General features: G+C 43.3%; 3 protein-coding genes across 10 annotated transcripts; 2 read left to right on the top strand and 1 right to left on the bottom strand.

Moving 5' to 3' along the window:
• Positions 1–27,429: 27,429 nt before the first annotated feature.
• On the top strand, positions 27,430–64,702 carry PLAC9 (placenta associated 9). Of its 2 annotated transcripts, none has more exons than XM_056529966.1 (4): positions 27,430–27,696; positions 48,061–48,149; positions 63,296–63,419; positions 64,496–64,702. In XM_056529966.1, exons 1-4 carry the CDS (start codon positions 27,612–27,614, stop codon positions 64,504–64,506), a joined length of 309 nt encoding a protein of 102 aa, XP_056385941.1. In that variant the 5' UTR covers positions 27,430–27,611; the 3' UTR covers positions 64,507–64,702. The 2 variants fall into 2 exon arrangements, with proteins under 2 accessions (XP_056385941.1, XP_056385940.1); XM_056529965.1 differs by having other exon boundaries at positions 27,432–27,696; positions 48,058–48,149; positions 64,496–64,701.
• A 9,357-nt stretch (positions 64,703–74,059) lies between these two features.
• ANXA11 (annexin A11) lies at positions 74,060–128,853 on the bottom strand. Of its 6 annotated transcripts, none has more exons than XM_056531381.1 (15): positions 128,749–128,853; positions 108,144–108,217; positions 104,479–104,573; positions 102,695–103,135; positions 101,543–101,630; positions 97,919–98,013; positions 92,453–92,566; positions 92,281–92,371; positions 92,014–92,093; positions 91,118–91,174; positions 81,611–81,704; positions 79,054–79,149; positions 77,357–77,415; positions 76,576–76,698; positions 74,060–74,741 (listed from the first exon to the last, which is right to left on the bottom strand). In XM_056531381.1, exons 2-15 carry the CDS (start codon positions 108,193–108,195, stop codon positions 74,682–74,684), a joined length of 1,545 nt encoding a protein of 514 aa, XP_056387356.1. In that variant the 5' UTR covers positions 108,196–108,217; positions 128,749–128,853; the 3' UTR covers positions 74,060–74,681. The 6 variants fall into 6 exon arrangements, 5 of the variants coding, with proteins under 5 accessions (XP_056387356.1, XP_056387360.1, XP_056387358.1 ...); XM_056531385.1 differs by having other exon boundaries at positions 102,695–103,132; XM_056531383.1 differs by lacking the exon at positions 128,749–128,853 and adding an exon at positions 128,534–128,712.
• Positions 128,854–136,722: 7,869 nt separating this feature from the next.
• Positions 136,723–155,577, top strand: LOC130282757 (uncharacterized). 2 transcript variants are annotated; one of them, XM_056531386.1, is made up of 4 exons: positions 136,723–137,071; positions 145,835–145,937; positions 150,174–151,148; positions 155,083–155,577. In XM_056531386.1, the coding sequence occupies exon 3, from the start codon at positions 150,271–150,273 to the stop codon at positions 151,093–151,095; it is 825 nt and encodes a 274-aa protein (XP_056387361.1). In that variant the 5' UTR covers positions 136,723–137,071; positions 145,835–145,937; positions 150,174–150,270; the 3' UTR covers positions 151,096–151,148; positions 155,083–155,577. The 2 variants fall into 2 exon arrangements, with proteins under 2 accessions (XP_056387361.1, XP_056387362.1); XM_056531387.1 differs by lacking the exons at positions 136,723–137,071; positions 145,835–145,937 and having other exon boundaries at positions 149,660–151,148.
• Positions 155,578–226,177: the final 70,600 nt, after the last annotated feature.

Raw genomic sequence — 226,177 nt, 5'->3', positions numbered from 1 at the left:
TGATACTGTAATTGTGATATAGAATGGTTTTTATTGCTGAAATGTGCAGGGATGGGGAGAAGAAGATTTTGGCATCTGATACTCCATTTATGGCGATTGATGCGGTCTCCCACATGCTGGGTGGTCTCCCCAACGTATAGGAGACCGCACGGGCATTTTATTATGTATATGACATTACGAGATTGGCATGTGAAAATTTGGTAATGGGGAATTTTTTTCCGGAATATGGGTGTGTAATTTGATTACCTTTGATCACATTGCTACATTGGGCGCAGTTCAAACACGGATAAGTACCGGTGCGTTGTGTTCCTAAAAAACTTTGACGACTTTTTTGTTTACCCCCGATGTCTGCTCTTATTAAAGTATCTTTGATGTTTTTAGATCGTTTGTTGCAGATCAACGGTGGGGTTTTAAATTCTTCTATTTGGGGGTAAGATTTCTGAAGTATGTTCCAATAATTTTTTACAATCTTGTCTATTTTGAATGTAAGGGGATGGTATGTCCGAATAAATGGAATAATTTTGGTTTGCTTGTTACGTTTTTCTACATTATGAGGGTGGGAGGTAACGGTGGGTTGGAATACTTTACTGGGGTAGCCCCTTCTGCTAAATTTGTCCTCCAATTCTTTACATCTCACAGCACGTAATTCGGGGTCCGTCACTATCCTCTCTATTCTTTTTTTCTGGGAAATGGGAATAGATTTTTTCATGGAAGGGGGGTGGGCACTGGTGTAATGAAGTAAGCTATTTTTATCAGTGGGCTTACGGTATAGGTCTGTACGAAGGCCTCCTTTTCCATCTTTCTGAATGAGTGTATCCAAAAAACTGACCTGTCGTTGGTCAGCCATCATGGTAAATTTTAATTCTGCTCTTATGTTGTTAATAAATGAAAAAAAACTCATCCAGTGTCGCACGTGGCCCCTCCCAAATGCATACAATGTCGTCAATAAATCGTCGCCAAATAATGGCATGTTTTTTAAAAAGATCATGTGAGTACACATATTGATGTTCAAAATGCGACATGTATGCAATTGCATATGGAGGGGCCACGTTCGCTCCCATCGCCGAACCCCTGCATTGCAAATAGTATGTATCTTCAAACAAAAAGTAGTTCTCTCTCAGAACAATATTCAACAGGTCAAGAAAAAAGTTTTTTTGCAACTCATTATAATCACTTTGATCAAGAATCCACTTAGTGGCCTCACAGCCCCTATCATGTTCAATTGCAGTGTACAAACCAACTACATCAATGGTAACTAGCCATGTTTCATCTGTTATGTTTGTTACCCCTGACAACACATTCAAAAAGTCACCGGTATCCAATAAAAATGCAGGAGTTTTCTGGATCAAAGGAGTTAACATCTTCTCCAACAAAACAGAAAGTGGGGAAAGTACAGAGTCCATGGAGGAGACAATAGGGCATCCCGGGGGATCGACCAAACTCTTATTAACCTTGGGCAAGATATAAAATACAGGTGTTATTGGATTCTGTATTTGTAAATAAGTGCACATCTTTTCATCAATCACCCCAAGGTCCCTATGTCTCTCTACCATGGACCTAATCTTTTTCTGAGTTTTACCCAGAGGGTTATTCTCAAGTGGTAAGTAAGTACCTGTATCTGACAGCTGCCGCATCACCTCTTTTTTGTATGAAGTGGTATCCATAATGACAATGGAAGCTCTCTTGTCACCGGGTTTTATAGTAATGCTGCGGTCAGCTGCCAGATCAGATAGAGCTCGTCTCTCTAACACAGAAATGTTACCGTGGACTCTGTAGTCCCCTCTTTTTATTTCTTTTACCAAATTATCAATGTCAGCTTTTACCAACTTACAATAGGTCTCCACAGGATGATAATATTTAGGAGGCATGTAATGACTTTTTTGTTTAAGATTGAAATCCTCCAATTTGAGGATTCCTGGCGATGGCACCGACTCCTCAAGTCTAGCCGAGGAGTCCTGTTGAGGTCTATCTGTGGAGAAATGGGCTTTTAAACGGATCATGCGAAAAAATCGCTCCAAGTCAATGTCCAGTTGAAAAATACCTAATTTGTCCGTAGGACAAAATGAAAGCCCCTTTTGTAACACCCCTATCTCCACAGATGAAAAACAAGCATTTAGATGAAATGTTAATAACAATATTCTCAGAGGTTAAAGTCTCGGTATTACCTGTGACCTCGTTATCACCGATCCGGTTGGTGCGCCGATGATGGCGGCCTCCCCGCCTCCCTGGCGTCCTCACCTTCGCTGAAAAAAAGGGGGGCGTCGATCTCGGCGTGCCTGGAACTCGCTTCCCGAGCTGGAGGAGGAGTATCCTCCCCTGCCTTGAGAGGAGGGTCCCCGTTGTGCATATCCGGAGGTATCCCGCCATCGGTAGACTCGCTTCTGTAATCTTATGTATCCCGTAAGAATTTCTTTCTCTTTCTTTCCTCTATATCTTTCCTCAAGGTAGTCAGTTGTACATCAAGGTTTTCTTTAAGTTTCAGAAATTCCTCGCTGTTCAAGGTGTCCCGCAATTGTTGTTCAGTCGCCTCAACTTCTTTTTTAATTTCCGTAATCGCTTTTTGCAGGCGATCAACTGTCAGTACAATTATGTCCATTGAACATTTGTTCAGAATTCTCTCAAAATCTTTGCAATAAAGCTCATCATCAGCAAATAAAGTTGGTCGTAAATTTACTCTTAAGCCGCGTGGAATCCGTTCCGTGCGAAAGTATTCTGTAAGAGTCGTATTATGCAATTCATAAGAGAGTAGACGGCGTGTCTCTAGGGAGGTTCCATTGTCATTATGGATACCACTTCATACAAAAAAGAGGTGATGCGGCAGCTGTCAGATATAGGTACTTACTTACCACTTGAGAATAACCCTCTGGGTAAAACTCAGAAAAAGATTAGGTCCATGGTAGAGAGACATAGGGACCTTGGGGTGATTGATGAAAAGATGTGCACTTATTTACAAATACAGAATCCAATAACACCTGTATTTTATATCTTGCCCAAGGTTCATAAGAGTTTGGTCGATCCCCCGGGACGCCCTATTGTCTCCTCCATGGACTCTGTACTTTCCCCACTTTCTGTTTTGTTGGAGAAGATGTTAACTCCTTTGATCCAGAAAACTCCTGCATTTTTATTGGATACCGGTGACTTTTTGAATGTGTTGTCAGGGGTAACAAACATAACAGGTGAAACATGGCTAGTTACCATTGATGTAGTTGGTTTGTACACTGCAATTGAACATGATAGGGGCTGTGAGGCCACTAAGTGGATTCTTGATCAAAGTGATTATAATGAGTTGCAAAAAAACTTTTTTCTTGACCTGTTGAATATTGTTCTGAGAGAGAACTACTTTTTGTTTGAAGATACATACTATTTGCAATGCAGGGGTTCGGCGATGGGAGCGAACGTGGCCCCTCCATATGCAAATGCATACATGTCGCATTTTGAACATCAATATGTGTACTCACATGATCTTTTTTAAAAACATGCCATTATTTGGCGACGATTTATTGACGACATTGTATGCATTTGGGAGGGGCCACGTGCGACACTGGATGAGATTTTTTCATTTATTAACAACATAAGAGCAGAATTAAAATTTACCATGATGGCTGACCAACGACAGGTCAGTTTTTTGGATACACTCATTCAGAAAGATGGAAAAGGAGGCCTTTGTACAGACCTATACCGTAAGCCCACTGATAAAAATAGCTTACTTCATTACACCAGTGCCCACCCCCCTTCCATGAAAAAATCTATTCCCATTTCCCAGAAAAAAAGAATAGAGAGGATAGTGACGGACCCCGAATTACGTGCTGTGAGATGTAAAGAATTGGAGGACAAATTTAGCAAAAGGGGCTACCCCAGTAAAGTATTCCAACCCACCGTTACTTCCCACCCTCATAATGTAGAAAAACGTAACAAGCAAACCAAAATTATTCCATTTATTCGGACATACCATCCCCTTACATTCAAAATAGACAAGATTGTAAAAAATTATTGGAACATACTTCAGAAATCTTACCCCCAAATAGAAGAATTTAAAACCCCACCGTTGATCTGCAACAAACGATCTAAAAACATCAAAGATACTTTAATAAGAGCAGACATCGGGGGTAAACAAAAAAGTCGTCAAAGTTTTTTAGGAACACAATGCACCGGTACTTATCCGTGTTTGAACTGCGCCCAATGTAGCAATGTGATCAAAGGTAATCAAATTACACACCCATATTCCGGAAAAAAAATTCCCCATTACCAAATTTTTCACATGCCAATCTCGTAATGTCATATACATAATAAAATGCCTGTGCGGTCTCCTATACGTTGGGGAGACCACCCAGCGTGTGGGAGACCGCATCAATCGCCATAAATCGAGTATCAGATGCCAAAATCTTCTTCTCCCCATCCCTGCACATTTCAGCAATAAAAACCATTCTATATCACAATTACAGTATCAGGTGATTGATGAGGTCGTGCAACCACGGAGAGGTGGTGATATAAAAAAATTACTCATCCAGAAGGAAGCGTTTTGGATACACCGTTTATGGACTCTGGAGCCGCGCGGTATGAACCGCGATTATGAACTTTCACGATTATTATAGATATATGTTGACCTGAATGGCATGAGTTAATGTATATATTTGCTAATTTCTTTACAGAGCGGGAAATGAATCTGCACTCTACGGAAATCTCCGCTGAAAATTTTCTATTAATGATTTGTTTTCTTACTTTTTTTCATTTTATATTGTTTTCAATATGTATACATCTTCACAGTACATCATGTGCTTTGAATGATAGTAATTAATGACGTGGTACCTGTGAACCGGATGTAATTATATAAGGTGCATTCTAACAGTTACCTGTACTGGTTGACAAAGGCTATTGTGCCGTAACGCGTACCTACCCTGTATGCTATGCATGTTGCATAAATAAAACATTTGAGATTTCAAAAGCTTCTGAGTGCCGGGACCCTTTCTTCTACTGGATTATCGTTACATTGGTCCTCGGGCACCAACTATTGATTGCAGTGCCGACCTTCTTGGGACTTTGGCTTTCATAACCTGATACCATGACTGATAAATATTTATCTTTGCTTTATAACAGTGGTCTCCAACCTGCGGACCTCCAGATGTTGCAAAACTACAACTCCCAGCATGCCCGGACAGCCGTTGGCTGTCCGGGCATGCTGGGAGTTGTAGTTTTGCAACATCTGGAGGTCCACAGGTTGAAGACCACTGCTTTATACCATTTCCAAATAACAAAAAACATTTGAACTACTTTTCACGTAGCACAGACTGCCTATTGTTAGCACTGTTTGTTATGTGGTACATTAGACGAAATTGCTCAGTGTCAATGGACCTTAACATGACTCCTTCATACTGTAGTCCCAGGTTTTGCTGATTTGCCCGGTCATAAAATTTACAGCTCTCTACTATAATATGTAGACTGTGCTTAAAAGTAGTTTCTACAGCAGTGCAGAGGAATTTATGCAGACAGTTTCTGAATTACACAGGGGTCCCCATAGACATTCCTTTTATCTTTTAACACCATAAACAAGTCTGGAACTGTCTATACCTAACCTACTGTGGCATTGCATTTTTGACCGAAGAATATCTATAAAATAATAATAAATAATACATTCTATATTCAACTACTTTGTATAGTATAGAACCGAGTTATCTAAAGCTGAATTCAGACTTCTGCAGCCTCCAGAGCTGTAATCTTCCCACACTCTTTGCTGGCACAAAGTCATCACAAGGCTAAATATGATGATTTGTATTCTGTACGATTGTATGATATAGGAAAAGCTAACTATGTCACTGCGCTATTACGCTATGTTCACACGACAGATTTTTTGCCGAATGTCCGCCTGGAAAATTTGCAGTGGACATTCTTCAGAACACAGCTTACATAGAAAGACAAAAAGGTACCCGCACTCACCGCGAGGAAACAGCAGACCGACTTCTATGGCATCTCGGACAGATCCGACTTCAGGCTGACAGCATACGTTTACGTATCCAAGGCCAGAAGAAGCGCGATCTGCGCGAAACTTTGCCGGCAGTCGCCTCCACTCTGAGTGCCCTGCTGTCAGCCTGAAGTCGGATCTGCCCGAGATGCCATAGAAGTCGGTCTGCTGTTTCCTCGCGGTGAGTGCTGGTACCTTTTTGTCTTTCTATGTAAGCTATTGAGTGACTTCCGGCTTCTTGGTTCCCAGCACCTCCGGACTCACAGGCATCCAGACTCCGCATTGCCACAGTGACAGAACGCTAGCCTCCACAGTACATGCTGACATAATTGGTCTTTTTCCATAGCAGTGCCCTCTAGCTTGTGTTAGTTAGTCTTCTTCAGAACATGCCAGCACTAGGACTGCTCGGAAATGTGCCATCTCCATAGACGGAAATGCATTTCCATAGACGGAAATGCATTTTCAAGCGGATTCCAATAAAAGAATTGAGACTGGAATCAGAATTTTTGCAGCAGATGTTGCAGATAGAAATTCACCCACGTGCAGCAGAATCCCATTGAAAACAACAGAATTCCCAAGTGGAATTTTTCAGTCAAATTTCTCTCTGAAAGTCTTCCCCTATACAAAGGATAGGGGATAAGTTATAGATTGCGGGGGGTCTGACCACTGGGACTCCCTGCGATCTCCGGAACGGGGCCAGGCAGTCTGCTGGAACGACCGCTTCTGGCAGACTGCCGTGGGCCCTTTTAGGAGATGATGACCATGATGTAGTTGGGATTTTCAGTAGTCATTTTCTTGATTAAATATTCAAAAAATGTACAACCATATTACAAAAGGTCTTTAATTTTTATCAGTAATAACATATAAAAAGTTTTTGGATCTGACAGTGCCCATTTAAATGGACTGAGACAATCCCACAGACCAGTGTATTCCAAACCATGTGCCTCCAGCTGTTGCATAACTACATCTCTCAGCATTCATGGACATCCTTTTGCTTTCCAGGCATTCTGGAAGTTGTAGTTTTGCAACAGCTGGAGGCACACGGTTTGGAATACACTGGTCTATGGGATTGTCTCAGTTGCTGCCACAGAGCGGGGAGAGAAGAGTTCAGCTACAGGCCATTCCCAGCTCGTTCTAGCAGTTGGTTGGGTATCTAGAACATGTAAAAGGTTTTTTTTTTGTTTTTTTTAAGTGAAAGGTTTACTTTAAAAGGTGACCAAACACGTCAAAAGGCGACAAAACCCACTGACTTTGGTGGGTTTGACCGACACTTTGTCTCTCCTGACAGATGATATTGATATTTTGTCCCCAGAGAGATAAGCTGCCACCAAAGCTGTCTGGCAGCAGCTCACCCCCACCTCTTTTAATTCATAACACATTTATGTTCAGCAGTGATTAAAGTTCACATGATCAGGAGATAGAGCTGTTAGCCGGAAGATAATTTGTATGGCCGACAGCTATTTAAGGGTATATGGCCTCCTTTATTTCTTATGAAAAGGTGAGAGGTCATCATCCTCAAGTACAATACCATGAATAGCTCTTGCTATATACCGAGCAACAGAGGCGTAGCTTTTAGCTTCTGGGCCCGATGCAAAATTTTCCCTAGGGTCCTACGTGCCAATTATAATCCTGGTCTCTTATGGGGTAGACGTGCTTTTGGCCCCCCCCTTAGGCATCAGGGCCCCGCTGTGACTGCTACCTCTGCACCTCCTATAGCTACGCCCCTGAAGAGCAATAACAACATGGTTGGTGCATGAGCCCAATGCGCGGCTAATAAAACATTATACAAAAAAAACTTCTAAAATGTTATAGTTCAGAACAAGTAAAATCTGCAGGTTCATCCCAGCCTGCGTATAGGCCCATAATCCATGCTTTTTTTTTTCAGGACCCTTTTCTGAGGTTTTTCAGATCTGACCTCTGACTTTCCTTATACATCATGCAGTTGTTATGTGGGAATAAATGAAGTAATTATCCAGGGCTGCGGAGAGTGGGAGGAAATCGGAGCTTAACCTTGTAGAGACTCTAACAAGAAACAGTCCTCACGGGCACTGGAAGACAGTATTCTCATATCACAACAAACATCACTACCAGGACTGTATTCACAAGGCTGGGAGGGCTTCCAGGATCCCAATGAAGGCATGGAACACTGCCAGCTGTCTTCTCTGGGAAAGGGAGGTCCTGTATATATGGAGAGGGTAGACTGGTCAAAAAGACACGCTATTGTATGGAGATGTTGTAGGAGAGAATTCGTTCAAACCTTGTTTTTTCTAATAAAGTGGCCATTTAACACTTACATCACCAGAGATTCCTGGTAACTCTTCTCCTACAGTATAGTAAATTCCTTGAAGCATGAGGCCCAGTGTAAGCTATGTATGAGATCATCCTGCAGGTCTCCTTTAGTTTTACAGTTATTGTAAGAGGTCACAGTCCCCCAGCTATTGTAACTCCCAGGGATAAGTTTTAATATGTCTTCAAATACGCATAAGCCTTTGACAGCCATACATTTTTGATGGCTTTTATCTTGTGTGGTCCTCAAGTAGTTTAAAGGGGTTCTCCACTGCCTTAACCTACTTTTGGCAGTTAGTTAACTCTGTGGGTATATGTTATTATGGCTTTTTTTCATGTTGCTAACGGTTCTGTATGTGGTGTTTTACCTTTTTTCCAGACCCGGAAGCTGGTTTCTTCATTTGCTTCCTGCCTAGCCTCGACCACTTTTTTTCTTTTCTTCCGCCGCCATCTTGCCACCGGGACGTCACCGTGAAGGGTGGTGTGTTGGAGGCCAGCCTGCCCCTCGCTCCGTACGTGCCCGCCTCCCGCGTGACAGAATCCTCTGTCGTCATCAGCGCGCACCCTCCTTACTTTCAGCTTCTTCTAAGCTGAATGCGGATTGGGCTGCTTTCGGCGAATCAGATGCCTTCGGGTGTCTGGGAATGCTGGGAGTTGTAGTTTCGCAACCGCTGGAGGCACCATGGTTGGGAAACACTGCCATAGCAAACCTTCAGGAGCTGTCCAGCACTCCGGGACTCACCTCTGGCCAGGTTAAGGTTAACAATCCTCCACGTACCGAGCGAGGGGCAGGCCGGCCTCCAACACACCACCCTCCACGGTGACGTCCCAGTGGCACGATGGCGGCGGAAGAAAAGAAAAAAAGTGGTCGAGGCTAGGCAGGAAGCAAATGAAGAAACCAGCTTCCGGGTCTGGAAAAAAAGGTAAGTAAAACACCACATACAGAACCGTTAGCAACATGAAAAAAAGCCATAATAACATATAGCCACAGAACTAACTAACTGCCAAAAGTAGGTTAAGGCAGTGGAGAACTCCTTTAATGTCTACAGAAAATGCATATCATTTTTCTGTACACTGTTTTCTACTTTTCTGAGTAGACATTTGCACCCCAGAGTGACTCCTCCAACTGTAAAATAGGGCTACAACATTTTGGAGGCAGTGGAAAAGGATAGGTAATAAGTGTCATATCACAGGGACTCTCCGCAACCTCTTGCACAGCACTCTGGCTCTTCTTTTGTAGGGGGCGGGCAGCACGCACCCTCCTGCATCTCTATGGGAGACCTAAAGTGCTGTACTCATGTATCTCTGTCTCTCCCATAGAGATACATGGAGGGGGGGTGTTGACCACTGCTTTGTTTGATGGTCGATACAACACCCTGCATGGGGAGAATTGGGGCACCAGGCAGGAGATCACAGGGGTTCTAGTGGTCAAACCCCCTGCAATCTGACACTTATCCTTTGGATAGCGGATACCTTTTACTAAACTGGACTACTCCTTTAATGGGTCATTAAGGAGTTAAATTGAGTCAACTGTATCGTGCTTAGAGGTGCAGTCTCTGATAATTAATAAGCAGATAAAACAAATAATACCTGTCACTTAGCTGATGGCTGTTTTCAAACTTATAAAATCATGTTTTCCTTCTAAGCTAATAGAGGCTGTGCTGAGCTTGCATGCACAACTCCTCCCTCCCCACCCCTCCCTCGCCTGTATGATTGGTGTACAGGGTTTGGCTTTTAGAACTTAGCCTTATACATCAATCATACAGGGCAGGGAAAGGTGGGGAAGGGAGAAGCTCATTATATCTTGAGCTTATGAGAAAAATATTATTTTATAACTTTGCAAACAGCCATCAGCTAAGGGACAGGTATCATTTGCAGCTCTGTTATAGAGCAATTAAGGTTACTTTAATGGTGTAAGTCCAGCCCTGTAGACCAAGTGTTGGGTATCTTTTTTCCAAAGTCACACCCGTTACTTGTAGTACTTAAAGGGGTACTCCGCTGCTCAGCGTTCGGAACAAAATGTCCCGAAGGCTTAGAGCTTGGAACACATGATGTAACGCCCTGCCCCCTCAATGAAAGTTTATGGGAGGGGGCGTGGTGGCCACCACAACCCCTTCCATAGACTTGCATTGAGGGGGTGGGGCGTGGCATCACAGGGGGCGGGGTGTGATGTCACAAGAGGTGGGCCATGACATCAAGATTCCCTGACACCGGCTCTATTTTGTTCCAAACGCTGAGCAGCGGAGTACCCCTTTAATCTAGGACGGCACAAGAGGCAATTATAAATCAAATCAAGCAATTATACATGATACATGTCTGCTACCTCACCCCTGTTCGGTTACATCATATGGGAAGACTCACTGCTGACACGTGCCATAGGTGTAGTGCTCCAAGGGCGTATCTCATATGGAGTTGCTCGTATGTGTATTGCTTTTGGCGGTGGTATCCTTCTTAACTTCCCTATTGTCTACAGCGGTAAAGCTGGAGCCACTCCCCTGTCTATTTGGGTTATTTTATGAAGAAATCTTGCCACATCACACTAGGGTACTGTTGAGGGAGACTCTATTCATGGCTCGGAAGGCTGTAGTCTTACGATGGATGGACCCCAAACCGCTGAACCTGTCCACATGGAAGCAGTTGGTAAATTCTGTTGAACCCTTTCAATAGTGTTCAAACATTGAGACGGTATGGGGTACTTGGTGTTCTTCTATATCTACTCAATACTCAGTTCCAAATTACCGTGCTACAGTTTTTAACGTAACGTTTAAAGCATTTTCTTTATGACGTTCTTCCTATGTGTTTCTTTTTCTTTGTTTCAGTATGTCCCTCCCTCTGCCCCCCCCCCCCACCTCCTCTCCCTCTGACCAATTTCATCAGTTTTTTGCTGCAGAATCAGGCTTTCTGCACGTACATACCCATGACAGTGTGAGATATTGTTCTGTGTTGTGGTCCCAGTCTAGACCAGTTTATGCGCTAATTCTTGATCTACTTTAACTCCCAGTGGAAACTTGTCGCCTTGTAAGTTATATTGTGCGGTTCTATTGTTTATTAGTTTTTGATCACTGTTCAATAATACGAATTAAAAAAAATGCCATATTATGAGACCACATAGGTGCGGTGTTTAATAGTCAAACTAATGTCTACAGCAAATGCTCTGATTTACAACGTGCAAGATGCCTGCTGTGTGCCATGAATCTCCAGCCATATACATGTCACTTCCTATACAATGCCTAAGACCTCGTCTTCAGAACATTGTCAGCTTTTTCATTTCCCTTTCCATTTGTATCCTTCCTGTACCAGGAAACATTAAATCATATGTTGTACTATATTATCTAGCATAACATTTACAGATGTGCAAGTAGAACATATACAGCTATCATTGTATTATTAGACATGTCAGTCAATCAATGTACTTCAAAACATCTACATTCTGCACACGACTTAACAAACTGATCCCAAGTGGTATTAAAACTTTAACAATATTTTTGTTTTTGCACTTGCACTTGTCCACATCTATATGAGGGCTTGTTTTTTTGCGGGACCAATAGTACTTTTTAATGACTTCATGTTTACATAACATATTTGGAGGGGCTTCTTTTTCACACTGTTCACCATGCAGCCAAACTGACATGTTATGGTGATTCTTTAGGTTGGCACAATTACAACAATACATAATAGGGGAGATTTATCAAAACATGCCCATAGCAACCAATCAGATTGCTTCTTTCATTTTTAAAGAGGCCTGGGAAAAATGAAAGAAGCGATCTGATTGGTTTCTATGGGCAACTGCACCACTCTTCCTCTAGACAAGTTTTGATAAATCTCCCCCAATGTGTTTAGTTTCCACTATGTTTTACCACATTGAAAAAATTCTAAACTTTTTAGGAATGTTTTTTTTTTTATTGCCATTTACTGGTCCCTATAATATTTTTATATGTCCATATGCCAGGCTGTATGATGATTCGTTTTTTCCGCAGTGATCTTTAGTTTTTATTGGTTCCATATTGGTACTGATCTGACTTTTTGATCGCTTTTTTACTCCTTTTTTCCGGTGACCAAAATACACAATTCTGGCATATGGTATTTTTTATTTTTTTTTATATATATATATATACACAATTTACTGGGGATGAGCGAATCGAATCTGATGAATCAGAATTCGTTATGAATTTCAGGGAAAATTTGCTTTGCAACGAATGCGAATATTGCCGTGGTTTGATCGCACAAATCGCTTCATTAAACTCCATATAGTGCGGACCAGGCTCCAGGGCATATAAGATGGCAGCTCCACATGTCAGGACATGGGGCAAGGAATGCTGGGAAGGTGGGAACAAGGGTAGGCAGGATGACCCTGTATCACATGCAGGATGCAGCCTATCAGCAGCCAGCCACTCCTGTGATGTCACAGCTCTATATATTCGGCAGCCATCTTGTGGCCACTCACATTAGCCTTCTATTGCAGAGAGAGAGGGACAGAGAGCAGTGTGTGTTGCACAGAAAATAATTTTTACAGCAGCGATTCACCTAAAGCCCAAATCCAGCCTAGAAGCACTGATAGGGAAGGGAGAGAGATTGAGTGAGAAAGTGCAATTGTGGGTGCTTTACAGCAGTGATTCACCTCAAGCCCAAATCCAGCCTAGAAGCACAGATAGGGAAGGGAGAGAGATTGAGAGAGAAAGTGCAATTTTGGTTGTAGTACACAGCGACTGTGTGCTGCAGCACTGGTGTGTACAACAACTGTAAAGCATATAGTAGTCAGCCAGTTAGGGTGAGCAAAGCACTAAAAGCCACAATCACCTGCTATTAGTACCTAATACTGGTTGAGTAGCAGAGCGTATTGTCCTCTATTAAGTGTAACCTGTGCATGCATAGGTGGTGTACCATTTTGTTCCTTAAGGGCCTAGTTACTGTGAAAAGCCAGCCAAAAGTAAACACCTGCTGCTGTTCTAGACAAATACTGTTTTAAGCGTAGTGGAGCGCATTGTACTCCCCTCATAAGTGCATACCACATACGTACATCTAAGTGGTATACAATTTTGTTCCTGTTAAAGTCTTAAGGGCCTAGTTACTGTGAAAGGCCAGCCAAAAGTACACACCTGCTGGTTTTCTAGACAAATATTTTTTTTTAACCGTACTGGAGTGCATTGTACTCCCTTCATAAGTGCATTCCATGTACGTACATCTAAGTGGTGTACCATTTCATCTTAAAAAGGGTGGCCCCACACAGTAACCTCTCCCTATTTCCACCTAAAAACCCTGGGAAATGGCAGTGTTTGTAGGTAGAAATAGGGAGAGGTTCCTGTGTGGGGCCTTACCAAGAAGGGAATTAATAATGAGAGAATAGGGCTTTACAGGGGAAGTTTTTACCCCCACCGGTTACAATGAACCATACGTTGTTCCCTTCCACCTTTTAGACGTCTTTGCATCACATCAATACTTGGTGGTGTAGGTGACACATGGTGTTTTTTGCACACCTTTCCTTTTGTTTGATTACACAGTACATATTTTATCCTAAGAATATTATTAAAAGTTAAGTTTTACATAATGCATATCCTCAATACTTACTTGTGCACACTAACACTTTTATAAAAGAGACCGTTTTCTTCTGCCTACCTGCCTCAGCTACTATTCTGATCCTACCACCTGCCTGATGCCCCACATCTGATGCCAAGTTCTCCTTTTTTCACCCACCTTCGTCACCGGGTACTGGTATTGCCACCCACCGCCCCACTATGTCACCGGGTCACTTTCAGGACTCCTGATGCTGCTGATGCCACCTCCAGGCTGTCTCATTCTTCCAACATATGTTCTCCTCATGCTGCTTCCACTTCCACCTCCAGGCTGTCTCATTCTGCCAACATATGTTCTCCTGATGCTGCTGCCATCTCCAGGCTGTCTCATTCTGCCTCTATATGGTCTTCTCATGCTTCCGCCACCTCCAGGATGTGTTATTCAGCCACTATATGGTCTCCTCATGCTGCCACCAACTCCAGGCTGTCATTCATCCACTATATGGTCTCCTCGTGCTGCCGCCACCTCCACGCCGTGTCATTCAGCCACTATATGGTCTCCTCATACTGATGCCACCTCCACGCTGTGTCATTGTGCCGCTCTGCGACAGTGATTCTAATAGCGACACTTCTAATCTGCATGTCATACTGAATAACAGTATTGTTTCACTAACCCAGCACACACCCTATGCATGTTGCAGCAAGGCAAAGTGTTTTACACTTTTACACCCCTATTAAGTCCAGAAATAGCAGTTTTTAATAGAGATACTCCACAAATAAATTCTTTTTTTTTGTTTACACTTTTATATTTGAAAAATAGGAAAAGGTAGGTGATTTCTACTTTTATTATGGATAGGGTTAATTTGTAGAGGGGTTAACATTTTTGTAGTTTTTTACTAAACTGTATTAGTCCCCGTTGGGGACTTGTACAAGCCATCATTAGATGGCTCATACAGATCAATGCAGTACATCTGTACCACATCCATGAAATCTTTGCTCTGTTGGTAGAGTCTGCTATAGCTCTACCTATAGAAGAATCCCAACAGTGCTTAAGGTTCAGGTAAGTGTTCTGGCTGTCTGGACAACAGATCTCCTGGCTGCAATAGCACCACTGCCAGGAGATCCAACCCACTGCATTATCAACCATGGTTTTAACATGCTTTAACAATTTTGACAGAGGCATCTAAAGTGTTACCAGTCGTCCGCCACAATTGCCACATGTCAACTATTAACGGCCGCACCCAGCTACTAGGCTTAAGTCAAAAGCTTGTGCCATACACCCTTAGCAGGAAAACCATGGCGGTTTAGGACCTTCATGGATCGCTAAGGGGTTAAGCACATAACTAATAAAAGGGTTATTGTATAATGCAACGTTGGTCGTAGCGACCAGTGACAGCTTTCATATTTTAACAAGCTCTGAATGCTGATCTATGATTGGTTGCTGGGGGCAAATTACTCCAATTTCTGAGAAATCTGTGCCTTTGTCCATCGATTTAATCATAATGACCTATACAAAAAAAATTGTGGAATCTTCCCAAAATGTTCCCAAAAATACAGCTTAAAATTTACAGTATAGTTACATAGCCTTAGAAATAAAAAAGTTATAGCTGACATAATGCTATTACATTTTGTCCTTAAAGCCTTGGCACTTAATGGTAAAATTATTGCTTGTACTTTAATTGTATAGTTATTCCACCTGCATAGCGCTATTTGCTCCCGCTGTGCCGCGTAGTGGAGGTAGTACCTGTGACCCCTTGCTGGGTTGTCCTTTCTAGTGCTGTAAATGGCGATCCCATGGAGAAGCATTTGACCATACAATAAAAGTATTTTTAGGAAATTGACAAGAATAGATCCCAAACTGTATGAATGATAAATGTGTGTTTCTTCTTAAATAACTCATCACCACATCTCTCCCATTTATATTGTAACCACAATCTCTCCAATAATAATGCCACCACAGTGCCACCATTAATACCAACACTGAAGTTAGCAACCTGTTCCTCTTTTTACAATGCCATCTGAAATATCCTCAGTCATCCGACCAACAACATACACTATATAGACAATAGTATAGGGACACCTACACTTTAAGGAGTATTTAGGACATCCCTTTCTAACTCCATAGACATTAATGGAGTTGATCCCTCTTTGTTGATATAACAACTTCCCCTATTGTGGAAAGACTTCTTGCAAAAATTTGGAGGTGTCTGTGGGACTTATTGACCATTCAATCAGAAGAGCATTTGTGAGATCAGACTTTGATGTTGGACATAACAACCTGGTACACAATCTCCATTCTAGTTAAAGGGCAACTGTCATCTTCATACAGGTACGGAGGTGCAGTTACTATTACATAGAGCAGAATGTGAAGTAAAAGCAGTGCTTTACTCATATTCGGCACAGTCTGTAAAGTAAAATTCTTACTTTATTCTGACACCGGGCCACTGTCGGATGCGCCGGCCGACTCCCACAACAGCAAGCCCCCTCCCCGCCTCCTCTCCGCTCCTAGCATGGAGTGCTGCATGTCAATCTTGCTGATCCTGCGTGATTGAGGTGCAGCGCTCTATGCTAGGAGAGTAGGCGTGCTGTCGCGGGAGTTGGCCGGCCCATCCGACAGTCGACCGGCGTCATAATAAAGTAAGAATTTTCCTTTACAGACTGCTGCGAATGTGAATAAAAGCACCCGCTTTTAATTCACATTCTGCTCTATGCAATGGTAACTGCACCTCTGTACGGAGGTAACAGTTTCCCTTTAATCCCAAAAATGATCAATGTGCTGAGATCAGGGCTCGGTGCAGGCCAGTCTAGTTCTTCCACACTTGGCTCACCCAACCATGCCTATATGGCTATTCTTTTGGGTAATGGGACAAAGTCATGCTGGAACAGAAAAGAACCTTCCCCAATCTGTTCCCAAAAAGGTGGAAGCTTACATTTACCCAAAATGTCTTTGAATGCTGTCGTCAGACTGATAGACAGAAAAGTGTGATTCATCACTCCACAGAACATGTTTCCACTGCTCCAGAGTCCGGTAATAACATGCCTTACACTACTCCATCTGATGCTTGGCATTGGTGATGGAAGACTTGCATGTAGCTGCTCCGCCATGGAAGCCAATGCCATGAGGTCCTAGCAGGGCACAGTTTTTGACCTGATTTCAATGAGGTTAGCAGTTATTGAGTCAGCCTCCGTACTGAGGTAACAGTTTCACTTTAATCCCAAAAAATTATCAATGGTGCTGTGGTGCTGAGATTAGGGCTCGGTGCAGGCCAGTCTAGTTCTTCCACACTCGGCTCACCCAACCATGCCTATATGGCCATTCTTTTGGGTAATGGGACAAAGTCATGCTGGAACAGAAAAGGACCTTCCCCAATCTGTTCCCAGAAAGGTAGAAGCTTACATTTACCCAAAATGTCTTAGAATGCTGTTGTCAGACTGATAGAAAAGTGTGATTCATCACTTCACAGAACATGTTTCCACTGCTCCAGAGTCCGGTAATAACATGCCTTACACTACTCCATCTGATGCTTGGCATTAGTGATGGAAGGCTTGCATGGATGTTACGCCGAGCGCTCTGGGTCCCTGCTCCTCCCCGAAGCGCTCGCGGCGTTTCTCTCCCTGCAGCGCGGCGTTTCTCTAGGGCGCGCGCGCGCCAGCGCTCTAAGATTTAAAGGGCCAGTGCACCAATGATGGTGCCTGGCCCAATCACCCTGATTAGCTTGCACCTGTTCCTTGCCCTACTTATACCTCACTTCCCCTGCACTCCCTTGCCGGATCTTGTTGCCTTGTGCCTTGAGAAAGCTTTACTGTGTTACCCATACTGTGTTCCAGACCTCCTGCTATTCCACCATTGACTACGAACCTTGCCGCCTGTCCCGACCTTCTGCTACGTCTGACCTTGCTCTTGTCTACTCCCTTGTACCGCGCTTATCTCAGCAGTCAGAGAGGTTGAGCCGTTGCCAGTGGATACGACCTGGTTGCTACTGCCGCTGCAAGACCATCCCGCTTTGCGGCGGGCTCTGGTGAATACCAGTAGCAACTTAGAACCGGTCCACTGACACGGTCCACGCCTATCCCTCTCTGGCACAGAGGATCCACCTCCAGCCTGCCGAATCGTGACAGTAGATCCGGCCATGGATCCCGCTGAGGTTCCCCTGCCAGTTGTCTCTGACCTCACCACGGTGGTCGCCCAGCAATCCCGACAGATCGCCCATCTAAGTCACCAGCTGTCGGAAGTGTCCACCATGGTACAGCAACTTCAGTCGCAGCTACAGCATCTGCAACAGCAGCTACCATCTCCTCCAACAGCTCCTGCACCTCCTCCACAGCGAGTGACCGCTCCTAACCTCCGCTTGTCCCTGCCGGACAAATTTGATGGGGACTCTAGACTCTGCCGTGGTTTTCTGTCACAATGTTCCCTTCATTTGGAGATGTTGTCGGACCAATTTCCTACAGAACGGTTGAAGGTGGCTTTCGTGGTCAGTCTCCTGTCTGGGAAGGCTTTGTCTTGGGCCACACCGCTCTGGGACTGCGATGACCCTGTCACCGCTTCTGTACACTCCTTCTTCTCTGAGGTTCGCAGTGTCTTCGAGGAACCAGCCCGAGCTTCTTCTGCCGAGACTGCCCTGCTGAACCTGGTCCAGGGTAATTCTTCAGTAGGCGAGTACGCCATCCGATTTCGTACTCTCGCTTCCGAATTATCTTGGAACAACGAGGCTCTCTGCGCGACCTTTAAAAAAGGCCTATCCAGTAACATCAAAGATGTGCTGGCCGCACGAGAGATTCCTGCCAACCTGCATGAACTTATCCATTTGGCCACTCGCATTGACATGCGTTTTTCGGAAAGACACCAGGAACTCCGCCAGGAAAAAGACCTTAATCCCTGGGCACCTCTCTCTCGGTATCCCTTGCAATCTACCCCTGTGCCTCCCGCCGAGGAGCCTATGCAAGTAGATCGGTCTCGCCTGACTATTGAAGAGAGGTCTCGCCGTAGGGATAAAAATCTATGTCTGTACTGCGCTAGTACCGAACATTTCTTGGTGAATTGCCCTATTCGTCCTCCACGTCTGGAAAATGCACGCACACAACCTGCTCATGTGGGCCTGGCGTCTCTGGGTACGGAGTCTGCTTCTCCATCTCTCTCTGTGCCCGTACGGATTTCTCCTTCTGCCAACTCCTCCTTCTCTGCTGTGGCCGTCTTGGACTCTGGTTCTTCTGGAAATTTTATTCTGGCCTCTTTGCTTGATACGTACTGCATCCCGGTGACCCGTCTCATCAAGCCGCTCTATATTTCTTCGGTCAACGGGGTCAAGCTGCACTGCACTGTGCGTTATCGCACAGTGCCCCTGCTTATGAACATTGGACCACATCTCGAGGAAATTTAATTTTTGGTTTTGCCCGGCTGTACCTGTGAAATCCTCCTCGGTCTGCCATGGCTCCAGCACCATTCTCCCACCCTTGACTGGACCACCGGGGAGATCAAGAATTGGGGCCCTGCTTGCCGCAAAGAGTGCCTCACGTCTGCTCCCAGCCCCGTCTGTCGGTCCTCAGTGTCTCCTCCTGTGCCTGGTCTTCCCAAGGCCTGTCAGGACTGTGCCGTGCCCCCTCATAGTCCCCGTCCTGGTGACACTCTGCCCCGTGCCAAGCCTCACCCTCTGCCCCCCCCTCCCCATTCCCACTCCTTCTGACCGGTCTGCCATTCATGTTAAAACCCAGGACTTCACTGTCCCCCAGAAGGAGACTCTACAATCCCTCCTGATGTCCTCGTCCTCTGTGGAGCGACATCCCGACAAAAAGAGGGGGAGACCTAAGGGGGGGCGTACTGTTACGCCGAGCGCTCCGGGTCCCTGCTCCTCCCCGAAGCGCTCGCGGCGTTTCTCTCCCTGCAGCGCCCCGGTCAGACCCGCTGACCGGGAGCGCTGCACTGACATGGCCTGCGGGGATGCGATTCACATCGCGGGACGCGCCTGCCCGCGAATCGCACCCCAGGTCACTTACCTGTCCCGGTCCCCGGCTGTCATGCTCTGGCGAGCGCGGCTCCGCTCTCTAGGGCGCGCGCGCGCCAGCGCTCTAAGATTTAAAGGGCCAGTGCACCAATGATGGTGCCTGGCCCAATCACCCTGATTAGCTTGCACCTGTTCCTTGCCCTACTTATACCTCACTTCCCCTGTACTCCCTTGCCGGATCTTGTTGCCTTGTGCCTTGAGAAAGCTTTACTGTGTTACCCATACTGTGTTCCAGACCTCCTGCTATTCCACCGTTGACTACGAACCTTGCCGCCTGTCCCGACCTTCTGCTACGTCTGACCTTGCTCTTGTCTACTCCTTTGTACCGCGCTTATCTCAGCAGTCAGAGAGGTTGAGCCGTTGCCAGTGGATACGACCTGGTTGCTACTGCCGCTGCAAGACCCTCCCGCTTTGCGGCGGGCTCTGGTGAATACCAGTAGCAACTTAGAACCGGTCCACTGACACGGTCCACGCCTATCCCTCTCTGGCACAGAGGATCCACCTCCAGCCTGCCGAATCGTGACAATGGAAACCAATACCATGAGGTCCTGGCAGGGCCAATACCATGAGGTCCTGGCAGGGCACAGTTTTTGAGCGGATTTCAATGAGGTTAGCAGTTATTGAGTCAGCAGGACGTTGTGACTTTTGTACGTTATGCGCCTCGGCACTTGGCAATCACACTCTGTAACTTTACATGGTCTCCACATTGTTGCTCTGGTTTCTAAACACTTCCACATTTCAATAATTCCTCTTACATCTACACCCTGTTTCAAATTATTATGCAAATTATATTTTTCTCATTTACCTAAATAATTGATGTAAATAACAGTCAGCATAATTCTCATGTTATCAACTATTAAGAGTACAATTAAAATTTTATTGAACAAACCTCCTAATGATAACAATATTTTTTTAAACATAAAAAACTTACAATGCACTGTTCCAAATAATTACGCACAGTGGCCAAGATTTATCAAACTGCGTGAGAGAAAATAAATAGAGTGATTTTCCCACAGCAACCAATCACAGCTCAGCTTTCACTTTTTCAATCAAACTTTTAACAACACTTTAAACATTTTAATAGGTCACGTTACATTTTAACATAGGACCCCTTATTTGATCGCAGCTTCACAAGTCTTGCAACCATTGAACTTGTGTGTTCATTGTGATTTTTGGACAGTTTCTGCTTGAATTTGTTTGCAAGATGTCAGAATAGCCTCCCAGAGCTGCTGTTTGGATGTAAACTGCCTCCCACCCTCATAGATCTTTTGCTTGAGGATGCTCCAAAAGTTCTCAATAGGATTGAGGTCAGGGGAGGATGGAGAACACACCATGACTTTCTATCCTTTTATCCACATTGCAGCCATTGATGCAGAGGCATTCTTTGCAGCATGAGATGGTGCAATGTCATTGTCATGCATAAAGATGATTTTATTACAGAAATCATAGTTCTTCCTTCTGGATCAGGGAAGAAAGTGTTCAGTCCGAAACTCCACATACTTTGCAGAGGTCATCTTTACATCTTCGGGGACCCTAAAGGGACCGACCAGCTCTCTTCTCGTGATTCCGGCCCAAAACATGACTCCACCACTGCCTTGCTGACATTGCAGCCTTGTTGGAACAGGGTGGCCGTCCACCAACCATTCACTACTATTTCCATCTGGACCATCCAGGGTGGCACGGCACTCATCAGTGAAAACGACAGTTTGAAAATTGGTCTTCATGTATTTTTCTGCCCAATGCAGCCGTTTCTGCTTGTGAGGGGACGTGGTGTCATGTCTTCATCTTAGAAACCCAGCATTTGCAAGCCTAGAGCAGCATCCGGCACAGGATACCGGGTACTGCACAGAGATTCCAGGGACCCCCCACGATCAGACATCTTATCCCCTATGGTTTGCATAGGGGAAAAGATGTCTAAGGGTGGAATACCCCTTTAAATACAACAAAGACTTCAGCCCTTTCGAAGCTCCATTGAGCTAGTGTATACATAAGTGCACAGCATTTGACTTTATTCAGTAAGTACTGCTGAATAAACTTTATTCTTCAGTACTGACTGAACTACAACTAATCCACTTAGCACCGACTAGGATGGGTTGACAAACCCAAGTCTATAGTATTTGCTGCATGGTTTTTAAGACAGTTAAAGCACCAAGAACTGATACACAAATAACAAAGTACCATAAAATATAAACATTATATAATATAAATGTATTAAAATATAGGCACCATGCACATCAATGAATACTGCACAGGGATAAACAACAACAACAAACACAGGCAAGATGAAAGATGCACCATGTGCAAAGTTAGACCCATGGGCACTTACCCCAACATACGTTTCACTATGGGGCTCTGCATGAGGTGTCACATGGTACACAATTTGATTTTCTTTTATTTATTTATATATTTTTTTGCTTGTGTACATTCTGGTTTTATTATTTGCATTATTCTGATTTGATCCCTGTGCATTATACTGTACATTGATGAGCACGGTGCCTATGTTTTAATCAATTTAAATTTTTATCTTGCATTTTGTCAATAAGATTTATATTGTATTTTACTTTGTTGTTTGTGCATCAGTTCTTGGTTGTTTTTGCATGTGTTTTTGCACAGCAACTGCACAACTTTGGACGGCATGGAGGATCTCACGGCAAGCGGATCTCCAGGTACATGAATTGGACAGGAACAGGAACAGTAGATGATAAAAGTAATGGATAATATATATATATATATATATATATATATATATATTCTTGGGCTCACAGTAGCTGACATACACTGTAGGGTTACAGTGGTGAGCTAAAATGCATTTTTGGGGTGCTCAGGCAAATCACTCTCAACCCCTTCCTCACAGCTACTGAGGAAGGGGTCGATAGTGATTTGCCTGAGCACCCCGAAAAACAGATTTCTAAATTACTTCTATTTAAAAATCTTAATCCTTTCAGTACTTGAACTGTCCAGAGCAGGAGAAAATCCTCATAGCAAACCTATGCTGCTCTGGACAGTTCCTGACACGGACAAAGGTGTCAGCAGAGAGCACTGTGGACAAGACAAAAAAGAAATTAAAAAAGAATAGAGTTTCCTCTGTAGCATACAGCTGCTAATAAGTACTGAAAGGATAACATTTTTTAAATAGAAGTAATTTACAAATCTATACACATTTCTACTGAGGAAGGGGTCGGAGGTTCATGTTTCCCAGCACCCCGAAACGCGTTTAGGAATCTGGCACTGTTCACACAGTTATCACCAGTGTCCATCTGCAAACTTATATGTTTTGGCAACAGAGGAGTTAAATCAGCTTCATTCCGCCCTGCCTGGCCACAACCACACCATTAACCACATCGCACAGCCTGTAACTCCTGTTACTCAAGCTTCCACGTGGGACGCCATCCCCGGACCTTCTACCGCTCCCGACGTACCATCACCGCCAGACCCATTGTCGCTCCCGAGCCGACTGACACTCTTGCCGGAGTGTCAGACCAGTGCCATCTGCAGCAAGCCAGCTAGCGTGGTCTCCAGCGCTGAATACTGCTGCACGCTTGTTACGTCGAGCGCTCCGGGTCCCTGCTCCTCCCCGGAGCGCTCGCGGCGTCTCTCTCTCTGCAGCGCCCCGGTCAGACCCGCTGACCGGGAGCGCTGCACTGACATTGCCGGCGGGGATGCGATTCGCATAGCGGGACGCGCCCGCTCGCGAATCGCATCCCAAGTCACTCACCTGTCCCGGCCCCCGGCTGTCATGTCCTGGCGCGCGGCTCCGCTCCCTAGGGTGCGCGCGCGCCAGCTCTCTAAGATTTAAAGGGCCAGTGCACCAATGATTGGTCTAATTGGTCTAATCAGCCTAATTAGCTTCCACCTGCTCCCTGGCTATATTACCTCACTTCCCCTGCACTTCCTTGCCGGATCTTGTTGCCTTGTGCCAGTGAAAGCGTTTAGTGTTGTCCAAAGCCTGTGTTCCAGATCTTCTGCTATCCACATTGACTACGAACCTTGCCGCCTGCCCCGACCTTCTGCTATGTCCGACCTTGCCTCTGTCTAGTCCTTCTGTCCCACGCCTTCTCAGCAGTCAGCGAGGTTGAGCCATTGCCGGTGGATACGACCTGGTTGCTACCGCCGCAGCAAGACCATCCCGCTTTGCGGTGGGCTCTGGTGAAAACCAGTAGCAACTTAGAACCGGTCCACCGACACGGTCCACACCAATCCCTCGCTGACACAGAGGATCCCCATCCAGCCTGCCGAATCGTGACAGTAGATCCGGCTATGGATCCCGCTGAGGTGCCGCTGCCAAGTCTCGCTGACCTACCCACGGTGGTCGCTCAGCAATCGCAGCAAATTTCCCAACAAGGACAGCAGCTGTCGCAGTTGACCGCCACGTTACAGCAACTTCTGCCACTGCTACAGCAGCAACCATCTCCTCCGCCAGCTCCTGCACCTCCTCCGCAGCGAGTGGCCGCTCCTAGCCTCCGCTTGTCCCTGCCAGACAAATTTGATGGGGACTCTAGACTCTGCCGTGGATTCTTATCTCAATGTTCCCTACATATGGAGATGTTATCGGACCAATTTCCTACAGAACGGTCTAAGCTGGCGTTCGTAGTGAGTCTTCTTTCTGGAAAGGCCTTGTCTTGGGCCACACCGCCCTGGGACCGCAATGATCCTGCCACAGTCACAGTCCAGTCCTTCTTCGCTGAAGTCTGTAGTGTCTTCGAAGAACCAGCCCGAGCTTCTTCTGTCAAGACTGCCCTGCTGAACCTGGTCCAGGGTAATTCTTCAGTAGGCGAGTACGCCATCCAATTTCGTACTCTCGCTTCCGAATTATCTTGGAATAAGAGGCTCTCTGCGCGACCTTTAAAAAAGGCCTATCCAGTAACATCAAGGATGTGCTGGCCGCACGAGAGATTCCTGCCAACCTGCAAGAACTTATCCATTTGGCCACCCGCATTGACATGCGTTTTTCTGAGAGACACCAGGAGCTCCGCCAGGAAAAAGACCTTTATCTCTGGGCACCTCTCCCACAGTATCCTTTGTAATCTACCCCTGTGCCTCCCGCCGAGGAGGCTATGCAAGTGGATCGGTCTCGCCTGACCCATGAAGAGAGGACTCGCCATAGGGAAAAAAATCTATGTCTGTACTGCGCTAGTACCAAACATTTCTTGGTGGATTGCCCTATTCGTCCTCCACGTCTAGGAAACGCACGCACGCACCCAGCTCAAGTGGGTGTGGAGTCCCTTGGTACGAAGTCTGCTTCTCCACGTCTCACTGTGCCCGAGCGGATTTCTCCTTCTGCCAACTCCTCCTTCTCAGCCGTGGCCTGCTTGGACTCTGGTGCTTCTGGAAATTTTATTCTGGACTCTTTGGTGAATAAGTTCTGCATCCTGGTGACCCGTCTCGTCAAGCCGCTCTACATTTCTTCCGTCAACGAAGTGAAGTTGGACTGTACTGTGCGTTACCGCACAGAACCCCTCTTAATGTGCATTGGACCCCATCACGAGAAGATTGAATTGTTCGTCCTTCCCAACTGTACCTCTGAAGTCCTCCTCGGTCTGCCATGGCTCCAGCATCATTCTCCCACCCTTGACTGGACCACCGGGGAGATCAAGAATTGGGGCCCTGCTTGCCGCAAGAAATGCCTCACGTCTCCTCCCAGTCCCGTCAGGCAAGCCTCAGTGCCTCCTCCTACACCTGGTCTCCCCAAAGCCTATCAGGACTATGCTTTGCCTCCTCATAGCCCCCGTCCTGGTGACACTCTGCCCCGTGCCAAGCTTCACCCTCTGCCCTCCCTCCCCATTCCCACTCCTGCTGAACTGCCTGCATTTGATGAGGAAACCCTACAATCGCTCCCAGTGTCCTCGTCCCACATGAAGCAGTTACCGGACAAAAAAAGGGGGAGACCTAAGGGGGGGGGGGTACTGTTACGCCGAGTGCTCCGGGTCCCTGCACCTCCCTGGAGCGCTCGCGGCGTCTCTCTCTCTGCAGCGCCCCGGTCAGACCCGCTGACCGGGAGCGCTGCACTGACATTGCCGGCGGGGATGCGATTCGCATAGCGGAACGCGCCCGCTCGCGAATCGCATCCCAAGTCACTCACCTGTCCCGGCCCCCGGCTGTCATGTCCTGGCACGCGCGGCTCCGCTCCTTAGGGCGCGCGCGCGCCAGCTCTCTAAAATTTAAAGGGCCAGTGCACCAATGATTGGTGCCTGGCCCAATCAGCCTAATTAGCTTCCACCTGCTCCCTGGCTATATTACGTCACTTCCCCTGCACTTCCTTGCCGGATCTTGTTGCCTTGTGCCAGTGAAAGCGTTTAGTGTTGTCCAAAGCCTGTGTTCCAGATCTTCTGCTATCCACACTGACTACGAACCTTGCCGCCTGCCCCGACCTTCTGCTACGTCTGACCTTGCCTCTGTCTAGTCCTTCTGTCCCACGCCTTCTCAGCAGTCAGCGAGGTTGAGCCGTTGCCGGTGGATACGACCTGGTTGCTACCGCCGCAGCAAGACCATCCCGCTTTGCGGCGGGCTCTGGTGAAAACCAGTAGCAACTTAGAACCAGTCCACCGACACAGTCCACGCCAATCCCTCGCTGACACAGAGGATCCACATCCAGCCTGCCGAATCGTGACAACGCTCCTCCGACATCGGAGCCCACGGTACGTAACATCCATTTGCGCCCCCCTGCCAACGGGGCTGCTAGGGAGACGTGAAAACCAATGCCCCCCTCTCCATATTGGGGCATGTGAGGAATACAAGGCTGCGATTCATTCACAAAAAAATCCATCAAGCCAGAAGCAGTGGTGAGAGATACTCTGTATCATTCATTTTTTTGATTATTGACTTTTGTTACATTGACTTTATGTTACAAGTCTATTTTGCCACAAAACCGAATATCTATCCATACTTTTTGCGGATTTTATTTTTTATTTGCAGATTTATGGACTTATTGGAACATTAATTCATCATTTTTATATTTTTTATATTTTATTTTGGATATCCCACTATGGCCCAGTGGGATTTTCAATAGACAGTGCCAGTTTAATGTGTTACTTTGTCATTGTTTTATATATTTATATTTTATAATCTGAATTAAAAACAATTTTTGATTAACGCTGCCACAATTTATTATTGCCCACATCATTATGCACCATTGGTTAGGTCCTAGAGGCATAAGCTATATATTCCAATTGATATTTATTATTGTTGCCAGTGGGGTCCAGCTTTAGCTTTGATTGCCTCGGTCCTTCTGTTGTGAGCTGCACCCAATTTTAAGTTTTTAATTTACAAATCTGTTTAACTTTCTGACACCAGTTCATAAAAAAATAAAATAAAATAAAATAAAAAATAAAAAAAATAAGGTTTCCACTGGAGTACCCCTTTGGCACAAGTTGATTCAAAAACAATTGTCTTCTACACACACCCCTTTGAATGTACCCTCCCCAAATGTGTGAACATGAGCTTTCAGCTGAAGCAGCTGTTTTCGGAGCGGATCACATCTGGCTTACTGGCGATGACGACTATTAGGTTTGGCAAAAATCTGCAATTGCTTTTGCTCTGATACCTGAGGCACATAGGGAGTTAAAGTGATAGATCTTTTTTTCACCCACTTTTCCTGTAAGGTTGAATGCTGGCCTTTGAATTCCATGCACGCCCTGTGTGTATAAATACAGAAGAAGGGGGGGGGGGGGTTTGGGAGTCTCTCTGGAATTCTGCCAGATTGCTGGATAACTGGGTCTGCTGTTAGGCAGTGTATAGAAAGATTCTGGCCAACTTTCTGGTAATATCCTTCTTTCCGAGCTCTCGCAGTCTTCGGAGTAGAGTGACATAGGACATCTTAAGCACCCTGGAGAGGAAACCCTTGGGTCTTTTTTCAGCTGGATGAAGTTGGATCTCAGTATGAACATGGGCACCATCATTCATGTAGCATTCCTGTTACTTGTGGTACTAGAAGGAACCTGGACAGGTAATGTTATACTTGACTGCATTGTGGCTATATATAGTGGCTATGTTTTCATAGTAACTGAATTGAGGCATACATGGAAGTCTGCGGTCCTGCTTCTATGGACACAGCTAGAGATGAGCGAACTTACAGTAAATTCGATTCGTCACGAACTTCTCGGCTCGGCAGTTGATGACTTATCCTTCATAAATTAGTTCAGCTTTCAGGTGCTCCGGTTTGCTGGAAAAGGTGGATACAGTCCTAGGAAAGAGTCTCCTAGGACTGTATCCACCTTTTCCAGCCCAGGGGAGCACCGGAAAGCGGAACTAATTTATGCAGGATAAGACATCAACTGCCGAGCCGAGAAGTTCGTGACGAATCGAATTTACTGTAAGTTTGCTCATCTCTAGACACAGCTTACCAATCCCATCAGCTTGTACGCTGACAAAAGGGTTAAATCAGCATGCGTTTAAATGCTTATATCAATAATAAATTGTTACAGTTATTTTGCTTAGTTGTGAGACCTATAAATACAAAATGTACATTATGTTTGAGCAAAAGGAGACCCCCCAATAGCTTCAATAGCAATAGCTTGTATGCATCAAAATGTTGCAAAGTTTTTTTGTACAAAACATTTTTATATCCAAACACACACACAAAAAATGTCTTTAGCAGCTTCCACGGCTCTGAATATAAATACATAAATATCAAGATACAAGCAAGCTAGCATATCGGTAAATACTAATCTCTACTACAGTGTTTCCCAACCAGGGGGCCTCCAGCTGTTGCAAAACTACAACTCCCAGTATGCCCGGACAGCCTTCGGCTGTCCGGGCATGCAGGGAGTTGTAGTTTTGCAACAGCTGGAGGCACCCTGGTTGGGAAACACTGCTCTACTAAAAGGGGCTTCACAAAATAACATATAAAAAAACACTTTATTTAGACTACAGTATTTTCTAACCTTTCTGGCATTTCTTTGCACACATAGTTAATCCTGATATTACATAAAACATACAGGTGTATACTGGAGTCATTTGGTAAGACACCACCAAAAAATGAAATTAATAAATAATAATAAAAAAAAAAATATATATATATATATATATATATATATATATATATATATGTGTGTGTGTGTGTGTGAATGCTCTTGCAAAATCTGTAAAGGTCCCTTAAAGGGTTACTCCGCTGGAAAACATTTATATATTTTTTTTTTTTTATCAAATTGTGCCAGAAAGTTAAACAGATTTGTAAATGACTTCTATTTAAAAATCTACTTATCCGCTGCTGTATGCTCCACAGGAAGTTCTTTTCTATTTGAATTTCTTTTCTGTCTGACCACAATGCTCTCTGCTGACACCTCTGTCCATTTTAGGAACTGTCCAGACCAGGAGCGAATCCCCCATAGCAGACCTGTCCTGCTCTGGACAGTTCCTGACATGGACAGAGGTGTCAGCAGAGAGCACTGTGGTCAGACAGAAAGATACTTCAAAAAGAAAATAACTTCCTCTGTAGCTCTGTAGTATACAGCAGCTGATAAGTACTGGAAGGATTAATATTTTTCATTAAAAGTAATTTACAAATCTGTTTAACTTTCTGGCACCAGTTGATTTAAAAGAAAAAGAAAGTTTTCTAGGGAGTACCCCTTTGACTGTCCTGTGTCATTTATAGCTTTGGTCTTCTCATATAGAGCAGAGCGACATTTTTTTGACACCTCAGGCTACAGGACCTGGTTACGACTTTTTGATCGCTTTTTTAAATTAAATTTGGGAGTTGCAGTTAGTTACCAACTACAACTCCCAGCATGCCCTGATACAGCAGCTGCCCCAAACGAAAACTACAACTCCCAGCGTGTTGCACTATATAGTAGTACATAGTAAAGGTCGTTGTTTCCCAACCAGGGGTGCCTTCAGCTGTTGCAAAACTACAACTCCCAGCATGCCTGAAAAGCCTTTGGCTATCCAGCATGCTGGGAGTTGTAGTTTTGCAACAGCTGGAGGCGCTCTGGTTGGGAAACACTAGTATAGTATATGGTGCAACATTCCGGGAGTTGGAGGATTAGTTGGATAAATACCGACCATTGCATGACCGGTATTTTTGACATAAAAATACCGGCAGGGTGGCCAAAATACCGGTGGTGCTGGTAAAATACCGGCCAGGTGGCAACTCTACTTTCAAGTGAATCTGTCACCTAAATATCCTGCCCTATGTGAGGGACAACATATAACAGCAGCCAGTCCGCTGTATTCCTGAAGATGAAATGTCCCACCGTGTACCCTTTGGGACTTGTTGGCTGGGCTGGTGGTTTATGCTGCTTGATTTTTACATGTTTTATGCCTTTTATGCACTTTTGTACAATATGCATAATGCTTTTCATCATTGTTATGATAAGTATACCTTGTTCTTGGCTGTGAGTAAGACCTATATACTACACATAGGCCCATAAACTTTCATTGGAATGATAAGTAGCCACCGTAAGCCCATTCCCTTCTACTGAGGGAAGAAGGATGGAAGACTAAGCAATCCTACCAGGCTAAAGGAACATGTACAGTGGTCCCTCAAGTTAAAATATTAATTGGTTCTGGGACGAGCATTGTATGTTGAAACCATTGTATGTTGAGACCAGAACTCTATGGAAACCTGGTAATTGGTTCTAAAGGCACCAAAATGTCATCCAAAAATAGGAAAAAGTGAGGATTAAAGAAAAATAAGTAGATAACTAATATAGATAAAGTGTATAAAAGTAAGAATGATCTGCTGGGAGCTGTAAATCACTGTCTATGTCAGTGTTTCCCAAGCAGGCAGCCTCCAGCTGTTGCAAAACTACAACTCCCAGCATGCCCGGACAGCCAAAGGCGGTCCGGGCATGCTGGGAGTTGTAGTTTTGCAACAGCTGGGGGCACCCTGCTTGGGAAACACTGGTCTATGTAGAGAACAGGAGCTTCTTCAGGGTCCTGTACAGTACATGCAGTGTCCTAAAAAAGTAACATGGAGTCGCCCTATCCTGGTGTCCAAAAGAGCAGGTAACCCTGGTACAGGTAAAGTGTACAGAACATGTAATACCTCCCTGCACTGTATGGGGCGCTACCAGACACCAGTCAGTGCACGCACTTCAGTAATACAGGGGTTTTAGCAGTAAAATGCCCATTCTAATTGGTCAGTTCTTCCGGCCATTGTCACGTTTCACAGATCTGGACTGTCTGTAACATTGTATGTTGAGTCTGGTTTACACTTACAATGGTCCAGAAAAGACCATTGTATGTTGAAACTATTGTATGTTGAGGCCATTGTAAGTCGAGGGATCACTGTACTCTCCAGAGCAGTCTCTCCTTTAGAGAAGGCCTGATAAGGACTAAAAGCGGGATCACTTTGGCAAGAAATTGAACACTGTTTCCATAGCAACCATAGGACTCTTCAGGGCTTCATGCCAGGCCTAGATACCAGGTGGCTACCCTAGCGACACTGCTACAGAAAACTGCATCCCACAGTAGGAATTGCAGCACCAAAGTGAATAAGTACCTTTCTAGAATTCACTGGGAAACAACCAGTTGCAGTACACACAGTTGTGCTTAAAAGTTTGCATATCCATGGAAATTGGTAATATATGTACCCATTTAAATGAAAACATGATTGGGCAAGCAAAACACATTTGTTTTACATCTTATGGGATTGATATTCAACTGTAGATTATAACAAAATGGCGCAATCATAAAACAAAACATGGCAAAAAATGACAAATAAAAGACCCCTGTTCATAAGTTTGCATACCCTTAGTTCTTAACACTGTGTATTGCCCCCCCCCCCCTTAGCATTCTTGGACTTTCCAGCACAATATTTATTTACTTTTCACCATGACAAGATCAAGTTGATCCTCCAGTGGTTATTAAGCCACTATGGGGAAATTTCAAACATGTGGTTCATGCCAGACGACTAAAGACTTAAAAGGGTATTCCAGGCAAAAACTTTTTTTTATATATCAACTGGCTCCGGAAAGTAACAAACAGATTTGTAAATTACTTCTATTAAAAAATCTTAATCCTTACAATAGTTATTAGCTTCTGAAGTTGAGTTGCTGTTTTACTGATGACTAACATCCCGGGAGCTGTGCAGTTCCTATGGGGATATTCTCCCATCATGCACAGCTCCCGGGTCGTGACATCATCATTGAGCAGTTAGACAGAAAACTTCAGAAGCTAATAACTATTGGAAGGATTAAGATTTTTTAATAGAAGTAATTTACAAATCTGTTTAACTTTCCGGAGCCAGTTGATATATAAAAAAAAGTTTTTGCCTGGAAAACCCCTTTAACATGATAGGAAAGCATTGTGCCAAGACATTTGGGCAGCTTTGCCACCTACAAGAAATCATGGCCTTATAGACAATTATCACAAAAGTCTGCACACTGTCTTTCTTAAACATTTAATAACATTTATTTGCTGAAACCATACTTCAAGTGCTTTATATAAACATCACTTAGTTAAATATGTCATGTTTAAATGTGTAACATATTGGACCGCAAAGGGATATTTCATTAAAGTCACAGTATGGTTTCAGCAAATAAATGTTATTAATGTATGATAAATACCAGTGTGCAGTCTATTATAATAATTGTCTATGAGGCCATCATTTCTTGTAGGTGATATAGCTGCCAAATATTCTTGGCAAAATGCCTTATTTAGTCATCTTCCCAGAGTGACTAAATGATATTCAAGGGGTATTCCATCATTTATTTTATTTGACTGTGATACAGAGGCTGTAAAATGAGTGTAGTTCATAATATAGTGTCTGTACCTGTGTTTGGTGGGTGGTATCGCAATTCATTTGTGATCTTTGTCCTGATGTTCATTTTTAGAAGCATACAAAATGAGTGTTGTCTCAGGTTTTCCCAGGTTGCAGTGCAGCCTGAGACATTACATCATTAGTGAAATGTTGAAAGGAAGAATGACTGTATTTCAGTGGGTGGAATGATCGCTGCCTGGAAGGCAGATCATTGTCTACAGGGCTGCAGAGAATTGTAGTATCAATATCAAGCACAGCACGCATGCAAGGCAACTCAGCTGTGCTGCAATGGATGGGGTGATTGATGTGTGGGAGGGAACAAAGTCAACTCACACTTACAAACAAGGGATCCTAGGACTTGTAGTTGGAGGGAAGGATGTTCAGCAGGAAAAAGCCAATTCACCAAAAGAAAGCAGCAGCGTTATGGTGGACTTACAACATAGCCATTTAGCCCCAAGAAAATGCAGCTCATTTTTGTTCAAGTATCTATTTATACACAGACATTAGTGCAATTAAAAAAATCTACAGGTGTGGAAAACTAAAGGGGGTTGCTGGCATAAAAAATACTTTAACTTACTTCTACTTACCTCTCATTGATTCCCCGATGCCTCCGGTATTACTGCTCATCCATCAGTGCAGTCTTCTTTCTGGCTCAATACATCACACTACCACTCTGCCCTTGAGATGGGACATCTCTCTGTGGCTAGCAATTTTCTGAGCGCCCAGGAAGAAGACCACATCGGTTGACATGTAACGATACCGGAGGCACCAGGGGGGGAGCCAAGATTTAGATAGAGGTTTATTTTTTTAATAGCGGCAGCCTAGTGAGCATAAAAAAAAAAAAAAAAAAAAAAAAAAAGTCCTACGTGAGACAAGCCAGACATTTGATTGTCCTTTTAAACTTGTGTGTCTGTAACAAGGCCAAACATTCAAGGATATATAGACTTTTGATCAGGACCGTTTAGGCAAATTTTTTTAGGCTTTAAGAAGCCAGCTGGCTGGACACTTTACAAGGTTTGCTCCATAGGAACCAACATCACCAACACCTACTGTGCAGCCCCCTTCACTGTGCCAACCCGCGGCTTCTCCCCACTGTGTTCCGTCAAGACTGCCACAAAGGAAGCACTCTCAGCCACCAATCTACTTTACAGTACATAGTAGTGTAGCTGCTGTATAAAATACACATACTATCCTAATAACACATCAAAAATGCTATTCAACTGCAACATGAGAACACAGCCTTGGGCCTATGCGTGCTCTCATGACCTGGTCATGCCTTATAGCATAAACAATAGATGTGTAAAAAGTGGAAATCCATCTGTACGGCTGTGTGCATGTAATACTCCACGTCTCAGTCATCAGTATTAGGTTTTGTGAAGGATAAAGTCACCACATTGTAAGAGGTCCTCATGATATGTTTATGTCAATTGTAAATAGTTAGGCAGTTAATGTGTTTTGGGGAATTCCGCCCCCGAGCATGATAATGGTGACAGTATGAGAAAATGTCTGTGTGCAGACATCTCTACCTAAAATACAACTATACATCAGTGCAAGAAGTCGTCTTACATAAACAGTTCATGGAATGTAAATCCTTTGGTTTGGGTTATATCACCCACTACCAATAATAAGCATATGTGTCTTATCCCCCATTGGACAGACACCATCAACTGCCCTAATAGTTTTCCTTCTTTAGCCATTTAACAAATTTCTCGGATGTTGATAAAGCTCCAAAAGTACTGGAGGGATGGAAATACATAGTTAGCTATGATTTTATCTGTAACATTTAGCTGGCGTTGGGTTTAAACAGAAAATACTCCACAAAACACCAAATAAACCCACAGCATAAAGTCAGACAAAAAGGAAGCAGTTCTTTCTACCGGACAAATTAAAGGGGTATTCAGGTGCCAGACTGTTAAACAGATTTGTAAATTACTTCTATTTAAAAATCCTAATCCTTCCAGTACTTATCAGCTGCTGTATACTACAGAGGAAGTTCTTTTCATTTGAAATTTATTTTCTGTCTGACCACAGTGCTCTCTGCTGACACCTCTGTCTGTCTCAGGAACTGTCCAGAGCAGGATAGGTTTGCTAGGGGGATTTTCTCCTGCTCTGACATGGACAGAGGTGTCAGCAGAGGGCACTGTGCTCAGACAGAAAATAAATTAAAAAAAAAGAACTTCCTGTGGAACATACAGCAGCTGATAAGTACTTGAAGAGTTAAGATTTTTGTATAGAAGTAATTTGCAAATCTGTTTAACTTTTTGGCACCAGTTGATTTAAAAAGCATTGTTTTTCACCGGAGTACCCCTTTAAAGCCATATTCATTACACTAATCCCATCTTTATACCATATTTAATATGACAATCTATTACAGTTTGTACAGTACACATGATATCTTTCCATTTGGTAAAGTAAGCAAAGAAATATCTATATATGCCCCAAACCATGTTTACTTGGAAAATTATTCTGAATCAGTTGATAGAATGTTATTGCCTTTTAGCAGTAAAAGAAATAAAGATAAGTTTCAGCCACCTAGAATACTCTAGCTGTTCCTTAACTATTTGAGGATTGTAGGAATAATATGTCAGTAACAGCTGGGATGCTAAGCCATTTATAATGTTATTCTTTGAGTGCTTTATCTAAACATCATGTAGTTAAATTCGGGCCCTAAAATATTTGACTGCATAGAAATGTTTATTTAAAGGAGTAGTCCAGTGCTGAAAAACGCATCCCCTAGCCTAAGGATAGGGGATAAGTTTCAGATTGTGGGGGGTCCGACTGCTGGGGCCCTCCACGATCTCCTGTACGGGGCCTCGGCAGCCCGTGGGGAGGGGGCGTGTTGACCACCACATGAATCGGCGGCTGACACCCCCCCCCCCCCTCAATACAACTCTGTGGCAGAGCCAGAGCGTTGCCTTCTGCAATCTCCGGCTCTGCCATAGCAATGTATTGAGGGGGCGTGTCAGCGTCCGCTTCGTGCAGTGGTCAACACGCCCCCTTTCCACAGGCTGCCGGGGCCCCGTACAGGAGATCGCGGGGGGCCCCAGCGGTTGGACCCCCCGCCATCTGAAACTTATCCCCTATCCTTACATACATTTTTCAGCCCTGGATATCTCCTTTAAGGTCATAGGATGGTTTCAGCAAATAAATGTTAGTGAATATATAATATAATTAATATAATATAATTAATATTCCCCCCAAAACATACTGAGGTCAGATTGTGATCCTTAAAGGAAATCTGTCATCAGTATAACCCGCACTAACCTGTCATTCAGGCCTGTAGTGCGGGTGATACTGATCAAAATGATACTGACAATGTCCTGAATGGCCCAGCTGTTCTTTTTATGTAAATGAGGTCCTTGGGGCACGAGCGGAGCTAGTACCAGAGCTTCGGGCACCCCACGTGATCTTCTGCAGTGCGGGCGCACCACCCGGCTCATCAATATGCATGGCCTCCCTCCCTGCTCTCGTGGCAGGTTTTCGCCATGGCGCATGCACCTCTCCCAGAGTACACCCGGAAGCGGCGGCAGTTTCCGCCTCATGAGTCTGAAACTGACGCCGCTTCCGTGTGTACTCTGGTAGCGGCGCATGCGCTGTACCGCGAGAGTAGGGAGGGAGGCTAAAATAAGCTCTCATATGGGTCTGTAGGTGGAAAATTGAAAGATTTATAGATTTCAAAAGGCTAGGAGGGAAACAACAAAATACAGAAATTAAAATTGGCTGCATCCTCAAGATCAAAACAAAGCTGCGCCATTAAAGGGTTAACTTTGATGGAGACACAGATGCATGTGTGTAATCACCAAATGACTAGTGATCATCACATGACTAGTGAACTACTGGTGAACTATGACTGTTCCTATGAAATTATGAGAACAGAGATGTCGCAACCTGCAGTTAAAGGGGTCGTCCGGTGAAAAATTTAATTCAACTAATATATCCGGGCTGCCCAATAAACCAAACTAAACTCACTTTCCTCTCCTGGATCAGGGTGCCCCATTTGCTGCCGTTGACACCGTTTTTTCCAGAGTTAGGACACCTATAAGGTCACATCTATAGCTCCAAGAAGAAGACTGTCAGCGGAGACCGGGCCATATAAATATAGATATATCAGCACCAGTGGGGCCTTTTATTGGATTTTGGAGAAGCGCAGTTTGATCTGTTTGTGTGGTAGATAACCTTGACAGCCAAGCATCAAATAATTCTGGTTAGTTTTGTCTTCCTATGTCTGGCGGACATGTGCGGCTGTTTAAGATCACCTGCTATATCATAGAAATAGGATCAGCTAACATTCTTTTCCTTCTGTTGTTTTGAGTCTTGAAACATCTCATTTAATCTTTTCCATGTTATTAAGTCCAAACAGACTGAAGACCTGCACGAGTGGACAGGCATAGTACACACGGATGAAAATGTGTTTGGCTTTAAAGGGGTACTCCCATGGAAAACTTTTTGTTTTAAATCAATTGGTGCCAGAAAGTTAAACAGATTTGTAAATCACTTCTATTAAAAAATCTTAATCCTTCCAGTACTTTTTAGAGGCTATATACTAAGGAGAAATCCAAAAAAGAAATAGATTTCCTCTGATGTCATGACCAAAGTGCTCTCTGCTGACCTCTGCTGTCCATTTTAGGAACTGTCCAGAGCAGGAAAAAAAATCCCCATAGCAAACATATGCTGCTCTGGACAGTTCCTAAAATGGACAGCAGAGGTCAGCAGAGAGCACTGTGGTCATGACATCAGAGGAAATGCATTTCTTTTTTGGATTTCTCCTTAGTATACAGCCCCCAAAAAGTACTGGAAGGATTAATATTTTTAATAGAAGGGATTTACAAATCTGTTTAACTTTCTGGCACCAGTTGATTAAAAAAAAAAAAGTTTTCCACGGGAGTACCCCTTTAAAAATTCATCATGTATAATGTAAACTGTCTGTTGCATATAAGTATATATATAAAAATAAAGGAGCAATAGCTACTGAAAATGTCTCTTTATTGATACTATACACCAGTGGTCTTCAACCTGCAGACCTCCTAATGTTGCAAAACTACAACTCCCAGCATGCCCGGACAGCCGTTGGCTGTCCGGGCATGCTGAGAGTTGTAGTTTTGCAACATCTGGAGGTCCGCAGGTTGAAGACCACGGCTGTACACATACAGAAAAATGTAAAATCAAGTATGGTAAGTAGAGTGGCTACATACAGTGGTCCCTCAACATACGATGGTAATCCGTTCCAAATGAACCATCGTTTGTTGAAACCATTGTATGTTGAGGGATCCGTGCAATGTAAAGAATAGGAAGCTGTACTGACCTGTCCCCGCCGTTCCGGACCCGTCACCACTGCCCTGGATGTTGCACTTCATCGCTGTCGCCGCGTCCCCGTGATGTCCCCGCCGCTCCAGAACGTCTCTGCTGCCCGGGATCGTCGCTCTCACGTTGCCGTCATCACGTCACTATGCACGCTGCTCCTATTGCATGATGGGACGTGATTACGACGATTGAGAGCGCCGGCAATCGAGGGGATCCCAAAGGGGACGCTCCGGAGCTCCGAGGACAGGTAGGAGACCATCACCGGAGCACACAGGGCACCGTCAACGGCTATCCGGTGGCAGCTGAAGTAGTCTGCGCTGCCGGATAGCCGTTTATGCGATGGCCCCCGACATACAAAAGCATGGGATGGCCTTCAACATGGGATGGCCTCTGAGAGTGATCGGATGCTGAAATGATCGTATGTGGGGGCCATCGTAGGTCGGGGGGTCACTGTAGTTGCATACTACTTTAATATTCCAAAATTATGCATTTAGTACATGCATGGGGGTAATACCAGATTGACCCACAGATCATTAATAGCAAACAGTCATATAACAAAGTATTGAGTATTGTAGGACCAATAAGCCTCAAAATTAAGTTGCCTGACTGTATAATAGTAATAAAGTGCTAAACTGAATTCACTCACCCATTTAGAAGTACCACCATTGCCTGCTCCAACGCACGTTTCGTCTTCCATGACTTTGTCAGGGGACGCTATGTATACACTGACTACCCCTACTTATATGTGCTGCGGGAGCCGGCGTTTGGCGCCAGTTCGCATCTGGAGCGCTGCTGTCGGTGCTTCCACCCACTTCGCCCGCCACATCACAGCACCAGTGCTCAGGCCCTGGAATGACAATTTCTGGACCTGTGCACTGCGCTTACTGGCGCCCGGAAGAAGTAGTGCCCCGCATGGACAACCCGGCGCATGCGCACCATGCGCAACCGATGTGAATACAATGTTCACCCCTAATACTTGTTATTCAGCTCCATGCACCAAACTTATGGCAAAGAGTAATTCCATTTACCGGACACAGGTAACAATCATGCAGTATATGCTGCATGGGATAGGTTCACTATAGTAGTTTCCCTTTAAAAGGGTACTCCACTGGCCAGCGTTTGGAAGTAAATGGTCCAAATACTGTTTTTGCGCTGCAGGGTTCGGCCACGCCCCTCGTGATATCGCAACCACGCCCCCTCAATGCAAGTCTATGGGAGGGGGCATGACACTCCCTCCCATAGACTTGCATTGAGGGGGCATGGCCGTGATGTCATGAGGGGCGTGGCCGAACCCTGCAGTGCAAAAACAGCGTTCGCAACACTTACTTCGGAATGCTGGCCAGTGGAGTACCCCTTTAAAAGATGACAACTGCAGATCAATGTACAGTAAATCAAACTGGGCAACTTCTCACATGCTTGGCATCCTTGTGTACTTGTCATTTGGTACAAACTTTTGAGATATATCAGCGACATGCTAAAAGTTTTGATTGGTCGGGTTCTGGGTGTTCAGACCCAAAGGATTGTTAGAAAGAGTCAGGAGAAATCTTCTCCACTTGTTCACTTACCTTGACTTACAATGGGGCTTGTTTCCTGCAGTGAGACAGAGATCTCAGTAAGCCGGGGAGTGAAGCATTTGGCCACGTGCTTCTCCCAGCTCTATCTAGTGATCATGAGGGTCTGAACACGCAGCCCACAACTGATCAAACTATTAAAATGTCTCAGAGACATACCAAAGGTTTTTTGTAATTGACAGGGGATCTTTAAAGTTACAGGCATCCACAAAAAGGATACAGTTTATGGAAGGAAAAAAGCAGGACAACCGACCCCCTTACACTTGTGCGTGCCCAACATTAGCCGAAAAAGAGTCAGATGATGATAATGATGTACACAGTCTATATACGGATATATATACTGTTTCTTTTGTACTCAGGAACATATTATACTCGTGTAAACAATAATGGTATATGACGTTAATAGGAAAATATGAAGCTAACTACATACTGGCAAATATAAAACATCTGCATAAGCTATTTGTGCTTTGTAAATGGCAGAAATCCCTGGTGAAGCATTCAGTAGAAAATGTCCTTAATAACAAGTATTGCATAATAATCCCTACAAAAATAATACTTAAAAAGGGGAGTATAAAAAACAGACCATATTTAAATTTGCATCCTTTGAGTAATACACACAGGGGCATTGACTATCTATTTAAAGGGGTACTCCGGTGGGAAAAAAAAATTCAAATCAACTGGTGTTAGATTTGTAAATTACTTCTACTAAAAAAAAATGTTAATCCTTCCAGTACTTATCAGCTGCTGTATGCTCCACAGGAAGTTGTATAGTTCTTTTCTGTCTGACCACAGTGCTCTCTGCTGACACCTCTGTCCATATCAGGAACTGTCCAGAGTAGAAGCAAATCCCCATAACAAACCTCTCTTACTCTGGGAAGTTCCTGACATGGACAGAGGTGTCAGCAGAGAGCACTGTGGTCAGACTGAAAAGAACTCAACTTTCTCTGTAGTATACAGCAGCTGATAAGTACTGGGAGGATTAAGATTTTTTAATAGAAGCAATTTATACATCTGTTTAACTTTCTGGCACCAGTTGATTTGAAATAATTTTTTTTTCCCACTGGAGTACCCCTATAAGGCACATATCCATCTCTGAACATCCTTTAAGGAAACCTGTCATCACTTTCATGCTGCCGGAACCACGGTCAATGGGGTGTTCTCCAGTGGTCTCTACCTAACCCACCAGACGTGATTAATAGATCTCTTGCTATACTCAAACAGGTAGAGATCAATCAAGGCCAGAAGGGCAGGGAGCGTCCATTCAGAGACCACCCAATGACTCATGGTTGCAACAACATGAAAGTTATGACCGGCTTCCTGTAAAGGGGTTTAAAGGGTCTGTTTTTGCCCAAAAACTGTGCCAATCTTGTCTATAGGCTAGTAAATAAAGCAGCTACAATGCCAGAAACAGCTATGAGATAGGCTATCCAACTATGTCTACAGCTATTAAAGGGGTACTCCGCTGCTCAGCGTTTGGAACAAACTGTTCCAAACACTGGAGCCGGCACCAGGATCTCGTGACATCAAAGCCCCGCCCCCTCATGATGTCACGCCTCACCCCCTCAATGCAAGTCTATGGGAGGGGGCGTGACAGCTGAACAGTTTGCTCCAAACGCTGAGCAGCGGAGTACCCTTCAACAGAAAATACTGCTGACAGATTTTCTTTAAACAGAATGTTCTAGATAATAAAATATATCAGTATAATAGAAATTGGGTATAAATATTAACCCCTTCCCTCTAAGGCTATATACGTTGGTGGGCTTGTGGGGGAATACACAGTGGAATATACCCACAACTAATGACAGACATTAGTGATCATACTGATTCCAATCATTTAATCCCCTACATGCCATGACCAATATCAATCACAGCATTTAGGAGGCTAATAGGTGCCTGTCCTGTCAGATGGCTGATAATCGCAATGCAATGCAATAGCAGGGTGCCGATTGGTTATCATGGCACTTGGAGGCATCCTTGCATGCCATGTTAACTCATGCTAACTCACAGCTAGAACAATCTACATCAGGCGCTCTGTACTAGTAGATTGGTAATTTCATAGATTATTGCAGAAAGCTGTATAAGCAATCAAATGATTGCTTTTGAAATTCCCCTAGGAGGCCTTGAAAAGTGAAAAAAAAAAAAAAAAAAACCTTCCCCTAATAAAAAAAAGTTATAAATTACCCCTCTTTTCTTATTTTGTCATTAATTTATTTATATTAAGTCTAAATGCCAAAAAAAGTTACATATTTGTTATTGCCATGTGCGGAAATGTCAAAACTATGAAAACATTATGTTATGGATCCCATCTCAGAATAAAAAGCGATCAAAAAGTCTTACCTACCACTAAGTGGTAGTAAAATAAAAGAAAAGCTATATAGTACTCGACAACAGAATAAAGAGAACATGTCATTTTTACGGTAAAGTGCATTTACTAAATTGTGGGGGGAGAGGGGTTAAAATTTTACTAAACAAATATTTTTTTCTTCTGTTTCGTTTTTGTACATTTTATGGTAAACTTAGGTGCCTATGCAAAGTACAAGTCCTCATAGGGCTCAGTTGATTTAAAGGGGTATTCTAGGAAAAAACTTTTTTATATATATATATATATATATATATATATATATATATATATCAACTGGCTCCAGAAAGTTAAACAGATTTGTAAATTACTTCTATTAAAAAATCTTAATCCTTTCAGTACTTATGAGCTTCTGAAGTTAAGGTTTTTCTTTTCTGTCTAAATCCTCTCTGATGACACCTGTCTCGGGAAACACCCAGTTTAGAAGCAAATCCCCATAGCAAACCTCATCTAAACTGGGTGTTTCCAGAGACAGGTGTTATCAGAGAGGATTTAGACAGAAAAGAACAACCTTAACTTCAGAAGCTCATAAGTACTGAAAGGATTAAGATTTTTAATAGAAGTAATTTACAAATCTGTTTAACTTTCTGGAGCGAGTTGATATATATATAAAAAAAAGTTTTTTCCTGGAATACCCCTTTAAGTGCTATGGCTTTTAGAAACTAAGGTTAAAAAAAAAAAAGTGAAATAAAGAAACATATTCAGATCTTAATTGGTTTAATGATAAACAAATCTATTATACCAGTCTGCTGCCTTGAAATCTATTGCAAATGCACCAGAATTCTGGTGCAGCTTGTGAAAGAAAAGTATCTTACATTTATTATTTGTTTTATACATCTTTAGACACTTTTCCTCCCAGTCTGACAAAAGGAGCATGGCCTTGGTGGGTGTGGCTACAGCTAAAAAGGAGTGTGGCCTAAATGCTCCAAGTATGGCACATGATTCTGATTTAAGCAAATCAACTAATAGTTAATCTAAACTCATCTAGTGGTACGACAGCTAACTGCCACATGTGGTTTTGCTGCAAATTACCGAAATTACTGTGAAATTGACACGTTTTAATGCAATTATGCAAACCCCGATAAATGTGTAATTTTTACCACAATTATGGTAATTTGCCAAAAAAAAAAAGTCAAAAAACGCATGTGTTATTTTTGGAGGTATTTTTTTCTACCCTTTTACTATGTAACTATATGGTTGGTATAATAATTTACATTGTGAATTAGACTTGTGCACTAGAAAAATTTTCGTTTAATTTCGTTTCGTTGTTGTCGTGTTGTTTTTTTTCGGATACATTCGGTATTCGGGTACATTCGGTGAATCTTTTTAGTCTTTTTTTGGACTTTAGCGATCCTAATAAATAGTGGAGATACCTTTTTTATTAAAATTTCGCAGGGTATCATAAAAAAATCATAATAAAAAAGATACAGTGGTAATGGAAAAAATTGTATCTAACGAAATGTATCTTTTTTATTATGAAATGTTTATTCATTTTTAAACAGGGATCAATTTATGTGAGCGGGTAAAGCACTAAAAATGTAGCCGACAATAATGAAAATGTAGTGTGTGCGTGTTTTTCACTTTTTTTTAAAACATTTTTTAGGTAGTACTACTACTCCCAGCATGGAACACACTCTTCCATGATGGGAGTAGTAGTTACCTGTACTAATTGACAGATTGCAGGGGTCCCTTGCGATCATCTTGTATAATGTATAGATGCGCCGGCTGCTCTTCTATGGTCCCCTGCACTCACGTATATATACACATATTCATATTTCCCGCAGAGCTGTGATTGGCCAGATGGTTCCAGCCAAGCACAGCTCTCTGTGAGAAATAGGAATATGTGTATATATACGGCTGTGCAGGGGACCATAGGAGAGCGGCCGCCGCATTCATACATTATACTGGAGGATCGCAGCGGGCGTCAGGAGTGATACCCGCAGTGATCTTTCCTTTACTACAAGTACTAATACTCCCAACATGGAGTACACTCTGCTCCATGCTGGGAGCTGTAGTACCTGCATTAATAGACAGATCGCAGCGGGTGTCAGAAGTTACACTCGCTGCCATATGTCTATTAATGCAGGTACTACAGCTCCCAGCATGGAGCAGAGTGTGCTCCATGTTGGGAGTATTAGTACCTGCAGTAAGGGACAGATCCCAGGGATGTCACTCCTCCTGACACCCGCTGCGATCCTCCTGATGTCAATGTCGGGATCAGCTGTTCTCAGGGCTACAGAGCCGGGAGAACAGCTGACGCTGAGCCGTAGGTATACATCGTATATCTACTGCCCAGCAAGAACTTACAGTGAGCTTGCAATGTGTATACAGTATACACATTGCTGGCTCACTTAACCCCTTGCTGAGCTGTGCGCTATGCGCAAGCCCAGCAAGGGAAGAGTTAACTTACACTGCTGGACAGTGTAGGTTAACCCTTTGTGCGGTATACACTTTATACAGCTATCTATAGATAGCTGTATACAGTGTATACAGAAGACGAAGTCCAGCTTACTTCCCTCGAGTCCCGGGCCGGGTTCGTGTAGCTCCGCCCCCTAGTGATGACGTCATTAGGGGGCGGAGCTACAGAAGGGAACAAGGCTAGTTTATCTGAAGCTCTGTTCACATTGTACGTTTTGTATAATGTGAACAGACCCTTCTGGCAGTGTCTACCCAGACAGGGAGACTCCAGCTGTTGCTAAACTACAACTCGCAGCATGCCCAGACAGCCAAAGGCTGTCTGGGCATGCTGGGAGTTGTAGTTTTGCACCAATTGGTGGCTCCCTGTTTGGGTATACATTGCATCATGGGTGCTCTCCCCAGCGGACAGCGCCAAAAATGTCATAACCAATTTTTTGTGTTTTTTTTTCTTCTCGTTTCAGATCCGTGTATGCAGAGGATTACTGCGGATTCGATGGATTACGGCGGATTATTTTTTTTCCCTTTAATAAAATGGTTAACGAGGGCTGTGGGGGAGTGTTTTTTTAAATAAAATAATTTTTCCAATGTGTTGTGTTTTTTTTTTATTTTTATTAAATTTTCAGGGTTAGTAGCGGAAGCTGTCTTATTGACGGAATCCATTACTAGGCCAGGGCTTAGTGCTAGCCCCAAAAACAGCTAGCGCTAACCCCCAATTATTACCCCGGTACCCACCGCCACAGGGGTGCCGGGAAGAGCCGGTACCAACAGGCCCGGAGCGTCAAAAATGGCGCTCCTGGACCTAGGCGGTAACAGGCTGGCGTTATTTAGGCTGGGGAGGGCCAGTAACAATGGTCCTCACCCACCCTGGTAACGTCAGGCTGTTGCTGTTTGGTTGGTATTGTGCTGAGAATGAAAATACGGGGAACCCTATGCGTTTTTTTTTTTAAATTTAAATAAAAAAAAAAAAAAAAACGCATAGGGTTCCCCGTATTTTCATTCTCAGCCAGATACCAACCAAACAGCAACAGCCTGACGTTACCAGGGTGGGCGAGGACCATTGTTACTGGCCCTCCCCAGCCTAAATAACGCCAGCCTGTTACCGCCTAGGCCCAGGAGCGCCATTTTGACGCTCCGGGCCTGTTGGTACCGGCTCTTCCCGGCACCCCTGTGGCGGTGGGTACCGGGGTAATAATTGGGGGTTAGCGCTAGCTGTTTTTGGGGCTAGCACTAAGCCCTGGCCTAGTAATGAATTCCGTCAATAAGACAGCGTCCACTACTAACCTTGAAAATTCAATAAAAAAAAAAAAAAAACACAACACATTGGAAAAATTATTTTATTTAAAAAAACACTCCCCCACAGCCCTCGTTAACCATTTTATTAAAGGAAAAAATAAATAATCCGCCGTAATCCATCGAATCCGCAGTAATCCTCTGCATACACGGATCTGAAACGAGAAGAAAAAAACACAAAAAATTGGTTATGACATTTTTGGCGCTGTCCGCTGGGGAGAGCACCCATGATGCAATGTCTACCCAAACAGGGAGCCACCAATTGGTGCAAAACTATAACTCCCAGCATGCCCAGACAGCCTTTGGCTGTCTGGGCATGCTGGGAGTTGTAGTTTAGCAACAGCTGGAGTCTCCCTGTCAGGGTAGACACTGCCAGAAGGGTCTGTTCACATTATACAAAACGTACAATGTGAACAGAGCTTCAGATTAATTAGCCTTGTTCCCTTCTGTAGCTCCGCCCCTAATGACGTCATTACTAGGGGGCGGAGCTACACGAACCCCGCCCGGGACTCGAGGGAAGTAAGCTGGACTTCGTCTTCTGTATACACTGTATACAGCTATCTATAGATAGCTGTATATAGTGTATACCGCCCAAAGGGTTAACCTACACTGTCCAGCAGTGTAAGTTAACTCTTCCCTTGCTGGGCTTGCGCATAGCGCACAGCTCAGCAAGGGGTTAAGTGAGCCAGCAATGTGTATACTGTATACACATTGCAAGCTCACTGTAAGTTCTTGCTGGGCAGTAGATATACGATATATACCTACGGCTCAGCGTCAGCTGTTCTCCCGGCTCTGTAGCCCTGAGAACAGCTGATCCGACATTCACATAAGGAGGATCGCAGCGGGTGTCAGGAGGAGTGACATCCCTGGGATCTGTCCCTTACTGCAGGTACTAATACTCCCAACATGGAGCACACTCTGCTCCATGCTGGGAGCTGTAGTACCTGCATTAATAGACATATGGCAGCGAGTGTAACTTCTGACACCCGCTACGATCTGTCTATTAATGCAGGTACTACAGTTCTCAGCATGGAGCAGAGTGTGCTCCATGTTGGGAGTATTAGTACTTGTAGTAAAGGAAAGATCACTGCGGGTATCACTCCTGACGCCCGCTGCGATCCTCCAGTATAATGTATGAATGCGGCGGCCGCTCTCCTATGGTCCCCTGCACGGCCGTATATATACACATATTCCTATTTCTCACAGAGAGCTGTGATTGGCTGGAACCATCTGGCCAATCACAGCTCTGCGGGAAATATGAATATGTGTATATATACGTGAGTGCAGGGGACCATAGAAGAGCAGCCGCCGCATCTATACATTATACAAGATGATCGCAAGGGACCCCTGCAATCTGTCAATTAGTACAGGTAACTACTACTCCCATCATGGAAGAGTGTGTTCCATGCTGGGAGTAGTAGTACTACCTAAAAAATGTTTAAAAAAAAAGTGAAAAACACGCACACACTACATTTTCATTATTGTCGGCTACATTTTTAGTGCTTTACCCGCTCACATAAATTGATCCCTGTTTAAAAATGAATAAACATTTCATAATAAAAAAGATACATTTCATTAGATACAATTTTTTCCATTACCACTGTATCTTTTTTATTATGATTTTTTTATGATACCCTACGAAATTTTTATAAAAAAGGTATCAGCATAATTTTTTAGGATCGCTAAAGTCCAAAAAAAGAATAAAAAGATTTACCGAATGTACCCGAATACCGAATGTATCCGAAAAATCAAACAATCTATATTCGGTCGTTTACGGATAACAAATGCATTCGTTATTTACAGCATTATTGTCGGGAAATAACGAATGTATTCGTTACTTTGCTATTCGTATTATCGTGGCTATTCGGGAATGTTCAAAATATGTTTTCGTGCATTCGGATCGGTCCGAATGCACGAAAACGGTAAAATTCGTTAATTAAGACATTCGTGCCGAACCGAATTGCACATGTCTATTGTGAATTCAAGTAGAGAAAACAGACATGGTCGCTCATCCACAATTTGTTTTTTGATCTAATTGCTTCTCAGCATAAATACAAAAACTAACAGGTTGCTAGTATACATTTTGATCAAAAAAGTACAAGCCCACTCGCCACGTCAAGGTCACCTATTTAGAGTGGGTCCCTAACGTCCCCAGCATAAAATGGCGTAGCACTAAGCGGCTACCACCACCGCCGCAACACCAGTGCCCGCAGGGGGAACGACCCACTGGCAGAGCAGCCCCAATGCTACTCACACCAGTCCCTGGGCCGCGCCTCCCCACAGACATGGTGCCATGGCAGCAATGGACGCCGCACAGCACTACACCAGTGTGAACAAGGTATAATAGCTCACTTACCATGTGCTCCCAGTCAGACTGGGAGGCTGCCATAAAAGAAAGGGCCCTGAGCAGCTTCCTGCTCATTTATATAGGGTTGGGCTGAGAGGTTGTGGCAGAGTTGCCGCCCAGTGCTATGCCATTTTATGCTAGGGACATTAGGGACCCACTCTAAATAGGTGGCCTGTTAGTTTTTGAATTTATACTGAGAAGCAAGTAGATCAAAATACAAATTGTGGATGTGCGACCATGTCTGTTTTCTCTACTTGAATTTACATAATAATTTAAATGTCTGGAGTTTTTATCCTAACATTTTGCCTTTTAACCCTTAGCAGCTGATCCTGTAAGTACCTTACTCAAAGACAGAGGAGAATGGTGTAACGAACACCAGAAGGTCCACAAACGTCTGGATGCTATAGAGGAGGTAATATATCTGCGCAGAAATCTAGACTAGAATAAGCCAATGGATCAAATATGACTGTAAAATGAGTGTGTGTGTGTGTGTGGGGGGGGGGGGTTCAAAAAGAACTATGGGAAGTATAAAGGAGGGACATTTACATCTCCTTCAAGCTAGATCTACTTCTGGCTTTAGCTCAAGAAGCTGAATAAATCATTGCCACAAAAAGTTGCGTCCACGTGGAAACACCAGCTCTCCAATCCCCTGTAATGTGCCCGGATCGGTGTCCAGCCAACACCAGCAACGAAAATGAAAGGCAGATGATCCAGCACTATTTCTATGCAGCTTTATTGAAAACACGGCACACAGGTAAAACCAGCCTGAACTCAGACGCGTTTCGAGCGCATGCGCTCTTTCTCGGTGATCACCGAGAAAGAGCGCATGCGCTCGAAACGCGTCTGAGTTCAGGCTAGTTTTACCTGTGTGCCGTCTTTTCAATAAATACCACACAAACCCGGGGCCTAAGCCCAGGGCACAAATCCCCCCAAAATAAAATATAACTTTTATTGTATTATTATATAAAATGATGACAAGGGATTAAAACCACAAATTTCACAGTTCCAGATAAGTAATGAATTCTGGGATTAACCCAGTAATTTCCTGTCTTATGGGTCTGCAGTACCCAAACAAATGGAATCTGTGAAATTGATTAAAATCTGAAATTTGCCTCCTCTACTAGTTTCGGCGCATCTGCGCCGTCCTCAGGAGGAATATGCGGCAAACACCCGTCCACGTGTCTCACTCTGTCTTTTATATCCTAGGTTTATTACCTCATCACTCCCTGACACTCTACCAAGCCAATCCTAGATTCTTTTCCTTATATCCAATAGGTACTTTCCACCTCACTTACCTGTGTGGAATGTGGCCAACCAGGTGGATGTTTACCTGTTCCTATCTGATGACGTGAACTGCTGTCATCACGATGCGCCACTGTTATGATGTCCCGATCATGTGTGTAGTCACATGATCGGTTGATCGCTTGTCCTGTTGCCGCGCATGCGCCCGGACTTAAACATCGCCTCCCATTTGGTGCGCAGGCGCGGGGACTTAGAAAATGTTCCGCTCGCTTCCACTGTGTAACTCAATGACAGATTCAGCGCATGCGCTGGGACTTAGAAATCCACGGTCCATTCATTTTCTATGTATGTTGCTATTCCGGAGCATAGACATACAGTCACTCTGACTCTTATATGTATCTTATGCCGGAATATATTAGGAAAAGTCCTTCTTTTCTAGAGATGAAGCTATAAGGTGATGATATTATATAACAAATTGTAGATAGTCTGATGGTTGTCACTGACATTTTACCATTCTGATATATATCTTCACAATGATATCACTGTAACTAAACATAGCTGATATTCATTATGTATTATGTATAACATGAGGTAATAAATTCTGTATCATAAGGTAAGGATATCAAAATTAAGATGCATAATATCAAATACAGTTAATATTTGTAGTGCTTTATATATGTAGAATAATAAATTCTATTCCTGATTGCAAAATTGGTTATACAAACGGTCACTAAAGGGTCGATTTATTGTTACTAAATGATCCAGAAGAACTGTCAGGTAGATTTGTCAGTCACCGTCAAAGTAAATATGTAACATATAGTCATTTCAAATGGTTGTGAGTTGAATATATGGCAGATATTCCCGGAGGATATATGTCCCACAGAATAAGACCACAATATGGTCAACTGATGTTTTGAGTCACTACCTGCATTAAATCTTCCTATATATAATTAATTACACAATCAATAGGTCATGATCCTATAGTTAATTGACGACATCATATGATCTTAAATATGATGGGATGACCATATATAAACATATCTATATTGTTCAATCGAATTTTAGTGCTGGGGAGATAAATGACCAGTGGCAAACAATTGTAGAGAAGAGTTCTAACTCCTACTTCATTCAAAGTCCCTATTCCCATGGGACCTTCCATCATATTATCAGAGTGGACATAGTGTACCTAAGGGGTGTTTTATTGTCATCTCAAATTTGCCTTGAACCATAATAACGTATTGCGGATCTAGAAAAGCGGCGAAGGAAAACCCTTCATTTAGACCCAAAGGGGCCAAACTTTTAAGTCTATGTATCCATCTCGCCTCTTCTTTCAGTAGTAATGAGTCTATATTGCCTCGCCTGGGACCTAGACGTAACTGACAGAGGCCTACAAAGCGTATGTCTTTCAAACTGCTGTTATGACAAGCCTGCATATGACGAGATATAGGGGTGTCCTTTGCTGTTCTTATGAAGCTTAGATGCTGGGAAATTTGTCTCTTAAATTCTTGGGTCGTTTTACCCACATAGATTCTCGGGCATGAGCAGACGGCCACATAGATAATATTTTTGCTATTACAGTTCATAAATTGCCTAATCTTATAAGTCCGAGAGTCTATGGGGTTCGTGAAGGTCTTGCCTTTGATAATATATGTACAGAAGGTGCAATGTCCACATGCATATGAGCCAACCGTCTTGTTGCTCAGCCAATTTTTGCTCGTATTGGATGTATCTAGATGGCTATGCACCAACAGATCTTTTAAATTAGGTCCCCTCCTAAAAGTTATACTTGGTTTCGCTCCTATCGCAGGTGCCAGATCCCTATCATTCGACAGCAAATGCCAATGTTTGCGAAGGATTCCCATGATCTTGTTGGTATATCCATCATAGGATCCTATGCATCGTATTTGGTTTTCTTGATCTCTACGGGTTTCAGACCTGAGTGTGTGATTTCTGTCTGTTTCTTTCGCCCGATGGTATGCTCTTTTTAGGTGTTTCCTGGGGTATTGTCGTTGTCTAAATCTGGAAAAAAGTCTCTTACTTTCCTCTTCAAACGTAACATCCTCTGAGCAATTAAGACGTTCTCGTAGATATTGTCCTATGGGGATACTGGCCTTGAGGCGATCCGGGTGCCAACTGTTCCAATGAAGGAGCGAGTTGGCTGATGTAGGCTTGCGATAAACCTCCGTCTGTATCTTGAGGTCTTCATCTATATAGATGTGCAAATCAAGAAAATTAATGGATCTGCCTCCTACCTCACTGGTGAATACCATGCCTATACTATTAGTGTTGAGTTGGTGAACAAAATCTGTGAATAGTGAAGTATCTCCGTCCCAAAGAATTAGGACATCATCGATATAGCGCCCCCAAAAAATAATGTGATCAGTGAAACTTTGAATGAAGTAGGAGTTAGAACTCTTCTCTACAATTGTTTGCCACTGGTCATTTATCTCCCCAGCACTAAAATTCGATTGAACAATATAGATAATACCTACCTTTATGTTTATATATGGTCATCCCATCATATTTAAGATCATATGATGTCGTCAATTAACTATAGGATCATGACCTATTGATTGTGTAATTAATTATATATAGGAATATTTAATGCAGGTAGTGACTCAAAACATCAGTTGACCACATTGTGGTCTTATTCTGTGGGACATATATCCTCCGGGAATATCTGCCATATATTCAACTCACAACCATTTGAAATGACTATATGTTACATATTTACTTTGACGGTGACTGACAAATCTACCTGACAGTTCTTCTGGATCATTTAGTAACAATAAATCGACCCTTTAGTGACCGTTTGTATAACCAATTTTGCAATCAGGAAAATAATTTATTATTCTACATATATAAAGCACTACAAATATTAACTGTATTTTATATTATGCATCTTAATTTTGATATCCTTTCCTTATGATACAGAATTTATTACCTCATGTTATACATAATACATAATGAATATCAGCTATGTTTAGTTACAGTGATATCATTGTGAAGATATATATCAGAATGGTAAAATGTCAGTGACAACCATCAGACTATCTACAAGTTGTTATATAATATCATCACCTTATAGCTTCATCTCTAGAAAAGAAGGACTTTTCCTAATATATTCCGGCATAAGATACATATAAGAGTCAGAGTGACTGTATGTCTATGCTCCGGAATAGCAACATACATAGAAAATGAATGGACCGTGGATTTCTAAGTCCCAGCGCATGCGCTGAATCTGTCATTGAGTTACACAGTGGAAGCGAGTGGAACATTTTCTAAGTCCCCGCGCCTGCGCACCAAATGGGAGGCGATGTTTAAGTCCGGGCGCATGCGCGGCAACAGGACAAGCGATCAACCGATCATGTGACTACACACATGATCGGGACATCATAACAGTGGCGCATCGTGATGACAGCAGTTCACGTCATCAGATAGGAACAGGTAAACATCCACCTGGTTGGCCACATTCCACACAGGTAAGTGAGGTGGAAGGTACCTATTGGATATAAGGAAAAGAATCTAGGATTGGCTTGGTAGAGTGTCGGGGAGTGATGAGGTAATAAACCTAGGATATAAAAGACAGAGTGAGACACGTGGACGGGTGTTTGCCGCATATTCCTCCTGAGGACGGCGCAGATGCGCCGAAACTAGTAGAGGAGGCAAATTTCAGATTTTAATCAATTTCACAGATTCCATTTGTTTGGGTACTGCAGACCCATAAGACAGGAAATTACTGGGTTAATCCCAGAATTCATTACTTATCTGGAACTGTGAAATTTGTGGTTTTAATCACTTGTCATCATTTTATATAATAATACAATAAAAGTTATATTTTATTTTGGGGGGTTCACCTTAAAGGGATTTGTGCCCTGGGCTTAGGCCCCGGGTTTGTGTGATATATATTAGTGGGATCCCTAACCCACCCAGGGGTTCTTTTTGTGGTTGATTAAGAGAGGGATTTAATTCCCATTCAATTTCCCCATGTATATATAACACCACAGTATGGCGGGTTTTCTTAACCAGAGATTCAATGCGGACAGTTTAGCGGCTGAAGCTACCCATGTATTTTCTACATCCAATCTCCCTTTAAATCAAACGGATATACAACAGGCCTTCAGGGATTTAACTAAGACTTATAAACAGTGTGTAAGAGCATGGTGGGAAGTCACCAGCTTTGAAACCTATCTGAAACAAAAAATAGTATATAAAGGCTTACGTATTCATATTACCCCGAATTCACATAGGGAAGATAGTACCTTTTTACAAGGTTGGGAACAACTCTTGACAGACAACTCATTGCGCATGATTAACTATCTATTGGAGTACGAAAAGCAACATCTAAATACAGTAAATCTCCAACTGGAAAATCAGATCAAAGAGATCCAAGCATTTTCCACTCATCCAGAATTTAGTGTCCTAGAGACTAAACTGCAGAAACATCTTGAAATATTAAAAAACGAAATAAAAGAGAAAAAACACAAAAAATACGTACGTGACGTTACAGATTTTGCGACTGGTCAAGTGTATAGCTATCAGGGCTCCAATAGCGCACAAAACCACGGTACTACTAGTGGCCAATATAGGCCCAATACACAATTCAGACAGACACCCCATTATACGGACGTGTCAGAAACGGATACCTCTGGTACAGAGGGTTTCCAATCAGACTCTAATACATCACGTAATACGTACAAACGTAAGACCAAGACGTATAAGAGTAGACCCCAACAACCCAAAAGGGTTTCATATCAACAAGCTCCAACTACACACAACTACCCAACTACAACATGGCAACAGCAGGGTGGTGGCCAACCCTCTGGACCATCATCATCTACTGGTTGGTTATCAACATCGGGAGGGATGGGCATGAACCCACCCATGAATTTAAGACATGGGACTTTTCCCAATCCAGGAACAGGGGGTCAGGGATCTACTCAAGTAAATACACTCATGTTTCAGGACGTGCAGCCTGCTACATATCTCAATCCACCATCTGTCATAACGAACATGCAAAGTCAGGGTTCTGTCATCAACCCCCCCCCCCTTTTTTACCATTAGGACAGGGACCAATGAAGGGGCCTACATAGGAGATGTAGATTATCTAAGAGAGACAGTGAGTAGTAATCCTCCAGAGGATGGAGATAAACTTAGAATCTACAACTTATCGTCTCGACATCTAGGGCTGGAAGAGATTAAGTTGCTCTCCAAGGGCCTCTCCTTTACGCCTCTACCCAAATTTGATGGCTTTAATTGGATAAAAGATGTAAATCTTTTTGCCTGTAAATTAGCTCTTAAACAGTGGCATATCCAACTGGACACAGACTCAAGATCACAATTAAGGAGAGACGAGGAGACTAGACACTTGCTCCATGAGCTACTATTAGAGAGTGAAGGCATTGCCGCTGGATTTGAAGCACCATTTACGGACCTCAAACCTAGATCCCTGATTACCCCTCTGTTTTCTCAATACGCTAATATAGAGACTTTTGTGAGTCTTGTTACAGCGGACATTGAGTCCATCCGTCCTCAGAAGCATTTAATTAACTCAAATCTGACACTGGGAGAACAACAAGCCCTGGAGACACTGAGGGCGGACCCGTCCATAGTCATCAAGCCCTCTGACAAGGGGGGAAATATGGTGATTATGGACCGGTCTGACTATGTCTCCATGGCAATGGATCCCCTGAATGATAGGGGAAAGTACGAAACACTATCAGCGGATCCTACTGGTGAATACCTGGCCCAATTCAAAATTTTACTGGCAGATGCCAAAGAACAATTACTTATTTCCACGGATGAACACAAATACCTTTATAATGCACATCCCACGATTGGACACTAGGACACTATACCTATTCGCGGGAGACCCATAGTGTCAGGCAATAATTGCCTCACCCAGGGTGCCAGTGTCTATATTGATAAGATACTGGCCCCCTTTGTTGTCACTTTACCATCGTTTCTGAAAGACACTAAGGATACTGTATTAAAGCTTCAGGACTTATCAGTAACAGAATCCACGATTCTAATGAGCTTAGATGTAGAGAGTCTATACAGTAACATTAGACACGACTTGGGTCTCACAGCCATTTCTCATTTTTTGAGCACTAAGAGCACTTTTTTCACAGCACACAACACTTTTGTAATTAATTTACTCCAATTCATCCTGACTCACAATTATTTTTTATTTAATGGCACTTTTTATCACCAAACACAAGGCACAGCTATGGGGGCTTCCTGTGCACCGACGTATGCTAATTTATTTCTTGGGTGGTGGGAAGACACTATTGTTTTTGATGAGGTTTTTAGTTTTTTCACTGATCACATTATTTTTTGGGGGCGCTATATCGATGATGTCCTAATTCTTTGGGACGGAGATACTTCACTATTCACAGATTTTGTTCACCAACTCAACACTAATAGTATAGGCATGGTATTCACCAGTGAAGTAGGATGCAGATCCATTAATTTTCTTGATTTGCACATCTATATAGATGAAGACCTCAAGATACAGACGGAGGTTTATTGCAAGCCTACATCAGCCAACTCGCTCCTTCATTGGAACAGTTGGCACCCGGATCGCCTCAAGGCCAGTATCCCCATAGGACAATATCTACGAGAACGTCTTAATTGCTCAGAGGATGTTACGTTTGAAGAGGAAAGTAAGAGACTTTTTTCCAGATTTAGACAACGACAATACCCCAGGAAACACCTAAAAAGAGCATACCATCGGGCGAAAGAAACAGACAGAAATCACACACTCAGGTCTGAAACCCGTAGAGATCAAGAAAACCAAATACGATGCATAGGATCCTATGATGGATATACCAACAAGATCATGGGAATCCTTCGCAAACATTGGCATTTGCTGTCGAATGATAGGGATCTGGCACCTGCGATAGGAGCGAAACCAAGTATAACTTTTAGGAGGGGACCTAATTTAAAAGATCTGTTGGTGCATAGCCATCTAGATACATCCAATACGAGCAAAAATTGGCTGAGCAACAAGACGGTTGGCTCATATGCATGTGGACATTGCACCTTCTGTACATATATTATCAAAGGCAAGACCTTCACGAACCCCATAGACTCTCGGACTTATGAGATTAGGCAATTTATGAACTGTAATAGCAAAAATATTATCTATGTGGCCGTCTGCTCATGCCCGAGAATCTATGTGGGTATAACGACCCAAGAATTTAAGAGACAAATTTCCCAGCATCTAAGCTGCATAAGAACAGCAAAGGACACCCCTATATCTCGTCATATGCAGGCTTGTCATAACAGCAGTTTGAAAGACATAAGCTTTGTAGGCCTCTGTCAGTTACGTCTAGGTTCCAGGCGAGGCAATATAGACTCATTACTACTGAAAGAAGAGGCGAGATGGATACATAGACTTAAAAGTATGGCCCCTTTGGGTCTAAATGAAGGGTTTTCCTTCACCGCTTTTCTAGATCCGCAATAAGTTATTATGGTTCAAGGCAAATTTGAGATGACAATAAAACACCCCTTAGGTACACTATGTCCACTCTGATAATATGATGGAAGGTCCCATGGGAATAGGGAATTTGAATGAAGTAGGAGTTAGAACTCTTCTCTACAATTGTTTGCCACTGGTCATTTATCTCCCCAGCACTAAAATTCGATTGAACAATATAGATAATACCTACCTTTATGTTTATATATGGTCATCCCATCATATTTAAGATCATATGATGTCGTCAATTAACTATAGGATCATGACCTATTGATTGTGTAATTAATTATATATAGGAATATTTAATGCAGGTAGTGACTCAAAACATCAGTTGACCACATTGTGGTCTTATTCTGTGGGACATATATTCAACTCACAACCATTTGAAATGACTATATGTTACATATTTACTTTGACGGTGACTGACAAATCTACCTGACAGTTCTTCTGGATCATTTAGTAACAATAAATCGACCCTTTAGTGACCGTTTGTATAACCAATTTTGCAATCAGGAATAGAATTTATTGTCACGATGCCGGCTGGCAGGTAGTGGATCCTCTGTGCCAGAGAGGGATTGGCGTGGACCGTGCTAGTGGATCGGTTCTAAGTCACTACTGGTTTTCACCAGAGCCCGCCGCAAAGCGGGATGGTCTTGCTGCGGCGGTAGTGACCAGGTCGTATCCACTAGCAACGGCTCAACCTCTCTGACTGCTGAAGATAGGCGCGGTACAAGGGAGTAGACAGAAGCAAGGTCGGACGTAGCAGAAGGTCGGGGCAGGCAGCAAGGATCGTAGTCGGGGGCAACGGCAGGAGGTCTGGAACACAGGCTAGGAACACACAAGGAAACGCTTTCACTGGCACAATGGCAACAAGATCCGGCGAGGGAGTGAAGGGGAAGTGAGGTATAAATAGGGAGTGCACAGGTGAACACACTAATTGGAACCACTGCGCCAATCAGCGGCGCAGTGGCCCTTTAAATCGCAGAGACCCGGCGCGCGCGCGCCCTAGGGAGCGGGGCCGCGCGCGCCGGGACAGGACAGACGGAGAGCGAGTCAGGTACGGGAGCCGGGATGCGCATCGCGAGCGGGCGCCACCCGCATCGCGAATCGCATCCCGGCTGGAGACGGTATCGCAGCGCACCGGGTCAGTGGAGCTGCCCGGAGCGCTGCGGTAGCGAGAGAGAAGCGAGCGCTCCGGGGAGGAGCGGGGACCCGGAGCGCTCGGCGTAACATTTATTATTCTACATATATAAAGCACTACAAATATTAACTGTATTATGCATCTTAATTTTGATATCCTTACCTTATGATACAGAATTTATTACCTCATGTTATACATAATACATAATGAATATCAGCTATGTTTAGTTACAGTGATATCATTGTGAAGATATATATCAGAATGGTAAAATGTCAGTGACAACCATCAGACTATCTACAAGTTGTTATATAATATCATCACCTTATAGCTTCATCTCTAGAAAAGAAGGACTTTTCCTAATATATTCCGGCATAAGATACATATAAGAGTCAGAGTGACTGTATGTCTATGCTCCGGAATAGCAACATACATAGAAAATGAATGGACCGTGGATTTCTAAGTCCCAGCGCATACGCTGAATCTGTCATTGAGTTACACAGTGGAAGCGAGCGGAACATTTTCTAAGTCCCCGCGCCTGCGCACCAAATGGGAGGCGATGTTTAAGTCCGGGCGCATGCGCGGCAACAGGACAAGCGATCAACCGATCATGTGACTACACACATGATCGGGACATCATAACAGTGGCGCATCGTGATGACAGCAGTTCACGTCATCAGATAAGAACAGGTAAACATCCACCTGGTTGGCCACATTCCACACAGGTAAGTGAGGTGGAAAGTACCTATTGGATATAAGGAAAAGAATCTAGGATTGGCTTGGTAGAGTGTCGGGGAGTGATGAGGTAATAAACCTAGGATATAAAAGACAGAGTGAGACACGTGGACGGGTGTTTGCCGCATATTCCTCCTGAGGACGGCGCAGATGCGCCGAAACTAGTAGAGGAGGCAAATTTCAGATTTTAATCAATTTCACAGATTCCATTTGTTTGGGTACTGCAGACCCATAAGACAGGAAATTACTGGGTTAATCCCAGAATTCATTACTTATCTGGAACTGTGAAATTTGTGGTTTTAATCACTTGTCATCATTTTATATAATAATACAATAAAAGTTATATTTTATTGGGGGGTTCACCTTAAAGGGATTTGTGCCCTGGGCTTAGGCCCCGGGTTTGTGTGATATATATTAGTGGGATCCCTAACCCACCCAGGGGTTCTTTTTGTGGTTGATTAAGAGAGGGATTTAATTCCCATTCAATTTCTCCATGTATATATAACACCGCAGTATGGCGGGTTTTCTTAACCAGAGATTCAATGCGGACAGTTTAGCGGCTGAAGCTAACCATGTATTTTCTACATCCAATCTCCCTTTAAATCAAACGGATATACAACAGGCCTTCAGGGATTTAACTAAGACTTATAAACAGTGTGTAAGAGCATGGTGGGAAGTCACCAGCTTTGAAACCTATCTGAAACAAAAAATAGTATATAAAGGCTTACGTATTCATATTACCCCGAATTCACATAGGGAAGATAGTACCTTTTTACAAGGTTGGGAACAACTCTTGACAGACAACTCATTGCGCATGATTAACTATCTATTGGAGTACGAAAAGCAACATCTAAATACAGTAAATCTCCAACTGGAAAATCAGATCAAAGAGATCCAAGCATTTTCCACTCATCCAGAATTTAGTGTCCTAGAGACTAAACTGCAGAAACATCTTGAAATATTAAAAAACGAAATAAAAGAGAAAAAACACAAAAAATACGTACGTGACGTTACAGATTTTGCGACTGGTCAAGTGTATAGCTATCAGGGCTCCAATAGCGCACAAAACCACGGTACTACTAGTGGCCAATATAGGCCCAATACACAATTCAGACAGACACCCCATTATACGGACGTGTCAGAAACGGATACCTCTGGTACAGAGGGTTTCCAATCAGACTCTAATACATCACGTAATACGTACAAACGTAAGACCAAGACGTATAAGAGTAGACCCCAACAACCCAAAAGGGTTTCATATCAACAAGCTCCAACTACACACAACTACCCAACTACAACATGGCAACAGCAGGGTGGTGGCCAACCCTCTGGACCATCATCATCTACTGGTTGGTTATCAACATCGGGAGGGATGGGCATGAACCCACCCATGAATTTAAGACATGGGACTTTTCCCAATCCAGGAACAGGGGGTCAGGGATCTACTCAAGTAAATACACTCATGTTTCAGGACGTGCAGCCTGCTACATATCTCAATCCACCATCTGTCATAACGAACATGCAAAGTCAGGGTTCTGTCATCAACCCCCCCCCCCTTTTTTACCATTAGGACAGGGACCAATGAAGGGGCCTACATAGGAGATGTAGATTATCTAAGAGAGACAGTGAGTAGTAATCCTCCAGAGGATGGAGATAAACTTAGAATCTACAACTTATCATCTCGACATCTAGGGCTGGAAGAGATTAAGTTGCTCTCCAAGGGCCTCTCCTTTACGCCTCTACCCAAATTTGATGGCTTTAATTGGATAAAAGATGTAAATCTTTTTGCCTGTAAATTAGCTCTTAAACAGTGGCATATCCAACTGGACACAGACTCAAGATCACAATTAAGGAGAGACGAGGAGACTAGACACTTGCTCCATGAGCTACTATTAGAGAGTGAAGGCATTGCCGCTGGATTTGAAGCACCATTTACGGACCTCAAACCTAGATCCCTGATTACCCCTCTGTTTTCTCAATACGCTAATATAGAGACTTTTGTGAGTCTTGTTACAGCGGACATTGAGTCCATCCGTCCTCAGAAGCATTTAATTAACTCAAATCTGACACTGGGAGAACAACAAGCCCTGGAGACACTGAGGGCGGACCCGTCCATAGTCATCAAGCCCTCTGACAAGGGGGGAAATATGGTGATTATGGACCGGTCTGACTATGTCTCCATGGCAATGGATCCCCTGAATGATAGGGGAAAGTACGAAACACTATCAGCGGATCCTACTGGTGAATACCTGGCCCAATTCAAAATTTTACTGGCAGATGCCAAAGAACAATTACTTATTTCCACGGATGAACACAAATACCTTTATAATGCACATCCCACGATTGGACACTAGGACACTATACCTATTCGCGGGAGACCCATAGTGTCAGGCAATAATTGCCTCACCCAGGGTGCCAGTGTCTATATTGATAAGATACTGGCCCCCTTTGTTGTCACTTTACCATCGTTTCTGAAAGACACTAAGGATACTGTATTAAAGCTTCAGGACTTATCAGTAACAGAATCCACGATTCTAATGAGCTTAGATGTAGAGAGTCTATACAGTAACATTAGACACGACTTGGGTCTCACAGCCATTTCTCATTTTTTGAGCACTAAGAGCACTTTTTTCACAGCACACAACACTTTTGTAATTAATTTACTCCAATTCATCTTGACTCACAATTATTTTTTATTTAATGGCACTTTTTATCACCAAACACAAGGCACAGCTATGGGGGCTTCCTGTGCACCGACGTATGCTAATTTATTTCTTGGGTGGTGGGAAGACACTATTGTTTTTGATGAGGTTTTTAGTTTTTTCACTGATCACATTATTTTTTGGGGGCGCTATATCGATGATGTCCTAATTCTTTGGGACGGAGATACTTCACTATTCACAGATTTTGTTCACCAACTCAACACTAATAGTATAGGCATGGTATTCACCAGTGAGGTAGGATGCAGATCCATTAATTTTCTTGATTTGCACATCTATATAGATGAAGACCTCAAGATACAGACGGAGGTTTATTGCAAGCCTACATCTGCTGGCTTGGTAGAGTGTCGGGGAGTGATGAGGTAATAAACCTAGGATATAAAAGACAGAGTGAGACACGTGGACGGGTGTTTGCCGCATATTCCTCCTGAGGACGGCGCAGATGCGCCGAAACTAGTAGAGGAGGCAAATTTCAGATTTTAATCAATTTCACAGATTCCATTTGTTTGGGTACTGCAGACCCATAAGACAGGAAATTACTGGGTTAATCCCAGAATTCATTACTTATCTGGAACAGTGAAATTTGTGGTTTTAATCACTTGTCATCATTTTATATAATAATACAATAAAAGTAATATTTTATTTTGGGGGGTTCACCTTAAAGGGATTTGTGCCCTGGGCTTAGGCCCCGGGTTTGTGTGATATATATTAGTGGGATCCCTAACCCACCCAGGGGTTCTTTTTGTGGGTGTTTTCAATAAAGCTGCATAGAAATAGTGCTGGATCATCTGCCTTTCATTTTCACAAAAAGTTGTGTATGAAGCACTCCCACCCGCTAAATATTTCTATAGCTCATTGCCATGGTCTACTATACACTGAAAAAATGAGGTAATGCCACTTGTACACTCCAATATGTATTATTATGTGCTGCTTTTGTGTCAACAGTTCATCTATAGGGCCTCAGTAATAGAATTTACTATTCAGTGTAGGAGATTGCTCAATAGTGACATCTTGCACATGTATTTAGGCAATGGTGAAAGGGTTCAACATGCACCAAATTCTCTGTCTTATATACCTCATGTCTTAAAGGGGTACTTCGCTGTTAGACATCTTTCCTCTTTTCAAAGTAAAGGGGATAATGTGTCTGATCATGGGGGTCCTGCTGCTGGGGCCCCTAGTGATCTCTTAACAGCCCCGGCATTGTAAACAAACGCTGGGTTCCTGCGGTCGTGACATCACAGCCATTCCCCCTAGTGACGTCACATCCATTCATGTGTATGGGAGGGGGCGCTTCGGCTGATACGTCCCCTCCGATAGACATGAATGGAGGGGGCGTGGCGTGACCGCACGATCAAGTTGTTCAGAATGCTGTTCAGAACACTGGCGCAGTAAAGAATCCCTATAAAATTTGGCAACTGTCTCGATCTTACAACCCTTTTCTATCTACTTTTCAACATTGCAGAGGTACACTAAGGGCCCATTCACACTATGGAATATCCACCTGGAGAAATTCCGGATGGACGCACTGTGTGCAGCAGGTGCCCCTGGAATCAATCAGCACTAGGACCACACGGACATGCCCTGTCTCTGTTCATAGCAATGTCTTTCCATGTTAATTTCTTCAACAAAGTCCGGAATATAATTTTGAAATTCTGCAGTGTGCACTTTGGAGGAGAATCCCATAAAAAAAACTATTGGGGGTTGCTGCATTGAAATTTCCAGGCGTAATTTCTCCCCTCAGAAATTCCACAGTGTGTATGGGCCCTAAGTGTAAACAGTGTCTATTATGGGGAAATGATCTTAGCTGATAAATATTTCCTGAAACCTTTAATATTATTTCTATGATCCTAGGGACAGAACATTGATGCAGGGATTTATTCTGATGCCATATTTGGGGTCGGGAAGGAATTTTTACCTCTAGTGTGAGGGTTTTTTGCCTTCCTCTGGATCAACTCAGTAGGGACTCATTAGGGATATAGGTTGAACTTGATGGACTCTTTCAACCTTATGAACTATGTTACTATTCAGAATGGAAACTAGGCCCATAGCACCCCCTTGTGTCATCTATTTACATGTACACTGACGTATAATATACTGTACGTATTGCCGATGTAATATGCTGTACCTAAAACTCTTGAAGACGTATATAAATATGTTCTATATATTGTATTGTTCTATCAAATGAAGATTTATAGTACCGTATAGCTGGCAGAACTTACCTATTCATCATGTATGCCTTACAGAGAGTGCAAACCACAGTGGATCACCTGTATTCTGAAGTCAACTCTTTGCTCAACACCATTTCTGGATCTTCTTGGGCCCTGTCGGTTGCACCGAGCGGCCCTCTCATGGATATATTCGAGGAAGGTTAGTAAATATATTAGACATATTTACATAAAGAAAATATAAAACATTCCGTAACTGGATGGACTCATTTATAATATCTAGAACATTCTCTCTTTAAAGAGTTCCTGTCACTAAAAATAACTTTTATATAGTGTCACGCCATCACGCCCCCTCCCATAGACATGAATGGAGGGGGTGTGGTGTGACATCACGAGGGGTGTGGCCATGAAGTAATGTCTCGGGAGCAGCACCCGGCACAGAATGCTGGGGGCTGTACGGAGATTGCGAAAGATCTCAGTGTCTGGATCCCCACGATCAGACATCTTATCCCCTATCCTGTGGACAGGGGATAAGATTTCTAAGGCCGGAATACCACTTTAAAGGGGTATTCCAGGAAAAAACTTTTTTATATATATCAACTGGCTCCAGAAAGTTAAACAGATTTGTAAATTTCTTCTATTAAAAAATCTTAATCCTTTCAGTACTTATGAGCTTCTGAAGTTAAGGTTGTTCTTTTCTGTCTAAGTCCTCTCTGATGACACCTGTCTCGGGAAATGCCCAGTTTAGAAGAGATTTGCTTCTAAACTGGGAGACACGTCATCAGAGAACACTTAAACAGAAAAGAACAACCTTAACTTCAGAAGCTCGTAAGTACTGAAAGGATTAATATTTTTTAATAGAAGTAATTTACAAATCTGTTTAACTTTCTGGAGCCAGTTGATGTATATAAAAAAGTTTTTTCCTGGATAACCCCTTTAACTACTGCCATAATGAGGCTTGTAAGTGAGTAGCTGAATAGTTCCTCACAAGTCCAATCTACCAAAATGGTATACTGTATTATAACAGTGTTTCTCAAGCACGGACCTCAAGACCCCCCCCAACATGTTTTCTGGATTTTCTTAGTCTTTCACAGGTGATGTAGTTATGGTCAGTGGATCAGGTATCACCACAATTACATCATCTGTGAAAGACTAAGGAAATCCAGATAACATGACCTGTTGGGGGTCTTGAGGACCGCGCTTGAGAAACACTGTATTAGCAGATATTGAAACATTAAAGAATAATTTCTTTTATATTTCTTTTTTATTTTTTTGCAGATTCTAGATGAAGTTATCCCATGATCCCATGCAGGACAAAACCTACTTTATGAATACACTTTATATATTTTTCCACTGTGCATTTTGTGACATATAAAGGTATATTTTACTACACCAGAAGCTTGTCATCCATTGCTTTAAAGGAACTGTGCAATGTTAAATGTATTGATATAAAACATATTAAAAGGGGTTATCCAGGAAAAAAATTTTTTTTTATATATCAACTGGCTCCAGAAAGTTAAACAGATTTGTAAATTACTTCTATTAATTTTTTTTTTTTTAATCCTATTAGTACTTATGAGCTTCTGAAGTTAAGGTTGTTCTTTTCTGTCTAAGTGCTCTATGATGACACGTGTCTCGGGAACCACCCAGTTTAGAAGAGGTTTGCTATGGGGATTTGCTTCTAAACTGGGCGGTTCTCGAGACATGCGTCATCAGAGAGCATTTAGACAGAAAAGAACAACCTTAACTTCAGAAGCTCATAAGTACTGAAAGGATTACGATTTTTTAATAGAAGTAATTTACAAATATTCAATTGAAAAGAGAAAAGAAAACCAGGGCAACTCACCAAGTATGTAAACTTCAAGCTTCTTTATTAATCCATGAAGGGTATAAACAGTGCAAGACACGGGTGGACAGAACACAGGGGGACGAACGTCCCCCTGTGTTCTGTCCACCCGTGTCTTGCACTGTTTATACCCTTCATGGATTAATAAAGAAGCTTGAAGTTTACGTACTTGGTGAGTTGCCCTGGTTTTCTTTTCTCTTTTCAATTGAATATTCGCATTGGACTTTGCTATTACCAGTGAGCACCATCAGACGTGGTTGAGCCAGCAGAGGCAGTGGATGACAGGTGCTAATAATTAGGCGAGCTGTGCCGAGTTTGTCTCTCTACTATTGAATATAATTTACAAATATGTTTAACTTTCTGGAGCCAGTTGATATATAAAAAAAGTTTTTTCCTGGATAATCCCTTTAAAGGGTAGCTCCCACCATCACTTTTTTTTTCTCTGTCCCTGCTATTACCCATCTATCCCTAACCCCCTCCCTGCCTTTAATTATTTTTTTTTACATATTAAAAATGCTTTTTTGTCTGCCTGGTAGCGTGCTCACTACCAGGCAGACTTCCCAGCAGGCACCACGTCACTGATGCCTGCTGGGGCCGGCACTTCCACCCGTAGTTCATCTATACAGGGTGCCTCCAGCTGTTTCCCCACTGCAACTCCCAGCTTGCCCTGACATCTACTGGCTGTCAGGGCATGCTGGGAGTTGTAGTGGGGAAACAACTGGAGGCACCCTGTATAGGTGAACACCGGAGCACATACGGCTCCCCGCCGCGCAGCCCGCAACCCCCCGCCCCCGTCGCGCCGCTCAACTCACTCCTCCTCCCCCTTAGTTCACCCAGAGTACCCCCTCCCCGCCGCGCAGCCCGCAACCCCCCCCCCCCCGGCCCCGCCGCTCCACCCACTCCCCCTCAGTTCATCTATTCAGTGTCCCTCCAGGCTTCCCCACTACAACTCCCAGGGCATGCTGGGAGTTGTAGTGGGGAAACTGGAGGCATACTGTATAGGTGAACAGTATACATAATACTTGAACATATACATAATACATGTATACATAATACAGTGAACATAATACTTTACCTTGTCCCCGAGCCTGCGCGCGTACTCTTCCTTCAAAGCGCTCGCTCCCGCCTGTCTGATTGACAGGCGGGAGCGAGCACAGCAGTGATTGAATTTCGACTCGTTGCCAGGCTTCAACGAGTCGAAATTCAGTGGTGACGTCACTGCTGAATGCATTCGGCCACTAGGAGGGCGACCCCTAGTGGCCGAATTTAAAAGTGATTTTAAAATCACTTTTTTTAATTAAACTATATTAGAGATATGTTGTAGTACTTAAGTATTACAACATATCAATTTTTTGTTTTCATGACAGTGCCCATTTAACTTCTGAAAGTGAGAATTACTTCTGAATGAACCTCAGGTTGTCAAACATCAAGTAAGTTGTCAGGTGAGACATAATGGTAGGAGATGCCATAATTTATGGGGATATCAGCACATGATCCTTCACTGACCATGAGAACGAAGAGGCTCCTTAAAGGGGTACTCCACTGCTCAGCATTTGGAACAATCTGTTCCGAAGGCTGGAGCCAGGAGCTCGTAATGTCATCGCCCCGCCCCTCATGATGTCACGCCCCCTCCCATATACTTGCATTGGGGGGGGGGTGACATCACGAGAGGGTGGGACTATGACGTTACGAGTTCCCGACGCCAGTTTGTTCCAAACGCTGAGCAGCAGAGTACCCCTTTAAGTATTTACTTTCCATAACGCTGCTCCTTTCCAAGCATTTTGCAAAGAACTACATCTCCGCGAGATTCAGGTGAATGGGGCTGCATTGCAATACCTGGACAGCACTGTGGAAGGGAGTGGTACAGTGCGGGATTCTTTTTTATGTTGGTCCTGGCATCGATTGCTGTTACCATACCCTACAATAAAAGTTTTGGTGTTTTGAGTCCCCAAGGACAAAAGGCCACATTTCATTGAAACACTTATTGCCAGTATTTATTTTTCTTGCTTTGTAACCAATCTGAATGGGGTGAAACCCTGATGACAAGTATTTAAAAATATTTTCATTTTAAGGGGTATTCCAGCCTTATATATATTATCCCCTATCCAAAAGGATAGGGGGATAAGATGCCTGATCGCGGGGGCCCTGCCACTGGGACCCCCAGAATCTCTGTACAGCACCTGGCATAGACATGAATGGAGGGGGCGTGGTGTAATGTCACGAGGGGTCATGTCTCAGTCTTGGAAAACCAGCGTCTCTGAGACTGGAGCAGCACCCGGCACAGAATGGGAGGTGCTGCACAGAGATCACGGGGATCCCAGCAGTGGCCCCCGTGATCAGGCATCCTATCCCCTATACTTCAGATAGAGGATAGATGTCTAAGGCCGGAATACCTCTTTAACATACAAAAAATATAATCCTGTGAAAACAGGTAATAAGGAAACTGTTGAAGATTAGGCCACATGTGGTGTAAACCTGCGACAAGTTGGAGAGTCTGTGGCGCTTCCACAGCAGTATCTGCAGGTTTTATATATGGATTTACTGCATATTTCACTCCATTATATTAAAAGAAATAATGATATTGTGTATTAAAGGGGTTTATCCAGTATTAGAAAAATAGAGCTGTCCCAAACCCCCCACCCACCCCAAAAAAGAAAAACAGCGCCACACCTGTCCTCTGGTATTGCAATTCAGTTCCATTAAAGTGAATGGAGCCAAGTTGTAATACCACATACAACCTGAGGACAATGGTGGGGCTATTTAGGAAGAAATTAGCTCTGTTTTTCTATCCCTGGATAGCTTTAACATCACCAGGTTTTTTCACTTACATAAAGCCTAATTAAAATACATCATCATCTGAAAATAATGCACCAAAAATGCCTGTGTTTTATAAACATCCCAAAACTGCATTCCTTAAATTACCCACATACTAAAGAACGACACAACTGATGCTCTAGAGTTTATAGGATGAGAAACTTGCTATAATTGCTAAAGAGCTACAGCAGTGTGCCTCCAGCTGTTGCAAACCTACAACTCCCAGCATGTGGGAGACCACTGAAAACATTTACTATATATGTTGAGGATTTTCACTTTGTATGGTATAATTTCAAATGGAGTAAAGTTTTTGTATATTTAAATACCCCTTTAAAGGTGCATTGAGGTCTCGAGCTCCTGGCGCCGGCTCCAGCGTTTGGAACAGTTTGTTCCAAAAGCTGAGCAGCAGAGTACCCCTTTAAGAATACACAAATAATAAAAAAAAATTATTTAGGTTACGATAATAAACTGATAACAGGGCAAAATGCCTAAGCCTAAGTTTCCACTTTTTTTGTGTGTGCAAAAATGCTCTAAAAAAAGATGTTAGCTGAATTGAGACTTTGGCTTAAATCTTCAAATTTTTCTGTCAAAAAATGCCATATAAAACACCATGTGGGTTTAAAGGGGTACTCCGCCTCTAGACATCTTATCCCCTATCCAAAGGATAGGGGATAAGATGTCTGATCACAGGGGTCCCGCCGCTGGGGACCCCCGGGATCTCGGCTGCAGCACCCCACTTTAATTACTGCACAGAGCAAACCTGCTCTGTGCCTAATGACGGTCGATACAAGGGCTGGAGCATCGTGACGTCACGGCTCCGCCCCTTGCGACTGCCATGCCCCTCCCATAGACTTGTATTGAGGGGGCAGGCCATGAAATCATTAGGGGGAGGGGCTATGCCACAATACTCCGGCCCCTGTATTGCCCGTCATTACACACAGAGCGAGTTGGATAGGGGATAAGATGTCTAGGGGCGGAGTACCCCTTTAAGCAGACTTAAACCAACTATTTTTGGGGGGAAAAACTCACAAAACCACAATAACCACATGTTGGGAGTGCAAAATGACAGGACAGATTTTTAAGGTGTTTTGTTTAGGTGAAAAAAAACACCAGAAAAAAAAAAAAATGGAAATTTAGCTAAAGAGACGCTAATAGAGGAGGGTCCTGAATGAAGTGCACCCCACAGATAACTTGTGGACAATATGGGGACAAACAGATCTGAAAATTTCACAATCTGTAATGTGGACAATGTGGAACCTGCAGTGGTGAAACTTAACCTTATTTACACCATGATTTTGCATCCTGTTTAAATTAAAAGAAAAGATAACAAAAACAGTACCTTTAGGGCTCATTCACACGAGCGGATTTCTTTTCAAGCTTGCAGTGGATCTCCCACATTTTCGCCAGCGGAATCTCCACTGTTAAAAATCTGCTGCAGACCCTATTGACTTAAATGGGCAACAAAATCTGTCACAGACACGCCGGCACACGGCCCCGCCTCCAAAACTCACTACACAAATAGGGCTGCTGCCGGAAAGCCCTGTGTGTATAGTGAGCAAGGAATACGCAGCGTATTTCCTGCTGCTGCCGTAAATTTTGCGCAGCGTCAAATACGCTGCGTATACGCCCTGTGGGAACGCACCCTAAAAGGTGCATTCCCACCTGGCGTATTTTGCTGCGTATTTGCTGTTGCGTATTTTATTTCCCATTGAAGCCAATGGGTTAGAAAATACGCAGCAGCAAATACGCAGCAAAATACGCCAGGTGGGAACGTACCCTTAGGGTACATTCACACGTGCGTATTTTCTGCTGCAGATTTGCCATAGCAGATTTTGTTGCCCATTTAAGTCAATAGGGTCTGCAGCAGATTTTTAACAGTGGAGATTCCGCTGGCGAAAATGTGCTGCAGGTAGCGCACAGAGACCCCGCTCTATTTCAAACTCGCAGTGGGAGATCCGCTGCAAGCTTGAAAAGAAATCCGCTCGTGTGAATGAGCCCTAAAGGTACTGTTTTTGTTATTTTTTCTTTTAATTTAAACAGGATGCAAAATCATGGTGTAAATAAGGTGAAGTCTCACCACTGCAGGTTCCACATTGTCCACATTACAGATTATGAAATTTTCAGATCTGTTTGTCCCCATATTGTCCACAAGTTATCTGTGGGGTGCACTTCATTCAGGACCCTCCTCTATTAGCGTCTCTTTAGCTAAATTTCCATTTTTTTAGTTTTCTGGTGTTTTTTTGACCTGAACAAAACACCTTAAAAAGCTGTCCTGTCATTTTGCACTCCCAACATGTGGTTATTGTGGTTTTGTGAGTTTTTTCCCCAAAAATAGTAGGTTTAAGTCTGCTTATAGGGGTACTCCGCCCCTAGACATCTTATCCCCTATCCCCACTCGCTCTGTCTGTAATGACGGGCAATACAGGGGAGTATTGTGGCATAGCCCCTCTCCCTAATGATGTCACGGCCCGCCCCCTCAATACAAGTCTATGGGAGGGGCATGGCAGTCGCAAGGGGCGGAGCCGTGACGTCACGATGCTCCAGCCCCTGTATCGACCGTCATTAGGCACAGAGCGGGTTTGCTCTGTGCAGTAAGGAAAGTGGGGTGCTGCAGCCAAGATCCCGGGGGTCCCCAGTAGAGATGAGCGAACTTACAGTAAATTCGATTCGTCACGAACTTCTCAGGTCGGCAGTTGCTGACTTTTCCTGCATAAATTAGTTCAGCTTTCCGGTGCTCCGGTGGGCTGGAAAAGGTGGATACATTCCTAGGAAAGAGTCTCCTAGGACTGTATCCACTTTTTTCAGCCCACGGGAGCACCTGAAAGCTGAACTAATTTATGCAGGAAAAGTCAGCAACCGCCGAGCCGAGAAGTTCGTGACGAATCTAATTTACGGTAAGTTCGCTCATCTCTAGTCCCCAGCCCTGTGTATATAGTGAACAAGGAATACGCAGCGTATTTCCCGCTGCTGCCGTAAATTTTGTGCAGCGTCAAATACGCTGCGTATACGCCCTGTGGGAACGCACCCTTAAACAGTAACTTTCAAAAACACAGGGTGAACATAACATTAAATGCTGGATATAACCTGGTTTAGTATTTCTGCAGTGGTCTGTACAATATAACTGTCTACCAATCATAAATGAAAACCCTGGAATCTGGATAATACAAACAGGTTTATTCACACATGAAACATCTGGGAACATATGCAGACACAATAGAAATTTTAAGCATACAGGCACAATATGGCATCTCTTTTAAATAGGTTTCACCTCTATAGTGAATTGTGTTTGTTTTACATGTTATCATTTGTAAAATATGACATTTTAGTATTTCTGGTCAGTACAGCAGATCACCAACAGCCATTATTTATTGTGTGCAGATGAAAAATTTTTAAAAATAAAAAAAAGGAAAAAACTACAACGCATAACTGTGATGGGATCTCAAAAGGTAAACAAGCCTGGAGTTCACATATAAAAGGTTGGTTTAACTGAGACCATATTCACTGTAACATAATTAGCTAAAAGATGATTATTCCTTGTACACATTATTAAGTCCCTCTCACCATCACCCTAGCACATTCTACAGCTCATGCCAAGTCTTTCCATATATCTAGTAATGATACAAAATGTATTTATAAACTCTTCTTAGACAACCTTTATAGTAAAATGAGCACTGTCGGAATCAAAACTTTTTATATGTTGTACATCTTGGCAAAACATTAACCTTTCTAATATACTTCATAAGAAAATGTTATCTCCTTTTTATAGAAATCATGGCTTATAAAAATAAAAAAAAAAAGACCACTAGGGGTCCCCATACCATCCAGAACATAATCCTGTCTGGCTGCAGCATCATCTTTGTCCTAGCTGAAGCACAGACAGTGACAAGTCCAGTAAGTATGACCGGGACTAGAGCTCGACCGGGACCTGTGCTAACTCCTCTCCTATCAGACTGCAGCATGAAAACAGAGAGGAAGGGGTTACAGAGCAGCGATTGAATGAAGAGACCCAGCACAGACAAAGGGAGTCTATGGTCAATGAGGGCAGGCTCAGTGCTTGTCTCAGACAGGTCCCTTCCTGAGAGGTGGCTGTCGGAATGAGCAAGCAGCAGAACAAAGGGATTTGTGTGCCGCAGTTTGGAGACAACTTTATATAGCCTAGGTGTCCAGTCTGTGTCCATCCAGCTGTTGCTTGGACAGCACATGCTGGGAGTTGCAGTTTTGCAACAGCTGGAGGGCCGCAGGTTGGACACCTAGGTTCTATAGCGTATGTTCACAGGTAGACTATACGCTACAGTTACAATGCTACAATGCTGCAGTTTTCATGCTGTGTTTACATATTAATTAATTATTTTTCTAGTTCTATAATTGAGCATTAAATCTGCAGTGCATATGTTTCATAGGAACATTTAAAGAGGTACTTCGGTGGAAAACTTTTTTTTTAAATCAACTGATGCCAGAAAGTTAAACAGATTTGTAAATTACTTCTATTAAAAAATCTTAATCCTTCCAGTACCTATTAGCGGCTGTATACTACAGAGGAAATTATTTTCTTTTTGAATTTCCTTTCTGTCTGACCAAAGTGCTTCCTACTGACACCTCTGTCCATGTCAGGAACTGTCCAGAGCAGGAGAAAATCCCCATAGCAAACATATGCTGCTCTGAACAGTTCCTAACATGGATAGAGGTGTCAGCAGAGAGCACTGTGCTCAGACAGAAAAGAAAAGAATTTCCTCTGTAGTATATAGCTGCTAAGAAGTACTGGAAGGAGTAAGATTTTTTAATAGAAGTAATTTACAAATCTGTTTAACTTTCTGGCAATAGTTGATTTAAAAAAAAAATTAAAAAAAAGTTTTCCATCGGAGTACCCCTTTAATATAAAGAGGACTTGTCATCCCTCTTGACATATTTGTTTTTATTAAATGCTTGTATTTCCCACAAACTACAAAGGCTAGAACACTTGATTCAAGATGGAAATTTATGGAAAAAAAATCTAATTGTCTGGTGCCAGAAAGTTATACAGATAGGTAAATTACCCTCTGGAGTACCCCTTTAATTCCTGTTTTTCAAGAATATCTGGCACAATTATGTCAATGTTAGAGTCTATGATCACATTGGTTAGAATTGTGGATTTTTTCTGTGGATTTGTGGTGAAAAAATCTGCAGCAGCATAGATTTCAACAAATCTCATCCATGCACTGCCAGTGCAGGTACAGATTTTTAACTCCGCAGCATGTCAATTTCTGTTCCCCAAAGAACACAGATTTATTTCATATAACCACAGAAGAAAAGAAGAGAGTCCGGCACTGCCACTGTGTCCTGTACAAACTATTCCTCCAATAATATGGCTGGTGCTTGCAATCAATACACTCCTGCGGGTGGTACTACATGCCAAAATGAGATGAATACACAATGGAAACACTGAAGAAATAGATATGGAGCAACTCACCCGGTAAACAGGAGACAACGGGGCACTTCACATCACAGTCAGGCGGTGGATGAGCGGGGAGGCGGTAGATGGAACGGGGGAATCAGGCGTCGGGCTTTAGCCCGACGCCTGATTCCCCCGTTCCATCTACCGCCTCCCCGCTCATCCACCGCCTGACCGTGATGTGAAGTGCCCCGTTGTCTCCTGTTTACCGGGTGAGTTACTCCATATCTATTTCTTCAGTGTTTCCACAGATTTATTTCAATTTTCTCTATTAACTTGAATGTGAAAGGAGAAAATCTGCAAGGGAATCTTTAAAGGGGTACTCCAGTGGAAAACTTTATTTTTTATACATCAACTGTTACCAGAAAGTTAAACAGATTTGTAAATTACTTCTATTAAAAAAATCTTAATCCTTCCAGTACTTATTAGCTGCTGAATACTACAGAGGAAATTCTTTTCTTTTTGGAACACAGAGCTCTCTGCTGACATCATGACCACAGTGCTCTCTGCTGACATCCCTGTCCATTTTAAGAACTGTCCAGAGTAGGAGAAAATCCCCATAGCAAACATATGCTGTTCTGGACAGTTCCTAAAATGGACAGAGATGTCAGCAGAGAGCACTGTGCTCGTGATGTCAGCAGAGAGCAGTGTGTTCCAAAAAGAAAATTATTTCCTCTGTAGTATTCAGCAGCTAATAAGTACTGGAAGGATTAAGATTTTTTGATAGAAGTAATTTACAAATCTGTTTAAGTTTCTGGTACCAGTTGATTTAAAAAAAAAAAAAAAGTTTTCCACCGGAGTACCCCTTTAACAGATTGTGTGGCAGATTACATGAAGATAAATACTAGCATTTTTTAACCCATGGTGGCAAATATTCACAGTTCAGTGAGGATCTGTCTTACAGATTTCTCTGTATACTGTCTGTCGATTAGCTGTATACTGCCCGCTCATCTGTGGATTACCTGAATAAACTATCTAAGGCAAATCCAACTCATATACACTTTACCCTCAGTCATCAGAAATGATGTTCTATGAAAGAACAAAATATTTAATGAAGAAAAAAAAGAGACTTATGTCAGAAAAGTGATAATATACCAGTGGCCTTTGGCTTCCACATATATGAAGAAACATTTTATTTCAATAATGAATAAAAAAAAAATAATAATAATCTAATGAGAAGAAACAGGGAGTAAACTGAATTGTGCAGTGTGCTTATTGGCAATAGGACTATATATATTGATGCTCTTGCATCTTGTGTAGGTGCAGTCTACCATTGAGGAGCTGAGTGCCCGATATCAGAACAGTCAGCCTATGATGTGAACAAGCATAAAAAACACAGATGAAGAGTCTTTGAGTTAGAAGGTGTGAACACGAGCTTAGTCATTGCCCCCACAAAGCTTCAGCAGGGTCTTCCTGTAGTCTCCAGATGTGTCACTCTATGAAAGGGCAGAAAGAGTGTTTATTATGTGGTACAACGTTCTGAAATGTATAAATATTAGACTGCATTCTGTGCAGGGCGGTAACTAGACATTATGCAAACTATTTCACATCCAAAAGGAAACAAAACTGTCGCTTTAGTGCCACCTATAGGAAGCTGCTTGTAAGTTAATGTCTGACTCACGCAAGTGCCTTAAAGGGTAACTCCGCCCCTAGAAATCTTATCCCCTATCCAAAGGATAAGATGTCTGATTGCGGGGGGCCCTGCCACTGGGGACCTCCGCGATCTCCCTGCTGCACCCGGTGTTTGTCTAGAGCGTTGGGTGCAGCGCCTGAGGATCGTGATGTCATGGCTGCACCCCGCTCGTCATGGCCACGCCCCCTCAATGCAAGTCTATGGGAGGGGGCATGACGTCACGAGCGGGAAGTGACCGCGACGTTACGAGCCTTGGCCCCGCATCGCCAGTAATCCAGCATGGAGCGAAGTTTGCTCCATGCACCGGATGTCTGGGGTGCCGCAGCAGAGATCGTGGAGGTCTCCAGCGTTGGGACCCCCACGATCAGACATCTTATCCCCTATCCTTTGGATAGGGGATAAGATGTCTAGGGACGGAGTACCCCTTTAAAACATGTACTTACTAGGGATTCTAGTCAAAGCTGAGTCTCTTCCAAAAGGGGGAGATAGCCACCCGTGCACAGTTTCAGAGATGGTACTAAACAGCTTTCTTGCTTCATGAAACACTACCTGTATGGCTACGTTCACACTTTGGAATATCCTCCCCGAGATATTCTGGATGGATATTCTGAGTGCAGCAGCCACCAGTGGGCAGTTAGGACCACATGGACCTGCACCATGTTTTCATGCTTTCCTATGGAATATGAATTTTATAGGCAAACTCTTCCACCGAAATTCTGCTGTTTTCATTGTGGAGCAGAAGACACCATGAAGACAATTCTGCTTAGAAATTCTGTAGTGTAAAAACATCCTAAGTTTCTATATAAAGCTGGATCTTCTTATCAAGGACCAGTGCCCACTACAGCTTTGACACTACAAAGGGTGAAATCTGCAAGGATTATTTAAAAATCCATGCAGATTGTTTCCATAATGTGTGAATGGGTTTTGAATATCTTTTACACTTTTTCTCACATTGCTGCAGATTGTCCATGTGGAACCAATACAAAAAAAATCTGCAGCAAATCTGCCTATTGTGAACATGTCCTACTGTTGAGGTGGCTCAGGGGTCCTGCATTTTTTCACATGAAGAAGGAAAAAGATATCGCACTCACCGGTCCAGGAAACCAAGTAACAGCTTTATTCAGGAACTATAACATCAGCAAGCAAGATGTGAACAGCGTTCCGATGCAGCTTGGGGTCAGGTGAGTGGGCGAGTGGATCACAGGTGTGGGGCGTGTGTAGTAGTAGCCCTAGCAATATCTTTTTCCTTCTTCATGTGAACATTTCTCACTGTGACTTCTATTCCGCACCCTACACCGGGAACCGGGTCAGTTGCAAGTTGTCCTAGCAGTCTGTGATCATAAGATATCGAAGTGGTGCCGCCGCTCAGTGTTTCTTTGCTTACCCATGTCCTGCATTTTTTGCCTAGACTATCCCCTTTCACGGCTCACTTTTTTGCTACACTTGGTATAAAATCACAGAAAAACACTGCAGTATTGCCAAACCCCAACATTTTTACTGCAATTTTATGAAAAAACTGACATGTGCAAAGGTGTGGGGCAATGGGACAAGAATGTAAAACCTGTACCCTTCACTTCACTACCCTGGTGCTCTGCCTCTATTCAAGGTAAGCCCTTTGTTGCGTGAAGTTTTCTTACCGTGATATCTGTGTACAGAGATCTTCCATACATTCTTTTGTATTCCTGACGGATATCAACCAGATCTACTTCACTCCGAGACACCATGATACGGATTAGAGTCTTGTCTTTAGTTCCAGCACCCTACATACAAAATTGAAACAAAGTGAGGACCCTGATGACTATCCATACAGTAAACTAGAGTGATACTAAATAACACTGTTAACTCCTGTTCACTAGTCTATACAGCGGCCCCTCAAGTTACAATATTTATTGGTTCCAGGACGACCATTGTATGCTAAAACTATTGTATATTGAGACCATAACTTTATGGAAACCTGGTAACTGGTTTGGAAGCCCCAACATGTAGGCCAAAAATAGGAAAAAGTGAGATTCAAGTGAGATTCAAGGAAATACTTATGCAAAGTTTACTACTTTATGGATGAGGAAAATGATTTGTTTTATTCCCATTTCACACTGGACTTTTACGGCGGACTCCCAGCGCAGTGCCAAGTATGGTGCAGGAGTGGTTCAGGAGCTATATCGATAGATAAAAGGCTTCGGCTCTTCAAATGCAGCTACACTAAAACATTTTTCAAGTGTGTGTATTGCAAAACATTGTAATAAAACATAAGTAAAAACTATATAAACATCAGCTATGGCTATTCAGATATAGTTGTAGTTTTGCAACAGCTGGAGACACACTGTTTGGAAAACACTGTCTTAAGGGGTTAATATTAGGACAAGAACCTCCTTTCGATAAATTCTGCTATATGTATAGAGGAACTTCTTGTACACTCACCTTCATTGCCTTGTAGAGGCGCTCCGCAAAGAAAGCTGAAGTGTTTTTAAGGCATTTTACTGGAAAGAAAGAAGTACAGTGAAAGTGGATGTCAGTCCAGATCTTAGAGACATAAGGAGATTCTAAATGAACTAATAAATATTAAAAAAAAAAGTAACAACTCTTAGTACTAACTTTACTGTGGCCTGTGGTTTGTAGCCTCACATAAGAAAGTAGGAAAGTCAGAAGTGGCAAAATCTGTCAATAATTTGTATATATTAACTATATTGTTACTGGTGTACAGCTAATTATAAGGAAGATCAAATTACAGTATGAAACTATGTTATAAAGTGCTAAAAGGAAAGCAAAACATCAGATTCATCAATAGGGAGAATATAATTTCTCCAGAACTACTCTAACATGTTCTCCCAATCCCTGCTCACTGACTGATATTTCTGAATTCTCCAAATGCAAGTCAGTCAGCTAGTTCTCTGCCCATATACTGTACGGCCATGTCTTATTAGGCCACTGCTGCACTAGTAGCTTTTCCTTAACAAGTACAATGGATACAATGTTGAGTGTTGAAGAGTATGAGCATGTAAAAGACACATCACAGCAACCATCCATGCAGAGAAATGGACACAGAACACAATGGATCTTTGCAATACGGTCAATGAGTCCTGGGTGCTATAGGCAGTCTAAGAATTACCAGAGATCATCAGGAAGCTAATATGTGATCAAAGCAAGAGAGAGATAACCAGCATTAGCATCAGCAAGTTATACACTGCGGCCACACACATATGCAGAAAAATTCTATATCGTCCTAGAGAAAGAGAATGGAAATTTAGAATTATCCTAGAATAAACATCAAATTCCTATCTTCATTCAACTAATGGCAGCCTGCGTTCTGTAAATGAACTCCTTGAAAGGCCAATCACAGAGCACAACAGCTCATGGAAACCGCCCCTGCTATCAGTTCATTCACATGATACGCGTTGCAAATGGCATGTCCAAGTTGACAAAGCATTTAAAGGGGAACTGCGGCCCTAATACATCTTATCCCCAATCCAAAGGATAGGGGATTAGATGTCTGATCATGGGGGTCCCGCCGCTGGGGACCCCCGCAATCTGTAATTCAGCACCCACTTTTGTGAGCTCTCCGCAGTGCTGGAGGATTAGAGTGTGCACGCTGTGACGTCACGACTCCGCCCCTATGTTATGTCACACCCCGCCCCCACAATGCACAGGCCTACAACTTTGGATGAATGCTTTAGGCACCTCTGGAGATCTGTGCTTATATAAAAAAGCCCATACAAAGATTCCCATGATCTATAGAAAGTTCTAAAGTATTAGTGGATCCATTCCCCAGATCACAATGCAGATTTCAGAGCACTGTACACTTCTTCTGCCTTCAAGCTGAATTGGTAGGTTTGGGTTGTAAAGCATAAGGGAAGCCCTGTCTGTAGCTCTTGAAAGTCAGCAGTGTGACTGCCAGGAGCTACAGACAGGGCTTCCCTTATGCCTAAAGGTACCTAAAGCATTCATCCAAAGTTGTAGGCCTGTGGTTGTAGATCTTCAGCTCAAGCGTGGGGAGAAAAAGGCTTGTACACGGAACTCGCTGGGCATAATATGGTTGGCAACTGTACCTGTGTTACCCCATGCTGAAGATCATACCTGTCTGAAACTCTGGATGAACGCTTTAACAATAATCTACTCACCCACTGCTAGCATGCCTCTCTCCAGATCTCCAGACATTTCACGGCAGATACTCTTCTCCAAGTCTCGGTTGCACATTCTCTGGTACTCGTGGAAAACTAAAGAGAGAAATCACATATTGTAGCAAATATAGAATAGAATACTTACTTCTGCTTCCTTTTTATTACACAAGGTATTTATTTAATATGTCTAATTCTGATAACACATTTACACTTATTCCGCCATCAACAGCTGACCAGCAGGGTGCCAACACCCAGCACCCCTGGCAATCAGCTGTTTGGGCTGGAAGTAAGCTATGTATGGGAGCTCGAAGTCTCGGTTCTGTACACTGTGGTTGTGATGATGTGAGGTTACTGCAGCATAGCTCCTATTAAAGTGAATGGGAGCTGCACTGTGGTAACCTGGCTCCACTACTACCTAAATGTACTGACACAAAGTTTTCAGCTCCCATATCCTGTGAACAGACCATCAATAATATTACCCTGGAAAAACCCTTTAATGTGAGTTCTTGGTAAACTCAATTTTTCATTTTCTCCTTACCCCAACTAAAGTTATTCTTACAATAATATTAATAATAATAATACTTATAACAAGGTTTTATTTCTATAGTGCCAAGAAAATAAATTAGTAATTCAAACAAGAGTAAGGACCCTGCTCACAAGAGGAAAAAGAATGGATACACAAAGTAAAAGGGCTTGACCTGTACAATGGTGTGATCCGGATAAGGGCTGTGGAGATAATGCTAAATTACAGGATGGGTGAAGTCACCCTAATAGATTACCCATTAAACTGCTGTCCATAAGCATAACTCCCAGAAAAACCCTTGTATAAACACTATGACCCAGCCCTGTAAATTGTTATAACACTGTAAACTACCAGTTAATGATTCCACAGGCCATAAATACTATAGATGGGGAAAATCCCTTCAAGGCCTTAAGTGCCGGGCCAATTTCAGCCTAAAGGACCAAGCATTCTTTTTGTCATATTCTATCAGCTACAACTTCTTTATCTTTACTTGTTTTTTGCTGGATCAGTTGTATTTTTCATTGGAAACATATCTGGGTACATATCCCGTATTTAACGGCATATAACAGACATGCTCAAAATTTGAGAAAAAAATAAATGTAACAAATGAACTTTATGCCACATTATTCACCCAACTCTGATTCACCCTATTTGTCACATTATTCCCTCATTTGATCCCCCCAGTGCCACCTCATTCCCTTCCCCTCTGATCTCCCTCGTGCCACATTTCGCCCTCCCCCCCTCGTCTGCTCCCCCGTGCCAAATCTCCCCCCTCTGTCTGCTCTCCCATGCCACATTTTTCAAGGACATCACTCGCCAGTCCTGGCAGCTGCCACTGGTCATTGAATTAAAGTGGCTGTGGCTCTGGCTGCTTGTTCAAAATCAGCAGCAGGGCCATGGCAACATTGACCAGCGGCGGCTGCTGAGGGCCCGGCTGATGACTTATTGGCATATAACACACAGGTAGGGTTTGTATCAAAAGTGCGTGTTAAACATTGATAAATATGGGTAAGTTACTGATTATTATTCATTAACTCTATCTGGACAGAATTATAATCCCAATTGCATTTACATTTAATGCCATTTACTGTATGGCATAAATAATGTTACCTTCCTTTATGGGCTGGTAAGATTACAGCAATACCAAATATGCATAGGTTTTTGTATGTTTTACTAGTTTTGCACTATTTATTATTGTGTCACTGCAATGCAATACCATTATTATTCATTATCTGCTGCATCTATAATGCTTTTGTATAGTCATTATACCAAGGAATTATTGCTTGTCAATGTATCTATTAAACTGTGCCTCTGGCATAGCCTAATAGGCATACATCAACGGCAGCCCTAGAGGCCTTTGTTACACATCCATGGCAGCCCTAGAGGCCTTTGCTACACACCTAGCTGCCATGGCAACCATCAGCTCCCAGGATTGTATTTGCAAAGTGCTGAATGGTGACAGAGGAGCCCACTCCCTTCTTTTAACCACCTAGATGCTGCGGTTGGGTTAGGTGGCCGACATCAGAAGTTTCTTTGATCCTAGGTGTCACACCAGAAGTCAGTTCCTATGTCCGCATGATCATTATGATGTACCTGCATGTCATGCTGCCTTTATTTAAGGCAACCCATGATATACAGGTACAACATGGCACCTTAAGGGGAATCTATTGGATGGTTCCATTATGGACATACCTTTATATTTTAAAACGTCTGCTTGTTAGATAAGCAATTTGAGAATGTTTCTAAATGCAAATGAGCAGCAAGTGCCCATAGGGTGGTGCCAATCGCCTCAAGTACCCTGCACTTCTATCCCCTTTCACTGCTTGACTCACCTTTGTGCTGTAGGGGATGGAAATTTACATTTTCACAGTTTATACTGTTAATAGGAGACAACTTGGTAAAAGGGAAGAAGGATATTAAGAAAGGAATTGTTTGCTTAAATAGTTTGGTGTATTTTCTATATATCTGTAATGTTCCCTTAGTAAATCCATAGTTTTTTGTTTTATTATCAACCAAAAAAATACTTTCCATTACCTGCATTAAGGTGTGCCCTGCTGCGTGCACATAGAATGGCATTAAACTTGGACTCATCAGTTCCCAAGCGATTTTCTCCAGCTGCATACAATTCCTAAAAAACACAAATATCCCCATTATTCTAATTATTTGGGCTTCCTTTTAACCTCTTAAGGACTCCAAACAATTTTCTTTTTTGCACTTTAGTTTTTTCCTCCTGCCCTTCTAAAAATCATAACGCGTTCAATTTTGCACCTACAGACCCACATAAGGGCTTGTACTTTGTAATGACATTACTTATTTTATAACAAAATCTGCAGCAAAAAAAATAATAATAATTTCAATGAAAAAAACAAAAATGCCATTTTGCAACTTTTAGAGCTACTGTTTCTACACAGTGAACTTTTCGGCAAAAATGACACATTATCTTTATTCTGTAGGTCCATAAGGTTGAATAACAGGGGGGAGAAAAATATATAAGTGCTAATAAAACATAGCTTTTAATAAATCGTCTAAAACACACTGATTCAACAAAGTGATGTATGAATAGGTGACAAGGCAGATGTCAGCCCTGTGACCTAAGGATAGACACTAACAAGGCTGTTAAAATTGCATGTAAAGGGATTGTCCCACAAATGCAGTAGCCCAATATATTGTATGCTGCTAATAGATAATTATAGATATAGCTGCTAGCTATGCCCAACGCGTTTCAGCACATAGTTACATGTGACCTCATCAGGGGCTAACTGGCGTAGAACAATACAGTTATTGCATATGAAAATTAATATCGGGGTAACTAGATACAATAGCGACCCCTACAAAGAGCGTGCTGGATGTAATGCACAAATACTCTGTACAGCATATGAATGACAGGACCCGGACGCAACCTGCAAGGAAGCACATAAGAACAATGGTCCTCAGTGAGCATATCATTACCATGAAAAGTAGGGTACCTGTAAAGCAAAAGAGAGAGTTACTCACGGTTATGGCGTCTATCTGGGATAAATCCTGACGATGTGTGTGTAACCCGCAGTGGCGGGGAGCCTAGCATCCGAGCCGGCTACTCACTGTCACGATGCCGGCTGGCAGGAGGTGGATCCTCTGTGCCAGAGAGGGATGGCGAGGACCGTGCTAGTGGACCGGTTCTAAGACACTACTGGTTTTCACCAGAGCCCGCCGCAAAGCGGGATGGTCTTGCTGCGGCGGTAGTGACCAGGTCGTATCCACTAGCAACGGCACCTCTCTGGCTGCTGAAGATAGGCGAGGTACAAGGGAGTAGGCAGAAGCAAAGTCGGACGTAGCAGAAGGTCGGGGGCAGGCGGCAAGGTTCGTAGTCAGGGGAGATAGCAATAGTTCTGGTACACAGGGTATAAACACACAAGAACGCTTTCACTGGCACTAAGGCAACAAGATCCGGCAAGGGAGTGCAAGGGAGGAGACTAGATATAAGCAGGGAACAGGTGGGAACCAATTAAGCTAATTGGGCCAGGCACCAATCATTGGTGCACTGGCCCTTTAAGTCTCAGGGAGCTGGCGCGCGCGCGCCCTAGAGAGCGGAGCCGCGCGCGCCAGCACATGACCGCAGGAGACGGGAACGGGTAAGTGACCTGGGATGCGACTCGCAAGCGGGCGCGTCCCGCTGTGCGAATCGCATCCCCAACGGCCATGGCAGAGCAGCGCTCCCGGTCAGCGCTGACCGGGGAGCTGCAGGGAGAAGGACGCCGTGAGCGCTCCGGGGAGGAGCGGGGACCCGGAGCGCTAGGCGTAACAGTACCCCCCCCCTTAGGTCTCCCCTTCTCTTTATCGGGTAACTGCCTCCCCTGGGATGAGGACACCGGGAAAGGATGGAGGGATTCCTCAACGGCAGGCAGAACCGCAGGAGTAGGAATGGGGAGAGAGGGCAGAGGGCGGGACCTGGCACGGGGCAGTGTGACACCAGGACGAGGGCCATGAGGGGACACAGAAGCTTGCCTGATGGAACTGGGAGGGGGGGAGGGGCATTTCCTGTGGCAGGCAGAGTCCTTAATGACCTTAGGGGGACCAGATACAGGAGGAACCACAGAGTTACGGCAAGGGTTACTGGGAACCGGTTTTAGACAGTTCTTGGAACAAGAGGACCCCCAACTCTTGATCTCCCCAGTGGACCAATCCAGGGTTGGGGAATGAAGTTGAAGCCAGGGAAGTCCAAGGAGAATTTCCGAGGTGCAATTGGGGAGGACCAAAAGTTCAATCCTCTCGTGGTGAGATCCGATGCTCATAAGAAGGGGCTCCGTGCGGAAACGTATGGTACAGTCCACCCTGGCTCCGTTGACCGCGGAAATGTGGAGTGGCTTGACAAGACGGGTCACCGGAATCCGGAATTTATTCACAAAGGAGTCCCGAATAAAATTCCCAGAAGCTCCAGAGTCCAGGCAGGCCACGGCTGAGAGGGGAGAGCTGGCTGAAGTGGAAATCCGAACAGGTACCGTGAGACGTGGAGAAGCCGACTTGGCATCAAGAGACGCCACACCCACGAGAGCTGAGTGCGAGCGTGCGTTTCCCAGACGTGGAGGACGGATTGGGCAATCCACCAGAAAATGTTCAGTACTGGCACAGTACAAACAAAGATTCTCTTCCTTACGGCGATTCCTCTCTTCCAGGGTCAGGCGAGACCGATCCACTTGCATGGCCTCCTCGGCGGGAGGCCTAGGCGCAGATTGCAGTGGAGACTGTGGGAGAGGTGTCCAGAGATCTAAGTCCTTTTCCTGGCGGAGCTCTTGATGCCTCTCAGAAAAACGCATGTCAATGCGAGTGGCTAGATGAATGAGTTCATGCAGGTTAGCAGGAGTCTCTCGTGCGGCCAGAACATCCTTAATGTTGCTGGATAGGCCTTTTTTAAAGGTCGCGCAGAGAGCCTCATTATTCCAGGATAGTTCAGAAGCAAGAGTACGGAATTGTATGGCGTACTCGCCAACGGAGGAATTACCCTGGACCAGGTTCAGCAGGGCAGTCTCAGCAGAAGAGGCTCGGGCAGGTTCCTCAAAGACACTTCGAATTTCCGAGAAGAAGGAGTGTACAGAGGCAGTGACAGGGTCATCGCGGTCCCAGAGCGGTGTGGCCCATGACAGGGCTTTTCCAGACAGAAGGCTGACTACGAAAGCCACCTTAGACCTTTCAGTAGGAAACTGATCCGACATCATCTCCAGATGCAGGGAACATTGGGAAAGGAAGCCACGGCAAAACTTAGAGTCCCCATTAAATTTGTCCGGCAAAGACAGGCGGAGGCTAGGAGTGGCCACTCGCTGCGGAAGAGGTGCAGGAGCTGGCGGAGGAGATGGTTGCTGCTGCTGTAGCTGAGACTGAATCTGCTGTAGCTGCGACTGGAGTTGCTGAGTCATGGTGGTCAAGTACGACAGCTGGTGATCTTGTTGGGCAATCTGTCGGGCTTGCTGGGCGACCAGTGTGGGGAGGTCGGCGACAACAGGCAGAGGAACTTCAGCGGGATCCATGGCCGGATCTACTGTCACGATGCCGGCTGGCAGGAGGTGGATCCTCTGTGCCAGAGAGGGATGGCGAGGACCGTGCTAGTGGACCGGTTCTAAGACACTACTGGTTTTCACCAGAGCCCGCCGCAAAGCGGGATGGTCTTGCTGCGGCGGTAGTGACCAGGTCGTATCCACTAGCAACGGCACCTCTCTGGCTGCTGAAGATAGGCGAGGTACAAGGGAGTAGGCAGAAGCAAAGTCGGACGTAGCAGAAGGTCGGGGGCAGGCGGCAAGGTTCGTAGTCAGGGGAGATAGCAATAGTTCTGGTACACAGGGTATAAACACACAAGAACGCTTTCACTGGCACTAAGGCAACAAGATCCGGCAAGGGAGTGCAAGGGAGGAGACTAGATATAAGCAGGGAACAGGTGGGAACCAATTAAGCTAATTGGGCCAGGCACCAATCATTGGTGCACTGGCCCTTTAAGTCTCAGGGAGCTGGCGCGCGCGCGCCCTAGAGAGCGGAGCCGCGCGCGCCAGCACATGACCGCAGGAGACGGGAACGGGTAAGTGACCTGGGATGCGACTCGCAAGCGGGCGCGTCCCGCTGTGCGAATCGCATCCCCAACGGCCATGGCAGAGCAGCGCTCCCGGTCAGCGCTGACCGGGGAGCTGCAGGGAGAAGGACGCCGTGAGCGCTCCGGGGAGGAGCGGGGACCCGGAGCGCTAGGCGTAACACTCACACACATGTCAGAGAGGAGCGGCGTCTGACGACTTATCCGCTTCCGGTCTGGGTGGGCGTGGCCCGGCCAACGACGCTGTCTCCATGCCAGCGCCAAAACAATGGAGAGCGCGTCATCCGTCCTGCTGATCTCGCGGGGCGGTAGCACAGGCGTAGTTAACCCTAGCCGACCCGAAGGTAAGTCAGTTACACTGTCCAATAATAGGACAGGTGGAAAAATTAGCTTCTAATGGCAGCCCAAAAATACACTCTGGATATGTGGATTAGGGTAGGCGAGGACCTAGCCAGACATATATATGTACTGGGTCCGGTATTAGACATTAAATAATGTATAACAGGGGAACAGTACATGGATTGGCAAATCTAGATAGTACAGAAAGAGTTGAATTATTAAATTTTGAATTTTAATAATAATAATTAAAAGTAAACAGGCTAGAGATCAGAGACCCAGAACATAACAGAGAAAGATACCGGATAAAAATAATAATAACCAATAGCAACTCTGGTGGATGAAAAAGGGGTAATGAGACCCGATACCCTCAAAAACGGGTATCCGTATCAAAAGTGTCCGAAGGGTATTGTGGCTAGGGGGAGCCCTAGATAAGAGGTGGAGCGGGATTAGCAGGGGCCTAGTGAACCTATAAAATTCCTAGGAGTCCCTATACTGAGCCCTATGCCTAGGCGGGGTGGCCGCCCTAAGAAGGGCGGTCCCGCTCTGGAACCTAAGCCTAGTGTACCCTAGTAGTCCCTAACTAGGGGGTGTACTAGCTAATTGGCTGACTACAGCCACCCCTAACTGCCTAAAACACCCCTAATTAGAATACCCTTCCGGACACTCCTAGAGAAAACTACCATAGCAGAGTAGCTCATTCAGTCCTTTAGGCGTGACAGTTTCTAGATTAAAGATCCAACGTGCTTCTCGCTGTAAAAGAAGCTTGTCTAGGTCCCCACCTCGAGAAGATGGATTCATCTTTTCAATTCCAAAAAATGTAATGCCCTTAGTGTCCCCACCATGTATCTCATTCACATGCCTAGCCAGGGCAGTGTCTCTCTTGTTTCTAATGTCACCTATGTGCTCAAGCACCCTTCGACGTAATTCTCTGATGGTCTTACCTACGTACATCAGGGTGCACGAGCATACAGCGACATAGACCACTGCCCTGGTGCTGCAATTGATAAACTCTTTGATCTTAAATAGTTTGTTGGAAATAGTGATGGTAACACTTTCTGTTTTTTTCATAAAGGGACATGCCCGGCAATGACCACATTTGTGAGATCCTGTGATGTTACTTCTGTCTAGCCAGGTACTAGGAGGGGGAAGAGGGGCGAGATGACTATGCGTGACCATGTCCCCTATGCTTTTCCCTTTTCTGTATGTAATTTGTGGGTAGTCTCCGAAAAATGTCCTAAGATCTTTATCCATCTGTAATATGCCCCAATGTCGTTGTAATATCTCACGTATGGGGCCTGACATGTTGTCAAAGGTACCAATCACCCTACATAAAGGTGTCGTCTCCGGGTGCTTTTTGGGTACCAATAATTGTTGTCTAGGGGTAGCTTTTGCGTGTTTAAAAGCTGGAATAAGGACCCGGTCCGGGTAACCCCTGTCTCTGAATCTGGATCTCAGATCCCCAGCCTGTCTCAGGAACTCCCTCTCTTGTGTACAGTTCCTCCTGAGGCGGAGATATTGTCCCTTCGGGATACCCCTCTTAAGGGGTCCCGGGTGACAACTCTCCCACCTCAGGAGGCTATTAGTAGCAGTGGCCTTCCGAAAGACCCTAGTAGTAAGCCCACCTAGTGCATCCTTCACAATGGTAACATCCAAAAAATCAAGGGAGGATGGGTCCAGAGTGAAGGTAAAAGTAAGGCCCAACTCGTTCTGATTAATGGATTCCATGAATTGTTTGAATTCGCAAGCTGTACCCGTCCACAAAACAAGAACATCATCTATATACCTTGTCCAAAATGGGACAAGGTCCAGATATTTTTCTCTATCTCCGACGAACGCCATTGTGGCCTCCCACCAACCTAAAAAGATGTTGGCGTAGGTTGGCGCACAGGGACTGCCCATGGCAGTCCCCTTAAGTTGATGATAATGGCGTCCGTCGAAGAGAAAATAATTGTGGATAAGGATATATTCCATCAATTTCAAAACGAAGGCATTGTGACTCACGTGTATGTGCCCCTAGAAGAAAGATAGTAAGATAAAGCTTTGAGGCCTTGATCGTGCGGAATTGAGGAATACAATGCTTCCACATCGATTCCACCCAAAAGGGTATTCTCCTCCACCACTAAACCATCAAGTTTAGATAGAAGGTCCATTGTGTCACGTGTAAATGATGGCAATGACATGACAAAGTGTCTAAGGACTCTATCCACATACACCCCCACGTTCTGTGATATGCTGCCTATTCCTGAGACGATGGGACGACCCTTAAGGGGTGTGACCCCTTTGTGAATTTTAGGCAACGCATAGAACGTGGGGGTGATTGGGGCAACTGGAGTCAAAAATTCAAATTCCTTATCACTGATTAACTTTTCAAATCTAGCATTCTCTAGAATAAGTATGAGTTCCTGTTTGTATGTCTGTGTTGGATCACCAGAGAGGACCTCATAGGATTCTCTATCCCTCAAGATTTTATAACACATGTCTTTATACTGGTCCCTACCCAGAATGACCGTATTCCCCCCTTTGTCCGAGGGCTTTATCACTATATTATTATTCTCTGTCAATTCCCTCATAGCCCTTCTTTCATTAAATGATAAGTTGTTTCTGACTGGGCTATCCAAATTGATGAGGTTTTTAAGGTCTCGGGCAACCAGCTCCTTAAACACTTCAATACAGGAAATTTCACTAGTGGGTGGTTGTTTTTTACTTTTTAATCTAAGGTCTGTGAAAGGTCCAGTTCCCCGGTCCCTTTCACCCGTTTCTAGGAGTTCAGTGAGGTCCCTCACTGTGGCCAAGTCCTCTACTGAAATACCCAGAGCCTGACAATTGTTACGTTCCATGTCTAGATGAAACTTGTGCCAACTGAGCTTGCGTGTAAACAAGCTAATATCTTTCGTGGAGGTAAAGGCGTCAAAATTTACAGTGGGCACAAATGACAAACCTCTAGTAAGAACAGCCAACTGGGTATCAGAGAGGATCTGGTCAGATAAATTCAATATCTGTGGAGTCTTTTTATTTTGGGATACATTGTCTATTATTTGCCTCGTCCTGCCGTCGATCTGAGGAGGTAGGGGTTCTCCCCTAAAAAAGGATGTGATACTGAGGGAGAAGAGGGTATAGAGGGTCCAGCTTGCACAGTTCCACATTGTTGATTATATTGTTGATTTCTTGCTGGGGCCCTAGATCTATTTTTACCTCTGTATCGATATGATCTGCCCCTTCCCCTTCCTTTATCACTTTTGTTTTTTTCTCGGTCAGAGGCGTCTGTCTCTGAGGAGGAAGCCTCCGTCTCAGTTTCCCTTTGTTGATAACTTTTTTCCAACACCGTATATGCACGGTTGTCCCGAAAATCCTGGAGGTCTCTGGTAAACTGTATGTGTTTACGTTCTTTCAGATGGTAGCAGAATCTTTCAATGGTATTTTTAAGTTGGGTTTCTTTTGTTAGGAATTCAGGGTCACCTTTAAATTTAGCGGTAATATCTTGTTGTTCTCTAAGTTTTGTACCAGAGACCTCCAGGTTTCTTTTTTCTTCCTCGAGCAAAATTTCAAGGAATTTTACTGAGCAAGTGGTGGCTTCCTCCTCCCACTTTTTTAGTACCTCCGGGGTGCGGAGTCTTAACGATGGTAAGATAGCTATCCGCAGTCCACGAGGCACTATTTTGTTCTTTATATAAGACTCAAGGTCCATAAGGTTACAAGGATACCCAATTTATGTAGGTTTTAATTATTTTACTACTTTAAAAAAAATTATAACTACACGCACCAAAATTAGTATGTTTAAAATTGTCATATTCTGACCCCTATAACTTTTTTATTTTTCTGCGTAATGGGGATATATGAGGGCAAAATTATTATTATAATTTATTTTTTTTTAACACTTTTTACTTTTATTTTAGCCCCCACAGGGTGCTATATCATGCAATCTTTTGAATGCATGCACTGATCAATGCAATGCCATAGCATAGCATTGATCAGTGTTATCGGCACTCTGCTATGCCAGGCTTGGAGCAGTAGATCACCAATCGGACAACGAGGAGGCAGGTGAGGACCCTCCCGTCGTCCAGTAAGCTGATCGGGACATCACAAATCTGTCTCGATAGTCCCGATCAGCCCTGCTGGGATAGTTTTACTTTCACTTTAGATGCCGCTATAAACTTTGATTGCGGTGTCTAAAGGGTTAATGCCAGGCATCGGCCCGATCGGCGGTGCCCGACATTAACCCTGGGTCCTGGCTGCTGATAGCAGTCAGGACCCACAGGGTTTGAAGCGTTCTCTGCTCGTGAGAACGTTTTAAACGCCCTGCGTCCTTAACTGGTTAAATTTAAGATAATTTCAAATTTGATTTGCTTGTAATTTTTTTTTTTGGTACACAAAGAATTGTATGCAGAGCCATTTAAAATAATTCAAAATAATCAGTATAAAGTAAGGAACTGCTCTGCAAGCGATTCCCTTAAATAAAAGATGAGATTCAAGCTTTAAAGTTATCTAGACATGGAGTATGGGCTTCCATAAAGTCACACCCCAGGTACTATCCATACCCCACAGTCATTAAAGCAGCCGAAGTTGTACAGTATTCTGCCCGTATTTGATGCACAGGATTTGAAGCTGCCGATTTGAAGCTGTGTTCAGTAATTTAGTTTACATTGAAATCTGCAGCGTGGAATCCTACACATCAAATAGTCAATGGGTAGTAAATTATCTGCATATTTTGCTACCCTTTAACTCTACCCTCACTGCACATTAAATTAATAGCAAGAGAGACACATCATCACGGTGCGTTAATGATCCAAGAGCCAATTTAAATAATAAGCGTAAAGAAGTATTCCTATCACAGATATTTAAGGAATATTCACATGTGCCATACTGGTGTAATAAATGTGAGACACATATCTCTGTGGAGGACAGGGGTCATCTGACACCTGTTCTGCCTGGTAATGTTGCGGTGGGCTACAAAATGAAGGGAGAGGTGGCTGGGCAGCAATTGCCATTTACATCTATGACAGATGCAGAAACAGCGAGGTGAGTCCGGGTGTTTGCAAATGTTACATAACACTTCTGGGACCAGTATCTAAGAGACATTTATGGCATATCCTGTGAATACCTGTAACAGGCGGTGTCTACTCCAGTGCATAATAGACCTTTCGTGTGCTCACCTGTACATCACGCTGGACCAATGACATATCTACATTGGTGCTCTCATCTCTGTTTCCCTGTAAAATAAAATGACACTCAAACTCAAAACAATAATAATGGCATAGCATAACCCCAATAGGGAACATTTTATCACATCATCTTTAGCAGCTTTCCATTATGACCTATAGAGTAGGCCACATTATAATGATGAGACCTGGCTGTATGACAAGGCTGCCCATATGCTGAATGGTGCCCTGTGTAAATACCCTCTGTTGGTGTCCTCCCCATGTGACATGATCTTCTGCTATATAGACTTAAAAATAACTACAAATACAAGCAGCATGGTGGCTCAGTAACATTTCCCAAACCTTAGAAATGTACATCACTGCATGAGTATTTTCAGTTCTTTACTCAGACTAGTAGAATCAAAACAGGATGACCGTAAATTCAGGAGTTAGTCCGGCGCAGAGAGGAACCATCAGGGAGCCAGATAAAATCAATGGATTTATTAGATGCAACGCGTTTCGCTGCGCATGCGCAGCGAAACGCGTTGCATCTAATAAATCCATTGATTTTACCTGGCTCGCTGATGGTTCCTCTCTGCGCCGGACTAACTCCTGAATTTACGGTCATCCTGTTTTGATTCTACTTCTACCCAGGAGGGCTGCAGTGGACCTATACATATATTCATTCTACACTTTACCTTGTTGTGTGTGGGCGCACAACCAACTCTGGTAAGCGGCTGGGGAATTACCGCCCCCTTCCCCCACTAACAAGACCTGCTGATCCCGCACATGAGGCGCCTTCCTCCCTCTCTCTAGATTACTCAGACTAGTGTGATACATGGGAGAGACAGGCAGATATGTCAGCAATGTGAGACTATATTGCCTATTTGACCTCACACAGATCTACTTACCTGACTTAGGGATATAAGCAGTCTCTGGAAGTGTCCAGATGTGTCACTCTTAAGGGCTTGCTCCAAGGTCTTCTTAAACTCTGAGGGAGAAACATAAGGCATGACTTACTGAGCATGGAAGGAAGGCCGGGGAAATAAAACACAATTTTGAATGAGAGTTTTTTTTTTTATTAAATTTTACTTAAAAAAAATAAAAATAAAAACTTACCTAGGTGATCCATACAAAGACAACATTACAAAGCAGATTTAGTGTTTTGCTCCACTTACCTACTTTATACACTCTGTTGATTTCATGTATTTCTGCATTGGATCTAGATGCTAGGATCTCAATGAGACATTCTTCATCTGTCCCAGCACCCTGCAGATAGAGAGTGTTAATGGTGATTCTTCTGATCACACACTGTATGACTCTGTATACATAACTTAGCACTGTACTTACTTTAATGGCGTCATGGATTTCATAAACATCATAAACTGCCGGCGCTTTCATCATTGCCAAGATTGTTTTCTCGAAGTTCCCGGACAATTCAGATTTCAGGTCCTTTATCAAATCCTAATATAAATGGAAGGAACATTTAGTTTTGCCAAAAAGTTTACAGCAATTACACCACCCATAGCCAGTCCTTGAGCGCCAAAGGAGCCAATAGCCTTTGGTTTGTCTGATTTGAAAACTATGTCCTCCAGTAGGTAAATAAGATTACATTAAAGATACATTGTATATATATAATGGGGGAATTTCTCACTGCTTTTACCCTATTTTTATTCAAATTGGTATGTATCAGTGGTTGGTATGTATCAACTGTAACTGTTTTAAACTGTTGCTAATTTTTGGCGCAAATACTCAAACTTTTGCGTAATCCTGTGCCAGCCTGGATCACACATAGAAATTTGTCTACATCTAAGCTACTTTGTTATTTAGGAAAAATGTGCACCTATTTGATAAATGTGGGAGAAGTACACATGACATAAGCCAACGCAAACGGGAGTAAAAAGAAGCTGATTTATACAAATAAAAAATCCCCCTATATGTAGATATAATCATCCATCTATGATATAATATCTTTGTGGAGGAAATGGGTGTATATGCAGCAGATTAACTGACACTGTGACTTTATATTCTTAGGCCATCATCTCTAACTTTATATACATACTAGAGAGAGGGAGGAAGGCGCCTCATGTTCGGGATCAGCAGGTCTTGTTAGTGGGGGAAGGGGACGGTAATTCCCAAGCCGCTTACCAGAGTTGGTTGTGCGCCCACACACAACAAGGTAAAGTGTAGAATGAATATATGTGTTGGTCCACTGCAGCTCTCCTGGGTGGAAGTAGAATCAAAACAGAATGACCGTAAATTCAGGAGTTAGTCCGGCGCAGAGAGGGTCAGGGAGCCAGATAAAATCAATGGATTTATTAGATGCAACGCGTTTCGTTGCGCATGCGCAACGAAACGCGTTGCATCTAATAAATCCATTGATTTTATCTGGCTCCCTGATGGTTCCTCTCTGCGCCGGACTAACTCCTGAATTTACGGTCACTCTGTTTTGATTCTTTATATACCTACTGGCAGATCGTACTCATAGGGGGACATGTTATCATAGTATGTACACCGGTTTTCAGCTCTATTATGTTGTGCTCTTTTTGAGCATTTTTTTTTTTTTGCATCTTTTTTGTGCACAGTTTTTGATGGAGCATTTTAAATAGTTTTCTATGTTATAATGGTTGGTGGATCCTTTTTTTTTGCAGTGGATGCCGTGTTATCATGTGTGCTTTTTCAAAAAATGTGCACAGATTGTGCGCACAGCAGCATCATTTTGTGTAATTCTACACCATCAATGAGGACACATAGAAATGTGTCAAGAAGAATGACTACTTTGATGTACAGTGTGGGGTTTTCTAAGTTTGCACAAAATATATCAGCGTATGAAAAATTTTGCACAACAGTACAAAATATAAACCAGCAGAAACCGGGTAAAAAAAAAAGCTCACGCACACCTACAATGATAAATGTACCACATAGTTTCTAGTTTTTCCCACTTAAAATAGTTTCCTAATTATGGTACCTGGTAGGGATGGACCAATCATCGGTTTGGCCGATATTCACAATTTTTGACATTACCTTGCCGATATGCCGATAATGCCCCGCCCCCCGCCCGATAACTTATACCGGAATATCGGTATAAGATATCGGCTATCGGCCTCAAAGTTCACAGATTTTCGGTATCGGCCCTAAAAAATCAATATCGGTCGATCCCTAGTACCTCACTATCTCATTGACACAAGCACTGCTTGCATCCGTAAATTAAAATGCTCAGGCCGCTCTTACCCGCAGTGGTAATCTTACTGACGTGTAAGAGCGGTCTAAGGGAGTGCAGGTCTTTCTGAAGACTGTATTATTAATCCACAGAGCTGCATAAGACTGAGGCGCGTAAAAGCTTGAGGTGTGTCATTCTTAGGGATCTGTGGAACACTGCAATGGAACGGATTCAAGATGTGAACCCCATAACACAGTGAGACAGATCATAAAAACATGATAAAGTCCCTCTGCTGCTTTATTCAACATTTTTGTTACATGGTTTTAATAACTCAAATGAGGATTAAAATACATGACTGGCCATATCTCCGCCCCTTCATTGTCATAATGTGATGGTTCCCACTGCCGATCCACCACACTTACACACAAATCATAAGGGTAGGGTAACACGGAACGGGTACGGGCAATGCGTCACTCTGAGCAACCACATGGGCCTCTGCATCATCACGCGCATAAGCAGTGTATGGCGGCCACTCCGCGATGTCTGTGAGTACACTGCGAGTCTGCGCGGTGACTCGTAGGCCCGTGTAGCTGCTCGGAGTGGCGCATTGTCGCTGCAAGCAGCACACAGGGGGGGGAACAGCTGGAGGTACAATTTAGGGTCGGGTCATCGGCAGATCCACACCTTAAAATACGCTGCGATCCGTTCCGTGTGGCCCTACCCTAAAGCTGGACTCTCAGCATTCTGCAGCCTCTTTTGCAGTGTTATTCACAACATTTTTGTTGTTGTTTGTGATTATGTTTTTCCCCTAGGCTTCTATATAGAACATGATAATAATGTACCGCAGCTTCAATTAAAAACCACAGTGACATCACTGATAAATACAAGTTGTTCATGAGTCCATTAAGGTAGAGTAAATGAACCCAGCTGAAGTGTATAACTGCCAAGCACAATGTGAATGCCAAGATTTCAAGATTTGTTTCATTTTATTTTTATTTATTAATTTTTTACATTCGAGCCAGATACTAAAACGTTTTCTGTTTTATTAATCTGTTTCTATTTTCTGATTGCAATTTTGTAATTATTTTTATGTGGGCTGCCATCTTGCTTTATCAGTTTTTACTAGCATTTAGAGATTTGCTTTACAGCAAACTATATGAACATAGATACAATAAACATCTCCTATTCTTGGTAGTGTACAGACTAACATGTCAACTCTGTTTGCTGCATATAGGAGTTTATATATGGGGAGAGATTCTCAAAGAATTTTGCGCCAAAAAAAAAATCTATATACGTGGACACGCCCACTTTTACAAAACTGATGTGAACAGTCTAAGGCTGGGTCCACACTACGTTTTGTCCCATACGGGAGCGCATACGGCAGGAGGGAGCTAAAACCTTGCGCTCCCGTATGTGACCGTATGCGCTCCTGTATGTCATTCACTTCAATGAGCCGACCGGAGTGAAACGTTCGGTCCGGTCGGCTCATTTTTGCACCGTATGCGCTTTTACAACCGGACCTAAAACCGTGGTCAACCACGGTTTTAGGTCCGGTTGTAAAAGCGCATACGGCTCAAAAATGAGCCGACCGGACCGAACGTTTCACTCCGGTCGGCTCATTGAAGTGAATGACATACGGGAGCGCATACGGTCACATACGGGTGCGCGAGGTTTTAGCTCCCTCCTGCCGTATGCGCTCCCGTATGGGACAAAACGTAGTGTGGACCCAGCCTAAACCACGGTACAAAGCTCTTTGAAAATGTGGTCAATGCTTTTCGTGCCAAAATTTTCAGAGCTTTGTGCCGTGGTTTACACTGTTCACATCAGTTTTGTAAAAGTGGGCATGTCCACGTATGTTGGCTGCTTTATAGGTTATAAAGAGTCCAGTTGACATCCAAAATTTATCGCCAGCTTTTTTGGGAAAAGGTGTTATTTAAGTAATTATGAAAAAAATATATATATTATTATTATTGAAAATTTTTATAAAAAAAAAAATATATATATATATTATAATTATTTTTTTTTTTTTTCCTTTGTCACTGCACCTGCACTCACATTTAAGCTTAGAAATGTTTTACTTATACAGTTATCGCTAGTCTGGGAACTAGTAACCATGGAATATTTAGTGAGATGTTTCTGCCAGAATTTTCTGTAATGTAAAATTTGGCGCAAAAATCAGCAATTTTGGCACAAAATTGCTGATTTTTGCACCAAACTTGGCAATTTTGGTGTTAAAAAATCCAATATGGCTGCAATAAAATAAAAATTTGGGCTTGAAAAAGAATTTTCACATATTTTCAAAGCAGCACAAAAGACCTTTAAAAATGTGTGAATATCATAGCTGGAACAGAAATTACAGTAGTTTTTGAGAATCTCCCCCATGGTATAGTGAACCAGAGTGACAATATTTACAGCTGTCACACCCCCTCCTATAGACTTGCATTGAGGGGACGGGGCTTGATGGCAAGAGGGGGTGGGGCTATTACGTTACGAGCTCCTGTCGCCGACTCCAGCGTTCGGAACAGTTTGTTCCAAACGCTGAGCAGTGGAGTACCCCTTTAAGGTTAGTCTTTTGCAGTGGTACTGAATTTATCAACTGCCACTGCAGTTTTTGAGCCAAAGTCAGAAGTGGATCCATAAGGGAGGAGAAGTGTAAGTCCTTCCTTTATGTGTCCTATTCCTTTTGAATACACTTCTGGCTTTGGCTCAAAAACTGCAGTGGCAGATATCCAAAAACTGCCAGAAAAAAAAAACAATAAACTTAGCCTATAAGTTGCAAAAATACACCAGACCAGACTTGGTGTTTGTGAAGAGTGAAATTTCAGAAAATGTGTACCTGCATAAAATTTATCAGATGCCTTGCGACCTACACATTACCAGCACTCAAAAAAAAAGGTGTAAAAAATGCTTCATTTACACCTACAATGAAAAATGACCAGTTAGGAGCGGCGGGGAGAGCCGGAGGGAGGGGGAATGAATATTCATAAGCGGGCGGCGCTGATGTCACAGTGCCACTAAGCTCCTGAAAACCCCGCCTGTGCCAATTACAGCCACATTTGCATACATAGAAAAATGTAAGATTGCGGGCGAATGGACGGATAAATCCAGAAAAGGTAGGGATCATATGAATCAGCGCCATCGCACTATCCCTCAGTACCTGTGGTTAGTGTGGGACTGAACATGTGACAGTTTTCCTAGCGTCGGGCCCTATTCCAGTGCTTACTTTAAACAGACCCAGCTGGTCACTGCTTGAAGCAGTGTGAATTTAGCCTCAGCATTGTTGCAGTACTATGGTCCATGGTTAAAATCCGACCAAGGACAACATCTGCATGGGGTACTTTTACTGTAAGCTTTTTTTTTTTTCTTCCCCGACTCCTAAAAAAAATTGGTTAGTCCTACAGTGTGTCTGAGAGAAGAAAATAGGATTCTAAATCTCGATGGGAACTGAGACTTCTATAATTCGTGACAATCTCTGTGGAATATGTTGTCACTATGTAAGCAATAAGAAACAAATGAACAAACGAAAAAGCTCTGGTTACTGCACTTCATGCATGCATTTGTATATTGTTAAAACTGGGGGAAAAAATTGACGATTTACATGGCTGGCTGCATTCACAGATCTGAAAAAGATGTTGTACAATGGAAATAGCACCTACCTTTCCGTAAGCAGTTTTAAAGGATAAACTGATTTGCTGCCTCTGCTTGTTTGACCGGCTTCCCAGGCATTCAATAATGGCCTGTTCATCAGTTCCTGTTAAAAACATACAAGGTATTTTTATTCAAGTGTATCTGCATTTCTAACTTTATAATACTATAAGGTAAAAAAAAGCTTTACCTTACAGCTCCCCCCATACACATGCCTACTCGGCTGGGCATGCATGTAATTTAATGGGGTGAGGGGAGTAACCTGCTACAAGAGTGCAACCTGCTGCAAAGATCGTATATACTGATTGTCAACATGCTCCATGCTGCTTGCCCCTAACATCTGCCCTTGAGAGAAAATAAGGACACTCAAATATAACATCAGCAACCACTCCATTTTTGAAGTGTACCTGTCAGTAGCAAAAACTTTTTATATAATGTAGATAATAACTTTTTGGGTGCTGAGACAAAATACAGGACATGAGGGTAGACAAGCAGGGCTCTGTACACCGAGGACAAGCAGGGCTCTGTACACCGAGGACAAGCAGGGCTCTGAGCACCGAGGACAAGCAGGGCTCTGTGCACCGAGGACAAGCAGGGCTCTGTGCACCGAGGACAAGCAGGGCTCTGTGCACCGAGGACAAGCAGGGCTCTGTGCACCGAGGACAAGCAGGGCTCTGTGCACCGAGGACAAGCAGGGCTCTGTGCACCGAGGACAAGCAGGGCTCTGTGCACCGAGGACAAGCAGGGCTCTGTGCACCGAGGACAAGCAGGGCTCTGTGCACCGAGGACAAGCAGGGCTCTGTGCACCGAGGACAAGCAGGGCTCTGTGCACCGAGGACAAGCAGGGCTCTATGCACCAAGGACAAGCTGGGCTCTGTTCACCAAGGACAAGCTGGGCTCTGTGCACCGAGGACAAGCGGGGCTCTGTGCACCGAGGACAAGCGGGGCTCTGTACACCGAGGACAAGCGGGGCTCTGTACACCGAGGACAAGCGGGGCTCTGTACACTGAGGCTCTTTGACATGCCCCCCGGCTCACACATCAGGATGATTGACAAGGCAGGAGCCCTGCTTGTTTCACCCTCACTTCCTGTGTTTGGTCACCTCACGGAGACACACAGGCAATAGTTGCAGGGACAGCATTTTTTCACCCAAAAATATAAAAAAATGTTTACCAATGTATATTACAACTATACATATAATCTTATTATCTACATTATAAAAAAAAGTTTTTGCAAATGACAGGTACACTTTAAATGAAACGGCTACCAAATTATGGCTACAGAATGTGTGCACCTTTCTGTACATAATACAGACCATACTGCAGTTCATGCTCTGTAGAACTGGATGCTATATATTACACCAGGTTTCTCACTAAAGGCACTGTACATAGTGGTTCTAGTGGAGCACTGAGTAGAAAATCTAAATACTATTAGTACATGGATATATACATGTCCCCATGCACAATTACGGAGATGCCTTTCACCATTCCCAATTTTGAAGGAATTTTATGTTAAAACTATACACTTTGTGGTAATTTAAAAAAGAAAAAGAAGAATTAAATGAAATCTGTCCCCAGTGTCACCTGCACTAACCTGTCGGTACCGACAGGTAGTGCAGGTGACACTGATAACAACGGTACTTACCTTGTCCCGTTCTGTGCAGGGGATCTCTGGTACTCTCCTCCATTAACTTCAGCTCCGGCCCACCTTGAGGCATGGGCAGAGCTTACTGACATCACCGTTGCTGTTCTCTAGCAGGGGGACCCAGCAGAGGTGATGTCACTAAGCTCCGCCCATGCCTCAAGCCTGGCCAGAGCTGGAGATTACTGGAGATTCCCTGCATGGAACTGGACAAGGTAAGTACCATTGTCATCAGTGTCACCTGCACTATCTGACGGTACCGACAGGTTAGTGCAGGTGACACTGGTGACAGATTTCCTTTAAGAACAGGTTGCTATAACTGTATGACCAGAAGTCATAATGTCAATACTACCTGAATATACATTCATAAAAATTACAAAAAATAAAGCACCAAGGATGAGTGGTTGGAATTGAATGGAACTTTACACATGTAAATGTAATATATGATAGTGATTATAATATGAGAGGGAAAAGATAAGTTTATTGAAAAATTTAGAAAACTGCACAAATGAAAGGAGATTCTAGTAAAATGCACCAGTGTACCTAAAGGGGAATCAGGTCAGAGACAAAGCTTATGCACAAAGACCGGAATTTTATACACCTTGGGGGACATGTATCAAAGATTTTACCTCTGTTTTGTGTGTATTTTTTTTGCGCAAGCCCTTTTTTTGTGCACGTTTTGGTAGTGCATGTCCTCCAGATGTGGCTGAATCAGGGTACCTTTGAGTGACATCTATAGTACGCATGGATTTATTAACTGCGTACTTTTCCTTTACACCAAAAATTTTGCCGCAAGAGCTGTTTTTTTGGCGCAAATATAAGCCATCTTGGACTTAACGTAGCAAGATGCTCTAAATCATCGATTCTATTTTCCAAACAGTGGATTGAGGAGATTACAACATTTACCCGCAATTTATGAAGCTCATTGCGCTTGGTTGATAAATTTAGCGCTTCTGCGCATAATTTTGAATTTGGGAAAAGGGGTAAACTGCTTCTACCATACACAAATAATGATACATGTCCCCCCTTGTGTACAAGGAACAGCTGTGGCAGACGTGGCCTCAGAAAGAGATAGAAATGTGGGTATTTGACAACACAGTAGACTGCTCCTCATCTGACAGAGGTCCCAGATCAATCTCCCATTTACTACAAACTGACAAAGCACATTTCTCATGTTGGGGGTTTAAAAAGTTGTTTATAAAGCCATGAGATAACATAAATGCATCCCGCTAAACCGAGCATAGTCCTGGCCCTTCACCAGGCCTTACATTGTAACTGAGTGGTGGGGGAAATGTCAGGGGGTCTGGTGACAACACCAATTTCCAGAATATGTATAGGTACACAACCACCTTAACAGTTTACCCTTTAGACCTAAAGCAGACACTTGCTGAACCCTCTCAGTTGATGTATTTGGGATGCGAGAAAGTGCAACCAGGAATAAGGTACAGCCAAAGTCAGAAATTAAATGCATAATAAGGGCCAGCAACACATCATCTGCATATGCTATGTGCTCTTCAGTGCCACTATATCGTAACCCCAAAATATCTTTTAGTGCATCGTAGAGGCATGCATTCTCTTACCAAGATGTACACGACCCAAGTAACCTCTGAGAGACTTTTTTATAGGGCAGCAGCGGAAGCACTTTTGCGCCCTCTTGTGGCAAGAACCAGTGTCTTTTCAGACCATACCTGTAATCATTTACATAATTGTCTGAGACATAACTGCATGCAAAGTTGTAGGGTTAGAAAAACATTGCTCCTTTCTTCCTGAGACATTGCAGCTTAATTTCACTTAAATAAATGAGGCCAGGTTTTTATAGCACACATAACCTGAAGACTGGTGTTGTTTTTGTAAGAAAGAAGCTATGTTTTTTTATCCTGATTCACCTCTTTAAATATTGAATATTGGAGGGATATTGTTAGAAATGATGAGTAAGGAGTTGAAACAGATTATAATAAAAGATAATTTTTTTTCTTTTGTCCATGAATTCTTACCAAATCCTTTCATGGCCTTTCTGAGAACTTCAGCATCTCGGAGTGGATCAAAGTTTGGTGCATCTGCAATTGTGCCTCTCTTCCCAACCTACATAGAGAACAAGCACTTGTTCAGTCAAAAGAGAAGAAAGAGAGAAAGAAGAAGAAAGAGAGAAAGGAAAGAAGAGAAAGGAAAGAAGAGAAAGGAAAGAAGAGAAAGAGAAAGAGAAAGAGAAAGAGAGAGAGAGAGAGAGAGAGAGAGAGAGAGAGAGAACAGAGCGAGAGAGAACAGAGCGAGAGAGAACAGAGCTCTGATATATAAGTTTATATGATTTGGAAGTTGAAATTACACCCTGTACACCCTAAGCACAATGGCCGAGATTTAACAAACTGTATGAGAGAAAAAGAGATTTTTACACAGCAGCCAATCACAGCTCAGCTAACGAGCTCTGGTAAAGTGAAAGCTGAGCTGTGATTGGTTGCTATAGGAAAATCTCTCCACATTTTCTTTCACACAGTTTGATAAATCTGGGCCAATATGAGTAAGAAAAATATTTAGTAGAAAAGCAGGATTTAGAGGTTTATCCAGGTTGCCCGGGTAATCCTCACAATAGGCCATCAATATTACAACAGCAAGGGTCCAACTTCCAGCACCCCTGCTGATCAGGGTCTGTGTGAGCAGCGCAGACTCTTCAATGTTTACCTCTGCTTGTACACTGTAGTGTAAAGTACTGAGCGGCTGTCTCATTCCACAACAAAGACATGGTCTCAAATGGCTGGAGGTGCTCAACCCCAAATGCAGTTGTGCATTTATACTGGGGGAGCAGATCCTGCCCTTGTAGTCCGTTGCTAGGGGCGATCCCCAGCATAAAAATGCATACAATGGAGGATGCCTGCAACAGACTACAAGTACCACAATGACATCCTACACCAGATAAACAGTGTGGATGTGTAACAATTAGAATACAATACAGGAATTTAGGTGCACTACTGGTGACTACATCTACCACAGTAGTGCACCTAAATTCCTGTATGGCTGTCCTATCAACTTGAAAGGGACAAGCCAAATAAACATTACAGTAGCTGCAGCGCCCACTCAAGCACTGCAGCCTCTTCAAACAAATGATCATAAGGGGGTGCAGGAGTTGGACCCAGAGGCTGTATAAACATTACCTTCATTGGAGGAATATTGGGTGTTCCTGATGGTTGTGATGGATACTGTGGCATGGAGGGGTTTACTGCTGGATTCTGAGGATAGCTTGGCATTGGCTGCTGGCCAGGAAATGTCGCTGGAGGCTGTCCTGGTGCTGGCATTGGCTGCTGGCCAGGAAAGGTCATTGGAGGCTGCCCTGGTGCTGGCATTGGAGGCTGTCCTGGTGTTGGAAGTGGTTGTCCAGGAAGCTGACCTGGGTATCCTCCATTAAATCCATGCATCCCTGGTTGAGGTCCACCCGGAGCTGGGTACATACCATATCCAGGCATTTGAGGTTGTTGAGGTGCCCCATACCCAGGTGCCTGTGTAGGTGGGTACCCACCACTTGCTGGTGGATACATTCCTTGGGACGGGTTCATTCCTCCATATGGAAAGCTTGATCCTGCCTGCGATCCTGCCTGCTGTGACAAATAGTTACAGTTCAATGAATACAAACAGGAATGTATGCCAGCTAGAAGTTCTGTACATGTATATGTTTTTTTTTTCCAAAATCCTTTATCACAAAGTTCATCAATAAACAGAAAATAGTATGTTAGCTCTCTGCAGATCTAACAACAAACTATTTATTACGGCCTGTGTAAAAAGCATAGAAATGATTAGAAGCCCCATAGACAATGAATAAAGTGCCGGCCATACATGAGTGGGGGGGACAATAAACCTCTATTCTCGTCATTGATGGGGGTCCCAGCGGTCAGATGCCCACTGATCGGCTAGTTATTCCCACTCCTATTAATCAGGTCATAATGTTTAATAGCATATTGCATAGATAAATGCAAAAAAAAAAAAAAAAAAAAAAGAAGAAGAAGCTGTTCCACCAACATGTATCCCCTGTCCAAAGGTTAGAGCAGTGTTTCCCAACAGGGTGCCTCCAGCTGTAGCAAAACTTCAACTCCCAGCATGCCCGGACAGCATTTGGCTGTCCGGGCATGCTGGGAGTTGTAGTTTTGCAACAGCTAGAGGCACCCTGGTTGAGAAACACTGGGTACAGCACTGAACTGATCTGCAGCAGTTCAACAGACAGTGACCGAATTGGCAGGTGACACGAGTCCCAGCAGATGTACCCACTACACAATTATACCGTATACATAAGAGAGGGGATGAGTGTAAGTTTTGTTGGGGGGGACAACCACTTTAAAACAGCATTATGAGTAAATAAAATGACTTACTGTTGTCAGACATGCATCCTTTATTAATGACTAAGAGTGCAAAGTCCTGTGTGAATAAGGGAACTATATTCTGCTAATGGATGTGTAAACAGAAAAAAACCCTGCTCATAAAGGAGGCGATTCTGACAGTAAAGTATATTAGAGAACTACCCCTCTTGCAATTTCCTAATACCTAAACATAGGATAACCAACAATACTTTTCCTTATGTTTAAAAACCTTTAACAGACTTAAAGGGGTACTCTGCCCCTAGACATGTTATTCCCTATCCAAAGGATAGGGGATAATATGTCTGATCACGGGGAGGTCCGGCCACTAGAACCCCCGCGATCTCTGGGCTGGCGCTCCAGCATTACGGACATGGGGTACCAGCCATCACGCCCTTTTCCATAGACATGAATGTAGGGGGCATATCGTGACGTCACGATCACGGAAGCCCCAGGGTTTGGTGTCCGTAACGCCTCAGCGCCAGCCCAGAGATCGCGGGGGGACAATCAGACATGTTCTCTCCTATCCTTTGGATTGGGGATAACATGTTAAGGGGCAGAGTAACCCTTTAATGGAGGCTGTAAGCACTCACCATGTATTGCTGTGGATTGTACTGCTGAGAGAAACCACCTTGCATATCCAGCCCAATGGGAGGTGGATTACTGGGTGCCCCCCATGGGTTACCACCTGTAGTAAACAAAAAAAAAAAACATAATTTACCTAAGAAAAAATTATAATAAATTTTATGTAAGCTCATAAAATATTCAGTTTTACTGCATTCAAAAATTCTACAGCTATCCCTCAAATTAACGGTAGAAACATGCGATAATGTAAAAATGAAGAACTTAAACTGGGAAATAGATAAGGTGTAAATATAAAAAGAAAAAACGTTTTACTTCAAAAAGGAAAAGATAACATGATACTAAACCCCTTCGGAGACAAAGATGGTGAGTTTATGCATAATATGTAAAACATGCAGGATTACTCAGGTGTGGAAATATAAAAAACAAAAAAAACAAAACACTTGTCCAAGGGACTAAAATGAAGTCCAATCTACTTGTCCCTCATGACGTTCTACTTGTCCAGGTCAACTTTTGTTTTTGCATGTTCATTTTTTCCTCCTTGCACTATAACAGCCATTACTCTTATATTTCTATCTACAGACCTATATAAAAAGGCTTATGTTTTACTAATTTAAAAAAAATTCTAAACTTTAGAATTTTATTTTTATTGGATTTTTCTGTAGCTTTTTTTTTTTATCTTTCTCCTATTTTTTGTATACCAGGCTGTATGATGGCTAATTTTTTCCGCTGTAAATCTGTTGTTTGCATTGGTACCATTTTGGTATTGATTTGACTTTTTAATCGCTATTTTTTCCTGGGATATGATGTTCTTAAAAAAAAAAAAAAATGCAATTCTGGGGTTTGGTATTTTTTTTTACATTTATCATACGGAATATATAATGTTATATTTTAATAGATTGTGATACCAAATATGTTTATTTTTATTGTGTTCATGTTTTTCATATAGGAAAAGAGGGTGATTTAAACTTTTAATATGAAAGGGGTTAATAAACTTTTTTATAATTTTTTTTTAACACTTTATTAGCCCCTTTGGGCGAACTTCATGTCCTAGGTGTCAGGCGATATGATTTCTACATCCCTGTTACTAATCTGACATACAGCAGACAGTGGCCCAGACTTACAATGGCCACTGTACCAGAACTGTGGTGCAAAGCAAGTGAGACACATTCTTTATACATAGCGCATCAAAAAGAAAATGAGGCTTCATATACCCATCCTTAAAAAGCACTTTTGGGATATACCACTGCTCAGAAACGGAAAATTGCCCGACAACTCACGTTATTGGGGCTAACCTTACACCAGGCCTACACAGTTTTTACTTTGTCACCCTAAGACACTACCAAGGCGGCCTGTTGCTAAGGATGACTACGAATCCTGGGTGGAAAGACCGGATAATCTAATTCAGTCTCAATTCTAGGCCACTCTATTTCGCCATTGCAATAAACCGGGTCATCTGCTAGCCGGTTTTGCGAAAGGGATAAACCCCCCGGACCAAATACCAGTGCTTAAGGAGGCCTCAGGGACTATGCAGAGGGATCCCAAGTGGTTAATGAGATGTTAAGCTCTTATTTTCAGTCAATATACACGGAGGGGGGTTCCTCTTCCCGTGATTGGATAGCATCGGCTAACCTTCCCTCTCTCACTGAGGAGGAGCGGGCAGCTTTGAATGCACCGATCATGGGTGAGGAACTTAGTGTTGCAAGTAAGAACTAAGCTGTTAACAAGGCACCCAGATGGCTTTTCGGGAGGGTTCCATAAGGCCCTTCAAGTGGAACTCACTCTGCCGTTACTGGATCTCTTCAACTCCTACCTGCAAGGGAGTCCTATCTCCTTCTCCTTCTTACCCCGGATGGTTACTGTCCTATATCGTTAATAAATGTGGATCTTAAGCTGGTTTCCAAAATATTAGCAGACCGTTGGGTGGTTCTTCTACCCCGGCTTATCTCTCCCTTGCAGGTGGGATTTGTGAAGGGCCGTTTGGCTGAGGCTAATCTCTGTAGAGTCATCATGGTGTTAGACGAATTTGCCTTACAGCCCTCCTCAGCCATTCTGTCAGCCGATGCCGAGAAGGCTTTCGACAATGTGCCATGGTCCTAGCTGTGGAGGGTGCTTCAATCTATGGGATTTTCAGGCCCCTTCTTACACTAGGTTTCATCCCTTTATGAATCCCCGGTAGCCCGTATATTGACGACTGGATTTTTGTCATCTCCATTTTCCCCTTTGAAGGGTACCCGACAGGGGTGTCCTTTATCCCCTTTATTATTTAATTTAGCTATAGAGCCCCTATCGCGTGTCCTTTCCTCTACTACTCTAATTGAAGGTATATCGGTGGGGCAGAGGGTGGTTTCTCATGCCCTGTTCTCGGATGACCTCCTTTTTATGCTTGGCCAATCCTACTAGGGATCTAGGGGTGGTGTTTGACTTCCTTACGGACTTTGGGGTAGCATCGGATTATAGGGTCAATGTGAACAAGAGCGTACTCCAGGTCATGGCCTTTTTGAGGCCTGCAATGGTTTCCTAAGTTTAATTTTGGTGGGGGCTGGAGGGGCTACCCGAGTCCATCTGTCTGTGGAACCATGCTGCGTTTTTCTCTTTTTTCTTCTACCGCATTCGTTTCTTTTAATGGTTGTTACCTGATTTCTAATAGTTTATTGTCATACTGGCTGTGTTATGCTGCAGTGGGTGACCCTACGTGGTCTATTTAGTAACTTGGGTTGGGGGGAGGTTACTTTTGTCATACCTGTGTGTGTTTGGGATGCGAGCCTATGGCTAGTGTACTTATATGGGGATTTTGTGTGTTGTGTTTAATGTCCTGGCTTACATGTTCATTCTGCTGTATTTTGAAAAACCAAATAAAAAGTTGTTTTAAAAAAATTAAAATAAAAAAGCACTTTTGACATGTCACTGACACAGTTTTGTCAAAAGTTTCCATTAGTCGGGGACCCCTACCCCTAGTGGTGAGACCACTACAAATCATTAAAACGGACAGAGAGAAGTGTGTGCCAAGTGCTTCACTCCCCAGCTTGCAGTGATCTCCATCCATAGACTTAGGCTTTGTTCACATGGTTGGAAAATGTGCAGAATGTCCACATGGAATACAAATGTGGACATTCCGCACTAGGACCGCTCGAAAATGCGCCGACTCATAGACGGCAATGCATTTCCTTGCGGACTCTCCACAAAGAGGAGACTTGACTATTCTTTCTGCAGACACCAGAATCAGAATTTCGCAGAAATTATGCCGTGTGAACAGTGCAGCAGAATCCTACTAAAATCAACAGGACTCTGCTGCAGCGCAATGTCCCTGCATACATTACGCACATGTTATGCCTTATAATGGGGTCATCTAGTGAAGCTGGATGTGAATTATTGAATCTAATCAAAAGATCCAAAGATTTGACATCTTTCTGTGACATGTAAAAGTTTTTTTTTTTTTTTTAGAAATCACAGGTACATTTTAAACTGTGATGCTGCGCACCAAAAATCTGATGCATGACTTAAAGTAAGCCAGGTAATATTTATTAATGTTTTTTTTTTTTTTTACTATTTAATAAAACATACCAGAATACTGAATGGGAACATGGACTTAGACAGTCTGGGGTAAATTTGCATTAAAATTAGACAGTAAATTCTCTCCCGTATGTACGGTAAGCAATGAAAGATTATTTCTTACCTGTAGGGATAGGAGGAAACCCACCCATTGGAGGATAACCGGGATAGCTCATTGTTTAGCCTGATTCTGTATACCTGTAATGAGAGATAAGTCATAAATATCAAGGCAAATTTTTTATTTTAGTATATGTACAGTGTACATTTTACACCCAGAAATGTATGCAACTGTCCCATTTATCTAAATTGAGCTTGCTGAAATCCGTGAACGTGCGGCCAAAACATAGAGTTTCTGCAACATATCTGCTGCATGTGAATATCCCCTAAATAGGTTTACCTAACTTTGGCTTTCAGGGCATCTCTACTAGAAATGCCTCATGTAGTCTAGGACCCCTAGTTTTGACAAAAATAAAGGTTGTCTGACACACAGCACCCAGAGTAAGCAGCACATATACACATTAAAAACAATAAGCAATAGATGTGTGAAATTATTTGTTTATTAGGAATATTATACATACATGTGGTAATCACCAATAGGGTATATACACAAAGGGTGGTAGTTTGTTTTATGGCCAAAGTCTATAGCGAAATTGAGGCTAAACCATGGTGTATTGCTGTGATTTTGCATAAATTGTGTCAATAAATAACTATTTGACAAGTGAACAGACCTAAACACTTGTGCTCCTGTACTCTGTAGTACAATAGCCACATGATTTACATTTTTGGAATAATGTGATGATAGCAACGGGCAAATATATGTGTGAAAACTAAAATGGACAAGACATGGATTATATTCACAAAGCAAGCCTGAACATGGAAGTGCTGATCATATGGATTAATAGACAACAACCCCAATTCTTATAAAGGCCAAATGTGTAATCCCGCTGGAATATTCCGAACGGACATTCCGCTGCAGCGGAGTCCTATTAATTTTAATGGGATTCTGCTGCACTGTTCACACAGTGGAAATCAGCGGAAATCCTAATTCCACCATCCGCAGAAAGAGCAGTCTATTCTTTTTGTGGATTTCGCTCAGAAATGCATTGCCGGATTGTGAAAATAAGTGGAATTTCCATCTGTGTTTTCCCAGTGGAATTCTGCACATTTTAAGCCATGAACATGGCCTAACATGCAAAGTGAACAAAGAAACTATTTAATCACTCCCATGAGCCTTCGGGCCATGTATACAAAGCAATAAAAGACATGACAGATTCTCTTCAAACAACCCCATCTTGTTAAGTGATGCTTGGTAAATAGAACCAGGCATTTCCAGCTTTATACACTACAGACGTGCACCAGTGAGGGCAACACTGGATGCATGATGCCCCTGGAGCTGTTCCAAATATCAGAAGCCTTCATAGTTAAGGCTGGGTGCACATCACGTTTTTCCCATACTGTTTTCAATCAGTGTTTCTAAAGAAAACCGTAAGGCAAAAAAACAGATGGAACAGTATGGGAAAAAGTATGCGTTTTTAAACTGTATACTGTTTTTAAAAGTGCATACAGTTCCGTCCATTTTTATAAAAACGGACGGAACTGTATGCTAAGGGATGGTTCACATCACGTTTTCTCCCATACGGCAGGGGAGAGCTAAAACCTCACACCCCCGTATGTAATTCATTTCAATGAGCCGGCCGGAGTGAAACGTTCGGTCCGGTCGGCTCATTTTTACATTGTATGCGCTTTTTCCCCGGACCTAAAACCATGGTCAACCACGGTTTTAGGTCCGGTTGTAAAAGTGCATACGGCGCAAAAATGAGCCGAGCGGACCGAACATTTCACTCCGGCCGGCTCATTGAAATGAATTACATACGGGAGCGCATACGGGAGTGTGAGGTTTTAGCTCCCCCCTGCCGTATGCGCTCCCTTATGGGAGAGAACATGATGTGAACACAGCCTTACATGGATTTTTTAGAACATATTAAAAACTATGTTTGCGGTCACTTCATCATTTTTGCAATGGTTAAGCTTTACTTCAAATGTCTGTGATGTAGGGGTGAAGAGTCCGCGGACCATAGAAGACCCACAAAATCCTTCAGTCTGGCCCTGCCAATGCTGTCGCTTGGTCATTTTGCCCATTCACTGTAATGTTGCTAGCGAGCATGAGATCGCGCTCATTGTAACAAGGATTTAGCAATGGATTCTGGGGGGAGCAACAGTGTCGCAAGGTAAGTCAGGCACAAGACAGTATTAATATAGGTCATTTTTATAAAAAAATTAAAATAATAATAATAATAATAATAATCATCAGCATTTTTTATAATTACTTATACAGAAGCAGTTCCAGTCATCACATTAAGGTTGAGTTAAAGGAGTACTCCCGTGGAAAACTTGGTGCCAGAAAGTTTAAACAGATTTGTAAATTACTTATATTAAAAAATCTTAATCCTTCCAATACTTTTTAGGGGTTGTATACTACAGAGGAAATGCTTTTCTTTTTGGATTTCTCTTCTGTCACGACCACAGTGCTCTCTGCTGACCTCTGCTGTCCATTTTAGGAACTGTCCAGAGCAGCATATGTTTGCTATGGGGATTTTCTCCTGCTCTATACAGTTCCTAAAACGGACAGCAGAGGCCAGCAGAGAGAACTGTGCTCGTGACAGAATACAGCCCTTAAAAAGTACTGGAAGGATTAAGATTTTTTTTTATTGAACTCATTTACAAATCTGTTTAACTTTCTGGCATAAAAAAAAAAAAAAAAAAAAGTTTTCCACGGGAGTACCCCTTTAAAGAGGTTTCCAGTAAAATACAACTTATCCCCTATCACAGGATAAAGCATAAGTGTGAGCCTCGGCTCTCTGAACGTCACAAAGAGAGAGTGTGCTGCAGACGACGGACATTCCATTTGTTTCTATTGGAGTGCTGGAGATCTCCAGAATAGGGCCCCAGCTCTCATACACAGCATGTGCTGCAGACGAACGGCACTCTCTCTGAAAGTCGGAAACCCATTCTGGAAAACACAGGGGGCCCAGAGGTTGGACATCCGCAATCAGACATTTATTCCCTATGCACAGTTTTAAAGTAGTGGAGTACCACTTTAAATAAATGTTTGACCACATATAGCTGCCTAATTTTTAAGTTTTTCATTTTGTATGGCCAGAAAATGATTTGATATTAAAACGGCCCCAAGTAGAAAGGTTCCCCACCCCTGACCTAAGGGCCCAACTTCTAGAGTGCATGGGACGTAGCTTATGAATGCTGCATGTTTGTTTCCTATTTACCATTATCTACCATGTGCACACTGACTTATCAGGAAACTAGCAATGCCTGCTACATGAATGCTACAAAGTGATTACCGATCTAAAAGGGTGCTCCAGCACTTAGCGTTTACCTGGTAAAGAGTGCTGCGCGGGCCCAGCTGAAGCTTCATACAAGCTTCCTGGATTTGTTATTATTAACTACGAACATTACATGTAGAGGAGGGCGTATTCCTCGCACAGCTGAGCTCTGAACAAGGCTTGGAGCCTGTGCGACTAATGCACTTAGGGAGTGTTTGCTATGAAAATAGCTACAGCAGCTGCCACATAGACTGCAGACCCACCCATAACACTTCAGGACAACCTGAAGCCTGGTAACCAGAACTATACAGTACTATATACCATGCATTCATCCACCGCTTAACTGTAGAGAACTAGCAATAAGGTCCTTATCACATGACCTAGACCACAGGCTGTCACCGCTGTCCGTTTCAGCCATTGCCCAATCCCCTTTGTTAATGAACAACCTGCGTAGTTCCATTGTTACATTAACTTCACAATACTCATATTTAAACATAAGGGAAAAGTATAAAATACAGGTCATATCCAATAGGAGAACAAAAAGAATGGAGCTCTCACCCGGTCCTAAGGAATAGCAAATTTCTTTATTGCATTACAACTTCATGTCGTTCCGATACATGCAGGAGAGCGGATGGATGTGGAGGGGAGAGGGAGTGGGTTGGGCGACGGTCCGTATCGCGCAATCAGCGTCAGGGGCCTGACGAAGCGCAGATTGCGCGATACGGAACATCGCTCAACCCACTCCCTCTCCCCTCCACATCCATCCGCTCTCATTCATGTATCAGAACGACATGAAGTTGTAATGCAATAAAGAAATTGACTATTCCTTAGGACCGGGTGAGAGCTCCATTCTTTTTATTCTCCTATTGGATATGATTTGGGCTTTCACAAGTGAGCACCGGAATGGTTCTTGTACCAGAGAAGTGTAGCGGCAGATGAATTAGCGGAGTAGCAGTGCCGGGTATTATCTATTGTGGATTGGTATAAAATACATGTATTATTGATGAAACACATCAACCTACACAGACAGCTAAAGCATTGTAACCTAGCTTATACACGTCATAAACACCTTATACATTATTCATATTTGCCACCAGCATTTTCCTCACTGCGGGTGCGTTCACATCACGTCTGACTGTCCTGCCCAAATGTCACTTGCCTTTTTTTTCTGTATTTTTGGCTTCATTAATTTTCAGTAGGGAGTCCGACGTGGGTTAAATGTGTCTGCTTGACATGTTTCCAAGTTAAAGTTTTTTTGTTAACAGAATAGACAAACAAGATTTTCAAATTTTTGGGGGCTGGTCAAACTTCAATTTATTTGAATTATTATTATTTTTTTTTTTTTGTACAATGCAAATCTATGGCAACAAGAGAGTTTAAAATAGGCATCCCTGTTAAACTACCCTGTTTGGCATGCGTTAAAGTGTACCTCAGAACACTCTCTCCCTGCTCTGTATCACGTGATCGAAACACGCTCCATAGATTTACATTATGAGGCCATCTCAGTCACATGACGGAGTCGGGAGACAACGCACTGACAAAGCATGAACTTCTCCTGGCTCGTACTCTTAAACGGTGAAGGTCCGAACACTCAGACCCCGCCAATCAAATGTTTTGAGATGTCGTTAGGACATTTTCTTTTTTTTTTCCAAATGACAGTGCCATTTAAGTGTCCCTGTCACTTGAACAGATTTTAACATGTCAAAGAGGGAGAAAACAAGCTGAAAAACTCAAATATGAGGCAATACAATGCAAAGTCAGTCAGACCAGTTATCCCAAATCGTGGCAAGGAAAAAAAAAAAAAAGTAGGACTAACAGAATTAAAGATTAGTCCAAAAATAACTTTTATGATGTTTATTGAGTCAATAAAAAACACCTTTGCTTAGGCCGAAACATTGCACTTTATTGGGATGCACTTTTTTGACCCTATAAACAATTAAGTTCTTTTTGCACTAATCTTTAATGCTGTCAGTCCTGCTTTTTGGCTGTCATAGAGCCATGTAAAAAGTTTGGGATGTTTAGACCCCCACTGATTACCAAAGCAGAGGGGGGAATTTATCAAGCATTTTACATGTCTATTTACCGGATGGTGTCTCAAGGCGCTCAATAATGGGATAGTTGAAGTGTATAAATCAACTAACTTTGCAGAAATAACACTAAAACGTAACTTTTAATGATCGCTAAAATGTCACAAAACACCAAAATGTGAATCTCATGCCACCATGAGGATAAAACCAAGATTCAGTTTGTGAATCTCAAAATACCATCTAGCAACTATTGGTAGTGTTTTTTTTTTTGTTTTTTTTTCCCATTTTTAAAACACATACCTTATTCCCACAATAGTTAGGCTTGAAAAATGCCCCTAGAATCCGGAGACTTACGCAATTGAAAGGTCCAGATGGGTACAGTTGCTAAAGGGTAGATGAGGGGGGATAAGGTGACAGGAGGATAGGGTGGGGAGGGCCTAAGGAGGTGCAAGGCCTAGGGTGAACGGCCACTACCTGTATTGCCCTCTTAATAAAGGCCCAATCCTACCCCTATTCCTAGGCAGAGTGATACATCCTTAAAAAGGACATCCCTGCTCTGGAACCTACCCCTGACACACCTAAAATTGCCCTATGGTACAGACAAAAAGGAGACTCAACAGCCCGTCTGACTGGATTGACTGGATTGGGATAGGAGAAGGATAAGGTATGGCCTATTGCCAAGTATTAAAGCTGTATACAAACGGAAAATGTATTGTCTTGGGATCAGCCATATAAAGACAAAGATCGGTAATTCTATAGATGGGCTACTGTGACCTAAGAGCGGGGATTACAGATATACACATATATGTATGTGTTTTTAATAGATTGATTAATAAAGTATATATTTTTATCAGTAGCAATTGCTCTAGTCCTTCTTTTTGTATACATTGTGTTGACTAAGCAGTTAAAATGCTTCATGACTTGGGTTGCAGAAAAATTCACTGAGTAATCCGCAGCAGTAAATTCACACCAAACTGCAGATTTTGGATTAAAGGTACATATAGAACAGCACGGGAGCACCAGGGGATCAGGAAAGTGGGGAGGTGGGCAGTGCTGCTTTTTATCACGTATGCTGAGGATCTGCAGGTAGTCTGAAGTCAAATCTAAAGCAATGAGACTTTATTCTTCCTCTCTGAATTCATAGGAACAATCCACAATTAATCAGTGCATTTGCTGTAGCAGAAAATGACATGAAGCAGATCTAAAAGGCCATATTGCAGGTCAGTGTGGAAAAATTCTTTAGCATGTTGTGATAAAGTGTACGGGAAAGTGGTGGATGGGGTGTAATATTTCACCTGGTTTCCTCAGCCAGGCAAGGTAAAGGAAATCCAGAAGGTTATATGCTGCTTTAGCAGAGCTTAGTCTGCTAGGGCGCTTTTGTTTAAGTTACATAGGCTGGATTTCCTGGACTGTAGGACAGGTTGGAAGTGGGAGTTCTCCAGTCCACACCCCTAGACCACTATGGGTTTCCCCTTATCCAAGGTGTTCTCAGGTGAGGCTTCCTGTGCTGATTGCGAGGGAAGAAGCCCTATAGTAAAGGGCTGTTTGGGTTGTGTGAGCTGGAGAGACTGAGATGAGAAGCAGCCACAGCCAGAACTGCAGCTCAAACCTACCAGGTCTGAACTTTCCTCTATGGACATTTTTGTGAGTGGCTTGGGGCCAGACATTAGGCCCACAGTAGGATAGTGAGGTATCCTGATGTTTAGTTAGAGCCGGACAGGCTTAGGTTTTGTTTGCACTATGCTTTGTGCCTAAAATCATTTAAATAAAACATTTTCTTGGACGTTTGAAACTTGCTGCCTGTGTGAATACTGTCATTGCCAACCCCATCGTGTGAGCTGTGTTTGAGATATAAAACCTGATCTACACGCATGGTACAGTACTTTCCACATACACACAATGCTTTATGGAAGAGAATACAGACAATATAGTTTTCCTTTCTTAAATATTAGTGATATGGTGGATAATGCATGTGGCTTCTCCATTTATTAATTGAATGGCAGTGCCAGTGTATATATTGTACATTTACTTACTGTTAAGAATCACTTAAAACCCAAGCGAGTGAAACCCAGCACCGCAACCTTCAAATCTATAAGAAGGGTACCTCATGCCATTAAGATCCATTAAATAAGCAGATTACAATATTACAATACAGCAGCCTACATTTGCCATTTGAAAATAATCGGAGGCTCATACAACAATAGTTAACATTTTTGTGTCTAAATCTTATCAATTAGATATTTTCAATATACATTGTTGAGTCCCCATACACCTTTAAGACATGCTTGGCCAATAGCTATTCCTACCAACCCCATACACATCATACATGCATGCTCAGCCAAGTATTCATGTGTTTTCCATGGAAAGAAGAAAATATACAAGTGGCATTCTCTTTGGAAGCAGTGTTTCCCTTAGGAACCAAGAATTGGGCATGATGAAACCCATAAGAAGAATGGAGAAGAAACAAGCACTGGCTGGTGGCGTATGGGTACCTTTACAGTACTTTTCCTTGTGCCTTCATATTAAAGGGGTTATCCAGGAAAAAACTTTTTTTTATACATTAACTGGCTCCAGAAAGTTAAACAGATTTGTAAATTACTTCTATTATTTTTTTTTAATCCTTTCAGTACTTATGAGCTTCTGAAGTTAAGGTTGTTCTTTTCTGTCTAAGTGCTCTCTGATGACACGTGTCTCGGGAACCGCCCAGTTTAGAAGAGGTTTGCTATGGGGATGTGCTTCTAAACTGGGCGGTTCCCGAGACAGTTATCATCAGAGAGGACTTAGACAGAAAAGAACAACCTTAACTTCAGAAGCTCATAAATACTGAAATGATAAAGATTTTTTAATAGAAGTAATTTACAAATCTGTTTAGCTTTCTGGAGCCAGTTGATATATATAAAAAAGTTTTTTCCTGGAATACCCCTTTAAAGAGTCATTACAATTAAATAGGCACTGTTGTTTCAACAAACTTTACATAAATCAATAGTACAAGTGAATGAAAGAAACTTTCTACTATATCTTATCAGAGAGAAATGTTTCTTCCTCATTATATATGGTTCTTTTACACCCCCCCCCCTTAAACTTTCATACAACACTGACACCCTAAAAAAGAATGTGTCACTATTGTTATTTCCTTATCTGAAGATACTGCTATTATCTAATAACTGGAGTAGAAAAGAAGCACGGTATCCACTACATGTACATTACTACACTTCTAGACTATAAACCACAAAGATTCCAATTCCTTGATGATATTCTTTACTATAATATTTATGGGGACTGATATTTGGAGGGGAGGCCTGAGGTTTTTAGCCTTTATGTTTCACATGTTTTCAATGTCTTAGCAAATAATTTGGCCACTTTTGTTAGTGACTGACTTTGTGGCTACACATATAGTGAACAGTCAGACTTGGTGGGTTAACACATCTAGTTAACCCCTTAAGGACTCAGCCCATTTTGGCATTAAGGACTCAGACAATTTAATTTTTACGTTTTCATTTTTTCCTCCTCGCCTTCTAAAAATCATAACTCTTTTATATTTTCATCCACAGACTAGTATGAGGGCTTGTTTTTTGCGCGAACAGTTGTCCTTTGTAATGACATAACTCATTATATCATAAAATGTATGGCGCAAGCAAAAAACACTATTTTTGTGGGGAAATTAAAAAGAAAAACACAATTTTGCTAATTTTGGAAGGTTTCGTTTTCACGCCGTACAATTTATGGTAAAAATGATGTGTGTTCTTTATTCTGAGGGTCAATACGATTAAAATGATACCCATTATTACATACTTTTCTATTCTTGTTGTGCTTAAAATTTTTTTTTTTACTTTTTAACCAAATTAGTACGTTTATAATCCCTTTATTTTGATGACCTCTAACTTTTTTATTTTTCCGTATAAGCGGTATGGGGGCTCATTTTTTGCTCCATGATCTGTGCTTTTTTTTGATACCACATTTGCATATAAAAAACTTTTAATAAATTTTTTATAATTTTTTTTTAATAAAATGTATTAAAAAAGTAGCAATTTTGGACTTTTTTTTTTTTTCGTTCACGCCGTTCACCATACGGGATCATTAACATTTTATTTTAATAGTTCGGACATTTACGCACGCGGCGATACCAAATATGTCTATAAAAAAATTTTTTTACGCTTTTTGGGGGTAAAATAGGAAAAAACTGACGTTTTTACTTTTTTATTGGGGGAGGGGATTTTTCACTTTTTTTTAACTTTTACATTTTTTTTTATTTTATTTTTTTACACTTGAATAGTCCCCATAGGGGACTATTCATAGCAATACCATGATTGCTAATACTGATCTGTTCTATGTATAGGACATAGAACAGATCAGTGTTATCGGCGATCTTCTGCTCTGGTCTGCTTGATCTCAGACCAGAGCAGGAGACGCAGGGAGCCGCAAGGAGGCAGGTGAGGGGACCTCCGTGCGGCGTTCTGAATGATCGGATCCCCGCAGCAGCGCTGCGGGCGATCCGATCGTTCATTTAAATCGCGCACTGCCGCAGATGCCGGGATCTGTATTGATCCCAGCACCTGAGGGGTTAATGGCGGACGCCCGCGAGATCGCGGGCGTCGGCCATTGCCGGCAGGTCCCTGGCTGCGATCAGCAGCCGGGATCAGCTGCGCATGACACGGGCATCGCTTCGATGCCCGCGGTTATGCTTAGGACGTAAATGTACGTCCTGGTGCGTTAAGTACCACCGCACCAGGACGTACATTTACGTCCTGCGTCCTTAAGGGGTTAATGTGCTATGACTGACTTAACTCAGCTACATCTGTATTTCCTGCAGGGATGACAAGTCAGACAAAAGTCAAGAAAGCATAGAGCATTCTACACACATAAAACTGCTACAAGTTGTATTATCACAATACAGATATGTGTTTACTAATAAATACTCTATATTCTATTTACCTAAACAATCTGTCTTTGATACTGCTTGTAAACTCAGTTTGGGCTGAAATCTGTCAGGTCTCTTTAGTTCTATTCAGTTTACCATCGCCACAGTGTTGTCCTCTAAATTACAACAAACACAATGAAACAAGAACTGGCTATCTTTATGTACGATACAGAGAAGTCACGGATACAGATTGTAACTACGGCTAGGGCTACACAAAGACTTTGATCGATCATCACGAATATAGCAATGTCACACTGTGATATCCCATCTAATAACTGGCAATGCTCGTGTTGCGACATAATGCAACCTCGACATGACAGCTGCCCAAAATAAACTCAGGCAACTTTTTGTCATCAATGACGTAATTGTGAGTCACATGCAACTGATCTACTTGTGACCTCTATGTGATTCAGCTGTGTTTTCACAACCAAACAAACTGTAATAAACGTGTGCAATGGTATGTGACAAATGACACACATTTTGGTTGCGCAACTCAGACCCTAATGTCAAGAGTGTGACGTAAAGGGGTTATACCACAATGAAAACTTATCCACAGGATCGGTAATAGCTAGCTGATCGGTTGGGGTCCATCCACTGGTACCCCATTCACAAGAAAGGAACTGAAAGGTCCCCTGGAAATGAACGGAGCACATCTACATAGAAACATAGAATGTGTCGTCAGCAAATAAGAACCATTCGGTCCAAATATTCTGATTATTATATATAGTCTCTGTTCCTATCTTATAAGAAAGATAGCCTTATGTCTATACCATGTCCTCTTCTGGTAGTTTTTCTTCTTTACCGTGTTGATTCTCTCTGTATTGTATTCATCCAAGCTATGCATGTTAAGGTCCTTTAACCTTTCCTGGTAAGTTTTTTTTCTGCAATCCATGTACTAGTTTAGTAGCTCTTTCCTGAAGACATACGGCCTCCAGTACTGTGCACAATACTCCAAGTGAGGTCTCACTATTGCTCTGTATAGCTGTATGAGCACTTCCCTCTTTCTACTGCTAATACCTCTCCCTATACACTCATTAAAGGGGTACTCCGGCCCTAAGACATCTTATCCCCTATCCAAAGGATAGGGGATAAGATGTCTGATCGTGGGGGTGCCACCACTGGGAAATCCCATAATCTAGCATGCAGCACCCACCTGTGAGCACTGCAGCAAGCGCTGGAGGCTCCAAGTCTTATGCCTCCTGACCACAGGGATGGAGTATCATGACGCCACGACTCCGCCCCCATGTGACGTCACACCCCTCCCATAGACTTGCATTGAGGGGGTGGGGCGTGGCACCACACAGGGGCGGAGTCATGATGTCACGATACTCCGTCCCTGTGGTTGGGAGGCATAAGACTTGGAGCCTCCAGTGCTTCCTGCAGTGCTCACAGGTGGGTGCTGCATGCTAGTTTGCTGGGGTCCCCAGCGGCAGGACCTCCGCGATCAGACATCTTATCCTCTATACTTTGCATAGGGGATACGATGTCTTAGGGCCGGAGTACCCCTTTAAATTTATTAAAACCATAATAAATGCAACATTCTGCATGCACATGATTCATCACAGAAACACGCTAAAGTCAAGGCGGTTATTCAGGCCCAAATTTCCATGTGTGTTCATTCTTAAAATCCATCGCGCTTCTGTTTGTGAAAGGGCTTTTTGCCTATCCCGTCCGGCTTTGACATTAACCCTTTCTATACCATAAAAGGATAGGCACTTGATGTCTCCATTGTGTTTTTGTAAAACATGGCTTATAAGATGCGGAGCACCTTTTTTTAGACTTCATAGAATAGATGATTCATTGGCCTTTTAGTACTTTCCTTACCATTGAGACCTATTGCAATATCACTATTATAAGTACAGATTCCTGAGGTACCCCACTGGTAACAAGACCTTGCTCTGAAAATTCTCCATTGACTACAACCCTCTGTTGTCTGTCACTTACCCACTGCCTAATCCATTCAACAATAAAAGGAGTCCAAGCTCAAATATTACAGTTCATTGATAAGTCTTCTATATGGGAAAGTGTCAGAAGCCTTAGTAGAATCAAGATAAGCGATGTATCCTGCATCTCCCCCAAAAAAATCTATAAGATTTGTTTGACATGATCTCCCTTAAGTAAACCCATGTTGTTTCTCATCTTGCAATTCATGGGATTTTAAATGTTCCACAATCCTGAAGTATGGGTTCCATTTATTTCCCCAAAATTGATATCAGACTTACTGGCCTAGAGTTGCCTGATTCCTACTACTACCTTTTTTTATGAATGGGCACACATGCATGAATTCTTTTTGGGGCTTCTGAACATTCCCGAGCTTAGTGATATGGATAGGAGATAACTTCTGGTTGTGGGATAAGCCCCTTAACTGTGCCACGTTGTAGAAAAACACACTTAAAGTGCCTGTACACTCTAGACAAAACGTGGCCAAATTCACTGACTCCCGTGGGTTCGGCTCACTGTATAAAGTGTACGGTGGCCTCCGGACTCTCCTGGACAGATGATGGCAGGGTAGAGAAGGGTTGGCAATTCTGGATGACCCCATTGTTCTGGAAAAGATATGACACTGCCAGAGCTGTCTGTGTGGGGCTTGCCATTCCATTCTCCATGGAGGACACATGAACATTTGTATATGCCAAACATTCATGTTAATGGGGAGGATGGCAGAGATATCTGTTGACCAAACTAACATTATGCATTAGCTATAAATGGCTACTACCATAGAGCTGTCAGGGTGGCATTTACTTTTAACTTTATTGTGTGTGCACTCATAGATGAGCACTACTTCTGACCAGAAGTCATTATCAGACAGCTATAAGAAAAACTTGGTCTTCAGAGTCGTTGAACTTGTAGATATGTTGTAAATAGTCCACATAGAAGGTACACAATCTATCATTTTAGAATTATTTATGTAAGAAGTATATAGACTGTTTGACATTGCAGATAAAGCAGTTCTTCACTTGCTCATCTTTCACACTAAGTCAAATGCAATATGATACACAACACACATAACTGGAAAAGATTAGTATACTCACAGTGCATGATCTGCACTCTCCTAGTGTATATCACTACAGCATGCAGTCCTGTACTGAGTATTATCTTCTAAAACAAATAGAAGAGAAAGTAGCTCATCAGACTAGGAACAACAGGATGGAATGTTATTGAGTAATAGTCTGCTCATGCCTACAGTAAGGTTATGTAATATTTCCTATTTTTTCATTACTCTATTTATGATAGCCAATAATAATTTACATTTACTACTCTGATACTGATTCTACAGAGCTGCTGTGCATATGGTGGAAACATTTCACCACATTCTTCCGTCACTCACACACAGCAAGGTCTTCGCCTCTGGTAAACAGGAGAAGCTGGAATTACTGGAATTTTCCTGAACATAGGTGGGACAGAAATATATTGTGTATTGAGAACCTGAAAGACCACAATACCCATCAAGGTGTGTTGTGTTAAAACCTATAAATGTAGAGAGCTACAGCCAAGGGACATATTTAATTAAGTTTTTCGGCTTTTAGAAACCTGATGGCCTAACTCCCATCCCCCCCCCCATATCATCTGGAGAAACCCTTTAAAAGGAGAAATGTGTCAAAAAAATTTCATTTCCCCTGTGCCTGGGCTGCAAAAAAAACTAAAAAAAAAAAAACTACTTAAACTGACCTTCCTCTGTTCCCCCGTTGCACAGATATCGGTGTCCTGGCCCTCTGGTGCTGGTCGTCTTCCTGGTTCCTGGGCTTGGTGACTCATACTGCACTCAGCGTATGGCCAGACACAGCGATGTCCCGCCTCAGCCGGTGATAGGCTGAGCGCACTGTCATGTAAGGAGCCTGGGCCCTGCCTTCTCCCTGCTACCTGGGCTCCTTACATGACAGTGCGCTCAGCCTATCACTGGCCGAGGCGGGACATCGCTGTGGCTGGCGATACCCTGAGCACAGTATGAGTCACCAAGGCCAGGAACCAGGAAGAAGACCAGCACCATAGGGCCAGGACGATGATATTGGCGCAACGGGGGAAATGTAGGACGGTGAGTTAAAGTTTTTGCAGCCTGGGCACAGGGGAAATGAAAAATGTTTTGCTGCAGTTCTCCTTTAAGACATCTGTTCACACCAAAATATAAACTTTAAAGCAAACAGGAAACAGAAATCTTTATAAAGTGATATGTCTCCAAAAGACCACCCTTTTAACAAAACATGATTTTCTGTGACAGAAGTCTTTTTTACCCTTTATAGATATAAGGTTTTACTACAGGATTGCCAGAGTACATTTTTGGTATAACTCATGGCAATTTCTGGTATAAATTATGTTAAACCCTCAGGGCTGCGGCAGATTATGGCCCCTCCCGCTTAGCTTTCTGCAAAATACAGCTTGCACAAAAATTTGTGACTTTTGTATGCCAGCAAACTGCTGTACAGCCTTCCCCTCAATCTGCTTACAAACATTTAAATCTATTTTATGGATAAAAATATGTGGCAGCAGAGTCTTAAAATAGTCATACACATTACTAAAGACTATCAAAAGCAACTGGTACTACAATCTGACTGTATGGGATATATATAAGTATTGATAGTCAATGCTCCCAGATAAGTCTGCCAAACACTATTTCCTATCTGTTAAGCTATTTAAAACGTGTATCTATTTCCTGCTTCTCCATCCCCCTTGTCACAACACCTCGCTGTCATCAGCCCTACCCACAACCATACGTGGAAGTTACAAGTGAGTTCTGCACAAGCATTGACTAAAATCCCATAGTGTAATGATCACAGGATACATAATAGACTCTCATCTGATGCATTTTCCCTCCAGTTTACTACCAACAACCTTTGGTCCAATTCCATTTCTAATCCACTTCCAAAGCTTAGCTTACAGGTATTTAAAGTCTTACTGCAGAGAGATCACACGATCATAAGCCATTTCCTTCAGGATTTAAGGAGGTGTTCACATATACAGTACATCTTTATGTGTCACTCTAAATTTGGATGAGATCCTTTTCAGTCCCGGCATGTGCCCCTGTGTACAGGCTGAAGCCCAGAAAGACATGATGGGGGGGATTTATCAAAACCTGTGCCAAGGAAAAGTTGCCCAGTGGCAACCAATCAGATGGCTTCTTTCATTTTATATAAGTAATCTGATTGGTTGCTATGGGCAACTAGGCAACTTTTCCTCTGGACAGGTTTTGATAAACCTCCCACTATGGGTCTATTCACACAGCAGCATTTCCACTTGCGGAATTCCACCTCAAATTAAAGCCCATAGACTTCTATGGGATTCTGCATTCCCATTCACACTTCTGAATTTCCACAAGGGGGAGATTTATCGAAACCTGTCTGGAGGAGTTGCCCAGTTGCCCATAGCAGCCAATCAGATCCCTTCTTACATTTTTCAGAGGACATTTTTTTATGCTATGGGCAACTTAGCAACTTTTCCTCTGGACAGGTTTTGATAAATCTCCCCCTATGTGTCCAGCAGCCCCACAGAACACCTGAGCTACACCTTCTTTATTCTACATCCATACCGGAACTCCCAATGGTTCTCTTGGTTGAAAGGATACAAATTCATTGACAGAACATTATGCACTCATGCAACTTCAATAGATATCAGAGGAACACAGCTACTACCCTCCTCCAATACACAAGCACGCTAAGCCTGCTCAAGAGGGTGTGCATTTCTAATAGGGAAAAATAAAAGTATGACAGACTGACAGTACAATAGCAAGTGCCCATCTTGTTGAATGAGCCTTCAAACTACTCAATTATCTTGCAAGCCAGGCCACACAAACAATCGCTGGATCATTCCTGTTAACCTTTTAAGGGCTATCCAGGATTAGAAAAACAAACCTGTTTTATTCCTAAAACAGCACCACACCTGTCTTCAGGTTGCAGGTGGAACTGCCCCTCAGGTCCAAATGAATGGTGCTGTTTTTGAAAGAAAATAGCTCTGTTTTTCTATAACTGTATAATTTCTGGACAATTAAATCATTGTCATCCGCACAGCCCCCATTTGCCGTCTATGGAGACTGAGCATATCCAAGCAGTCCTAGCCCAACTGATCGGGATATCGCCTGCTGTGCACGGAATATCCGTCTGGAACTTTTCTAGCCATAACTTTCATCATCTGAATGGGCCCTCACTGCTCGAGGTTCAAGAAGCTACACTGAACTTAACATTTCTGCACTGACCCCAACTTCACGGACATACTGGAGCCATCTTAGTTTTTTAAATTTTTTTTTATCAAGGGGCAGTCAGCTCTGCAGCGAAGCTTTGTGTAACCGTTTCTAAGAAGCTAACATGCTGCAAATAGCATATAAAAGCCCTTTACGGAATTATCTTGTAAAACTTAAAGCTTTACTAAAGACACTGCTCAAAAAAAATAAAGGGAACACTTAAACAACACAATGTAACTCCAAGTCAATCACACTTCTGTGAAATCACACTGTCCACTCAGGAAGAAACACTGATTGACAATCAATTTCACATGTTGTTGTGCAAATGGAACAGACAACAGGTGGAAATTATAGGCAATAAGCAAGATACTACCAATAAAGGAGTGGTTCTGCAGGTGGTGACCACAGACCACTTCTCAGTTCCTAAGCTTCCTGGCTGATGTTTTGGTCGCTTTTGAATGCTGGCGGTGCTTTCACTCTAGTGGTAGCATGAGATGGAGTCTACAACCCACACAAGTGGCTCAGTTAGTGCAGCTCATCCACGAAGGCACATCAATGCAAGTTGTGGCAAGAATGTTTGCTGTGTCTGTCAGCGTAGGGTCCAGAGCATGGAGGCGCTACCAGAAGACAGGCCAGTACATCAGGAGACATGGAGGAGGCCGTAGGAGGGCAACAACCCAGCAGCAGGACCGCTACCTCCGCCTTTGTGCAAGGAGGAGCAGGAGGAGCACTGCTAGAGCCCTGCAAAATGACCTCCAGCAGGCTACAAATGTGCATGTGTCCACTCAAACGGTCAGAAACAGACTCATGAGAGTGGTATGAGGGCCCGACATCTACAGGTGGGGGTTGTGCTTATAGCCCAACACTGTGCAGGACGTTTGGAATTTGCCAGAGAACACCAAGATTGGAAAATTCGCCACTGGTGCCCTGTGCTCTTCACAGATGGAAGCAGGTTCACACTGAGCACGTGACAGACGTGACAGAGTCTGGTGACGTATATAATCCTTAGAGAATCATCAATTAGGCTCAGATAATATTTAAAAAAAAAATTTTATTACTCAAAAAATAAAGTGTTAAAAAAAAAAAAATTGTGCTAGGGTGGGGGAATAGGATACAGGTGAATCCCTACACTGGGGTCCCTACCTAACTAGGCAGAAATCTCCTAATACTTAATGTGGATAGGGTTGGGAACAAAAAAGTAAAAAAGTAACATATACAATACACATAGACACAAATCCGCGGACCTCTCTTTCCAACGCGTTTCGTCCACAGGTTCTTAGGGCTCATCAGGGAGTGAGAGGAGGCCACAGTAGAATACACATAGCATTGATATTAATCAGATATTCTAAAAACACAATAGCACATAGCAGTTCATGATCATATTGATGATGTTAGTGATGTAAGTGCAGCAAGATATAAGGTCAAAGGCAGAAAGGGATAGATTGTAGTCGGATAGGACTAGAGTGTGTTTTTTTTTAATATATATATGCACAAATAAATACATAGACCAGTGTATAGAACAAATACAGCAGGTAGGTAGCAGTAAGAGGGTAGATATAAATAAAATCCAAGAGAATGGCATAAATCGCCAATGTTGATGCATATCAGTCTCTTGAGATGGAGTGCTGCCCACAGGTGTAATGACTTTTGTAGAACCCTCAACCACACCAATCTTATAATAACAAATAAAGATATATAATGTCCAGATTACTAGGCATATCGTCTATGAGACCGTGTCCCCAAATATGTAGGGCAGAGATAAGATGAAAATAAACCGGCACCAGACCAATGATGGCAACTGTGTATTAAGATACACTGGTTATATACGCAGGCAGCCAAAGTAAAGCTAATACATTGGTCATCAGGGCTTGATCAGCTAGGATAATGGAGAGCCAGTCATGGCTGCCAGTGAGCCCGAGGACAATTTCACCTCACCAATATATATATATATATATATATATATATATATATATTATTTTTTTTTTTTTTTTTTTTTTTTTTTTTTTTTTCGAAGCATATGTTATGGAAAACTAAAAAAGGTATCATTACAACGTACAATTGGTTTTGTAAAAAAAACAAAAAACAAAAAAAAAACAAGCCCTTATATGAGTCTGAAGATGGAAAAATAATTATTATAGGGAGTTATTATTGGGCGAGAAAGAAAGAAAAAACGAGAGTGTAAAACGAAAATTGGGGGACAAGTAGATTGGGCTCTGTTTTAGTCCCTTGGGCAAGTAGTTTTTTTTTATTTTCTTTTATTTCCACACCCCTGTTTCTCAGAAGTCTCTATGAACCATATACAAGATGGCTCAAAGCTTGCACAACCTGCTTTAGCAGTGATGGTGGAAAATTATTCTTAGGTATCGTACAGTGAATACATTCTGTAATGTAAAAGCCACTTCATACCTGCCCAGACTGGAACCCACCAAATCTTTCAGCTATGGGCATTGACCTGGCCAGGAAGCCACAGGAAAATAGCCGTCATAAACTAGAATAATGCGAGCTCTGTCAGGACCTAGGCCGCCGAACTAGAACTAAAAAATTACAGGAAAAATGGGACATCAAGAACATTAACTTTTGGCTGAAGTATAACTTTCCTCCCACTCAGGAAAATCCTCCCCTGACGTCACAATGCCACCATTTTCTGCTCCTCCTGCTGGAAACACACTATTTGCACTAGAAGCAATAAACAGGACTGTAAAGATCACAGTGCACATTTAACCAATGCACTGCCAGTGGTGCCGCCAGTAATGAGTCTATGATATTAGTAAAGCGGCCTGGTTTCATCTGATCACATACAATTTTGGAAGAATGTACAAATAAGGTCGCTTAAGGATATTTGTACAGTCATGAAAAGACGTGTTCCTGGCATGAAAATGGTGCATGTGACTAACAAGATGAGCAGATCAAGATCAGAATGGCTGCACCCTTACTGAAAAACAGCGGCCTGGGAAGGTCTGATCAATACATGTACGGCCAGATGTAGCCCTGTTTAGAATACATCCTATGCATTACTGAAACAGTATGACTGATGGGGGTCAGTCAACTTAGAGGGTACCTGTCATTAGAATGCAGATTGATCTGAACACATGTTCTAGAACAGGAGGAGCTGAGCAGAGATATATGTATATATATATATATATATATATATATATATATATATATAGTTTATGGGAAAACATTCATTCATTTTAATGTCTGTTCATTCTGTCGCAGTGGGCGGTCCTAATCAGTGATTGACAGATACCTGTATACACTCTAATACAGATTGGCGCCACCCACTAGAGTTCTAAACCCAGAGATTTGCATGAATGAAATGCACGTTATACAGAATCTTTTCCCACAAAACTACATATCAATTTCTATAACATAACGCCTGCAGAAAAGACTGCATTTTTAGCATGAGAGGTTCCCTTTAATATATGAATATATAGCGCTATATTCGCAATATCCGTGAACTTGCAAATATGCGGTATTCGCCATAAATATTCGCATTGCGAATATTCGTGCCTAACACTAGTCTTTATCTAGTGATCCCCAACCTGTGGCTCTTCAGCTGTTGCAAAACCACAACCCCCAGCATGCCCGGACAGCCGAAGGCTGTCCGGGCATGCTGGGAGTTGTAGTTTTGCAACCATTGGAGAGGTACAGATTGGGGAACAGTGATCTATATGCTCACATAGAGGCCCCAGGGTGACTGGGTGTGTCATAGGGTGGGGGTCCAGTACAGATATAGGGGGATATTTGTCAAACCCTGTCCAGAGGAGAAGTTGATGAGTTGCCCATAGCAACCAATCAGATCTCTTCTTTCATTTTTGAAAGGGCCTCTGAAAAATGAAAGAAGTGATCTGATTGGTTGCTATGGGCAACTCAGCAACTTTTCCTCTGGATAGATTTTCATAAATCTCCCCCATAGGGTGCACCAAGGCCTAAGCCAGGAGCGGGGGGCACTTCACTTTTTATGTGTCAGCTATTAAGGGTCCTAAGGGGGTCCAGATCATACTACAATGGCATTCAATCACACTTTATATCTGCCTGTCATCCATTGCCCAGAAGTGTTACCTGAGGTCACGATACTGCCATACTAACACCAGCCTGAAGAACGAGGAGCCTAGTGATAAGGGTCTCCATAGGGCTGGGTAGCGGGAAGAGCCTGGCACACTACACGGGACATGCCAGGGCACTGCGGGGGTGACCAGGACAGGCAGCAGTAACGCCAGTGCCCATGTGTGTGAGAACGGGCAGAGCACAGGGCGAGCCCCGGGCATGGCACCTACCTGCAGGGAAACTGTGCGAGCAGCGGCCGAGTCTCTGGGCGCTTCCTCCGGCTCTGTCCTGCGACTACTCCTCTGTGCAGAAGGAAACGTCTCGGAGGAGGAGACAGGGATCCCGCCCCGTGTGTACAGGACATACATGTCAGGATCCTGCCGCCCATGGAAACACTGACGAGGCTGCGACTGTGGAGTTTCACCTATGTCATGGGGGTGCATGTGTGTCACCTGTCTATAGCCTGCTTATATGTCTCCTAGGGGCCCACAGACAGTGCTGGGCCCCCACCTACCGAGCTGAGTCCCAATATGCCGAGCTTGGCCCCAAAATGCAGTGCTGAACCCCCCACATACCAAGATGAGCCCCAATATACAGTGCTGGGCCCCCACATACCGAGATGGGCCCCAATATACAGTGCTGGGCCCCCACATACTGAGCTGGACCCCAACATACCGAGATGAGCCCCAATATACAGTGCTGGGCCCCCGCATACCGAGCTGGACCCCAACATACCGAGATGAGCCCCAATATACAGTGCTGGGCCCCCGCATACCGAGCTGGACCCCAACATACCGAGATGAGCCCCAATATACAGTGCTGGGCCCCCACATACCGAGCTGGACCCCAACATACCGAGATGAGCCCCAATATACAGTGCTGGGCCCCCACATACTGAGCTGGACCCCAACATACCGAGATGAGCCCCAATATACAGTGCTGGGCCCCCACATACTGAGCTGGACCCCAACATACCGAGATGAGCACCAATATACAGTGCTGGGCCCCCACATACCGAGTTGGACCCCAACATACCGAGATGGGCCCCAATATACAGTGCTGGGCCCCCACATACTGAGCTGGACCCCCCACATACCGAGCTGGGCCCCAATATACAGTGCTGGGCCCCTGCATACCAAACTGGACCCCAACATACTGAGATGGGCCCCAATATACAGTGCTGGGCCCCCGCATACCGAGCTGGACCCCAACATACCGAGATGGGCCCCAATATACAGTGCTGGGCCCCCACATACCGAGCTGGGCCCCAATATACAGTGCTGGGCCCCTACATACCGAGCTGGGCCCCAATATACAGTGCAAGGTCCCCCACATACCAAGCTGGGCTCCCACATACAGTGATGGCCTCCCACATACAGAGCAGCCCTCCACTACAGTACAGAAGGTTTTCATGAATGGTCCCATTGACTTAAGGACCAAGCCCATTTTCACCTTAACCCCTTAAGGACCAATACAAATAAACCTGTACGCCCCTGAAAGACCAGGCCTGTTTTTTCAAATCGGGGATGTCTGTTTTATTAGAGAATAACTCTGGTAAAGTTTTGCCAATCACGATAATTCTGACATTGTTTTTTTGTCACAAGTTGTCCTTCATGTACATAGTAAAAGTAAGCCGATATCATTTGTAGTTTTTTTTTTACAATGCAAAATTTTTTTTTGCTATTTTAACACTAATAGGTTGCATATATTTATACTTACTGACCAAATAGTTTATGAAACTTATACTTTCAGATGTCTACTTTATTTTGACAGCATTTGTTTTGTTATTAATTTGCATTTTAAATTAGTTACAACAATTTAACTTGAAATTTTGAAAATTTGAAAAGTACATCTTTTTTTTTTATGTGCTTTGCAAGGTTTGCAGAAATTTGAAGGTGGTAGAACATATGAACACCCCCCAAATGACCCCATTTTAAAAACTAGACTCCTCAAGGTATTCGCTAGGGGGTACAATGAGTATTTTAACACCATAGTTTTTTGACAGGAATTATTACAAAGTCAGTGTTAAAAATTCGAAATTTGCATTTTTTCACTAATGCATCATTTGTGCGACATATTGTTTGTACATCACTTCTGATATTGAAAGAAATGCACCCTATATTTTATTAAGCTGCTCGGCACGTGTTTGGAAGTATCCCCACTTAGGCCATATTTGGTTCCTTGGCCGCGTGGTAGGAGCCAGAAGGAGAGGAGCACCATTTGGCTTTCAGGGCATCATTTTAGGCCGAATGGATTATAGGCCACACTTCATGCCTGCAAAGGGTTTTAGCTGCCAGAACCATACAGAACCCCACAAGTGACCCCATTTTGGAAACTACACCCCCTAAAGTATTCATCTAGACAAAAAGGGAGTACATTGAGTCCTTTTTGTGTGGCTGGAATGGTTACAAAATCAGTGGAAAAATTTAAATTTTCTTTTTTTTTTCACAATTGCATCATTTGTGGGACATATTTTTTGTACATTGCATCTGAAAAGTTAAAAATGTGCCCCATATTTTATTACGCTGTTTGTCCCGTGTTCGGTAATACCCCTGCTTAGACCATATTTGGTTGCATGGCCACATGATGGGACCCAAAAGGAGAGGAGCACCATTTGGCTTTCAGGATATCATTATACATATTATAGGCCGCACTTCATCTTGCAAAGCATTCTAGCTGTCAGAACAATACGCACCCCCAGAAGTGACCCCATTTTCGAAACTACGCCCCCTAAAGTATTCACCTAGGGCAAAAGTGAGTACATTGAGCCCTTATTGTGTGGCTAGAATTATTTCAAAGTCAGTGGAAAAAATAGCAATTAACTTTTTTTCCCACAAATTCTTTATTTGTGGGACATCATTTTCGCTTTGAAATGGAGGAAATACGCCCCATATTTTATCACCCTGTTCGTCCTGGGCTGGGCAGTACCCCTACTTAGGCCATATTTTGTTGCCTGACCGCCTGGTAGGACCAAGAAGGAGAGGAGCCCCCTTTGGCTTTCAGGGCATCATTATATGAATAGTCCCCATTCATACTGCATTTCTGGGATGTCAATGTATATTGCAGCAGTCTTATTCAGAAATAAATAGAGCTGCTACAGTATACGTCAGCATCACTCTTTTTGACGTAATGCTGACGGATACCTCTAACAATGCACAAACGCGGTATGAACGGGACGCAGTGTAGGGGCACAGAGCACATCCGCGGCTTATTTCACACTGCGGATGCCCCCGGCAGCAGTCACAAGGGGCGAGATCACTGCTGCGGCTGGGTAGCTCAGTGTGTCCGCTCATGACTGCCGACGGGAAATCCGCCGCTATGAGTGGAAACACAAAGCTACCTAGTCGCAGCAGGGAGCTGATTATCGTGACTTCTGGCGGGCATCTGCAGCATGTAATATGCTGCGGATGTACGCCGTGTGATCCTTTACATTATGCATTTTTATTTTTGATTATATTTATTTAATAAATGTATTTTTTTTACACTTTTACATTTTTTTTTACACTTTTTACACTTTTTTTTTACATTTATTGTCTTTACACTTTCTTTTTTACACTTTTATTTATTTTATATTTTTTTACACTTTTTTTTAATGCTTTGGAATACTTAGTATTCCAAAGCATTGCAGTTATATGCTGTCTGACAGTTTTACACTAGCAGGCAGCATATCAGGACGTGCCTCAGGCACGTCCTGTCAGGCAATAACCGGGGCAGACCTGGGGGTCCTAGTAAAGACCCCCGGCTGCCCAGGTAAGCAGCAGCACCCTGCGATAGTTGCGGGGTGCTACAGGAGAGAGACAGAGGGAGCCCCCTCCCTCTGTCAAAACTCCTTACAGCTCGCGGTCGCTTCCGCCCGCGGCTGTAAGGATTAAACTGCTGGGACCGAAGTTTTCTTCTGTCCCGGCAGTAACGCAGGTCCCCGCCCGCCGGGGATTACACAGGGAGCCCCCTCCCTCTGTCATAACACTTACAGCCCGCAGTCACTTCCGACCGAGGCTGTAAGGGTTAAAATGCCGGGACTGAAGTTTACTTCAGTCCCGGCATTTCGGCAGGGTCCCGGCTGTGTGTTACAGCCGAGTCCCTGCTGCGATCTCGTGGGTGCACTGGGCAGCACCCATGAGAGCCATGGACGAGTATACACGTCCTAATGGCTGAACGTGCATTCAGCCTGGACGTGTATACATGTCCATGGTCCTTAAGGTGTTAAAGGGGTTCTCCGGTGCTTAGACATCTTATTCCCTATCCAAAGGATAGGGGATAAGATGCCTGATCGCGGGAGTCCCCCCGCTGGGGACCCCCATGATCTTGCACACGGCACCCTGTTTGTAATCAGTCCCCGGAGCGTGTTCGCTCCGGGTCTGATTACTGTCGATCACGGGGCCGGCAGCGTGTGACGTCACGCCTCCGCTCCTGTGTGACCTCACGCTCCGCCCCTCAATGCAAGTCTATGGGAGGGAACGTGATAGCTCCCGTAGGCTTGCATTGAGGGGCGGAGGGTGACGTCACACGGGGGCAGAGGCGTGACGTCACACGCCGTCGGCCCTGTGGTCGCCGGTAATCAGACCCGGAGTGAACACGCTCCGGGGACTGATTACAAACGGGGTGCCGCGTGCAAGATCACGGGGGTCCCCAGCAGCGGGACTCCCGCGATCAGGAATCTTATCCCCTATCCTTTGGAAAGGGGATAAGATGTGTAAGCACCGGAGTACCCCTTTAAGGAACAAAGCATTTTTTGCACATCTGACCACTGTCACTTTAAGCAGGTAGGAATTAAAAACGGGGTGCTCTCTCGTGTGGTGTTGCAGTAACGAGTGGACAAGGATCCACCACCTCACCTGTAGTGTCATACTGAGGGCGCTTTCACACTATAAAAATGCACCCGTTATGAACGCCCGTTATAAAAAGAGGGGAAATCAGCATTTATACGGCCGGTACAAAATCACTAACAGCTATTAGAAAATCCCATTATAGTCTAATGGCCGTTTTAACCCGTTATCGCCTGTTATTAATAACGGCCATTATTTTGTGACAGGCAATAGTAATGGAAGAATTAGTGCATGCACTATTTCTCCCATTCATTCGCCCGTCACAAAATAACGGCCGTTATTAATCACAGGCGATAACGGGTTAAAACGGCTATTAGAAAAATCCCACAGACTATAAAGGGATTTTCTAATAGCCGTTAGTGATTTTGTACCGGCTGTATAAATGCCGATTTCCCCTCTTTTTATAACGGGTGCATTTTTATAGTGTGAAAGCACCCTGACCTGTTGGAATTGTGCATAAGAGCAAGCACAACACTGTGATAGGTATGGGGTGGAGTAGATATGTGCAGTTTGCAGCTCGATCTCCCCTATGCGTATCCCCAATGTGGAGACTGGATGAACAGAAAAAAGTGGGGAATCTGTAGAAGGAAGGAACTCAGGACGCCACAGTTGCACAGGACGATTTATTGGAATAAAAGATTTTAGATAACGCATTTTGGCGCCGGCACGGACCTTCCTCAGGTCCACAAACAATTAAATAGATGCGTCCTGAAGTTGTCAGAACCTATAGGGTTAAAAGGCCCTGACAGGTCCTTTGTTTGCTTTTGTTGCCAGGTTACACCTAGCTGTCTAGCTGGTCAGTTGACCGCTTGAGAGCACCTGTGAGTTGCCTATTTAACCTGGCAGTTGGCTCTCAGTCAGCGCCTGTGAAAGAGTCTTTTTGCTCCAGTAGCTAGTGTGTATTCCTTGTTTCTCCTGTATACCCGGAATCTTTGACTTTTGGCTTTCATCTCGACTGCTCTCTGGTATTAGCGACTTGGTAATTTGACTTCTCCTGGCTTTGACACGGTTAGTTTGACTCTGGACTATTGTGTGAGTGTGTAGTCGTATTTAGTTAGTCTGTTATCCCACTGTTCCCGGACCTAGTTAGTGTCATTGTAGTTTATTATTTTGACTATTACGGCCCTCACGTATACAGGAAGGGACTGTCTTTGTGATTACGGACCTGTCGTTTAGGGCAGGTACGTAAGTAGGCAGGGATAGGGGAGCGGGCGAGATTAGTGTGCACTCCTTCCCTGCCCATACGTGACAGAAGTATTTGCTGTGCATTGGTGACATGCCACCAATGCACAGCAAATACTTCAGGACACATCTATTTGTTTGTGGACCTGAGGAAGGCGTGTGCCAGTGCCGAAATGCGTTGTCCAAAATCTTTTATTCCAATAAATTGTCCTGTGCAACTGTGGTGTCCTGAGTTCCTTCCGTGCTAGCAGTAGTGCTCTACAGATTCCCCACTTTTTTCTGTTCATCCTGACTTTAAGCATTAATAACTCTGGGATGCTTTTACTTATGAATTTGATTCCGAGATTGTTTTTTGTGACATATTCTACTTTAACATAGTGGTAAAAATTCCCAAATTTCATGAAAAATGTAAAAATTTTGCATTTTTCTAACTTTGAAGCTCTCTGCTTGTAAGAAAAATAGACATAACAAATAAATTATATATTGATTCACATATACCATATGTCTGCTTTATGTTGGCATCATAAAGTTGACATGTTTTTACTTTTGGAAGACATCAGAGGGCTTCAAAGTTCAGCAGCAATTTTCCAAATGCCCCCCCAAAATGTGTAACCCAATTTCTCTTGAGTAAGGAAATACCTCATATGTGAACTTTAAGTGCTCTGTGGATGCACTGAAGGGCTCAGAAGGGAAGGAGGGACAATGGGATGTGGCCCTAAACTGTTGCCTTGAAATACTTGGGCTCCGAAGTGAGAGAGCGCCATGCGCATTTGAGGCCTAAAATAGGGATTTGCATAGGGAAGGACCTGGACGCAAGAATTACACGTGCCTCCGATACCAGAGCCAATATTTGTTTAGAGATTAATAACATCGCTGGTTATGCATACTAGATTTATAGGGACAGAAAGTTGATCCAGGAATTTATTCTGGATTCGGGAAGGAATTTTTACCTCCAGTATGAGTTTTTTTTTGCCTTCCTCTGGATCAACTCAGTAGGGACTCATTAGGGTTATAGGTTGAAGTTGATGGACTTGATACCCTACAGCAGTGTTTCCCAAACAGGATGCTTCCAGCTGTTGCAAAACTCCCAGCGTGCCTGGACAGTCAATGGCTGTCCGGCAATACTGGAAGTTGTTTTGCAACAGCTGGAGGCATCCCCCCCCCCATGTGAATGTTCAGGGTACATTCACAGGGGTGGGGGATGCAGCGGGGTTTGCTGCATCTCAAACTCAAATCGCTGTAAACCCCCCGCCCATGTGAATGGGCGGGGGGGGGGGGGGGGGGGGGGACCTCCAGCTGTTGCAAAACTACAACTCCTAACATGCCCTTTGGCTGTCTGTGCATGCTGGGCCTTGTAGTTATGCAACAGCTGGAGGAACACTGGTTGCAAAACACTGAGAGTTTGTTACTTAACTCAGTGTTTCGCAACCAGTGTGCATCCAGCTGTTGTAAAACTACAACTCTCATCATGCATGTATGGTATATCAGTGCATGCTGGGAGTTGTAGTTTGCAACAGCTGAAGAAACACTGAGTTAGGTAACAAATTCTGTGTTTCGCAACCAGTGTGCTTTCAACTGTTGCGAAAACTACAATTCTCAGCATGCCGTGACAGCTGAAGGGCATACTGGGACTTGTAGTTATGCAACAGCTGGAGACACACTGGTTGCAAAACACAGAGTTTGTTACTTAACTGAGTTTTTCCCAACCAGTGTCCCTCCAGCTGTTGCAAAACTACAACTCCCAGCATGCTCAGACAGTCAAAGGACATGTTAGGTGTTGTAGTTATGCAACATCTGAAAGAGAACAGTTTGGAGACCACTGTGTAGTGATGTCCAAACTGTAGCCCTCCAGATGTTGAAAAACTTCAACTCCAAGCATGCGCAGACTGTCCAAGCATATTTGGAGTTGTAGTTCTGCAACTCTCAGCATGCTTGGACTGTCTGGGCATGCTTGGAGTTGTAGTTTTGCAACATCTGGAAGGGCTACAATTTGGACACCACTGCACAGTGGTCTCCAAACTGTGGACCTCCAGATGTTTCCAAACTACAACTCTCAGCATGCCCAGACAGCCTTCGGCTGTCTGGGCATGCTGGGAGTTATGGTTTGGCAACTCCTAGAAGGCAACAGTGAAGCTCACTTACCACTGATCTTCACTGCTGCCTCCGCAGCCGCCCCCTTACTGCCGATGATCCCGCCACTGCCTGCCGCTGGTCCCGCCGCAATCGCAGGTCCCTCGCCATCTAGAAGTGCTTTGGCACCCGCTGCTGCCTTCCCCCCGCTCTGCCCAGACATCCAGGGGTGGGGATTTCAACTTTAACCCCCCCGCCCCCAACTGCCAATGGTCTGTGACTCCTGACCGACCTATGGCAGGGGATAGGAGGAGGTGGCACCCCTGCCACCTCACTCCTATCCTTAACTATGGTCAGAGCTGTCTCTATTTTCTATTTTCCAGTGATCGGGTCACCACAGACCTGATTAGCCCAGAATCGCCAAAAATTTGCGGCGATCGCCGACATGGGAGGAACCCCCAGAGGTTTGCACAAGGTGCTTTAACTACCAGGCTGTCAGGGCGTAAGGGGTTAAGGGGTTAAAGAGTACTTAACTTTAAATGGGCACTGTCAGATACCAAACATTTTTATATGTTGTACATCTTGGCAAAACATTTCTGATATACTTCATAAGAAAATTTTATTTCCTTTTAATAGAAATCATGGCCAAATTCCAGTAAGTAAGGGTAGGCTAGCACTCCTCTGTGCTCTCTCCTGTCTGATAGTACTCCTCTGTGCTCTCTCCTGTCTGATAGTACTCCTCTGTGCTCTCTCCTGTCTGATACCACTCCTCTGTGCTCTCTCCTGTCTGATAGTACTCCTCTGTGCTCTCTCCTGTCTGATACCACTCCTCTGTGCTCTCTCCTGTCTGATACCACTCCTCTGTGCTCTCTCCTGTCTGATAGTACTCCTCTGTGCTCTCTCCTGTCTGATAGTACTCCTCTGTTCTCTCTCCTGTCTGATAGTACTCCTCTGTGCTCTCGCTTGTTTGATAGTACTCCTATGTGCTCTCTCCTGTCTGATAGTACTCCTCTGTGCTCTCTCTTGTTTGATAGTACTCCTCTGTGCTCTCTCCTGTCTGATAGTCCTTCTCTGTGCTCTCTCCTGTCTGATAGTACTCCTCTGTGCTCTCTCCTGTCTGATAGTACTCCTCTGTGCTCTCTCCTGTCTGATAGTACTCCTCTGTGCTCTCTCCTGTCTGATAGTACTCCTCTGTGCTTTCTCTTGTTTGATAGTACTCCTATGTGCTCTCTCCTGTCTGATAGTACTCCTCTATGCTCTCTCCTGTCTGATAGCACTCCTCTGTGCTCTCTCCTGTCTGAAACAACTCCTCTCTGCTCTCTCCTGCTTGATAGTACTCTTCTGTGCTCTCTCTTGTCTGATAGCACTCTTTTATGCTCCCTCCTGTCTGATAGTACTCCCCTGTGTTCTCTCCTGTCTGAGAGAACTCCTCTGTGCTCTCTCCTGTCTGATAGCACTCCTCTGTGCTCTCTCCTGTCTGATAGCACTCCTCTGTGCTCTCTCCTGTCTGATAGTACTCCTCTGTGCTCTCTGCTGTCTGATAGGACTCCTCTGTGCTCTCTCCTGTTTGATAGTACTCCTCTGTACTCTCTCCGGTCTTTTAGTTCTCCCCTGTGTTCTCTCCTGTATGATAGGACTCCTCTATGCTCTCTTCTGTCTGATAGTATTCCTCTGTGCTCTCTCCTGTCTGATAGTACTCCTCTGTGCTCTCTCCATTCTGATAGTACTCATCTGTACTCTCTCCTGTCTGATAGTACTCCCCTGTGTTCTCTCCTGTCTGATAGTACTCCCCTGTGTTCTCTCCTGTCTGATAGTACTCCTCTGTGCTCTCTCCTGTCTGATAGTACTCCTCTGTGCTCTCTCCTGTCTAATAGTACTCCCCTGTGTTCTTTGCTGTCTGATAGGACTCCTCTGTGCTCTCTCCTGTTTGATAGTACTCCTCTGTACTCTCTCCGGTCTTTTAGTTCTCCCCTGTGTTCTCTCCTGTCTGATAGGACTCCTCTATGCTCTCTTCTGTCTGATAGTATTCCTCTGTGCTCTCTCCTGTCTGATAGTACTCCTCTGTGCTCTCTCCATTCTGATAGTACTCATCTGTACTCTCTCCTGTCTGATAGTACTCCCCTGTGTTCTCTCCTGTCTGATAGTACTCCCCTGTGTTCTCTCCTGTCTGATAGTACTCCTCTGTGCTCTCTCCTGTCTGATAGTACTCCTCTGTGCTCTCTCCTGTCTAATAGTACTCCCCTGTGTTCTCTCCTGTCTGATAGGACTCCTCTGTGCTCTCTGCTGTCTGATAGTACTCCTCTGTGCTCTCTCCTGTCTGATAGGACTCCTCTGTGTTCTCTCCTGTTTGATAGTACTCCTCGGTACTCTCTCCGGTCTTATAGTATTCCACTGTGTTCTCTCCTGTCTGATAGGACTCCTCTATGCTCTCTTCTGTCTGATAGTATTCCTTTGTGCTCTCTCCTGTCTGATAGTACTCCTCTGTGCTCTCTCCGTTCTGATAGTACTCATCTCTTCTATCTCCTGTCTGATAGCACTCCTCTGTGCCCTCTCCTGCTTGATAGTACTCCTCTGTGCTCTCTCCTGTGTGATAGCACTCCTCTGTTCTCTCTCCTGTCTGATAGTACTCCTCTGTGCTCTCGCTTGTTTGATAGTACTCCTATGTGCTCTCTCCTGTCTGATAGTACTCCTCTGTGCTCTCTCCTGTCTGATAGGACTCCTCTGTGTTCTCTCCTGTTTGATAGTACTCCTCGGTACTCTCTCCGGTCTTATAGTATTCCACTGTGTTCTCTCCTGTCTGATAGGACTCCTCTATGCTCTCTTCTGTCTGATAGTATTCCTTTGTGCTCTCTCCTGTCTGATAGTACTCCTCTGTGCTCTCTCCGTTCTGATAGTACTCATCTCTTCTATCTCCTGTCTGATAGCACTCCTCTGTGCCCTCTCCTGCTTGATAGTACTCCTCTGTGCTCTCTCCTGTGTGATAGCACTCCTCTGTTCTCTCTCCTGTCTGATAGTACTCCTCTGTGCTCTCGCTTGTTTGATAGTACTCCTATGTGCTCTCTCCTGTCTGATAGTACTCCTCTGTGCTCTCTCTTGTTTGATAGTACTCCTCTGTGCTCTCTCCTGTCTGATAGTCCTTCTCTGTGCTCTCTCCTGTCTGATAGTACTCCTCTGTGCTCTCTCCTGTCTGATAGGACTCCTCTATGCTCTCTTCTGTCTGATAGTATTCCTTTGTGCTCTCTCCTGTCTGATAGTACTCCTCTGTGCTCTCTCCGTTCTGATAGTACTCATCTCTTCTATCTCCTGTCTGATAGCACTCCTCTGTGCCCTCTCCTGCTTGATAGTACTCAACTGTGCTCTCTCCTGTGTGATAGCACTCTTTTATGCTCCCTCCTGTCTGATAGTACTCCTCTGTGCTCTCTCCTGTCTGATACCACTCCTCTGTGCTCTCTCCTGTCTGATAGTACTCCTCTGTGCTCTCTCCTGTCTGATAGTACTCCTCAGTACTCCTCTGTGCTCTCTCTTGTTTGATAGTACTCCTCTGTGCTCTCTCCTGTCTGATAGTACTCCTCTGTGCTCTCTCCTGTCTGATAGTACTCCTCTGTGCTCTCTCCTGTCTGATAGTACTCCTCTGTGCTCTCTCCTGTCTGATAGTACTCCTCTGTGCTCTCTCCTGTCTGATAGTACTCCTCTGTGCTCTCTCCTGTCTGATAGTACTCCTCTGTGCTCTCTCCTGTCTGATACCACTCCTCTGTGCTCTCTCCTGTCTGATAGTACTCCTCCGTGCTCTCTCCTGTCTGATAGTACTCCTCAGTACTCCTCTGTGCTCTCTCTTTTTTGATAGTACCCCTCTGTGCTCTCTCCTGTCTGATAGTACTCCTCTGTGCTCTCGCTTGTTTAATAGTACTCCTCTGTGCTCTCTCCTGTCTGATAGCACTCACCTGTACTCTCTCCTGTCTGATAGTATTCATCTGATCTCTCTCCTGTCTGATAGTACTTCTCTATGCTCTCTCCTGTCTGATAGTACTCCTCCGTCTTCTCTCCTGTCTGATAGTAGTCCTCTGTGCTCTCTCCTGTCTGATAGTACTCCTCTGTGCTCTCTCCTGTCTGATAGTACTCCTCTGTGCTCTCTCCTGTCTGATAGGACTCCTCTGTGCTCTCTCCTGTCTGATAGGACTCCTCTGTTTTCTCTTCTGTCTGATAGAACTCCTCTGTGCTCTCTCCTGTCTGATAGCACTCCTCTGTGCTCTCTGATAGCACTCCTCTGTGCTCTCTCCTGTCTGAAACAACTCCTCTCTGCTCTCTCCTGCTTGATAGTACTCTTCTGTGCTCTCTCTTGTCTGATAGCACTCTTTTATGCTCCCTCCTGTCTGATAGTACTCCCCTGTGTTCTCTCCTGTTTGATAACACTCCTCTGTGCTCTCTCCTGTCTGATAACACTCCTCTGTGCTCTCTCCTGTCTGATAGTACTCCTCTGTGCTTTCTGCTGACTGATAGGACTCGTCTGTGCTCTCTCTTGTTTGATAGTACTCCTCTGTACCCCCTCCGGTCTTGTAGTTCTCCCCTGTGTTCTCTCCTGTCTGATAGGACTCCTCTATGCTCTCTTCTGTCTGATAGTATTCCTCTGTGCTCTCTCCTGTCTGATAGTACTCCTCTGTGCTCTCTCCTGTCTGATAGTACTCATCTGTTCTATCTCCTGTCTGATAGCACTCCTCTGTGCTCTCTCCTGCTTTATAGTACTCCTCTGTGCTCTCTCCTGTGTGATAGCACTCTTTTATGCTCCCTCCTGTCTGATAGTACTCCCGTGTTCTCTCCTGTCTGATAGTACTCCTCTGTGCTCTCTCCTGTCTGATACCACTCCTCTGTGCTCTCTCCTGTCTAATAGTACTCCTCTGTGCTCTCTCCTGTCTGATAGTACTCCTCTGTTCTCTCTCCTGTCTGATAGTACTCCTCTGTGCCCTCTCTTGTTTGATAGTACTCCTCTGTGCTCTCTCCTGTCTGATAGTACTCCTCTGTGCTCTCTCTTGTTTTATAGTACTCCTCTGTGCTCTCTCCTGTCTGATAGTACTCCTCTGTGCTCTCTCTTGTTTGATAGTACTCCTCTGTGCTCTCTCCTGTCTGATAGCACTCCTCTGTTCTATCTTTTGTTGGATATGTCTCCTCTGTGCTCTCTCCTGTCTGATAGTACTCCTCTGTTCTCTCTTTTGTTGGATATGTCTCCTCTGTGCTCTTTCCTGTCTGATAGGACTCCTCTGTCTATCCTGTCTGATAGGTCTCCTCTGTTTTCTCTCCTGTCTGATAGTACTCCTCTGTGCTCTCTCCTGTCTGATAGTGCTCCTCTGTCTTCTCTTCTGTCTGATAGCACTCCTCTGTGCTCTCTCCTCTCTGATAGCTTTCCTCTGTGCTCTCTCCTGTCTGACAGCACTCCTCTGTGCTCTCTCCTGTCTGAAATAACTCCTCTCTGCTCTCTCCTGCTTGATAGAACTCCTCTGTGCTCTCTCCTGTCTGATAGTACTCCTCTGTGCTCTCTCTTGTTTGATAGTACTCCTCTGTGCTCTCTCCTGTCTGATAGCACTCCTCTGTTCTATCTTTTGTTGGATATGTCTCCTCTGTGCTCTCTCCTGTCTGATAGTACTCCCCTGTTCTCTCTTTTGTTCGATATGTCTCCTCTGTGCTCTCTCCTGTCTGATAGCACTCATCTGTGCTCTCTCCTCTTTGATAGTACTCATCTGTACTCTCTCCTGTCTGATAGTACTCCCCTGTGTTCTCTTCTGTCTGATAGTACTCCTCTGTGCTCTCTTCTGTCTGATAGTACTCCTCTGTGTTCTCTCCTGTCTGATAGTACTCCTCTGTGTTCTCTCCTGTCTGATAGTACTCCTCTGTGTTCTCTCCTGTCTGATAGTACTCCTCTGTGCTCTCTCCTGTCTGATACCACTCCTCTGTGCTCTCTCCTGTCTGATAGTACTCCTCTGTGCTCTCTCTTGTTTGACAGTACTCCTCTGTGCTCTCTCCTGTCTGATAGTACTCCTCTGTGCTCTCTCTTGTTTAATAGTACTCCTCTGTGCTCTCTCCTGTCTGATAGCACTCACCTGTACTCTCTACTCTCTGATAGTATTCATCTGTGCTCTCTCCTGTCTGATAGTACTACTCTATGCTCTCTCCTGTCTGATAGTACTCCTCCGTCTTCTCTCCTGTCTGATAGTATTCATCAGTGCTCTCTCCTGTCTGATAGTACTCCTCTGTGCTCTCTCCTGTCTGATAGCACTCCTCTGTGCTCTCTGATAGCACTCCTCTGTGCTCTCTCCTGTCTGAAACAACTCCTCTCTGCTCTCTCCTGCTTGATAGTACTCTTCTGTGCTCTCTCTTGTCTGATAGCACTCTTTTATGCTCCCTCCTGTCTGATAGTACTCCCCTGTGTTCTCTCCTGTCTGAGAGAACTCCTCTGTGCTCTCTCCTGTCTGATAGCACTCCTCTGTGCTCTCTCCTGTCTGATAGGACTCCTCTGTGCTCTCTCCTGTCTGATAGGACTCCTCTGTGCTCTCTCCTGTTTGATAGTACTCCTCTGTACTCTCTCCGGTTTTGTAGTTCTCCCCTGTGTTCTCTCCTGTCTGATAGGACTCCTCTATGCTCTCTTCTGTCTGATAGTACTCCTCTGTGCTCTCTCCTGTGTGATAGTACTCCTCTGTTCTATCTCCTGTCTGATAGCACTCCTCTGTGCTCTCTCCTGTGTGATAGCACTCTTTTATGCTCCTGTCTGATAGTACTCCCCTGTCTTCTCTCCTGTCTGATAGGACTCCTCTATGCTCTCTCCTGTCTGATAGTACTCTTCCGTCTTCTCTCCTCCCTTATAGTACTCCTCTGTGCTCTCTCCTGTCTGATAGCACTCTTTTATGCTCCCTCCTGTCTGATAGGACTCCTCTGTGTTCTCTCCTGTCTGATAGCACTCCTCTCTGCTCTCTCCTGCTTGATAGTACTCCTCTGTGCTCTCTCCTGGCTGATAGCACTCTTTTATGCTCCCTCCTGTCTGATAGTACTCCCCTGTGTTCTCTCCTGTCTGATAGGACTCCTCTGTGCTCTCTGCTGTCTGATAGTACTCCTCTGTGCTCTCTCCTGTCTGATAGGACTCCTCTGTGCTCTCTTCTGTTTGATAGTACTCCTCTGTACTCTCTCCGGTCTTATAGTATTCCGCTGTGTTCTCTCCTGTCTGATAGGACTCCTATATGCTCTCTTCTGTCTGATAGTATTCCTCTGTGCTCTCTCCTGTCTGATAGTACTCCTCTGTGCTCTCTCCTGTCTGATAGTACTCATCTCTTCTATCTCCTGTCTGATAGCACTCCTCTGTGCTCTCTCCTGCTTGATAGTACTCCTCTGTTCTCTCTCCTGTGTGATGGCACTCTTTTATGCTCCCTCCTGTCTCATAATACTCCCATTTTCTCTCCTGTTTGATAGGACTCCTCTACCGCTCTCTCCTGTCTGATAGTACTCCTCCGTCTTCTCTCCTCTCTTATAGTACTCCTCTGTGCTCTTTCCTGTCTGATAGAACTCCTCTGTCTCTCCTGTCTGATAGGTCTCCTCTGTTTTCTCTCCTGTCTGATAGTACTCCTCTGTGCTCTCTCCTGTTTGATAGTGCTCCTCTGTCTTCTCTTCTGTCTGATAGCACTCCTCTGTGCTCTCTCCTGTCTAATAGCTTTCCTCTGTGCTCTCTCCTGTCTGAAATAACTCCTCTCTGCTCTCTCCTGCTTGATAGAACTCCTCTGTCTCTCCTGTCTGATAGCACTCTTTTATGCTCCCTCCTGTCTGATAGTACTCCCGTGTTCTCTCCTGTCTGATAGGACTCCTCTGTGCTATCTCCTGTTTGATAGTACTCCTCTGTACTCTCTCCTGTGTTATAGTACTCCAATGTGTTCTCTCCTGTCTGAAAGGACTCCTCTATGTTCCCTTCTGTCTGATAGTATTCCTCTGTGCCCTCTCCTGTCTGATAGCACTCCTCTGTGCTCTCCCCTGTGTCATAGCACTCTTTTATGCTCCTGTCTGATAGTACTCCCCTGTCTTCTCTCCTGTCTGATAGGACTCCTCTATGCTCTCTCCTGTCTGATAGTACTCTTCCATCTTCTCTCCTCTCTTATAGTACTCCTCTGTGCTCTTTCCTGTCTGATAGCACTCTTTTATGCTCCCTCCTGTCTGATAGTACTCCTCTGTGCTCTCCTGTCTGATAGTACTCCTCTGTCTTCTCTTCTGTCTGATAGGACTCCTCTATGCTCTCTTCTGTCTGATAGTACTCCTCTGTGCTCTCTCCTGTCTGATAGGACTCCTCTGGCACATATTACACTGGGCAGTGATTCTTAACTAGGGTGCACTCTGCTGGTTAAAGATGACACAGAAATTGTGTTGAATTTCTGTGCACCTGTGACCCACTCACAGCGCGGCACTGTGACCCACAGTTCAAAACAGGCTAAGAAATTACTTTGGGGTGGGGGGTATGGGGTGACACCATTTTCTATCGCACCAGGTCACACCAACCCTAGCATCACCAATGCTCATACTCAGTATCCTCTGGGTTCTGTATGCAACGCCTTATTTTCTGCAAAATATTCTGACTAGACTCTGGATCTGCCATTGGCTTCAGAAACTTCACCCCCTACCCTTCTGGCACACCTCTACATCCCTTGTTACACACTGTCACACCTCTACACCCTTCTGTCACCCCTGTACACCCCTCTGTCACCCGTCTAAACCTCTCATTACTCCTGTCACCCCTGTACACCCCTCTGTCACCCATCTAAACCACTCTGTCACCCCTCATTACCCCTATGTCACCCCTGTAGACCCCCCCTGTCACCCTCTACACCCATGTCTCCGATATACACCCCTCTGTAACCTTTCTATAACCCTGTCACCCATGTACTCCCATGTGTCACTCCTGTACACCTATACACTCCTGTTCTCCTCTACACCTGTAAAAGAAAGGCTGCAGGCATTGTGTGTGGGTGAGACTGGAGGCATTGTGTGTGGGTGAGACTGCAGGCATTGTGTGTGGGAAAGGCTTGAGGCATTTGGGTAAGGCAGGAGGCATGGTGTGTTTGTGTGAGGTGGGGATGGAGGCATTTGTGTGAGGCTGGAAGCATTGTGTGTTGTAGGGGGGCTGGTGGCAATTGTATGAGAGAGACTGGATGCATTTTTGGAGAAAAGAGGAGGATAATGCTGGAAAAGTGCAGAGCCTAATGTGTTTGTGTTGCAGGTTCTGTGCTGAAGAGTTTTGGCTGAAAGTGATCATCATGATGTCCTGGGCCAGATGGGGAAGAAAAGAATGAGAACTACTCCAATCAGAAAAGTTGTCATTTGTGAGTAGCTGCATATAGCAGTACTGTAATCTACATAGCTAACATATAAGAAAATGTATTCAGTAGGAGTGCCGCGCAAAAATATAATTTCCAAGGGGTGCCTTGATCCAAAATGGGTTGGAGGCGCCATCTACTGTTCTCGCCTCGGGCACAAAAGGAGTTAGCTACAGCTCTGTAGCATAGCATTGAACAGTGACTGCAATCAAGAGATTCCATGTAAAAGTGTAAAATAAAAAAAAGTTTTTAAAATTATATATAGGCTTCTCCCCTAATAAAAAATAAAATCATTCTTATTTTAATATTCCCCATTTTACAAAAGAAAAAACATAAACATATTTGGTATTGTCAGGAACTGTTAAAATATAATGTTTATGATCCCGCACGGTGAACAGTGTAAACATAAAGAAAATACCAAATGCAAAAAATGCTGATTATTTTTACACATTGTATATCGGAAAAGAAATATAAAGAATTATCACAAAGTCCCATTTTGCTCTTAATTTCCTATAGAGTAGGACTATAGAGTTTTCCCTGTCCAAAATTTGGTTCCTGTTTATTCCATTTTCTTGTCTTGAGTTCCTTGATATTCAAACTATCATCTCCAGTTCCAGTCAGTCTATTGAAAGCTGCAACACAGGTTGCTGATGTGTTCCCAATGGCAGTCAGGTAAAAGAAGGAGAGAGAAAACAAGGAGAGGACAGCGCCTCGTATGATTCCGTGGGTGCAATTGCCCACTTTAACCCCCGTGTGATGTGCGCTCACCTGGGGAACTCTTGGGACAGTTGTATCACACCTCCATGTGGGGTCAGACGGGAGATCTCGGGCTGCAGCCTGCAGATACTTGGCCAAACACCTCCGGTGGTTAGCGGCAGGAGAATTGTTGCTTGAAAAGGAAAAAGATGTTCTGCAGTGGCGCTGCCCTTCTGAGATCCAGTATTGGATTCAGTCCGATATAGTAAAAAGTATTCATATTTATTGTGCATACATTTAAAACAGACAAGCAAGACGCGTTTTGGGGTTATGTTACCCCTTTCTTAACTGCAGGTAAAAAAGCTGTCTATATACTCATGTGCAGGTTACAGTTAAATGCTGAAGAAAAAAATAAAAACGGGCGCCAAAGGAAAGTGTCAGGGACCTCCCAGGGGGCGTGACATAAAAAGTATAAGAGGTCTTCTGTGAAGGTTATGTGTATAAAATAAGTTTATAAATAAACTGGTTAATAATATTGTTGGTGTGATGTTTAATATAGGAATGGGAGCTTGTTTTCAGATTTAGTTTGTGCTATTGGTTTGAAAAAACTGCGACCAATAGCAGGTCTCAAAGTCTTTCATGTCATTCATTCTTTTTTTCTTTCTCTTGTGTAAAGAGTCGGCAGATTTAGCCGGGTTTTTTTTTAACCTGATGGGAGTGTCATGGTTTTTTAGCCTATTAGAGGCGCTCTTGAGGAGTGTTGGCCAATCAGGAAAAAGCCGGCTCGGATACATTCATCTCGGCGATGAAGATAGCGGCTTGGATCAGAAGATGTTGGCTTCAATGCGTATAGCCAATCGGAAGGAAGCCGGCAGGAGATCGTACAGTTACTACGTATAGTTTTGGATGCGATTCTGACCAATCGCAACCTTGCCGGAGTTACGGCATTAGTTTCCTATATCCAAAAAAGAGCTATGTGGCCACTGGAGTGTGATGGTATACATTATCCGTATTAATACGTAATAGGGCTGACCAATCAGCGAGATGCCGCTAGAACCGCAATGTTGAGGGTATTTTTGAAGTTAAGTTTTGGAGACATTTATGTGGTAAATATGGTAAACATAAATGTCTCCAAAACTTGACTTCAAAAATACCCTCAACATCGCAGTTCTAGCGGCATCTCGCTGATTGGTCAGAAACCTATCACCATACCACATCCGATTGGTCGCCACCCTATTACGTATTAATACGGATACTGTATACCATCACTCTCCAGTGGCCGCATAGCTCTTTTTTGGATATAGGAAACTAATGCCGTAACTCTGGCAAGGCTGCGATTGGTCAGAATCGCATCCAAAACTATACGATCTCCTGCCGGCTTCCTTCCGATTGTCTATACGCATTGAAGTCGACATCTTCTGATTGGCCACTTTCATCCAAGCCGCTATCTTCATCGCCGAGATAATGTATCCGAGCCGGCTTTTTCCTGATTGGCCAACACTCCTCAAGAGCGCCTCTAATTGGCTAAAAAACCATGACGCTCCCATCCGGTTAAAAAAAACCCTGGCTAATTCCACTGACTCTTACACAGGAGAAAGAAAAAAAGAATGAATGATGTCAAAGACTCCGAGACCTGCTATTGGTTGCGGTTTTTTCAAACCAAAAGCGCAAACTAAATCTGAAAACAAGCTCACATTCACATTTTAAACATCACACCAACAATATTATTAACCAGTTTATTTATAAACTTATTTTATACACATAACCTTCACAGAAGACCTCTTATACTTTTTATGTCACGCCCCCTGGGAGGTCCCTGACACTTCCCTTTGGCACCCGTTTTTTTATTTTTTCAGTATTTAACTGTAACCTGCACATGTGTATATAGACAGCTTTTTTACCTGCAAATGAGAAAGGGGTAACATAACCCCAAAACGCATCTCGCTTGTCTGTTTTAAATGTATGCACAATAAGTGTGAATACTTTTTACTATATCGGACTGAATCCAATACTTGATCTCAGAAGGGCAGCGCTGCTGCAGAACATCTTTTTCCTTTTCAAGCAACAATGGCAGTCAGGGAATTAAAGGGGTACTCCAGTGAAAAACTTTTTTTTTTTTTTTTTAAATCAACTGGTGCCAGAAAGTTAAACAGATTTTTAAATTACTTCTATTAAAAAAATCTTAATCCTTCCTGTACTTATTAGCTGCTGAATAATACAGCGGAAATTCTTTTCTTTTTAAAACACAGAGCTTTCTGCTGACATCACGAACACAGTGCTCTCTGCTGACATCTCTGTCCATTTTATGCACTGTCCAGAACAGCATATGTTTGCTATGGGGATTTCCTTTTACGTTGGCAGTTCCTAAAATGGACAGAGATGTCAGCAGAGAGCACTGTGCTCATGATGTCAGCAGACAGCTCTGTGTTTCAAACGGAAAATAATTTTCACTGTAGTATTCAGCAGCTAATAAGTACAGGAAGGATTAAGATTTTTTAATAGAAGTAATTTACAAATCAGTTTAACTTTCTGGCAAAAAAAAAAAAAGTTTTTCACCGGAGTACCCCTTTAACAAAGGCCCTGAGGCCTACCATTGGTGAAAGACTATTTGGGTATGCCTGACCATCTGTGCAATAGCTTGCCTTACTTAGGGGTTGTTTGCATGGGTTGTCTCCCTCCTCCCATTGTATGTTTGCCCAGCCACACTGGAGGTAACTCGAGAGCAGGCTGTGAGTCGGACCTAATGCTGCTGTAATTGCCCACTGGCCCCTGGTTTTGCTTATCACGCACAGGTAGGTTTAGTGTTAGGTCCCGTGCCACTTGAGAAACCTTGGCGTTGGTGTGCGGGCTCAGGTATGTCCTTCTTCTAAGGATATACTAGCTAATGTCTCAATTTTAACATCAATGTTGAGGGTTAGCCAGTGTCATTGTTTACATCTACCACAGTAGTGCATCTAAACAGTGGGGGAGGATTGGCAACCACCTGACAAAGATCATAAAATATTTGAACAGCCCACCCCCTCTCCCTGCATTGCAAGCGCTATTGACTGCAGACAATAGGCTGCTTGCCCCATCTCTCTGCACTCTCTGGGCAACATACACAGTCTACTCTGCAGTGTAACTGCCTGCAGTTCAGAGAGCAGGAAGATTGGGCAAGCAACCTGACCCCCACAGTCAATACTGCCCATTGCCGGCATGTTGAGCTTACCACCCATTGAGCTTAGTTTCAGGTCTTAGAAAAATTCAAAAGCATGTAATGAAGAGTGCTGAGGGTGCGGGGATGTTCAACAGCTCTGCCTATCACTGCTGGCCTTCAGCTGGCTGTATTTGACATAGTGATGTTCGCAGAAAATGTTCACTACATTGTAGTGAATGGGACAGTGTGGTGGCCCAGTACGGTAGTTGTGCCCCCGTACCCTTGCTGCCCTGTCAGGCAGCCTCCTTACAGTGTCCCCTGAGCCCCTTACACATGTCCCCTTATGCATATATTGTTTGCCATGGCGGGACCGGCACGTCCGTGCTCAGCTGATGCATGTTCCCTAATAGGTGGTGAGCGGAACCGGTATCTTATACAAACAGACTTTACACCCGCAGTGGTGTCTGCCCCCACCTTGAGAGAAGTTGCTACATTCTGAACCCAGATATGGAGACACAGCTTACGGAGCTACAGGAGATCACAAGCACGGCAGCAAGAGATGACAGAGACCTATACGGCCCAAGCAGTGACACAAAAGCACAATCCGTTTTTGGTAACTCCGTCGCACCGGTGCATAATGTGACTCCCATGGACTTACTCACTCTTACAAGGCAAGTCGAAAACCTGATGATTAAAGAGACTAAGGTCTGGTGGGACCACAAGACTTTAACTACATATTTGAATAAAAATATGGTTCCCCGGGGTCTGAGATTGAAAAAGAGACCAGTCAAAGTCTATTCCCAAACATTCCTTGCTAAATGGGATTGGGCTCTACTGGACTGCTCCGCTAAACTCATGAAATATATCGTGGAAGAAGAAGAAACAGAGCTAGCGGATTTGCAAAAAGAAATGGAAAATCTGAAAACTAGCCTGACAGAATTTAAAACTCACCAAGAATCCCCACGATTGGAAGAAGCGGTACTAGAGAAACTGGACAACATAGAAAGCGAAATTATGGATATCAAGATAAATAAATTCCAGAGGGATACCCATGATTATAATAAAGATCAGGTATTCACTTGGTTCCGGAATAAGAGTAACGATACAGAAACACCACGCTCTAAGTCCAGACGCAGACGCCAGCCTCGCTCTAAAGCAGCAAGAAGCGTTAGTTTCTCAGATGCCGACACTTCACATGAAGAAGAACAGGGGTGTCCACTGGAATCGAACCCCGTTACAAGAACAGTGCTAACTTCACAAGCCCCCCCTCAGGAGACATCGATGTCAAAAAACCGTCCGGCCGCACCAAAAAGAAAAACTCCAGACGAGTAGGCCGTCGCCATAGGAAACAAGCGTTATCCCCTGAGGTCTCTTCTAACTCCCAGGTGAGCCCGGTTGTAAACCTGTCTGCGTGTATCTTATCCCAGGCTCAAATTAACCTCCTCAGCAAAGGACTGAATTTTGTCCCCACATGTAATTTTAATTTGTTCAATACTTTGTTAGATGTTAACAAACTGCTAGAAGTCTTACTCTGCACCGACACTTTTTTGAACTAGAAAGTGTTGATGCAGACAAAAATTCGGATACATTGTCTAACTCTAGAGGGCATGTTGAACCAATTTGTACCAACTTTACGGATCAAACAGTAATGCTACATTTAAATAGTTTGCATTCAGAAAATGTTAGTGTCAATGATTCATCGATCCGCCCTCTCTATTCCTCCAACCCTGGGTTTTATCCTGTGGCCTCCCCGTTCGGAGGCCCTGGATAAATTCCAGGAGTTGGTGGAAAGAGATTTAATTGAACTACATAACAAGGTATTAGTTACTAGGGGTTACAGCAACCTGAACAGGAGTGAAAAATTAGCCATGAAAGAACTAGAGGCTAATCCATACATAATGGTGCGTAACTCAGACAAAGGGGGCAACATTACAGTCCTAGACTCGGGATTATACAAGACCTTAAATAATGATATATTGGCAGACGGGAACACATACCGCAAATTGAAAGGAGACCCCACCAGAGCCTTCCAAGATGCCCTCAAGAAGGTACTAAAAGAGGGAGTAGAACTTGGGGCCATAGATAAAAAGCTGGAGGAATCTTTATTTGTTACCAATCCAGTCATCCCAGTGTTCCACTCACTCCCTAAACTCCACAAGGGGATCTTTCCACCCCCCTCAGGCCCATTGTGGCTGGCATTGGATCCCTTGTGGAGCGATTGGGGGAGTGGGTGGACCATCACCTACAATTATTGACCACCATCACACCAACCTTCCTACAAGATACAAAACATACCATCAATACCCTCAGCAATATTAAATGGGAAAGCTCATATTCATGGGTAACTTGTGATGTTATAGGATTGTATCCTTCAATTCCATGGGATAAGGGTCTAGAAGCCTTGACAATACATTTGGACAGATTCAGCGACTACTCCCCTGGTCTGAAGGAATTCCTCATTATAGCCACGGATTTTCTTTTGCAACATAATTTTTTCATGTTTGATGATGAGTTGTTCCTTCAGACCTGGGGAGCATCGGTGGGGGCCAAATATTCGCCCTCGTTCGCCAATATATACATGTTCCACTGGGAACAAATGTATATCTTTAATGCGGACAACCCCTTAAAGGAAAACCAAAAAAGAAATCCAAATTGACACCTAAAATAATAAATGGCCATATTTAGCTACATGGTGTCTATAATGATCCTTCATTGAAAGGGGAAAACTCATATCACAATATAACAACAGAGGGGGAAAAAAAAAAAGGAAAGAGTTTACACAATGCCACTTGAATAAAATGTAACTTTTATTATAATTGTATTAAATATAAACCAACTGGATACTAAAAATTGGAGGACCTCAGAGCATAGGCCGAGCAACTATACAGGGAGCATAACACACCACAGATATTCGGGAGCACTGACAATCTCAAAATGAACTAAGTAAAATGTCACTCCTGTGCATGGAGAATACCTTACCTACCCCTCCTCAACATAAAGTGCAAACTGCTACCTAACATGGAGGCATATGGCATTCTATAATAAGAAAGTGCCTGGCTAGACATACATAATAGCAATAAAATGCATAGTATTGTCAACAATCTCTATATAAAGGATTTGAAGTGCTAATGTCTCACCCATTCGTGTGCTGCTCCACCGTCCCCAACGCCGTTTCGTAACCTTTCTCAAGGGGGCCTTTAAGGAGGACATCAAGTGGATCGGTCGATTTATCGACGATCTTCTGATCATATGGGAAAGTACTGAAAACCGTTTTCAGGACTTTATAAAGTACATCACTAACAACAACCTGAATTTGGGCTTCACTTATCATTTTGGAGGAACAGAGGTTACTTCCTAGACATTAGGGTTTCTGGTAATGTAGAGGGTATTGACATCTTTTCTTATAGGAAAGAGACGGCCACCAATTCTGTTCTGATGGCTACATCATGCCATCCCAAACATGTGCCAAACAATATACCTGTTACGCCGAGCGCTCCGGGTCCCCGCTCCTCCCCGGAGCGCTCACAGCGTTCTCTTGTTCGCAGCGCCCCGGTCAGACCCGCTGACCGAGAGCGCTGCGATAATGTCCCTAGCCGGGATGCGATTCGCGATGCGGGACGCGCCCGCTCGCGGTGCGCATCCCGACCCGCTTACCAGACTCGTTCCCCGTCTGTGCTGTCCCGGCGCGCGCGGCCCCGCTCCCTAGGGCGGGCGCGTGCCGGCTCTCTGCGATTTAAAGGGCCAGTGCGCCACTGATTGGCGCATGGTTTTAATTAGTGTGCTCACCTGTGCACTTCCCTATATTACCTCACTTCCCCTTCACTTCCTTGCCGGATCTTGTTGCCATTGTGCCAGTGAAAGCGTCCCTTGTGTATCCCAAACCAGTGTTCCAGACCTCTTGCCGTTGCCCCTGACTACGATCCTTGCTGCCTGCCCTGACCTTCTGCTACTTCCGACCTTGCTCTTGCCTAATCCCTTGTACCGCGCTTATCTCAGCAGTCAGAGAGGTTGAGCCGTTGCCGGTGGATACGACCTGGTTGCTACCGCCGCTGCAAGACCATCCCGCTTTGCGGCGGGCTCTGGTGAAAACCAGTAGCAACTTAGAACCGGTCCGCAGGCACGGTCCACGCCAATCCCTCTCTGACACAGAGAATCCACCTCCAGCCTGCCGAATCCTGACAATACCCTTTGGTGAGATGTGCTGCATCAAAAGAAATTGTACCAATCCAACTGCACTGCACATTGCAACAGAAGATCTAACGTGCAGGTTTAAAAACGGGGTATTCTGAAGCGGTCCTAAAAACAGCAAGGATCAAAGTGGATTCTATAGACAGGGAGGACCTATTAAGGTACTCTAGAAGGCAGATTAACCAACTAACGGACCCACCCATACCACACACAGACGTAAATAGTAGTGCAGATACAGTCACCACAAGCAACAAAGGGAAAATTAAAAGAGAAAAGGCAAACATAAAAAAGAGCAGAAAACCTTTCTTTGTTACACCATATAGTGTACAATTCAATAAAATTAGACAAATCATAAAATACATACCAATACTTGAAACAGATAACATCTTTTGAGAAATTGTTGCAGGAGGCATATCTGCAGTGTCTAAAAGAGGACCAACGATAGGATCCACTATATCCCCCAGTCTATTTCAAAGTACGCCTACACTAAACCGTACTTGATTACATGAAGCTGGTAATTGGAAGTGTGGCCACAACAGATGCCTCACCTGTGGCTATATGGTAGTGTCCAGAGATGTCCCCTCATACCACACGGGAGCCACCCACAAAATAAAAGAATACATAAATTGTAATTCTAAATATGTGGTGTATGTGGCTACCTGTGTGGCATGTTGTGTACAATATGTGGGATGCACATCCAATTCCTTAAAAACCAGGTTTAGGAAGCATGTTTCAGACATAGGTAATAATTCGGTCGGTGTATCTATGCTGACTAGGCATTTCAGGCACACCCATGCTGGGGACCTCAGACATTTGAAAGTTTCAGGCATGGAGAAGGTCCGGTTAGGCCCTAGGGGTGGAGACCTCATAAGTAAACTGTACAATAGCGAAACATATTGGATGTTTTTGCTGGAAACCAGACAGCCAAAGGGACTTAATAAGAAGCTAGACTTAGTAGTTAGGTGCTCGTAGCCTCTATGGGACATAAAACTATTTATATATTTTGGAAAAAAATCTCTCTTTTTTTCAGAGAGTACATTAATGTATATGTTACCTTATATCCCTGTTCCCATTGTTTAACATTGTTCATAATGTGTATTCTAACAGTGCTGTAATCTCTCTATTTTCTAGATAAATCAGGAAGAATCAACATACTCTGTAAAGTGGAGAAGTGGAGATCGTCTCTGAAGTCTTCAGGTGGTTACCCTCAGCAACACTCAAAGCAAAACAACCGTGCAATATATTCTAAATTTCCCGGAGCGATTGCCTTATATATAGAGTAAAAACATTCTTGAGGAGGTAATTTAAAATGCTATCGCATTATAAGCTATTAATAACCTGAGCACTGGAATATGAAGGCACATGGAAAGCTGTGGATATTGGACTCAGGTAGCCACCCACTAAGACATGGAGACCATCGCTCACTCCTCCACTGTCCAGGTTTTGTGCAATGCCTTGTATCTGATCAATGATGTAATGGGTCATGTGACCCTTCTTACCTGTATTTTAAACTGTGTGTTAAGTTGAGAAGCCAGTCTACGATTAAGCACGTTCCGTGTGAAACGCGTCAGACACTTCTGCTTCTGTGTGTGAATCCTATCTGATGGATCAATAAAGAATACTTCTTTTAATTGCATCTTGGGAGCTGGACGACTTCTTTGTTCACATTGTTTGCCATGTGTTATACTCTATAATGCATATAGAAAGTGTTATTACTTTAAGAGAGGTTAGCATGTGATCACCAGTTGTCATGTGAGTTGTCATGTGAGTGTAACCCAGAAGGTATCAGTCACCATGTGACTTAAGGGTGACCTATGGGACCCCACCAGAGTCTCCCCTATAAAAGCCCTGGGAGGAGTCTCATCGCTCTCTGCTGAGTTGCAGTGCAGTCAAGTCCTAGAGTGTGTCTGGAGTCCATTGGAGGCCTCAAGTCAGTCCAGCAGCCACAATTCTACAAGTAAGCTATAACCACAGCATTGCCAGTCTCAAGTCAGTCACAGTCATCTATTGTCAAGTCAGAGTGGCCTGCTCTAAAATTGTCCAAATCTACTGAAAGTCCCAGCAAGTCACTGGTCACCTCCGTGGACCTGGCTGAACTGTATAGACTGTACCATCTGTCACAGCCTGGAAAATGTATTGCAGAAATGATTGGTCGAATTTCTCTTTTGTGAAAGGGTCCTAACTTTTTATTTGCCCATAGGAACCAATCAGCTCTCAGCTTTAATTTAACCAGAGGAATATGATAAATAAGGCTGAGCTGTGATTGGTTGATATGGGCAGTAGAATCTTTCCATAAGACAGTTTGATGAATTGCCCCCTTTGTATCTGGTGCCACTTTTCCTTATTTGCAGGAGAAGGATTACTACAGACTGGGGTTCTCATATTAGTCTCTCACTGTAGACATAATCCTTTCCTCCTCTACTCACAGCACATTTTACGTTCGGTCTGAGCCTCTGATGGCCATGGGACAACCAGTCCTTTTGCTAACTTTTTAGTGGGAATGAATAAAACACTTTTACACATAAAAATAGGTTGAAAAAAACCTACAAAATGACTTTGAATGTAATTTCTGATAAATAAATAAAGATACTCCACCGTTAGATATTTTTTTTACTGATTAACCCAACATGTACACAAAAATGGAGCATTGCCTCATGCGTGAAAATTAACTTTATTCAAAGCTTTAACTAACACAGTTAAGAATTATGTGGTGAAAATTTTGAGGATTGTTGCATCTAAAATACAATTATAAAACTGTAAGAAGATACTTCCACATCAAGAGCATTGAAAATTTGGCGCATCTGCATTTCTTTTCATTTCTTGGTTTCCAGGATTAAACAATAATGCATGTATGTCCTGCTGCATGTATGTTTAACCTCATCACTGCGAACACCGCTTCATAGATCATGCATGGTGGCTTCTTCTCCATGCTGACCACTCAACGATCTTCAAAAAAAGTCTGCCTCAGACACAGCATTGCTCAGTATAAGCAATCTAATAATTGTTTATGAAGGTAGCCTAGATGGATTTAAAAAGTATAACAAATACACTGCTAAAAAAAATAAAGGGAAGACTAAGATAACAGATCCTAGATCTGAATGAACTATTCGTATGAAATACTTTCGTCTTTACATAGTTGAATGTGCTGACAACAAAATCACACACAAATTATCAATGGAAATCAAATTTATCAACCCATGGAGGTCTGAATATGAAGTCACACTCAAAATCTAAGTGGAAAACCACACTACAGGTTGATCCAACGTTGATGTAATGTCCTTAAAACAAGTCAAAATGAGGTTCAGTAGTGTGTGTGGCCTCCACATGCCCGTATAACCTCCCTACAATGCCTGGGCATGCTCCTGATGAGGTGGCAGATGGTCTCCTGAGGGATGTCCTCCCAGACCTGGACTAAAGCATCTGCCAACTCCCGGACAGTGTGTGGTGCAACATGGCGTTGGTGGATGGAGCGAGACATTATGTTCCAGATGTGCTCAATTGGATTCAGGTCTGGGGAACGGGTGGGCCAGTCCATAGCATCAATGCCTTCCTCTTGCAGCAACTGCTGACACACTCCAGCCACATGAGGTTTAGCATTGTCTTGCATTAGGAGAAACCCAGGGCCAACCGCACCAGCATATGGTCTCACAAGGGGTCTGAGGATCTCATCTCGGTACCTAATGGCAGTCAGGCTACCTCTGGCAAGCACATTGAGGGCTGTGCGGTCCCCCAAAGGAATGCCACCCCACACCATTACTGGCCCACCGCCAAACCGGTCATGCTGGAGGATGTTGCAGGCAGCAGAATGTTCTCCTCGGCATCTCAAGACGTCTGTCACGTGCTCAGTGTGAACCTGCTTTCATCTGTGAAGAGCACAGAGTGCCAGTGGCGATTTTGCCAATCTCGGTGTTCTCTGGCAAATGCCAAACGTCCTGCACGATATTGGGCTGTAAGCACAACCCCCACCTGTGGACATTGGGCCCTGATACAACCCCCATGGAGTCTGTTTCTGACCGTTTAAGTGGACACATGCAAATTTGTGGGCTGCTGGAGGTCATTTTGCAGGGCTCTGGCAGTGCTCCTCCTGCTCCTCCTTGCACAAAGGCAGAGGTAGTGGTCCTGCTGCTGGGTTGTTTCCCTCCTACGGCCTCCTCCACGTCTCCTGATGTACTGGCCTGTCTTTTGGTAGCGCCTCCATGCTCTGGACACTATGCTGACAGACACAGCAAACCTTCTTGCCACAGCTCCCATTGATGTGCCATCCTGGATGAGCTGCACAACCTGAGCCACTTGTGTGGTTTGTAGACTCCGTCTCATGCTACCACTAGAGTGAAAGCACCGCCAGCATTCAAAAGTGAACAAAACATCAGCCAGGAAGCCTAGGAACTGAGAAGTGGTCTGTGGTCACCACCTGCAGAACCACTCCTTTATAGGGGGTGTCTTGCTAATTGCCTATCATTTCCACCTGTTGTCTGTTCCATTCGCACAAGAGCATGTGAAATTGATTGTCAATCAGTGTTGCTTCCTGAGTGGACAGTGTGATTTCACAGAAGTGTGACTGACTTGGAGTTACATTGGGTTGTTTAAGTGTTCCCTTTATTTTTTTAAGCAGTGTGTAAAAGAAAGTTTTGTGTGAATAAAAGCAAAAGAGAGAGATCAAAAATGTACATCTAAACAGATATGGTTCCAATAAAATCTAGACTCTAAAATCACAGAACAATAAAAAAAAAGTTATATAGGGTGATTTTAAGCATATACATTTTGTTGTTAAGCAGCAAAAAAATAAATAAATAATAATAATAAAGTTAATGGAAAACCTATGTCATTATGGGTATCGTTGTAATCGTATTGACTCACAGAATTTTTAACAAAGTTAACCCCTTAAGGACTCAGCCCATTTTGGCCTTAAGGACTCAGAAAATTTAATTTTTACGTTTTCATTTTTTCCTCCTCGCCTTCTAAAAATCATAACTCTTTTATATTTTCATCCACAGACTAGTATGAGGGCTTGTTTTTTGCGCGACCAGTTGTCCTTTGTAATGACATCACTCATTATATCATAAAATGTATGGCGCAACCAAAAAACACTATTTTTGTGGGGAAATTAAAACGAAAAACGCAATTTTGCTAATTTTGGAAGGTTTCGTTTTCACGCCGTACAATTTATGGTAAAAATGACATGTGTTCTTTATTCTGAGGGTCAATACGATTAAAATGATACCCATTATTACATACTTTTATATTATTGTTGCGCTTAAAAAAAATCACAAACTTTTTAACCAAATTAGTACGTTTATAATCCCTTTATTTTGATGACCTCTAACTTTTTATTTTTCCGTATAAGCGGTGGTATGGGGGCTCATTTTTTGCGCCATGATCTGTACTTTTTTTTGATACCACATTTGCATATAAAAAACTTTTAATACATTTTTTATAAATTTTTTTAATAAAATGTATTAAAAAAGTAGGAATTTTGGACTTTTTTTTTTTTTTTTCGTTCACGCCGTTCACCGAACGGGATCATTAACATTTTATTTTAATAGTTCGGACATTTACGCACGCAGCGCTGCGGGCGATCCGATCATTCATTCAAATCGCGCACTGCCGCAGATGCCGGGATCTGTATTGATCCCGGCACCTGAGGGGTTAATGGCGGACGCCCGCGAGATCGGCAGCCGGGATCAGCCGCGCATGACACGGGCATCGCTCTGATGCCTGCGGTTATGCACAGGACGTAAATGTACGTCCTGGTGCGTTAAGTACCACCTCACCAGGACGTACATTTACGTCCTGCGTCCTTAAGGGGTTAAACAACAAAGTTTTACCATAAAGTGCGCTGCATAATAAAAGTATTTTCTTTCTGTCTCTAGCAAAATTGCTGTTTTCTTTCCCTCTTTCCAACCGAAATGTTTCACAAATAAATTATTATAACCTCATAGTGGTGCTATGAAAAACTTCAAATGATGAAATGAATCAATAAAAAGATAAAGAAGAAAAAATCCCTCTTCTAGGCCCTAAGCAGATTGCATCCTTATGGGGTTAGTCAATAATATACAGTTTTAGATAAATAGTGCAACAGTGCATCTTGGTGGTCATTACTGGTACTGTCGTTATTTTTTTATACTGATATATAAAAGATGGACAAGGGCAGCAGCTAACATTTAAATAGGCAGTGTCACTTTAAAAAAAAATCATAGAGACATGTCAAAAGTTTTGATCAGTTGTGGTTTCGGTATTCAGACCCCATTTGTTTACTAGAACGAACCATGAAGAGCAAGAAGCCTATTTTCTTCCAGCCCTGTGTCACATGACAAAACAGACTGCTGATGGAAGTCTATGGGACAGTCTCACCACATGCTTCTCTCTAGGCTCATTCTAATGATCTGCTGGGGTCTTAAAGGGGTACTCTGAGCAAAAACATTTTAAGATGGCTGATCGCGGCGGGCCCACTGCAGAGACCCCCTGCGTTCTCCTTGCAGCACCCGCATTCTATGCAGCTGCTGCATCTCCAGTTTCGGAAGCCTCCGGGTTTCCGGGACTGGGGACATGACGTCACGCCACGCTCCCTCCATTCATGTCTATGGGAGGGGTCATGACGGCATTTCTACCAACATGCCAAAAGTTTTTTTTTGTGACAGGTACACTTAACATGGGATTGAATAAGTGATAAGGAGTGAGATTATAATACCACTTCAATGAGTCCCCTGTGTAATACATGAAGGCACTTGTCTTGACATATAAACCCCTTGAGGACACAGCAAATTTACATTTTTGTGTTTTTACTTTTCCTTTCCCCCTTTAAGAGCCATAACTTTTCAATTTATTCCATCCACAGAGCCAAATGAGGGCTTTTTTTTTTTTTTTTTTTTTTGTAGGACCAATTATACTTAGTAAGGATATCCTTCTTTTTACCATAACATGTACTTCAAAACAAATAGAAAAATTTGTGGGGTGCAAAAAAAAAAGAAATTTTTCAACTTTCACACAGTGTACTTATGATAAAACTGATAAAACTGGCATGTTATCTTTATTCTACATGTCAGTACCATTGCAGTGGTACCCAATATGTTTCAGTTTTTCTATTTTACTACTTTAGTTACATAGTTCACAAGGTTGAAATCATTCATCAAGTTTAACCTGTACCCCCATTGTGTCCCTACTGTGTTGATCCAGAGGATGGCAAAAAAAAAAAACTAATAAAACTGATGCCAATTGGCTGATACCAGGGGGAAAAAATTCCTTCCCAACTCCAAATCTCCAGCTCCACTATATCTTTCTTGTACACTGGTGCCCAGTACTGTACACAGTATTCCACTTATGACCAAACCTCCAACCTATCCAGATCCATATGTAACAGTGGACTCTATATTGTTGACCACTTTACAGAGTTTAGTATCATCTGCAAAGATTGCTACTTTACTATACAATCCCTCTACAATGTCATTAATTAATATATTAAAAAGAAGACCCTGTAACGCCGAGCGCTCCAGGTCCCTCTCCTCCCCCGGAGCGCTCGCAGTGTTCTGCTCACAGCGCCCCGGTCAGACTCGCTGACCGGGAGCGCTGCTCTGATACCCCCGGTGGGGATGCAATTCGCGTGGGGGGACATGCCTGTCCGCGGGTCGCATTCCCGTTCTGTTTACCTGCCCTGTCCCCCGTCTGCTCAGTCCCGGCGCGCGGTCCCGCTCTCTAGGGCACGTGCGCGCCGGGTCTCTCAGATTTAAAGGGCCAGTACACCATTAAGTGGTGTCTGGCCCAATCAGTTCTAATCACTCCTACACTATATAAACCCACTTCCCCTTCCTGTCCTCGCCTGATCTTGTTGCCTTGTGCCAGTGAAAGCCTTTATTGTGAGCCTATTGCCTGTGTATACAGACCCTTTGCCGTTGCCCCTGCTATGAACCGTTGCCGTCTGCCCTCCTTCTGCTGCGTCTGACCTTGCCTTGCCTTGTCCTTGTGTACCGCGCCTGTCTCAGCTGCCAGAGAGGTTTAGTCGCTATCGGGTGGAACGACCTGGGGGTTACCTGCCGTGAATACCAGTAATCCCTTAGACTCCGTTCCCCCTGGTACGGCCCACGTCCTTGGACTCAGGTTCAGCAGGAAATTTCATTGAAGTCTCACTTATCAACAGATTCAATATTTCTGTTACCCGTCTCGCCAAACCTCTCTTCATTTCATCAGTGAATGGAGAAAAACTGGACTGCACAGTGCGTTACCGCACAGGACCCCTGCTCATGAGCGTTGGAGTCCTCCATCATGAAAATATTGAATTTTTGCCCAACTGTACCTCTGAAATACTTCTTGGCTTGCCCTGGCTCCAGCGTCATACACCTACCCTCGACTGGACCACTGGGGACATTAAGAGTTGGGGATCTCCCTACCACAAGCAATGTCTCAAGTCTGTTCCTACCAGTCAAGTCTCCATCGCTACACCGTTGCCAGGCCTTCCTAAGGCCTATCAGGACTATTCTGAAGTTTTTTGTAAAAAGCAAGCAGAGGTCTTACCACCACACAGACTCTACAACTGCCCTATTGACTTGCTTCCTGGTACCACACCGCCCCGTGGCAGGATTTACCCACTCTTCGCTCCAGAAACGCAAGCCATGACTGAATACATACATGGAGGGGTACGTCGTTTCAAGCCCAGGAATTTTTGTCCTTTCTTAATGATAATCAGTTTTCTTTGAAATTTACTATGTCACTTAGTAGTGATAGGATTGATTGTTTTTAGATGTCACTCTTACAGGTGATTGTATCAACAAATGTATTCATACCAGTCTTTTTCATAAATCATGTGCTGGGAATAGTCTTTTGCATGCCACCAGTTGCCACCAGCCCCATGTCACCAACAATTTACCAATAGGGGAATTTGTACGAGCTAGACGAGCGTCTTCAAGTGACAGCGTGTATGCTAATACATGTACAGAAATTAAAATACATCTGAAGGAGAGAGGCTACAACACACATCTTATAGCCAGAGCTGAGAGTATATTCAATTCTAAACCTCAAGGTTACTACCTTTGTAACAAATCCACGTCTAAACACCTATGTCTAATATACCTACATTTACCACCTCTTATTCCAATCAGTTTGATGACATCAAAAAAAAAAATTTTCAAACATCTTCCAATCTTAGGATTGGATGACAAGATGGCACAAATTCTGCAGGAGGGGATCAGGGTTATTCCACGTAGAGCATGATCCCTGCAGAATCAGCTGTCCCCAAGCGAATTTAACTCGTCAGAGTCCAGACATACATGGACCTATCATATATTTATTGAATATTTGTACGTTTATAATATAATATACTGCATTTAATTACATGTTCATAATTTGCTATGCAGTATTTTTTATATTATAATTTGTCTTGCTATGTGATGCCCTGCTAATGCTGAGATACATACACAAATTTAGTGAAGTGGTATTATATGTGCATATTTGGGCATGTATGCTGTTGTTGAATATAATTTATTACTTTCTTAATTTATTACTTTTTTGCTTTATGTTTAATATGATCAATATACACGATATATATTTACTTATTTTTATAACTGTTGCACTTCCTTCTCTTGTGGATACGCCTATCTTTGGGCGGTCTCGAGTTCAGGAAGTAGTCATATCTGGTATAAGGTATATATAGCCGGTTTATCCTGAAATAAGTTGCCATGACTAAAATGTATTAATAAGTCGAAACGCGTTGTGTGCGTTTCGTTAGTGTTCTTTTATTTTATTTTTCCTCATTTGTATGCTGTACTTGGATTTTATCTGATTCGAAATAAACCTGAAATTTTACTCTGATTTGGGAGCTGGAAACCCATTTCCTTGTCTGCAATCAGTCATTTTACCCCAAAATCTACGGCGAAACGGGAAAAAAATCATTGTGCGACAAAATGGAAGAAAAAATGCAATTTTGTAACTTTTGGGGGCTTCCGTTTCTGCGCAGTACATTTTTTGGTAAACATGTCACATTATCTTTATTCTGTAGGTCCACACAGTTAAAATGATACCCTACTTATATAGGTTTGATTTTGTATTACTTCTGAAAAAAATCATAACTACATGCAGGAAAATGTATACGTTTACAATTGTCCTGTCCTGACCCCTATAACTTTTTTTTTTATCAATCTCCGATCGGGCGTGCAGTAAGGCAGGTAAGGCACCCTCCTGTTGCGTTCTAGCTGATTGGGACATCGCGATTTTACCGCAATGGTCCCGATCAGCCCGACTGAGCTGCCGGGAAGCTTTTACCTTCACTTTAGACGCGGCAATCAACTTTGATCGCCGCGTCTAAAGAGTTACTGCCGGACATCAGCCCGATCGGCGATGTTCGGCATTAGCCATGGGTCCTGGTTGCTTATAGCAACTGGGACCCACCGGGTATGATGCGCGCTCACCTGTTGAGCACGCATCATACCTCAGGAGATGCTTATGGACGTTTATAAATGTATTATAAATTATATGTATTGTACAATGAATGTAAGTAATATATGAAGGTTGTGAGGACGTTTACACTGTATAGGACCTTCCTAAGGTCATGTAATATGTCATGTGATATGTCATCACATGATACCCAGAGTTCCAGAGGGACAGGCAACCAGCTACCAATGGGCTTTAGTCTAGCCCCGTGATATATAAAGGGCTGTAGTCTCCACATTCTTGCTCTTAGTTCCTGCTTACTTCCTGGACACTAAAGCAAGCACAAGTCTTGTACAAGTCAAGTCCAGTACAGCTAGGCCAAAGCCTGTAAACCTGCAGCCACATCTAATCTGTGAGTACAAGTCAAATCTCTACTGTCCCTACCAAAGTCATAACAGTAGTACAGTGGCCTGCATCATTATTATTACTGCAGAAAGAGAAAGGGATTCCAACTCGTTCTCAGATCTAATAGCCTTCTTTATTCACACGTAGTTACATGGATCACAGGTACAAAACAGGATGTACCTGTGATCCATGTACCTGTGATCCATGTAACTACGTGTGAATAAAGAAGGCTATTAGATCTGAGAACGAGCTGGAATCCCTTACTCTTTCTGCATTGCATACTGGGAATAGTCCATTCCCTTCCGTGCTCAGTTCTGTGGGCTTCGGGGTGAGCTGATTCCATTTCATTATTATTACTGCAACTAAAAGTCCAAGCAAGCCTGAGAGGTTCCCTGTGTCCCGGTCACCTCTGTGAAAGTTGGCTATTTGTAAAGACTGTTATACTGCCTTCTTCAGTAAAGTTCCAGTTTAATCAAAACCTGCTTTGGACTCTCATTTACTATATGCCGTTTTGGGTTGGCTGTCGGCGGTACTCTACACCATACAACCACATCCTGGCATCACGAATACTGGGGGTTAATACCATCTGTTCCCGCTAACTACATCGCTACACCCCGTGGTCCCGCCATACAACGGTGGCTCACCACATATCCCTTCTCCTCAATCTTTTTTCTTCTTGGGAAGACAACGATTTCATGTCTCTAAAACTTCTTTCCTACAAATTAACAGTTATTTTATTCCTAACTAGCTGAGTACCCGGCGTTGCCCGTTTTTTCCTTCCTTATCCTTGTTGTGGAGGAAAATCAACAGAGGAAGCTTTTGACTTCATATCCCGTCCTCATATATTGTTGTCATATCCCAACCCCATATCTCGTCCTCATATCCCAACCTCCTATCCCGACCTCCTATCTGATCCTCCTATCCCGTCCTCCTATCTTGACCTCCTATCTTGACCTCCTATCTTGACCTCCTATGCCGACCTCCTATGCCGACCTCCTATCCCGTCCTCCTATCCTGTCCTCCTATCCTGTCCTCCGATCTCGACCTCCTTTCCCGACCTCCTATCCCGACCTCCTATAGCAACCTCCTATCTCGACCTCCTATCCCGACCTCCTATCCCGACCTATCCCATCCTTATATCCCGTTCTCCTTTCTCGACCTCCTATCTCGGCCTCCTATCCCGACCTCCTATCCCGACCCGTAATATGTGTACCAGGTATTGAAATATCTCCAGCCGTACAGAAGTTATGTGGGAGCATACATTTTCCATTGATTTGCATGGGACTTTAAACGAAAACCCTGACCCTCACAAATTGGGGGTAGTTAAGGGTTAAATTAACTATCCTATATTTTAAGTGGACATATAAGTAACATGTGACCAAGTATTATCAAAATATCTCCAGCCGTTTGGAAGTTATGCAGTAACATATATTTCTTTTAGACTTGTATGGGACTTTAAACAAAAACCTCGACCCTGGCAAATGGGGGTGGGTAAGGGTTAAATTACCTATATTACCTATATATGTTTGTTGTTGACATATAAGTAACATGTGGCCAAGTTTCATGTTAATATCTTCAGCCATTTGGACGTGATGCTGGAACATACATACACACATACATACATGTTTATGTATAGATAGATATCTATCAAAAGAGTCTAAGACGTCAGAACTCTCGACATCTCTCATAGATCTTTTTCTCCTCAAGGAGTTCAGTTTTCCATTTTCCGTCGTACCAAAACTAATCTACGCTCTGTATTCTACCCAGGTTTTCTACAACATCCCAAATTATGTTTTGTCAGATGTTTAACCCCTTAACGACGCAGGACGTATATTTACATCCTGCGCCGGCTCCCGCGATATGAAGCGGGATCGCGCCGCGATCCCACATCATATCGCGTCAGTCCCGGCGCTAATCAACGGCCGGGACCCGCGGCTAATACCACACATCGTCGATCGCGGCGATGTGCGGTATTAACCCTTTAGAAGCGGCGGTCAAAGCTGACCGCCGCTTCTAAAGTGAAACTGAAAGTGACCTGGCTGCTCAGTCGGGCTGTTCGGGACCGCCGCGGTGAAATCGCGGCGTCCCGAACAGCTGACCGGACACCGGGAGGGCCCTTACCTGCCTCCCCGGTGTTCGATCGACGAATGACTGCTCCGTGCCTGAGATCCAGGCAGGAGCACTCAAGCGCCGATAATGCTGATCACAGGCGTATTAATACACGCCAGTGATCATCATAGGAGATCAGTGTGTGCAGTGTTATAGGTCCCTATGGGACCTATAGCACTGCAAAAAAAATGTTAAAAAAAAGTGTTAATAAAGGTCATTTAACCCCTTCCCTAATAAAAGTTTGAATCACCCCCCTTTTCCCATAAAAAAAATAAAACTGTGTAAAAAAATAAATAAAGAATAAACATATGTGGTATCGCCGCGTGCGTAAATGTCCGAACTATAAAAATATATCATTAATTAAGCCGTACGGTCAATGGCGTACGCGCAAAAAAATTCCAAAGTCCAAAAAATCGTATTTTGGTCACTTTTTATAACATCAAAAAATGAATAAAAAGTGATCAAAAAGTCCGATCACAACAAAAATCATACCGATAAAAACTTCAGATCACGGCGCAAAAAATGAGTCCTCATACCACCCCGTACGTGGAAAAATAAAAAAGTTATAGGGGTCAGAAGATGAAATTTTTAAACGTATACATTTTCCTGTATGTAGTTAGGATTTTTTCCAGAAGTGCGACAAAATCAAACCTATATAAGTAGGGTATCATTTTAACCGTATGGACCTACAGAATAATGATAAGGTGTAATTTTTACCGAAATATGCACTGCATAGAAACGGAAGCCCCCAAAATTTACAAAATGGCGTTTTTTTTTTTCGATTTTGTCGCACAATGATTTTTTTTTCCGTTTCGCCGTGCATTTTTGGGAAAAAAGGACTGATGTCACTGCAAAGTAGAATTGGCGATGCAAAAAATAAGCCATAATATGGATTTTTAGGTGGAAAATTGAAAGGGTTATGATTTTTAAAAGGTAAGGAGGAAAAAACGAAAGTGCAAAAACGGAAAAACCCTGAGTCCTTAAGGGGTTAAAATCCTACGAATCCAAAACTATGTCTCTTAGATCTTCTAATTCTTCTCAACTCCTCATCTCTTATTGCAAACCATATCTTCCAGTATCCTCTCCTACTCTAGCCAGATGGGTTAGGCAATCTATGTCCCTTGCAGGCATTGGCATTTCCCAATTTGGCACTCACTCTGTAAGAGGAGCCATGTCTACTAAAACTGTTCAAACAGGAGGCTCTCTCTCTGATGTGCTTAAAGGGGTACTCCTGTGCTTACACATCTCATCCCCTCTCCAAAGGAGAGGGGATAAGATGCCTGATCGCGGGTCAGGGTCAGGATTAGGTACTGAGTGATATATTAAAAAAAATGTTTTTTTGTTGGATCTGACTGGTACGCTTTAAGATTTTTAAAAAGAAGTAATTTACAAATCTGTTTAACTTTCTGGCACCAGTTGATATATATAAAAAAAATAGTTTTCCACTGGAGTACCCCTTTAACCCCTTGAGGACGCAGCTCATTTTGACCTTAAGGACGCAGCCCTTTTTTGCAAATCTGACCACTGTCATTTTGAGCATTAATAACTCTGGAAGGCTTTTGCCTTTTATTCTGATTCCGAGATAGTTTTTTCGTGACATATTCTACTTTAACATAGTGGTAAATTTTCATCATTATTTGCATCCTTTTTTGGTGAAAAAATTTCCGAAAATTTCATGAAAATTTAGAACATTTAGCATTTTTCTAACTTTCTGCTTGTAAGGAAACTCTCTGCTTGTAAGGAAAATGGATATTCCAAATAAATTATATATTGATTCCCAAATACAATATGTCTACTTTATGTTGGCATGATAAAGTTGACATGTTTTTACTTTTTGAAGACATTAGATGGCTTCAAAGTATAGCAGCAATTTTCAAAATTTCCCGGAAATTTCAAAATCCGAATTTTTCAGGGACCTGTTAAGTTTGAAGTGGATTTGAGGGGGCTTTCTGTGAGAAATATCCCATAAATGACCCCATTATGGAAACTGCACCCCTCACAGTATTCAAAATGATATTCAGAAAGTTTGTTAACCCTTTAGGTGTTTCACAAGAATAGCAGCAAATTGGAGGAGAAAAATCAAAATCTGCATTTTTTACACTAACATGTTCTTGTAGACCCATATTTTATATTTTTACAAGGGTAAAAGGAGAAAAAGCCCCCCAAAATGTTTTACCCAATTTCTCTCGAGTAAGGAAATACCTCATATGTGGATTTAAAGTGCTTTGTGGGAGCCCTAGAGGGCTCAGAAGAGAAGGAGGGACAATGGGATTTTAAAGAGCAAATTTTGCTGAAATGGTTTTTGCGGGGCATGTCACATTTACGAAGCCCCCACCGTGCCAGAACAGCAAAAAACACCCCACATGGCATACTATTTGGGAAACTACACCCCTCAAGGAATGTAACAAGTGGTACAGTGAGCATTAACACCTCACAGGTGTTTGCCGAATTTTCAATAAAGTTGGATGTGAAAATGAAAATTTTTATTTTTTTCACTAAAATGCTGATGTTACCCCAAATTTTTCATTTTCACAAGGGGTAATAGATGAAAATGTCCCCAAAAAATTTGAAACCCCATTTCTCTCAAGTAAGGAAATATCTCATACGTTGATGCAAAGTGATCTGCGGGTGCACTAGAGGGCTCAGAAGGGAAGGAGCGACACTGGGCTTTTGTAAAGCGAATTTTGCTGAAATGGTCTGTGGGGCGGGGGGGGGGGGTGGTAGGGGGGGCATGTCTCATTTAGGAAGCCCCCTTGGTACCAGAAAAGCGAAAAACACCCAAGATGGCATACTATTTGGGAAACTACACCCCTCAAGGAACGTAACAAGGGGTGCAGTGAGCATTTACACACCACTGGTGTTTGACAGATCTTTGTAATTACATTTTTCATTTTCACGGTCCACTGTTCCAAAAATCTCCTGTAGGGGGTGTAAATGCTCACTGTACCCCTTGTTATGTTCCGTGAGGGGGGTAGTTTCCGAAATGGCGTCACATGTGGGCGTTTATTTTTTTGCATTTATGTCAGAACCGCTGTAACCAGCAGCCACCCCTATGCAAATCACCAGTTTAGGCCTCAAATGTACATAGTGCGCTCTCACTCCTGAGCCTTGTTGTGGTGCCGCGCAGAGCATTTTACATCCACATATGGGGTATTTCTGTACTTGGGAGAAAGTGTGTTACTAATTTTTGGCGGTCTTTTTTTCCTTTCACCTCTTATGAAAATGAAAAGTATGGGGCAACACCAGCATGTTAGAGTAAAAAAAAAAAAAAAAATTAGGGATTTTCATAGGGGTGTACCCGGATGCAAGCGTTTCACTTGCCTCCTCCACCAATAATATTGTACGTCAGTTTTCCCCAAACAGGGTGCCTCCAGCTGTTACAAAACTCCCAACATGCCTGGACAGTCAATGGCTGTCCGGCAATACTGGGAATTGTTATTTTGCAACAGCTGGAGGCTCCGTTTTGGAAAACTGACATACAAAAACTGACGTTTTTTATTTTTATTGGAAGGGGGGGGGGCACAATGTAAGGGTATAGTGTATATGTAGTGTTTTACTCTTTATTATGTGTTAGTGTAGGGTTTTTAGAGTACATTCTCACGGGCGGGGGTTTACAGTGGGTTTCCCGCTGCAGTGAAAAATTAGCCGCATCTCAAACTTGAAGCGGGAAACTTGCTGTAAACCCCCGCCCGTGTGAATGTACCCTGTACATTCACATGGGGGGGGGGGGGAAACTACAACTCCCAGCATGCACTGACAGACCGTGCATGCTGGGAATTGTAGTTATGCAACAGCTGGAGGCACACTGGTTGGGATTCGGAAACACTGAGTTAGGTAACACCACTGTCTGTATCCTAACTCAGTGTTTCCCAACCTGTGTGCCTCCAGCTGTTGCAAAACTACAACTCCCAGCATGCATGGTCTGTCAGTGCATGCTGGGAGTTATAGTTTTGCAACAGCAGGGGACACACGGGTTGGGAAACACTGAGTTAGGAAAAAGACAATGTTTCCCAACCAGTGTGCCTCCAGTTGTTGCAATACTACAACTCCCAGCATGCCCAGACAGCCGAAGGGAATGTTGAGAGTTTTAGTTATGCAACAGATGGAGGAGAACAGTTTGGAGATCACTGTGTAGTGGTCTCCAAACTGTAGCCCTCCAGATGTTGCAAAACTTAAACTCCAAGCATATCCAGACTGCCCAGGCATGATGGGAGCTGTAGTTCTGCAACATCTGAAGGGCCAGATGTTGGTGAACTATAACTCCATGCATGCCTGGACAGTCGCGGCATGCTTTGAATTGACATCTGGAGCTCTACAGTTTGGACACTACTGTATAGTGGTCTCCAAACTGTGGCCCTCCAGATGTTGCAAAACTACAACTCCCAGCATTCCCAGACAGCCTTTGGCTGTCTGGGCATGCTGGGAGTTGTAGTTTTGAAACTCCTAGAAGCTGGAGTGAAGATCACTTTACGGCGATCTTCACTGCAGCATCTGACACCGCAGCCGCACCACTTGCCTGCCGGCGGTCCCTGGTCCCCACGTGATCGGAGGTAACTGCCGCCAGTCCCTGCCGCACCCACGGCCCCCACACCTCACCGCCATCTTCCCCCGCTTTGCCACGACATCCGGGGCAGGCAGAGAAGGGGAAATGAACTTTCACCCCCTATGACAAATAGCAAGCTGTTTTAGTCTAGAGCTTTCAAGAGTACTAGTCTTATGTTAAGCATTATAAGCCATCAATCACTGAGCACTCTCACATTGAGTCTTCTCTATCTTGAAAACAAACATTTTATTTTGTTTCTTACAGATAATATCCACTTATTATTTACTAACACACAGAACAGAACGCAATATATAGTATGCAATTCAAGATGCATCAACTCTTCTATGACAGCGAATTCTGATTTGTGGCTTCCTTCTCACCTTCTAAGACCCATAACTTTTTTATTTTTCTACTGACAGAGTTATATTAGGACTTATTTTTGGTGGGACAATTTGTACTTTTCATTAGCACACTTTATTTTATCATATAATGTAATAAGAAGCCAGAATAAAAATTATATGTAGGGTAAAATGTAACAAATATGGAATTGCGCAATTTTGTGGGGCAATAATTTTTTCGGAGTTGATGATATGATAAAACTGACATGGTAGCCTTATAGATCAGTACAATTACAATGATACCAAACTTGGATAATTTTTGTTTCCCTTTTAGGGTAAAAAAAAAAAATTTAAGCTTGATTAAGAAAAAAAAAAACCTCTGTTCATTGCCATGTTCGGACCCCTATAACTCCCAGAGACATGAATGGAGGGGGCGGGACATCACAAGGGGGCGTGGCATGACATCACATCTCCAATTCCGGAAACACAAAGGTTTACGAAATAGAAGCAGTAGCCCTGCATAGAATGTGGGTGGTGCATGGAGATCGGGGGTCCCAGTGGATAGTGGAAAAGATGTCTTTGGCCGGAATTACACGTAGCAGTAGTTGCAAACATCAGTAAATTGTGTATACAGACATTTAGCAGACTGAGCAATATAATTTATACTAAGTGTAAAAAATTATATACAACACTTTTATGTATTTGCATAGTTCTATTGCAATAAAGGTCTCTACGCATGGAAACCTTCATAATTCACAAGGTACTTACATAGGTCCCTTCCATAACATTAAAAACAAGGAGGCAAACTAAAGTTTTGGGATTGTGGGCGGCCAGCTATGTAGACCCGCTGGAGTCTATATATATAACATTTACAGCCCTTAGGGACAGAGCTGTTTAGTCCAACTTACATACAGCTGTTTCAGGCTTGTTAAAGGGGTATTCCAGGAATTATTTTTTTTGACTATGCTACAGGGGCTGTACAGTTAGTGTAGTTCATAATATAGTGTCTGTACCTGTGTGTGACGGTTTTCTCACAATTCTTATGTGATTTTCACCCCAATATGTATTTTTAAAAGCATACAAAATGACTGTTGTCTCAGATTTTTCCCAGGTTGCAATGCGGCCGAGACCTGACTCACTAGTCAGCTGATGACAGGGAGCCTGTCTGCTTCAATGGGTGGAGCGATCACTTGGTGGGAGAGAGATCAATCTGCAACTAATGAACAGCTGTATGCACCCTGATTGAACACCACAGGTCTTTTGAATGGAGGCAGCTCATTTATGTTTCAATGGGTGGGGTGGTTGATGTGTGGGAGGGAGGAAGATGGAATTGTGGGATTTTTAGTAAAAAAAAAAAAAAATTCAAACAGGAAATACCAGTTCACAAAAAGCTAGCCACAGTATTATGGTAATCTCACAACATAGCCATTTAGCCCCAAGACAAGCGAAGATCCTTCCTAAGCATGTCCATTACTGTCTGTCAGGTACGTACTAAAATCACCTTATGGTGGATAACTCCTTTAAGATTTCCAAATAATGTAGAAATTGTGGCTTGTGTGATGGCTTTGGAGATTATTATAACAAGTTAAAAACGGAATGAAATATTAAGCAAATCGAATATGTATATCTGAAGTACATGGCTTTAAAGCTATTGGGTGCCAGTGAAAAATCTATACTAGGGCTCTCCTTACATGTTACATGTCACTGCTGTCTCCTTTAAGCACCATCAGGCACCAGGACCCAGGGGTGTTGGTTACCTCTGTATCCTCTATAGATGTCATCTGTTATTAAAGTATAATATAGTCTATTTTACAAGCACTGATCTTAGACAGCATGTCTTCTAATGGGGGGGGGGGGGGGGGGCATATGTCTTATCCCTATGGGCAGGACTTCACCTGGTACAAAGGGTGAGCAGTAACTTGAGATGTCTGTGTATGTCACCTTACAGGGGTAGTCTAGGGCAGTGGTTGTCAACCTTTTCGGTGAACGTACCCCCAAGGCCTGAAAGTATGTCCGCGGGTACCCCCTCACGCGGAACTTGCGAGCGAGGGGTACCCGCAGATAAAAGGCGTGTTCTTACCTTTATACTAATGCATCCCCTCTCCATCTTAATCCCCTTGTGCTATTATTCCCCCTCCGTCTTACTCCCCCTGTCCCACTATTCCCACCTCCCTCTGATTCCCTTTTGCCATTATTCCTCCCTCCCTCTGATCCTCTTGCGCCATTTTCCCACCTCCATCTTAATCCCCTTGTGCCATTATTCCCCCTTCCATTTGAATCCCCTTGCACCATTCCCCCTTCCTCTGATAATAATGGCACAAAGGGATTAAGATTGAGGGGGGGAAATGGCAAAAGGGGATCATAGGGAGGGAGGAAAATCACACAAGGGGATTAATATGGAGGAGGGGGAATAATGACACAGGGGGATTAATATGGAGGGGGGAGGGGTGATAATTCCCCCCTCCCTCTGATCCCCTTTTGCCATATTGGATAATAATAGCACAAGAGGATTAAGTTGGAGGGGGGGGGGGGGGGGGGAATGGCAAAAGGGGATCAGAGGTAGGGGGGAATATTGGCACAAGGGGATTTAGATGGAGGAGGAATAATAGCACAAGGGGATTAAGAGGGAGGGGGGATAATCAACCCCCCCCTCCTCCATATTAATCCCCTTGTGTCATTATCTCCCCCTCCCTCTGATCCCCTTTTGCCATCCCCCCCCCCTCCATATTAATCCCCTTGTGCCATTATTATCGGATATGGCAAAAGGGGATCAGAGGAAGGGGGAATGGTGCAAGGGGATTAAGATGGAGGGGGAGAAGGATAATGGTCTAGGGGACTAAATATTTTAGACACTTATCCCCTATCCACAGAATTGGGGATAAGTGTCTGATCGTGGGAGGTCAGAACACTGGAACCTCAACAATATACTGTAAAGGGGCCCTGGGTAGTTACAAGTCTTCAGCGCTCTCCAGCCCCCACCTTCCAGGAAGGTGCAAGTGACAGCCCGTTCAGCCAATCAATGGCTGAGGATATGGATATGGCTGTAGCCGGTGATTGGCTGTGGATAGGGGATAAGTGTCAAAAAATTTCAGTTCCCTCGACTACCCATTTAACATATATACACTTTACTATAATTGAGATGTCTATACTCTTCATTAAATCAAATGGAAACCCTTAGAGGAAGAGTTTGTATATATATTTGTATTTCTAACCCATTGCAGGAGTACGATCTTTTGTCTTGGTAGTAATCCAAGTGGATCTAGGAGGCACAGGGGCCATTCATCCACAAGTAATAATTCTTTGATACTTAGGGTCAAACTGTATGGACCCCCACAATCAGAACAATGAAAGGTTTCCGAGTACCCTTGTTTGAATGAACTGGTGCTAACAAATACAGCTCCATTTAATAACATAGTAACATAGTTCATAAGGTTTAAAAAAGACCAGAATCCATCAAGTTCAACATATAACCCTAATGAGTCCCTACTGAGTTGATCCAGAGGAAGACAAAAACCTTCATAATAGAGGTAAGAAATTCCTTCCCGACTCCAAATATGGCAGTCAGAATAAATCCCTGAATCAATGTTCTGTCCCTATAAATCTAGTATACATAACCAGCACTGTTATTACTCTCCAAAAAATGCATCCAGACCCCTTTTGAACTCTTTTACAGAGTTCCCCATAACCACCTCCTCTGGCAGAGAGTTCCATAGTCTCACTGCTCTTACAGTAAAGAACCTCCGTCTGTGCTGGTGTAGAAACACCAAGACGTAGAGGATGCCCCCTTGTTATAGATACAGTCCTGGGTATAAATAGATCATGGGAGAGATCTCTGTACTGTCCCTTGATATATTTATACATAGTTATTAAGTCACCCAGCCTTCTTTTTTCTAAACTAAATAACCCAAATTCTGATAATCTTTCTGGGTACTGTAGTCCTCCCATTCCCAGTATTATCCTGGTTGCCCGTCTTTGAACCATCTCCAGCTCCACTATATCTTTCTTGTACACTGGTCACTACAACTAAATTTACTGTTTACTGAGACTCCCAAGTCCTTTTCCACGTCAGTCGTCCCAAGTGTTCTCTCATTTAATACATAATCCCAGCCCAGATTTTTCCTCCCCATGTGCATTACCTTACATTTATCAGTGTTGAACCTCATGTGCCACTTCTCAGCCCAAACCTCCAACCTATCCAGATCCATTTGTAACAGTGCACTGTCCTCTATTGTGTTTACCGCTTTACAGAGTTTAGTATCATCTGCAAAGATCGCTACTTTACTATTCAACCCCTCTACAAGGTCATTAATAAATATATTAAATAGAACAAGACCCAAGACTGACCCCTGTGGTACCCCACTAGTACAGTCACCCAATCAGAATAAGTACCATTAATAACCACCCTCTGTTTCCTATCACTGAGCCAGTTACTTACCCACTTACACACATTCTCCCCCAGCCCAATCCTTCTCAATTTATGCACCAATCTTTTATGTGGAACCGTATCAAATGCTTTGGAAAAATCCAGATATATGACATCCAGCAATTGCCCCTGGTCCAGTCTGGAGCTCACCTCCTCATAAAAGCTGATCAGGTTAGTTTGACAGGACCGATCCCTCATAAAGCTATGCTGTTATGGGGTCATACATTTATTTTTATCAAGATACTCCAAAAATAGCATCTCTTAGAAAACCCTCAAACAATTTACATACAATGGAGGTTAAACTAACAGGTCACCTTTTGACCCCTTTTTAAATATTAGCACCACATTTGCCATGCGCCAGTCCTGGGGAACAATAATATGTAGGGGTGAAAAAAGACAGACAGATGCGGCGCTAATAGTGCCGGTTATCCGTGGATAACGGATGGTAGGTAGATAGGTAGATAAGAGCCTGCTCACCTTTATCGGTTGCGCTAATGTAAGGCACAACGCTGATTGAAAGCCTTAAGCAGGTATCTTTTCTGTAGGTGTGCCGGGAGCAGCTGGCCGTCGGTCCCGTCAGACGGTGGGTGCGATCCCGTAGCGGGTGCGGGAGGTAGGAATCCCGGCAAGGGTCTCCTAACCTTCCCGTGGGTAACAATTTCGACGCTGCAGCGCTACACCGGCGGAGTGAAATTAGCAATCGGAGATGGTGCAGAGGATGGTGATAACTTTTTATTGTATAGTCATAAAAAGAATCAGTGTCGGATGGACAACGCGTTTCGGAGGGGCTCGCTCCTTCGTCAGGTCCGCATTCTGGGGAACAGTCCCTGTCACTATATAGTCCCTGATTATATTAAAAATAGGGGTCTGTCTATTACAATACTTAATTCCTTTAGAACACGGGGGTGAATGCCATCTGGACCTGGTGATTTGTCTATTTTGATTTTTTGTAGGCGGCACTGTACTTCTTCCTGGGTTGGACAGGTGACCTGTACTGGGGAGTTTACCTTATCTCGCTGTATTTCACCTGGCATTTCATTTTCCTCAGTGAATACAGTAGAGAAGAATTTGTGTAATATATTTGCTTTTTCCTGATCCCCGTCTATTATTTCTTCCTCATAATTTTTTAAAGGGCCAATACTTTCATTTTTGACCTTTTAGCTATTTATATAGTCAAAGAACATTTTGGGGTTAGTTTTACTCCCTTTGGCTATTTTTCCAGCTTTTTTCAGTTTTTTACATAATCTAAATTTTTTCTCTATAGCTCTTCACTGCCGTCCTGTTTTAGCAGTTGAAATGCTTTATTTTTGCAATTTATTGCCCCCTTAACATTTTTATTCATTTATATTGGTTTTCTTATATTCCTGACCCTTTCATTTCCATAAGGTATATACCTCTTACAGTGAGAATATAAAATATTCTTAAAAATCTCCCATTTAGTGTCAGTATTCTTGTTTTTGACGACATTATCCCATTTTATATTGTTAAGGGCTTCTCTGAGTTGATCAAACTTTGCCTTCCTAAAGTTCATTGTTTTTGTGGCCCCACAAGAGATTTCCTTATTGAAGAACAAGTTATAATATATTTTATTATGATCACTATTTCCTAGGTGTCCTTCTACGTGCACATTATTTGAACTTAGTGGTACTGCTGGAGATAACCGAGTACAGTGCTCAGCTATGGTCATGGTTAGTATGAATGGAGTAACAGTGCGCACACTTGACCTCTGTTCCAGGACCCCCATTCTATTGATGGGTAGGGGTCGCTGTGGTTGGACCCTCACTGATCAGGCACTTATCACCTGCACTGTGGAATAATCCCTGTAAGTATGGGGGTAACATACACAAATATTATGGGTTTATGGGGGGAGAGGAATATCCTTCAAAAGGAGTTGATAATGGTTGTTTTCTTGTTCCCACTGACTATAATAAAAGTACCGTAGCTCAAAATCTCTATTAGCGTCACTATTTTCCCATAAGACAAGTAGCTAGGATAACATAACGCCCATGAGTAGCATTTACTTTATGTATCTCTACATATGCTGGGAATGGACAGTATTCAGCGAATTAGATATATGGACAGTATAATGGGCCAGATTTTTTTTTTCCAGCATTATGTATACAAGTTGAATTTACTAACTATAAATTACATTTCTATCTTATTTACACTTACTACACTTACTATCAATTTCATTGGACTAATAATAGCTCTGTGTAAATAGGCCTTAGCACATACCAACACAGACTGAAGTGCTGTATGTATTCTTGTCTTTGGCAGAAGGTATCTCAAATTTGGTGAGCTGGTCTTTTATTCTTATGGATCTAACAGAATATTACTTGAACCATATAACAGTTCTCAATGTTATAGTGTATACAACCATTTCAGAAGAAAGGGTATAAATCCTGAACCTAAAGAGTTACTTCTATAGCGGAATAATATTCTATCTGCCAACAACAACAATGTGGTGGACATGAGATTTGCTGCAGTAATATCAATCTTTTTATGAATTCTATTTCACTAGCTCTGTAATGAATGGCTGTTACATTCAGCAGGTTAAATATTGGTCTCTGTGTCTAGGGGCAGCTTCATGCCCAGTTGTGGATGTTTACCCCATCCCCAATGGGACTACTGTAGCTCCCTGATCACAAACTGTCCATACATAACCAGGTACAATCGTCGGTCTGTACTCTCCAGGAGAGCCCTTATAAGTAGATATCCCTTTCTTGATTCTTATTTCAAACATGCACATCACTTATATGTAACATTTTAGTAAGCTGAAGCATTTTACAGAAGGTTTCAGGCCTAGCATCAGTTGTATATATCGTACTGAAAACGTTACCCAAACTGTATTTTTCAAAACAAAAAACTAGAGCATCTTTAGTAAACACATTAATCTATGTCACACACGGTCATGAAATAATATCTAAAGAATTAGCTTACATGGGTTAAATACATTATGTTACGTGTGGACAGGGGTATAAATTTAGAATTAATATTAAAGATGCGGCATACATACAGGATCTGCACACAGTTCTGCTAATCAATCATGCAATTAATTTAATTATTGACAGATTTGTCCAAAATATGTAAAAAACTAAACAAAAAAAGTTCCATAGTCTCACTGCTCTTACAATAAAGAATATCTGTCTCATGGTGAAACCTTCTTTCCTCTAGACGTAGAGGATGCCCTCTTGTCATGGTTACCGGCCTAGGTATAAGAAGATCACTAGAAAGATCACTGTACTGTCCATTCATATATTTATACATTGTGATCAAATTGTCCATAAGACGTTTTTTTTCTAAACTAAATAATCCCAAACTTGATAACCTGTCTTGGTCCTACAATCCTCCCATACCATCAATTATCTTTGTTGCACTCCTCTGCACCCTCTCCAGTTCAGCCATGTCCTTCTTATATACAAGTGCCCAAAATTGGACAAAACTATGTGCCTGTCACGTGCCTCTATGCCTCTCTTGATACATTCCATGACTTTGTTAGCCTTGGCAGCAGCTGCCAGGCACTGATCACTAAAGTAGAGTTTACTATCCACCAGTACCTCCCAAGTCCTTTTCTGTAGTAATTTTACCTAATGTTTTATTATTTAGCCCATAATTGAACATTTAGTTTTTTATTGCCCAAGTGCATAACCTTAAATTTTTCCACATTAAACTTCATTTGCCATGTCTGTGCCCAAGCCTCCAGCTTCCACAGATCCCTCTGTAATATTATGTTATCATCCTCTGTGGTGATTACCTTACCCAGTTTAGTGTCATCTGCAAATATAGAAATTCTACTCCTTCTACAAGGTCATTAAAGGAAATCTGTCATCAGAATCACCCGCACTAAACCTGTTACACGGGCTTGTAGTGCGGGTGATCCTGATTAAAACGCTCCTTACCTGGTTAAAAATGGTTCAGCGGATCTTCAGATATCTATATCTTTAGTTTTCTGTTATTCCCTGGCTTGGGACTCAGTGGGAGGTGTTATCATCTGGGACTCGGCCACACGTCATTCTAGCTGGGCGGAGCTGCCGCCCGGCTCATGAATATTCATGAACTTAGACCGAGAAAGAAGAATTAGACCAGGAGGATAAGTTCATGAATATTCATGAGCCGGGCGGCAGCTCCGCCCAGCTATAATGACGTGTGGCCGAGTCCCAGATGATAACACCTCCCACTGAGTCCCAAGCCAGGGAATAACAGAAAACTAAAAATATAGATATCTGAAGAAGCGCTGAACCATTTTTAACCAGGTAAGGAGCGTTTTAATCAGGATCACCCGCACTACAAGCCTGTGTAACAGGTTTAGTGCGGGTGATTCTGATGACAGATTTCCTTTAATAAACATATTGAAAAGAAGTGCTTACCCCTGTGGTACCCACTAGTAACTGTCACCCAACCAGAGTAAGTTCCATTGATCCCCACCCTCTACTTCCTATCTCTGAGCCAGTTGCTAATCCATTTACATATATCCTCCCCTAGTCCCAGCATCCTCATTTTATGTACTAACCTTTTATGCGGCACAGTATAAAAAATGCCTTAGAAAAGTCCAGATATACAACATCCACAGCTGCACCCCGGTCCAATCTATAACTGACTTTGTATATAGAAAGCAGGCGGGCTCAGCATCATACACAAAGGGGTGCTATTAAGCGTACCAAATAACAATAACTACACAAAAAGAGGAAGAGATACGCAATATAATGCACACCCACAATAACTGTAATCCAAAAAGTATATCTTTATTACATATAAATAGTACAAAAAGCAGACAATACAGTTAAAACCAATTAAAAAAGGCCCAATTGGCCACTGCACAAACGAGGGGGGGGGGGGGAGAACCCCCTACCAGAAAGAAGGGGAGAAACCCCACCCAGGGTACCTGCCTCCACAAATACACAGGTTATCAACCTATCATACAACAAGAATGTTAAATCAATACAGTCCTGTCCCCACAACACCAATAATATGTATACAACCTGAATATCCTCAGTATATAGCACAGGGGACTGGTAGTAAAGGACAATAGATGGAGGAGTAATACGGCAGGTGCCCCCCTAAAGACCCCACACGTTCCGTTGCCCGTCAGCAACTTCCTCAGGGGTGTTGTGCCTCCTTGATTTAGTCTCTGCCATATATACCAAACATAATTACCCTAATTATGGTGAAGGAGTTACCTGTTTGCCCATTGTATCCCGTCTCCGGTCATTGACCCGCTTGTACTTCCGGGTACAGAGAAGGTTACATCCGCTCCTTGATCTACATCACTCTCTTACAACTACGTCCCACACACATGTCACTCGCGCATGCGCAGAGTATATTCCATATCAACAGCTAAAGATCTCTCATATGCGATCACTGCGCCTGCGCATCTCCATTCGCTCACACCCATCACAATTCATCAGTCACACAGCATAGCCCTCACATCACATTCCCACGCATGCGCACCACTACTTACATCCCCATAATCTGCTCACATCACTCTACCACACAGCGGAGTTCCCTTTTACCACGCATGCGCATCTCAACTATCATCCCTATAGTTCACACAGATATATTCATCTCTACACAAGGCTTTCTTTCTAGAGATCACATCTTATTGCTGTTTTATATCCATATGGGGATGTCGATTAACATAACTGAAACCCTGTTTTGGCTCCGTATAACAAGACATAGTTTTTATCCCCATAATTCACACATATTAATCTCTATAAAGGGCATCTTTTCTAGAGATTGCATCGTATTGAATATATAATAATATACTTATACAGAGTGCAAATAATACTTTTACTCCATACAGAGAAGTACATGTAATGACATACTCAAGGAACTCTGCATCCAATCATGTCCATATCATCCTATATATAATACAGATGGGTATCAAATCATAACAGTCATCTTAATGCTCTAATACCTTGTTTAGCCCTTTAGTGCGCTGTCATCTTAATATTCCTTAGTACATCAATATCATATAGCCCATACATCTCAAAGCAATGTTTAAAGCATAACCTATTATGAAGAATGCACTCGCCAATCATTACACACACCAGATGGGACTATAGCATGCTTGACACATATTACCCCTTTGGGTCTTGGACCTGTTTCCCTCTCTCAAAAATCTTATATACATCTCATCATAAAGACTTATATATATATTGGGCTCACATATACCTTATATATCCCCCTTAAGCCATGTTACACTTATTAACCTGCTTAACACATAGTACCCCTTTGGGTCATAGACCTGTTTCCCTCTATCAAGAATCTTATATACATCTTATCATAGAGACTTATACATATATTGAGCTCACTTATACCCTTTATATCCCCCTTATACCATATTACGCCTATTGTACCATTCGTCCCAAAATTTACAAACTATATCACCTATTAATACATCACCAAATGTTCCATATTGTTACTTCATACCACTCTCCACATCTTTCACCTTCCATTAACAGAATAATTGAGGTAGGCCTACCCTGTTCGAGTTTATTGAATAGCCCACATTAGAACATCCCATTATAATCCATAAGTTCCCAAAGTTATCCATATTTAATGTGCTATAGAAAAATGTGCTATAAACAATTATATATATATAAGTAAACACATACATTTAAGTCCAAGGTATAGTGACCCATTTCTTTCAACATAAGCCTATACATTTCTAGATCACCTCTCTCAGATGATCTGTATTCACATATTCAGTCTTACCCCATTTTCTCATATCTTCACCATACTTCATACCAGTCTCCACATCCTTCACCTTCCATGCGCACACCAAAAAATTATTTGTACATAGTCACCCTGTACCCCTAACTGTTGGACTCCAGGTAACTCCTTCAACCAAATCTATATTTATTATAGTTTATTAAATTCATTTTGTTTTAACATTAATATATCCGTTTAACCATCATTTTATTTTAAACATCATATTACTGCATTAACGATCTAACGCCTACATCACACTGGTTCGTAAACATCTTCCCATATTTATGGTGAAATTTCCCCAAGCCCCTATTTGGAGGGGCATATAGTCCAGAGAAATCATTTTAAAGAATATGCAGATCAAAAATCCCCCATTTTTGAAGGATATATATATCAAGTTCTCCCATTGGAGAAGCACCGAGAGGAACACACAAAGTCCAAATCCGATCAATCGTGCCTAAATAGTTCTCCATATTTATCAATATTAGGTTCTCCATGAGAGGAGACGAAGAAAGAAGAAATTTGCTCGATCCCAACTTGGCTCTTTTGGGCAGAAAAAACAGAGAAGATATATGTCCCAAACTCCACGAGGCCTCCAGGCCTCAATATTTCGCATCAGAGCTGCAGCAACTCACATTTCAGACAGATTCCTCCTATCCCTCACATCCATTCCTCTTACTCATAGAGTATACCACTATCATCTGGACATCCATCGGACCTAGATATAGTATGAAAAAACATATTTAATCTGCATAAACAATCATTCCGTAACAATATCCATCCTTCTAACTCACTCCATATTCGCCATGGGTCCCTATCCCTCAAGTGAGTGTTCCTAACCACTCTCGTGCACATATAGGAGAGGTCTGTATCCACCCCACCCCAACACTCTAGTGCAAAACTAATGTGTGAACCCAAATGTGTGTGAATTACAGTGGTTTGTGAAGCCAAATAAATGTGTACTTCTATAGTGTCCAATAAGTATATGTATGTGTACACATACCTGCATGTATCTATACATATATGCATACACATACATATAATATTATGTGTCCCCCATAATGATCATAAACCAATAATAAGATGTACCCACAAGTGTATGTAGATATGTGATGTGTAAACGGGTGCGCATGTGTGCCCGAGAAGCAGACTAGCTGCCCCCGGCCACACACCCACACTCCTCTAAGTGAACTATAATGTGTAGACAACCTATAAAGTGTTTTAGTGTATAAGTGCAATACCTTCAGATAAACAAATAATGATACCACCATCTCCCAGATTTACACTGTATCCATAAATGTGCATAAACATAACCATCACCGCAACTGATAACATTAAACAAGGGACCCACAGTGTTCCAGTGCTACATGACAATACAAAATAAAGAAGGGAACAAAGAAGAAAGGAGAGAAGAGAAGAAAAGGACGAAGCAAGGGAAAAGGAGAGAAAATTCATCATCTACATACATTTTCTCGTGGCCGAGCCCCCCCCTAATGTTGATGGTGGTGGGACTTGAGAGAATAACCATCAACATTAGGGGGGGCTTGGCCACGAGAAAATTATTACAAGCCGAGTCAAAATGGATCTATGATCTGAAGACAGAGGTACCTCGGGGGTTAAATGAAGAGCTTCTCTATACAGGTTTTCTGGGGTGAGTATGTAGATGATGAATTTTCTCTCCTTTTCCCTTGCTTCGTCCTTTTCTTCTCTTCTCTCCTTTCTTCTTTGTTCCCTTCTTTATTTTGTATTGTCATGTAGCACTGGAACACTGTGGGTCCCTTGTTTAATGTTATCAGTTGCGGTGATGGTTATGTTTATGCACATTTATGGATACAGTGTAAATCTGGGAGATGGTGGTATCATTATTTGTTTATCTGAAGGTATTGCACTTATACACTAAAACACTTTATATGTTGTCTACACATTATAGTTCACTTAGAGGAGTGTGGGTGTGTGGCCGGGGGCAGCTAGTCTGCTTCTCGGGCACACATGCGCACCCGTTTACACATCACATATCTACATACACTTGTGGGTACATCATATTATTGGTTTATGATCATTATGGGGGACACATAATATTATATGTATGTGTATGCATATATGTATAGATACATGCAGGTATGTGTACACATACATATACTTATTGGACACTATAGAAGTACACATTTATTTGGCTTCACAAACCACTGTAATTCACACACATTTGGGTTCACACATTAGTTTTGCACTAGAGTGTTGGGGTGGGGTGGATACAGACCTCTCCTATATGTGCACGAGAGTGGTATGGAACACTCACTTGAGGGATAGGGACCCATGGCGAATATGGAGTGAGTTAGAAGGATGGATATTGTTACGGAATGATTGTTTATGCAGATTAAATATGTTTTTTCATACTATATCTAGGTCCGATGGATGTCCAGATGATAGTGGTATACTCTATGAGTAAGAGGAATGGATGTGAGGGATAGGAGGAATCTGTCTGAAATGTGAGTTGCTGCAGCTCTGATGCGAAATATTGAGGCCTGGAGGCCTCGTGGAGTTTGGGACATATATCTTCTCTGTTTTTCTGCCCAAAAGAGCCAAGTTGGGATCGAGCAAATTTCTTCTTTCTTCGTCTCCTCTCATGGAGAACCAAATATGGATAAATATGGAGAACTATTTAGGCACGATTGATCGGATTTGGACTTTGTGTGTTACTCTCAGTGCTTCTCCAATGGGAGAACTTGATATATATATCCTTCAAAAATGGGGGATTTTTGATCTGCATATTCTTTAAAATGATTTCTCTGGACTATATGCCCCTCCAAATAGGGGCTTGGGGAAATTTCACCATAAATATGGGAAGATGTTTACGAACCAGTGTGATGTAGGCGTTAGATCGTTAATGCAGTAATATGATGTTTAAAATAAAATGATGGTTAAAAGGATATATTAATGTTAAAAAAAAATGAATTTAATAAACTATAATAAATATAGATTTGGTTGAAGGAGTTACCCTGAGTCCAACAGTTAGGGGTACAGGGTGACTATGTACAAATAATTTTTTGGTGTGCGCATGGAAGGTGAAGGATGTGGAGACTGGTATGAAGTATGGTGAAGATATGAGAAAATGGGGTAAGACTGAATATGTGAATACAGATCATCTGAGAGAGGTGATCTAGAAATGTATAGGCTTATGTTGAAAGAAATGGGTCACTATACCTTGGACTTAAATGTATGTGTTTACTTATATGTATATAATTGTTTATAGCACATTTTTCTATAGCACATTAAATATGGATAACTTTGGGGACTTATGGATTATAATGGGATGTTCTAATGTGGGCTATTCAATAAACTCGAACAGGGTAGGCCTACCTCAATTATTCTGTTAATGGAAGGTGAAAGATGTGGAGAGTGGTATGAAGTAACAATATGGAACATTTGGTGATGTATTAATAGGTGATATAGTTTGTAAATTTTGGGACGAATGGTACAATAGGCGTAATATGGTATAAGGGGGATATAAAGGGTATAAGTGAGCTCAATATATGTATAAGTCTCTATGATAAGATGTATATAAGATTCTTGATAGAGGGAAACAGGTCTATGACCCAAAGGGGTACTATGTGTTAAGCAGGTTAATAAGTGTAACATGGCTTAAGGGGGATATATAAGGTATATGTGAGCCCAATATATATATAAGTCTTTATGATGAGATGTATATAAGATTTTTGAGAGAGGGAACAGGTCCAAGACCCAAATGGGTAATATGTGTCAAGCATGCTATAGTCCCATCTGGTGTGTGTAATGATTGGCGAGTGCATTCTTCATAATAGCTTATGCTTTAAACATTGCTTTGAGATGTATGGGCTATATGATATTGATGTACTAAGGAATATTAAGATGACAGCGCACTAAAGGGCTAAACAAGGTATTAGAGCATTAAGATGACTGTTATGATTTGATACCCATCTGTATTATATATAGGATGATATGGACATGATTGGATGCAGAGTTCCTTGAGTATGTCATTACATGTACTTCTCTGTATGGAGTAAAAGTATTATTTGCTCTCTGTATAAGTGTTACGCCGAGCGCTCCGGGTCCCCGCTCCTCCCCGGAGCGCTCGCTTCACCTCCTCCGCTGCAGCGCCCCGGTCACGTCCTCTGACCCGGGGCGCTGCGATCCTGCTGCTAGCCGGGATGCGATTCGCGATGCGGGTAGCGCCCGCTCGCGATGCGCACCCCGGCTCTCCTACCTGACTCGCTCCCCGTCTGTTCTGTCCCGGCGCGCGCGGCCCCGCTCCCTAGGGCGCGCGCGCGCCGGGTCTCTGCGATTTAAAGGGCCACTGCGCCGCTGATTGGCGCAGTGGTTCCAATTAGAGTTATCACCTGTGCACTCCCTATATTACCTCACTTCCCTTGCACTCCCTTGCCGGATCTTGTTGCCTTAGTGCCAGTGAAAGCGTTCCTTGTGTGTCCCTTGCCAGTGTTTCCAGACCTTCTGCCGTTGCCCCTGACTACGATCCTTGCTGCCTGCCCCGACCTTCTGCTACGTCCGACCTTGCTTCTGCCTACTCCCTTGTACCGCGCCTATCTTCAGCAGCCAGAGAGGTGAGCCGTTGCTAGTGGATACGACCTGGTCACTACCGCCGCAGCAAGACCATCCCGCTTTGCGGCGGGCTCTGGTGAAAACCAGTAGTGGCTTAGAACCGGTCCACTAGCACGGTCCACGCCAATCCCTCTCTGGCACAGAGGGTCCACTACCTGCCAGCCGGCATCGTGACAGTAGATCCGGCCATGGATCCCGCTGAAGTTCCTCTGCCAGTTGTCGCTGACCTCACCACGGTGGTCGCCCAGCAGTCACAACAGATTGCGCAACAAGGCCAACAGCTGTCTCAACTGACCGTTATGCTACAACAGTTGCTACCACAGCTTCAGCAGTCATCTCCTCCGCCAGCTCCTGCACCTCCTCCGCAGCGAGTGGCCGCTCCTGGGATACGCTTATCCTTGCCGGATAAGTTTGATGGGGACTCTAAGTTTTGCCGTGGCTTCCTTTCCCAATGTTCCCTGCATCTGGAGATGATGTCGGACCTGTTTCCCACTGAAAGGTCTAAGGTGGCTTTCGTAGTCAGTCTTCTGTCCGGAAAAGCCCTGTCATGGGCCACACCGCTCTGGGACCGCAATGACCCCGTCACTGCCTCAGTACACTCCTTCTTCTCGGAAATCCGAAGTGTCTTTGAGGAACCTGCCCGAGCCTCTTCTGCTGAGACTGCCCTGTTGAACCTGGTCCAGGGTAATTCTTCCGTTGGCGAGTATGCCGTACAATTCCGTACACTTGCTTCAGAATTGTCCTGGAATAATGAGGCCCTCTGCGCGACCTTCAAAAAAGGCCTATCCAGCAACATTAAAGATGTTCTGGCCGCACGAGAAATTCCTGCTAATCTACATGAACTTATTCACCTAGCCACTCGCATTGACATGCGTTTTTCTGAAAGGCGTCAGGAACTCCGCCAAGATATGGACTCTGTTCGCACGAGGCGTTTCGTCTCCTCGGCTCCTCTCTCCTCTGGTCCCCTGCAATCTGTTCCTGTGCCTCCCGCCGTGGAGGCTATGCAGGTCGACCGGTCTCGCCTGACACCTCAAGAGAGGACACGACGCCGTATGGAGAACCTCTGCCTGTACTGTGCTAGTACCGAACACTTCCTGAGGGATTGTCCTATCCGTCCTCCCCGCCTGGAAAGACGTACGCTGACTCCGCACAAAGGTGAGACAGTCCTTGATGTCTACTCCGCTTCTCCACGTCTTACTGTGCCTGTGCGGATGTCTGCTTCTGCCTTCTCCTTCTCTACAGTGGCCTTCTTGGACTCTGGTTCTGCAGGAAATTTTATTTTGGCCTCTCTCGTCAACAGGTTCAACATCCCAGTGACCAGTCTCGCCAGACCCCTCTACATCAATTGTGTAAATAATGAAAGATTGGACTGTACCATACGTTTCCGCACGGAGCCCCTTCTTATGAGCATCGGATCTCATCATGAGAGGATTGAACTTTTGGTCCTCCCCAATTGCACCTCGGAGATTCTCCTTGGACTTCCCTGGCTTCAACTTCATTCCCCAACCCTGGATTGGTCCACTGGGGAGATCAAGAGTTGGGGGTCCTCTTGTTCCAAGAACTGTCTAAAACCGGTTCCCAGTAACCCTTGCCGTAACTCTGTGGTTCCTCCAGTAACCGGTCTCCCCAAGGCCTATATGGACTTCGCGGATGTTTTCTGCAAAAAACAAGCTGAGACTCTACCTCCTCACAGGCCTTATGATTGCCCTATCGACCTCCTCCCGGGTACTACTCCACCCCGGGGCAGAATTTATCCTCTCTCTGCCCCAGAGACTCTTGCCATGTCCGAATACGTCCAGGAGAATCTAAAAAGGGGCTTTATCCGTAAATCCTCCTCTCCTGCCGGAGCCGGATTTTTCTTTGTCTCCAAAAAAGATGGCTCCCTACGTCCTTGCATTGACTACCGCGGTCTTAATAAAATCACGGTTAAGAACCGCTACCCCTTACCCCTCATCTCTGAACTCTTTGATCGCCTCCAAGGTGCCCACATCTTCACTAAATTGGACTTAAGAGGCGCCTATAACCTCATCCGCATCAGAGAGGGGGACGAGTGGAAAACGGCATTTAACACCAGAGATGGACACTTTGAGTATCTGGTCATGCCCTTTGGACTGTGCAATGCCCCTGCCGTCTTCCAAGACTTTGTCAATGAAATTTTTCGTGATCTATTATACTCCTGTGTTGTGGTATATCTGGACGATATCCTAATTTTTTCTGCCAATCTAGAGGAACACCGCCGGCATGTCCGTATGGTTCTTCAGAGACTTCGTGACAACCAACTCTATGCCAAAATTGAGAAATGTCTGTTTGAATGCCAATCTCTTCCTTTTCTAGGATATTTGGTCTCTGGCCAGGGACTACAGATGGATCCAGACAAACTCTCTGCCGTCTTAAATTGGCCACGCCCCTCCGGACTCCGTGCTATCCAACGCTTTTTGGGGTTCGCCAATTATTACAGGCAATTTATTCCACATTTTTCTACCATTGTGGCTCCTATCGTGGCTTTAACCAAGAAAAATGCTGATCCCAAGTCCTGGCCTCCTCAAGCAGAAGACTCCTTTAAACAACTCAAGTCTGCCTTTTCTTCGGCTCCCGTGCTCTCCAGACCTGACCCTTCCAAACCCTTCCTATTGGAGGTTGATGCCTCCTCAGTAGGAGCTGGAGCTGTTCTTCTACAAAAAAATCCTTCCGGGCATGCTGTCACTTGTGGTTTTTTCTCTAGGACCTTCTCTCCAGCGGAGAGGAACTACTCCATCGGGGATCGAGAACTTCTAGCCATTAAATTAGCACTTGAGGAATGGAGGCATCTGCTGGAGGGATCAAGATTTCCTGTTATTATCTACACCGACCACAAGAACCTCTCCTACCTCCAGTCGGCCCAACGGCTGAATCCTCGCCAGGCCCGGTGGTCTCTGTTCTTTGCCCGATTTAATTTTGAGATTCACTTTCGTCCTGCCGATAAGAACATTAGAGCCGATGCTCTCTCTCGTTCCTCGGATGCCTCAGAAGTTGATCTCCCTCCGCAACACATCATTCCACCTGACTGCCTGATCTCCACTTCTCCTGCCTCCATCAGACAGACTCCTCCAGGAAAGACCTTTGTTTCTCCACGCCAACGCCTCGGAATCCTCAAATGGGGTCACTCCTCCCATCTCGCAGGTCATGCGGGCATCAAGAAATCTGTGCAACTCATCTCCCGCTTCTATTGGTGGCCAACTCTGGAGACGGATGTTGGGGACTTTGTGCGAGCCTGCACTATCTGTGCCCGGGATAAGACTCCTCGCCAGAAGCCCGCTGGTTTTCTTCATCCTCTGCCTGTCCCCGAACAGCCTTGGTCTCTGATTGGTATGGATTTTATTACTGATTTACCCCCTTCCCGTGGCAACACCGTTATTTGGGTGGTCGTTGATCGATTCTCCAAAATGGCACATTTCATTCCTCTTCCTGGTCTTCCTTCTGCGCCTCAGTTGGCTAAACAATTTTTTGTACACATTTTTCGTCTTCACGGGTTGCCTACGCAGATTGTCTCGGATAGAGGGGTCCAATTCGTGTCTAAATTCTGGAGAGCTCTCTGTAAACAACTCAAGATTAAATTAAATTTTTCCTCTGCATATCATCCCCAGTCCAATGGACAAGTAGAAAGAATTAACCAGATCCTGGGTGATTATTTGCGACATTTTGTTTCCTCCCGCCAGGATGACTGGGCAGATCTCCTTCCATGGGCCGAATTCTCGTATAACTTCAGGGTCTCTGAATCTTCCTCCAAATCCCCATTTTTCGTGGTGTACGGCCGTCACCCTCTTCCCCCCCTCCCTACCCCCTTGCCCTCTGGTCTGCCCGCTGTGGATGAAATTTCTCGTGACCTTTCCATTATTTGGAGAGAGACCCAAAATTCTCTCTTACAGGCTTCTTCACGCATGAAGAGGTTCGCGGATAAGAAAAGAAGAGCTCCCCCCGTTTTTTCCCCTGGAGACAAGGTATGGCTCTCCGCTAAATATGTCCGCTTCCGTGTCCCTAGCTACAAGTTGGGACCACGCTATCTTGGTCCTTTCAAAATTCTGTGTCAAATTAATCCTGTCTCTTATAAACTTCTTCTTCCTCCTTCTCTTCGTATCCCTAATGCCTTTCACGTCTCTCTTCTCAAACCACTCATCCTCAACCGTTTTTCTCCCAAATCTGTTCCTCCCACTCCTGTTTCCGGCTCCTCGGACGTCTTCTCGGTCAAGGAGATTTTGGCTGCCAAAAAGGTCAGAGGAAAAAAATTTTTTTTTAGTAGACTGGGAGGGTTGTGGTCCTGAAGAGAGATCCTGGGAACCTGAGGACAACATCCTTGACAAAAGTCTGCTCCTCAGGTTCTCAGGCTCCAGGAAGAGGGGGAGACCCAAGGGGGGGGGTACTGTTACGCCGAGCGCTCCGGGTCCCCGCTCCTCCCCGGAGCGCTCGCTTCACCTCCTCCGCTGCAGCGCCCCGGTCACGTCCTCTGACCCGGGGCGCTGCGATCCTGCTGCTAGCCGGGATGCGATTCGCGATGCGGGTAGCGCCCGCTCGCGATGCGCACCCCGGCTCTCCTACCTGACTCGCTCCCCGTCTGTTCTGTCCCGGCGCGCGCGGCCCCGCTCCCTAGGGCGCGCGCGCGCCGGGTCTCTGCGATTTAAAGGGCCACTGCGCCGCTGATTGGCGCAGTGGTTCCAATTAGAGTTATCACCTGTGCACTCCCTATATTACCTCACTTCCCTTGCACTCCCTTGCCGGATCTTGTTGCCTTAGTGCCAGTGAAAGCGTTCCTTGTGTGTCCCTTGCCAGTGTTTCCAGACCTTCTGCCGTTGCCCCTGACTACGATCCTTGCTGCCTGCCCCGACCTTCTGCTACGTCCGACCTTGCTTCTGCCTACTCCCTTGTACCGCGCCTATCTTCAGCAGCCAGAGAGGTGAGCCGTTGCTAGTGGATACGACCTGGTCACTACCGCCGCAGCAAGACCATCCCGCTTTGCGGCGGGCTCTGGTGAAAACCAGTAGTGGCTTAGAACCGGTCCACTAGCACGGTCCACGCCAATCCCTCTCTGGCACAGAGGGTCCACTACCTGCCAGCCGGCATCGTGACAATAAGTATATTATTATATATTCAATAAGATGCAATCTCTAGAAAAGATGCCCTTTATAGAGATTAATATGTGTGAATTATGGGGATAAAAACTATGTCTTGTTATACGGAGCCAAAACAGGGTTTCAGTTATGTTAATCGACATCCCCATATGGATATAAAACAGCAATAAGATGTGATTTCTAGAAAGAAAGCCTTGTGTAGAGATGAATATATCTGTGTGAACTATAGGGATGATAGTTGAGATGCGCATGCGTGGTAAAAGGGAACTCCGCTGTGTGGTAGAGTGATGTGAGCAGATTATGGGGATGTAAGTAGTGGTGCGCATGCGTGGGAATGTGATGTGAGGGCTATGCTGTGTGACTGATGAATTGTGATGGGTGTGAGCGAATGGAGACGCGCAGGCGCAGTGATCGCATATGAGAGATCTTTAGCTGTTGATATGGAATATACTCTGCGCATGCGCGAGTGACATGTGTGTGGGACGTAGTTGTAAGAGAGTGACGGAGCGGATGTAGATCAAGGAGCGGATGTAACCTTCTCTGTACCCGGAAGTACAAGCGGGTCAATTGTTTCTCCCCTTCTTTCTGGTAGGGGGTTCTCCCCCCCCCCCCCCCCCTCGTTTGTGCAGTGGCCAATTGGGCCTTTTTTAATTGGTTTTAACTGTATTGTCTGCTTTTTGTACTATTTATATGTAATAAAGATATACTTTTTGGATTACAGTTATTGTGGGTGTGCATTATATTGCGTATCTCTTCCTCTTTTTGTGTAGCAATCTATAACTGACCATCTCATAGAAGCTGATCAGATTAGTTGGTGTTTTAGTTAAGACAATATCTCCTCCAGTGATTCCCAGCTGGGGTGTAGAAGAACCCCAAGGTGATGTAAGAACCCGCTAGGGGTGCCACTGCAAGATGATGGCAGTTCAAAAAAATTACTCTCCTCCCCCCCCAGGACACAAGGAACCAGCATACACAGGCCCTTAGTCCCCCCCAAGGATGTTGGGTGAAAAGCGTCCACATGCAGCAAGTACTGTCCATGATGTTGGACGATTCCAACCAAAGAGGAGCCCTCCATGCAGCCAAGCACACTGCTCTCAATTAAGATAGCACACTTGTATTGCCTACCCCGAGCAGCCACTCGCATACATTGCTACTGGATATCTCTCTGCCACAAGCTTAAAACCAAGAGTTTACAATACAAGAATTTAGGTGCACTACTGTGGTAGATGTACACAATGACATTGGCTAACCCTCAAAACTGATGTTAAAATTGAGACATTAGCCAGTATATCCTTATATGAAGGACATACCTGAACCCGTACACCAACGCCAAGGTTTCTCAAGTGGCACGGGACCTAACACTAACCTACCTGTGCATGATAAGCAAAACCAGGTACCAGTGGGAAATTACAGCAGCATTAGGTCCGACTCACAGCCTGCTCCCAGGTTGTTTAGATCTTATACTTGGAGGTGTATAAACTCCACATTTAATGTGCCTTGATCACTATTAAGGCAGCATTAAGGTCCACCTTTGAGGCCGGTAACATATCAGCCAACTTGGGTGGGGCTTATAGTCTGCCTCCCTCCTCCCATTGTATGTGTGTGCTTGTAGCCACACTGGAAGGTACCTGGGAGCAGGCTGTAAGTCGGACCTAATGCTGCTGTAATTGCCCACTGGCCACTGGTTTTGCTTATCACACACAGGTAGGTTAGTGTTAGGTCCCGTGCCACTTGAGAAACCTTGGCGTTGGTGTGCGGGCTCAGGTGTGTCCTTCATATAAGGATAAACTGGCTAATGTCTCAATTTTAAGATCAGTTTTGAGGGTTAGCCAATGTCATTGTATACATCTACCACAGTAGTGCACCTAAATTCTTGTTAAATTCTTGCATTGTATTATTCTGTTTATTTGGTGTAGGATGCCATTGTGGTACTTGTGGTCTGCTACAGACATACCCCATTGTATGCATTTTTATGCTGGGGATTTCCCCTAGCATCAGACGACAAGGGCAGGATCTGCTCCCCCACCATGTCTTTGTTGTTGTTGTTGTTGTTGTTGTTGTTGTATAAACGGAGTTTAAGCAGAAAATTTGCTACTTTTTGACATCTGAAGCCAGATGTACTTGCTTCATAAATTTCCCTTATGTGTGTCATATCAGGCTTAGTCCTTTCCTAGTTATATACTGGCACTTCTAAAGCTAGGAGCTTTTCTTGAGAGGTTCAGCTGTCTCTTACTTAAAGGGGTACTCTGACGCAAAACATCTTATCCCCTATCAAAAGGATAGGGGATAAGATGTTAGATTGCGGGGATCCCACCGCTGGGGACCCCCGCGATTGCCAGTGCGGCACCCCGGTCATCCATGCATGACACACCCACTACAGGATGAGGATGTTACAATGGTGACTGTTTTGGGACAAGACGTTCTAGGCTGCAGCTGCTCCTTAAACTGTCTGGGCCCATAAGGCAGTGTTTCCCAACCCAGTCCTCAAGGCACACCAAGAGTCCAGGATTTTAATTTTTCCCTGTTCTATTCCAATGGAGTAACTGAAAAAACCCGGAATGTTGGTGTGCCTTGAGGACTGGGTTGGGAAACACTGCCATAAGGAAGAGTAAAGAGTAGGGACCAGATAATACACCAAGAAATATGGGCAGTTCAGGCAGCCGTGGTTCCCCCCAAAACTGTGCGTACTTGGCAGCCATCTCAACTGCTTATATTTTAATACGCCACTGACTTTCACTCGCACTATGTCATGACATAGCAAAGAGAATTAAGTGCTGCACACAGGTGTATGTTTTGGCAGAAATTAACCTGAGGCACACAAGGTAGCCAAAGATGCATCAGGATTTATTAAGAGGCATGCGCCTCTTGACAAGTCCGGCACAATTGCACATTGCCAGGGTTTTACTTCAGGCTACCGTATAAAAAGACAGTATTAGTAAATCAACAAGACAGTTTGTGAGAGCCCCAGGGAACTGTGTTATGGTTGTCTCAAATGATGAGACATCCCATGTATTTTTTCTTTCTGGCCCCCATTATCCTGTAGAATTTCTGCTTTCGTCCCTCATCTAGAAATAACAATAGCTCCGCTATAAACTTGTAATCCATGCAAACCCAAAAATAGAAGCTACTGAGTGCTGTTTCAAATCTGTAGGGTTCCAGACTATCTAGAAAATGAAATTGAAACAAGAATTGTGATACAGGAGCTACTTGAAATTGGTCTCTATGGTCAAGAAGCTGAATACAAGCCTAAGATCACTTTGCGCTATGCCAAGTGTTGGCCTAAAGTATGCCATCTCTGAACTCTGGAGTAGTCAATCATGGTTCACTATCTGGTGGACTAATGGACAAATCTGGGCTTGGTGGATGCGCAGTTCTCGACGAAAGTGAAATCTCTCCTCTCACAAGAGCGATTTCACAGGTGAAAGGTTTTAAATATTTATAAGACAGGTCGGACAGAGGAGAAAGCTGGTTAGAATTCAGGAAGCACTTGGGACATGGGAACGCCCCAAGTGCACCAAGCCAGCTCATTAGCATATTGAGAAAAACTGGAATTATGGAACATTGGATTGTCAATGGTTTTATCCGCAATACAAGCCTGTACCAACGGGTTAGTGTTGCTGATCAGTGATGAGCGGCAGGGGCCATATTCGAATTCACGATATTTCATGAATATATGAATATTCATCCTATGTTCGCAAAATTCACATATTCGCTCTTTTTTTTTCCATGCGAAAATTCCTAATTGAAATTTGCATAGTGCGCATGCGCAATTATATCTTTCGCCTAAAAGAATGGAGGGATCAGTGTCCAGTCTGGAAGTGCTGATATTCGCATAAACATTCACATTAATTTGCATTAAAAAAAAACTAATATTCGTCATTACAAATATATATCACTATATTCTAAATATTTGCGAAATCGCAAAGTGCCTGTATAAAGTGAAAAGCTGATTGGGAGCCATACATTCTATCTAACATCAGTGCATGACTTCACAAATACTCTTTTTGGCAAAAATGTGCTACAATCCTACAAAAAACACTCCAAAAGCCTGGATAAAACCCTTTTGAAACAATGGAGACTGTATAGCTTCAAAATAGTTCCAAATCCATGGATGGATGTCCAACAAGCTTAAACAGGTATATTAGTCTGGTGACCACATACTTTTGGTATATTTCTCTCTTTTTTTTAAACTTAAAGGGAATCTGTCACCAGTTTCACCTGCACTAACCTGTCTGTACAGACAGGTAGTGTGGGTGACACTGATGACAATGGCTATCCTCTGTCTCTGGCTATCCTCTTCAGTATATTCCGCTCCGTGCCCGACTTGGAGCATGAGCGGAGCTTAGTGATGTCACCACTGCTGTTCTCTGCTGGGTTCAGCTGCAAGCAAACAGCAGTGGTGAGGTCACAAAGCTCCGCCCATGTTCCAAATCGGGCCCGGAGCAGAAGATATCGAAGAGGATAGCCAGAGAACAGGAGCACAGAGCAGGACCAGGTAAAAATTGATGTCATCAGTGTCACCTACACTACCTGTCTGTACAGACAGGTAAGTGCAGGTGAAACTGATGACAGATTTCCTTTAATGAGCACAAGTTTGATTTTTTTTCCCTTTAATTCTTGGGTCTGTAATCCACTCATTACCTTAAAGGGGTACTCCGCCACTAGACATATTATCCCCTATCCAAAGGATAGGTGATAACATGTCTGATCGCTGGGGGTCCCTTTGGATAAGGGATAAGATATCTAGGGGCAGAGTACTGATTTAAAGATATTAACTCCTCAGCCACCCAATAACTTTACTCTTTAATAGCTGGGGGACAGTACTTCGACACTGCAGCATACAAGTCTGTATCTGCATTATTTTTGACATGCAAGAATGTAATAAAGGACACTGCTGTGAAGTGCAAAAGACCCCATTATAAATTAATTGAATGCTTTGGTCGCCAACAATATCTATTAAGCAATGGATCTGGCACTCTGTTATGGTTTCTGTAATAAAACTCCAATGAGGATGTACACAGAGCCTTAATACAACTTGTATGAAACTCAGAAATGCCTCCGCCTCAATGTCTCCACAAATATGAAAACAAATTCCAAAAATCAGATTTCTTTATTACTAAAAATGTTGAAAAAATTATACAGCATGAAGCTATTGTACAAACGAAACCAATGTTTATAGAAAACATCAAATCATCGAATCAAATTGTGTATTTCAATGTTATATAGCTCTTTGACGATAAACTATAGTTTCTTTTCCAGGGGTGTATAAAGTATTCATGGGACCTTGTAGCAAAATTGGAAATAGGGCTGTATTCCATTCTGACCACCTATAGCAGCAAGCTCAGAACATGGAAAGCTTACGATTATTTTGGTTTTCCTAATAGGATAAAGCACATAATAGTAGGGTAGCATACATAATAATTTCACTGTGCAAGGATAGCGTACGGTATAATGTCACTGTACATGGAGGTAATGCACACAGTGATGTCACAATAGTGGGATAATTATCACAGTGATGTCACAGTACTGTGTATTATGGTCCACATGACCAAAACGCGTCAGATCCTGTGTGCACAAGACCTCTGAATGTTAGATATACTGCTTTTATGCTACAATAAAGTTTTTACCGCTATTTTTTGTTCATTTGTTTCTGGTACAGGGATAATGCACACAGTGATGTCACAATAAGGGATCATTTTCACAGTGATATCACAGTTCAGGCAACATCTACTTGGTGATGTTACACCAATTATATAAACAATGTTACAGTACAGAGACCATGCAAACTATACCATATCATAGAAAAGGCAGATCACACATAAAATAATTACTGTGACATCCCAGAGAGAAAAACAATGTCACTCTACAGGTATAAAGGACACATGATGTTGTAGTACAGGATAAATTCACCAATGTTACAGAACAGAAATATTGTAACAATTATTGCCCCTTTCCATTGCCAACAATCCCATAGCTGATAATTTCCCTACTATCTTAGTAGTTATGCTGTGCCTAGCTATCCCTAAACCTAAACCACACAGAGACTTTTGAGGGCTCATGACATCAATCCGGGGTTGAAAATTAGACTTATACCTGTAAGAAAACTGTGACATTTAAATCATATTTTTTCTAGACATGAGCCATGGCCTTCATTGTTTGCTTTATAGCATGTAACAAGAATTGGTAGAGAGTCAGTGATATTAACATCTGTGGCTGCAAAGGACCATTGCTGCTGGCATGTAAGTATTATGACCCATGGAAGTAAGAAGGAAATTCAGAGACACCAGCTAATTACTGAGACTACTGAGGACGGACCTAGAGGGTCCGAAACGCGTCTAGTCTTAAGGCAGTAGACACCATTGCAAGCACTATCACCACCAGCTGAACCACAGGATCATCACAGCGCGCCAGGATTCTATTACGCGCCCAACACGCTCACCGCCACGAGGAGAAGCCGAGCACCAGTGACCGCAGACAGCCACAAACAAGCGGCTTCGTTTCCAGAGTGAGGACCGACATCACAAAGTCCATAGGAGTGACCGGGTGAGAGGTACATAGTACCACAAGATATTTCTTCCCCCTTTCCACTACCCAGCCTTGCAACCGCTGGAGCTTCCTCCTTTTGGCCCACTGCCAATCCATGGCTCCCTCACTCTGTTAGAGACAGCACGCACCCTCGCAACATTGACACACTGTGTCCCATTGAATTGTACTACCAACTACGGTCGCAGCACCGCTACATTGTGACTTTGTTTCTTCTTTCTGGCATACGGTCGCAGCACCGTGGACTACTTGACTATTTCACACATCTCTACGGTCGCCGTACCGAGAGCAATTGACTTGGTCTGTTATACCTTGCGGTCGCAGCACCGGGTTCATTTACCTACTATTGCACATTGTATAACTATTTAGTGCTTTTCATCTACTGACCTTGTTATGAATTACACTTATGAATTATTTTAACTGTTTCATATGCATTGGAAAGTATAAGCGCTAGGGCCCAGCGTTTTTTCCTGTTTTATATTATTAAATTACAAATAAATTACGCTTTTATCTATCCAAGTAAGAGCCTTTTCTTTTATTTTCACCATCCTCTATCTCTCTTTCATCATCCCCCTTCTCCTTCAATCATTTCCTTCTCCCCTATACTTCTCTCTCCCATATACACCGATCAATATATACACACACATACTGCAGTTTATATAGTAACACCTATCATCACAAATATTCATTATATACATGCATATTCTCCAATTTATACAGTAACACTTACCATCCCCCTCTCCAATCATTCACAAACACCTATCAAGATACTTTTCTCCCCCATACCTTTCCCTCTCTCCCATATACACCGATCATTATATACAGATTCTCCAGTTTATACAGGAACACCTATCACCCTCCTTCATTATATATATATACATACCCTCAAGTTTATACAAACACCCATCATCACCCTCTTGAATTATTCATAAACACCACTATCATCATTACATATTCACAGACAGAACCATACAACACATTTCCATCACACTCAAGACCTTGAGAACCAGTCACCCCCATTTATCTTTACAAATTTTCTGCTTAATCAGGGTATACAGGAGATTATACCCAGACTGAAGTTCTCGGTCACCACACCAGATTGAGTACATCTCACACTTCCTTAATCGTTTTCAATCTTAGTAGTTATGCTGTGCCTAGCTATCCCTAAACCTAAACCACACAGAGACTTTTGAGGGCTCATGACATCAATCCGGGGTTGAAAATTAGACTTATACCTGTAAGAAAACTGTGACATTTAAATCATATTTTTTCTAGACATGAGCCATGGCCTTCATTGTTTGCTTTATAGCATGTAACAAGAATTGGTAGAGAGTCAGTGATATTAACATCTGTGGCTGCAAAGGACCATTGCTGCTGGCATGTAAGTATTATGACCCATGGAAGTAAGAAGGAAATTCAGAGACACCAGCTAATTACTTAGGCGTAGCTATCTTATTGTACCAACTAATATATATATATATATATATATATATATATATAGTGGGAGTTTAGCTCCGTAGGCCCAGTCAAATAGCAGAAGTCACATTTTAACAGAACTATTCCTGTCTTCATTGTCTAGTAACAAAACAAATCCAGCCTTCACAAATCCAGCATAGACACAAAAATAGATCCTGCTCGCCCTGCACTAACTGTACACCTGTCTATGCAAGTGGCTTACTACCAGTCACCCAACACAACAGTCAACAAATGTGTTATGCAATGTCCCACAATGGGTAAAATATTGGATAGAGGATGAGCACTGTTGCCTTTAATGTGTTTAACAATTTGCTACATATATGCTTTATGTCTTTGTTCCCCCAGTGTGGTTACAGTTTCACAGCAATTCAAGGGTGATTACTCAACACTATAGACATGTTACAGAGTCAGTGTAAACCAATAAATTGAGGCCAAAAACAAACAAGGTATAAACCACTGTTCGGTGCCCAGAAATACTAGAAAGCCTATATAGATGCACCAAACTGACACAATATTATGAGTAAATATAAATCTTTATTATAATCAAATAGGATAAAACATGATAAAAAATCAGCAGCAGTTAGAAAGAAAACGACTCCGAACACAGATATTAAATAATGTCCAATAGGTACATGGAATGGCACATAAATATAGGTATACAATACTTAATGAAAAGTGGACTAAAAACAAGCCACAATACATGTATATATATAAAGAATGCACCTAGAAGTGCCTAAGTAAACCCAGTACACTAATGTAAACAAGAAGGACATATGAAGAAGTATAGCTAGTATGGTATCATTTGTCCAGTGCTATCGGCAGTATGAATACAGGGAGACAAGGATGTTACCCATACATATCTGAGGGGAAACAAACCACCTCAGTAAAAGTTGGAGCATCGGTTGTCCCTGAAAAAAGTTAGATTAAACATGTAAAACTGTCCATGCACCTAGCCAACTGACACCCAGCTATACTTACATAGGTCGGGAGCCTACCCCTACGTCGTTTCGCTCACTCGCTTCCTCAGGGAGTGTCATATGGAGGGTAAACGGAAGTATATATATATGATATCGACCAATCAAACAAGTTCTATAAGGATTAAATACCTGGTACAGCTGTGCGCGCTGTAAGCGTGACAAGCAGTAGTCTGCGCCATCTTGTTTTCAACCGCGCATGCGCACGGCACCACCGAAGTGCGTACGTATTGAAGTCACTACGATGGTAGCGGGCGCACGCGCAGTGAACACAAGGAGCTAGAACTGGTAAGGGAAAATCCAACGCATGTGCAGACAGATAGGTAAACTGCGCGTGCGTGGAGAGGATAAGCCCGTATTCAACGGGCGCATATAACCAAATAGTGGTAATAAGGGGAGCGCTGTATTAAGGACATAGACAACACAAACCACATGTGGTGATGACAAGAATGTGCAAAAGTGCTCGTGCCCAAAATGAAATAAAGTGATCATGCTCGTGAAAAAGTGAAACATAATAAAAACACAGAGTCAAATGTAATAATGGTATCACATAATGAGGAATAAATTTGTAAAAAATGACACATAAATATATAATGAATAAAGTGCATGTGTACATATGCAAATATGTGCATGTAGGTGTATCCATGTTGAGTGTACTTATACATTAATTATGTGTAAAATGAATAGGTGAATGATGAAGTGTGTTACAAAAATATTTATAATAATACAAAATCACAATGTGGTGTTGAGTCGGTGCATATAGTCCCGCGCTGAGCTCAAAATCCGCAGATATGCCAGGTACCTAAAAAGAAAAAGAAAGGAGAAAGAAAAAAGAAGAGAAAACGAAACAGAGAGAAAGAAAGAAAAACCAGGGTAAAGATATAGATAAGCCGGAGAACAGAAAGAAGAAAAGAAAAAAGAAAAGAGAAAAGAAGGAAAAAGGGGAAAAGAAGGGGGAAGAAGAGAAAAGAAAAGAAAAGATAAAAATAAGAAAGAGAAAAAGAGAGCAAAAGGAATATAAAACCAATTAGTCCATAAAATCTCAAAAAGTAATAATAAAACCAACCACAGACCAGACGTGGTCAGTACAATATTAAATGGAAAATATATATGAAAATAAAGATGAAAATAAAATAAATATAAATAAAACTATGGGGAACAACCATGATTACAAGAATGGAGCATAGTTATTGTGCTCGTTGAGGCCAAAGGGGATAACAGTTTTTAAATCAAAAATCCACCGGGTTTCCCTTTGTGCCAAAGTACGCTTCCAGTCTCCCCCTCTGGGTCCCACAATCACCCTATCGATTCCTCTTACCTTCAGTAAATGTCCATTGCATGCATGATGCTCTTTAAAGTGTCTAGCCAATGTCTTGAGTTTAGTGGCATCCTGTTCATTCTTGGCTGCTTCGATGCTCAGAACATGTTCCCTTACTCTTCTCCGTAGCTCCCTAGAGGTCAAACCCACATAGATCAAATTGCAGGGACAGACAGCATAGTAGACAACCCCAGTAGTACAACAATCTATAGCGTGGGTGATTTTATACTTTTTGGACCCTGTGGAGTCCCAAAAGTCTGTGGCCCTTTCAATGTTGGGACAAGCCACACATCCCCCACATGGTTTGCACTCCCATTTGGGGCCCCTTGTTCCAAAACTGCCTTTCATAGATGGTTTTTTATGGTGGCTGTGCACGAGTATATCTTTTAAATTTCTTGCACGTCTATATGTAATAGATGGCTTAGTAGTTAAATACTGTGCAATAACTGGGTCCATTTGCAAAACGGACCAGTGTTTTTGTAGCGCTTTCTGCATTTGTCGCCAGCGTGAGGTATAATTAGATATATATCTCACCTGGTTATCCGGATTTTTCTGCTTGGGTTGCATCAACAGATTGTTCCTGGGGGTATTCTTTGCTCTTGAATATGCTTATGATATATCCTGCTGCCTATATCCTCTTTCTTTGAATCGATTTGTGAGGTCCTTAGCCTGTTCTTCAAAGAATGTGTCCGATGAACAAATGCGCTTCATCCTGAGGAATTGACCTACAGGGATGTTGGAGATGAGAGGTTTTGGATGAGAAGATGTCGCGTGTAGGAGGGAGTTTGTGGAGGTCTTTTTACGATATACATTTGATGATATGTATCCATCTGATTCGATGTTGAATAGTACATCCAAAAACTCCATATTTGTACGTCCATATTTATATGTAAGTTTAATGTTATAGTTGTTATTGTTGAGTTGATCCATGAATGATCCTAACTCGTCAATGGACCCATGCCAGACAAACAGAATATCATCAATAAATCTGCCCCATAGCGACACCTTTTCAATGAGTGCAGGGGGTTCAAGCATGAATATCCTCCTCTCCCACAATCCAAGGAAACAATTTGCATATGAGGGCGCACAAGCCGCCCCCATAGCAGTTCCCTGGATTTGTAGGTAGAGGAGGTCCCCAAATAAGAAGAAGTTGTGCGTAAGAGCAAATCTCAATAAGTTTAAAATAAACTCACAAGTTTCTGGTTCGAAGTCAGTCATCAAAAGGAACTTCTCCACTGCTTCAAGACCGTCTGCATGGCGAATGGACGTATATAAAGCTTCAACGTCACACGTTACCAGAAGGGCATCTTGATCCAATTGGATGCCATCTAATCGTCTCAGAATGTCCGTTGTGTCTCGTAGGTAGGAAGGTAGGGATTCAACGATGGGTTTGAGAAAATAATCAATGTATCTACAAATGGGTTCAGAGAGAGAATTATTGCCTGCCACAATTGGGCGACCGGGTGGATTTTCCAATCCTTTGTGGATTTTAGGGAGCAGATACAGTGTGGCTACCGCAGGGTGTTCCGGTAGCAGGTATGAAAATTGTTTTTGAGTGATTACACCTTCCTCCACACCCAATTCCAGGATAGCAGCAAGTTCCTGTTTATACTTGGAAAGTGGGTTGAAGGTCAGGCGTTTGTAACATACATTATCCCTTAACTGTCTACTTGCTTCTTTCTCATACATCGATCTGGGCCACAGGACGACGTTGCCACCTTTATCAGATGGTTTTATGACAATGTCGTCCAAGTGGCCCAGGTCGATGAGAGCCCTGCGTTGCACCCTTGTGAGATTGTCAGATGCTCGATTCCTGGGTATACGTTCAAATTCTTTGGTAACCAACTGGACAAAAACGTCTACATAATGGTTCAAAGTGAGTGGAGGGAAGTTTTTAGACTTAGAAAAAAGATGTTTAGGGAACTTACCAATTTCTGGGAGTTGTTGTTCCTCCAAAAGTTCATTTAATGTATGAACTGCATCAATTTCTTCTGCTGTTTGGAAGGTCTCTGTGTCCGGTGTACAATGAAACATCTTTTTAAAAATTAATTTTCTCGCAAAGAGATGTAAGTCCTTCACTGCAACAAAGGGATTAAAAGATGAAGAAGGTGAAAAGGTTAAGCCTAAGCTTAGGACCTCCTGTTCTGCAGGAGTCAAATTCCTATCTGATAAATTAATTACCTTGCGTGGGCCATTAGAACTTCTAGTGTCCATACGCTCCTCAACTCTTTTCCTTTGGTTCTGTCTATTTCTCTGTGGTTTCCTATTGGTAGCAAATCTAGGATTATGGATAGTAGGTGTATATGATGAAGTTGTGGATTCAGCCCCCATTGATGTAGTGGAGGAAACAGAGGGTATCCTGGTTCTGCCCTCTCTCACAGCCTGTTTCCATTTATACACCTTGTTTCCGGTGAAGTCACCCACATCTCTTGAGAATTTCTTAGCCTTGTTGCTCTTAATTTGTTTTTCCCATATTTTCATTGTGTCATCTAATTCTGTTTTAAAAGTACAGAAGTCTTCGGATGACAGGACCTTAGATATTTCTTGTTCAACACACACAATTTGTGCTGCTATTTCTCCCAAAGATTGTGTATTGTGTTCCATGATTATGGACATAAAAGTCCTGGAGCAAAAACTACATGCTTCCTCCCATTTTTTTGTATAAGACTCATTGTCCAAATTAAAAGACGGAAAAGTCTGTATCCTAAGGCCCCGTGGTATTAACTGTTTTTGTACATACTTGTCAAGTGTTACACGGTTCCACCAGATTTTCATCTGTCGATGTAATAGATTTTTCAAGGAATTCTTCAACTCCTTGATATTGCACTGATCCACATCATTACTAGCTGCTGCTGATTCAGAAAACAGAGTGTTGGCTTGTTCCAGCCAAACTGCTTCTCGGGCCTGAAAATCCATCGTCCAACTGGATGAAAGAGCCTTCTGCAATAGATACAGGAATAGACTATGTAAACCAATAAATTGAGGCCAAAAACAAACAAGGTATAAACCACTGTTCGGTGCCCAGAAATACTAGAAAGCCTATATAGATGCACCAAACTGACACAATATTATGAGTAAATATAAATCTTTATTATAATCAAATAGGATAAAACATGATAAAAAATCAGCAGCAGTTAGAAAGAAAACGACTCCGAACACAGATATTAAATAATGTCCAATAGGTACATGGAATGGCACATAAATATAGGTATACAATACTTAATGAAAAGTGGACTAAAAACAAGCCACAATACATGTATATATATAAAGAATGCACCTAGAAGTGCCTAAGTAAACCCAGTACACTAATGTAAACAAGAAGGACATATGAAGAAGTATAGCTAGTATAGTATCATTTGTCCAGTGCTATCGGCAGTATGAATACAGGGAGACAAGGATGTTACCCATACATATCTGAGGGGAAACAAACCACCTCAGTAAAAGTTGGAGCATCGGTTGTCCCTGAAAAAAGTTAGATTAAACATGTAAAACTGTCCATGCACCTAGCCAACTGACACCCAGCTATACTTACATAGGTCGGGAGCCTACCCCTACGTCGTTTCGCTCACTCGCTTCCTCAGGGAGTGTCATATGGAGGGTAAACGGAAGTATATATATATGATATCGACCAATCAAACAAGTTCTATAAGGATTAAATACCTGGTACAGCTGTGCGCGCTGTAAGCGTGACAAGCAGTAGTCTGCGCCATCTTGTTTTCAACCGCGCATGCGCACGGCACCACCGGAGTGCGTACGTATTGACGTCACTACGATGGTAGCGGGCGCACGCGCAGTGAACACAAGGAGCTAGAACTGGTAAGGGAAAATCCAACGCATGTGCAGACAGATAGGTAAACTGCGCGTGCGTGGAGAGGATAAGCCCGTATTCAACGGGCGCATATAACCAAATAGTGGTAATAAGGGGAGCGCTGTATTAAGGACAAAGACAACACAAACCACATGTGGTGATGACAAGAATGTGCAAAAGTGCTCGTGCCCAAAATGAAATAAAGTGATCATGCTCGTGAAAAAGTGAAACATAATAAAAACACAGAGTCAAATGTAATAATGGTATCACATAATGAGGAATAAATTTGTAAAAAATGACACATAAATATATAATGAATAAAGTGCATGTGTACATATGCAAATATGTGCATGTAGGTGTATCCATGTTGAGTGTACTTATACATTAATTATGTGTAAAATGAATAGGTGAATGATGAAGTGTGTTACAAAAATATTTATAATAATACAAAATCACAATGTGGTGTTGAGTCGGTGCATATAGTCCCGCGCTGAGCTCAAAATCCGCAGATATGCCAGGTACCTAAAAAGAAAAAGAAAGGAGAAAGAAAAAAGAAGAGAAAACGAAACAGAGAGAAAGAAAGAAAAACCAGGGTAAAGATATAGATAAGTCGGAGAACAGAAAGAAGAAAAGAAAAAAGAAAAGAGAAAAGAAGGAAAAAGGGGAAAAGAAGGGGGAAGAAGAGAAAAGAAAAGATAAAAATAAGAAAGAGAAAAAGAGAGCAAAAGGAATATAAAAAGCATATTCAAGAGCAAAGAATACCCCCAGGAACAATCTGTTGATGCAACCCAAGCAGAAAAATCCGGATAACCAGGTGAGATATATATCTAATTATACCTCACGCTGGCGACAAATGCAGAAAGCGCTACAAAAACACTGGTCCGTTTTGCAAATGGACCCAGTTATTGCACAGTATTTAACTACTAAGCCATCTATTACATATAGACGTGCAAGAAATTTAAAAGATATACTCGTGCACAGCCACCATAAAAAACCATCTATGAAAGGCATTTTTGGAACAAGGGGCCCCAAATGGGAGTGCAAACCATGTGGGGGATGTGTGGCTTGTCCCAACATTGAAAGGGCCACAGACTTTTGGGACTCCACAGGGTCCAAAAAGTATAAAATCACCCACGCTATAGATTGTTGTACTACTGGGGTTGTCTACTATGCTGTCTGTCCCTGCAATTTGATCTATGTGGGTTTGACCTCTAGGGAGCTACGGAGAAGAGTAAGGGAACATGTTCTGAGCATCGAAGCAGCCAAGAATGAACAGGATGCCACTAAACTCAAGACATTGGCTAGACACTTTAAAGAGCATCATGCATGCAATGGACATTTACTGAAGGTAAGAGGAATCGATAGGGTGATTGTGGGACCCAGAGGGGGAGACTGGAAGCGTACTTTGGCACAAAGGGAAACCCGGTGGATTTTTGATTTAAAAACTGTTATCCCCTTTGGCCTCAACGAGCACAATAACTATGCTCCATTCTTGTAATCATGGTTGTTCCCCATAGTTTTATTTATATTTATTTTATTTTCATCTTTATTTTCATATATATTTTCCATTTAATATTGTACTGACCACGTCTGGTCTGTGGTTGGTTTTATTATTACTTTTTGAGATTTTATGGACTAATTGGTTTTATATTCCTTTTGCTCTCTTTTTCTCTTTCTTATTTTTATCTTTTCTTTTCTTTTCTCTTCTTCCCCCTTCTTTTCCCCTTTTTCCTTCTTTTCTCTTTTCTTTTTTCTTTTCTTCTTTCTGTTCTCCGGCTTATCTATATCTTTACCCTGGTTTTTCTTTCTTTCTCTCTGTTTCGTTTTCTCTTCTTTTTTCTTTCTCCTTTCTTTTTCTTTTTAGGTACCTGGCATATCTGCGGATTTTGAGCTCAGCGCGGGACTATATGCACCGACTCAACACCACATTGTGATTTTGTATTATTATAAATATTTTTGTAACACACTTCATCATTCACCTATTCATTTTACACATAATTAATGTATAAGTACACTCAACATGGATACACCTACATGCACATATTTGCATATGTACACATGCACTTTATTCATTATATATTTATGTGTCATTTTTTACAAATTTATTCCTCATTATGTGATACCATTATTACATTTGACTCTGTGTTTTTATTATGTTTCACTTTTTCACGAGCATGATCACTTTATTTCATTTTGGGCACGAGCACTTTTGCACATTCTTGTCATCACCACATGTGGTTTGTGTTGTCTATGTCCTTAATACAGCGCTCCCCTTATTACCACTATTTGGTTATATGCGCCCGTTGAATACGGGCTTATCCTCTCCACGCACGCGCAGTTTACCTATCTGTCTGCACATGCGTTGGATTTTCCCTTACCAGTTCTAGCTCCTTGTGTTCACTGCGCGTGCGCCCGCTACCATCGTAGTGACGTCAATACGTACGCACTCCGGTGGTGCCGTGCGCATGCGCGGTTGAAAACAAGATGGCGCAGACTACTGCTTGTCACGCTTACAGCGCGCACAGCTGTACCAGGTATTTAATCCTTATAGAACTTGTTTGATTGGTCGATATCATATATATATACTTCCGTTTACCCTCCATATGACACTCCCTGAGGAAGCGAGTGAGCGAAACGACGTAGGGGTAGGCTCCCGACCTATGTAAGTATAGCTGGGTGTCAGTTGGCTAGGTGCATGGACAGTTTTACATGTTTAATCTAACTTTTTTCAGGGACAACCGATGCTCCAACTTTTACTGAGGTGGTTTGTTTCCCCTCAGATATGTATGGGTAACATCCTTGTCTCCCTGTATTCATACTGCCGATAGCACTGGACAAATGATACTATACTAGCTATACTTCTTCATATGTCCTTCTTGTTTACATTAGTGTACTGGGTTTACTTAGGCACTTCTAGGTGCATTCTTTATATATATACATGTATTGTGGCTTGTTTTTAGTCCACTTTTCATTAAGTATTGTATACCTATATTTATGTGCCATTCCATGTACCTATTGGACATTATTTAATATCTGTGTTCGGAGTCGTTTTCTTTCTAACTGCTGCTGATTTTTTATCATGTTTTATCCTATTTGATTATAATAAAGATTTATATTTACTCATAATATTGTGTCAGTTTGGTGCATCTATATAGGCTTTCATGTTACAGAGTCACCTAAAGTTCACACAAAAGTTGAACAACAGGGCTACCTACTGGACAAAATGTAGAGAAGCGTTTCCCACATAAAACAGAAACATCAAGTTCACTTTAAGAGTTAGGGCACATGTCAGGTGCGTGTGAGTCAGAGTCTATAAAAACCCTCGACACTTGTCCTGGAGTTAAAAGGGGTATTCCGGGCCAAAACATTTTATCCCCTATCCAAAGGATAGGGGATGAGATGTCTGATCACGGGGGCACGCTGCTGAGACCCCCCCCCCCCCACGATCTACCTGCAGCACCCGCATTCTATGCGGGTACTGAATCTCCAGTTTTGGAAACCTCAGGGTTTCCGGGACTGGGGACGTGACTTCACACTACGCCCCCTCCATTCATGTCTATGGGAGGGGGCGTGATGGCAGTCACGCCCCCTCCCATAAACATGAATGGAGGGGGCGTGGCGTGACGTCACGTCCCCAGTCCCGGAAACCCAGAGGTTTCTGAAACTGGAGATTCAGTACCCGCATAGAATAGAGATCGCTGGGGGTCTCAGCAGCAGGCCCCGCCGAGATCAGACATTTTATCCCCTATCCGGAATACCCCATTAAGTCAAGTTGGTCAGTGAGTACTATAAGGGCTTGTGCTAGAAAACCCCACAAGTCATAGTCACATTCTACAGAGTCAAGTAACACGTCAGGCACTACTCTACAATAGGGACCAAGATAAATCCTGGGATAGCTCAGAATCAAGAGTTCATTTCCAAGCTAAATATCCTTCACTGACACACTGAAGCAGGAGCCTTTCCTCTGCACACACTAGTAACCCTTGTAGTACCTACAGCCTGTGAGTTTTTTGTGGTGGCCCAGTATAGGGGGTGTTACCCTGTGCTCCTGCTGTCCTGTTAGGAAGCCTCCTTTAGTGTCTCCAAGGCCCCCTGCACTTGTTTCCCCATTGTAAATATGTTTTACCATGTAAAGTGTTACAAAATTTTATGTTGCTTTAAGAGTTATACCATGTGATATGTCATGTGATTATTACCCAGGAGGTACCAGTGACCAGGTGATCCCAAGAGTGACCTATGGGCTCCCTGCTAGTCTCCACCATATAAGCCCTGGGTGGAGCTAGCTTTGCTCTATTTGAGCTTTGCTCTTCTGCTAAGCTGAGGTCCAGTGCAGTCGTGCCTAGTGTGTGTGTCCAAAGTGTTGGAGACCTCAAAGTCCAGTCCTGCAGCCACCATCAAGCCAAGTATGCTAAAGTCGCAGCTTTATGAGTTAAGTCAAGTCAGTCCCAGTCATCTGTCAAGTCAGCCTGGTCTGCATTCAATTGTCCAGTCCTACTACATCACTGTCCCAGCAAGCCCTTAAGGTCTCTGCGTGACTGGTCACCTCCTTGGGTCCTGGCTGAACCGTATAGACTTTACCAACTGTAAAGCTACCATTATCCGTAACTTGGCGTTGGAGTCTTTATTGCTCCTGTGCCTAGCCCAGGATCCAGCGGTATACCTTCGGGTGGCTAAAATACGCCCTGGTGTCATGAATACAAGGGGTTAATGCCATCTGCCCCTAGGATAACAACATCTGCCCTGCACCACACACCCCGCCATCACATGTTTACAAACTGTTTGCTTTACTGTACCATCTGAAGTTACCTCAAGTAAAAATGTGTTGCACCATCTCCCCGCCTTCCTGTGTCTGGTTATCCCGCACTAACAGCACCAAGAGCACCCTGAATTCTATCACCAGCACACAGTGAACTGGGAAGCGCTGTAAGAATCTCACTACACTAGCACCAAGTGCAAACCCTCCAAAAAGGCTGTGTGTGAGCTGGGGTTTACACAGTACTGCAACACCACTTGTGGCACCATTGACACCTGAGTAGTACTACAGGCCCAGTAAGCTTGGTACCACAACATCATCCTCTTTTGAGGCTACAGAAACCTGCAGAATTAAACTAATAAGTAATGTAGGTTTCTTACAGCCTCACTTGCAAGCTGACTCTCACTTAGTTTTAAAGCTCAGTGACGAGCTGTCTTCAGCACCTATGCTGATCTGGGCTAGTCTTTAAACCTGGAGTGACCCTGAAAGAGGATGAAAGGCCCCACTAACAAACTTGTCTTTCATCCCATAAAGATAACAGGACTTACTAAGATAAGTCTCTCCAGAAATTTTACTATTTCTGGATTTCCCATATCTTACCCAGCTTTTGCTGGATGTAATATGCCCTTTCTGAAACCTGGTATTCACATATGACAGGTGCCTTGGGTAAAAATAGCGATTTCTGACATCCATTGCCATCACTGTCTCACAATATGTATAAATATTACTTGGTTGGATGTTAAAAGGGTTGGTCCCAGAAAAGTAGTAAACTGACAAAAAAACTTCACTTACTACCTAAATTCATATCACACGTAGAACTGATGCTCCCGTAGAATTCTGTCAAACTTTGTTTATGTCAGCGGGCACAGTGGTGATGTCAGTAAGTACAATACTTCATCTGATGCAGTTAGTAACTGGCTGGTCTAGCATGTCATCACTGTTGGCAAGTAAATAAAGACTGGCGGGGGACCACAGGGGCACTGGTGCAAAAGTGCTGAGGATTTAATAGACTAGTAATGTGTTTTTCATTATTTTATTAGATTTTATTATATTTTTGCTACTGGATAATCCTTTTTAATGTTGCCACATAAGGTAAGAGAAGATTTTTTTTTTTATCCTTTTAGAACAAATTGTTCCAATGCTTACACTTGTTTTTGAATTCCCCTGGATACTAAGTAAGCGGCGCTCAGTGTGAAAAGTTAACAGTCCAGTAATTGGAATAACCAGAAGATAAACTCCCCGACACTCTCCAGCATTTAATCCATAAGAATCCATAGCAGGTACAGCAAGGGAGTAAGATTTGGCAGAGCCATTTCTTGTCAGCAGATGCTTCATCAGAGGCTTCGGGGAGATACACCCCCCTCAGCATGTTTAGTAATTCCTGTAGCCAATCACTGTTTAATACACCACTCTACTTTTCCAAGGTTAAACTGAATGGACACAGTACACTGTTAGGTATAGTAGTTGTAAAGAACCTCCAACATATTTTCATAAAAATGTAGGAAATTTGATCAATAATGGATCCTTCGGTAAAATTCTGCTATGTAAACTGGTTTCAATTACATTTTAACAAACCCTCATTGGAAACACGATTTGTTCTCTATTGAAAATGGAAGACTGTTCCACTTGAATGGACTTTTGGATGAATTTTTGCATCCCTATTACCGCCGCAAGTCCTCGCCCCACCAAGATTCTGATAAACCAAACTAAGCGCAGTCAATTCAAGTCTTCAGCAAGGAAGTCAAAAGCACTGGGATGCAAAAACATGTGTTATCTCTACAATAAAATCCAAGGTATTTAATTCTGTAGCAAAAACATTTATTGTAAATTGCACATAAAACAACGCATTTCAGGTTAAAAACAGACCCTTCTTCAGGTAGGGTGCATACAGGGAAAAGGGACAGGTTTGCTAAACTGTATTACAATGCAGGTCATCAGACCAGGACTTGGGGCTGTGATATGGATATAAAAATGGTGTCCTATTACATCTGTGGGAAACTAGTCTTTTAAGGTGGTTTGGGTTGGGTTTTCCGCTGCCAAAAATCTGCTCAGACAGCCCACGGAGAGCCTAATCCCATTCAAACTCACAGCAGGAAACACACTGCGAGTTTGCAATCAAATCCCCTGTGAGAACAAGCCCCTAGACTGGGTACTAAGCAGAATTTTTAGCTTAGGTGGTAGACAGGAATTCGTGCTTAGAACATTACTTGCTTATTATATGTCCTAACTTTTTTTTTTTCTACCACAGTACTTTGCACTCAAACAGTGGAAAATACTAATATATCTAATGTAAAGAAAGGGTTACTGCAGAAAGCTGTTGAAATTTTTACTTTTTGAATCCTCCCAAGTGTAAAATTTTTGTTTTTATTGCGCTCTTGCCAATTTCCCCAAGCGGCAGTACCGTGTATTATTTTACTGTTACTAAGACAGTAAAGAATTCCAGGATAATGGATCCCAGGGGCTGAAGATGAGGTCAGCTCACCATTCTTGGAACTATGGATTAATGTTATTGCACTTTTAAGGGTGAACAGTTTGCTGCTGTGCCGAACTGAGCAGATGTGCAGCTGTTTTGTATATATAGTGATAAGAAGTTGCTTTAAAGGGGTATTATGGTTTTAGCAAACAAATGTTACTCATTGTATGATAAAAAAAAAAAAATCAAGGCCTACGCTTGCTGTCATTCAATTGGAGTATTCATTGTGTGCCAGTGTGCCTCCAGCTGTTGCACAACTACAGCTCTCAAAATGCCCGGACAGCCGTTGGCTGTCCTGGCATACTGGAAGTTGTAGTTTTGCAGCAGCTGGAGGCACACTGGTTGGGAAACACTGTCTTTGGGGATCAAAATCTGCCCTGATTGTATGACAGTTGCATAGGTGCAGGTCCAGTTATCACAGCTCGATAATATCACAAGTCAGGCACCTATGTGATCATCAAATGGCTAACACTGACTATCCTCTGCAATCACAGCAAGCTATGAAAACTGTGAATATCTGAAATAACTGAAAATATATTAGAAAGTAGTCATGATATTCATTCTGCTCTAGGCCATGTTTAAACAGCCAAAACAGAATGTCTGCTGGGAAAACACGAGCAGACACTCCGCACATTTGAATGTTTCGGCGGGCACTAGGGCCGTTCGAAAATTCCCCAATCTCATAGACGGCAATGCATTTCAGAGCAGAATCCAAGAAAGAATAGACATGTCTATTTTTTCTGCAAACACCAGAATTGAGATTTCCACAGTAGAAACATCTGCTGAAGTATTCCACTGTGTGCACAGTGCAGCAGAATCCCATTGACATCAAAATTGAACTGACCCTTAAGGGTGTGTTCACACTTACAAGTATCCTTCGCATATTTGATGCTGCAGATTTTGCTCTGAGATGCAACTAAGCAAATGTCAGGGAAATCCTACTAGAACCGCTGAATTTATTTTGTGATTATTAAGAGTCGCAGTAAATAATGGCCGATGTGTAATGACTTCTATTTAACATCAGTTTGAAGGTGATTGATTGGTTAATTCTGAACAAAGAATTATAAAAGGGTGTGCACACTTATGCAACCAGGTTATAGTTATTTTTTTTTCTTTCTCCCTCAAAGATTTCATTTTGTTTTACAATTGAATTGTTCACATTATTACAGTCATGGCCGTAAATGTTGGCACCCTTGAAATTTTTCAAGAAAGTGAAGTATTTCTCACAGAAAAGGATTGCAGTAACACATGTTTTGCTATACACATGTTTATTCCCTTTGTGTGTATTGAAACTAAACCAATAAATTTAGGAAATAAAGCAAATTGGACATAATGTCACACCAAACTCCAAAAATGGTGTGGACAAAATGATTGGCACCCTTTCAAAATTGTGGAAAAATGAGATTGTTTCAAGCACATGATGCTCCTTTAAACTCACCTGGGGCAAGTAACAGGTGTGGGCAATATAAAAATCACACCTGAAAGCAGATAAAAAGGAGGGAAGTTCATGTAGTCTTTGCATTGTGTGTCTGTGTGTGCCACAATAAGCATGGACAACAGAAAGAAGAGAAGAGAAGTGTCTGAGGACTTGAGAACCAAAATTGTGGAATAATAACAATCTCAAGGTTACAAGTCCATCTCCAGAGATCTAGATTTGCCTTTGTCCACAGTGCGCAACATTATCAAAAAGTTTGCAACCCATGGCACTGTAGCTAATCTCCCTGGGCATGGACGGAAGAGAAAAAATGGATGAAAGGTGTCAACACAGGATAGTCCGGATGGTGGATAAGCAGCCCCAAATAAGTTCCAAAGATATTCAAGCTGTCCTGCAGGCTCAGGGAGCATCAGTGTCAGCGTGAACTATCCGTCGACATTTAAATGAAATTAAATGCTATTGTAGGAGACCCAGGAGGACCCCACTGCTGACATAGAGACATAAAAAACCAAGATTACATTTTGCCAAAATGAACTTGAGTAAGACAAAATCCTTCTGGGAAAAATGTCTTGTGGACAGATGAGACCAAGACAGAGCTTTTTGGTAAAGCACATCATTCTACTGTTTACCGAAAACGAAATGAGGCCTACAAAGAAAAGAACGCAGTACCTACAGTGAAATATGGTGGAGGTTCAATGATGTTTTGGGGTTGTTTTGCTGCCTCTGGCACTAGGTGCCTTGAATGTGTGCAAGGCATCATGAAATCTGAGGATTACCAATTAATTTTGGGTCGCACTGTACAGCCCAGTGTCAGAAAGCTGGGTTTGCGTCCGAGATCTTGGGTCTTCCAGCAGGACAATGACCCCAAACATACATCAAAAAGCACCCAGAAATGGATGGCAACAAAGCGCTGGAGAGTTCTGAACTGGCCAGCAATGAGTCCAGACCTAAATCCCTTTGAACACCTGTGGAGAGATCTTGGAGCAGTTTGCAAAAGAAGAGTGGTCACACATTCCGGCTGAGAGGTGTAAGAAGCTTATTGATGTTGATAGGAAGCATCTGATTTCAGTTATTTTTTCCAAAAGGGGATGTAACCAAATATTAAGTTAAGGGTGCCAATAATTTTGTCCAGCCCAGTTTGGTGTGACATCATGTCCAATTCGCTTTTTTTCCTCCCTTTTTTGGTTTAGTTGCAATACACACATAGGGAATAAACATGTGAATAGCAAAACATTTGTTACTGCAATCCTTCTCTATGATAAATAATTCAGGGGGTACCAACATTTACGGCCATGACTGTATCTTTGTCTCATCCTTCAACATCACAAGAATCTTGCACTTTAAAAGGGTGTGTAGACTTTACATCCACTTCTATTCACTGTATTTGTTAACTAGGAGATAGCTTTATAAAGGTGCACCCTGTTTATTGAGTGAAAAATGATGTCCAGGTTTTGGTAACTATTTAAAGGAAATCTGTCAGCAGTATCACCCGCACTAAAGCTGTCACACAGGCTTGTAGAGCGGGTGATGCTGATCAAAACTATACTCATGGCGTCCAGATTCGCCCAGCCGTTCCACCGCAAATTGCCTTTTTCTATTTATACAACTGAGGGCCTTGGGGCATGGGCAGGGCTCTGAACGGAGCTAGGGGCACGCTGACATCACCTGGGCTGGGCGGGTGTTTCGCCCAGCTCATTTATATTTATAACCCCCACTCCCTGCTTTTGCACCCCGTGTTAGTGTACAGCACATGCGCCGCTTCCTGGGTACTCCCGGAGGCGGCACATGCGCCATACACTAACAGGGGGCGCAAGAGCAGGAAGGGGGGTTGTGAATATTGATGAGCCTGAGCGCCTGCCCGGCGAAGATGACGTCAGCATGCCCCTAGCTCGGTTCAGAGCTCCACCCATGTCCCAAGGCCCTCATTTGCATTTAAAAAAAAGGCAAATTACGGCGGAACAGTTGGGCGAATCTAGACGCCGTGAGTATCGTTTTGATCAGCATCACCTGCACTACAAGCCTGTGTGACAGCTTTAGTGCAGGTAATACTGCTGACAGATTTCCTTTAATATTATTTGGTTCATGAAAACAATAAAAATCTATCAATTTGATCAATAAAAAAACTTCACCATAATGTTAAAAAGGTATTAGATATATGTGAAACAATGTAGAAACTGTTCCAGACCATTATTCTTTTTCTATTTCTTTTCTTTCAGCTATACGGACGCTATGTCCAGGTCAAGAATATGGACTCACGGGGGGAAAATGTGTAATTGTCCATGTAAATCTATCTATTTGCCTGTGTGTCATATGTACCTCCCTCAACTTTATCAAAAAGGTGCACGTTCTTCATAAATAGCTACATAGTGTAAATCTAAGAAGGTTTCTAAGTGTGGTCAGGGCTGGTGTAAGATTGCACATATAACATTTTACAAAGTTGTAGTTGATAAATCACCCACCACTGCAAAGAGCTGACCATGCCATACTACATACAAGTTTGTTTAACATTTAACAGAGTCTAAATGAAAAATCACAATTTTTTTTTTTTTAGAAAATCAACCATTGGGCAAAAAATGTATACTTTTTAACATAAATACCAATGTTAAATCCCCCACAGAGTTGTTAATCTTATGTGCAGATTCTTAGGATGTTCAAACATTATCCAAGAATGTATATTTACTGCAACAGAAAAAGGTCAATAAAACAAAACACATTCGAAAACAACACAGTCGGTCCTTGTTTCCCTTAACCCCTTAAGGACCGGGTTTTTTTCCGTTTTTGCATTTTCGTTTTTTCCTCCTTACATTTAAAAAATCATAACTCTTTCAATTTTGCACCTAAAAATCCATATGATGGCTTATTTTTTGCGCCACCAATTCTACTTTGTAATGACATCAGTCATTTTACCCAAAAATCTACGGCGAAACGGAAAACAAAATCATTGTGAGACAAAATAACAAAAAAACGCTATTTTGTAACTCTTGAGGGCTTCTGTTTCTACACATTAAATTTTTCCGTAAAAATGACACCATATCTTTATTCTGTAGGTCCACACAATTAAAATGATACCCTACTTACATAGGTCTGATTTTGTCGTACTTCTGGAAAAAATCGTAACTGCATGCAGGAAAATGTATAAGTTTAAAATTGCCATCAAGGTAAAGGACCCTCCTGCTGTGTCACAGCTGTTTGGGATGCCACGATTTCGCCGCGGACATCCCGAACAGCCCCCTGAGCTAACCGGCAATGATTTACTTTCACTTTAGACGCGGCGTTCAACTTTGAACACCGCATCTAAAGGGTTAATAGCACACGGCACTGATCGCGGTGCCGCGCGCTATTAGCCACGGGTCCCGGCCGTGGCCCTGCGTTATCAGGTACGTCATGGGTCCTTAAGGGGTTAAAGCATACCCATCAGATCCAACAAATTTTTTGATTTTTTTTAATATTTCATGTATATCTAATTTTTGTGTGTCTTGCACCTTTATTTATTTTTTACTAGCTGAGTACCCGGCGTTGCCCGGTTTTTCCTCCTATCCTGACCTCCTATCCTCCTATCCTCCTATCTCGACGTCCTATCCTGACCTCCTATCCCGTCCTCCTATCTTGACCTCCTATCCCGACCTCCTATCCCGACCTCCTATCCCGACCTCCTATCCCGACCTCCTATCCCGTCCTCCTATCCCGTCCTCCTATCCCGTCCTCCTATCCCGTCCTCCTATCTCGACCTCCTATCTCGACCTCCTATCTCGACCTCATATCCCGACCTCATATCCCGACCTCATATCCCGACCTCCTATCTCGACCTCCTATCCCGACCTCCGATCCCTTCCTCCTTTCCCATCCTCATATCTCGACCTACTATCTCGACCTCCTACCCCAACCTCATATCCCAACCTCCTATACTGTCCTCCTTTCCCGACCTCGCTATCCCGACCTCCTATCCCATCCTCATATCCCGTCCTCCTATCTCGACCCGTAATATATGTACCAGGTATTGAAATATCTCCAGCCGTACGGAAGTTATGTGGGAACATACATTTCCCATTGATTTGCATGGGACTTTAAACAAAAAACCCAACCCTCACAGATGGGGGTAGTTAAGGGTTAAATTAACTATCCTATATTTTAAGTGGACACATAAGTAACATGTGACCAAGTATTATCGAAATATCTCCAGCCACTTGGAAGTTATGCAGTAACATATATTTCTTATAGACTTGTATGGGACTTTAAACAAAAACCCCACCCCTGGCAAATGGGGGTGAGTAAGGGTTAAATAACCTATCCTATGTTTGTTGTTGACATATAAGCAACATGTGCGCCAAGTTGCATGTTAATATCTTTAGCCGTTTTGACGTGATGCTGGAACACACACACACAAACACACACACACACACACATACACAGTGTAACACTCACGTTTCTGAAGACAGGAACTCCGGTGTATGGGGATCCGCTGGACCTCTGTGGCAGATGACTCGGACAGTACCAGGGAGCAGAGTCTAAGGTGCCGCTGGTCTTCACCAGAGCCCGCCGCAAAGCAGAATGGGCTTGCAGCTGCAGGCAACACCCAGGTCGCTACCCCTGGCACGGCTCGACCACACAGGTGGCTGAGGAGATGTGAGGCACAGGAGGGATGAGGCAACATGTAGTCAGGACACACACAATTAAAATGAAACCCTACTTATATAGGTTTGATTTTGTCGTACTTCTGGAAAAAATCATAACTGCATGCAGGAAAATGTATACGTTTAAAATTGTCATCAAGGTAAAGGACCCTCCTGCTGTGTCACAGCTGTTTGGGATGCCGCGATTTCGCCGTGGACATCCCGAACAGCCCCCTAAGCTAACTGGCAATGATTTACTTTCACTTTAGACGCGGCGTTCAACTTTGAACACCGCGTCTAAAGGGTTAATAGCGCGCGGCACCGCAATCACCTCCTATCTCGACCTCCTATCCCGACCTCCTATCCAGTCCTCATATCCCGTCCTCCTATCTCAACCTCCTATCCCAACCTCCTATCCTGACCTCCTATCCTGTCCTTCTATCCCATCCTCCTATCTCGACCTCCTATCTTGACCTCCTATCCCGACCTCCTATCCCGTCCTCCTTTCTCGACCTCCTATCCCGTCCTCCTATCTCGACCTCCTATCCCGACCTCCTATCCTGACCTCCTATCCCGTCCTTCTATCCCATCCTCCTATCTTGACCTCCTATCCCGACATCCTATCCCGTCCTCCTATCTCGACCTCCTATCCCGTCCTCCTATCTCGACCTCCTATCCTAACCTCCTATCCTGACCTCCTATCCCGTCCTCCTATCCCGTCCTCCTATCCCGTCCTCCTATCTCGTCCTCCTATCCCATCCTCCTTTCTCGACCTCATATACCGACCTCCTATCTCGACCTCCTATCCCAACCTCCTATCCCGACCTCCTATCCATTCCTCCTTTCCCATCCTCAAATTTCGACCTCCTATCTCGACCTACTACCCCAACCTCATATCCCGACCTCCTATACTGTCCTCCTTTCCCGACCTCGCTATCCCGACCTCCTATCCCGACCTCCTATCCCATCCTCATATCCCGTCCTCCTATCTCGACCTCCTATCCCGACCCATAATATATGTACCAGGTATTGAAATATCTCCAGCCAGTAACATGTGACCAAGTATTATCGAAATATCTCCAGCCGCTTGGAAGTTATGCAGTAACATATATTTCTTATAGACTTGTATGGGACTTTAAACAAAAACCCCACCCCTGGCAAATGGGGGTAAGTAAGGGTTAAATAACCTATCCTATGTTTGTTGTAGACATATAAGTAACATGTGTGCCAAGTTGCATGTTAATATCTTTAGCCGTTTTGACGTGATGCTGGAACATACACACTGTAACACTCACGTTTCTGAAGACAGGAACTCCGGTGTATGTGGATCCTCTGGACCTGTGTGGCAGATGACTCGGACCGTACCAGGGAGCAGAGTCTAAGGTGCCGCTGGTCTTCACCAGAGCCCGCCGCAAAGCAGGATGGGCTTGCAGCTGCAGGCGACACCCAGGTCGCTACCCCTGGCACGGCTCGACCACACAGGCGGCTGAGGAGATGTGAGGCACAGGAGGGATAAGGCAACATGGAGTCAGGATAGCAGTAGGTCAGGGCTGGCGGCACAGTAGCATAGTCAGGACGTAGCAGGAGTTCAGTAGGCAGGCGGCAGAGGAGCAAGGTCAAGTCACAAGAGCAGAAGATCTGGTACAGGGCAAGGCAATACAAAGGAACGCTTTCTCTAGGGCACAAGGCAACAAAGATCCGGCAGAGAACTGAGGAGGGTGGAGGAATTTATAAACAAGCCACAGGTGGTTACACTAATGAGCGTACTGGCCCTTTAAATCTTAAAGCTCCGGTGCACGCACGCCCTAAGGGACGGGGACACGCACGCCGGAGCAGAGAGGTGAAGGCAGAGGCAGGAGAAACACCCGGAGAGTGACGGACTGGGGCTCGCATGCAGGCGTGTCCCGCGATGCGAGTCCCATCCCCGTCGGCAGCAGAAGGTAAGGGGACATGCGCTCATGGCCAGCGTGTGAGGCCGGAGAGCATAGCGTAACACACACATACACACATTGAGTTTTATATATATATATAGATTATACTTTTAATTTAGCTCACTAGTCTGAATTTCTCTCAAATTCGTAGGCGTGTGGCCTCACTGTGCAAGTCTCTGCCTAACCCCCCCCCCAGTATTCTGTCCGCTCACATCTCCTCTAGCATTAGGAAAACTACAACTCCCAGCTTGTCCTCACTGACAGTAGCGGGACACAAGCTGACAGTGGGATAATTTTTCCTCCAGCTGTGAGCCCTGCGCTCACAGCTGTCAAGGAAGTGTGTCCATGACATAGGTGATGATGCATGGACACAGCAGGACTAGTATGTGTCCAAGCAGGCAGGGGGGCAGTTGTTTGATTGGCTTTTTCAGTAAGAAATACTCAAAATTTTCTAATGAAAGCAATTGCAAAACCTATTGGTTTTGCATGCTTTACAACATCAAAAGTATTTGTATCTGACAGTGCCTAGTTAAAGGGGTATTCCAGGAAAAAAATTATTTTTTATATTAACTGGCTCCAGAAAGTTAAACAGATTTGTAAATTACTTCTATTAAAAAAAATCTTAATCCTTCCAGTAGTTATCAGCTGCTGAAGTTGAGTTGTTCTTTTCTGTCTGACAACAGTGCTCTCTGCCGACACCTCTTCTTGTCCAGGAACTGTCCGAAGCATTAGAGGTTTGCTATACTGATTTGCTCCTACTCTGGACAGTTCCTGAGACAAGCAGAGGTGTCAGCAGAGAGCACTGTTGTCAGACAGAAAAAGAGCAACTCAACTTCAGCAGCTGATCACTACTGGAAGGATTAATATTTTTTTTTTTAATAGAAGTCATTTACAAACCTTTTTATCTTCCTGGAGCCAGTTGATGTAAAAAAATAAAAATAAAATAATAATAATAATTTCCTGGAATACCCAGGGCTGCCCCACATAGCTATTAGGTTATTAGGTAATCAAGTATAGCCAGTTTAAGAGATTATCAATTTTCCTTGTTTAGCCTCAAACTGAAGTACACAGAATGGCCAGGCTGGGGGACAAACTGAAATACCAAAGGTATTGTATAAATAAGGCAGCATAATGAGAAGCAGAAGGTTGAGGAAGGCAGCATTCTTCACAAATACCTACATGGCACTATGCGGTTTGGCAGGAAAGTTTCTTCTGGTTGACCATAGCTGCAGATTTACTTTTCATTTACTTATTTTGTCTGCCAAAATGATTGCAATCCTAATTTACGTTATTGGTGTTATGGTATTGATCCTACACTTCCAGCTGAAGTCTCAATAAGAATTTAAGAGATCCCGTATTTTTCGCCGTATAAGATGCACTTTTTCTTCCCCAAAACTGGGGAGAAAAAGTCGGTGCGTCTTATACGGCGAATACACCCCTATCGCGGCGGTCCCTGCGGCCATCAACGGCAGGGACCCACGGCTAATACAGGACATCACCGATCGCGGTGATGCCCTGTATTAACCCTTCAGACGCGGTGATCAAAGCTGACCGCCGCGTCTGAAGGGAAAGTGACACTAACCCGGCTGTTCAGTCGGGCTGTTCAGGACCGCCGCGATTTCACCGCGGCGGTCCCAAACAGCCCGACTGAATAGCCGGGTTAGTGCTTACAGGACACCGGGAAGGACCTTTCCTGCCTCCTCGGTGTCTTCTCCGTTCAGGGATCCCCTGTATGGCCGGCGCTCTCCTTCCTCGTCATCACGTCGTCGCGTACGTGCGTCGGCGTGCGTAACGACGTGATGGCGGCGACGGAGAGCGAGGATACCCGGCCGGCAGCAGAGACGTTCCAGAGCGACGGGGACACGGCGACAGCGATGGAGCGACATCCAGGGCAGCGGTGACGGGTCCGGAGCGGCGGGGACACATGAACATTACCTCCTATGCAGTGGTCTTCAATCTGCGGACCTCCAGATGTTGCAAAACTACAACTCCCAGCATGCCCGGACAGCCAACGGCTGTCCGGGCATGCTGGGAGTTGCAGTTTTGCAACATCTGGAGGTCCACAGGTTGAAGACCACTATTGGGTTCAAAATCTTAATTTTTTTAGATTTTGCCCCTAAAAATTGGGTGCGTCTCATACACCGGTGCGTCCTATAGGACGAAAAATACGGTACATGCCATATTTAATCCACTGCTGAACAGCTGGTCGGCTGAGGTGCTGGGTGTCCGCACCCCAACAATCAGCAATTGATGATTCTAAGAAGATAAATGCCACCCACTTCCCCAGCCTATAACTCCCAATTGCTGCTGGTCTCAGTACTGACACCCAATGCAGGAAAATCTTTGATATGTCTGGACAACAGTTGTTTTTACTGGCCGTACCCTTTAAAGCATTACTGTCATTTAAATACACAGATGGTTTATTAAATCCCTGCTTCCTGATCTCTGCATACAAAATGCTTAAAGAGGTATTCCAGGATTTTTTTTTATTTGACTATTAGTGTAGTTCATAATATAGTGTTTGTACCTGTGTTTCATGGCTGGTCTCGCAATTCTGTGATTTTTGTCCATTTTTGTCTTTGCTTCATGACCACTGAATGGGAGGGAGATCATTCTGCAATGAATTGTAGGTTTGCAACAGCTGGAGGCACCCTGGTTAGAAAAAGCTGGTCTATTGTATTCAGTGGTTGGGGTGGCTTATATGTGGGAAGAAGAAAAATGACCTCACACTTACAAACAAGGAATTATGGGACTTGTAGTTCAAGGGAGGGAACTCGCACAGGAAATAGCCAGCTCACAAAAAGATATCCTCAGTGTTATGGTTGACTCAGAAAATAGCTCCAAGACATGCACGGATCCTCCCTAAACATGTCCATTACTGTCTGGCAGGTAAGTGCTAAAATCACCATATGGTAGATAACCTCTTTAAAGAGGTACTCCAGTGGAAAACAACGTTTTAAAAAAATTAACTGGTGACAGAAAATTAAACAGATTTGTGAATTTTATTATTTAAAATTCTTAATCCTTCCAGTACTTATCAGCTGCTGTATGCTCCACAGGAAGTTCTTTTCTTTTTGAATTTATTTTCTGTCTGACCACAGTGCTCTCTGCTGACACCTCTGTCTATGTAAGGAACCATCCAGAGTAGGAGCAAATCCCCATAGCAAACCTCTCCTGTCCAGTACAGTTCCTGGCATGGACAGAGGTGCCAACAGAGAGCACTGTGGTCAGACAGAAAAGAAATTCCTGCAGAAAATACAGCAGCTTATAAGTTACTGGAAGGATTAAGATTTTTTAATATAAGTAATTTACAAATAGGTTTAACTTTCTGGCACCAGTTGATTTGAAAAAAATGATTTTCCACTGGAGTTCCCCTTTAATGAGTAATGTGTATAAAGCTCAGCAGAAAGCATTCTGCTTCCCGTTTCGGCAATCAGGTGATCGCCAGGTAACTGCAGATCAGGAACCCAGATCAGCTTAGTAGTGAGTGTCAGGAGGATGTATGATCCCTGGTACTGGCGCTTATGTATTAGAAATATAAATAAATGGGTTGTACTGTCAAATGCACCCCCTGGTCTATTATGGCATTATTGGCTGCACAATATGTAAAAAAATAAATATGTAAATAAATAAAAAAAAAATGATATATATATATATATATATATATATATATATATATATTCAATAAATAAATACAAATTTTAATAACCAAAATAGAACTGTTCAAATGTGTGTCTGGTCAGGAAGGGGGAAGGCAATGAACCCAGTCTCGAAGGGGTTATCCAGTGGAAGAGGGTGTTTTTTTTTTTTTTTTAAAGAAGAATGCCCATTCTTCAATATACACTGCTCAAAAAAATAAAGGTAACACTAAGATAACACATCCTACATCTGAATGAACTAACCATATGAAATACTTTCGTCTTTACATAGTTGAATGTGCTGACAACAAAATCACACAAAAATGATCAATGGAAATCAAATTTATCAACCCATGGAGGTCTGGATATGGAGTCACACTCAAAATCAAAGTGGAAAACCACACTACAGGCTGATCCAACTTTGATGTAATGTCCTTAAAACAAGTCAAAATGAGGCTCAGTAGTGTGTGTGGCCTCCACGTGCCCATATGACCTCCCTACAACACCTGGGCATGCTCCTGATGAGGTGGCAGCCAACTCCTCGACAGTCTGTGGTGAAACATGGCGTTGGTGGATAGAGCGAGATATGATGTCCCAGATGTGCTCAATCTGATTCAGGTCTGGGGAATGGACGGGCCAGTCCATAGCATCAATGCCTTCCTCTTGCAGGAACTGCTGACACTCCAGCCA

Source organism: Hyla sarda, chromosome 7 (assembly GCF_029499605.1).
Source record: "Hyla sarda isolate aHylSar1 chromosome 7, aHylSar1.hap1, whole genome shotgun sequence".
Taxonomy (NCBI): domain Eukaryota; kingdom Metazoa; phylum Chordata; class Amphibia; order Anura; family Hylidae; genus Hyla; species Hyla sarda.
Note: the sequence above shows the minus strand (reverse complement) of the source record. Positions and strands in the feature narration are given on the sequence as shown.

Bases quoted from the DNA above. Each gene is read 5' to 3' on its own strand.
- ANXA11 (XM_056531381.1), bottom strand. From the start codon at position 108,195: ATGAGCTATCCCGGTTATCCTCCAATGGGTGGGTTTCCTCCTATCCCT. The intron at 81,705-91,117 runs GTGAGCACACGA...TGTGTTTTTTAG, and splicing joins TGGTCCAGCGTGATGTACAG to GAATTGTATGCAGCTGGAGA. The intron at 77,416-79,053 runs GTGAGTAGATTA...CTTTCTTTCCAG, and splicing joins GAGAGGCATGCTAGCAGTGG to TAAAATGCCTTAAAAACACT.
- PLAC9 (XM_056529965.1), top strand. From the start codon at position 27,612: ATGAAGTTGGATCTCAGTATGAACATGGGCACCATCATTCATGTAGCA. The intron at 27,697-48,057 runs GTAATGTTATAC...TTTAACCCTTAG, and splicing joins ACTAGAAGGAACCTGGACAG to CAGCTGATCCTGTAAGTACC. The intron at 48,150-63,295 runs GTAATATATCTG...TATGCCTTACAG, and splicing joins GTCTGGATGCTATAGAGGAG to AGAGTGCAAACCACAGTGGA.
- LOC130282757 (XM_056531386.1), top strand. From the start codon at position 150,271: ATGGAGACACAGCTTACGGAGCTACAGGAGATCACAAGCACGGCAGCA.